The following is a 288,358-nucleotide window of genomic DNA, read 5'->3' as shown; positions in this document are numbered from 1 at the left end:
TTTGTGATGATTCGGAAGCACGGCAACAGGAGCTGATGTCACAACCCCTCCACTTCTGCCGTCCTCCCCACTTTGTCCTTTCCATAGTGAAGTGACACCACGTAGTTTCCTCGTGGGGATGCCCTGCCTTTGTGTGAGTGCCCTCAGCCTGCTCTGCCACTTTTGCAGCTTGTGACCCTGGGAAGCTGCTTGACCTCTCTGAGCCCCCAGTTCCTCGTTGATCAGAGTGGACGGGCAACACAGCGGTCTCGTGGCGGTTCTGGGAAACAGAACGCAGAGGGCTTAGCCTGAACCTGACACCTCGCTGATATTCTTAGTATGTCTTCCAGACCCAAACTCCTCTCGCTTGATTTGGAACAAGTACCAAAGTGTTTAAAGGCCACAGGGCTGGGAAGCAGCTGTGGACATTTTCAAACCGTTCCAGCCCTCAGTTTCCCTCTCTGTGAGGATGAGAGGTTGCATATGCCATGACTCAGCCTGCAGGCAGGCTTTGTCTGCCTGTGAACTATTTAAGAAAATAAGAATTCATTATTAATGTTCAAAAATTGGGAAATTTCCTATTAAAATCTGATTTGCACCTTTTATTTAAAAATGGGAAGGCCTGGCCCCGGTGGGGAGTGACCGGAGCTCAGGGGCAGCTGATGGTTTTAGACGAGGTCAGTGGCCATCAGTTTACCACAGTCACCACCATTCCCTGTTGCCCTCCTGTCTCTCATTTATGTGGAGTGGCTGCCTCTACAGAGCACTCTAGTCTGTGACCTCTGGGTTTTGTGCGGTCAAGGCCTCAGTGTCTGCCTATCGTGATTCTCTGCTACAAGTCAGCAGTGTGTCTGGGATGTCTTGTCTCTCAAAGACGCCATTTCTCTGCAGTACCTTTAGGACTGCTTTCAATGTGAGCGAGTTAGACTTATTTGATGTCCAGTCTCCCGGGGACACAGTCCCACACTGACCACCCCCAGCAGTGCCGGCCTCTGTTCTTGTGGCTCCACCCTCTTCTGCCTGGCTTCCTTTTGTCAACTTGTGCCATTTTCAGAGTCTCAGCTCCACGGTGTCCCTTCCCCCTTTCCAACCTGTCCCCATTCCTAACTGCTAGAAGAAGAGAAAAGCAAAGCCCGCGCGTCTCAGAAGCTAGTCATGAGCCTGGATCTCTCCTGTGTGCCAGGCGCACGGGCTTTACCTTAAAATTTTATTCACTTATTTTACTTATTTCTGTGGTGCTGGGGATGAACTGGGGCCTTGTGCGGGCTGGGCAGGCGCCCCACCACTGGCTACATCCCTGGCTCCAAGCACACAAACTTCAGTGTGAGGGTTTTGCAATCCTGAAATGGCTGTCAGAGGATTAAAGAAAATCGACTTCAGGTGGGCCCTGATCATGCGTGCCTGTAATCCCAGCTACTGGGGAGACTGAGTTCAGGAGAATCGAGGTTTGAGGCCAGCCTGGGCAAATAGTTTACAAGACCCCATGTCCAAAATACCAGAGCAAAATGGACTGGAGGAGTGGGTCAAGTGGCAGGATGCCTGCTTTGTAAGTGTGAAGCCCTGAGTTCAAACTCCAGTTCCACAAAAAAAAAAAAAAAAAAAAGCTTTACTTTTAGAGCAATTTTAGCTTTAGGGCAAAATGGAGTGGAGGGTGCAGGGATTTCCCATGCACTGTGACCCCCAGAAGAGCAGGACAACTGGAACAATGAGTGAACCAACAAGACACACCACCACCATCGCCCGAGGTCTTGAGTTGACATCAGGTGGGGCGTTCCATGAGTTTGGGCAAGCGTGTAAGACATGAGCTGCTATTATGACATCCTACGGAAGAGCATCTGTCACTGCGCTAATAGCCCTTCAGATGGCTGAGGAAGGGACCAAAGCTCTCTGGTTTTATATTCTGACTCCTGCCCTGCCCCCACGACATGCTGGAGATTAGCTGGCCTTAGAAGGCACTCAAAAAAGGGAAACTGAGGCCCATCCCAGGGAAAGCTGGGGAGAGGCCTGAGCTCTCCATTTCTCCCTCCCGGTCTCCAGTCTCTTGAAGTGGGAACTGCAGCGGGCAGGTGCTGGGGTGGTGACCACCCCTGGGGGGGGGAGAGGAGAGTCTATGCCTTTAAACAGATTACCAACTCTCTCTCCCTTCAAAGGGAGCTCGTCAAGGTTCACATCAATAATAGATAATGGTGCATCACGGTGGCAGGTTCCAGCCGGAGGCTGTTGTGAAATTTTCTACGGAATTTGTCAGCGATCGTGCAGGGGGAGCGGGTGAGTGAGGGGAGGGGGAGAACTTTCATTAATTTGTCCTCATTTGCATTCTTGCTGTTAAATAATGTATCAATCGCTCTCCAATTCTTTAGCCAGCCCTGCCTTCCCTGCACCGCTCCTCTCCCCCAGGAGGAATGAGCTTGTCACAGACCTTGACAGCTGGGCTGGGGGCAGGGTTGGGACGTCTCAGTGAGGCCCCCAGAGTCTCACTGAGCCTGTCCCCAGGACCTGCAGGGAGAGGAAACTCCCCGCCACCTGGACTATTATTATGTGCTGTTTAGTAAGTGCTTACCAGGAGTTGGTCTTGAACTAAGTGCTTACAAGGGAGCCCCTGTTAAATCCTTGGTACTGTTAGGAAACCTATTTTTTTAGCTGAGAAAACAGAGGCTCAGCGAGGTCAAGTACCTTCCCTGGGTCACACAGCCAGGAAATGGTGGAGCCAGGATTTGAACCCAGGCCTGACTGACGCACATTAGGCTCTTGCCCTCTATATCTGCAAAGCTTATGCCCACCCTGCAGCCTTGAGAGGCAAAAACCAGGGAGGGCGCCCATCTCTTGAGTCAAGAGATTGAAACGGTAGTTGTGTAGCTGGCTTTGGGGTGGGGACAAGAAGGATGAGGCCAAGTTGAGGACACTCCATGTCACTCCAAGAGCAGAGCTGGCACCAGTATGGGGAAGTTCTTGGGAAACAGATCCAGCTTTGACCTTGGGAAGGATTCTCTAATCCAAGAGTCGCTTGAATTCGGGATGTGGGTGTCTCGTGAGTAGCCAGCACCTGTCACCAGCAGCATTTCAGAGAAGCTGCCAGGTCACCTACCTCCAACTGATGGATCTCTTCCCCAACTGGGGATTTATTAATTCAGTTAGACTCCGTCCATACAATGGATTATTACACAGTCAGTAAAAACGATGTTGGAGGTGCACTTTTATTGATGGAAAGAAAATGGCCATAGCACAGGGCTAAAACCTAGGGGGAGCATGCTCCCGCTTCAGTGAACTTGTGTCCTGAGGGAGCTGACGAGTAGAAGGTCCTCCTGGAAGACACACGCGCTCTGCAATCCCCCTGGCAGTTGGTCTGGGGTGGCAGGACTTGGGTGACTTTTCATTATTTGAATTTTCCAATGTCTTTCAAACAGCGTTTCCTGGGTGGTTCCCAGGCAGGCAGACAGGTCTGCTAGTGCAGAGAACTTTTGGGGAGTCAGTGGGAGTCAAGGCCCCTCGAGGTTGTTGCCCTGAGCTCTGGGACAGCATTTGCCACTGCATTTCTGTACTTTCATGACTGAAGTCCCCTCTGCAACTTCTCCACAACTCAGTTTCCCCACCCTCCCACTTAGTAGTACTGGAGTTTGAACCCAGGGCCTCACACATGCTAGGCAGGCGCTCTGCCATTGAGCAGCAGCCCCAGTCCTGTTCTTCATTCTTTATCAAGTGCACATCGAGCCTCCAGCCCTGGGGAGGGACCTGAGTTCAGAAAGACATCCCTGTGTTGCTGAGGGAGCAGCAGGCCTTGTGCCTACTTTTCCCAGGAAGGAAATGAGCATCAGAGATGGTTAGTGACTTACCTGAGGTCACACAGCCAATAAGGGTGGAGCCCACAGGTCCCAGGCTTTGAGGACTGATGATGACACCAGCTCTCTGTCTCCCTTCAGCACCAGGTGTGCCTGCCATGTGGCCGTGGGCAGAGGTCCTGTAAAATAAGTGTCTTCCCTTACTTGAGGTTTTCGCCTCCATTGGGGAAGAGAGATGGTCTTCACCAGGGTCACAGCCAGCTCTCCCCTCTGTCCAGAGCCCTTTCTGACTCTGCACTTGCCTTTTCTTTTCCAGGCTCTAAGTCCTGTGTTCTCTCCAGCTGCCAGGGCCTAAGATGGGCACTGATCCATCCTCTGAGCTAACATCTGCCCTGTCCTGTGGCTCATCCCTGGTATTTGGGACCCCTAAGCAGTCTCCGTGTCGAGTTATCCCAGGGCTCTGTGGTCAGAGCTGAAAACACCCTTTGCAGCTGGGAAGGGCCCTGGAGGCTGCCCAGTGTAGGGACAGGTGGGGATGGATGAGCTAACAGCGGCTGGAAGACCCACTCAGTTTTCAGAACTTCAGGGCTGGGACCTGCCTTGGCTGCTCAATGCTCCTGAAGCCCCAGGTTTGGTGTTTTACACACACAAACCACGTAAGGTCCCCAGGTTCCCCAGTGAGACTTGCAGACGAGTAAACTGAGGCCTGAGAGGGAAGTGACTTGCTTGAGGTAACAGAGCAAAGCCAGACATGGAAGCAGCTCCATCTGAGTTCAGAGCCTGAACAGGGAATCCCTGGGCTGCGTGCAGTGCTTGAGAGGCAGGCGGAAACTCATACTGAGAGGCAGAAGGAAGGGAGGAGGAGGAGAGGGTGAGCCTGGTGGGAGATACAGGAGCTAGGCAGGGAGTTAGGACACCTGATGGCTGAGAACCGCGGCTTGGATGTTGATAAGGAATCACATACTGGACTGGTGACGTTAACAGAATGACTTGTGACACACAGCAGGGTCTTGCTAACCTGCAGCCTGTAGAAAATGACAGTCCTGGTCTGGCCATCCAAGGCCAAGAACTGCCCATCCAGCATATGGGAGAGTTGATGATGCATAGCCTATTCTCTGAGTTAGTGACAAATTCACCCCAGTTTTCCAGTACTGACCACTGCATGTCCACAGACCCCAAGAAAAGCTGAGATCTTAGGACCCAGTGCTCCCTCTTGAGCCTCTCACCTCCCATCTGGAGGGGCACTTTTGTTTGTTCACCCTACAGAGGCCCTGAGTACCTGTGAGCTGGCTGGCCAGTGCTCAGCTTCCACGAGCGCCTTCCCAGGAGATTAGGGCTGTTTGCAGAGAGTCAGTGACTCATATATCTTAGAAACTGAGTTTACGGATCTATACAGATTTAATAGAGATGGGCATAAAGAGGAGGTGGAAGCGGAGTTTGTAGGTACAAACATGCAGTTACAACTGTAAATATGAAGACAAAGCAATCATTCCCTCATTTGTCTGTTCAGCAATGTTTATAAACCCTGCAGAGACATCAGTAGCTCAGCTGGGCTCCAGACAAGTCTGTGGAAAAGATGCAGCACCCACCTGTGGCCACAAGGGGCGCCCTAAGACTGAGGACAGGTGGTTACAGCAGGTGTGGGAGAGGAAGGCTCACTGGGGGAGGCACCAAGGAGCCCCTGACTCAGCTGGGGGTGGGTAGGAAGGACCTCTGAGAGGGGAGAAGCCTGAGGGGGGTGTCTCTGCATATGCTCATGCTACCCACCCACAGGTAAAATTAGGGTGCAGAGGAATGCCTGGATCTTATCTGTCTGTTTCAATAAGCTTTACACACCCTGCAACCTCCTCCCAGGTCAAGGTGGGAAATCCCCTCCACACTTCTGTTTATCATCATACATCCCTTCTGCGTGTTCTAGGAGCTCATCAAAACAGACCCACCTATTCTCTGAGCATTTCTCAAGGGTCACCTGTGGGTTTGTGTGAGTCAGTGGTTCATTCCTTTTTCTAGCTAATAAGGATGGGCCACGGTTGGTTTAAGTATTCCCCTGCAGATGGATGTTTGGGGTTGTTTCTAGGTTCTGGTCATTCTACATAGAGCTGCTACAAACCTTCCTGGGCAAGTCTTTCTGTGAACACGTGTCTTCATTTCTCTTGAGTAACAACCCAGGAGTGGCTTCCTGGGCCATGGGGCAGGTGGGTGCTCAACTCTATAAGAAACTGCCAAACTGTTGCCCACAGTGGTCCCTGTCTTCCACTCCTGTAGGAACGTACGCAGTTCCGGTTGCTCCACAGTCTCGCTAACATTTGGTGATATCGATCTTGGATTTTAGCCATTGTTGGGGGAACAGAGGGGAGTCCTCAAGCATGGCTTGGAGTTATCCAGGAGACAGAGGGCTTCTCATGGAGGTGAGAAGTGCCACGGGGGGTTATGGGATCTACAACAGCCTTTGGGGATGCTGGGAGTGGTGGGGTGATGGGCAGGCGGGTGTCAGAAGGGCCTGTATCCAGTTAGGTCATAGACTCTCGCCTACATAGGCCTACTGTGGAGCACTCTACATGCTTCCCCTGGGGCCAGGCAGGACCCCCACATGACCATTTGGCAATCCAGTATTTCCCTTGATCCTTGCTAGGGGAGTCAGGCTACAACAGGTGTCACCATTTATAGAAGAGGAAATCCCCATTCTGCCTGCTGCCACCCCCCATGTGCAGCACTGTCCTGGGCTCCCTGGGAGGGACACACAAGGTTGGAATCCAGGGCCTGCTTTCAAGGGGCTTGCAGTCTCCCAGCCTAGATGAAATCACTGCAGAAGTCAGTGTTTCTGGAGCCATTTTGCTGTACTACACATGGTGTTGTGTGCTGGGAGCTTGGGGGTAGGGAGAATGATTTAGATTCTGCCCCCATGGTGCTGGGAGCCACATGGCGGGATTCTGAGAACAAGGAGACCTGGTGATAAAATAGCAACTGTAGGTATCATGACCGCCAGGCTCCTGGGCACCAGGAACTGGGCTGACGTCTAAGTGGAGCAGCTACCAGAAGGGAGTGGGGTGCTGGCAGGGAGTGAACCAACATGGCCTCCATCAGGCTGGTGAGAGGTTCTGCTGCTCTGTGCCTCCATTTCTCTTCTGTAGAATGGGGCTCACACTGGTTCCTAACTTGGGGCCACATGACAGGATTTGGTAAAATAACGTGAGTTCCCCTCTCTCGCACCCTCACCAGGCCCAGGAGGCAGCTGTGATGACTTCTTCCCATCCTGCTGAACCCTCCCAGGGACTGTCCATGGGAGCTGTGACAAGGGGTCCAAGGAGGGAGAGCCAACACCCAACTCTATGGCCTGGCTGTCTTTCTAGCCAGAGAAGCCCATGGAACCCCTCCGGGAGTGGGGCTGTGCAGGGTGAGGGGTGGTGAGGAAGGAAGGCAGGGGTGATGGCTAATTTTGGGTGTCAGCTTGGCTGGGTCAAGAAAGACCTGGAAGTGGAGACATGTTATCTCTGGGTGCGTGGGTCTGAGAGGACTAATGAGTGGGGAGTCTGGAGAGGATAAAGACAGGACAGGTGAACGGGTGAACTTGAATTTGGACATGCCCCCTTCTCCTGCTAAGGCCTCTGGGCATTAGACAGACCAGCCCCCGGGTTCTTGGGGCTTTGTAATTGGGTCAAGTCCTCTGCCTGTATCCTAGGGTCTCTCCCTGTGGACGGCCTTCCAAGGGACTTCTCAGGCTTCATAATCACAGAGCGAGGTCCTCTCTCATCTACCTACATCCATCGATCCTGTTGGGTCTGTCTCTTTGGAGAGAGAACGCTGACTAGTGCTCAGGTGTGGGGCTGCTCCCGGGAGCGGGTGCCATGCACTGTCTCTCAGGACTGTTGTGAATGTTGAGTCCACAGTGGGAAGCTCAGCTCAGGTCCTGGCCTGGAGAGAGGGCGCCTGGGATGGGACGTTTTGTGGCCTTCCTCACTCTCACCATTCCCTTCCTCCCAGAAGGTAACCATGGGTTCCGTATGCTCAGTTTGTCCAAGGTCTGACTGAGACCACACAAGAAAACCACAATACTGTGGGTTGAATTGTGGCCCCCAAAAGACATGTCCAAGCCTTGCCTCACCCTCATCCCTGTACAGATAGCTTTTTCAGAAATAAGGTCTTAACAGATGAAGTTAGTTAAATTAGGATGAGGTCATCCTAGGTTAGGGTGGCCCTAAATCCAATGACTGCTGTTCTTATATCAAAAAAAAAAAAAAATGCAGGGACACAGAGACACAGAGGGAACAGACAGTGTGATGTGGAGGTGGAGACTGGAGACATGGCTACCAGGTGAGAAAAGCCAGCAGCTACCAGGGCTGGGAGATAGTCCTGAAACAGGTTCTCCCTCAGCCCCTGGGGAGCCAGCCCTGCCAACAGGGCTGACCTTGAATTTTGAACTTCTGGCCTCTTGAAGTTTATGGTAACTTGTGGCAATCCTAGGACACTGAAGATCCCAGGAGGTCTGTGCCCAATGCCTTCACTCTGGACCCCTCCCTCCAGTTCACCCCTCATCTCCTTCAAGTCTTTGCTAGAACCTTCTCAGAGTCCTTTCCTTTCTCTTCAACACCACAGACCTCCATACCCCGACCTAGTTCCCTGCTTTCTCTTGGTCGCACAAATCTGGTATGCTCCACAATCTCTCTCTCTCCACCCGCCCCAACCCGCTACTGGGATTTGAACTCAGGGCCTCACACTTCCTAGGCAGGCGCTCTTCCACTTGAGCCCCTCCCCCAGCCCTTCTTGCTTTAGTTATTTTTTTGCTCAAGTTTATGCTTTGCACCAACCTGGACTGCGAACCTCCTATTTAGGATTCCTGTGTAGCTGGGATGACGGGCGTCTGCCACTATGCCCAGCTTTTATGCTTTGAGATGGAACCTCGAGAAATTTTTGCCTGAGCTAGCCTCAAATTGAGATCCTCCTGATCTCCACGTCCCAAGTAGCTGGGATTACAGGCATGAGCCACTGTGCCCAGCAATTCTCTACAATCTCTTCATTGGTGACTTCCCAAGAAGTCTGTGTGGCAGAGCTGATTCACTTGCTCTCCGGTGCCTGGTGTAAAGGAGCCCCTCGATTACTACTTGTTGAGTGAATGAATGAATGCATGGATATTTGGCAACCCTGTGTTCCTACAGAGCACACTTGCTCCAGGAGGGGCAGAGCGCGAGCTGGGTTGGGGTGATCGCTCCCTTCCCCACAGTGGAGCCGTGATGTCACTTTGCTTCAGCCAACCGGCTCTGCTCCCCCCTTTTTAGTGATCAGCACATGGCCTCGTGGAGCGGTGAGCTGAGCAAGCTCACTCATGATTTCCTGACCCACTGAGGCCCTCCATCCAAAGCGCAGGAAGAGTGGCCATGTCCACAGGGGGAAGGAGGAGGTTGCTGGGCCACTGGGTGCTCAGCACTAGGGAAACAGGGAGCTGGCTTGCGAAGCTCAGAGCAAAGGCTCTTGGGCTCCCCGGCCGTGGTCTGCCAGCCTCCTTCTGTGAATGTTCGGCTGCTCTGCCCATTGTGGTCTCTAGCACCCAGGCCCACACAGGGCTGCTGTGTCACACGACCCCGGGGGGTGGGACACCCTTCACCTGGACTTCTGTGGGAATGGCACCTTAGCAGCCTCAATAACCAGCTGTACCAGGAACTCCACAAACATGCCACGTGGAGGTAGTGCTCAGAGCAAGCTGCGCTCAGGCTCGCCAACCTCGCCTGCAGCCCGCCCACGAAGCTGGGACACAGAGCCTCATGCACTGGAAACTTCCAGGCCGTCTAAGGTCCAGCCCACATGCCAGCCCTTTCAGGAAGCTCTGCTCAGGACCAGTTCCCCTCCTTCCCACCCTCATGCAGACTTTTATACCCGTTCTCCATGGATAACCTTGTGCTGCAACTGTCACCGAGAACCTTGGCCTCAGTCCTGAGTGACTCACCTTGTTTCATCCTCACAATGACACAGCCAGGGGGTGGGGTGCTGTCATTGTTCCCATTGTATAGGCAACAAAACTGCAGTCAGAGAGGCAGAGCAATTTGCCACAGGTCACACAGTCCACAAGGTCACACAGAGGCAAGACACCCTTCCAAGGCCTTTCTGTCACAGACCCACCCTTCAATGGTGCCAGGCTCCACAGTGAGGTTGCAGACTGGCTGGGCCCCGTGGTGGGTGACCAGTGTCTGTGTGTCACTCTGGAGTCCCTGAAGGAGAGGAGAGGAGCCAGCTGTGGTCTCCAAACTTGAGCACGGAGGTTTAGGGAGCAACCACTTGCTCAGCAGTTGGGAAGCACAGTTTGTTTTCCATCTGGGCCCTGAGCTCCATCCCTCTCCCCACTACACCGCTGGCTTGCCTACGACCTGTCTGTCCTTGTTCAACTCACCAAGACAACCTGCACCCAGCACGGGGCCTGGCGTTGGGAAACCCCCAGTAAATGTTGGCTCAGTTCAATCTTGTGGAGGGAGGCATGGGCTCAGCAGCGGGAGTGACAGCAGAGGGTCGCAGAGGCTCAAGGCAGCTGCCTTTCTTCTTCCCTCCAGCCTCTGACTTTGGCTCTGTTTTCCATCTTTCTACATGAACACCAACTGTCCTTCTGGGACATTCTAGCTGCTGCTTCTGCCTATGTAACCATAACTCCTTCCTCACACCCCTGGTCTATCACACCCCATCCACGTGCATGGCCGTCTTTGCTTTAAGATTGGGAAAGGGAACCCCAGCACAGAAAGAGGGTGTGGGGCTGTGACCTTTGGGTGGGTGCTAAGCCCCCAAGGGAAGGAAGAGGGGACTGGCGGCCTCTGGAGCAGGCAGCTCTTAGCTGTGCTGCTGGGAGGTCCCCGGGACTGTGGGGGTGTCCCTGGGAGCAAGCATCTGGAAAGCCCTTGCAGCAGCTGCTCTGGTAGGAGCTCTACAGTTCCTCCACAGTTGGTGGCAAGAGGGAGGTGTCCGGGGGTGGGTTTGTACACGAAGCCAGGACAGCAGAGGGGCATGGCCTGAGAGACCATGTGTCACAGGTGGTACTGAAATGACCACCTTGGAAACTGCCAGCAACTTCGGGTGCTGTGGATGGGGTGGTGGGCTTGGGTCCTGGCTCCATGCTGGGAGGCTCCCAAGCCAGTGAGAGTTGGTCCTGGGTCAAGACTTCCACATTCTCTGATTCTGAAGCTGCAGGCAGAGACAAGAAGGGAAGGAGAGAGAGGGAGAAAGAAGGAGCCATCACCCTGCAGAGAGAGGCCCCTCTGGCTAATGAGTGGAGAGGCAGAGAACGCGGGAAAGGGCAGAATGGGAAGAAAGGCTGAGCTGACACACCGTGGAAGCGCCAATGGAACTACAAAGTAGTTCATATTTCCCAGCTAATGAGGCCCCTTTGCAGGAGGGAGGGGACAGGACGAGAAAGCACCGGGCTCAAATGACTGAAGGCGCTGGAGCTAATGAAGTCACCGGAGACTCGGAATTCCTTGGGCATGGCTGACACGCTCCGTGGTGATACTATTTTAATTCAGTCCAAGGATGACCAAAGGAAAGAAAGCCACCCGTTAGCATTACGAATGTGGGGGAAAGGAATGTGGAAGGGAGAGAAAAGAACTTGGGGAGGTGGGTTGTCTTCTCAGGGTGGAGGCAGGGACAGCAGGGGTGAGACTCAACTGTCCTAGGAGGCAGGGAGCAACCACATAGGCAGCACAAGGGCCAATGGCACTCCCCAAACGCACACAACAAAACCCGCCAACTAATATTTATGTAGCTCCTCGTGTGTGAAGGGCAGAGACCAGCCTGGCTCAGGTCCCACAGGGTTGAGGTCTGTTGCACTCCTGGCTTGAAGCAGCACCCTCTTCTCCGGGCATGGCATGGAACTGTCCTCTGACTGCCTCTTGTCACCCACCTGGCATCTCTTCCTCCCTCCCAAAGAGCCAGTCTCTGGGTCCTCTCTCCCTTGAGATCCGCCTTCCTGCCTCAGGGCCTTTGTACCTGCTAGTTCCTCTCCACAGTGCTCTGTTGCCAAGTCCTAAGCATGCTTCAGGTTCAGGTCTCTGATCAAATGTCACTTCCTAGGGGCTTTGATTCCTCAGACCAGGATGGAGCTTCGGGTATTGTGTTGTCTTTTGAGAAGCTGTAAGAAATGACCACAAACAGAGTGGCTTAAAATCACAGAAATTTGTTCTCTCAGTTCTGGAAGCTGGAAGTTAGTTGGCAGGGAGGTTCAGAGAGAATCTTCTGTACTCCTCTCCCGCTTCTGTGGCCTCTGTGGCTTCTGCGCTGTGCTTGGGCCCTGGAAGTGGTGAGGGTGAGGATGGAGGCTGAGGAACTGGAGGCCCCTGGCTCAAGGCTGCATCACACCAAATTCTGCCTCTGTCTTCACATGGCCTTTTCTCTGAGTGTCTGTGTCTTTTCCTTGTCAATCTCTTAAAAGGACACTGCCATTAGAAGTAGCACCCACCCAAATCCAGCATGTCCTCATCTGGATACCCTAATTATATCTTCAAAGACCCTGATTCCAAATGAGGTCACATCCTGAGGCGTCACATGGACGAGGACTTTGGAGGGACACGAATCACTCCATTGTTGACAGGGTCCTTTATTGTCCCCATAGCCTGTTTGAAGAGAAGTCACCACAACCAGAATCAATGAGTTCTGTGTGTGAATGTCTGTCTGACATCTGTCTTTCTGTGTAGACATTCAGGTCCCTAAGAGAAAGGACTGGATGAGGTTTTTGTGGCTGTGTACACCTGCAGGGGAGGCACATTGTAACTACCTGCAGAATGAAGGACAGGGCTGGACCTTGGAAAGCCTGGAGGGAGGAGGAGGAAGGGCACAGTGAGGGCCACCCCTTCTTAATCCTGCATTGTTTGGTCCCAGAGCAAGGAGTGGCCAAGAAGCCCTGGACACAGCAGAACTGGAAGGGCTCCTATGAGTCAGTCAGCTTAGCAACTTTTAATGAGTCCCAAAGACTTGTGAGAGGTCACAGTGCATCTGTGTCACAGCCTGGTGTCCCATCCATCACAGTCCCTTCCTAGCAGCACACGCTGTCAGGACAGGACAGGGTGGAGGGGGCACCAGTGCTGAGGACAGGTTGAGCTGCTCCTACCTGCTCAGCTATCAGCTCCCCCTTCTCCAATGTCTTCGCTCTTCATTTTTGCTTCACTTTCCCCAGCTAAATAGCAAGAGAGAGGGCAAGAGGGACGAAGGAGGCCAGGAGGAGGCTACGCTGTGGCCAGGCACTGTAAGTGGTGAGGATGGGGATGGAGGCCGAGAACTGGTGTTGGTGGAAGGGGGTGGGAGGGAGTAGTTGTCAGAGCATAGAAGTTTTGTTTTGTTTCTTTAGGGGCACTTGGGTTTTGAACTCAGGGCCTCATACTTGCTAGGCTCTACCACTTGAGTTACACCACCAGTCCTTTTTTGGGATGGGTAATTTTGAGATAGGGTCTCACAGACTATTTTCCCAGACTGGCTTCAAACTGCAGTCCTCCTGATCTCTGCTTCCCAAGTAGCTGGGATTAGGTGTGAGCCACTGGCACCTGACAAGAGCACAGAAGCATTGATTCTTTAGAAAGAGTGGGTCAGAGTGACACACCCAGAATGGACTCTGGTCTCCCACCAATCTGGGTTTGAACCCCAGGTCACCTCTAGAGGTCCTGGAGCTATTTCTTTAACCTCTCAGAGCCTCATTCTCCCAGCTATAAATCAGAATACCAATCTCAGGATTTACTGAGAGTTATCAGGGTGCCTTGCTCAGTAAGGCCATAGTATATGACCACATAGGGGCAGGCTCAAGGGATGTGGGAGGAACTCAGGAAGTTGTAAAAAGGCTCAAAATCCCTGACAGTGATTCCAAATGTCTGTCCATGAAGGCAAGCTAACATTTGTCCTTCCACTACTGCCCCAGTCCCAGCATGCAGCACAGGTTCTGGCACGTTGGAGGCCCTCCATCGCTATGACGGACCGAATGGATGAACCAGAGTGAATGAGTGGATGCATGCAGTGACCTTTCTTTGCTGCAGCTGCAGAAGCTGGTGAGCTATTAGACCAGGCATTCTCATTTTCACTGCTCTCTGGTGTCCTCACCAGCCTCCAGGCCATTGCTACTCACAGAATTCTTTCCAGCATTGATTACTGCCAAACCCCACTACCTTCCCTGCCTCCACGGAGCTTCCTGATTAAGTCCTCTCCATAAACCCTCTGATGAGGCCGCATGCTCACGCCAGGCAGCCTCCCACATCCTGGATCATTTCACAAAGCCGCTTGTCTCTTTGTAACCTGTGTTCGTTAGCTGTAGCCAGGATCATGAAGTCTGGGCTGGTTCAGCGGGGACACCTCTGAGCAGACAGTTCCCCCAGAGGGGAAGCTCTTCCCAATCTGCCCAGGGAGGGGAGGGTCACTGCTGGAATCTGGGAGGAAGGGAACACTTAGGAGAGAAGGGACACTCTCAAAGGAGAGACTATTAGTTGAGGCCGTACAATACTTCTGCCATTTGTTGACCCATGAAAACGACAAATCAATGTAATGGGACCGTCTGAAGTTGATCCTGTGGGGGGTACTGCAGGTATAGAGTTAGAAACACATGCTTGGGTCCTGCTCTGCTACTTATCTGCTGTGTGGCTTGGGAACCAGGGCCTCATCTCTCTGGGCCTCCGTGTCAAGTGTGGATAACCACAGCACCACCCAGCAGGGAGGGTGAGCAGTTTCAGAACAATAATGCATGTCAGGTGCCTGCTGCCTGCCTCAGGGGCTGGTGAAAATCCGTGCACAGTCAATAGCAGCTGTTTTATCCCTGGAAGGGCGCAGCTGCCCACCAGCATGTTAGCTGCATTCACTTCTTTGGAGTTGATTCTCTGGCAAAAGCACACAGGGGGCTCCAGGAGACCTTGAAGAAAATTCACATTCGGGGAAGGAGCTCTGTGGCTCACTTCCATTGGCGAACAAGCACAGCACCTGCCATAGGTGGGACACTCACACCTTCACAGAATGAATGGGGCAGATTTATCAGCTGACCTATGAGAAGACTGAAAACTGGGCTTGAGAAATTTGGGGCACAGAAAAAAATGCCGGGAATGGACGCTGGAAAGTGGGCTTAGCAGGAGAACGGCCACCACTCCTGGAGGATGGGTTGGGGTTGCTTCCACTAGGGAAAGGAAATCACTGACTGAGCCTACAGTTACCCCAGCAGGCCAGGGCCAGGCGCTGTCCATGGTGCTGAACCACTGTGGTTGGTGGGGCCAGGCTGTGCTGGCTATGCCCGGGCTCGGTGGATGCCTGCCTACCTCCTTTCAGGAATCCTGAGTCCAGAGAGGAAAGAAGCAGGGAAGAGGGGACAGAGATTGAGAGGAGACTCTTGGGAGGGACATTTTTGTGTTCACATAAGTGCCGTCTCCAAACAATACTCCCCTCCTGTAGAAACGTCCCCTCTCCCTGCCACCGTGAAGCTGACCCTATCCTAAAGGCAAAAGTCAACTGAATCTCATGTCACCAAACCTGAAGTCTGTGCCCAACCCTCCTCCTTCTTGCCTGGAAGCTCTTCATAGGCCACTGCACATGTTCCTCCCTGCCCCAGGGCTTTTGTGCATGCCCCTCCCCCAGCATTCCATCTCTAGGAAGCCTCTAGATCACTGCAGTCCACTCTGCTCTCTCATTCTTCTAACCTCCTTCTGACCTTAGAGTTAAGTTTGGCAAGCATTGCTTTTCAAGACACTCTCTCTCTTTCTCCTCGCTCTCAGGGGACCTGGTTCCTGCTTTCCATACCTCCCTGCAGCACAGCCAAGACTGCACTGTTATGACCACTAGCAGAGGCACCACGGGCCACCGTGAGTGAGCTCTAGTGCTAGGCAGGCACTCTTCAACCTATAGCCTCAGAGACTCAACTCTGTGAAGCGGGTCCCATTATGTCACCGTAGTAACAGGAGCTCAGGGGGATTGAGTAAGCTGCTCAAAGCCATATATGTGCGGGAGCCAGGGTTCAAGTGCAGGTCTGTCTGGCCTCAGAGTCCAGCTCTTAACTGCCAGTCTATCTGATTCATAGCAATGGTCCATAACTGAAACCCATTCTGCTGTTCACTTATGGTAAAACCATGCCCCTAAGGGATCAATGCTAGAAAGAGGGGCTGTGAGGATTTTCACTGGGATGGAGCAGAGAGGACTCCATTCTTCTGCTTCTAACAACATTTTCACCCCTTAGAAACCACCTGAAATTCTCTAAGCACTTGTTCAGTACCCACTTGCAGGCCACCCACTGGCCATTATGAGGGCTGGATTAGACAGCTGTAAATACAACACACGCTGGCACCATCAGGCCATGAGGGAAGCTTTAAGAGAGAGAATCGGGGAAGGACTCCATGTCTCGGCCCCACTAATAGGTGGCACCAGCTTCTGTGCTTCCAGGAAGACCCTGGAGTGTCCTAAAAATTGCATGAACTCCCCAAGATACAGAGGGACACTGGAGACTGGGGCTCTGGGGTTTTCAGGAGACAGTGAGTCTTAGATGGCTCTTACCTGGTGACTGCTTTTCTTTATCAGGGTGTCAGCTCATATCAGATAACCCAGGTGGCCAGCTGGCTCATCAGAATGGGTTTGTGTGTGGCGTGTGCTTGTGTGTGTGTGTGCATGTGTGTGTGGTGACAGGGCACACACACGTCTATACACTTCCTTTCACATCTCTTTTCAATTAGAAATGTGTTGATGTTGACAAGGGACAGGAAGGGAGCATGATATAATCAGAAGGCTACTGAGACATGGTGCCTGATGGGGAAATAAGATAAGTGGAAATCAATTCTCCCCTGGATCTGTCTGTGTGTGTGCATGTGTGTGCCAAACTCCAGCCGGGGGAATATACCTTGCTTCCTCTGAATGGCTGTCAGAGCTAAACTTGGGCAGAGCAAAGGCTCGCTGGACAGTTCTTAGAGTCTCAAGAGGAACAGGGGTGAACAGGGCAGGAAGGGCCCAAGCTTCTCATCTCTCCTCACCCTGTTATCCCCCAAGATGTCCCTCTGGGTGGTCCCTTGGTCTAAACTGGTCCTATCTTAGCCTGCGTCGAGCAGCAGCCTCCCTGCTCTGAGATGTCCCCCGCCCCCGAGCTGCATCCTGCACCCTCTCCCCCACATCTTCTCACAGGGGCTGCCATCATGTCAGAAAGTCTGTGCTTTTTCAAGAAGTGTTCTCTTCATCCTTTGATTCTGCCCGTTCCCCTGAGTCTGCTGGAGAACAAAGGGCATGATTAAGTGGTAATGTATCCCTGGTGTCTGCCTCAACTCCAGGCTCCTGTTGCGTGGGAGAATTGGGATTGCTGATCTGGTGGCTCCTTGCCTTCCCTGCTGTGGAGAGTCAATGCCCCATGGGCTTCCTGACAGCCTTTTAGTGGCTACCACTCAAAAGTGGCATACTATATCCAATCAACAAACACTGACATCTGCCATACGCCCCACACCGTGATAGTTGAAGGGTCTGAACAAATCTTTAAACAAAGTTTGATCTGCATGGAGCTGTAATCTAGTGGAGTGTGCAATGGTTAGACAGGTATGAGACAAATCCAGGCCTGCCATTTACTGGCTGTAAGCACTTGAGCAAAGCACTCACCAGGTCCTGGCCTCAGTTGTTCCATCTTCAAAATGGGAAGAACCAGAGTGTATCTGTCAGCTACCTATTGCTACAACAATGCTGCCCCAAATCTCAGTGTCATACAACAACAATCATTTATCTCTCATGCGTCTGTAATCAACTAGGAGAGGTCAGGGTGTTGCAGTTTGGCCAGCCTTGGCTGGGGTCACTCCCCTGCTGGGGACCAGCTGGCTGTTGGCTGGGGTGACTCAGGTGACCTGGCTCTGCTCCATGACTTTTATCCTTTTATCATCAGTCTAGCCCCATGTGTTCTCACAACAATGTACGAATGAGAGCCAAACCATCCCAAGAATACATCAGTTGGTGACATCCAGTTGGCCCCATGGAAACCCCCTGGGAAATTCCAACGTGACAGTGGAAAGAGCATTAGGTCCCTTTTTACAACCTACTCAGACTTTCCTCCCTGGACAATTGGGGAAGTGAAGAGAGGAGGCCCAAAGTCCTCAGCAGAGCTTCTAGCTCCTAACAAGGCCAACAAAAAGAACAGAGATTGTGGGTGAATGAGGACAATGTCCAGGCGGGTTAACTGTTGAATGAAGGTGAGTGTCCTCAAGATGCAGGCAGCTGATTCCAGCATCTCATCCCACCTTTGGTGTCCCCAGGAGGGCCCTGGGTGGAGCCACTCTTTGTCCACTATGGGAAGGTACATCAGCCCTCCTGGCACTGTTCGGACTAGAGGGATAGCTCCAGGAGTGTGTTGGAAAAGCATTCTTGCTGTCAAAGTTTCTAAAACATAAGGAGGGAATTGTAGTGTGGACCAGAGGCAGGAGGAGGGTGACCACCTGGAGCCTCCTATATCCTGGACGCACAGGACCACATTTCTCAGCCTCACTTGCAGTGGGATGGCGCACTGAGTTCTGACCGATGGGATGTGGTGGAAGTCATGAATGCAGCTTCTGGACCTTTCCCCAGAGCTCTCTCTTGCTTGGTCTCCTCATAGGATGCAGAGGGTCCTGTGACCCTCAAGACTCTAGAGTAGGGGTCAGAAAACTAGGGCCCATGGGCCAAATCCAGCCCTCTGCCTGCTTTTGTGAATAAAGACTTATTGGAACACAGTCCTGCCCATTCTTCTCTGTGTTGTCTATGGCTGCTTTCAGGACACAATGGTAGAAAAGAGTTGTTGATGCTACCTCATCCTTGAAGCTTACGATATTTCCTGTTTGGCTCTCCCTGGATGACTCCTACCCTAAGCTCTGATTCTGGGATGGGCACAAACTTGCTGTCACTCCATCGCCTGCTGGGAAAAGCAAGGAGACAGATATCTCTAGGCCAGGGCTCCTGAGGGAAACAGGCTGGAACTTTATGGTCACTTGGACCTGGTGACCTTGAATTGCCACCTGGGCACTGTCACTTTTACAGAGTGGTGGGGGCCCTTCACTCCTCAAAGTAGGGTAAGGCAGGAAGAGTAGGGAAAGAAGGCCTGGGCAGTGGACTCTGGTGCCAGAGAGAGAGGCGCCTGGCTCCCTTGTCATCAGGTTCAGCAACTTGAGCTCATCAGCCTGTCAATTACTGGCAGAGCCACCTAGATGAGGCACTTAGCTCTCCCTGCCCCCTTCAGTTTGTTACCTGTGAAATGTAATCAGGAGTGCCTGTGTCCTAGAGAGGGCCAAACTCTTCCCTGAAGCACCACTTCTCTCTTGCTCTTACTCTTAACATCTGTTCTGGGAAAACCCCATGCCCAAGCCCTGGTCTCCCAGGTCCAGCCCCAAGGCCCCAGCTCAGCTGCCTGCCCCCCCACAACCGGTAGTCATTACAGATGGGGCCGAGCTACCATGCTCTGTTTCTCTCTGGAGAATGTGGCCTATGAGGGACTGAGGTGACACAATGCAGTGTGGAGCTGGTAGCCATGGTAAGCCACATGCCAGAGGAGCAAAGAGAGAGATGTAGCTGAGAGAGAGGACATCAGTAGATTCATGGAGACCCGTGTCTCCGGGGGCCAGGCCACCAGTCCAGTGGAATTTTCTGACATTCTGTGTTTGCACTGGTGGGTGGGTGGCTGCTCTCTCGTGTTCAGTCTGGGTGTGTAATTCATATCTGTGGAGCTCTTGAAATGTGACTGGTGTAACTGAGGATCTGAGTGTGAAACTTCATTTCACTGAAATAAATTTAAATTGGACCTGAAGTAATTTGAACTTGAAGTGGCTTTGGGCCGTCATCTTAGGCAGTGTCCTCTGTGCATCCTCACTGGCCCCTTGGAGCCCTAGGTCTCCTTCAGGGCTTCCTGTCCTTTGGAGCAGGAGCCTCATCTTTACAATAGCCACTTGAGCTGCCCTGAGTCGGTTTCCCCTGAAACCTGGACTTCTAGGGCTGAGGTGAGCCCAGAGCTAGCTATGGTGGGGGCGTGTGCACACACACGCATGCAGGTGCAGGCTCATGTGTGCATGTGGTGGGGAGAAGTGCAGCTCAGAAGGCAGATGACACTGGAGCCAGGTGAGGTGGAGAAGAAAATGAGACTGGCTCCTCTGCTGGGTGTGGCCTTGACCCTCCAGTCCATTCCACCCAGTGGAGCTCCCAATCACAGCAGCAGAAGCCCTGGAAGGAGCAGTTCTGGGAGACTTTCCTAGGCCATGAATCCCTTACCCAGTGTTATCTACCCCGTTTCTCCTCAGACTACCTTTTCATTTTGCTTCCTGCCCTGATCTGGCAGCTCCAGAGGTGGCTCAGGATGGGAGGCTCAGATTTTTCAGGGCACAGTGGCGTGCTGACACTGAGAGATGGCAGTCTAGAGCAGAGACACACGTGCTCAGGCGCCTGTGTTGTCACTGCTTTGTTGGATGACCTTGTCCGAGTTAGTTAAGCTCTCTGGGTTTCTGTTGCCTCACATGTTAGGGGTGAGGCATAGGAAGTACCAAAGGAGAGAGGGTAGGAGCTGGTATCATGTGTGTCATGCCCCTTATCACTGCTGAACCCAGAGATGGCCAGGGAGCTGCTGATATCACACAGCTTGTTAGGAACACAGACTAAACACAGCTGCCATACCCAGTGGCTTCACATTTTCAAAAGGAAGGAAGTCTCCAGGGAAGTAAGGTCAGAAGCCAAAGCTTCAAAGATAAAAGGAACAAAGGCAAATGAGGAGGGGGCTGAGGAGCTAGGGACCTAAGAACACTAGGGAAAATTGAGGCCTTACCCAGGACCTCAGAGCCACAGACACTGTGGGGATCCTGGGCAGAGAATCTGGAGGCCAAGAATCTGTGTGTCTGTCCCCTGCCACCCTTGGCTGAAATGTTGGTCGACCCTATAATCCACCCCCTCGGCCTGAGCAAAATGACGTGAATGATAGTGAACAAGTCACAGGGATTTCTATGTGCTGGTTTATCTAAAGCCTGTACACAGTAGGTGCTCAATAAATAACTGCAGCTGGTGCATAAGCCAGAAGAGACCTGTTCAGAGAACCAGCCTGTTTAGACCTGTTTTAAGAGCAGCCCCTAAGCTGAGAGGGTATGGAGGAGCCTGGCCCAGGCGTCCTGACCATGACCTTGGGCGACCCTTTCCCTGGGAGCCTGAGGTGCTCACCTGAGAATGGAGGGGTCCACCAGCAGACCTCGAGGCCCCAGCAGCCTGGAGGTTTCAGGGAGCACCGCTGTACTACCGCAGGGCGGGGGGGAGGAGGGGAGGGAGGAAGCCTTGGCTTTCATCCACCCAGACTTGCCCTGGGCCTCCCAGCACCTTGCATTCATTAAGGGCTGCGGCTCTGAGCGTTGATTAAAAAGATGCACTTTCCCCTCAACTCTTTCCCAGAGCAGTGATTTCAATTTGCAGCGGGCTGTCCCTGGGGGAAGGGCAGGGCTGGGCGAGTTGAGGGCTGGACGGGGATGGGGTGGGGGTGGGGCTCAGCGCGGGTCCTCCCGTCCTCCCCTCCGCCCTCCTCCCCTCCCCTCCCCTCCCCTCCCCCCTCGGGCGGGCGCAGGCCGGGACGCACCTGCAGTGCGCATTGATTGCTGATTAAGGGCGGATTGATTGGTCCTCGCGCTCATTAGCATGTAGTTAGCGGTGACCCCTCCGCTGGCCTGCGGCCTGCACTGACCTGAATGGATCCGCTGCGGGTGGGGAAGCGGGAGCTCAGAGCCGGCGCTCAGCGTGGGCACAGGAGGGCTTCCTGCTGGGTGGACAGCCCACCACCCGCTCTCCCTCCCAGCCTGGCCCGGGCCCTTCAGCTGGGCCGAGAGAATGCGGTGCTTCTGAGATCCTCCCCGGTGAGGGGACAGGAGGGGCCCTGGCCCCTGGAAGCCCCTTACTTCTCAGCCGAGCGCTTCTTCCTCTTGTCCCGCCTGTAGGGGAAGCAGCCAAGGACTTGGGACTTCCGTTTGGAGTCTCTGATCTGTGGCCCAGCACAAAAAATTGGGGCGGTAAGACTGCGTGTTCCGCTCTCAACCCGCAGAGCAAGACGATTTTGAAATTGTCACCAGTACATAGAACTCGCTCTGCGCTCTGTGAAATGAAGCTATCCTATGGTTTTCTTGGTGGCTGTAACAGGGGCAATTTTTTTCACACAAAGCAAACCCCAGAAATGCCAGATCCTCTGGGAGGGCTTGGAGAAGGTGACCCCGGAGCCCTAGGTCCAGGGAAAGGGCCTCCTGAGGAGGATAGTGAGGTCCCACAGGTGGGAGCCCCTGGACAGGGCTGGTTCTCCCTCCTGTCCTCAGAGCAACACCCCACACCCTGGGCAGCACGGCGGCTGGGGGCCTGGTGAAGGGAGCGTTGTGGTTTGAACACAACAAGCTTCAGGGCCAAGTCTGAGTCCTGGTCATCATTTTCTGCAAGTTCCTAACCTCTCCTCATCTCTAAAATGGGATGCCAGTTCCCCTGAAGGATCCTGGAAAGGCTTAAATGAGGTAAACGCGTGCCACGCCCGGAGTGATGCTTAGGAGGAGGGTGCTGGCCGTTCTGGAGCAGCGATCAGTTATGTTTTGTTTGCTGATTGATCTTTGGGCCCTTTCTCTGGAAACATATAAAGCATTATTGTCAGTTCCATAGTCCCAGGGAGCAGGTCTGGGTCATCCCAGTGCCACCGGTGGCATCTGCTCAGCACCTGGGACACGTGTAGGTGTTGGGAGAATGGGTGTATTTCAGTCTGAGGTGATCTGGAGGCTGAGCAGGGGGCCTGGCTCAGCCCTGTGGCCCGGGCTTTTAGAAGAGGACATGATGAAGTGCGGCAGCTCAGAGGAAGATGAGGACCACAGTAGGGGCCAGGGAGGAGACTGGCAAGGAAGGAAGGCCTGGCGGGCACCCCTGGTCAATGAGGTACAAATCCCACCTGTGGGGCCGGGTGGGCAGAGATCCGGGGCCCAGGCTGCGTGCTGGAATTCCCGGGGGGTGGAACCTCCTGGGTACACTCCACATCAGGCCAAGGGTAGGACGTCCAGGATGGGTGTGGGAGAGCCCCTGGCTTGGTCCAGCTTGCCAGCGCACCTAGCCGTGATGCCCAGGACACAGGAGCCTCTGGCAAAGCCAGGTGGTGCCAGCCAGGGAGGCGAGGCATCCCAGCTGGAAGCCGAGAAACCTTCCTGTGAAGCCGCCACCCTTTGAAACACTGACTAATAAGGGCTCCTTCTCTAAGTTGAATGAGTCAGTCACTTCATATAGGATCCCATCTGTCTTGCTCCAGCCCTGCCAGTCGGTTGCTAGGCCTCTGGCCAATTAAAAAGCTCAAACGAGTTGAGCGTGAATCTGCTGAACAACTTAGTTCTGGTGAACGTTGTTTTGCCTCAGTGGAAGGGAGGCCTCTTGGCTGCCCTTCTGGGTCCTGCCTCGGGATGAATCTCGGAGTCCTCTGGAGGAGGAGGCTGGATGGCATTTGCCCTAGGACCAGGAGGAAGAAAGCCAGAGGGGATAGGTGTCGGCTAAATGCAAGAGAGGCACCTTCCACCAAGTCGTTCGAGATGGGAAGGCGCTTTGGGCCTGCTGTAGTGGGGAGTGCTGGCAGGCGCTCTTGTCACCGTTGCTGCTCCCCTGTGACTCTGCAGTCTCAGCAGCTGGCCAAGCTGGCCTGCCTGTTGGCTTTGCCAATGCCCCAGGATTGCCTGGGGCTGAACAAGCTGCTTCAGGCAGAGGTGTGGGTCGGGGGCCCTGTTTGCTGCTGGCATCGACTTTCTGTGCTGTAACCTGCTTCTTCTCACGGAGGGTGACAATGCGCAGATCTGAGTGCAGTGCCACCTGGACACAGACTTCAGAAGAGTTAGCGAAACTCCTTGAGGGTCAGAAGAGCTGCCCCAAAGCTGGGGCACTTGGCTCAGACAGAACTTGGTTTGGGAGGGGAGCGAGGGGCCCGCACCCGCCCACCTTGAGGATCAGCTGGAGGATCTTAGAGGTGTGCCCCGCATGGCAGAGACAACAGCTGTCCACAAAGGAAGTGGGTACTAGACTGTACATTTAGGGCCACTTAGTGTGGGGAAGCCCCTAGCAGAATATCTAGTTATTAAGTCATGTACTCATCCTGTCACTTGATGCCCACACAGCAGATCCTTAGTGGTACTCACACTACTTCTTGAGGGGCAAGCAGTCCCCATGGTGACCCATGACAGCCGGGCTCTTCCCTGCTCTCCATGTCTGGCTCATGCCCCCCACACTCTACCCCGTCACCCCAGGACCTTTGCACACGTGGTTCCTTCTGCCACAGAGCCTCCTCCTTCTCCCAGCTGGGGCTCATCTATGATGCTATGGGGCCCAATGTCAGCCCAAGCGGACAGAGGGCCTGACCGAGGGTCGACCAGGACCCTTTGTCCCAGGTTCTCCCGAGTCTTATCACTTTCCCTTGAAGTCTCACAAGGATTTCTGCCCCTGGAATGTCGATGCATCTTGCTTTGTCATTGTTTTATCCCAAGTCTGGCACGAGGCTTGGCTCACTGGGCTCTTTCAAGACTATTGTCAGGACAGGGTGGTCCTGACAGGTCAGGGCCCTGGTCACAGTGTCACTTACTGGGCCAAGGGAATTCCATGGTTTCAAGGGTGTTTCTAGACTGGTTCTGAGAATTTCCATTCTATGCCTGATTGGCTTGATGGTGGCCTTGAGCAAGTCACATCAACTCCATGAGCAGACATTGTTACCTGTCCCTTGTACAGAGCTGTGGGAGGAGTCAGTGAGAGAGCGCGACACCCAGGGCCCTGGGTGCGGATCCTGCCCCAGGGAGCTTGGCAGCCAGGGGTGCCCAGAGTGCCACTGCCTCCCAGGCCTGGATACACTCAGCTGTGGGCGGGGCCGGCTGGGGGCAGGGTGGACAAATTTCTGCCCCAGAGCCATCCAAAGCAGCAGCTGCCTGGAACTGGCAGGGTGGCGAGGCCCTGCAGGGACCTGGAAGGTGTTCAGGCCATGGGCTGCAGGCACGGCTGGTGGCAGCGGCTCTGCTCCAGCTCGATGACCTCTGCCGCCTGTGTCCCTCTGGCCATGATGTGTCCTCGGCCAACACAGCCTCAGGAAAGTGAGGGGACTGCGGCCCACACAGGACGCAAAACCTCTCTGTGTCTGGGCTGCCCACGCCTGCCCCAAGCTCTTTCTAGGGGTTCAGGGCTCCCCCAAATCCAGCTGTTCCCCCTCATCAGACACTGATGAGATGCCTATGTGCTGTTAACAAGGAGCATGATCTCCAGGAGCCAACTTGGGCCTGGAGACTCAGTTTCCTTTTTTGCAAAGTGGGCACACTGCACTTTCCCAGGGGTATTGTACCCATTACCTCCATCCTGGAAGCAGGAGCCTCAGTCCTAGGAGAGGGTCCCTTATCTCTGAGGCTGGAGCTGCTCTGCCCGTGAATAAGTGGCTTTGGACAAAGGACCGCTGGTGGGAGGACGGAGACACAGGAGGAGCCTGGTGTCCTGAAGATACTGCCTTACTCCCCTGCTTCTCTGCCTCCGGCTGTGTAACCTTGGTCGACCCCTTGAGCTCCCTGTCAGTGGCGGGCAGGGCAAATGACACTGATCCCTGTTCCTAGGTAAGGGATGAGACTCACCGGAGGTGGGCCCGGCATTAGTGCTCCCAGCATGGTGCCAGGCATGAGCAGGAGGTTGGCGGTACACTCAACAAACTCAGCCCAAAAGCTTGTCTCCCAGCAGTGTTGGGGGCGGGGGGGTACAGCACGAGGCCTGCACTGGACTCTTTGCCCTTGGGCTGGCTAACCCAGTTCGTGGCTGGACAGACTTCCAGAGGGAGAAAGGCCCAGGAAGGCCAAGGTACTTGGTCAAGGTCAAGCTGTGCCAGAACCCACATTTCTTCCTGAGCCAAGCTGCCTCCACCCAGGGCTGCCCCACTCTCCCTCGGGCCTGCGGGTGAGGACAACGTGAGTCCAGGCAGCAGGACAGGAACAGGCTGGACAGGGTGGAAGGGCCGGGCAGGGAGCCCTCTGCACACCCAGCAACCTGAAGCCACGGGAGGACTGGAATTTTCCAGGCCCTGCCTGCAGGAGCAGCGACCCTAGCCAGCCTGTCACTGTGCTGCTGGGCGAGGGGACCGGGGCCATCCAGACTGTGGAGGGCAGATCCCAGCAAGGAAGCGCCTCTGTCCCCATGTCTCATGTCTCCTACCCAAGAAGAGCAGAAAAGCTTGCTGGGAGAGAAGGCAGGGGAGAGAGACAAAGACAGAAACAGCCAGAGAGAGAGAGAGAGAGAGAGAGACAGACAGACAGACAGACACACAGACAGACATACAGAGAGAGAGACCTACAGAGAGAGAGAGGGAAAGCGAGAGAGGGAGATTGAGGGTCAGACACAGAGACAGCGAGACAGAGAACCTGCTCCACTGCCTGGCCATGGCTGTTAAGCTAGAGAGGTCTGTGTCCCCGAGAATGTCATCACACGCCATCAAGGCCAGGGAACAAATCTTTTCCCATGAAAGGCCTGGGCTTACTCTTCTCTCCCTTGGCACCATTTCCCCTGGAGTTTGCTACTTACCATCCAAGTGGGAGAAGTAATAAGGTGACCAAGTGACCACTGCTGAATTTCTCTGACCAGGTCCCTTCTTCCAGGGAGCCTTTCTGGATTACCTCACCCCTACCAAGCACCCTTTTAGCCCTCTGGGCCCTGCCACACTCCTGGCCGTTGCCATGAGGCCATAGGGACGCTGGGAGTGGAGGTCTTTTCACGTGACATCGATGCAACACCAAGCCCTTCTCAGTGTCTCTGTGCCGAGGGCCTGATCTCTGGTCCCCCTCTGCTGATGGCCGGTGGGGGGGGGTCTTTCCTCTGATGTGTGGGGGCGGGGAAGGGTGGGGAGCGCCTGACGGGGCTGTGACTCTCTTTAGCTGGTAGCCACTCTTCAGGAGGTAGCGGAAGAAGAGCAGCTGCTGTTTGTTGAGCTCTTCTTAATGTGTCCGGTTCGGGGCTCCTGACCACCTTTGGGGCCACCCCCTTACCGTCTCCATTTTATGGCTGCAGGACAGGAGGCTCAGAGACTTGGAAGTGGCCTAGGGTGTCGCAGGTAGCAGGAGCGTCTTGTGTGCTGGGCTTGGGAGGTCATGTGAGCCCCAGAGAGCAACTAGCCTGTGCCTGCCCTCGGCCCACTCTGCAGAGCAATGAGCTGGGCAGCAACCCGAGGGATCATGGGTAGCCAGGGTGGATCTGGGAGTAGGGCCCAGGGCCCGGTTGCTCCTTCCACCCTGCCAGATGGCAAACTTTTCACAGCCAAGTCTCACCAGTCGGTCTGGCTGCCCTCAGCGCTGGGTTAGAATTTGGAAGCCACACTGGTGCTCGGTGGGATGTTGCACTGGGATTGATGAGAACGTCTGCTGAGGGTGCCGGTGCGCCAGCAGCCTGCCTCCACGTGTGGCCATGAGGTCACACTGACTGGCAGCTGAGAGGTCAGCACGATTTCCCTCCAGGGCCTCACACACCCACTCATCGCAGAGCTGGGGGTCTGGGGGACTCGCAGGGACCTTGGTGATGGTGGCAGCCTCTGCAACCTGAGTTGGTGACCACTGGGCACTAGCAGCAATGGCCCCCGCCCCCAGCCTGCTCACTTGGGGTTCAGGTCGAGCCGAGCAGGCCTGGACGAGCTGTGCAGCGTTACCCTGGATGGTGTCCCTGGGATGTGAATGCAGGGTTGGGGTGCTTGGGAGTCCCCTGCTGTCCTGTGGCGCTGACTTCTCCCCTGTGGCAGAGTCCACGCAGGTGCGTCCCTCTGCCCCCTCCCTGCCACCCGGGTGGCTGCACCAGGGAGTGTGTCCTGCTGGTGAGCTGCAGGGAGGACCTGTGTGTGCTGTGTCCCAAGTGGACATTGCAGGCATGAGGAAAAGCGGGGCTTCCCGTCTTTGTTATGCCAGCAGCTCTGGTGGCATTGCTGTCACCTTGGCTCCCGCTGGCATTTCTCTGGTGGCTGGGGTGTAGTTACTCCATTTGGAGTCCTGATGAAGGACCTGTCAGGCCCATTGTCTCCCGGACATGTCTTTTTTTTTGGCAGAACTGGGAATTAAAGTCTGGGCCCCCTGTGGCTAGGCAGGCGCTCTACCACTTGAGCCACCCTGCCAGCCCTTTGCTGTGTCGCACATTTTCGAGATAAGGTCTTGAGAACTATTTCCCAGGGTTGGCCTCCAACCTTGATCCTCCTGATCTGTCTCCTGAGTAGCTGGGATTACAGGTGTGAGCCTCCGCCCCGGCTCATTTTCTTCTACGGTCAGTGCGTCTGAAGACATCTTTGCCTCACACGTTTAGACCCGCATGGACTCTGGTCATTGATGGGACAGGTTTTGAGATGGCCCTTGTCCCCCACCCCCAGGACAGCGGGGCTGCCTCTGCTGACTGCATTGTGGACTCTCTCCCTGCGCCACTGGTCACTTCGTCTCCATTGTGCCACGGCCCCACGACTCCGGCTGCAGGGTCTGAGGTCCGGCAGTGTGGGGACACCGGGTTCCAGATCCCGACTTGGCCCTCGGTGTTCTGAATGACTCTTACCATCGTCTTGCCAGTTCCTGTGAAAGAGAACCCTGCTGTGATTTTGATGAGGATTGCATCGAATTTAAATCCCGGGCCGGGGAACCCCAGTTTGCCGATCCATGAACATGGTACACCCCAATGTCAACTTAGAGCCCCGCTCATTTCTGGCCAGGACGTTCGGCAGCTTTGGTGTGGAGGTCTCACAGGTCTTCGTTCGTCTTCCGACTTTCAAACCTACGGCTAATTCACAAGAATAAAACAACGGAGCCGCAGCTGACCTCCCGGGGCTGGGGTTAGAACAGGTGAGCAAGTGCTGGCGACAGAGGGCGACCGTGGCCGCACTCAACGTGGGTGGACCTAACGCCCTGGGATTGTGCTCTTGAACATGGTCAAATGGGTACTGGGTCATTTGTGGAGCGCACAGGATCGCTATGCAGCCCAGGCTGGCCTCCAGCTGCTGCTCTTCCTGCCTCAGTCTCCCAAGTGCTGGGATTACAGGCGTGCACCACCACACCTGGCTCAACTTGGTATATTTTATGTTATGTGTGTTTACCACAATAGTAAAATATAAGGTCTCTGTTCACATCACCATGGTCCTGGGGAGGGGACACAGACCTTGGAGTTGTCCTCTCTGAATGGAGGGTTGTGGAAGACAGCTTTCTCTCTGTTTTTCGAAATTCCACTTTTTCCTGTGTATTTTTTAATGTTGAAAATATTAAATACGGAAAAGCACGGAGAACAACAAAACACTGACATATGTATTACTTTTGCAATTTGACAAAAATCTATACTAGGAGAAAAAAAAAAATCAATGTTCTTAGCCAAACAAATGTTGGAAAAAAGGAGCAATTTGATTATTTTCAAAATCACCCCTGGCCCCACTCCAGACAAAACGCCACAAAGCCGGGCTCAGGCCTCCCCCGGAACCTGGGCGTAGCCAGGCAGCGGCCACCTGGGTGACGTCAGGCTGGGTGGCGTTTAAATGCAAGTCCCTGAGGCGGTCCAGGTGCTGCCCCTGTGGCAGGGTGACATGGTGGCCCAGCTACTTGGGAGACTGAGGCAGGATTGCTTGGGCCAAGAGTTCACGGCTAGTCCAAGCAATGCAGTGAGACCCCAACTCAAAAAGGAAGAAAGGAAAAGAGAGAGAGAGAGACAGAGACAGAGACAGAGAGGAAAGGTGAGCCCCGTGACCCCCGTGAGTCCCAGGTTGAAGGCATCTTCACCCACTGGTGGCTCCATTCTGTGCTCTCTGGTTTAGTTTAGATCCTGGATTCTGCTTCCGGCCAGAGCAGAACCAGGTCCCAAAACTCTGCCTGTGGCCGCACCAGGACATGAAGCCCTCACCCCGGGGATCCACCTGGAAAGATGGGGCTTGGGCTGACTTGCTGGGAGGACCTGGAGCAGCCATACCTCTAACGGACCCTGCTGGTCCCTGCATGGCCCCATCGTCACACTCCTACCGGGAGAGGGCAGGGCTCAGGCTGCAGACTGAGTGACCTGCCCAAGGTCACCCAGGCGGACGTGCGGTACGTGGCCAGAAGGGGTCCCTTAGGGATGTCCCCTACTTGGCAGGCTATCTGGAAGCCACGCTCAGGCCTATGGGAGTGGGTGGTGCAGTGCCATTTCCCCACCTGGCTCTGAGGTCATCCCCTTCGGAGCGAGAGTCACCTCCCCCAAGCAGGGAGCTCCAGTTTGCTCTTTTGAACCTCCCCAAGAAGGAAGGGAGCAGCAGCAAAGCGATCCACGAAGGGGGGCCGTCTGCACCCCCACCCTTCCCCGCGCCCAGCCCCGCCTGTGAGGTGGGAAAGGTTCAGATTTCCCAGCTGCTCAGGGCTCATGAATTATGGAGGGCGGCAGATCAATCCGTCAGCGCCCTGTCAGGGAGGAATCAAAGCCCTGGCCAGCCCAGCTCTTTCCACGAGGAGCCGAGGAGCCGAGGAGCCGGGAGGCTGTGCAGCCCTGGGCTCTGCTCCCCACCCCTCCCCAGTGCCCGGCCAGCAGAGCTAACAACCGGCCTTAAAGGCAGGGGAGGGGTCAGGACAGAAAGCCCCGCGTGTGTTCTGAAAACATCCCAAGATGCTCACGTGAATAATGGATCCCAGTCCTGCACTTGTCAAGGTCACCTTGGGTGCTGGATGGTCTCAGCCACACATCAGGCTTCCTGGAGAGCTGACAGGATGGCCCCTCCTCGCCCAGGCCACCTTTCTCATGGGAGCGGATGGGGCAGTGTTGTCCCCCACCCTGGTCTGGTGTGGGGCTACTGGGCCACCAGGAGACAGCAGCCTCTCTCCTCCTCCAGTGCTCTGCCAGGTTCAGTCCAGGTTCCCCCAGCTGGGGCAGGTGGAGGGACGGTGCGGGGCGGGGGCGGGGGCGGTGAGGGGACACTGAGCACTGCTGCCCCCCTGGCAGGAGCTGGAGGACACATCTGGTGGACCTGGTGGGTGGTAGAATCGAGTCCCGGGGCTGCCTCACTCAAGCACAGATGGGGAAGTGACTTGCCCAGGGTCTCAGGGCAGGGAGTGGCCGGGGTTTGGGACAGGTCCACCTTCTCTTGTGCCCAGCTGCTCACTGTGCCTTAGCACTCCATCCGCCCAAGGGGCATTGTCTGCCATGCTGCTCTCCCTATCCTGCCCCAGCTTCTTCCCCCCCCAGATTCCAGGCCAGCCTCCCACACATGCTGGCCCCAGCCCTGGACATCCGGGTCTAATCTGAACAGGGTGGGAGCAGGCGTGCTTTGTTCAGAGCCCCCCGTGTGCCCCACGCACATTCTCCCTACGCCTCGCCCTCTGCCTCGACTGTTTTCTGTCCCAACAGCTACTCAGTGGTCTCTGTGTCCAGAGGCTGCCCAGACCTCTCTGACCAGGTCTTGACCTCTGTTAATGTGCTGGGTTCCACTCCCTCATGGGATGCAGCCCACCTGACCATTTCCACTTAGGTAAGTGAGTCTTGCTTTGAGTCAGCCCCTGTATGGGGTCCAATGCCGTCACCTGCAAGCAGTAGGCTATCCATGGAAGAGGGGCTTTAATGATAGGGGATTATTCTTCTCATATAAGAGACTGAAGGTTGATTTAGCAGCTCTGTTACAGCAGCAAGGGCCTTGTACCTCCCTGTTTTCTATTTCCCCAGCATGATGGTAGGGCTTGCCTCATGGTGACAAGATGGATGTCACAGCTCCAAACATCACATCTTCTCATGATAAGGTCCACAGGGAAGGAGAGGAAATGATACTTCCTGCTCTTCTTTTTAGGAAGGCAAAACTTGCCCAGAGGCCTCCAACAGTTCCCAATTGACAGAACTGGGTCACCTGCCCATGCCTACGTTGAAGGGAGTCCAGGGATTTTCAGCGTGTAATTGGGGAAGGGACTCTGATGACAAGGACGCATAGGAGTGTCGTATCAGCTACTGCCTGCAGCTTGACTTCATTAGAGGAGGAGCCAGCTCTCCCGAGGCCTGGCAAGGACCTGGTTCTCACCGAATGGGCTGAATTCTCTTCCTGGCAGTGAGCTGGCTGGGCTCCAACCAGCCTCCAGCTCCTTGGGGGGGTGGTGAATGGGGAGGGGGTCCTCCCTGCCACAAACCTCCCCTCCTGTCCTGAGCACAGAAGGAGCCACTGCTGTTGTTTTTCTGCTCTGGGCTATGAGCTGAAGAGAGAGAGAGAGAGAGAGAGAGAGAGAGAGAGAATGAGAGAGAGAGACAGCCCAGAGATGAACAGAAAAGAGGGACTCACCTCTCCCTGGAGCACTGGGGCAGTGCTTTGTTTCATCACTGTTAATGCTAATGACAGCTGAGCTGCCAGGGCCCAGGTGACTTGACTCCCTTATTTGACCTTCCCCGGTGCCCTGAGTGAAGGACAATCAGCCGAGCGTCTGCACTGCCCCCTGCCAGCCTGGCTCCTCTGAACTCTCCACGTGTGCCTTGAGGAAGCTGCATGACAACCACAGCTGCTTGCTGCTGAAGCATAGCTGCACCCTGAAGGCACAGTCCCTCGGTGGCCCTTCATTTGCATGAAGGTCTGTCATGATTGGTGCAGGACCCTTGCCACAGCCCCTTTCTGACACTTTGTGTGTCAGTCAGAGGCCATTCTGTGCTGCCCCAGCGTTGCAGCATGAGGCCCAATAAAAGGCCTCTCTTGAGGGTTTTCTGGCTGACCTTCCATCTTCACAGCAGGAAGAGAGGATGGAGGCAGTGGTGGCAGAGCCGCCAACAGAAGGCAGTGGAAGAGATCCAGAGGGGGCTGGGGCAGAAACGACAGGGAGCAGAGGCGGTGGAGGCAGTGAGGCTGTGTAGAGCTGAAGGCCAGACACTGGGGCCCAGGTCACTGGAAGTGTCCCAGAGAGCTGCTGGCCTCAAAGGGAGGGGCCTCGGAGCCTCTGGCCTTGAGACCTGCACCAGTAGCTGCCGCAGAGGGCTGCGGATGGATCCCGACAGCGGAGGCCTGCGGGGCTGTGACACTAAGCAGGCGCTGCTGCTCACTGCTGCTGGAAGCAGCAAAAGGCCCCTTGCTAGGGGACCGCAAAAGGCCCCTAGCTACCGGGGTTGCAGCTGTTAGCCTCCGGTTCTGTTGGTCCAGCCAGCAGGTGTTGGGCACTCAGAGGCCCAGGACTGGCAGGACTGGAAGAGCTCCTTGCCTACCTACCACTTCTATCTAGGTAGAGACAAAGCTGGTGTAGCTGGTTGGTAGCAGAGAGGGGGCACAAAGAGTGCCAGGTGTGGGGACCTCCCTAAAGCTCTGCTGTTCTGGTCCTCCTGGGTCAGCCAGGGTTATTGGGCTGCAAGCAACAGAAAGTAACTGGATCATTTCAAGAAGAATAAAGAGGGATTTATGAAGCCAGGTATGGCAGCACATCCCTGTAATCCCAGCCCTCAGGAGCTGAGGCAGGAGGATCCCAAGTTCAAAGCCAGCTGGGGCTACACAGCTGACTGACCCTGACTCCAAAAGCCAAAAAGGATTTCTGAAAGAAATGGGGCTCACAGAACCAAAAGAAAAGGTAGACATTTCACAGTCTCTAGGGTGGCCGTTATGTGCACACAAAACAACACCCAGTGTCGATGAGAACATGGGGCGCTCGGATCCGTGTGCACGCTCGGTGGAAGTGTGAAATGGGGCAGCCACTGTAGAAAACGGTATGGTGGTTCCTCCAGAAAAATCATGGGTAGAATTACTGTAAGATCCAGGGTTTCCATTTCTGGGTAAACCTAAGGAGGGTACTTGTGTGCCTGTCCTTATTTCAGCATTGTTCACCTAGCTGACAGGTACAGACAACCCTGCCGGGCGCGGTGGCCCACGCCTGCAATCCTACCTACTCAGGAGGCAGCCATCAGGAGGCTCGAGGTTTGGGCAAATAGTTCTCAAGACCCTATCTTGAGAAAAACCCAACACAAAATAGGGCTTGCAGAGTGGCTCAAATGGTAGAGCACCCACCTGGCAGGTGTGAGGTCCTGGGTTCAAATCCAAGTACTGAAAAATAAACAAAGGTGAAGACAACCCAATGTCCATGCATAAATCATGGATGAACAAAAAAGTGGACCAATACAATAAAATATTATTCAGCCTTGAAAAAGGAAGAAATTCTGAGCCATGCTGCAACCTGGATGGGCCTTGAGGACATTCTGCCTTGTGAACTGAGCCGGATGACCATGGCCTTGAGTTTTCAATGGCTGCTTTTAAAGAGGGTGTCAGTCAGTCTGGCATCTCAGCTCCTCTAACGGCCTTGGATCCAGACACGGCGCTGGCTCTCACCACAAGGCCATCCATCACGCGTGCACACGGCTGGCCTCCTGAAGGCCACGTTAGAAGAAAATGTCAATAAGGATTTCCATTTGCTGTGTCACCCGGACGCCGTGAGCAAGGATCTGCTGATCCGACTTTCCTCCACCTTCCTTGTCTGCTCCTCGTCTCTTCATCGACTGCAGACGGGGCCATTTTGGGGAGCCAATCGCCAGTGGGTGCTTTTCCCTTTTAATTTTCCATATCAGGTTTAATTAAACCAAGGTGTCCCCGACCCTGTCAGATCATATCAAAACAGGCCTCTCTGCTGCATGAGGAAAACATCAGCATAAATTATTGATTTGTCTTCATTCAAACTAATCTATCGATGACTTTCCCTGCCTTGGGGGCTGGGGGTGATGGCGGCTGGGAGTCCTTAGCTGTGTCAGGGCAAAGGCTCTGAGAGCCTCCATTTCCAGCTGTGTGAGACTCACGCAAGGGCAGTCAGTGGCCAGTCGGGGGGTGGCTGCCCTAAGTCCCAAAGCGCAGCCTTGCCCCGTCCCCAGCTCCACAGAGCCGGCTATGTGTCCTGCCTGGGCCGTGGGTTCCCTCTGGTCTCCACTTATGGGGCTTCTCAGCTCAGTGCCGGGTGGGGAGGTGACAAAGCAGGCGCACACACAGGACGTTTAGAGGTAACCCGGTGACTGCTGCCCTGAAATTTCTATAGAGCGAGCGTGTCCCTCTAATCACAGGGAGCTCGTCTCGTGGTCACAGGGAGGACAAGGTTGCAGGGATGGAAGAAGGCAGCAGGGACACCTTTATGCCGATTGGGGTGCAAACTAACAAGAAAAGAAACTTAAAAAAGCACAACCAAAACGGGCACAAGAAAAATGTGCCTCTGTTAAAGAAATCACGTCCCAAGTCAGAAGCTCCTTGACAAAGGAACCTCAGACCCTCTGGCTTCCCTGCTGAATCCTGCCCAGCAGCCAGGAAGAAGAAACCCCTCAAATCTTGCACCAAATCCCCCAGAAAGCAAACCATTTCAGAAGGCCAGAAGGACTTTAAAGCCAAAACCTGACGAGGACGTTGTAGTCGAGGACCAGTGGGGTCCATTTTCCTCCAGAAAATCTTAGCAGAACTCTCGCAAGCCACCTGAAACAATCTCACCACCAGGTGGCATTTGTGCCAGGAATGCAAGGCTGGCTTAATACTCAAAAACCAATCAACATAATAAAGGAGAAAACTTACTTGATGGAATTCAACACCACTCACGGAAAAATGCTCTTAGGAAACCGGATGTGGCCTGCATTGCACCTGCCTGAGAGAGTACAACTGTCCCCAAGCCGTCCCAAAGAGGGAACACACAATCCTCCTGCCTCTGCCTCCCATGTAGCTGGGATTACAGGTGTCCACTACCACACTCGGCTGGTGTCTGTAGAGTCTTGTTGTGACAAAGCCATGCCCGTTGGTTTACATATGTGCTGTGACAGCTTTTGCACGATGACAGCAGAGTTGAGCAGTTGCCACAGAGACCCTTGAAGCCCTGAAAGCTGTAGATATTTACTGCGGGGCTCTGTAAAAAGGTTCTCCCACTCATGGTCCACTCGTGGCTCTCTCTGGCCACATCCACACCCTACCTCTTGGTTCGTAAGGATCAGAGGGGCTGCGTGTGGCTCCTGCTGCGGGCAGATGGACAGGAGGACTGTGTCACTTCAGCATAAGGATTACTGTGGGCTGAAGGCCCTCTGACTTCTTTTTCTTCCTAAAAGCAGAGATTAACTCTCCCTGCCTCTACCTGAAGGCGGGTAACTTAGCTCTAGAGACAGGGAGTGAGGGGGACAGGGACAGAAAAAACTTGTTAAACTAGTCCTTAGCTTTCCGGCCGGTTTTCCACCATGAACTTCCAGCTCACACGGGCCTTGCTGCATTTTCTTAGTCTTCTGCTCTTTGTCCCACTCAGGACGCAAATGCTCAAGTCGAGTTGCTGCTGCCTCCTTCCGAGGGCTCCTGAGTCACAGAAAATGTCCACTGCCTTCTGTGAGCCTGTCACCTGGGACGGGCCCTGCAGGAACCTCGTAGGGCAGAGGGAGGATTTGCCCTGTGCTGTGGATGGGGGAGCCCAGAGCCCGGCTGCCATTTCTAGCTGCCAGGGGCCATCTCAGCTTCCTCTGTCCCCTCTCCTCCAGACGCCCCTCAGCACTCCAGCCACCCGGCCTTCCCAGCCCCACACGCCACCCCGGGTCCCTTCCTGCTCATTTTCACATCTGATTGCTTTAAACTTGAGTCAATCCGGCCACAGCTTCTCACACCAGCTGCCTCTGTGGGACAGTGACCAGCAAGGGCCTGGCCACTCCTTGTCCCCTTAACTGGAGCCAATGGGGGAGCCGTGAGAAATAGACATGGACATCAAAGGCGGTGTGTCGCTTTGAAAAGGCAAGGGGACAGCAGCTGCCCCCTGCCTAGGAGAGGGAAGAGGTACACGTGGGGTTGCCAGTGGGGCCTGGCACCCTGTCCGCTGGGGGAGTCATTTGCTCCTCAGTGCAGCCTTGGAGGGAGGCTGGTGGAAAGCCCAGGTCTGTCTCCTGTCCCTCTTGCTTCCAAGTACACACTTGGTGACATTTCCAGCCTCATCTGCAGCTGAGTGGAGCTAGGGATGAGGTCCAGCCGTGGAAAGTGCCTGGGAGTGACATATCCTGCCATCCAACTGCTCTCTCGTCCCCACCTCCACCAGCAGGACGCGGATCCCAGGCAGACCTTGGCAACCTTAGTTGTCTAAGCCACTGTGTGGAGCACAACCTGCCCGGCCTGGGTCTGAGTCACCTCCTGACTGGACTTTCTGGGAGCAGTGGGTAAAGATGGCCACAAGTTCTGCTAACATGCCACACGGCAAGAGGGGTCTCTGTCTGTGCCTCCGTGTAAGTCTGGGTGGGCTCCTTACTGCCTCAGCTCCTCCTGGCAGAGGCAGCGCTGCGCCCACTTCTGGGTCCGTCTACCTCCTGTCTCTTGCAGGGCCAGGCTCCCGCCGGAGAATCAGAACCAGGACCTCCGTGCCTCCCCAGAGCTCAGTGGGCCGTGTGCAGAAAGATCAAGAGAAAGAGGCAGCTGGGTGTGGTGGCTCATGCCTGCAATCCTAGCTACTTGAGGGGCAGAAATTGGGAGGATCAAGGTTCAAGGACAGCCTGGGCAAATAGTTGGTGAGACCCGATCTCCAAAATAACCAGAGCAAAGTGGACTCGAGGTGTGGCTCAAGTAGTAGAGCACCTGCTTTGTGGATGCAGAGACCTGAATTCAAACCCCGGCCCCACTTAAAAAAAAAAAAAAGAGGAAAGGAGGCTTCAGGGGAGGGGGACTGTCTAAGGGGCGTCTGCTGATATCGTACGCTCACCTGTGTACATTTACCATGTTCTCATCTTGGGTATTTTGTCCCCCACTTTTTTCTTAGTACTGGATTTTGGATTTAGGGCCTTGCACTCTACCATTTGAGCCAATCTGCCAGCCCTTTTTGTCTTTAGTTATTTTTTTGGATAGGGTCTTGCTTTTTTTTTTTTTTTTTGCCCTGGGCTGGCCTCAAACCAAGACCCTCCGACCTATGCCTCCTGTGTAGCTGGGATCACAGGCGTGTGCCACCCTGCCTGGCTTATTTGTTGAGATGGAGTCTTGCTAACTTTTTCCCAGGAACTGGCCTGAAACTGAGATTCTTCTGATCTTTTCCTCCTGAGTGGCTAAGATTATAGGTTTGCACTGCTGGGCCTGACCCCAACCTGTTCCTTCATGTGGCTGAGTTCTTGTCCTGTGAGCTGTGGTCCTCTGCTTGGACCCCAGTGTGGCTGCTCAGAGAGGGCTCCCACCTCACTGCACATGGCCACGCTTCACCCCATGACAGCTGTCCCTTTGGCCACTGCCTTCCTCTGACCACCTAACAATTTCTGTTGAGACTGGCCATGGCGGGCCAGGGCGTGGGGAGCTGGAAGGCCCCCTGCACGTACACACAGCAGGATGGAGAAGTTTCTGGACGCTTTCCAGAGAAAGCCAAACCCCAAGGGAGAGGCCGCCCTTCCCCGTAGGTATTTTTAGCTGGAAACTTCACCAGGAGAAAGGCTGTGTCAGGCCCTAGAGGGCCGTCATCGGTGTCACCTCTCGCGCTCCAGGTTCCTGGGTAAGAGGGGAGGAACCCAAGAAGGCTGGAAAGGCCACCTCCGCCCGCGCCGCCCACAGAGGACAGCTGCACCCGTGCTGCAGGAACGTGCGAGAGTCGCCGCGCCCGCCTGCAGCTTGCCGGGTGTGACGGGAATTCTGCGCGAACAGCTGTGGCCTCCTCTTGGCTCTTCCCATCCCCCACAGGCCTTGGGACCTCCACAGGGCATGGGACTTTCTAGGGCCTGGTCCCCTTCCTTCTATTTTTTTTGAGACGAGGTTTCCTTATGTGATCCAGGCTGGTTTCAAACTTATAATCTTCCTGCCTCCACCTCCCAAGTGCTGGGATTATAGACATATGCCACTGTGCCCGGCTGCCTGGTCCCCTTCCGTGGGGGCTCTGGACCCACCCATCAGAGCCCCACTGCTACCTGCTTGCAGCCAAAAGAGGTTCAGCCGCTGGCTCTGTGCTTAAGAGGCCACCGTCCTGGGGAGGGGAGCAAACAAGTAGGGAGGATGGGGACTCTGGTGGGTGATGTCTGGCCACAGTCACTGCTCAGGTCCTATGAGGCCGTGGCAGGGCTGGAAGGTGGGGGCCATGGAGGGAGAGAGGCCCTGAACTGGGCTCTTAAAGGGTCACGGTGGCTGCACAGGCTGATGGGAGGAAAGACAGAGGAGCCCAGGCTATCAGGGCAGGGCAGAGGATCTGAGAGGAAGATGGCAGGAGCTCCCACACTCTGTCCCTGGGAGGGTGGCAGGTGGATGGAGAGAAGGGACAGCATGTGTCTGGAGGGGACAGGGGGTGGGGGACCTGGATTCTGTGTCTTCACCCTGGGCTTTTGGCCGCTGCTCTCAGACCATCAGCAAGTTCTGCACCTCCTGTTGTCTATCAACCTTTTTTTTTTTTCTTTTGGTGGTACTGGGATTTGAACTCAGGACCTCACGCTTGCCAGGCAGGTGCTCCACCATTTGAGCCACTCCACTAGCCCAGTCTGTTGACTTCTGATTCTCAAGCAAGCCTAGGTCACCCCAGAATGCTCTGCTCTGTACCCCAGCTCTGAGGTCCTCCAGGCTGGGGCTGCCCCTCTGCTCCTGCCCTCTCCCCTGACTGCAGGCTGAGCCTCTCCTGAAACTCTCCGAACACCTCGTGTTGCTTTTGGGGCTCAGGATTTGCCTCTTCTTAGTGGTGTGTGACCTCAGTGTGCCTGGGCAACTCAGATTTTTCACTGTAAAACAGGCTCACAGCAGTCCCTGCCCTGGAGGCTGTCGTGTGTGTCAAGTGACACAAACAAGGAAGGCTGCTGGTACAGCCCCTGGCCACAGCAGTCAGTGGGACCCCAAGTGGTGCTTACTGTGCCATTGTCTTACAGGGGGCCACTTGGCTCATGAGCTGCCCTGAGTGAGGATTGTGGGGTTGACGTCTGCCAGCCTGGTTCCAGGGCTCCTGGAAGAGGTGGCCAAGCTGCAGGTGCTCCTGAAAGTGACTCTCAGGTGCTGCCCAGCGCTGGACCTGGGAGCAGGGTGTGTACAATGCCCCACTGGTCAGTCAGGCCCTACAGAGCTGGGGTTGGCCGAACCCATTTCCCATCTCAGCCCAGGCAAGAGTCAAGGGTGGGGAGGAAGAGCAGGTCGGATCTGGGGTGCTGGCTGCTGCCTCTAACTCCACAAGTGCTGCCTCCAGGGGAGGACTGGCCACCAAGATGAAACTTCCTGGGAGTGTAGAGTCACCTGGCCTCGCTGACCATGCAGCCTCACCAAGGCCAGGCCGAGTGGTGCTCCCTGGGCCTAACCAGCTGCACAATCCAGGGTGCTTTGTCCCCATACCTTGAAAGGGAAAACATGTCCTCAGCAGCTTCAGGAGCAAAAGCAGCTTCTATGACGACTAATTACAGCATGGCTAAGACAGAATCACACACCTCTGGCTCCCTTCTCGTTTGCTCGGAAAGCAAACCATCCACAGGTTTCAAGCGCCAGCTCGTGTGCAGCCAGTGCGATCTGGTCGCTCTGCGCTTTTTAATGTGTCCCACTCCAACCACAATGCTGACAGTGCCAAGGACGAGGGTGCCCTTCCCTCCCCCCGAAGGGCACCCCATCTCTGGCCCGGACCCCATGTGTGCTGGGCTACCAATGCCAGCGCTTCCTCTAAACCAACCACGACTCACCACCACAGCTGCAAATCGTGCTACCGGCAACCACAGCAGCTGACTGCTACCTAGCAGGGCTGCTGAATCTGCACCCAGGGGTGGGGCCCTTCCTGCCAGGGAGCATCTCAGTCTGCACTTGTTTGCCTCTCCTGGCAGGGAGCTCACCACCCCGAAGGCTGTGTGTCCAGCGTCTGGCGGGGCCATCAGAGCCAGGCTGCCTGCGTTCTCACGCACTCAGGGCTCCTGACCACAGCAGTCTACGATGGTTCTGGTGGGGACTGGACGTGCATAGGAAGCGCCCAGAGTCAACAGGAGGAGCAGAGGATGGCAGGTACCTGGGCTGGCAGGGCAGCTGGAACCACAGCCCAACCTCCCCAGGAACTGCTGGGCACCCTGGGCTGGTGCTGTGACTGTCAGATGTGACCCCCAACTGTGTCAACTTGCCCAGTATCCCAAAGCCAGAGGAGGCATCTGATTGGCTGAACCAGGAGCATGACCGGGCAGCTGCTAAGGTTGAGGTGGCATTGGGGACAAGAGGAGGAGGTAAAAGGAAGAGGCAGGGCCCCACAGACTGGGACCCTAATCGGTGTGAGTTTGGGCTCCAGGCCACCGACCCAGTAACCCATTTCTGTCCTGCTGACCGCTCACCATGGTCCAGACCAGACGGCCAAGTCGGGCCGTGTTCACGTGTACCCACCTCCTCATGCGTCCCGCCTCTCATCACTACAGCAACTTGCATCCCATAATGAGCAGCAGGTGTTCTGCAGAGCTGAGATGCTGCCTTGGGGGTCTCCTCGTATGATCAGATCTGGGGGTTCCTCCTGGTTTGGCATTTGCCTCCCTGTTAGCGTCTCTGGGACTGGATCTCAGCACATCCAGCATCTTGGTACCAAGACTGGTGCTGTGCCACTGTGTCCTTCCTGGCCCAGTCACCAACAGATAAGACAGATGCAGCAGGGACGTCCTCCCCCCGAAAAAAGTTGTCCCACAGGGGAGCGAGAAGCATCCGGGGATGAGGAAGGAACCTGGCAGGAAAGTGGGATTTCACGGGTTGAACTGATCTTTGGGGAAGAAGCAGAAAACCCTGAAGCAGACATCTGCTCCCAGGATGAAGAGAGCACGACACCTCAGTTTTCTCTTCAGTCTGGGGTCAGCATGGTGGTTGTGAATGTGGACCTTGCAGCCAGAAAGATCTGCACAGAGGCCGCCTGTGTGACCTCGGGTGAGTAGTGGGCCGTCCTGAAGCTTAGCCTCGTCAGCAAAACCACCTCAGGTGTTGGGAGGGCGAAGTTGGGTCATTTGAATGAGAGGCCTGTGGTGGACGTGGTGAGGAAGGGCCTCATCTTTGGGAAGGGCCTGGTGTCCACGTGGGGAAGTGAGCTGGGCCGACAGGCTGGGCACTCAGCTCCTGGGGACGGGCCTTGCCCAGGCCGTGCCCTCAAGGCTTTCCTATGGCACTGAGCCACCAGCAGGCTGGCTGGTCTCCTTGGCTGCTGTCGCTCAGCCTACCCCAGCCCAGTGATCAGTCTGGAAGACCAGGAGATGAGCTCAAAGTCGGGGGAGAACAAAAAGCTGGAGGCCAGAACAAGGTGAGATGTGCATCAGGTAAGCAGGTAAACAAACAGGCCTGTTGGGAGGGGCTCGGGGATGTGCCCCGATGGCTGAGCCTCTGACAGCCCAGGCTGCTGACACCCAGGGAGGCAAGAGGAATGATGAGAAGGCAGTGGCTCAGACGGGAGGTGACGTCATGGTCACACGTGTGGCTCCAGAGATATTTGTGGAGTCACATGGTTCCTAGCTCAAATGCCAACTTCTTGCCTGGTGCCTTTGTCGATGTCACCGCCCATCCGAGTTCACGGGTGGCAGGGTGACAGATACCTCACACTTGCACAACTGCATGAATCAGGCCTCGGGGGAGTTGGGATGGGGACCAGAATATCTTGGTATTTGGTGGCGGGAAGAGAGGCCGTGGTGAGAAGGGAAGCATTTGCGCTGAACGCCTGGCGAAGGCTATTTAAAAAGGGAACAGATGTGAATTCTGCTCCACCATCCTGTCAACCATGACTGGCTGAGATCTCGCTTGGTGATGACCTGGCTGGCCTGGGCAAGGAGCCCCTTCTTTAGGGTGGACTTGCCGAAAGGCTCAGCGAGGAGCCACAACTCATGCGGGTCCCATAGCAAAAAACCATAACGGGCTGGATATGGTGGCTCTTGCCTGTAATCCCAGCTACTTGGGGATAGAGATCAGGAAGGTCAAGGCCAGCCCAGGCAAAAAGACCCCATCTGAACCAAACAAGCTGGGTGTGGTGGGTGTGGTGGTACAGGCCTGTCATCCAAGCTACACAGGAAGCCAGAAGTAGTAGGGTCTGGGTCTAAGGCCAGCACTGAGCAAAGCAACAAGATCCTAAAAAATAACTAAGCAAAAAGGGCTTGGGCCGTGGCTCAAGCAGTAGGGCACGTGCCTAGCAAGTGGGAAGCCCTGAGTTCAAACCCCAGTACCACGGAAAACAAAGAAAAAGAAAACCAGCGCGGGAGCCCTGCCCTCTCTTTGTCCCTCCTAACTGTGGGATGTGGAGCAGCCATCCCGAGCCCCACGGTGGTCTTGGGGTGGAGCCCACTCACAGGGAACAAGGGCAGACAGGTGTCCACAGCAGCGCAGGGCCCCTTCGGCTGGGACGGGAGAGAGGAACCCACCGTGGCTTTGGGCCTTCCATGCCTTGCAGCCAACTCGACCTTGGAAACGGCGTCTGTTCACGCTCCTGCCTGTGTGGACCCGTGATGTGGCTCAAGGGGGCCAGCGGGGGCCAAGAAGATCAGTCGTACATTGCTCTCCCAGGGGGCGACCTGGGCTCCAGACTGAGGGACGCGGGCCTGAAGCCCAGCGGGCAGAGCGGCAGCCGGGAAGCGCCTGTTGGAGACAGGTTGCACGTTTATGCGGTACAGCCGTGTGGCTTAAATGTCACCATTTAAGTCATTTACGTGACTAAGCCCATGTATTCGCAACATTCTGTCTCCTTAAGTTGTCTCCCTCTCCAGGCGGGGTGGGGGCTGATTCTGTCTCACTGTCAGCTCCCTCTCCCCAGTTTTTGGGGGTTGGTTTTTGGGGGGACTGGGGTTTGAACTCAGGGCTTGCACTTGCAAAGCAGGCGCTCTACCGCTTGAGCCACATCTCCAGTCCATTTTGCCTGGACATTTTTTTTAGAGATGGGGTCTTGAGAACAATTTACCCAGGCTGGCTTTGAACCATGATCCTCCCAATCTCAGCCTACCAAGAAGCTAGGACTACAGGGGTGAGCCTCCAGCGCCTGGCTCCCACCCCTGTAATCCTGGCTCAAAGTCAGGGTCTGGCTTCTAAAGAGCTCCTGGGAGATTTCGCATCCCAGCTCCTTTACACCGGGCAGCAGCAACTGAGCGCGACTCAGGTTTTGCACAACATCCTCGAGGTACCCTCAAGTTTCGCTAGCTGAACTGTGGATGTGATGACTGGCGCTCAAGCAGCCTGGACTTGAGGGTGGAGCAGCAAGATAGAGAAGCCCGCTCTCTGACGGCTTTGGCATCTCTCCCTTGTCTGCTGTTACATGGACAGAACTAAGCTGTCTTGTCTGAGCCGCCATTGTTCTGGGGCTTTGTCACTCACAGATGATTTGAGCCTAATGGTCACATGAATACACAGTTCACCATATGAGCTTGCTCACCTGTTTCTCTGTCCTGTGAGGAGTTGATCAAGAGTTCCATTTCTCTAGGGCGTTTGCTGTTGTTTGTTTTTGTTCTGTTTTGGTTTGAGACAAGGTCTGGCTATGTACCCCAGGTTGGCCTCCAACTGGTGATCTTCCTGCCTCAGCCTCCCGAGTGCTGAGATTACAGGTGTGTGCCACCACACCCAACTTCATTTTTCTATTCTTGAATGCAGTGTTCATCACAGCTGCACCCAAGGCCCAGCCAGTGTTGGGGGCTGCCCCAATGCTGCTGAGGAAGGCTCAGAGGAAAGATTGAGCAAAGAGACCTTGTCTGGAGAGGGGAGTGTGGCAACATGGTCCCCTGAGGTGGAAAAGAGATAGGCACAGCGATCTCCATGCATCTTGAGAACACTCTGCCAGGAGCTGACTGAGCTCTGGCTGCCCCTGCTGCCATGCGGGGGAGAGAGATGGGCTAAAAGGTTGACTTTTCTGTCTTAAAGCAAACTCGAAGGAAATGCAAAGGTGTCATAATTTGTTGGGCTTGAAAAAAAAAAACCATTTTCCAAGCCCTTTGGATGGAGAAATAAATAAATCTCAAACCAAGAAACAGCCATGGCAAAGACCCAATCCAGGATAGGGACATAAGACCCTTTGCTGTGCCGTAGGGACACCCATGGCCACCCAAGACCTTCTGAGCCCGAGGCAGGTTAGTCAGTTTGGAGCCTTTTAGCTCCCATTCAACCCTTTCTGGTCTCATCTACAAAGTGGAACTGGGCCCTTTCAATAATGTCCTCCTGTCTGCTGGCAGAACATTGTGTAGTCACTCTACATTGCAGGAGAAGGGATTTTCCCTGCCACTCCTGGGCCATTCCATATACAGGAGTGAGCTAGGAGGTCCCCGGGCCCCCAGCTCTCTGTTCAAGTTCAGTGGAAAATAGGGGCCACTTTCCTCTCAGCGCCAGCAAGACACAGGTGCATCCCTGGCTGGGTCACAGCACACACTCATCTGTGAGCAGTGACAGTGCGTGTGTGTGTGTCTGGGACCAAGATGGCCAGGAGTGGAGTGGGGCGGGGGTAGATTGATTTCGGTCAATCTAATCACAGCACACGATGGATGAGAGGTCAGGGCAGTGTTCCCCAAGGGCAAAGCGAGGTCCTGTTTTACCCTAAGGAAGATGACACTGCGAACAGTGTCTGCTTTGTTCTGATCGCACGCTTCCTTGGGGCTGTCACAAACAGGGCTCAGGGTAGATGGCATTCCCGAGGTGAGCTCAGCAGCCTTGAATGGGCCCCAAAGATGTCTGTGTCCTCGTCTGCAGACTTGTGACTGTGTCAGGTGACGTGGCAAAGGGGAAGCGAAGGTTGTTCACCAGCTGACTTCAGTAGGAAATTATCCTGGATTATCTGGCCAGGTTCCCGTGACCCCGGGTCCTCAGGATGTAACAGGAGTCGGGGTGATGGGTGTGAGGAGGACCTGCCCACAGGTCCTGCACTTGCCCAGGCTTTGAAGTGCACGAAGCAGCCACGAACCCAGAAATAAGGGTGCCCTAGAAGCTGGGAAATGGGCCATCCTCGGACCTTCCAGAAGCACCCATGGGCCTGCCACCCCTTACGTTAGCCAGCGAGACCTAGTTTGGACTTCTGACCTCCAGAACTTTGGGATACAACTGGTGCTGCTTAAATTCCTGGTGAGTTTCCAGCCCCCTGGGAAACTAACACATAGGCTGAGGGTAACATTTTGCCTGCCAGGTCCCCACTGCCCGCGGGGAGCCTGCTGGCCACGCTGCCCCTCCCACCCCTCGCTGAGCCACACTGCGTCTTCCAGCTCTGCAGAGGGGGCGGTCACTGCCTGTCCTCCGGCTGAGAGAGGACGCCATTGTAGATACGATCACCTGCTCAGAGGCCCTCGCCCGGCCAGCCCAGGGCCCACTCGTCTGTGGCCCTGTGCCCGGGGCTCTGTGAGGCACTTGCTGTGGCACAGTGCTCGGGATGGCTGTGCAGGAAGTGCCTGACCTTGACTCATGGAGTAGACCGGCTCACTCACGGCCAACGCCAGCGGAGTGGACACGTATCAAGGTCCATAGCAAGTGATGAGATTTTTATCTCTGGGCTCATGGCTTCTGCCACAGCAGTCATCATTAATGTCACCAAGAGACTTTCAGGTCTTGCTAGCGAGCCCCTGTCCAGCACGGGCAGGAAGTCCTATTTCTCCACGCACCTCTGCTCCTGGGATAGCTGCACAGCTCAGTCACCGTGGCCCAGGCCCGAGGAGCCCATCAGACAGCCTGGGTTGGGGTCCTGCCTCGTCCTGGAACCTCTATGGGCTTCAGGCTCCCCACACCTGAAATGGAAGATGCCTAGAGGACCGTGGACAGGTCAGATGGTGCCATGTCCACCCACTAATGGGGACTGTGGACAGGTCAGACAGTGCCACGTCTGCCTATCATGGGGGCGGTGGACAGGTCGGGGGGCTGTGGACTTACTCACAGGTGTCCAGCACACTCCAGGACCCAATCCTCAGTCACCACCATCGCCACACAGACGACAGCTGGCTTCTCTTTCTGGTGCTATCTCACAGCCACCCCTTGGCTGTGACCCCACAGTTTCCCAACAGCTGAGAACTACCACCGGCTTCCTCATGATCTTCCTCCTCTTCTATGCAGGGAAGTTTTTCTTGAACTTTGCTGGTTTGCAAACTATGGAAAGAAACAGGAAAAAGAGCAAATTCACTCTGGCCTTTGGTGATCATTAATTTGACCGGCTCCCCTTTGGAAATGAAGGCCACTGCAAAGTCAAAACTCAAAAGGCAACGGGCGGCAAAAAGGGACTTCGCTCTGATCAAGCAGGAAGACGGGGTCATCTGGTGCTTGCAGACCTGAAGGTGGCCAGGTGGGGCGTGGAGTGGGTGGTGACTTCGACTCTGAGGGCACTTCGGACGTCTTGCCCACCGTGTCTGTGGAGGGGAAGCTGCTCTCTGCTGGACTCCATCAGACCCAGGGTAAAGTACACACACACACACACACACACGCACATGCACACACAGAGGGCATCCACAGCTGGTGAAATCTGCATAGCTTCTCTGCATGGCATCTATGTCACCTTTCCTGGGTGGACGCTGTCCTCCTTATGCAGGGTGCGTAAGACAGTGGGCGGCTCGGTGCAGGGTACGTGGGACCTTCCCATACATTTCTTTGTAAATTCCTGTGAATCCATAATAAAAAGTTGAAATAATAAAAAATGAGAAGTTGAAACAACCCAGTAGGCAATGCATGAATTTGGATGTGAATAAATTATGGCTATTTGCAGTGGAAAGCCATCGTTACACAAAACCCAGGATGAGGAAGACATGCCAACCCATATGGACTGTGCCATTGACGGCCATTCCCTAAGATAGGAGGGCCCAGGGTGCCCAGCTGGAGACCATGTTTCCCAGCAGCCCTTGCAGGGAGGAGCCGTGTGGCTAAGCTCTTGCTAATGAAATTACAAGAGGAGCTGCTGTGTGCCAGGGCTGGGTCTGGAACTTATGTTGGTACACAGGTTCCCTGTGTGTTTCTCTTTCTGCAAACTGGGAAGGTGTCAAAACTCAGTCTGCACCATGCAGACCGTGCCCTGAGAGGGAAGGGACACAGTCCCCGAGTGAGCCTTCAGGGGAGAAGACATCAGTACTTATAGTCTTGAAATCACCATATTTTTGGGCCCCTGTGCTATGGCAATAACCTTCGCTAAATAGAAACAAGGAGGCTTCAAAACAGTATACAGTAGGACCTCATTTTTTGCAGACACTGTTCCTAGCCACATGAAGGCTTGGAAAGGCCCACACCGAAGGCTCTAGTAATTACCCCAGCGCATGGGAATGTGGGCATTATTTGCTCTGCTTTGCTTGTTCACATTCCCCATTTTTCTACAAAGGAACATATGGCTCCTGTTGTAATTAAGAAAGCAAGGCTGTGACTGAGACGAGAGCCAAACAAGGGGTGAGTAACGCATTAGGTGACAAGCCAGCCCAGCCGGGCATGGGCTGTGGGCGTGGTGGGTGCTGGGAAGCACTTGTGCTTTCCTGGACTGGCTCCCCAGGGCCTGGCCTCTTACTTTCCTCTCCCTTGTGCCCCTTGTCCCTTTTTCCCAGAGGGACAACGTACTGTCCCCATCCTACCTGGGCCCTGCCTGTCCCTGAGTAGCAAAACACAGCCTGCAATGCCCGGGCCAGTCTGTGCTGGCTGGAGTTTGAAACTCAGTTAGCACAGAGGTGGGGGCTGGGCTGCTCCTGAGCAGCTACTATCTCAGGGCTGCCAAGACCGGGCTGTGCCGGGGGTACGCCTGTGAGCTTTTAGGTTTAGCTCTTCAAGTACCACTCAGAGGGAACAGCCACCGGGAATGTGACATTTGACTGGACACAAGTTTTCTGAGCTTCCTTTCTTCTAGCTTAGGGAGCTGCGGTGGGGAGGAGCAATGGCAGAGTCTGGGAGGCGCCCCTCCCCCCACCCCCCTACCATGCTACAGTGAAGCCTGATTAATTGCAAAGCAGACCAATGGCTCATGCCCAGTCACCCGACCCTGGCCCCTCTGGACCTGCACATTGCCTGGCTTTGAACCAGCCCTGGCCGCTGCACCAGTCAGTGCACAGGTGGGACCCTTTCCTGATAAGTGCAGGACCACGATGGCTCCCGGGACAGTCTTTGGTGTGCCAGGGGAGATGCAAGTCTGGGGGCACAGACTGCAAGGGATGGTTGCCCTACCTCACCCCCCACAGACCTGATGGCTGGACAGTGCATCCCCACAGGGTAGGGCTCCAGATCTTGCAGGAGAGACACCTGCTGGCTGAAGCTGTCCTTTCTCCTCCCAGTGAGGATGACCTTCAAAGTTCTCAATTTAGCAACAGGCCCACTCTCTGACACTCTAAATGCATTGGCAAGTTTGCGCATTAACACCGAAAGACCATCATTTTGTGCCGTCCGGGGTGTGAAGTGTAAAAACACCACTCGATACCAAAAGGCCAATTCCAGATTTAGTTCAGAAAAAAAATCTGGACAACCTTTCATAGGTCTGCTCGTTCTGTCCTGTCAGTTCCTAAAGGGTGACAGTGCCCTAGGCAGCAGAAGGCATGGGGCAAAAGCGTGGCCACCCAGAGGCGCACCTGTCAGACCCAGGCGTACTGGGGCATCGTGGTGTACTTCAGCAGAGCTCGGCTGCCAGGCCAGTGTGCTACTCTAAAAATGGGGACACCATGACCCCACCAGGCCTGCAATTAGATCGCAGAAGAGATGCCGAGGCGCAGAACCCAATTAAGTCCCACAAAGATCCTAGTAGGTCTGGGCTAGACAGAACTGTTGGACAGACCAAGCCATGTTCTGACTCTGCTGACACAGTACCCTTGGCAGTCGGGTTTCTTTTAGTAACAGGCACCAGGAGATGGCTCTGGGACCTGGCGACCATCCTCACGGTGGCAGCAGCGTTCTGGTTTCTGTCACAGTCCACCCTGTTGGAACCGATCCTGCCCACCTGGTGCAACTTCAGGTCCATCCCTTCTGTCCATTCCAGTGACCAAAACACAAAGCTGGCCCCTGTCATAGTTGTCCCTAAGCACCAAGCATTCGGGAATTGGCCACCAGACCCTTCACCCCTCTGGACTTCAGTTCTGTTCCCTTTTGGCATTTCCTTCTCAGGACTGAAGGAGGATGGCAGAGATGGAAAGGCTGTAAAGCTCACTGGTCTGCTCCTCACCCCCTTTTAATATTAGGGAGCGTTAAAAACTAGAAAAATGGAATAGGTGGCACCACCCGTGTCTCCACTGCCCAGTCTCCACGATGACCACGGCCAGCCCTGGCTGCGTTTCATCACCAAAGCTCCCTCCCTGCCACATCCCCCTCCCTATCACTGGGTCGTCAGCCGGCACCTCACCCGAGTGTGCAGTGGGGCTGCGGGGCAGGCCTGGCTGTCTGCGTCTTCTACCTGTCACCTGCCTACCCTTTCACCCATAGCACTGGAGCCATCCCTACCTGTGCTATTAAGCCATGCTTTCCTTTAGTGGTCACTCTTCCTCCTAAATAAACCTATTTTGCAGGGAGACTTTCTTAGTGCCCCTGTAAATGGGAGCCAGGCATCATTTGCCAAAAAGGTATCTCTGAAGATGACACAGAAACCCAGGCGTCTCCATTACGTTCTAGGCAGGAGCTATCACATGCTCACGGCCTTGGGCTCCAGGCCTGCTCCTTCACACTCTGTGCAAACCGGAGGCTGGTGGAAGTCGAGAGCCTGGTGCTGTCGGGACACTCTCAGACTCGCTGTATTATGGAGATTCAAAGAACTAAAACCCCAAACAGCTTTCTCCCAACGTGCATTGTGGTTTCAACCTTGGGGAATTTTTTCACATTTGAACATTTCTGGAATGCGCCGTGCCAGGTGGCAGTCACAGGGGCACTTGTGATTCTCTGCACGTGGCTCAGCTTGACCATAGCTGGCTGCACTGTCGTCACTTCACATGAGCTCTGTGCACCCTCAGCACGGTGTGAGGTCAGCTTGGTTGCCATTTAAAACATCTTTGCAGAGATGCACAGCACTGAGGCAAAATGTTAGTACATTCTGAGTATTTTCTTGGAAAGCAACAAACATGGGTCTTTAGAGACAAAAGGAAGGGGGGTAGGGCAAGTCAATGAAGCTAAGCCATGGTCTGTGACTGGCAATCAGGGAAAGCGATCATCCGCCACAGTCTAAACGAGTCTTAGGGCAGAAGAAACCACCTTCCCATCCCCCCAGATGGCTGAAAGAAATTGCAAAGCAAGGACAGGCTGCTGTAACTGACTCATGTGTCCCACGGGATTATCGTTAAGGCCTGGCTGTGGTTTAATTGGCAGTGTGCGTTTCTCTCTTAGTGGCTGTGATGAGTGCTGGTATCTTAGAACGGATAAGCTCTGGTGCGTAATGTACCACTGCCCCTTCTCTGGACAGGTCCTGCAATCTACCACGCCGCCTCCCGTGCTTCCACAGAGAACATGGCGTTTCTCCCAGAGCAGGGGTCTCTCAATCTCCCAAGGGTGGGGGCTGTGAGATCAGGTGCTTCCCCTGATCATGGTGGCGATGCCACTGGTCTGGGGATCACGTGGAATACTGTCATCCTGTGTCACCATCCTAAATTCCACATCCTCTGGCCTGGTGGAGGCAGGTGGAGAGGGCTGAGTGGCTCCAGGACCGGGGCTGCAACACACTTTTTAAGCACAGCAGATGGCACGCCCCCCCCCACCCTCTGGGGGCTCTGGCTCTGCAGGCAGATGTGGGGAGGGCACTGGGAATGACCCTCCTCTGGCCTTTGCCAGGGCAGTGACCTCTACAGAACCGGTGATGGCATTAGGTCCTGGCGTTTAGGCCCTGACTGAACTGGGTAGATTAGGCTGGAGTGGACTCAGGACTCAGTGTGGTGACACCTGCCTGTAGTGCTATAGTGCTGGCCTGGGCCTTCTCTTCTCCAGGCACCTGTTACTGGCTTAGTACAAAGAGACTTCTGTGTGCTTTTTTCCTCAAATAGAACAATCCACTTTTCCAACAGCAAGTGTCTTTGAACCGGGTGTCCACCAATGCTGCCCCTCCCCGAACGTTAAGAAGCAGGAAGGCGGTCTCAGAAGGAACACTTTGCTCTCACGGTCACTGAGCTGAATGCAATCGGTGCTGTAAGAAAGAGGAGACAAGGCCTTGTCCTGGTACAAAAGGTTTATTGTTTACAAAAACAAAACAAAGCCCAACCCCGCATGCCAACATATGAGCATAAGGGTCACCCCAGCCACAGTGTGTGAAAATAACTTCAACAGACTCAGGAGGATGGGCTTGAGTGTGTCACCAGCACGCGTGGGGACAGCCTGCTGTGAAATTTTCTTCTCTGTGCTCTAACGTGTGACTAGTGCTGTCCCTACAGTGGGACAGAGGGAGAGTGGCTGGACAGACACCTGCATGGTGAAGAAGAGCCTGGGTGACAGTGTTGCTCAGGGATGGCTGGGGGCACTGGATGGGGTCTGCAGGCTGGCCTGGCGCCAGGCCAGGGTCACTGCCGGCAGGTGTCATGGAAAGCTTCCAGGGTCCGGAAGTCCCTCCATGTGGGGGGAAGGCCCTCTTGCAGAAACTTTCCACAGCGCTGGCATGGCGCCTGGAACAGCTTTACGTAGCTTCTCAGCCAGGTCTGGAGAGAGAAGTGAAGAGAGAAACAAGACAATAGGCCCCGGTGCTTCCTAAACCGTCCTGTCCATCGGGTCTCATGGTCCCAAAGAAAGACACTCAAGCTGTCTTTGACCCCAAAGATGCCTTGTCATCTCACAGAGAGAAGCTGCTGAACTTACAAGGTGACTCACTGTGACTTTCAGTTCCAACCCCCCAACTTCTGCCCAGCATGGGAGCCCCCACACAGGGAGGGCTCCCTGAGGGTCCTGGGACCACCAGTCCCCAGGCCCTGGGGCTGAGGGCTACAAGCACCCTACACTGTCCCTCGTGTCGTCTGGGTGTCCCGTCACTCGTCCTAACCCGCTGGCCACTGTGCAGTGCAGTGGATGCATGCTGAGAGTTCCTGAACAGATGGTGGCTGGAGAATTCTGCACTGAGGGCAATGTGTCTTCTAGCTAATGTGATTTTGGAGGTCATCATTCACTTGTCACGATGTGGCCTAACATACCTGGGGGGGTGGGTGCGGACAGCCCCAGTGCCACCCAGTAACGTAATAAGTGGCAAACACAGGCTCAAACGGTTCAGAGTGCAGACAGTTCCCAGCATCATACATAAGGATGAGGCACATATAACTCAATTCTTAAATCCAAGGAGATTCACGGCCAAGGAAAACCAACAAACCAAGTCCCACTGTCTCAGGCAAGCAGGTTCTCGCCGGGCAGGGCCATGGATGTCATCACTAAAGCCCCCTGAATTATGCTGATAAGAGAAAACTGTATATGAGGTTGGCTGAAGGCCGGAAGGAGGATACACCTTCTTCCACCTTCATCCACCCCTCTGCCATTGTGGGGTAGAGCATGGCCCATCAAAGCTGTCCTGTCCCACAGGCTGGGGGGATGGGGTTTAGGAAATCAACAGGAGGTTGATAGCTCATTCAGTTATACTCCTTGTCCACCGATGCAAAGCAAATTCAAACCCGGTCCCCGGTCCCATGGACAAAGAGAAACCAGGCAACAACAGCACACTAGGTAGGAAGCAAGCTGACACCCACTGCTGAAGACCATCACCTGGTTCTTGGAGCCACTTACCATGAAGGATCTGACCACGACATCTGGCATTTGGGGCAGCTGATAGTGGAGCAGGGCAGTGGTGGCATGGTCTGTCACCTGGGAACGACGGACAATGACTGGAGTTAGGAAAAACCAATGGAAGTACACACTCCTGTCATAGGCAACAGGTCTGCTTTTGGACCCCTCTCCTCCTCTCTCTCAGAGGAAAGGACATCTAAAATAAAATCTCAAGTAGAAAAATTAGTTAGCAGAGCTGGGGCAGGGAGGGATAGTGGGGAAGAGTATGTTGTAGTCAGATAGGACACAGGCCTGGAGGCAAGCGGAGTGGGGAAACCTGGGCAGGCTGGACCAATGTGGGAGAAAAGGGCAGAGACCAGCAGAAAGGGACAAGGGCTGATCACTGCGGGGCTCTCAGAGGAGTGCTCCCAGCATCTGCACTCCACTCCTCCCGGGCTGCTTCCTCTAATTCTCATTCTGCCTCACACTTGGTAGCCATATCAGCTTTATGATCAGGAACCTAGTAACTTTTGAGGACAAGGAGTCCTGCCATGCCAGCACGGTCCTCTCCAGCTCCCTGAAGTGTCTGTTGGCGGCACCTTCTTGGTCACACCCAACGTTCCTGACTTCATGACAGGGAGCAAGCAAGCCCAGGGACCAGACCGCCTGAGGTGCACAGGTGGCACAGCTCTGGGTTTCAGACCTGGCTGTATCCTGACCTTCACCCAGCTCCTCATCCCCCATGGTCTCAAGCTCTTCTCTGAAAAGCAAAGGGGCAGGTCCAGATCCCCTGCAATTCTGAAATGTGATGACAGTAGATTGCTTCATGCCGCCATCAAACAGCAAATTAATAGATTATACTAATTTGATAGCTGTGTTCAAACTAGTGGTTTATTTGATCGTCCTCATTAGGGATTCTTGGCATTACAAACGTTGTGGTTAAAACACAAAACAAAACACTCCAGATAAATCATTAACTTTGAGAACAAGAATAAGCATGGGTCTAACTTGCACAGACTTACTGGTTTTCCAGCTCTACCAGAACACAATGGTCAGGACAGGCAAGCAGGCCTGAGCAGTGGTTAAGCAAACTAGCCAGGTGGCAACTGGGAGTGCAGTGCTAAGCCCTAAGCAGGGAGCTGTGAACCACCTTTTTTTTTTTTTCATTTTTCTTTTATTATTCATATGTGCATACAAGGCTTGGTTCATTTCTCCCCCCTGCCCCCACCCCCTCCCTTACCACCCACTCCGCCTCCTCCCTCTCCCCCCCTCCAATACCCAGCAGAAACTATTTTGCCCTTATTTCTAATTTTGTTGTAGAGAGAGTATAAGCAATAATAGGAAGGAACAAGTGTTTTTGCTGGTTGAGATAAGGATAGCTATACAGGGCATTGACTCACATTGATTTCCTGTGCGTGGGTGTTACCTTCTAGGTTAATTCTTTTTGATCTCACCTTTTCTCTAGTACCTGTTCCCCTTTTCCTATTGGCCTCAGTTGCTTTAAGGTATCTGCTTTAGTTTCTCTGCGTTAAGAGCAACAAATGCTAGCTAGTTTTTTAGGTGTCTTACCTATCCTCACCCCTCCCTTGTGTGCTCTCGCTTTTATCATGTGAACCACCTCTTGAAAGGAGCCTGGCCACGTGTCTACACCTGCAGTCAGGTGAGCTGGTTCTTACCTCCGCTTCCAGAGAGGTGGCTTCTGCCCCATCTGGAAGGCAAGACAGTCTCCTCTGAATAAAATGGAGGCTGTAGTAACATTAACTTCGTAGGCTGGGAAGAGGATGGCATGGAGGCAGGCATGTGGAACTCTGTCCTGCCGGGTTGTTCTCTGTGCTTGTTTAAACACCAGACTTCCACGGCCTGCCTGGTGGCTGGTGAGCTCACCAGACAAGCAGCTAGTAGGGCAGGGATGGTCTGGTTCACGCCATGGCTCCAACACACATGGCGAGATAAGAAAGGAACTTAAAAATGCCTGTGACCACGGGCACAGCAACGACTCTCCTGCAAAGGCACCCACAGTGCCAGGATCCCACATGGCTGAGGATTTCTTACCCGGTGACTTTCAAGATAAATGGTACTTTTTCCTCCAAGTGCCAAGACTGCTTTTATTTTAAGCATTTTGACAGACAGCTTTCTAAAATGAGCAATGCTCTTCCCCCCAAAGCAGTAGTGATGTTAACTTTGCAACACGGTGAGTGTGGGGGGAAATGAACAGGGGCTGCCTTTTATTTAAAATGCCTGGTGAATACCTGCTGGAATAGTAGAAAGAGTTGGGCGGCTGTGTTCCTTATGCCCATTGCTCTCCAGCTCATGCATGACTCTGTTCTGGAGACGGGCACTGTCCACCCGCACAGTCCTGGTTTTCCCATCAAACTGGTGACACAGAGGCCACAGCCAGATAGGGAGGCTTTGCTCCTCTGTACATTGTTTTGGTTTCTTTTCTTCCTAGTTTTTAACACCAACAGTTAAAATTGAGGAATCTTTACCTAACTCGGACAGTCTTGCAGGCTGCAGTGAGGACAGTCCAGCCCTGTGACGTGCTCCGCACAAGTGCCGCACTGATTCGTGCTGAGCTGGGACCTCCCCTCTGCCCCCACAGGTGGCCTGAGCACTCCCTGGCCACACAATGGCCTGCTTTATGTTACCTACCTGGGCCCTGTAGCCTTTGGAATTTGGGGCAAATTTCAAGTGTTCACAAAACCGGGACCCCAAGATTGTCTAAATCCTGAGTTCCAGACTTGCTGTCCCCGGATGCTTGCCTGACAGACCTGTGCTTACCTTCTTGTCCTTTCCTTAGTGGACCTCTGACCCTGACCTTTGCTGGCTGAAATGGGATGAGATGAATCTTGTTTTGGTCACTGAATGGCGCTATCCTAGATGGGTACATTTGTTACCGCAGCACTGTCTCTCCTCTCCAGACTACAAAGCTCTCCTTGAAGAGTCAGCTTCCATCTGGAAAAATGAGGCACAGCCACACATGTTTGCACTGTGGCCAAGGAAAGGCTCTACTCAGAACACAGCTCATGAAGCAGCAGTGCTGGAGTCACCTAAGAATGTGTTTGTGAGTCAGAGTCTCAGGGTGGGGCCCAGGACTTGAGTTAGCCTCATCTGTTCCTCTTAGGGAAGCTGAAGCGTACAAGCGTGCAGATGGGAAGGGCACAGGCCTCACCTGCAGACTCTGCTAGCAGGAACGAGGATCTAGTTAAGGAGTCTGTGGGCAAGCCGGCCTCCCTGGTGATGCTCAGGCAGTGGAGGCAAGGCCCCGCCTCCAAGAAAGGCTGGAGCACTTTCCAGAGGCTGTAGAGAGAAAGGCCCTCAAAGGGGCACACAGTTGATTCTGAAGCACAAAACAAAACCAGGGCAGTTTGTTTTTCTCACAAATTCAAACGAATGGGATCACTAAATTTCACAAAGGGCGCACAGAATGGTGGGGTCTTCATTATTTCTTACAGAGGTTGCCAGATGCCCAAAGGCACACAGCTGGTGAGGGGGTAGTCAATATTGGCTCCCAGAGCGTTCTCCACCCAGCTCTGCTAGTTTGCAGATAATGGTTCAGGCGGTGCCTTGGACAGCCATCTGCCCACATTTCCCAAGTGGTGAGGTCGCAGCCAAGGCACAGGTCAGAACTGCACTGGTGTACGGCGGGTATGGTGAGTGTACCAGCTGCCCTGGGGTGAAATGTGCTCAGTTAACTAGAGATTGTCCTCTGCGGATACGCCTGCCCAGAGCTGCTCCGTCTGGGCATGTGACTCACAGGCAGGGCCTCTACATAGCCTCTCCATCACTGCTCACAACCTGGCCAAATCCAGCCCTCCACTTGCCAAATGGTGGCAGTCTTTTCTCTCGTGCTGATGCCATCTCCAATTCCGACTATTTTATAACCAGTGGACTTGCCAACTCTCCTTCTCCCCAGCTCCTCCACTGCTGGTTTTCGGATTCCCATTAAATCCCCAAGCACCAGGTAAGACACGGTTGTCGAACACTGGGAAGATTCACCTACCATGATCTTCCTTTCCATCAAAACGTTCCACCTTCAATATTTTTTTGTTTTATACTTTGCAACAACAAAGTTGTTTTATGCTCAGCATTGAAGATGTGGAAAAAACAGACCTGGAGCAAAAAAGGATTGCTATTAACTAATTGAGTGGCAGCACAGGTTTGGGTCCCATTGTGCGGCAAGCTAATGAGACTCTGCTGGGAGATGAAAGCGGCCCTCCCAGGCGCAGGAGGCCAGGGAAGGGCACTAATGCTCCTGAGAGAGGAGGCCTGAGGGAGGAGGAGGCCACTAGTTGAGTGCTGGTCTGAAACAAAGCTTGTAAAAAGATCAAAGTGGACAGGGAACCCAGAAAGGCAGGGGGAGAAGATGTGACAGGGGCAGAGGGCCATGTGGGAGGGAGGGGCCCTCACTTTCACAGCTGAGGCCTCAGCCCAGTTTGGGATGGGTCCCATGTTGGTGCTGGAATGCAGTGGTTTACATAAGGAGGTGCCATCTGCCCACAGCAACAGAGCCCTGCAGCCCTGAGCCAGCCTTACCCAACCTCCCTCTCCTTCAGCTCCAGCGTCAGAGAGGTCGTCATGCAACCGAGTGCTGAGTGTGGGAGGGAGAAGGGACTCTTTCAGGAGACCTTGAAGCAGCTGCCAGTCATGCTGGAAAAGGAGCTGCTAGTCAAAACAGTCTCCCCAACTCCTTGGTTCCCAGGAGAGCTGACAGGCTCCCAAGCTGTTTTAGCCACACTGAGAGCTGGACTCTGGGTCCCACCACTGTGTGGGAGCTGGGTGACCCTGGCAAGGGTTACCAGGACCCGGGAGGGCCAGTGTCTGAAAAATGGAGGGAGTCCAGCAATGGAGTCACTCACTCCCCACGGTGACCTGAGGACAGAGGGGCACAACGGCTGCCATCTATGTCAAGTGATTTGCCCAAGCCAAGGAGCTGCTGTCCAGCACAGCAGGGGTGTTTCTCCATCCCTTGAACCTCAGCCTGAGTGCTCAGACTCTAACCCCTTGGGGAGCCTGGTGGGCCCCTCACTATAGGCCTTTTGGGGTGCACAGGGGCTTTGAGGGGTGCCACATCAGGTCCTCTACTCTCCAGAGGGAAAGGGAATCCACTACTCTTAGTGGGGAGGCGGATCTCCTGCCTGACAGCCCAGTTCTCACCACTCAGACCAGGTCCCCCCACTTAAGAAACCTTGCTTGTCTTGCCCGCTGCCATGTGCAGAGCCCCTCCTATTAGGTGTGGCAGACACTGTGGGTCTCAAGATCTCCAGATAGTTTGAGCCTCCCAGCTTGCATGGAGAAGGGAAATAGGGCAAATAGGGCATGGTACCAGTCTGGAGTGCACAAAAGAAAAGGGAGGCCAGACTGCTCCCGAGGCAGATTTGGAGCAGAGCTGGGTTGTGGGGCAAAGAGGACAGGCTCAAGTCTAGCAAGACTCATTTCTGCTCTGGTGAACCTTGGAGGTCAGGTGTCATGGTGGTGCACAGGAGGGATCAGGAGACAGGGAGGAAAGGCTCTAACAGACTATCCTCCTCTGTACTTTCCTCTTAAAAAGAAGGCAAGGGGGAAGGCGAGGAGACACGGATGCAGACACAGCCAGGGAGTGAGGCAGTCTGTGGCAGGTTCTTGTCCTTGGCTGCGGTGACTTTGTGCTTTCTTCCTCATCTTTCTTAAAGTCTTCTGAGTACTTCTGACTTGGGTGATTTGATTTGAACGACAATCTATAGCTCTTGCCAGGGCTTCTTAAATAGGGTCCTTGGAGGTCTCTGATGCAGGGACTGTCCTCACGGGTTCCTGAGCCCCTATGGTTGTAGGCGTCACTGGGCCAGGAACTGTCTCCCAGCTTCTAGAAGGTGCACCTAGGCGTGTTGTTGAAAAGCTACCTGAGGTGATTTTGATGTGTAGCCTCCTTAGGAACCACAGGGCAACAGGTTGCTGGATGGGGGTGGGGTGGGGGGGGTAGAGGGTGAAGGGGCATGGCCTGCTTCCCACCATAAGCGGGCAGGACTGTGGCTGAGCCTCCCCAGGCCTGAGCCGAGCTCTTCCTAATGCAGCAGGCTAACGGAGCAGCTCTTTATCTGCCAACACACCGTCCAGAGCCCGAGGCCTGCCCTGCTACCTAAGAGAGCTGGGGGCCCCAGATAATAACAGCACTCCCTTGCAAGACTAATAAATAACAAAAGTTAAGTACCCAGTGTTCAGAAGTTGTTCATGTAAAAGAGAAGCCAGGTGGAGACCCAGATTCTGGTATCTCTCCAGCCAGTGCCTGCTTCCTAATTCTCTCAGATGTGCTAAGGTGAACAAGGCCGTGGCATGGTGGGAAGGACGGGAGGGCTCATCAGTTACTAACTGCCTGGGAGGCCTTGCCCGCATCACTCTGCTGCTGGGCCTCTGTGACAGAGTGAGGCAGGGATTAGCACTGCCCCAGTCACTCTGCACTCCAAGCACTGGAGGTAAACCTGGGATAAGCTCTACTCTTTGCTTTTCCGGGGGTGAAATTCAAGCCTTCTGTTTTTCTAGAGAGAACAGCAGAACTCAGGTGGCATCAGAGGTTTCAGGTTCTTGCTCTTCTCAGGTGCCCACTTGCTGCCCTGATGTGATATCACCTCCACGAGGTTCTCAGCTTCTGTGCTGGTAGAAAAGAACTTGGAGAATGGGCTCAGAAGCAGGGGGACGTCAGCACGGCATGGTTCTCTGGTTGGAACCCTCTCCCCTGCTCGGCAATAAATGACTTTGAACGGGTGTAGATGCTTTAATGTTGCACAAGGAGAGCAGCCCAGGAGTCTGGGACTCTCCTGAGAGTTTTGCTGAGGACAAGCCTACCCTTGAGGGGAGGGGCCCTAGGAATCTCTTAGAAGGAGCGTCATGCTGGTGGCGCACTCCTGTAATCCTAGCTACTGAGGAAGCAGAAATCAGGAGGATCGTGGTTTGAAGCCAGCCTGGACAAACCCTACCTTGAAAAATTTTAACACAAAAAAACAGGGCTGGCAGAGTGGCTCAAGACGTAGGGTTTGAGTTCAAACCCGAGTGCCGGGCAGCGCGGGGCCGGGGGGGGGGGGGGGAAGCAGGAGCATTGCTGTGGGTCCTGGAGCCAAACATGGGGAGCCCAGTGTGTCAAGTGATAAGGAGACAGCAACCCCTGCTAGCAACACCGCTCTAAGGCTGTACACTGACATAGGGAAGAAGCACTCAGTCCATGAACGAGAAGCCATTGTTATTTCACAATGGGAATGCTATGAAGTCAGTCCTGAAAATGGTGTTGGGGAGGGCTAGGGACGAAAGTCTGTGGGGTGGAAGCAGGGGATTTAGCTCTTATTATGCAGCCCTAGTCTCTAATCTGAGCCTGGATTTGTGTGCCACAGACTCAGCAGGCCTGGAGGCCTGAAGAGGAAGCCTCACAGCCCATGGGGACTGGGGATTACTCATGCGAGATCAGTATTTCTCTCCGCTTGGAGAAGGAGTCATCTGCATGGCTCTGAAGGCTTGTCACTGTCCCTGTGCTGTGCTATTGTGGGACGGGACCAGCAGGCTGGCCGTGTCAGAAAGGAGAGGTGGAGTCGGATCTGGCTACTCCCTCATGCCTGTGATCCCTGCTCACACTGAATACCACACTCTGTGCCCAAGAAGGATGAGCCCAGGTATGTGAAGTACACAGTCTCCAGCACAAACCAGGGCTTCCATCCCCATCCTCTTGGGTTCCAGCCAAGATGCCACCAACTCCTGGAAAGAGCCTCAAACAACCTTGACCCGAGATACAGAGTGACTGTGGGTAGCCTCCACAGCCAGCTACAGCAGCCTGTGGAAGGCCTGGTTGTGGCACATCTCCCTTCAGTGCCAGCTGACATGAAAGTGACCCTGCCTACTACTACCCTTTCCCCACCCCCACCATGGGCTTGCGTGGCCCACTTTGGGGTCCCTGCTTGGAATGCTCTTCTTCTGCTAAGCCCTTCTCAGTCTCAGGACTCAGCCTGCTTCCCTGGGCAGGGTGGGAGGTCCCTTGCCAGCACTCTCAGCAGAACCCTTTGGACGCCCCAGGCTGGCTCTAACCACGCCTGTAACCAGATGCCCATGCTCAGGCTGTACTCTCTTTGAGGATGAGGCCATGCTGCATTTCTCTCCTCCCTGGGCCCAGCTCGTTGCCTTGCTTAGGTGCCACTCACCTATTAGGACCCCTTTTCAGCTAGTGGGGAGAGGGGAGGGAAGTAAGAGGGACTGGGGGGGGGCCTGGAAGAGTGGGGAAAGTCCCACACCAGGGAACTCTCCAGGGTCCTGACCGCTTTCCACTTCTGCTAAAGGCCCCGTGCAGGCTGAGAGGAGATACACAGGAAGGGTCCTTGACATTTCTCAGGATTAAGGAATTAAGAATACTCAGATGAAAAGAAAAAAAGTTTAAGGCTTTCCTGATGGTAAAATGCCAGGAAAGTCCTAACCCAGAGGCACCTGAATTGTTCTGCACTTGCTTGGCATGATGTTACTTCTGCAGGAATGCCTTGTAGTTAGTTATGAGAAAGAAACATCCAAAGACATCTGGGCTCCCAGCAAAACACACACCACCACCCACTTGTGCACCAGATCCAAGGCAACAGGCGATGGCAGGAGAAAGACTGTGGAGCAGGGAGCACCAACCGCCTGGCCCACTCTGCCAAACAGAAAGCTTGGTTACCATAGCAATCTCAGGCCACTGGGATCACTGGAGGTGCCACCAGCCTTCTCAGGACATCGGAGACCGAGCATGGCCTGGGATTCTATGTCAGCATATGAGGGCTGCCCATAGGCACACTGTATGACTGTAATTCTGATGTCTTGGCCCCTCTTTAGCTCACTTTTTGTCTAGGCGAAGGGACAAAAGTCCTGGAGAAAGTGAAAATGGAGGAGGCTTCTGTGGCATGGGCAGTTTGCCATGGCAGCTAGGTCTTCAGTTTAGTTTACAAAAATACCTAACCTAAAATGGCCCATGCATAGAGATGGCTGCAGATTCTGAGCTCCATGGCCCCAAGCTCTGTGACAATGACAATAACAGCAGGATCATGTATGAAGAACTGCTGTTGGTAGCTACAGAGGGTGCGGGGTTGGTCTTCCTAGAAATGGCTGCGAGGTGCTGACCTGCTGTATATACTGTGTCTCATAGAACCCTCAGGAAGACATAGCTATCGAGATGACAAATGGCCATGCTGTGACTTCTCTAATGGCAGAAAGCCGCAAACCATTTCTAGGGCAACTCAAGATGTGCTCAGAAAGCCAGCAGGCCAGGCAGGCCTTCCGTGTCCATTTCCTCCACATGCTGGGTGCCTGAGCACTGGGCCATGAGCACACAGCAGCGGCTTGGGCCTTTGGAGGGAAGGGCCTTCGGTACACAAGAGGCAAACAAATGGTGGAATGAATCCTGGGTGTGAGTGTATGGACTGGTCCTCAGAGATGGTACTATCAGAAGCTCCCTGATTGCTGGGTGGGTGTAAGGACCCCTCCTCACCATTCTTAGCTCCTAGGCTTGGGCTGATGTTTTTGCCTTTTTGGCCTGCTCAGTCCAGCTGTCAGCTGAGGGACCGCACTTCCATTTAGGTCCCCTTCTGCTGCCTGCCTATGGGAGGACCCTGGGACTGCTCTGCTCTCCTTCCCTGAAGCTGTTGACCGCCCTCTATGCAGCAAACACACATCTTCCTCCTACATTTGCCTGTCAAGGCCATGGAGGGAATCTGCCTGCCTACATGGAACTGCCCATCTGCCCTTGCACCTGGGAAAGCGTCTCTCTTAGCTCTGTCTGGGACACACTTGTGAGGTGGCAACAAAATCACTGAGACAGAAGGAAAATGACACTGTACTCTGTCTTTACCACACCAGCTCTCCTTGTTGGTACAAGTTGACCCGGCAGGGACAGTCTGGACAGTCAGAGGACATGACATGGAAACAGCTGAAGGCCCTTCCCTGAGGTTTGGAGGCTGCCCTGGCTGCGGGTATGGCCTGAGATCCAGCTAAAGTCTTGGAACTTGTACCACAACCTCGGCCTCTTCAAGCCTCCAGCTATGGAGTCTGAAGAGGGGTTCTTCATTTAACTTAATTTTTGAGGAGGGGCTTTTGAAAGGAAGCATGAAAGAGGCTGGCAGGAATTAGCTCAGGGGTTCTAAATGACTTGGTGAGCATTTACTGAGCCTCATGGGTGTCGTGAGATACTCCAGCAGGTACGTATGCTCAGATAACACTTGCACAGCCCAACTCCAAAGGGGTGAGGGCTCCCATCCTCCAGGACTCTCCTGTGCTAGGACAGTTTCCTTTCAAGGATTTGGAGCCTGCCGTAGGTCAGGTGTGTAAGGTACTACTTGGGAAGGAACTCAATTTATGTGAGGCACTTAGGGTAGCCGACCTAATGTAAGGAGTCTACCAAAATGCCAGAGAACCATGTAGAGAACCATGTGTCTCAGGGTTGCCTCAGTCTTTCTCCTGAAAAGTCCCTGGTGGCCACTCAGTGACATCCCTGGATAAAGGCTGTCCCCAGACAGCGCCCTGCCTCTCACACTGAAGAGCAGCTGAATGAACAAACGTGGGAATGAAGGGGTGACAGCATTCTGCTGGGCAGTCCACCTGTCCCAGCAGCATCTGACAGTGCGGACTGGATGAGGTCCTCTCCCTCTGCTGCAGGCAGAGCAACAGCTGTGGGCTGAGTTGGACCTCCCCATCTACACTTTGTCCTTCCCTCCAAGTGGAGATGCTGGGGAGCACGTGCTGTTCCTCTGGCCCTCTCTCAGCTCCCCACCTGCCCACCTGGGCTGTGCATGTACTTTTTTTTCAGCTGCCCTGCCGGGATTGACCATGTGAGCCGCTGCAGATCAGCTCTCAGTCCTCTGAAGTCACTGGATGAAAATGAACACTGTTTTGAAATGAGGGGGTTAAAGATCAAAACAGTGACTTCCCCTGCAGAGTTTAAATGTCAGGAAAATATGAGCATGCTTGAAACCTTTCCTGGCTCTTTGTGATTCTGCCCTTTCAGAGGGTCCCCTTATTTCTAAGTCCCATTCTCTGAATCCCCTCTGCTGGAGGTTTGCTGGCTATAAAAAGCTGCTTCACCCTAGGATGAAGTGCAAGGCGCCTCCAGGGGAGTGCGGTAAATGACAGGCACCTGTTAGCAGCCATGGACCCACAGCAAGCTGTCCCCGGCCAGCTGCCACTGCCCCACACTTGGGTACAGGGTCTAATGAGCAAGACAGAAAAGGGCTTGCTGACAGAATCAACATTTGCAGACAAAAGGAAAGCCGACTCTCACTTCCAGTGGCTAGATATGCTGGCCTTTACCCCAGCAGGTAGGCAAGGGCCCCAAGAGGAGTTGACAGGGGTCCACTTCCATTCGCCTAGCTCCTGACATGTCACCATGAGGAGAGACCTCAGAGGGCTTCTGGCCTTCCTAGCAGGTCCTCCACCACAGTGGCCACTGCTGCTACTGTGGGCAGGAAAATACATCTTGTCTGTAGCAACGGAACCCACATAATGAGCACCAAGAAAGGCAGTCCTGGGGCTGCACACAGCAGCGCAGGGAGAACCATACGAGCAGCTGCCACTTCTGTCTCAGAAGTGGGGCCCAGTTAGGGAAGCTACCCCACTGGAAGGTGTTGGGGACTGTTTTCTGCCTGAGACAGCTCCTCTCGTTGAGGGCCCAGGAGCCTGCTTTGCCATTGTGCTGCCCTTCTGGTGCACCTGAGGTGCCTGTGCTGGACTGGGCTTTTCTGGATGCTGCTGATGTCTAACCCCACCCTGGCTGGTCTCCCAGCTGGGTGTAAGACCAGTGAGGGACCAGAGAGAATGTATACCATGTGCTTGAGGAGGCAACACCAATGACACCTCAAATTTAAGTGGGTGGGCAGGAAGAAAATAAAATTTTCACAAACAGCTGGCATTTTGAGTCTGAACACTGACTATCGCCCCAGAGGCTGCCAGGCCTGCAGAACCTGCCAGGGACAAAGTGGCCCAGCTGTACTATCAATGCGAGGCCTGGCTGTGGTCCAGCTTGGTCTCCTGTCTGGCCACTGGCCTGGCCTGGGAGGAACACAGAGGAAGCAGCACAGCACAGCCTGGCACGTGCTTCCCATTCCCTCCACCTGCACCTTCTGTGAGCAGGTAGCGTACATGTTCTGATGAAACGCCACACAGCTCCAAGTGATGTGAAGCTGAAAGCTTCACCGAGAAAGGATTAAGCGTCATTCTGTGCTATGTTATTTTTCTAATACCGCTCTTCATTTGACGGCAAATAGGTGATGCTCTGGTAGAAGAGACTTCATGTCTATCTGCCCTTAGTTCTGATGTAAGAGCACTGTCATCTGTCCCGATATTGTGTCCCTCCCCTTTCTTCTCCCCTCCTTGGATTTGAATTTAGGGCCTTAAACTTGCTAGGCAGAACTTTACCATTTGAGTCGTGCTCCCAGCTCTTTTGGATTTGGTTGTTTTTCAGGTAGGGCCTTGCATTTTTGCCTGGAGTCAGCCCCTGTCCTAGATTCTCTCATCTTGCCTTTTTATATAGTTGGGATCAGAGATGTGAACCACCACACTCAGCTTGTTTGTTGAGACAGGGTCTTGCTAAGCTTTTGCCTGGCTGGCCTGAACCACAATCCTCCTGCTCTCTGCCTCCCAAGCAGCTGAGATTACAGGCATATGCCACCATATCCAGTTCTTTAACAGAGGTTAAGTTCATTTTGTTAAAAACAGGGAAAGACAAAGATGATAAAGGAATCTCAGCAAGGGTTTTGTGCAAATCCAGAGGGCTACCACTCTCTGGTTAAGGTAAAATCCCCATCACTTAGAATTTGTCAATTTTTACTGCTTCAAACATGTTACATAAACTACCCGGAAGGACTTGGCGGGTGCTCTCAACTGTCTCCGATGAGGCTGAGTTAATCTCAGCACTGCTCCTGTGTTTGTAGTTTTAGGCAAATACAAAGAACACCTGGCAGGTTGTTTTCAGAGGAGGAAGGATAAAAACATGGCGTTGTCTCTCTAAGTCTCTGCTTCACCAAATCAAGTCTGCTTCACACATTTCCCAAGTTCCTGATAAACTTCAGAGTGCACTCAGAAACACCTATACTACACAGAACAGGGTTTAACAGGTGCACAAGGACCGGCATGTGCAAGCCCCTCCCTCATGAGGGCACTACAGTGGAAACTGGCCACTGTTCAAGACCAGGTTCCTGCAAGGCTCTGGCCTGGGAAGTCTGAGGGTGATGGAGCCTTTTGAGGAGTGGGGAGCAGGAGCTCACTGTATATCACAGAGGACTGAAGATAAGAAAATCAGCAACTGCTCTAATATTCCTCGCTGTGGCAGCAAACCAGATGCTAATAGTGAGCAGGGCTCTTTCTCCTTAGAATGCCTTTCTGGCTAACAGCTGGGAGACGCAGCAGGGAAAAGGTTAGTGCCTAAGGCCGAGGCGTTCCGTAGGCTCCACGGCCCTGTGAATGCCCCGGTAGGTTGACTTAGATGAGAACATGGAGCCTGCAACTGTCACTCCTGGCCCTAAGGCTGGACATGGTGACCATGGCTTCCTTCCTTCTGGCTCTAGACCCAGGGAGGGAGGCTATTTCCCTGTTATGTTTCTAGAGAACACAATAGACTAAAGGGGTGTTCGAAGAGGCAGGAAGATGATTTTTTCAGTTAAATACCTTTTTACTTTGGAATAGTTGTTGATTTATGGAAGAACTGCAAAGATGGTATGGACAGGTGCCATAGGAATGGCATTTGCCACTGTGGCCATCATGTTTATCTGCGTCTCTGGGAGACTCACTTGTCTCATGCTTAATGTCTCAGCCATGAATGCTGACTTGCATGTTCTCTGTCCTTGTAACTTTTCCTCCTCAGCTTCCCCGTCACTGCAAGGAAACCCACACTGGATACACATTCGCTCTAGCGCTCACCTGGAACTCACTTGTTCCATAGATTTCCCATTACCCTTCTCCTGTTTCAGGGTCAGCCAGGGGTAGCACATTGCATTAGGTATGACAAAAATCATGAAGCGGTATGGGGTTTGAACTCAGCTTGCTTGGCAAGCACTCTACCACTTGAGCCACATACCCAGTCCTTTTCTTGCATTTTATTTTTGAAGTGTGTATGTGGTGGGGGTGGGGAGGGTCCACTGCTAACTTTGCCCAGGCTGGTTGGCCTTGAACTCTTGATCCTCCTGCCTCTGCCTTTGAGTAGCTAGGATTACAGGCATGCAACACCATACCTGGCTAAAATTGTGAATTTTTAATACTTATATTTGTAAGGCTCTCTAAATGTGTGCCATTTAGCCTCAGACTGCTCCCCTACTTCTTGGCTCTGTTCTTTGCTGACCCTTGTCAAGGCAAATGGACAGGGGTCAAGGTGAACCAATGTGGAGGGAGCACCACTGGAGGAGCACTGGGCCCCACTGTCACTGTCTTCCCTTGGGGAGATAAATGTAGAACAAGACAGAGGTGGTGGCTGTACAAGGCTGTGAGTGTACTAAATGCCTAGGAATTGTTCACTTTAAAATGGTTAATTTTAGGCTATGTGGATTTCACCTTAATTTAAAGAAAAGCCCTCTGCCCATGGCATGGCTTGGGCACACCTTACTGAATGTGGAGGTCACCTGGGCAGGTGTCCCTCCTCTATAGCAATCCCTTTGGGGTTTGTAACTGATCTAAGAACAGAATCCAAATTCTGCACTGTGCCTTAAGACACCTGCCTGACCAGGGCTTTGTCCCATCCACACTGTCCCCTCCTTGCCAGGGCACTCTCCCTCCCACTGGCTTCCCCTACTCTTACACCATGTCATACTCTCCCTGATACCAGGGTCCAGGTGCTGCTCCTACTGCTTAGGATGGCTTGCTGAGGCTTTTCTCATGGAGGCCCTCCTCCTCACAAAGCCTGCCTCAGCATACATGCCCCCATGAAGGCCTTCTGGACTCCCCTCAGCTGAAGGTCATTCCTCTTGTGGTCCTGGGGAGAGTCCTCCCCACTGTCTCCTCTTCCCTGTATTCCTGAACTAAGCACAGTGGCCAGCACATGACAAAGAGGTTCCATAGAAAGCTGAGGTTGGACTTGGTGGGGCAATGAAGAAAATGGTAATCTCTCTCTACTGTCTGCACTGCTGGGTGACAGCACCAACACAGGATGGTCCAGTGCTGCAGGGTGTGGGGTCTCTCACAAGCCACAGAGCCTGAGGTGGGGCAGGGGAGGGGTCCTTCCCCATCAGCAGCCAGGGACACAGAGCATCTCTAGTCATGTTTTGTGTTTCTAACACTCCTTCCCTTCCAGTTTTTCTTTGGCAAGCCCAGGATCTGCACAAGTTGTCATGAGAGCATGACGTGGGCACAGGGGCAGGTGGTGGAGGTGGTCAGCCTCTCTCAGCCCACTCTGAGGTAGCTGTACAGGCCACATGGCTCTGAGACACTGAGTTTCAAAATTTCGTTGAGTTTGGAACAATTCAAAAACCCGTTTTTTTTTTAGTCTAAGTAACATACAGTAAACTTCACAACCCATCCATCTATACTTCTCTGAGCATAACAAACATGTGTACTGTGTCCTCACTACCACCTTTTATGATACAGAATTCTTCCTTCACTCAACACACTCTTGTATGTCCCTTTGGGGTCAATCCCTTGCTCCCACCCTCCAGCGACCATCAATCTAATGTCCCTAAGGTTTTTTCCCTAGACTGTCATAGAAATGGAATCATACAGTGAACAGCTTTTTATGCCTGGCTTTTTCACTTTTAAAATTCCTCGGATTTGAGACCAATGTTTATACCTCAGCGCATTCATGTTTTCCAGTGCCTCCTGAGTGCGAAGCAGAAAGTAGAACTTACCTTCTGGAACACGTGGTAGTTGGATTTCGACCATATATCAAGCTGGGAGGAAAGAGATAAGGACTGTCAGCAGCAATTTCAGAACTTTCATTTAGACACAATGAATGCTGCAACTACTGAGGCCCTTACTAAACTGGAAGAGTAAGGAGCTTTAAACTTCTTTATCAATCTCTAGTGGAGACACGGGCAGTAACTTGAGGCCTGTAGGCTGAGCCCCTGGCTCACTTTCCTAACCTTGACTCTACCATGGATCTCTCATGGCTCAGAACCTTTGCACTTGCTGTGCTCTTTGCCTGGATTGTTTTTTTCCCACAAACTCTCACATGGCTTTTCCTACACTGCCATTAGGGTCAATGTCACCTTATCAGAGAGGCTTTCTCAGTTGCCTGTTAAAACCTGAGCCCCAATACCTGTTGTTATGATTTCTAATATTTGGACAGCCTCAAGCACTATTACTTCTTTGCTTGTTGACTGTCTGACTTGCCCATGTAGAACGGAAGCTCAGTGAGGGCAGGAGGCCCCCCTTCCGCCCTGCTGGCTCCCCAGGCCCTAAAATGTGGGGACCCAGCACATGTAGCTGCTGAGCACCTGTTCTGTCTGGATCCTCCACATGTTCTCTGCTGTGGTCCCCAGAATAAGCCTCATCCTCTAGAGGAGGAGGCAAAGGTTCAGAGCCCTTCAGAGTCCCAGGGCACCTGAAGAGCCTCTTGCAAATGGTCTCACCTGGTGGTGCTCAAGCCTGGCTAGGCATCAAAAGCCCCTGGAGGAATTATATTTTTAAGTTGACAGATTCTTTGCTCCCTCCTCCAGAGGGTCTGAATTAGGCAGTCTGAAGCAGGCCCCAGGGCCTGTTCCTTTTTTTAAAAAAATTGTTTTTTATCAATGCTCCTAGGTTGCCTTTGATACCTGGTTAGGCAGGAACCCCAGGCCTAGGGTGCCCAAGGAAATTTGGGCAGGGCTCCAAGTAAATCCAACTGAGTCCTCCTCCAGCCACACGTGGTTATGCACAGGCACTTCAGTGGTTTGTTCTAACCAACACCATTTTGCATGAGAAACCTTCTTGCGGTTTTGAGAGTTTAGGGCAAATGAAGAATGGCAAAACCAGAATTACCTGACACTGCTGGGACACTGCTCTCAGATGAGGAGACTAGGAAGACCTCAGTGTGTCCCAGAGGTGCTAAAAAGTCCACTTTAATACAGGAGGTCAGGAGCTGAGCAAATTGAAACACCAGTGAATGGGTCCCTTGGAAGCAGTCTTTGGGGTTGGCCAGTGGTCAAGGCAGAAACCTGACCATGGCTGCTTGGGGTGTACGTGGTGTTACTGATCTGGAGCACAGAGGATGTGGGGAGCTATTGAATGGGCCTACTCTGAGAAGACAGGAAGTGCAGTGCTGCATTTGGCCAGGATGCTTCAGAGTTCTGTTTCTACTCGGAGGAAAACACCCCAACATGGGTTTCTGAAGAGTCCTGGGGAATGAAAGGCTGGGCTGTACCCAGGCTTCCATTCAGTCCCTCCATGTCCTTCCTGCTCAGAATCGGTCTCATGTCAGTCTCCCGGTGCTTGAATGCCCATCACAGTACAAAGAGTAAAGTGGATGTAAGTAGCTGTCTTGCAGGGCTCCTGATGGAGAGGGTGGAGGGTCAGCACTCGTACATTCTTTCCTTCCACTGGGAAAATGCACCTGAAATCCATCCACACCCCAGCCTCTGACTGCAACATCTCCCTCCTGGGTGCCCCCAAGACCCATAGCAGACCCCCCTCCTACACCTGCTAAACTGCTCATTTCTAGTCGTTGGTTCCCCTTAAACAAATGGGTGAGAGAGGAAAAAGAAAAACCTCCAGGTATTTGAGTTTTGCTCTGACAGGTTAACTACTTACAGGGGAGAGTGACAAAGATGACTCTGAGGGAGACCTCAGGGCTTGCTCAACCCTGCTAAAGACATGAATGAAAATAATAATTACTTGCATCTTTTAGTTTTACCAAAATCACTATCAAGATTGCAGATAGATGCAAAGAGTCTAGATCTAAATTTTGGGAAGAGTAACATCCATGTCTGAACTTGGAACTAATATGGTTCTTCTTCTATTTTGAGCCCACAGCTGTTTCTTCTGAAGTTCTTCACTATTTATCCTTCCTGCCTATTCACACCACACATAAGCAGAGCAAAGCATAAACCCAGAGCCCCCAAAAGACAGAGAAGTAAGTAATCTGTGCAGGTGAAAAAGTTATAGTTTTTACTTAGAAGAAAAACTTATTTTAAAAAACCCTTTGGTATTCTACAACATCTTTTAATAACAAAAGCATCTGGAGGGAACTCGGCCTAGGTTTAATTATGGATGTATCTGCGCCCTAGTTATGGACTCTCAAAACCCACCATGGCCACTGAGAGGGAGGCGGTGCTCTTTTTGAAAGGAGGATTAAGAATCTTCTTCAGGACCCTAGGGAGCAGTTCTGCCATTTGGGACTGAGGGACTTTGGACAATGTGGTCTATTTACCTGGTGCACAGAGCTGAAAAAGAGATCCCATAACAATGGGCTCCCCTTTTGCTGGGAAGATACAGCAGGTGGTTTGTACTTGATTTTCTGCTAGATTTATGCCAAAGAAAGCGGTTTAAATGAGCATTCTGGAGTCAATGTCCTGTCTCTCCTCGGGGCCAGGAAGCCCGCAGGAACTCATTTCAAAAAGTCAGGCTGAACTGAGTATTTATTAGCTCCACCTACTCACTAGAAAGATGGGCATGGTTACCAATTTTTTGCTAGCTTCAATATTTAAAAAAGGGAGAATTCTGGAAGCTGCAAACTTTCAGCCTGGTGAACAAGACATTATTCTGAACTATGGTGGCAGAAAAGGTAGTAAAGCTTCCCTCAGAATGTGGGGTAAGCATTTGAAAGACCAAAGTCAGCCTGGGATGACTGGCAGCTGAACCAAGACCCGGAGACTGGACAAAGTGTTTTAGGGTATGCATAGGGTCTATTCTGGGGGAAGTGAAACAAACTAAGTGCTTCAGCACAGACATAACCAGCCTCAGGGCAAACCCTGAGATGTCAAAAGACCTCTTGACGCACAGGAACAAGTAGTGGGAGAAAATAATTGGAATGATGTGATACCAGCAGGCAAGGTCATTCTAACTTTAACAGTGGTTATCATCACCTCTGTCACTATCAGCGAGGTCAGACTTTTTTTTGGGGTTTGAATTCAGGGTTTCGTGCTTGCAAGACATTGTTTTCTGATGACTGGTTTTAGCTTGCACTCCATCTACACTGTCTTTTTAATTACTCCCAGCATGAAGATGGTAAAATCATTCCTGACTCAGATGAGGAAACTGGGGCTCAGGGAAGTCAGGCAACCTGTCTAAGGTCACACAGAAGCAGGTCTGTGTTCAGAGGCCCAGGTCAACTGAAGGTGAATGCACCTCTGAGTCCCCACACTGTCACCTGACAGTTCTTGGGGAGGGGTGGTGTTCCTGTAGAGTTCAACATCACAAATCAACGCCAGGCCTGCTGCTGTGACAATCATCACCGCTAAAATTCATTTAGCAGTATGTGAACATGTTGGCAGCTTATCAGAAAGTTATCAATTCTTTATTTCATTTCAAAGGCAGCACATAGAGAGAATTTAAAATGATCTACAAGGGACACTTCTAAATAACACTTGGAAGCTGCATATAAGCTTCCACTTCTAAAGCCTTTCCTTAGAGCTTTGTTTGCCAAGGTCAACAGGCAGCAGACATGTGAGACTGAGTGAAGGCTACAACTGGACAATGGGGATGCATTTCTCCTTGTCTGCCCAAGTTTTTAAAACCAGAAAACCATCTATGTGATCATCTTCCCAAGCCTGCCCAACCCCCAGAGGAAAAGAGAGTGAACGAATCTCAGGGAGGAAGGAGGTGTTACAGGTCTATTATTCTTCGAATTTTCACTTCCAGCTAGGACCTGCATTTGTTACTAAAACTGCTGAAAGCACAATTCCAGGCCTCCTTTGCATAGGAATTAAACTGGATTCCCCTTCCAGGCTCTCACCCTTCTCCCCAGAAGTAACAAGAGGCCATTTTTCTGAAGGTCGTCTGAACAGTTTCAAAGGCTAAAACAAATCAAAATGTTCCCTGCATCTAATATCAAACGGGGCTGATGCCAACACTTATTAGAGAAATCAGACTCAAGCCTCCCCAACCCCCTCGACCCCAACACACACACACATCCAACTTTGAAGTGGGAAGAATACAGGATCAGAAATTACCCTGGAGACAGCTCTGGCTGTCTTTGAAGGCTCCCTTTGATAGCACCATTTCTTTTCCTCTCTTACGCTCGGAGGCTAAAAGCTGCCTTTTTATTGATATGGGGTAATTAATGAAGCTATAGCATTAACATAACCTAAATCCCCTAATAAGATAAATTCAACTGAGACACGTTTATTTTTCAGTTCGGTCTGACTTGTATAAAATCAGGACAATGGTCAGGTATTCCTCTAAACCTGGCCTTTTAACATGCTGAGTCACGGCTCTCCCTCCCTCATCACAATGAATAGCGGTCTGAACAGCATTTTTCTTCCTTAGTAGAGGATCAGGCTGCTGGTGCTTGGGATCCAAAACGTGCATCACAGGTAGAGACAGGGCATTAGGACAGTGGCTGTTACAGGCAGTGCAAGGTGACAGCTTGCTGGTGTGGGTGGTGCTAGGGGCGATGAAAACCTCGCGGAATGCCCTAGCAGCATTGCACTGTCCGCTGGGCAATCATGCAGGCAGAGGTGAAGGCTACAGGAGCTTTCAAAGTCACACCCAGTGTACCTGAGACTGCTCCAGGAGACTGCAGCAACACCCTAGCCCCTGGGCACCTGTTGCAACAAGTGACAGGTTGTTCTTGTAGACCACACCTTAAGCACTAGTGGTGTCATTGGGGTGTGCCAGGCACTTCAGCACTGAGAGCACTAAGGTCTCTGTGGGTAAATACACAGAAGTACATGACATGCCAGGATCAGCACTCAGAGCAGAATGCTTGCAGAGTCTGCTTGATCTTCTAAAGACCTCTGAAAAGCAGATGGACTAATCAATTGGGCAAGGAGTAGGTCTAGGTGGATCTATTCAGTGGAGAGCTTCTCTACCAAATGTGGCTGACTGTACCCTGAAGGTGGCAAAGGCATCAAGAGGCATCCTGCTCCACCATACTTCTGATGTCAGTCATAAAGGAATTCCCAAACATACCCATTTTCTTTTTGATGACCAGAGAAGCTGCGCTAATCTCTATCAGGAGAAATTGTGCATGTAAGTTTGTATGTGTCTCTTTTGTTCTTTGATTTATTTACAACTTCAATTTCTGCTGCTTCTTTTTTCTTCATTTCTCTGTGTTTTGTTTTTGCTTTTTGGTAGTACTAGGGTTTGAACTCAGGACCTTATGCTTGCTAGGCAGGTGCTCCTTCACTTGAGCCATGCCCCCACCTTTTTTTCTTCATTTCATAGTTTTGAGTCTTCACTTCTCCATCCCAGCTAAATATTTTCATATCGCCAAGTAGGCTATTTCTTCTCCTTTCCCACCAAGACTGGGCTTCTCTGGTGCTTCCGCACTAGTTGTATCCTGGTCAGTGCAGACTTGTGGACTGGCTGCGTGGCTGTGGATGGGCACCTCCACACTAAGTTGTCCTCTTCTCTGCAGTCTGGTCATGGCAGGCTAGGAGGGCTTGTTAACCGCCACAGGCATGTGAATAGTGCTGTCTGCCAGGCCTTATTTGTTAGTATTGCTAGCACTTTGGCTAAGTGCAAGATGGAGGTGTAAACAAATCCTCACGAGGTGCTAACCCCCGTACCAGCCAAAACTCTATGGATGTGTCATGAATGATGATGACCTCTGATCTCTGTGCTGTAAGTGGAGGGAAGCCCGTGTCAGCCACTTCTAGAGCCCATGTCTGTAAGCACAGGGCTCCTCGTAAAAGGCCCCCAGAAAGTATAGAGAGATGAGAAGGAAGGAGGTACTGAGCCAGTAAGGAGGGAGGGTGAGAACTTATCCAGTGGGCTGGAGAGTTAACTGTCCCAGGCATGGCAGATGTGCAAATGTGTGCAAGGGTACCACATCCTGGGGGCCAGAGGGAACACCCGAGTCTGGATGTGTGCAGAAAGAGAGCAGATGGGGTCCAATAGGAAGGCAGCACAGCTGTCAGGCACTTACATGTCTTGCAAAGGAGCCTGCATTTTATTTGGTAAAGCCAGGGTTCTCACAGTGCACTTGGCAAAATGCCAGTGTATAATGTGCTTTAAGAATTGGCAGAAAACCCCAAAGAACGTGGTGACCAAGTAAATGAGGAAAATACTGTACATTACTTATGCCTTTAGAGACCCACAAAGCATGTAACCAAACCAAAGGCTCTAAGAATATCTACAGTAAAGACACTCAACTTTGGGGCTGGGGGTGTGGCTCAGTGGTAGTGCTGTTGCCAAGCATGTGCGAGGCCCTGGGTTTGACCCCCAGCACCGCAAAACAAAAGGCAAGAGAACAAACAAGAAACAAAACAAACAACAAAAGTGAACTTTCCCTAATCCATTGCTCCTCAAACTTGTTTGACTGTGGCCCACTCCATGCCTCACATCTATTAGTAATCCCCTCCCCCAACTTTCTGACCTGTTGAGGGCTGCTCTGGGCAATGCAGAGGTGGTGACAAGTGAGAGAATGACACTTGTGGGGTGAATCTTAGCGTGGCAGGTGGGAAACCACGGGCAGGAGAAATCGTGAGAGGCAAGTGAGACTTGAGAGTAGTTGTGTGTGGATGAGAAGCAGAGAACATGGACAGGAGGGGCCCAATGTGACAGAGTCTTAAGGGGGAACTGCCAGTACTGCTGATAGACTAGATACGAGGGATGATGGGAAGGCTTGAGCAATTAGGTTGTGCTATGGATAACTAAGCAGGAAGAGAGGAGGAAACCACATTTAGGGAGAGATATAATGACATTAGCTCTGGGCAGACTAAATTTGAGCAGTGTCTGGGGAGGGAGGTCTGCACGAGTGACCTCTGTGTAGGTGACATGGATGAGAATATCAAGGAGAGTGGGTGGTGGGAAAAGAAATCTCTGGGGAACCTGGGGTCATGGAGGTGAGAGAGAAGGAAGTATCTGAAGCAGGTGGGAAGGGTCACCAGAGAGGAATCTTAGAGGAATACATGTGAGGTTACTTTCCAAGCTACTTGTTTTAGGTGCAGAATAAAAATAATGCTAGTCACCATTTACTGAACACTCAGCAGTGGCTAAGTGCCTTATGTCACTTATTTTGGAGACTTTTGGTATGGGCAACTGACATCAAAATGTGAAAGGTATCACGCAAAGTTGGCAAAATCGCCACTACTTCTTATCTAAATTCAACTCAGTTCCCTCATCAGCATGGTCCTCACTTGCTCTGTATTTGTTCTTTAACTCCCCAGTCCAGCTGTATGTAAGCAAGGTCTGTGTTTCACATCAGGTGTGTGACAGGAATGACACTTCTGAGCGCCCCCTGCAGTGGGCCAGAAGGAAGAAACAGCCTCTGAAGTCTGAGTCCAGGATCGCACGAGGCCATGGCTCACCCATCACCCACTTCACTTTCCACGCTTGCTCCAAGGACAGCTTGGTTTTTCCAAAAGGCAAAAGGAAATCTCTCCTGGGCAGATGCTTTGCTGTCGGTGAGGAGACTGACGAGCACATGGCAGAGTTCTTGGAGTAAGAGTGGCTTCCCAGGTAGCCAATACTGGACTGCGGGAGTGTCGAGTGACTTGACCAAGACGCATTATGTCATTACATCCCGGTGCACTTCTTGTAAGCACACTGTTATGCGCTAAGCCACAGTTATCACCTCTTTTTGAAGAGCATTCTATTCTCGTTATAATGTGGCCACTGGGTGGTGAGTGCTGGGTACTAATGAACTTTAAATAGTTCAAAATGAGGGGAAGAGACGTCTCCTGGGGGAGGACGATTAGGCTGGGAAGTGGCAGGGAGAAGCTGGGTGGGTCTCCAGGCAGGGTGCCTATTACACTCAGGAGCAGATACAAAGGAAAGCTGTCAGCTCCCATTAGCCTCCTCTGATGCTCTTCAGAGCCATATGGAGAGTGAGCGGTCAGAAGAAATTGGGGGTTCACACTGGTGAACTTGCCATGAAACAAACCACCTGTGGGAAGAACTGTCTTCTTTCAGTAGCAGCATTCAGGGCATGTGGCTATGAATAAGCGACTTCCTGAGGGTGACTTACTGGTTTCGTGGAAAAAAAAGAGTTATTAGGTTGTGTCAGACTAACTTGAATTTTCCTCATGATTCTAGGAAAGGCAAAATGCTGAACCCTAGGCTATTGATGTACTGGTTGACTTGGAAAAAAATCCATTTCCTCAGAAGACACATTTAATGAGGCAACTGGGGTCTAAGGTGATAAATTAGAAATTCAGGTAAGGGCATCAGGCTTAGAGGAAGAAGCTTGATGAAAAATGCAAGCAGACGGAATGAAATGCTTTTTGTAAAGTATTCACCTTCATACTGAGAAATCTATGTTTGTAGATCATTTCAGCTACGATTGTTTCCATGTCATTCATTGGATTCTCCAACACTTACCTTGCCATCCTCCATGTAGACATTTTCATTATACCCCTTTACTATTGCTCGATCGATGAATAGGCTCCTCATGACCACGATCACTTTCAACACCTTTCCCAAGGTCACCTGTCAAAACATGAGTATGCAAAGATGAACGCTCACACTTGGACACGAAGATAGATCACGCGAAGGTGGGCAGGCCTGGAGGAAGCAGAAATGACCACCTGGGTGTCCTGTTTCTGAGTGGGGCAAGTGTTTCGGGGGAAAGTGTGGGACTCTTAACCTATAGCATGTAAGAACAGACACAGCGGGTTCCTCCTGTAATCTCTCAGGGATAATGTGGGCCAACTCATCTGACCACCTGAAGTTTGGCTTACAAACTCTAGGGTAAGTTTTATGTTTACGTACGTTTGCTAGTATCCACCCTTCCAACCCTCAGCCATTTTAAGACTAGCTTTTTCCAAGACTAGTTCTGGCATTCTAGGATTTAGTGAGCACTTTGTTTTCATGCTGTCAGGGACCTATTTATATCCATGAGTAAAACACAGAGAAAAAGCAGGCACTGAATACCCCCTGGCTGAACTATCTATTTATAGGGACTGGTCAAAAGCAGAAAAACATTCCAAAACAAGGGCTAAGGGCAAAAGAAAAGTAACTTAGTTTTACATCCAGAAAGAAAACAAGATCCTGGAAATACATCTAAGTGCTTGTGCTCGCTTAGAATCTAAGCATATATTATGGATTAAAAATACCTAAAAAAAGTAGTTCTGCAGATGCCAGGCAAAAAAGAGCCTTCTGTGTTTGTGGACCAAGTCCGCCTAGGAGTAAAATTACACTGCCTCTTTGATACACAGGCAACTCTTCTGACCCTTGCTAAGCCCTTCTCAGTTCCCAGGTGAGACTCTGGAGGCAGACCTGGCCAGGACCTGCCCAAGGCCCATGGTGTCCAGGCTGTTCTGCTGGGACTTGGCCTCATAGAATTAGCCAATAAGAAGCCTTCTGGTCTCAGCCTCACCCAGCACCTCGATCCTCTGACGCCAATCCCTGCCAGTATCCAGAGATGCCACTTCAACCATCCCTTCCTGATCTTCCTATTCCTTGCTGTGTTCAACTGACTTTCCCCAACAGTCACCTTTCTCTGTCCTCATTAGTCCTAGGAACCAGTGTATACTCCGACATCTGGTTCCGCAGTAATTCTAAGTGCTGGGTTGGTGTGTCTATTTTCGAAGGCCTAACCTGGTACACAGTGCAAACCAGGTAATAAAAAGATAGGACACATTTGTTCATGTTTAAGGGAATGCTAATAAACATATCTTACTTCTGTACTTTTAAATGTTCTCATACCAGGTTACATCCAGTGGGTCCTTTCTGTGTTGCTGGGAATCATTACATAAGCATGCCAATAAACCACAAAGGTCAGATCAGCAAGTCTGCCTTTGGACAAGAGCAGCTGCTGGAAAGGAAGGAAGGAGTGGGGAGAGCAACCCAGTCACAGCCTGGTAATTACAAGTGCTGAAATCAATAGCCTCTTGAGAGGCTAATGTGGGGTGAGTCCCACAGATCTGCAAAAGGGCCCCAGCCTTCTACTGCACATTTAAACATTCCTTGTTAGGAAGCACGGATAACTAAGCAAGTGTTTTTTGAAAAATGCCCAAGCCTAGCTTGCTTTAATCACCTGACAAATTGCCTTACGATCTTTTAAGTTTCCAAAGATGGATTTCAGAAACACACACTACAGACATCAGAAGTTTTGTATTTTTCTTGTTTTAACAGTTTAATTTTTTTCCAGTACTTGAGTTTGAACTCAGGGCCTCACACTTGCTAGGCAGGAGCTCTACCACTTGAGCCACTCTGCTAGGCCTGTTTTGTGTTGGGTTTTTTTGAGACACGGTCTCTTGAACTAATTTGCCCGGGGCTGGCTTCAAACCACAATTCTCCTGATCTCTGCCTCCTAAGTAGCTAGGATTACAGGCGTGAGCCACTAGCATCTGGTAATTAATTTTGGTATTTTTAAGCTAGCTAATACTAAAAAGTTAGAAAAACATGTTTATTATATAAAAATAAAAAATTAGAGAAAAAAAAAAGAAGCTAACTTTTATACTCTTTCCATTCAAGGATAATAGCCATTCACATTTTGAGGGACTTCTTTTAATTATTTTTTTACCTAAGATCTACGGTTTTTTAATTTCTAACGTGATTACAATTAAGAATACATTGTATATATATTGAATATATATATATATATTTATCCTCTCAAATCATATTCTACTTAAAACTGCAACAAACGCACTGCTTCATGATCCCATGTAATCTTAACACTAGTGTTAGCTGCTGCATGGTAGTGGGGGTGGCTGTACTATCATTTCTTTGGCTTTCTAGTTTCCCTAATATAAATATGACTGCAATGTCTACTTTTGTTACAAAAATTTGGATTATTTCCTATTTTAGGATAGATTTGCAAAAATCTTACAAATATGTAAGGCTTTTAATACAGTCTGCCTAACTCGGCAATCCACAAGGGTTGTGCAACCAGAAAGGAGTGAACACACTTATTTCACTCTTAGTCTGTTCTTGTCAGCAATGGGAGCTATTTAATCAAAACAAAATCAAATCCAAAAGCTCCAATACCAGCTTGATTAAATTTTTTATTAGTATAAATTAATTGTACAAAGGGGTACCCCACAGGCCCATCCCAACTCTAGGCCAACTGTGTCACTCCCTCCCCCCCTTTTCCCTTCCTGTGTGCTCTGAAACAAGTAAGAGCCATGGTCTCATTTCTCCGTAAACATCCCAGTATGTATCTCGGATAAGGGCTCTGAAACAATGATGAAAAGCCTAATGGCTTTTCAGCATGGCCCCATGTCTAAACACAGTAATTCTCCAATGCCACCACGTATGCAGTATCGTCAGTGTTTGAATGTCCAAGTCTCGTAATGCCACTTTTAAAACAATTTGCTCACATCAGGATCTAAATATGGTCCATATCAGTGACTGCTCGACACGTAGCATGAGTCTCTTCTAAACTAAAACATCTCCTGCCTCCGTTCTACTGGTTGAAGGAACTGGGTTATTCTCTACAGAGGTTTCAGAGTCTGGATGTCGCTGACTGAATCCCCGTGGTGCACTAACATGTTCCTCCTCACTGTACTTGCTACAAGTTTGCAATGAGATGAGACTTGGAGGTTTTTGGCAAAAGCCTCATGGGGTTGTAGTAGTGTGCTGACAGCTGGTTTACTGTCTTCCAAATCCATCAGGCTCAGTGAAATTTATCAATTCTTATTTTTTCCAAAGCCAGAAAGGACCCTGGTGCTCATCTAAGTTGGAGAGGCACAGATTCATGGTTTTTGAATTTTTAGCACAGTCCTGATGGCACAATGTCCACAATTTTGAAGGCTTTGGAACCAGGCACAGTAGGAGTCAGGTCTTGGCTCTGCTGCTAGGAAGGGTGGCCCTGTTCCTACCTCCTCTGAACACTACCACACCCCCCCCCCATCCCCATCTAAATGAAGACAATGTTGTCTCAGTTGCAGAAAGACTGGGAGAATTCCAGGAAGCAGTGCACAGATGCAGGGGATGGCACATGGCTTGGCACAGAGTAAGTGTTCAGTGGCATCTGTTTGGAGTTTGCCAAGGTGGAATGATTTGAAAGCCAGTTAGCATCAAAACTGGAACCAGGAACAGCTTCTGCCCCCAGGTCAGTGAGCTTGCCACTTGGGTCAATCTTCTCTCCTACTGCCATACCTGGGGCTAAAGGAAAGCTACAGAGCTGGAGAGGGGGTGACAATGGTGCTGGGCCCAGAAGGAGGAACAAAACCATGGGGCATGATGAATGACTGCTGAGCAGTCTGCAAGGCTTCAGGTCAGGCAGTTTAGGAGATGCTGCCTGTGGCTGATCCAGTCAGATCTCCCTGATTCACAGCTGTCCCTTTAGCATGCAGGCTTCCTTCTCATAGGCAGCATGTCCAGGAAATGTGACCCAGGGCGTCAGACAGCCTCTCATGCCTGTCCCCTCAGCTGCAAAATGAAATGCAGAGGGGCTAGCTGAAGAAACTAAAAAGAGGATCCAGGCAGGCATGTCACATTCTCCATCTTCTAAGCATGGTGTGGCACAGCCACCCCTGTCCCCTCTAGCAGTGCCATCAGGACAGAGCTCAGTGTACATTCTGCAAGATCCTGTCCAGCCTTAACGTTGTTCTACAGCGAGTCAGATCCTCACGTATCTGGAGTGAGAGTTTGTAGTGATCTGGATGTACCAGGTTGTAGTCGCCTTGGGCTTTTGATAGACTGAACTAATCATGCATCACAGATGGGCCAATCAACATCTGTCCACAAAAAACTAGCCAATGCTGCCATGGTCAGAAAGCAAGATGCCCACCAACAGAGGCCATGGGTTGGTTCTTGGCAATGGCTATGGGATGCCACAGATAAAAGCTAATGCCATCTGGTAATGAAGCACACTTGTTGCCAAGGTAACATTTTTCTATACTGAACAGCACATTTCCTAAGAGCTCACTCACTACTCTTCCTGTGGCAGTTGGCCAGTGAGTGATCAAGTAGCACGCTGTACAGGAAGTCAAGGCAAGCATTCTGTGTCCTGAGCAGGAGTCTCCCCACTGGGCTCGCCTTCCCAGGGAGTGGGTCTGGAAATGCTGTCACTGCCAGCCCTGGTCAGGGTGCACTGTGCTCTGGGCTGTGGTGTGTTCTGTATATGCTCTTCCAGAAGCTGCCTGCCAAGCTGTATGCTACCAAGAGAATTCTTAGCTCACTATGGTGAGGCACATAAGATGGGAAAGGAAGTGGGAGGCAAGTCGAGGAGAACAGAAAAAACCTTCAGTTCAGCTCTGTCACCAAGGAAAACCTAACGAATCTGGAGACTGAAGTGTTACCCTAATGACAAGCCACCTCTTGACAGGTGAGAGAAGCTAATGGCTTCAGCTCTCCTTCTGCCAGGGCTGTGTGGGGTCAAAGTGCTTTGAAGCTGATCATCCAGGAGCCCAGGCCCAGATGGCACCTTTGACCTGGCACAGCGCATGTATACGGGAGATAAAGGGGACTGACAGGATCTGCTACTCACACAGCAGGCTACATGGCTGAACCTGACTTGGGGCAGGGGTATGTGATTTTAAAAAAGAAGCCACCCATGAATGCCATTTTCCACACAAACAAGGCAGGTACCCTTAAGGGGTCTACTGTAATTTCAATGAATTTTTTCAATATGTAGTCAGAGGAAGGGGGTGGGGAAAGGAAGACAGGCTTACCTATCTAGAGAGCTTTCTCACGAGGTCTTGGTTCTACCAACCTAACTGGGGGTGGAAGAAATGCAGAAAGGACAAACGGTAGAAGACAGACATGCATAAAGCTGGGGCCAGGTGTTCTGGGCGCTCGGATGGAGACACATAACAGCCTCATTGCTTTTTACTTCTCTTCTCTTTACTCTGCTTCTTTTCTCTGTCTTTAAAACCTTACTTCTAAAGTCTTCTTTTCTGTTCTTTAAAGTCTCTTTCCTTAGACTTGCTCTGTCCCATGTTTTCTCTTAGCATTTTTTTTTTAACATAATCTTTCTTAAAGTCTTTGCCCTCAGACCTGCACTGTCCCATGTTCCCTTTAAAGTTTCGGTCCTTAGACTTGCACTGTCCCATGTTCTCTTTAGCTTAGCTTTTCTAAAGCCTACGTATAAAGTTCTCAGTGCAGAAAGTTGCTCTGATGGAGACACACCAGCCAGCGTCAGCATCAGCCAATCAAAAAACCTTGAGTCCTCCTTCAGCAGTCTTTTATATCCAATGGTAAACAAGAAGATGGAGTAACAGTTCTCAGGCAGGGGCATGACATTGTAAGAAGAGAAACCTGCAGTTCTTACTTCTCTGAACATAAACAACTTAGGAAAAGCAGCTGTGCTGCATTTTGCTCTCTTCTGCTGCTGGGGCCATGCCAAACTCAGCCTACCGATTTCTAGGCACAGCTGTGCTTATGTCAAGTTCTCACAGGCTTCTCATAATCCACTCCCCACACACCTTAGGAGGTTTAGGAGCCGTTTTCATTCAGCACAGCACTAAGAACCTTCTTCCTTGTATGAAGTCCACAGGAAGAATTGGATAAGGTGAATGGTCCCCATGTACTTATATGTTAAGAAAGTGCAACTGCTCCAGGACTCAGATTCAGAGAGTTAGCTAAATGCAGCACTGAGAAGGATTTAAAAATCATTTTCTCCAACTCTCCCCTTGTAAAGGGGTAGACTGAGGCCTGGGGAGGTGGTAAAGCTGACATGTACCTGGCAGTAACCGGAGGGTACCTAAGTGCTACACCATATGGAGTGCCTGGGAGGAGGGTGCTAGCTACATCAATGTGGACACATGCTGCTCCAGTCACTCATGGATCCTCCAAGAGATGTTCTCAGATGTGGCCTGGAAGACAGCACTCAGGGCCAGCCAGGGTTTTCCCAACTCTCAGGGTCCTTCCTCCAAATCACGTGCTTTGCTCCTCACTCCCTAGGGACACAGCATGCTCACCAGGCTGCAGCATTCTCCTCTGAGAACCTGGAGGTAGCCTAGGAAGGTACTATTTCCTTCTAAACAGAAGGAAGCTGAAGTCTCAGGCTTGAGTCTAAGGTCACTGCTTTTCTGGGCAGGACCAGAAGTTTCCTCTTACTGTTTCCCCATCTTGTACCTGGCCCATGACCCTACAACAGTGACCATGGAGCCAAGAGTCACCTAATTGTCTCAGGCCCTCTGCTATGTGGCTCAAAATGCTGCTCTGCCTGACTTCTCTCACAAATCACTTTATGCACACACTCTTGACTGTGCTGTGAGATGCTAATCATGCACCCGCTTCATCTCATCTTAGCGTTTTTTAAAAAAGTTAGCACTCTGAATTCTGCATAGCTGCTAGGATGCGCAGTCCTTTCAGAATTGTGCTGGGCAGAACAATTCTGTCCTATGAACACAGCCTGGGGAAGCTGCAGCAGCGAGGGGCCTGAGCACGCAGAGGTGAGGGTCACTGGCCACTGCTTCCTTCTAGAAAACTGTGAGACTAGAAGAAGTCAACAGCAGGCTGAGACAGACTCACTCTGAGAGGCTGCAGTGAGGCACGACTGGGCTGAGATGATAAACTGTCTGTGTGCCTCACAAGAGGGGCCACAGGAACTCAAGGAGTAGGGCAGTGAGCACACTAGCTATGGACCTGCAAACCAAGAGGGCATGCTGATGACTGGCACAGACAAACCTGAAGTACTCCCATGCTCAAGCCATGCATTTTGCTCAACAGAAGAATCTGGGGATGCTTCAGATGGCAAAACGTGATGCAATGAAACACGACACAAGGAAGGAAAAATGGAACTGGGAGGTGATTCCCACCACCAGGCTTGAGATTCAAAGTTGGTACTGCCCCAAATGGTGTGAATTCTATTTTTCCTTTTGACAAGAGCCAGGAAAAACGAGGCATGTAGGCTGATTTTAGGTTCTGTCTATCTATAAGGCAGAAAACCAATTGGCTAGCAAGGGACGAGTGGAGAGTTCTGGCCATGGCTTCTGGGAAGGAAGCAGGTGTGAGGGCAGATCTTGGCTCTGCCCTTGCTGAGGACACCATGTGAGTGCTTAGCACAGGGGTCAGTGCTCGGTCCTCTGGGGTCACTGCTGCCAGTCCCGTCATAGGGAAAGGCAGCACTGAGGGAGGTAGGGCAAGCACCAGGGCTTTGGAGCCTGAGACCCAAATGTAGTTTCACATACTGTGGTATGGCCCGAGGAAAAGCAGCCCAGAGCCTTGGCTTCCTCATCTCCAAGATACAGCTCTCTATAAGAACTGCCAGGGTGCGCTACTGAGTGCCACCAGCGTTACCTCTGCACTCTGGGGAACTCACTGCATGGTAGCAATTATTAATATCACCGTTGTCATTATTTTTAATAATAACTAAACACCCTGCCTAATAAAGTTTATTTTTCATTTGGTGGCTTATTCCATTGATGAGTAAATTAGAATAATTTGCTAATGAGCAATTTGGGTACTTGTGATTTTCCTTAGCTCATTCCTCTCTTCTACATTCAAAACTGCCCTGGTAGCAAGGGAATTCCATCACAGTGGTACTTGCCAAGTTCCACTGAAAGGTTTCATGACAGGGCAGGGTTTGAAACAATTTTCCATTTCCCATTATAAGTATCAAATTCTGTACTGTCTTACCTCTCTGCTTCCCCCTCGACAACAACAAAAATCTGCACATGAAATATAAAGAAATAGAGACAACACAGAATTGAGCCGCCTACTCTTGGTCTCGTGTTACCTCTGGGCTTCTGGGCTTCCCTCGAAGTGTTATGAAATGAAGACCACCCTTAATTGTCAAACTACAATTCAGCCTATTTTCACACGTGCACACACACACACAGTTGCAGAGAAAAAGGAGAGTAAAAACCCTGAAGCCAATGTCTGCATAAAAACAGGGTGCCCGTTTCAAAAGACCTATGAGGCAGGATACAGGCTAACTGACAAAGTGACAAGCTGCCTATTGTTTTCTTTTTGAGTGAGACTGGGGTTTGAACTCAGGATTTCACACTTGCAAAAACAGGCGTTCTACCGCTTGAGCCACAGCTCCAATTCATTTTACTCTGGTTATTTTGGAAATGGAAATGGGGGCTCGTAAACTATTTGCCTGGCTGGCACTGACCCAAGATTACCACCCCTGCCCCTTGCCAATCTCAGCCTCCCAAGTAGCTAGGGTTACAGGTGTGAGCTACCATACTTGGATTGCCTGGAGCTTTCTTGACCAGATTGAATATACTGAGTTTCTCCAAACAGATTTGAAGTGGAATCTGCAACACACACATGCTTTACCTGAGCCTTGTACTGAACAGAACAGTGACGGAGCCACCTCACCCAATGCTCCCACCTTGTTGCTCCTGCCCAGGGAAGCTGACTTTCTAAGCTGGTCCAGGTGCACGTATAAGGTCTAGGGCTGACTACACATAGTGGCCTGGTAGAGAAGGCTCTGCCCATGTTGGATATTCTATTAAACTGCTTATTTCCAGCGTTTGGAGAGGAAAACAAGGAGTAGATGGGGAACAAAACAAAGCATGCCACAAGGAAGCCATTTAGCGAAAGAGAAGGGGAAGAAAGAAGAGACTGGGAAAGGACAAGACAACCAGACAGATATACACCAGAACCTAGAGCTGCCTTGGAATCCAAATGGCTTGCCCTTCCAGACCCTTCCTTCCTTCCATCTACCCAACAAATGCTTGTTAAATAAATACTCTGTATAGGGTAGGCATTAGGCTCCCAGAGAGATAAATAAACTGGACATTCACAGGACAAGAGACAGGCACCAACAAAATATGCAAGTTATGACTAAACTGCAGTTATGTGTCTTTCATAGCTAGCCTATATAGGGAGAAGTCAGAGCGACCAGATTCGCTGATGGACTGAATATGAGGGAAGACGAGAACTAAGCCATCTTTTGGGTTTCCAAGAAATGGTTTTGCCATTTATTGAAATGAGAGGAAGAAGAAGGGAAAAAGCAGGGAGGGAGAAGTCATTTGCTCTTTACTAAGATTAAGACACTTTTGAAATATCTTTGTGAAGAGTTGTTCACTGGGGAGTCTGAGACTGGGATTCCCGTCTGAGGGCTGTGTGGTGAACAATCCTCACAGGCCCTCTTTCCCAGGGTGGCCTGCATGAGGCTCAGACAAGCTGAAGGCTCATCTTGAACTCATGCTCTGAGCAGCATCAGTCTGGGTTTGGAGGGTTCAGGGATGCTCCTCCCCGAGAGAGGTGGGCTAAGGACTGAAGTAGGAACTGTTCCCATGATGGGACAAATTCAAATCCAGGCAAAGTTGGTCCCCACACAGATCTGCCACTCGCATTAGAAAGATCCCATGATGCCCTCTGGGGTAAACTTGTCTTGTTAAATCTCCATTGCTTTTGTCGATACCCTGTTAGGCAGCACTTGCCTTTTTAATATTTTGTCTGTAGGATGTATGCCAACTTGACCTTGATGTAGAAAATTTTAATTCAAATCAATACACGGACAAGGTCACTTTAAAATCCAATTAATATGAATGGAAAAATATACCCCACAGTTCTGTGAGCCGAAAGTGGAACAGTTGCAAGTTAACTACAAGAGACGTCCGCACAGCCCTGTTTGGGTTCTTCTGTGTTTGATAATGCAGCTATCTGTGTCCTTAAATACATGTGGCAGTTACAATACTGAAACCTCTTTTTTTTTTGCTTCTATTTAGGGTAGCTTAAAATTAAACTGAGTTTGTTTGGAGAAAAACATAAAAAACCCCTGAAAACTGTGAATTCCTATAAACTGATTTTTAAATAAATTAAAGCCTGGACTTCATCTCTCCCAGAAATCCCAAGAGAAGTCTAAGGCTTTAATATAGTTTGAACGTTAGCAATTTGCATTTATATGGAATGCATTTATAAAACTGTTTTCAGTAATAACCACAACATAGGGGAAACTGAGGCATAGTATTTTAGAATTTGTTAGTCCTTTAAGCGTTATACAACCAGGGCTCTAAGATATTTCCTTCTTGAATTTACCACTTCTAACCTTGACATTTCAAACTGGATTCTCTCTCTGAGAGTGTTTGGCAGTGTGGTCAAAGCCAGAGTCTCACATATGCCAGGCAAATGCTCTGCCACCCAGCCACCTCCTCAGCTCTTACACCTGATCAATGACAAATTTTTATAGTATTTTATTATCATCACTTTGGTGCTGGGGAATGAACCCAAGTCCTAACACATGAGCTACCACTGAGCTCCACTCCTAAACCTAGAAATTTTTCTTTTATACCAAGGATTAGACAATTACGTAACAAATGATAGGAGTGTGCTATCACTACTGGGCTCTCCTGTTTTACTGCTGTCCCATTTGGAGCCTCAGCTTTGTACCATCAGATCAGAATAGCAGAGAAATGATGAAGCATCCACCGCAAGAAGACAAAATTGTTTTGTGACTCCAAGGAACAACTGCAAATTACGTAAAACTGGAATGTGATGTTAGGGGTGTCAGTGACATAAACTACTTCTCAATTTATCTTATATTTGGATTTTTTTTTTTAAAGACTGCTAAAGGGCCTGGATCTTCTGCAAATGGGGAAAGTCCCACACTTTGCATGGTGCTCCAGCATCCAGGGACCCTCCCTGATGTGACGTGCAGATGTCCTGGGGTGAGGGGGATGGAAGAACGCTCCCCCTGAGCACAGCTGGCTAAGGTCACAAGACCACCTTGTGAGTTGTCAGTTTACTCTGTATAGATTACATTGCTGTGACAAATTGAAAGCAGCCCAACTCTCAGCCAAAGGACGAGCTGCTACCTTGAATGGTGTCTGCTCTGCCTTCCCCTCCTGGAATGGTTTAGATCAGTTTGCATCCTCCTTCATTTGAAAATTATACAAGCCAGCAGACTTCCCACCGCCCCCCAACCTCCAGTTACCTCATCTGCTGTTAGTATTAATGCTCTTCACACACTCATTATTCTTTAATGATGCCTGTTTGTAAATAGCAAGACGGGATGCAATTAAACCAGGAGAGGCTAAATAAACATGCATTCTAATTAGGATCTTTACAAGAGATTTTTTTTTTCATGTATAGACTGGAATTTACCTTTCATTAATCTAACTTAATTGCAATAGTGCACCAATAAAGAGTCAACCCAAATTAAGTGCTCTAAATGATTTCCCCATATTAAGGGAGAGCAAGTGATTCTTCCTTTGGGTAACAAGCCACAGTCTACAGGAGGAAGGGACTACATGAAAACAGTGGCACTAAGCATTCAGAAAAGGATTTCGGCACCATTGTCACTGATGGCACTTCAGATGCCAGCAGTTAACAAGGTCAAGGCTGCAGGATCAAACTGCAGCTTCGCCCCTGTGAGTCAACTAGCTTTGCTCAGTTCCATGGTCACAGACATCACTCCTTACACTTGTCAGCTTTTTGTCACCAGTTCCAAGACAGGGTAAGGGGTTTGGATCAATTGGTTCAAATCCTTTCCCTCTCTTGCACTCCTAGAATAATAATGCCCAGAAACACCTGCATTGTGGCAAGGCAGTAGATATTTCAGTATGAAAAGGATACCTGCTATTTGCAGGAAAAGACAGTTCTCATGATTTAACCTTTGATTCTAGAAGGTGTGAAGGAACATACACATTTGTCAACTAACTTGAAGCAGAATATGCGGTATATCAACATTAGTTAGACACAGTCTTTCAGCAAAGACCTCAGAATACCTAGCCATTTACTCATTCAACAAATGCTGACTGAACCTCTCCTTGGTGGCAGGTGCTGTGCCGGGGTTAGAAAACTAACACGGGAAAATGTCACTCAGCCTAGAATGTATTCCATTGTTTCTCCATTTTCCTTGTCCTTCCCTAATCTTTGCTAATCACCTGTCATGCTCCTATCTTTGTCAAATATAGCAGGCATGGGTATGCCTAGGCCCCAGCTTCCCTCAGGCCCCCAAGTCCCCCAACTGAGCCAGTGGCACCACTGGCTTAGAACCAGCAGTTCTGAAAAAGCCTGTCCTGAGGAATGCAGAGGATAAGCCAAGCTCCAGGAGGAACCAAGTCTTCATTTATTATTATTTTTATTGTTTTTTTGGCAGTGCTGGAGTTTGAACTCAGGGCCTACACTTGGTAGACAGGAACTCTACCACTTGAGCCATGCCCCAGCCTACATGATCCAGAAAGCAAGCAGATACTAGTTCCTAATTTAAAATAGGTATTTGGGAAGTTCTTCATAACATTTCCCACAGCACATGCCATGAAATGGGGGCCGTGGTCAGTTGGATTCAGGAAGCGATGTAGAGAAGTCTTTTAATTTTTTTCTGTGGTACTAGTGTTTGAACCAGAGCCTGGTGCTAGGCAGGTACTCTACTACTTGCGCTGTGCCCCTAGTCCTTTTTACTTGTACTTGTTTTTTTGAATAGGGTCTTGGTTTATGCCTGGGTCAGCGTAGACCACAATCCTATTTATGCTTCTGCATAGCTAGGATGACAGGTGCACACCACCACATCCAGCTTTTATTGGCTGAGATGGGGTCTTGTGAACTTTTTGCCCAGCTGGCTTTGAACCGCCATCTTCCTGATTTCTGCCTCCTGAGCAGCTTGGATTACAGACGTGAGCCACCAGCCAGCTAAAGCATTCTCTTGAAGATTACATTTGTACTGGGATAATAAAGGCTCTGAAAAGAACTGCAAATAAGGAAACTGCTTTGTGTTGTTTAACTGGTGAGGTGAGGGCTCCCCCTACTCACTATGTTAACTTCCTTAGGAATCAGCATCCCCAGAGGCCCACTTTGGGAAACACTGCTGTCTTTGTCTCATGGTAGGAAGGGGACAGTGATGCTATGCCCACTCCATTACTCCAGGGCCTGGAACTCACCAAGAGCATAGACCAACCAAAGTTCCAAGGACAGGAAATGTTCCCTGACAGACTGGATGAAAATCTATCAACTAAGATGTTTAATTGCTCTCAGTTCAAGAACTTTCAAAGATTCACTCTTAAATTCATTTTTATGGGTACATTACAAGTCTCTGAAAACACAGCCTTGTAACAGCATCACAGTAGCTCTCACTTAATCGTTCTGGTAGACTGTATATGAAAACAAAACAGCTAAAAAAATCCTTCCATGTTAGCGAGCAGATGTCGGGCCCATTTGCAATTAATACGGCCCACTTCCATACAATCAGACTGCTTAAAATTCCTGGAACAAGATAGAAAAGCTAAGATGCAAATGTTCTGATTTTAATGAGAATGAATGGAAACTATAAAATCCTCTCTCCCTTTGAGGGTAAGTACAAGCTACATGTGAGTCCCAACTGCATACTAAATTTATCAACAGAACAATTATTTGATAAAGCCTGTGTAGAAGAGGAAAACAGAACTGGGGAAGGCTGAAGTATTTTCAGAAACCATTTTCTACCAAAATTAAATTTTATCACAACCATTATTCTTTTAAAAAGCTTTAGAAAAGACTCAACTCATTTTAGCACATTTGCTGCAGTCACCACCTACATGTTCTAAGAGCTTCTTGTATTTCTTTGAATCATGCTCAGATTACAGCTAACCAGTCACTGAACCTTCAGGCCTCAGATTTCTCATCTATGAAACAGTTATAGTGTCTTCTGCTAAGAGCTCTGGGCACAGGGCTGACATGCTATGTGATAATAGTCAGCAGAGGATACACATATGGCGGGTGCACTCTTAGAATGGAAGGGTGAAGCACTGCACTCCCGTCTATTGCTTCCTGCTCGCAAGGCTCAAAAGCACAAAAATGTGCTTACTGAAGTCTTACCCGTTCCTTGATTGTCCTGTTGTGAAGTCTCTCTGGGGATCAGTGTTTTCACTAGGGAACAGAGGGTTTCTCAAAGTGTGGGCCCCAGCCCAACTTCATCTGGATGAAATACTCCAACATCTCTTTACTCACTAGCTCTGGGGTGAGACCGACCCTTCTAACAGCACCCATGGGCTGGGAGTACAGCTCAGTGCTAGAGTGCTTGCATATTAGCATGCATAGGCCCTGGGTTCCATCTCCACCATTACAAAAACAAAAAACCAAAACACAAGCTAACTAGCACCCTGGGCAGTCTAAGGATTCTCTGGGTATGGGGGTGCAGTTCAGTCATACAGCACCTGCCTAGCATGTGTCCCAGCAGTAACCCCACCAAAGGTAGGATTCTCTGAATACTGACAGCACAGAGTGCCCAAAAGACGTCTTTATTAAAGAACAACAGAAGAACTTAATTCTTCTGAATTTTCTTTTAGCTTTCTAATATCATTTTTGTACATTTAATGGGTTTCACTGACATTTTCACATATGTATACTGAACTGTGATCATAGTCACCACCCCATTACCCTCTCTTGTTCCTTCCTTTCCAACTCATCCCCTTCATCTTCTCACATAGCCCTCTTCTACTTTCATGACTTTAAAAATTTTTAAAAACTAGATTACACATGTGAGAGAAAACACGTGATGTTTGACTTTCTAAGGCTGGCTATTTCTCTTGACATCATGACCTCTAGCTTCATCCATTTTTCTGCATATGGCATTTCATTCTTTGTGGCTGAATAATAATCCACTATATATATAGCACATTTCTTCAATCCATTTATTTATTAATGGGCACCTAGGCTGAATTCATAACTTAGTTATTGTGAGCAGGTATCTCTACTATATGCTGACATACATTGCTTAGGGGGATATACTAAAGGAGGGGTATTGGATTATGTGACAGTTCTATGTATAGTTTTTTGAGGAACCTCCATATTGATTTCCATAGTAGCTGGACTAATTTACAATCCCACCAACTATGTACCTGGGTTCTGTCCTTCCAAATCCTTGCCAGCATTTGTTGTTACTTGTTTTTTTGATGATAATATTCTGTCTGGGGTGAAATGGATCTTAACATAGTTTTGATTTGCATTTCTCTGGTGGCTAAATACATTCTTTTCATGTATTCATTGGCCACCTGTAATTCTTTTGAGAATTGTCTGTTCAATTCACTTCCCCATTTGTTGATTGCGTTATTTATTCTTTTGGTGTTTAAATTTTTGAGTTCTTTACATATTCTAGATATTAATCCCTTGTCAGATGGATAGCTGGCAAAGATTTCCTTCACTATCAGCTGTGTCTTCATTCTAGTAATTGTTTCCTTCGCTGTGCAGAAGCTCTTTTTTTTTTTTTATTTACTTTTTTTGTGGTACTGGGGTTTGAACTCAGGCCTTCACATTTGCTAAACAAGTGCTCTATCACCTGATTGAGCCAAGGAGCTGAGCCCCAAGTCCTTTTTGTTTTTTTTTTTTTCAAATGAAGTCCCGGTTGTCAATTCTTCCTATTACTTTCAGGAGTTAAATTAAGTCCGTTGGTCCCTTTTGAATTGAGTTTTGTACAAGGTGAGAGACAGGGGTCTAATTTCAGTCTTCTACATATAGACATCCAGTTTTCCCATCACTACTTAATGAAGAAGTTGTCTTTTCCTCAATGTATGCCTTTGGTACTTTGTCAAGAATCAGGTGGCCTACATGGGTCCTCTTTCTGCTCATTGGTCTGCACATGTATTTCTGAGGCAGTTCAATGGTGTTTTTATCACTATGGCTCTGTAGTATAATCTGAAATCTGGACTTGCCTTCTCTTTAGCATTTTTTTGTTTTTTTTTTGCTCAGGGTTACTTTGGCTTTGGGGAGGTCTTTTGTGCTTCCTTATGAATTTCAGGATTGTTTTCCTATTTTTGTGAAGAATGTCATTGGGATTTTGATGGAGAGTGCACTGAATCTATAATCAGACTATTAATTCTGCTGATCCACAAACATGGTAAGACTTTCTACTTTCTAGTGTCTTCTTCACTTTCTTCAGTATTTCACAGTTTTCATTGTAGAGGTCTTTCACCGTCTTGGTTAGATTTATTCCTATTGTGAATGGGATTGTCTTCTTGGTTCATTGTTGGAATATAGAAAAGCTATTGGGGTTTGAACTCAGGGCCTCAGGCTTCTTAGGCAGGCACTCTACCGCTCGTCACACCTCCAGTCCTTTTGTATGTTGACTTTGTACCTAGTACTTTGCTGAACCTGTTTATCAGATCTAAGAGCTTTCTGGTGAAGTCTTTAGGGTCTTTCAAGCATGGAACAGGGATAATTTGGATTCTTTTTCCCTTTATCCTGTTAATTCTTTCTCTCGTCTTATTGCTCTGGCTAGGAACTCATGCACTGGCTTGAATAAGATTGGAGAGAGAGGCTACCCTCGTCTTGTTCCTGATTTTAGAGGGAATGCTTTCAGTTTTTCCTCATTCAGTATAACGATTGGTATAGTTATGTCATATATGGTTTTTATTATGCTGAGATACAATCCTTGTATTCCTAGTATCTTCAGGTCTTGCTTATTTATTTACTGATTAACTGTACTGGGGATTGAACCTGGGACCTTCCACATGCTAGGCAAGTGCTCTACCATTTGAGCTATGTTCCATCTCTCTTCATGGCTTTTAACATGAAGAAATATTGAATTTTGTCAAAGGCTTTTTCTGAAATTCAGAGGATCTATTAGGGAATATTTTGATTCTATTTATGTCCTGCATTACATTTACTTACTTGCTTATTTCCCTATGTTGAACCATCCTTGCATTCCTGTAATGAAACCAACTTAATCATGGTATCAGAATCTGTCTTTTAAATTTGTGATTTCATTTATTTAACATTTTAAAAAGTTGCCTAGCATGTGCAAGGTCCTGGATTTGATCCCCTGGATGATCTTTTTAATGTACTGTTAAATTTTGTTTGCAAACAACTTATTGAGGAGTTTGTGTCCACATTCATCAGGGAAACTTGTCTATAGTCTTCCATCCTTCTCCTCCCCTCTCCCTTTGTCATTCCTTGCCTTCTTCCTTGCCTCGTTCTTTTTCTTCTTCCCTTCCTCCCTTCCTCCCTGTGTGTCCTTATCCTGTTTTGGCATTAGTGTAATACTGGCTTCACAGAATGGGTATGGAAGTGTTCCTCCTCTTTCTGTTTTATGCAATAGTTTGAGAAGCATTGGTGTTCATTCTTCTTTAAAGGGCTATTAGAATCCACCCACCACTGAATCCATTCAGTCCTGAGCTTTTCTTCTTCAATCTCATTGCTTGTTATAGGTTTGCTTAAGCTGTTTATAGAGTCTTGGTTCAATTTTGGTAGGTCCTATGTGTCTAGAAGCTTATCTATGTCTTCTAGACTTTTCAATTTCATAGAATATGTTTTCGAAATATTCTCCAATGATCCTCTGAATTTCAGTGATGTCTGTTGTAATAGTCCCTTTTGATCTCTAATTTTATTAATTTGGATCTTATCTTTCATTCTTTTGGTTTGGTTAAGAGTTTGTCCATTTAATTTATTTTTTCAAAGAACCAACACTTTGTTTTATTGATCCTCTGTATTATTTTTTAATCTCCACTTAGTTTTCCTCCCAGATCTTTATTACTTCTTTCTGCTAATTTTGAGTTTGAAATGTTATTTTTCTAAGACCTTGAGGTGTATCATTAGTTATTTGAAATCTCTCTGATTTTTTTTTTAATTGAGGCACTCATAGCTATAAACTTCCCCTTAGAACTGTCTTTTCTGTATTCCAGAGGTTCAGGCTAATAAGATTGTGTCTTCATTTTCATTTGATTCAAGGAATTTAAAAATTTCCTCTCAGGAACCAGACAAGGATGCCCACTATCTCCACTCCTATTCAACATAGTACTGAATTCCTAGCCAGAGCAATTAGGCAAGAAGAAGGAATAAAAGGAATACAAATAGGTAAAGAAACTGTCAAAATATCCCTATTTGCAGACGACATGATCCTATACCTTAAAGACCCAAAAAACTCTACTCAGAAGCTCCTAGACATCATCAATAGTTATAGCAAGGCAGCAGGATATAAAATCAACATAGAAAAATCATTAGCATTTCTATACACTAATAATGAACAAACTGAGAAAGAATATATGAAAACAATTCCATTTACAACAGCCTCAAAAAAAATCAAATACCTATGTGTAAACTTAACAAAGGATGTGAACAACCTCTACAAGGAAAACTATAAACTTCTGAAGAAAAGAGATCGAGGAACACTAAGTGGAGAGATCTCCCATGCTCATGGATTGGTAGAATCAACATAGTAAAAATGTCTATACTCCCAAAAGTAATCTACATGTTTAACGCAATTCCCATCAAAATCCCAATGACATTCATCAAAGAGATTGAAAACTCTACCGTTAAATTTATATGGAAACACAAGAGGCCACGAATAGTCAAGGCAATACTCAGTCAAAAGAACAATGCTGGAGGTATCACGATACCAGACTTCAATACCTGACTTCAAACTATATTACAAAGCAACAGCAATAAAAACAGCATGGTACTGGCACAAAAACAGACATGAAGACCAGTGGAACAGAATAGAGGACCCAGATATGAAGCCACACAACTATAACCAACTTGTCTTTGACAAAGGAGCTAAAAATATACGATAGAGAAAAGACAGCCTCTTCAACAAAAACTGCTGAGAAAACTGGTTAGCAGTCTGCAAAAAACTGAAACTAGATCCATGTATATCACCCTATACCAATATTAACTCAAAATGGATCAAGGTTCTTAATATCAGACCCCAAACTCTAAAGTTGGTACAGGAAAGAGTAGGAAATACTCTGGAATTAATAGGTATAGGTAAGAACTTTCTCAATGGAACCCCAGCAGCACAGCAACTAAGAGATAGCATACATAAATGGGACCTCATAAAACTAAAAAGCTTCTGTTCATCAAAAGAAATGGTCTCTAAACTGAAGAGCCCACCCACAGAGTGGGAGAAAATATTTGCCAGCTACACATCAGACAAAGGACTGATAACCAGAATATATAGGGAACTTAAAAAACTAAATTCTCCCAAAATTAATGAACCAATAAAGAAATGGGCAAGTGAACCAAACAGAACTTTCTTAAAAGAAGAAATTCAAATGGCCAAAAAACACATGAAAAAATGCTCACCATCTCTAGCAATAAAGGAAATGCAAATTAAAACCACACTAAGATTCCAATCTCACCCCTATTAGAATAGCCATCATTAGCAACACCACCACCAACAGGTGTTGGCGAGGATGCGGGGGGGAAAAAGGAACCCTCTTACACTGCTGGTGGGAATGTAAACTAGTACAACCACTCTGGAAACAAATTTGGAGCCTACTTAAAAAGCTAAACATTGATCTACCATTTGATCCAGCAATACCACTCTTGGGGATATACCCAAAAGAATGTGACTCAGGTTACTCCAGAGGCACCTGCACACCCATGTTTATTGCAGCAGTATTCACAATAGCCAAGTTATGGAAACAGCCAAGATGCCCCACTACTGAGGAATGGATCAAGAAAATGTGTATTTATACACAATGGAATTTTATGCAGCCATGAAGAAGAACGATGGAATTGGAGAACATCATTCTGAGTGCAGTTAGCCTGGCCCAAAAGACCAAAAACTGTATGTTCTCCCTCATACGCAGACATTAGATCAAGGGCAAAACCAACAAGGGAACTGGACTTTGATTACATGATAAAGTAAGAGCACACAAGAGAGGTATGAGGATAGGTAAGATACCTAAAAAACTAGATAGCATTTGTTGCCCTCAACACAGAGAAACAAAAGCAGATACTTTAAAGCAACTGAGGCCAATAGGAAAAGGGGACCAGGAACTAGAGAAAAGATTAGACCAAGAAGAATTAACCTAGAAGATAACACACATGACAGGAAATCAATGTGAGTCAACTCCCTGTATAGCTATCCTTATCTGAACTAGCAAAAGCCCTTGTTCCTTCCTATTATTGCTTATAGTCTCTCTTCAACAAAATTAGAGATAAGGGCAAAATAGTTTCTGCCAGGTAGCGAGGGGGTAGGGAGGAAGAGGGAGGGGGTGGGGGGGTGAAGGAGGGGGTGGGGGAAGGGGGAGAAATGACTGAAACATTGTATGCATATATGAATAAGATAAAAATTTAAAAAAATTTCCTCCTTGATTTTTTTTTTTCAGTGAACCAGCAATCATGCAAATGTGCACTGTTCAATTTCCATGTGCTTCTATAGTTTCTCTTACTATTGATTTCTAATTTCACTCCATTATGATCTGGCAAGATACAAGAAATTATTTCAAGTTTTTTTATATTTGTTAAGACTTGCTTCATGGCTTAAAATGTGATCTACTTTGGAAAATGTTCCATGAGCTGCTGAGAGGAATGTATATCTAAAGCAGCTGCTGAATATTCTATAGATGACTATTAAGTCCTAGTGATCTATGGTGTAGCTTAACTCTGAAGTTTTTTTGTTGGTTCTTTTGTCTGGATGATCTATTTACTGATGAGAGTGGTGTACTGAAGGCATCTACTATTAGTGTGTCTGGACTTAACTATTTTGTTATGACAAGTAGTGTTTGTTTTATGAAACTGGGTGCAATAATGCTCAGTCCATGTATATTTAAAATTGTTACATCTTCTCGAAGGATTATTGCCTTTATTAATATGTAGTGACATTCTTTATCTCTTCTACTAATTTTCACTTGAAGTCTGCTTTGTCAGATATGAGTATAGCTACTCCTGCTTGCTTTCAGATTCTAATTGCTTGGAATATCATTTTCAATCCTTTCACTTTAAGTCTGTGTCTGCCTTTGTCAGTGAGGTGAGTTTCACGTAGACAGAAAACAGTTGGATCTTGTTTTTTAATCCATTCAGTTAGTCTGTGTCTTTTAGCTAGTGAGTTAAGACCATTTAGATTTAGGGTTATTATTGGGTGGTATGTACTAACTTCTCCTTTCTTCATCTTAGAGGTTTGATGATTCAATGAATTAACCATGTTTGATTTTTTCTACTTCTAATTTGTTTATCTAGTCTCCTAGTAAGATTTATTCTTTCCTGAGTGCTTGTATTTGTGTCTATCTTTCTTCCTCTTCTGTGTGTAGTATTCCTTTACGTACTGGCTTATGTACTGGCTTAATGGTCATGAGTTGTGTTAGTTTATGCTTATCATGGAAGAGCTTTATTTCTTCTTCAATTTTAAAAGATAACTTTGCTGAAGATAGTTTTGGTTGGCAGCTTTGTTTCAGAGCTTGAAATACATCAGTCTATGCTGTCTTGCTGTTAGGGTTTCTGCTGATAGGTCTACTATTATTCTGGTGGGGTTGCCGTTGTGAGTAACCTGGTATTTTTCTCTTGCAGCCTTCAGTATTATTTCTTTGTTCTGTACTCTTGGCTTTGTAACTACAACATGACATGGAGAGTTTCTTTTCTGATTATATATATTAGGGCTTTAAGGACCCCATATATTTGGATGTTCATTTTTTTCCCTAGATTTGGAAATTTTTCTGTTTATAACAGAAATTATATTTCATTGAGTAAGTTTTCCATACCTTTAGTTCATATCTTGATCTCCTCTTCTACATCACAGATTTATAGGTTTGGTCTCTCTGTCTCTCCCTATCTCTGTCTCTCTCTCTCCCCCCCTTTCTTCCTCCCTCCCTTTCTTTCTCTTTCTCAACACTGGAGTTTGAACTCAGGGCCTCATGTTTGTTAGGCAGGTGCTCTTACTGCTTGAGCCTCTCTGCCAGCCCTTTTTTTGTGTTGGGTTTTTTCAAGATAGGATCTTGTGAGCTATTTGTCCTGGGCTGGCTTTGAATAGCGATCCTCCTGATCTCTGCCTTCTGAGTAGCTAGGATTAAGGCCACTGGCACACAGCCTAGGTCTGGTTTCTTAATCATGTCCCAGAGGTCTTAGATTTTGTGGTTGTGATTGCTTTCTCTTTTCCCCCCTCTTCAATGCTATCTGAATTTAATAATTCCTTAACCTTGTCTTTAATCCCTGATATTCTTTCTTCTGCTTTGTGATGCTTTCCATTCAGGTTTTTTATTTGATTGATTGAACTTTTCACTTCCAAGTTTTCCATTTGATTCTCCCCACCAGAATCTCTCTTTGCTAAATGTCTCATCCAAATTGTTGACTTTCTTGAATTGAGTTCTTCATTCCATTGATCATTTTTAAAACTTCTGAATTGTTTGTCTGGCATTTCAACCATTTTAGTATCTTTGGATTCAGTTATTGAAGAGTTGTGAACTTCTGGAGAAGTAATGTTGTCTTGCCTTTTCATATTTCTTGTGTGTCTAAGTTGTGATCTGTGCATCTGTTAGGATGGGTCTCTCTTCAGTTTTATTCAGAGTCTTACTGAGCAGCCTTTCCTTGAGGGCACAATCCTCAGTACCATTCAGAGAAGATGAGACAAACCACTACAAAAAGCAACAATATTGTTCAGACTGATACTGTTTGCAGGCTGAGGACCAGGCTGGTCTAGGATCAGTTGTTAGCTTCAGGGCTGCATTCACTTTGGAAGTTTCCCTTCTTTATGTACCCAGAGTAGCTACTGGCCCCAATGAACTATGCAGACTCCCACTTGTTCCACCCCTCTCCCCCAATCTGTATACCCAGAGGCAGCAAACATCCAAGTCTAAGAGTGTGCTGGAGAATGGGGGAAGCAAACAGAGCACTGAGATCTGTACTGGAGGAGAACTGAGGGAACATGGCACTCTACCTATTAGTCTCAGAGCTTTCAGATCTCACTGAGCAGAAGACCACCCTGTAGGAGAGAGGAAGCTAAAGACAGAGAAATCCACCAGACCTAGGCTCAGAGCTCTTAGTCACTTCAATACACCACAGGTGATGGGGCTTGCTCCTTGCCTGTGAGGGTGGAGCTCCTGATCACCACATCCTGAACTCCCTGCTGCTTAACCTTGTCAGTAGGTCTGTGTTTGACCCTCATCATCTCCATGACTGCCTCTTGTGCTCATCTCCCACTCACACACTCTGGGAGGATGTCCCAAGGCTGACTTGTGATTGTTCCTTGTTTTCAGCTCCCCAGAGTAGCTTAGTCTCAAACAACAGCTCCTCCCCTCTCCCCAAGATAGCATCTGGCTATAGCTCTCTGGGATCAGGGGAATGGCAAAAATGGATTTATTCTCCAATTGCTGGTGTGCCATACAGGAGAAGTCACTGTCATACTAAATCCCTCAACTGAATTTAAGGCTTGTAAGAACTGTGTACTTATCCTGTGGCCAGGACTGCCAGTCTACTCTCACCAGGGATGTCTGGTTTACCTTGTGGTTGTGGCTTTTGTTGGGGTTGGAGCTTTGGACTGTTTCCTACTGTTATGCTTTTTGGCTGCCTTATCTCCTTTGTGATTCCTGATGCTCTGGAGTATAGTCTGTCTTTGTTGACTCTCATTCACAGTCACAGGGAAGAAGTTTCTAATCACCATCTTACTCTGGAAGGACTTTAGTTCTTGCAGCACTTGTTTGTAGCACTTGTCTTCACTCGTTCATTTAACATCTTGTATCAGAGTGCCTCCAACTTCTAAGCCTTGGAAATACGACAAGGAACAAAAAAGAAATGGATAGAATATCCTTTTCTAGGAAAGAGGGGGGACAAGAGAAAGTAATGGAGGGTGAATATGATCAAAGAACATTATATGCATGTAGGAAAATGTCACAATGAAATCCATTATTTTGTACAATTAATATATGCTAATGAAAAAATTTTTAAAAAGAATTATCCTTTTTTAGTGGTCTCCCATTTGAGCAGGGTGTGTGTGTGGGGAGAAGATGTGGTCAAGGATGAGTACAGAAGGGCAGGGACCAGGCACTAGCTCTCCTTTTATCTTTTGTGACTGGCACAAGTCCTGAGGAAACCAGGTGCTCAAAAAGCATATAAAACCAAGACAGTAAGGCTTCAAAGACACTGTAAAATCCTTAAGAAACTTGGTAATGTTCACAGACATCAAGAAATGGAAGGCCATGTAGCACAGCAGAAAGCATAGCACTTAACGTCAGACTGACTGAGAGACATTTCAGCTTTGTTGCTTATTTCCCATGTGTTCAGGTGAGTTTTTTGCCCCTGCACAGTACCCACCTCTGAGGGTTGGTGTGAGATTACACTGCAATACAGCACATTCTTTTATTTGACACCACATTCAGTGGGCACTCAACAATGCCAGACACTGTTTCAGGCATGCGTACAAAGCAGTGAACAGATAGTTGTTCTGTTCTCACAGCTTGCATTCCAGTGGGAAGAGCTGGTATCCCAGAAGCAAGATGCATGGTGAGGGAATAGATCAGGTGGGGCCATAAGAGAGCATGGTAAGGATGTCCTTCTGTGAAATGGGCAGCCGGTGTGTCTCTGGGCAGAGCAGTATTTCAAAAGTAGTAGCTCAGCTTTAGTGTAGACATTGTGTGAGAACAGAGGCCAAAAGGCCAGTTGGGAGGAGGTTGCAATATCCAGGTGAGAAAGAATGGTGGCTGGTGTGGGGTAGGAAGTTGGTGGGTACTGGATAGATTCTGGATATATTCTAAAGGAGAATCCACAGACTCTACTGATGAGTTGATTAGGAAATATGAGAGAAAGAGGAGGCCATGGTGACTCCCAACAATTCTTGTCTGGGGAACAGGAAAAATGTTCAAGCAGCAACTGTGGAAATCAAGTGGTGACATCAACAGGCAGGTGGACTTGGGCTGAAGTCTGAGGAGAGACCTAGACTAAGGATGTAAACTTGGGGTCATCAGAAAATAGAACGCATTTAAGATCATGGGATGTATGAGATCATATATGGAGTAAGAACAAGAGATGAGCCCCAAGACACATCAATGCTTTAGGGAGATGAAAAGGAATTTGTAAAAGAGACATAAGGAATGACCAGAAAAGAGGGAGAAGATCTGAATAAACTGTAGCTAATATTGTGATAGTTAATTTGAAGGCAAAACCCAACAAAACCCCTACTCCAAAATTCTGTGACAGGCTTCACAGATGCAATGTAAAATAAGAGATCAACAATGAGTCACCTTCAAAGCAGACACAAGGACTGTCACCAGGTAATTTTCACTAAAAATACAACTGAAGGATGCATCCTATGTTTGATAAAAGGTGCCACACTGTATAGAAAGGACAGCTGAGCAGAAGCAAAGGAATTTTCTTCTGTTCATAATATTTAGGATCAATGGGTGACACAGAAATTAAGTGTATTGAAGGAGGCTTACAGATGTCATGATCTTCAGCAAGGCCTATTAGAAACCACTACGATCCCATTATACTACCCTTCCCACCACCAGCCCATGTTCCTGGGTGCACCGGTGGCTGGCACAGCTGTATGCTGTATGTGCACTACTGAATTAATCAGGCAATTGTCACAATAGGCCTGAGAGGGAGGGCTGAGCTTAGCTCCATCACATGGAAGAGGAAGTGATGGCACAGAGTAAGTGACCACTCAAGGTCACATGGGTAGAAAGGGCCAAGCAAGAATTTGAACCCAGGCTCTCTGGCTCTTCATATCCTGCACACTTAGTATGATTTGCTTATGAGTTGGGTTAATTATGGTGATGATGAGATGATGACAATTATTGCTCCCCTAACTACATACAGTGCAATTAGCTTAATTTTAATTAAAAATCAATATGATTTAATTGATATAATTAATAATACCATAGACCACATTGGTGTAAATGCATACTCATCTTTTAATTCAACTGCCTACAGAAATGGACTGCTCCTGTTACTTCTACTAAATCCAAGCAACTATTTTTATCATACATACAACATACATACGAGAAGAATAACTGGAAGAAAAATTAACTGTGTAGATTGGGATTAAGGAAAAAAGTGAAATACCAAGATAAACTGCCTTTAAAATTCGCTGAAGATTTAATGTAGCCCTGGAAGGTCTCAATTATTTACACGCTTGGTCTATGCAATATAAATCCGGGCAGATGAGATTCAACTGCTGTGTATACATCTGAATCAGGACAACCCGACTGACTGAAGACAAGAGCAGCTTGGGCTCCTGTGTTAATAATGCTCACAACAAAGCTTTGGATTCAGGAAGAGTAGTGTCATTTTTGCTGCACATCACTGACTGCAGTGGGCGCTAAGAGACATGGCTCCATTGGTCAAACATGAACCCTGAGGCAGCTGCAAGGGATCCAGAGTCTACTGACCAATACCGTTGTTCTTCTAGTAATAAGACAGACAACAGTTTACGCTGTCTCTTCGTGCTATGGAAATTATGATGTTCTATGAGAACCCTTCTCTGTAAGGTCCCCATGTCCAGTACCAAGGGCTATGCGAGGCTAAGTACAGGGGTGGTGCACAACCCGTGCTAATAGGTGACTGTCAGATCCCAGCACTTCCCCTGGAGGATCTTCACAGGCTCTGTGCATGTTGGTATTTATATTGTAAATACCGTCAAATGGCATTTTAAAGCAAGGCAATCCACTTAAGATCAATCCACAACACTTCCATATACAGTACACCCTGTCAATGCAGGCATATACAGGGCTTTAGGAGCATAAAGGAAGGAGAGGCTACCCCAGCCTCGGGAAGGTAAGTGTGGGCCTCATGAAAGATGGTGGTAGAACTCCATCTCAAAGAATGCACAGCAGCTCTGCCAAAAGGGACAGCAGGTAGAGAAGATCCACAGGCAGAGGGGTACTAGGTACAATGCATAGAAGTAGTCAGAAATGGAGTGTCTGGAAATCTTGTGGTTTCTAAGATGCCTGGAAACAAGGAGCTGTTTTTGCTTGTCTCAGTAAGTGAGGAAAACTATTGGCACTTAGCAGGTTGAAGCCAGGGACAGTAAACTTTTGCAAGACACTGGCCAGTTTCATACAAGGAGAAACTTTCCTATTTGAAATGCCAATATTGACTCTTCTGAGAGACAGAAGAGTGCTGAGGATGCCCAGGCAGGGAAGGAGAGAGGCAGGAGATGAGCATGAAAGTAAACTAAAGCCAGGTTACAATGACTATGTAAGCTAGCCCAAAGAGGTGGAGCTATCTGTAAACAACAAAGGAGCAGCACAGGAGGGGACTAGCATTTCTGGAGTGATTGCTCTAGTGGAAGATGGAAACAAGGAGAACAGGAGGTCAAGCAGAAGTTCTGAGGCAAGAGTTTGAACAACGGGAGATGAGCACTGTGTGATGGACAGAGGGTAGGACTGACAGCAAGGCAGTGTGGTACACTGTAGGAGTATGTGTATGGCACTGGGACTGCTGAAAGGATGCAACCATTGCTGGCAATTAGCAGCTGAAGCCATCTTTCATGTAGATTTTGATCAATAAGCACTTGGTATAAGAGTGAAGATAAGTACTGGAACAGAAAGAGGCCAAACTGAGGGCAGTTTGGCCCTCAGAGTGTAAAACAAGTAGTCTGGCCTGAAATCAGACCCAACACTTATCACTGCATGAAATCAAGTAAGCCATCTGAACCAAACAAAATTATGATAGTGGTGACACTGTGCATTCATTCATCCCATCTTTTGGAATTTGGAACACACACAGTTTCACCTTGTCTCAAAAAAAGCAACCACTCCCTTTTTACCAGATGTAAATGTCATATAATGTACCCAAACATTTTGAAAAGTAAAACCCAGTAAAGCTTGTTTGGAGCTAGAACTGCCTCCTTCAACACTGGAGTTCACTATGCAGATGCCAGGCTGATGAACAGACCTGTTAGGGTGGCAGGATGAGCTTGGGACACACGCAAATGACGTGCAGGGCAAACTAGAGACCTGAGCTCTAGGCTGTAAAGGGCACCATTAGAAACGATGAGACTGGTAGGACCTGGGGGACATGTATGCTGCCTCACACAGCCACCATTAATGTAGACTAAATACTTTTGGGGTGTTCCAGGAAACACTCGGTTCCCACTAAGCCTTAACCATCCATTTATTATCAACAGGTAGGTGCACCACCTTGGGACACTCCGCATGATATGCTGCACTAGCTACTAAGAAACTACAGCAATGCACATTGGTAAGCAGTATTTGGGAAAGCAAAAAGTAAGAAGTACTCTTTGAAATTAGTTCTAAGAAAAAAAAATTCACATCCCTAAACTTGACTTGGTATACTTTTGTCAGAAAATAGAAACTATGAACTCACAATGTTTTCTTTATGTCTTAGCTGCCAGAGAGCTGAAAACAGGCTAACTTCCCAGCATTCCCCAAAGCTGCTCCACACTGGTGCCTGGAAGCACCAACGCCTACCCAGCACCCCCCCCCCCCACCCCACGCTGTGCCTTAACCTGTAAGCCTCCTGAAGTGAAGTTCAAATGCTCCAAGAAGTGGAATCTAAAAGCAGAGGAAGAGAACAGGATTCACACGGGCAGGTGCCAGAAAGCCTAGAGAGAGGACTCGGGCTTTAGTGACGGTCTACAGCCTGCTCCAAATTGCCCTCAGGATTAATCATGGGTGCTAATGAAAGTCGCTGACCCCCGCTCTCAGAAAAGGTTCACAGGACTTGTACACACAAAAGACAGTGGGACCTCAGACAGTTCCTGAAATGGGTCCTTCACCTCCCAGGACTCCAAGGTGAGAGCCCTGAGACTGTGGTTCTTGAGCCTTCTCAGAGCATCAAGGAGGAACAACAGAGGAACTCCCATAAAATCACATTTGTATATGTAATTATTAATAACACACAATGAGATACAGTACTCAAAACCATTGGCTTTGAAAAGATGAAGGCAGATGTGGCTTTGGTGTACCTATTTCCACAGAAGCATGGCACATGTTTTGCCCAAGAAACTTCAAAACTGAGAGGGTCTAGAGGCCATGACTCTCTCTCTGTGTCCTTTGCCGAGCCTCCCATTCTTGTGAGCTGGGGCTTGAGGTGCCACAGGGCAGTGGGGTCAGGAAAATGGCACCTGAACTCACAGGAACAAAATGATGCACAAAGAGAAGCGGCAACTGGACTGCTCCATGTGGTGTTATTTATTTATTTATCCCTATTCTTTTTATTTACATGATTTTTTGAAAGTGGGTCTTGCTTGTCCAGGCTGATTTCTAACTCCTAGGGCTCAGGAGATCCCCCTGCCTTGGCCTCTGGAGTAGCTGGGACTAGAGGCGAGCTCTTGAGTGAGGCTGGAGTTTGAAATATCACTCTGTCACTTAGTAGCTTTCACTTGGAAAGTGGAGATAAAGTCACTCATTGCTGGGGTCCTGAAGAGGGTGGAGGGGGATGGTGTATGAGGGACTGAGCCTGGTACCTGGCACAGAGAGGCCAGTGTGCTCCAATATTTCCTGGAGTCTTCAGTATTGGCCCAGTGTTTCTATATCTCATGAGTTTAATATTTGCAAGAACAGTTTTTCCTTTATAAATTTTAATTTTAAGAATACCACACAATTTTAATAAAAGAAAAGAAATTGTAGGCAAATGTCTTAAGGAGAAAGGGAAAGTAGGCAGCCACTCATCTCACAGCAGGCTGCAAAGATACAGATCCCTTCCAACTGGCTCACAGTGCACTCACCAATAGGAAGATTTCACACAGTCTACACTCTAGGCTTGCTTAATAATATATCATTCCCAGACAGCTTATCGCAGCATTTCAAAGCAAACATTCTAGTTTCCTTTCTCTTTCTTTTTTTCGGGGGGAAGCAGTATTGGGGTGTGAACTCAAGGCCTTAAGGCAAGCACTCTACCACTAGAGCCTCATTCTTTTGCTTTTAGTTATTTTTTTGGATAGGGTTTTTTTTTTTCCCGGTACTGGGGTTTGAACTCAGGGTCTGCACCTTGAGCCACTCCACCAGCCCTTTTTTGTGAAGGGTTTTTTGAGACAGGGTCTCGAGAACTATTTGCCCAGGCTGGCTTTGAACCGCGATCCTGCTGATCTCTGCCTCCCGAGTAGCTAGGATTTCAGGAGTGAGTTTTCATGTTTTTGTTTGGGGCTGGCCTCAGACTATGATCTTCCAATTTATGGCCTCCCACGTAGCTAGGATTATCACTCCTGGCTTGAGGGTGTTGCTAACTTTTTGCCTGGCTTGGCCTTAAAACAGATATCTACCTCCCAAAAGCTTAGATTACAGACATAGGGCTACAGTGCCCAGCTTTAATTTTAATTTCTTTCTATATATATGCATGAACATGAATCACTTGTCTTCAAAAGATAAAAGCCAATTGCTCAACAAATAATTACTGAGCACCTAATAAACGCCAGTCACTGCTCTAGGATCTGGGGACACATCAATGAACATAACAAAGAACTTTTGCTCTTCCCAAAGGAGACAGACACAAAACAATAAGCATAAAGAGGAGGAAATCACACAGCACTTGAGAAAGGAGATTACTGGGGAGAGGGGCAGACGGTGGTCAGGGTGGGGCTCACTGTCAAGGGCAGGGCCTAGGGAAATCCAAGGGAGGAGACTACAGGCAACAGTGGCCTAGGGAGTGAGGGGAGGGCTTTGGGATGGAGTCAAAGGGGCAGGCAATGAGCCAGTCAGTATATCGATTTGGGCTTTTCCTGCAGAGAAACAGGGAGCCATTGCAGGTTCTGAACACCAAAGATAAATGAGTTGCCTTCCCTGTAAATGACTGTAGCTCTGTTTGGAGAACAGATGGGAGGTGGGGTGAAAGCAGGGAGGCTGGTCAAGAGGCTGTTACAATAACCAGATGGGAGGGCTGGAGGCATGGCTTAAGTGGAAAAGCACCTGCCTAGCAAACACAAGGTCCTGAGTTCAAAAACCCCAGTAATCCCAAAAATAACTAGGTGAGAGGTGACAGAGGCTTGGATCAGAGTGGTAGCAATGAAGGAGGGGGACGTTGTGGTCAGACTCTGTATAAACACACAAATTTCACCTAATATGCATATCCTGATAAGCATGCTTAAAATGGTTTAAAAAGGTGAACTTCATATTTTGAAATAATTTTGAACAATTTCAGGCCTATGGAAAAGTTGCAACAACAGTACAAAGAATTCCTAGGCACCTTCACCTAGATGCCTCGTTAGCATCACGCTGATGTGCTGTGTACCCTGCTCACATCCGTGCTCTCTCCACACATGCATACACGTGCACACACACACGCATACACACTGCCCTTCATAATTTTTACCCTGAAATTTTAGCATTCACTGATAATTCTTAATTCTTGTCTGAAAAAATATTTCAATGGTGGTTTATTAAGGTCACATTCTACTGTAAGGAATTGCTTCCCCATAGCTACTGACTGCTATGTTATACTGATCCCACCCAGTGTATTCATTTGCACAGGCTAAACTAAAGTGTTATTACTGTACTCTGTGTGTTACAACCCGTTACTGTCATTACACATTTTGGTGTGCAGTAGCCTGGGGTTTGGCCAATGTGTCCTTTGACACATCTCCATCACTCTTAGAGCATTTCCTTTACCTTCTGGCACAGCAAGATGCTCCAGGCTCAACCTTTACTTTCACTGCCTCAGTTCAGCAATCAGCCTCTTCCCCCAGTAAATTCCTATTAGTGAGAAAGACATTTAGAAACTAAGGGGTGGATGACAGAGGTGGTCACTGCTCCTGGGGTCCCTGTTGGGACACATTTGCACACGTGCATACACAGCCATATCTGGGTCTATTTCTGTATCAGCATCTATATAGTCAACCAACCAACACACACTGATACTTTCAATTACAATCCAACACCAAGGGTTCATTTTAGCATTCTTTCTACATTTGCAATTTTCTTCTCCAAAAGGAAGAAACAGGGCTCCCATTATTGACAGTTTATTTCCTTATATGTTCAATCCTAGAATACACACAAAGTGCTTTCAGAATTAGTAACCCAAACTCCAGTGAAAGCCCGGCCAACCAATTAGAGCTTACTAGAGTTCATAGTTATTGTCATCCTCAGCACAAAGGTTTACACACAAAAGGCCAGGTTCAAAGGTTACTAGGGTTAGTTCTCAATCTCTTCCCCTCCCCAAGGTGTGGAACAGTTAGTTGCTCTAATTTGTCTGCATTCTTTGGAGGACCCCTGCCCCATTCTTGTCAGTTTTGTTTTTGAGTGGGTGAAATATTAACATGCTTCTAACAGTCAGAATTATAGACTGAGGGCTATCAGTCACTCCTGGTCAATGCACCTCTGTCTGGCCCTATTTCCAGCCCCTTGCCCTGGACATGCCTTCCTCATCCACTGCCCTATAACCAATGCTTTGTTTCAGGGTTACCCTTCTATGTGCTTCCTTCTTGCAAATGAGCAGTTAATGGATGTGTTATATCCCCTTTCTTACAAAAAGAGCAACCATATGAAGAAGCCTCTTGCATTTGCTTTTTTCTTTTAACAATACCCTGGAAATCACTTCTCAGGAATCAAAGGTCTTTCTCTTATCTTTTTAAAGATGAGAAAACAAGTGATGAGGATGCTTCATACTCCATCCCAGGGCTGTCCTCTGCACATTTAGGTCATCCCAGCCTTCTGCGTTGACACCAAGCTGCCGTTAATAACTGTGCATGTGCTTTCCTATTGTTGTAGTGTCTTCAGGGAGGCCCCCAGAAGGAGTGTACAGGTCAGAGGGAGAGGCACACGTGGCTGTAATAGACACTGCCCAAGGCCCTCCAAAACAGCTGGGCCCACCTGCATCCCCACTAGTGGTATAAGAGGGCCATTTCCTCACAGCCTCACCAATAAAAAAGTGGCGTACTATATTTTAAAGTATTTTTTGCCAACCTGGTAGGTGAGAAATGGCACCTCAGTGTGATTTTAATTTGCATTTCTCTAATTATGGGCAAGGTTAAACATCTTTTCATCTGTTTAAATACCACTCATATATATTTTGGAGAACTGTTTCTTTTCCTCATTTTCTATACCACTTAAAATAATCTTTTCTCCTTTACTTTTCAGATTAAAAAATGAATTTTTAAAGGAATATTAGCCCTGCATCTATTGTTGCAGGGCTAAATATTTAAATATTTTCTCCCAGCATGCTGTCTTTTTATTTTGGCAGTACAGGTGATTGAATTCAGAACTTCTATTACTTGAGCGACGGCCCATGTCCCTTTGCATTTGCTTTTAGTTTGTTTTTCAGACAGGATCTTATGCTTTTGGCCTCAGACCATGATCCTTCTACCTCCACCTCCCTGAGTAGCTGAGATTATAGGCATGTACCACCATGCCTTATACTGTCTTTTGATCTTCCTTTTTTTTGTTTTTTGGCTGTACTGGGGTTTGAACTCAGGGCCTCATGCTTTCTAGGCAGTTGCTCTGCCACTTGAGCCACCCTACCAGCCCTGTTTTGTGATTTTTTTTTTCTGATAATAGGATCTCAAAAACTATTTGACTGGGCTGGCTTCAAATGCCATCTTCCTCATCTCCGCCTCCTGAGTAGCTGGGATGACAGGCAAGAGTCACGGGTGCCTGGCACATCTTTTGATTTTCTAAGGATATTTGTGGTCATCCAAAAGTGTTTTCCTTTCTACGATGGTGGTCCTATTGCCTGCAGTGTCTGTGTGTCATCTACCAGATTTCCATGTGCTCTAGGTTTATTTCTACTCTACTTAATTCTTCTACCCTGGCTGCCTACACAGTGATGGGGCTACACTGTTTGAATCCTGGATGCTTTGAAGTATGCTTGAATGCCTACAGGCCTCCCCGCCCCCAGCTCTCCTTTCTGGTGTTCCCCACGTTTTCAAGCAGACTTGTTTTTCCTTATGAACATCAGTACCACCTTTAAAAAAATCTCTTAACATGTGCATTGTTAATTCACATTTATTGACATGACTGGTTATGCGATTTCAATTTGATCATTTAATTTCGTATATGTTACATTTTTGGGTTTTTTTTTTTTCCTGGTCCTAGGGATGGAACCCCGGTCCTCAGGTATGCTGGGCAAATGCTCTGCCATGGAGCCATATCCCCAACACTTTGCTGTCAGTGTTCTCAAGTGATGTTGTCTTTGTGGTCTGCACATTTACTTATTTATTTAGGACTGTATTTTTCCTCTCATGCTTATCTTTCTACCTATATGTTTCAGTGCCTCCAGACCTCCATTTTCTTATGTACTTTAGCCTCTTGTTTCTCAATATATAAAGGCATCCAATTTGCATGGACTGCATAAACAAAACTCAATAGGCTATTCCACTTGCGTCTGTCTGCACACCACACTGAGCAAGCGCACAGAATGCTCATAGGCTGCAACACCACCCTCCCATCAACACTGGCAGGCATTCCGTGCTTACGGCTGCCCCTGGGCTGAGCTGCCCACTCTGTTGGCTCCTGCAGCAGATTCTCAAGGAGCAAATTCTTACAGACGTAGAATCCTGACAGGCTGAAAATGCCCACACTTTGGCTTTGACGCTTGGAAGACACTTCCAAAGCCATTGCCTTGACTCACACTTTGTTTTGAAAGTGCTGTTCCCCAACTGTCCAGATTTATATGTCATTTTTGAGCAGCCTGATGCCTACCTGATCTTTCTCTCTTGTAAGGTATTTTATTTTTCTTTTGCTTGGAAGCCTTGAGGTTTTTTTTTTTTTTTTTTTAACCTTTGAAGTCAGATAGTACTAGAATATAGCTTGTTCCTGGTTTATCATGCAAAGTTCTCAGTGGCCCTTTCAGTGTGTCAACACAGACCTCTAATTTCTGGAAAGCTTTCTTAAGAATTCTACTTCTATTCCATTATTTGTTTTTCTTCTTCATGGACTGTTTATACACATGTGTTTTCTCCTTTCCCTGTGTTTCTTCATTTCAATTACTATCTTTCTGACTCTTTCTTTCTACATCTTCCATCTCATTTTTATTCTTTTGGTTGTTTGCCTTTCCCCAGCGTTCTTTACTAAATTCCATTTGGATCTTTTCCCTTTAGCTTCTTAAAAACTAAATTCCTGAGGTAATGCTACTATTTTCTTGAGTTTAATATGTTCAACTCTTTATACTTTTGTCTGTTTCTGTTTTTAATTTCTGAATTCATCGTGCAAGGATACTTTTTCATCTCTCTAAACACTTGTAGAGTCTGTATTTTAATCTTCTGCTCTATGGTCTTTGCTTTCTTGGAGGGTGGGGAACTTCCTCATTTGAAGTGTCTATTCCTTCAACATGTTATTGTGAAAAATTTTGAACATCTAAAAAGTTAAAAGAATTGTAGAATGGACACTATGATTCCCATAAGCTAAGCTCTACAATATTATTATGTTCCATTTGCTTCATCAGGTGTCTATCTATATTTCTGTTCATCCGTCTGTCATTCCACCCACCCACTGATCTTATGCTTTTGATGCATTTGAAAGTTGAAGACACTAGTATATATCATCCTTAAATACTTGGACGGCATATTGTTAAGTAGGGTTCAATATTTGCTTGTCTTTTTTTTTAGATAAAATTTGCTTTTAGTGAAATGTACAAATGTTTAGTGCACCATTCTCTGAAGTCTGACAAATACATATGGAAATGTAGCCTTACCTCTATCAAGATTCAGAACACTTCTTATCACTACATGTTTCTCATGTCCTCCCAGGCCATGCCTGCCTCCTCCCTCCTAGAGGCAAATACTGCTCTGATTTTATTTACCTGAGTTCTCACCTGGTCTAGAACTTCCTACAGATGAAATTTTACAGCATTTTCTCATTTGTGCATGGCATTTTCTAGGCATGAAAGATTAAGAGCAAGAGCACAAGTTAATTACAAGGATTTGTATGTTTTGGGTTTTTCCTACTTTTTAACTCACAAATACTTTGGAGTGTGGGCATTCTTACTCTTCTAGTTGAATTTATGGTGTGGTTTTATTTGCTCTTGCTTTTCTGTACTGTTTGCAGGATATGTGAAGAAATTTCAATTTAGATAGTCATCTGTAGTATTTCTGAGTGTAGCATTTTCAAACACAAACAGAGGCTGCTTAATAACCATGTAAAATAACCAGGTAAAACGAAATGATCAAGGTTTGCTACATTTGCTTTATCCATTTTTCTTCCTGTTTTTCTGTTGCTGCTGCTGCTGGTGGTGGTGGTGGTGGTGTACTATTTTAAGGTAATTAGCACATCATTTTAGATCTATACATTTCAGTTTCCATCCCTTCAAAATATGGACCCTTTGTTTCATAGCTATAAGGCCACTGGTACTACTACCACCACCACTACTACCATATGGGGTTTGACCTGAGAGCTTTGCACTGGCAAAGCAGGTGCTCTACTGCTTGAGCCACATCTCTAGTCCATTTTGCTCTGGTTATTTTGGAGATCCTCCTGATCTCAGCCTCCCAAGTAGCTAGGATTAGAGGTATGAATGGTGAGGCCATTATTATACTAACGATTAGTTGGTATCATTTAAAATTTAGAACATGTTGAAATCTCTCAGATTGCTTAAAAAAGTTTGTAATTGCTTTCTGAATCAGAATTCAAACAAGGTTTATACTTTACATGACGCTGTCAGGCCATATAAGCATTCTACTCTCTCCACCTCTCTAACTCACCAAATTGAGTGAAGAAACTGAGTTAATTGTGTGATAGGGTGTTCCACATTTGTCTTTTATTGTTTGATTTTTTTTTTTTTGAGGTTTGGGGCTTGAACTCAGGGTCTAGCACTTGCTAGGCAAATGCTCTACCACTCAAGCCATGCTCCCAGCCCTTTTTTGCTCCAGTTATTTTTTTTAGTAGGGTCCTGCATTTTTTCCTGTGAGCTGGCTTCAGATCACAATTCTCCTACCTATGTCTCCCCGTAGTTGGGACCACAAGCATGTGCCACCATGCTTGGCTTGTTAGTTGAGATGGGCTCTTGATAACTTTTTGCCTGGGCTGGTGTCAAGTCTCCACCTCCACCTCCAAAGTAGCTGGATTATAGGCATGAGCCACTGCACTTGGCACCTGATGCTTTAACCTCAAGGTCTGTAATCACAAATAAATCTCTAATCATGCCACTGCCATTGTAACAAACATTTTGGAATGGCTCTTTTTGAGATTTAGTTTTGGAGATGTGGTCTTGCCATGTTGCCCAGGCTGACCTTGAACTCCTGGGCTTGAGCTATCCAACTGGCTCAGCCTCCTTAGTAGCTGGGACTACAAGCATGTGGCACCATGCCTGACTCTTTTGAATATTTGTAATGTTGATATCTCTCTTTAAAGCAGTAGTTCTCAAACATTTTGGTCTCAGGACCTTTCTAAACTCCTGAAAATTATCGAGGACCTCAAAGTGCCTCAGCACTGCCTGTCCTCTGTTCTGTTCTGTTATCACGATCCCTTGAGAGGATCTCTGCAAGCCCTACCCTGGGTCACAATGTAAGAACTGCTGATTTGAATTTTTGGAAAGAAATGGTTTTGGAGCCAGGTTTAGTAAAACCATCTTTAGGTTTCAAAAGTGAAGAACTATAAGGATGCCCACTATCTCCACTCCTATTCAACATAGTGCTGGAATTCCTAGCCAGAGCAATTAGTCAAGAAGAAGGAATAAAAGGAATACAAATAGGTAAAGAAACTGTCAAAATATCCCTATTTGTAGACGACATGATCCTATACCTTAAAGACCCAAAAAACTCTACTCAGAAGCTTCTAGACATCATCAATAGCTACAGCAAGGTAGCAGGATATAAAATCAACATAGAAAAATCATTAGCATTTCTATACACTAATAATGAGTAAACTGAAAAAGAATTTATGAAAACAATTCCATTTACAATAGCCTCAAAAAAAAAATCAAATACCTAGGTGTAAACCTAACAAAAGATGTGAAAGACCTCTACAAGGAAAACTATACACTTCTGAAGAAAGAGATTGAGAAAGACTATAGAAAGTGGAGAGATCTCCCATGCTCATGGATTGGTAGAATCAACATAGTAAAAATCTCTATACTCTCAAAACATGTTTAATGCAATTCCCATCAAAATTCCAATGACATTCATCAAAGAGATTGAAAAATCTACCGTTAAATTTATATGGAAACACAAGAGGCAACGAATAGCTAAGGCAATACTCAGTGAAAAGAACAATGCTGGAGGTATCACGATACCTGTATATTGTTATACAAAGCAATAACAATAAAAACAGCATGGTACTGGCACAAAAACAGACATGAAGACCAGTGGAACAGAATAGAGGACCCAGATATGAAGCCACACAACTATAACTAACTTGTCTTTGACAAAGGCGCTAAAAATATACGATGGAGAAAAAGCAGCCTCTTCAACAAAAACTGCTGGGAAAACTGGTTAGCAGTCTGCAAAAAACTGAAACTAGATCCATGTATATCACTCTATACCAATATTAACTCAAAATGGATCAAGGATCTTAATATCAGACCCCAAACTCTAAAGTTGATACAGGAAAGAGTAGGAAATACTCTGGAGTTAGTAGGTATAGGTAAGAACTTTCTCAGTGGAACCCCAGCAGCACAGCAACTAAGAGATAGCATACATAAATGGGACCTCATAAAACTAAAAAGCTTCTGTTCATCAAAAGAAATGGTCTCTAAACTGAAGAGCCCACCCACAGAGTGGGAGAAAATATTTGCCAGCTACACATCAGACAAAGGACTGATAACCAGAATATATAGGGAACTTAAAAAACTAAATTCTCCCAAAATTAATGAACCAATAAAGAAATGGGCAAGTGAACTAAACAGAACTTTCTTAAAAGAAGAAATTCAAATGGCCAAAAAACACATGAAAAAATGCTCACCATCTCTAGCAATGAAGGAAATGCAAATTAAAACCACACTAAGATTCTACCTCACCCCTGTTAGAATAGCCATCATTAGCAACACCACGAACAATAGGTGTTGGCGAGGATGTGGGGAAAAAGGAACCCTCTTACACTGCTAGGGGGAATGTAAACTAGTACAACCACTCTGGAAAAAAATTTGGAGGCTACTTAAAAAGCTAGACATTGAGCTACCATTTGATCCAGCAATACCACTCTTGGGGATATACCCAAAAGACTGTGACACAGGTTACTCCAGAGGCACCTGCACAGCCATGTTTATTGCAGCACTATTCACAATAGCCAAGTTATGGAAACAGCCAAGATGGCCCACCACTGACGAATGGATTAAGAAAATGTGGTATCTATACACAATGGAATTTTATGCAGCCATGAAGAAGAACGAAATGTTATCATTCGCTGGTAAATGGATGGAATTGGAGAACATCATTCTGAGTGAGGTTAGCCTGGCCCAAAAGACCAAAAATCGTATGTTCTCCCTCATATGTGGAAATTAGCTCAAGGGCAAACACAACAAGGGAACTGGACTTTGATCACATGATAAAAGCGAGAGCACACAAGGGAGGTGTGAGGATAGGTAAGACACCTAAAAAATTAGCTAGCATTTGTTGCCCTAAATGCAGAGAAACTAAAGCAGATACCTTAAAAGCAACTGAGGCCAATAGGAAAAGGGGACCAGGAACTAGAGAAAAGGTTAGATCAAAAAGAATTAACCTAGAAGTAACACACATGCACAGGAAATTAATGTGAGTCAACTCCCTGTATAGCTATCCTTATCTCAACCAGCAAAAACACTTGTTTCTTCCTATTATTGCTTATACTGTCTCTCCAACAAAATTAGAGATAAGGGCAAAATAGTTTCTGCCGGGTATCGAGGGGGTAGGGGGAAGAGGGAGGGGGTGGAGTGGGTGGTAAGGGCGAGGGTGGGGGCAGGAGGGAGAAATGATCCAAGCCTTGTATGTACATATGAATAATGAAACAATAAAAAAAAAAAGTGAAGAACTATAAAAACCAGTTTTTCTTATAAGGCAGTGACAAAAATGGGCTTAGATTCCTGAAGTGACTGTTGTTGCTGCATCATGGAATTTTAACGTGGCCTTTAGGAATGTCTGAAGGACAACTAGAGTTATGGTTCAAGTCTTTGTATGTTTGGGGAAAATCTGCTTTGTAAAGTGGCCGGTGAGTGTAAATTAGTGCAAGTGTTTATGAAAATAAGTTGTAATTTCACAGGAAGTTGAGTATTTGAGTGCTCCAGGCCTAGGTTTCTCCACCATGCACTTTGGCTTTGGGGTGGGTAATTTTTTGGGTGTGGCTCTCCTGTTCATTGCTCAATGTTGTAAAATCTCTGGTCTCTATCCACTAGATGCCAAAATCCCCTTGATCTTCGATAATTAAAAATGTCTCTATTACGTACTGCCCCATGTTCCCTGGGAGGTGACAATAACCCCCAGTTAAAACCACTGCCCTCAACCAAGCAATTCCACTGCTAGGAGTGGATCCAAGTGAAACTGCACCTCAAGGCGCCAAGAATGTTTGGAGCTGGACTGCTTGCATACAAAAACCCAGAAACAAATCAAATGACCATTGACAGAGAAATGGATAACTAAGTAGGGAATATTCAGATAAAAGAATATTTCAATGTCAACAAAAATGAATAAGCTATAGGCAAACCTACAATTTGAATGAAATTTGAAAAAAAAAGTTGAGTGAAAAAATAGTCCTTGAAGACAACACATAATACCTTAAAATACACTGAATTAAAAACAGGGAAATTAAAGATTAATTTAGGATAACTAATAAAGCCCCTCCCCCCAAGGGAATGCTAAATAAAGAAAGGGTTAATAGCTCCCTCTAGGGGATGGGCAGGAGCACTCACAGGTGGGATAGATTGCAGATAATGTGTTAGCTCATTAGTGAGTGACAGGTTCAGAGTTACTTGGATCAGCAATGACAGTGTGTCATCAATCAAGGACTATGGTTAATCCAAATTTGTACATCTGAATTTAAAATTACAAAAACTTCACACAACCCCAAGTGCTGCCCCCAGCCTGGGAGGCAGAGTCTGGGCCCTACAGCTCCTCCCTGTCTCACTTGAATGTGCAAGCTGCCTTCTGGTGGGGCTCCTTCTACCGTGCTGCTTCTCCTGGATCCTGCCCTTCTAGACAGCTCACTGCTTCACCTCACTTCCCACAGGACATGACTCCCAATGCACTGCCCTGACCCCATAGCACTGCTGACCCTCTCCAGCCCCTCAGCCTGTCCTGCCTCCTACATCACCCCATCACACCATGCAACAATGGCTGGTCTTTTGTTTGTTTACACATTACAGTGCAGCTCTGAGAGCAGGGGGCCTGTGACTGGTCCTTGCTGAGCTGCCCGGGTCTATACCCTTCTCTCCTGGTGCTTTGTGAGTACTTACTGATTAAATAAAGTGCTCCAGAACTGTAGCACATTTGCCAGTTTGACACCAGAGCTGGGACTTAAGCACGATGGGTCTAACCTCATGTTTCTTACAGTACACCCCACAGATTGCCCAAGACCTCCTTGGGGTCCCCTGGGAAGTGTGGCTCTTTGCCTCTACCCAGAGCCACTTGGGATTTCTGTGCAGTCTACCAGGAACGTGCATTTCCCACAAACAATAATGGTGACTGTTAGGCCAACTCAAGTGGAACTAAGTGAGCTTAGTGGAGAAACCCAGGCCACCAACAGTTAATCTGCTTAACAGTTCACATCCTCCTCAACTGACTTGGTGGAGAGTAGAACAAGATAATATGCCAACAGTTTAAGAAAAGATGTGTCATTCAGGCAAGGAATGGATGTGTTAAAAGAAACTGAAGGTTAGTTAGAATGTGGATTTAGAAAGACAGGTAAATGTGCTTCATTTTTTTGTAAATTAAATAACATCTAAATAAAGACTATAAAATATTGAGGTATATTTCAAATATCATGGTGAAGCTCCTTACTCTTCTTTTCTTACACTTTTATACCTACTGGATCAGTCAAAATTTGTAGATTAATGTTTTAAAATGCTGAGAGAAGCCAGCAGCTTGTTCCAGTCTCTGACTCAGTTAAGCTCTTACAATATTTTGACTGTTTGAAGAATATTAATAATGGGATGTTAGGTGGTAGATTAACTGAAACTAAATATCAACATGGCTAGATTTATTTTTGGATGACTGAGCTCATACCTTCAAAGAGCAGCAACAGGATTCATTATAGCATCAGTTATGAACTTACACAATACCAGAAGAGCCCCCAAATGGAGCAGAGAGTGCCACACGCATTTAACGATTACATAAGAGGCTGAAAGTTTAGATGTGACATTAGTGAGGTTTAGCTGATTACCTAGGGCTCACAAAGACACCCGAGAAAGCTAAACCAGTAACTGTCCTGCTGGTTTCAGCATTACACTAGTTCCTGATGCCTCACTGCTTCTCTCCTGATGAGCTGAGAGCATCCCTCTCCCTTCTAGCCAATGCAGACAAAGGGATGAATGTGAAAGTCAACCATGCTTTTCCTTCTGCCCTCTATGTATCCACTCAGCAAATATTTACTAAGCACCTGTTTGTCCTCCTCTTACCCCACCTCCCTTCCTATGCATGAGCTGCCTGTGGGTCCCTGGTCATGAAGAAGATTCAAGCGTGTGCTTCCAGGTCAAACATGTTCCTGGGTAGAAAGTGACTGGTCCTATTTTGGAAGGGCCTAAAGTCCTGGTGCTTCCAAGCCAACAACAAAGAGCTGTTTTGGGTATAGATGAGGTAAAAATCACCTTTAATTGCCTACAACAGGAGTGCCAGCTCCCCAGTTGCCCTTACCTCTCTGTGTAGTGAAGAGACTGCTGAGGATGGCCTTGGGCTCTCGTGTTAGTACAGTCGCCTGGCAGTGAACGCTTGGTGAGTGAGAACACCAAAATGCAATCACCAAAACCTGCCTTTAGTCCATGGACTGCCTCCCAGGCAGATGCGTGAGCAATCCTAACACCCCCTCTACACTCACACCGAAACTCACAGAGATTTCTAACACTAGCAAAGTCAGTGGAACACACTACTGAGGAACTAAGGCCATTAATGGGAGCCATTTCCGGACCATACCATCATGTCTCACAACTCAAGGGAAGGAAGCTGTCTACGCTCCCACTGTTCCCCTCGCCCCACAGCAGGTACAGACCAGAATTAGCTCCATGGCTTGGACTAAGGCTTAGCCTTTACCTGGTGTGTGTGTGAACATTATTTAACATGCAAAACTGGGAAGAACCCCAATGTGCCTTGACAAGAGGAAGGATAACATATGGACAGCCTCAGAATGGACAGTACGGTAATAATAAAGATGATCCAACTACAGATGTGAACAATGGAGTGTGTCTCAGAAACAGCACACACATACTGTTTTTATAGAGCTCAAAACACTGTGGTGTTTCCGGATACATGCACATGTGGCAAACTGCACTTGAAAAGAAGAGGGGTGGCTCTCAGGGTGGAGGGGGTCCTGGCTGGAGAGCCCGGGACTCCAGAGAGGCATATACTGGCTCTGTTCTGCTTTGCACAACCACTGTGAGATCATGAGCATATCTGTGCTTCATCACTTACTACATTCCTTTGTATCTGTTGAATTATATAGAAGAGATTTTAGAAAAAATTACCAGCCAGGTGCCTGGTACTCCAAAAATCATTCATGCCATCAGCATGGGCTATCCTTAGAGACAGGAGAACAGTATCCTGAGGGCTTGGGAATAGGCTGGGGTCCCAGATGAGGGAGGCAGAAGCAATGACTACCGCAGCTTTCTACTTGTCAGATGAGCACAGCTGGGGCTCCCACCTCGAGGGCCACTGGGAGGATCAAATAAGATGAGTGCTGTGTAAGCCACAGGCCATCCAGGCTTCATCCATTTATCCTGCAGATTGCTGCTTTCTTGGCCTCTGCTGCTTCCTCCAGGGAATTACTTCCCCTCCATTCCATGCACTTCTGCAGGAGAACCAAGACCTGATCCTCAGACCCCAATGCAGGGGGGAGGGGCAGCCTCAGGCCAGGCTGGCAGGAGTGATTCTTCTCTATGTTGTACACATAGATGAGAAGCTCAATGGCAAATCATTTGGGCCACAGGACCCAAAAGGACCCCACAGGACATTGTCCTGTTTCATGTCCGGAGCTACCATGCCAGGGGCAGCTTGATCTTTGAGCATTTGAGCATGAAACAGCAAAATGTAAACCAAAGCCAGCCCTTCCCTTGCTCAATTGAATCAGACAGTTCTCTGTTGGCTGCTTCAGGAGAAAAGTCACTTCATTACAAAGCACGGGTACAGCGCAGGCTCCCGCAGGAAGGAGAAAGGAGCCGTCAGCAGAGACTGCTTGAGCCTGTGCTGTCCTACCTCGACAGCCTCCTAGCTACCTCTTCTATCCATCCCACTCACTCCCTAGCCTTCTGGAACAGAAGTCCAGATTCATCTCTAGGAAACACTTCACCTCTTGCCTGTGGTTCCTGAGATGGTGCCCTGCCGATCCCCAACTTTTGCTGCTAAAGCCCAGGGAACAGGTGACTAGCAAAAGTGGTAGGGTGGTGGCAGGGATTGGACCCGATTTCCCTCCCAGGTGACAATTCTCTTCATCTCCATCACAGAAGATGGAGTGGTAACAGAAAAAATGGCCTAGAGAGTTGCCACCCATAAATAACCATCTTTTAGAAGCAGAAACCAAACAAAGCAATTATGTTAAAAGCATGTTTATTTACCTGGCCATGTGATTGCAAATCCAATCATCCACCTTTACTCCTATAAATAAATGGCTGTGAATCCCTGTGACACTGAAGACAGGCTACAGCTAGTCAGCAAGATGCACACAGATCTGAGTTAGCCACTTGTGGGGTAAAATCGGTATATGCAAAGTGGACTCCTCCCTTGCATCGAGTCCCAGACTGCCTCATCAGCCTATTGGAACAGAAGCTCCATGTTCTCAGGCAGCTGAGGTTGACAGGTCACAGTGGAATGGAAGCCTGCTTCCTCAGGTGGAAATAACTGATGGTTCAGGCCTGCTTGCCTATAGTCCTGCTCACTCCCCCCCAACCCCATTCCCTTCAATGCCAAGTTCCTACCTTCCTCATGAAATGGAAGTCCAATGACCCAGAAATAATTTGAACAAACCTATTTCACTGAGGACGCTTTCATTTTTATCTTCCTTAACTCTGTGGTCCCTGTCAAGCATGCTGAGAGCAGGATTTATGTTTTGGCAGTGGGGTCTGGAGAATCTTAACATGTACAATTTGTTCAATTAACAGAGATGGAAAATATTACCTTTTACACAAAGGAAATTGCTTTCTTTTTCTATCAAAAGAGCACTGTATTATCTCATTTTCTTCATATTTTGGCTGAAAAGAGTTGTACAGGAAAGTACCATGTTACTCAGATGAACTTCACTAATGTTTTCCTTAAAAATGAAACAGTGCACAAATATTGCTTCTTAAGTAAGAAACACACATCCCTTCCATTCTTAAGAGCAAAACAAGCACGCATACACAATCAGCCTGTCTCCTAAGATGAATGGACAGAGCAAAGAGCAGCCCCTCTGGGTGGCTGGCTATTGGTAAGAGTTTGCACAAGGAGCAGGTGCTGACTAGATGCAGGGAGCCTTGCCTTGCTGACACCCAGCCCTCTTGCTCAGTAAACTTTGCTGCCTATAAAGTGTAGTGGCTCTTGAAAAATCTGCATCTAGAAGTGGCTCCTCAGACACCACTTAGACACTAGGAAAGATTCTCACAGCCGAGGCCCAGGTCTGGTCTCTTTAATGGATAACATGATGTCACATTCCTAGCCCACCAGATTTCCAAACACATTATCATCAGCAGTGAGATTCTGAGGCCAACCTGCTCTGAGCAGCAAACTAGAAGTTCCTGGTGACAAGTGCTTAGATGCTTTTTCCAACATTTAAGGCTATTATAAGTGATTTCCACAGAAGCTGGTTCTGTGGTAAGAAAGCATTCTCTTTAGGGCTCAACAGCTGAGCACCACTTCTCTCCAGCATACCTCTTTGGGAAAATATAAGACAGTCACCAAAACAGGGCTTGGGAAGTTTTTACACAAACTGACTTGAAGTAAAATGACCTTACAGTGTCTTTCCTCCCTGGTTAGCTCTCATGTGGGACTGCAATTATGTTCAAAAGCAAGGTTTCATGTGCAGCGTTTTTAACCTACAGCATGCCAGTAAAGAAAACACGTTCTTCACCATCAAACCAGATTTAACCTTCAGTCTACAGATCCTACCACACAGGAGCACAGAGATAATTCTGAAGACAACTTTTCTCCCAACTTGTGGATCTTACCAGCAGCATTGCTGACGTCCCATTGGGCCTCGATAAGTGGATGGACATCTCAGGAAACATCCTGTCGATACGGCTGATCACGTCATCAACGTACCTAGGTGGGAAGAAGAAACACACCATGAACCAGAGTCATAGTCAGAGGGCTACAGAACCATGGTGTACTAAGACTTTGGTTGGACAGTTCATTTTTTAAATCAGCGTGATCCACTTTTAAGAAGACAAACAGGATTACAAGGTTTCTTCTCCTCTTGCCTTCTTAGAACAGACCATTTTTTTTTTTTTAGCGATTTCTTTTGGTATTTACCTCAGCATTCTAAATAAAAGTGCTTTGAATGCTACTTTTTAACTTCATCTCAAATACACAAAGCTCCTATAAAGGATTTTCATGGAAGCTGGTTCTGTTTTAAGAGTGTTGGATTTCTGTTTTGTATTGGTTTTCATTTGCTTTGTTCCTTCTTTCTCTCCCTCCCTTCATTCCTTTGCTGCCTCTTCCCTCCCTCCCTTCCTCTCTCTTTCAGGGTCTCACTACATAGTCTAGGCTGCCCTCGAGCTCACAGCCCTTCTTCTTAGCCTCCTGGGTACGGGCATTCCAGGCATGTGCCATCAAACATGCCCAACATTCATCTGATCAGTTTCCCAGGTGCCTGTTACAATTTTATTCCTAAGCTCTTTTATTATAAAACTTCTTTTACTATAGTCAAACATATCAGGCAAGCTAGCAGTTCCATTTTTATCACTCTAAAAGAAGAGTCCTTTTGGTGCAAGTGGAACTTGCAATAATCCTTGAGACCACTGACATGAAGCACTGGCCTGGGGTCTGGCACAGATAAAGGATTCAAAGGTTGCAAGTGTGCTTATTGGTGGTTTTACCCCACCTAGGATTAGTCTACAGAAGTGCCCCTTCTTCTAGCAGGATGAGCTCTCCTTGAAGTGCAGGCTTACTGGGAAGATGCCACCCACAGCATAAACAGAACTGGGTCTGGCTCAGCTTCCTAGAGAGTAAATCACAGCAGTATTTGTGCTCACCATCCAATCACACTGGACACAAAGGGGATGTACCATATAATAGCCAGGATGCAAAACTATCTATTAAGGGTCTTGCGCTGGATGACAGGTCCACTAAATCAGGCACATGTAAAAAGGCACACTCTGGGGAAAAGAGAAGACAAGCTGCTCATTCACAACATGACAAGATTGCAGTTAGAAACCCAGGGCTCACGAGATAGCAAGACAGTGTTACGTCATCTGTTACAAAGTGGACACCAACATAACCACTGCAAAAGTAAGAAACAAATCCTACAGGTCAACCTATCAGCTTTTCCTTAGAGAATGTTATGCACAGTTTTAAACTGTGTGATGCAGAAGGCCTGGAGAGAAAGGACAGTGAGCAGATGGGAATGGAGAGGCGTGGAAAGAGGTGGAGGTGCTGAGGATATCTGCTCCTGGGAGAGGAAGGCAGCGGGAGACTTGATGGTTGTCATGTGCACGGATGGCTTCCCTGAGTCAGTGCCAACAGTGATCTTCTCCCTCAAGAGGAGAGGACCACGGTGCGAGGATACAGCAGGGAAAAGACGAACTTTTTCAGAAAGAACACGAGGCATTTCTTAAAGGTTAAGGCCCCATTTGGTTAAGTTTTTAAGAGTTTAGGAAACATCAGTTCCTGGGCAGCTAAGAAACAGACTGACCAAGACACCAGACAGGGCCTTCTGTGGTCCCCTTCTAGGTTCAAAGTCATGTAACACATAACACACGACTTTGGACTAATCTTGAATGTTTTGTTTTGTTTTTAAAAAGGCAACTGGATGACGAGAGGAAGAAATCAACCCATTTTCACCCCCTGATGATGTTTACTGAAATAGTGCAAGACACGACAAAAACTTCATCTCAAAAGTTTACACTAGGCCACTGGAAACAGTTCTGTGTTTCATACTTCTTTCCTACATCTGTGTGTGTGGTTTAAACCAGTTTTTTCAGACTCAGCAGGAAGAAAAAATCCAGAGTCATGTGTGAATAGAGGTCACTGCTAAGGAAATGCTAATGGAGAGGAGGCAGGCAATGTCCTGGATCCTCAATCAATAGCCATCATAGCTCAGGACATCATAGCTGTGAGCAAATGAATATGCAGAACTTCAGTACAAAGGTAACATCATAATTTGCTCTCCCTTGTACCTTTCACCTTGAAAGCTTCAAAGCACCTTCCGGAAAGCCAGCGTCTTTAGTAGGCTAGAAAAACAGTTTACAAGATGATCCCAGGTCACAGAAAAAGCCAAAAGAATCAAGTGTAGGCTTCCAAATCTCCATGCCAGCTACCTGACTTTGCTTGCTTTTAGTAAGAACCAGAGCTCCAAACAGGCAAATAAGAATCCATATCTAGATTCCTTTTTTTGTGAGCCCTTCACTTACAAGCGAAGGTGGTGGAAGAAGGAAAACAGACCCTAGGAAAGACATCTACAGCTGTATAGGAAAGCAGAATGGTGTGGGCTAGAGATTTTTGGGGTTTAGATAAAGGTGAGAAAACTCAATTCAAAGCAAGAGCAGAATTTTAAGGAGACTGTTTTTCATTCTCATGCCTAACATAAAGGAGATGCAAATTTTATTGTTACAGGTGACATTATGTGTTTGCCAAAAAGAAAAGTCAGCTGCACCTTTAGCTGAGGAAAACAATGTCTCAGTTCTAGAAGCAAAAATCAAACACTCATTCTAAAACAGACCCAGTCTTTGAAACACAAATCAACCACCAGTGACTTGACAGAAATAAGAAAGCTTGAAACGTCAAATTAAAAGTCTAGTGACAGAGAGGACACTGTCTTTTTGCTGAGGGTGGGGGCTGGTCTTGGAGGTGGTCTCTGGCAGTACCTCCCTAGTTGGCACACTGAGCTGCTGTCTGCACAGAGCCCGCTGCCAAAGCAGGGCTAAGGACAGGTAGGAACGGCGTGCTCTCCTCCCACACTTCCACCATATGGCAGCCTCCGTTCTGTGGCAGAATCAAACCTCTTTAATTTTTACCTTTGGAATATAGGCAAACAAGCAGTAACACAGCAGTGGTGACTAGTTTACACTTGAGCAGACGTGGTGCGGAAAGACATTAATTTAGTGCCAAATTGAGCAGTGAGTCACAATTTGCACATATCTGTCAACCTGTTAACAGAGTAATAACTTGGAAAGATTGCAGTTCCTATTTACATTACAGGAGCCTTTCGAAAACGGAATGCTGTTTAGTTCCTTATTGAAGCACTCCACCGATGAGCCGTCTTGATGGTCCAAGAACTGGGCTAGAAACACAAACTTCTAGAAAATTGCAGGTTCAGATCAAGGTATGATTCAAAATTTCAGTATTTCCAAGCAGAAAATTAACTTTTAAGCAACCAGAGAGTCCTGTTTCTCTGCCCTACTCCTAATTAAGGTTTCTGGCCCAACCTTTCCAGGGCAAAGCGGCCTGAAGCTATTAAGGGCTCGCTGGGATCCAGCTTCAGAAACAACCACACCCATTCTCAGAGTCTAACAACCATTTCTGGAGCCTATAAACCTTGCTCTCACTCTTTTGCTTTTCTTCTTCTTCTTTTTTTTTGTGGTATCGGGGCTTGAACTTAGGGCCTACACCTTGAGCCACTCCACCAGCCCTTTTTGTGTTAGGTTTTTTCAAGAGAGGGTCTCATGAACTATTTGCCTGCGCTGGCTTTGAGCCATGATCCTTCTGATCTCTGCATCCTGAGTGGCTGGGATTACAGGCGTGAGCCACCGGCACCCAGCTCTCTTGCATTTCTTCAAGAAGCTCAGCTTGTTTCTTTAAATGGCCTTAATGGCAGAATTAAGAATGCCAGCACCTCAGAGGTGCCCTGCAACATCCCTGCACCGAGGACATTAACAGCATCTCGCTAGGCAGGCTGTGGATATCTGGCCAGGCTGTTTCAAAGCCACTTGCCAGGATCTCCACCCAGTCAACTCACGTCAGCCTGGTGGAGTGACAGGCAGATATATTCTTTAAAATCCAAAGGATTTGCACTTATGTAAATGACTGTCAGGTTTTCCAATTTCTTTCACGAGTGCTTTTTCATCTTTCTTGAGTCATGGATCCCTTGGAGAAGGTACTGAAAACTAAAATTCATGTTTACACATTTTGCATACACTTTTCTGATGTTTATAGGCTTTAAAGTCCATTCATGGACTGTATCGCAGTCCTTTTTGAACAACTGGGGTATGATGGCCTTGGAATGTGTCTTCTCGCACCACATCCCGTCACCAGGGATACGTTAAGTATCCCTGTCCAGACTCTTTCAGAACTAACTCTCCAGGTTTCTTCTTTGCTGCTTTCTGAATGGTAATTTTTCCCCGATACAACTATTCTTATTTCCTCATCTATCTTCCTTCTTCCCTTCCTCCCTTCCTCCCTCCCCCGCTTTGTGGTCTAAAAACCAAAGTGGCGCAGGGTGTCAGTGAATACAGTAGCTCTGCTGATCTTAAAATCATGCTTTCATGATGGAGTCCTTAGGTTAGTTTTTATGTTTGACAAATAAAACTTGCATATATTTATCAAGTACAATATGTGTTAACATTGTGGAATGGTTAAATCAACTAATTAATGAATGCTTTACCTCACATAACATTTTTTTCTGTGTGGTGAGATCAATTAAAAGCTACTCTCTAGCCAGTTTCAAGAAAATGATACATTGTTATTAACTATAGTCCCTTCCCTATACATTTCTTGAACTTATTCTTCCTAAATGAAATTTTGATCCTTCACCAACATCTTCCCAGCTTATTCCCCAATTCCAAGCCCTTGGTAATCACTAGTCTTCTCTATACTTCTATAAATTCAACTTCTGAAGATTCCATATATAAGAGAGACTGTATAATAGCTGTCATTCTGTCTTGGTTCATTTCACTAAACATAAAGTCCTCCAGGTTCATACATGTTGCTGCAAATGATAGAAGTTCCTTTTTTTCAAGGCTGAATAGTACTGCTTGTGCACACACGCCAATTTCTTTATCCATTAGTCTCCTGATGGACACTTAGACCCGTATTGTGACTTCTGTGAACAGTGCTCCAATGAACATGGGTGTACAGATGTCTCTTCAATGTGCTCATCTCACTTCCTACGAATATGTAGCCCTGCAGTAGGACTGCTAAATCAGATGGTGGTTCTATTTTTAACGTTTTGAGGAACCTCCATACTGTTTTCCATAATAGCAATACTAATTTATATTCCCATGATCAGTGTGCAGTGTTCTCTTTCCCACATCTTCATTAATAGTTACCTTTTTGTGTTTGTTTGTATTGAGATAACTGCCTCTGGTCATTAACTAATCCTTCCAACAAGGTCAAGGACCTATTTCTGTGACCAAAAAGGTCACCTGATTGTGGGTAACCAGCTTTGCCCTGCAAAGTCCTTCACCCATGACTTCTGGAGTCGTTTGGTTGTCTAAGAAAAGTGCCCCCTGCTGTTCATAACACTGTTGAGGCAGTGGGAAACTCAAGTCTCCAGTCTTCAAAGGGCCAAAGAGATCTTTCAGTCCAGCTGCTGCTGCAGTTCACCCCATCTGGCCTCCTTCCACTCACTTCCAGGCTCCTCCTGCACTCATCCATGGCAAGTCCTCATGCTGTAACTCTGGGTTTCGCTTAATGATACCTCCTCAGGAAAGCCTACTCCTCCCCCAGTCAGTGCTCCCCTCTGCCCTCATCTGTCAGCACACTCCACCTAGAGTGATACTTTTAAATTCTTTTTTTAAAAACATTTTTATTAGCATATATTAGTTGTACAAAGGGGTTTTATTGTGTTCTTTCCATATAAACAATGTACCCAGATCAAGTTCAACCCCCTCTATCCCTCTTTACCCCCGCTTCTTAAAACAGTTTCATCAAGTTTTATTGTTCTATTTTATACACATGTATAAAACATTCTGAACATTTTCACCCCTCTTCATTCTCTTTTCACCCTGTGCCCTTCTTTGGTACCCATTCCCAAACAGAACCTGTTTTACAGTCCTTTTTTTGGGGGGTGGGGGTGGGGGGCACTTGTGCCTGCTAGCCAGGTGCCCTACCACTTGAGCACATACCCCAGCCTTCCTCCTTTTTTTGGTGGTGTTGGGGACTGAACCCAGTACCTTGTGCATGCTAGGCAAGAGTTCTCCCACTGAGCTACATCCCAGCCTGTCATTCATTTTTAAGGACTGGATTCTGCATATGAGATTCCCATCTGTCAGCAAAACGCACCTCCTATGGTACCTTTAAATTCTCACTCCTGCATATTTACCATTACCCAATTTTCGAAGGATTATTTCTTTAATGCCTAGTTTCCCTTCAGGATTCTCTGGGATATGACTGCTTTCTTCCATGCAGAATCCTAGCACTTGCCACTATGCCTAGTACCCTTTTGAATATCTGAGGGACAAGCAGACAGTACATTATGATAGTACAGACTCAAGTTAAGCCATTCTGGAGCAAGTACAATGCAAAATTCTCTTTGGCAGATGAGGAAACGAGGAATGGAAGAGCTCATTACATTATCCATCAAAAGTAACAGCAACCAGAGAACTCCACAAAGCAGACCTCAAAGACAGTGGCAGAGAATCTTTAAAGTCTTAGGGCTTAATATGCATCCACAGAATGCCAGCATCTGTTCTGGTAGAAGCTCAATGCCTCTTAAAGCAAGAGCCTTTGAAAGAAGTACACTGCACTGTCATGCCAGTTTAAAAATGTTGCTTTTAATGAACTAATTAATTTGCAAAACATTAGTGCAAAGATGTGTGGAACCAAATTGGGATTACAATATCAAAATGACAACAGTACGGAATGTAGAAGACATTCCTAAAGATAATGGTTTTGCAAAACGCTAATTTTCTACTCTACATGTTGAGGTACATTGCAAGCTATTTGTTATTAAAGCCTTAAAATAATTTACTGGACAGATGGCTTAGTTCTCTAAAGTCTGACCCTTCCTCAAAAGAAAAAAAAAAAAGAAAAAGAAAACCCACAACCAATTTGGCCATGCGCCAGTGATCTCATGGTAGAGTGATGCTTAGCAGCTCCAGTCAGATTTAAATAGCGCTCACCCCACACGGTGTGTGCGATACATGCTGTTCATTCCCCACCCATACAAGATCTAAGAGTTAGGGATGCATATATTAATAGCTCCCTTTTTGGGGAGAGGGGAATGCCCAGTAGCTATCATGAAGGGAGTCATTTGCATGATGTAAAAATGACTTAAGGCTTGCCTCCGCACCTGTCCACAAGGATGAGCCTGTGAGACCTCTGACGGTGGGTGGAAACAGTTGGGGGCTTGTGTAATTACTACATGGAATGAGGCTAGCTGGAACTACAACCACTAACCTCACGATGCTTAAGAAAGACACTGGAAACATAGGTCAAAGTCGCTCACATACAGATTTGTAAAATGTCTGCATCATGGCTGTGACAGATTTCTGGTTTTACTCAAGAAAAATGAAAAGTACTTTGTAAATTGTATGCTAAAAAGCAAGTCTGGATGTACTCCAAGGAGAAATACAAGTGTTTGCTCAGGTTGCTAATCTCTCGCTCCACTCCCTTTTTTTCCCTTCCCTTCCTTTCGGACACATCAGACCACTGGCCTACTGGGTTTTCCCTTCCAATGAAAGACATTCAACCTCAAAATCTCCTTGTGAAACCCCACAGCTAAGCAGGCAGGGCTGGTACGTTAGAAGAGTAAACTGGTGGCCCAGCCTGAGAAACAGGGCAGCTTGGCCCTGCTTTCTCCTTTGTAGCCCATGAGCTCATGAATGTATTGCCTCAGCACATTGAGGAAACCACCTGGACAAGCAAACAAGACATCTCTCCATCTCTGAAAGCTGACGGAACACACAAAGGCCCAGAACACACTGAAACGTGTGGACAAGCCTGGGTGCTTTCTGTTATCAAGCAGCCCAGTGAGTTCATGGGCATGTCATGAACTAAAACACAGGCAAATACCACCATAAAAAGAGAATTCATATACAATGCTTGGCATGACTTAGAGAGTAAAGAACTTAACTCCCTAAATGACTCCTGTTGTGTCCATTAATAAATATTTACTGAAGGCCGACAATCCTCAACAAACAACTAGCATGTTCCAGCCATGATATTAAGAAAGGATGAAGAACAATGGCAGGAGCCAGCCCTCGGCAGGTTTTGCAGAAGAAGTGGATGACTGACGCCCAGGCGCTCACAGGGATTTCTGCGGGAGGAGGCAGAGCAAGAGAACAGCCAGGCTTTGCTTTCAAAGCAAAAACACCTTCACATCTTTCCTCTCATTCACTCTCTCACCAACTCTGGGAAGTAAGCAGGCAAGTACAAAACTCCTTTGAAAAGGATAGAATAATAATAAGGAGGTCAGACTTGCTCAAGGTGACAGTGTGGTTAAATAGTGGAGTTGAACCCAGAACCCATGTCTCTGGAGTCCCTATTCCAGGGTTTGTGTCCATACCACATACCACAGTGCTTTCGTTAAGGCTATGAGAATCCCATGGAAAAAGCAGATGTCACTTTTGTCATTCTCCGGGTGTCTCATAAAACAACTGAGAAAATGTTAAGTAACACAGTAACAAAATGAAACCAACTGATCTTCTCTTTGTCTAGTCATTCAGGAAATGTCCGCTCAGTGATTGAGTGAGTCCAAGGATTAAGTGACAATTCCAGAAGTCTCTGCCCTCCAAGGCTTACCATTCATTTGCTTCAAAGCAAAGGCTGGACTCCGGAGGAACAGGACAACTGAGTCAAATCTTTGTAAGTTCTGCTGGGTTTCTGCTTTTTAGCATGCAAAGTTGTTAGGCAACAAGAAGGGGTAAAATACTATTTGCTTTGCATTTCATCTTGTATTAATAACGAAAAGGCACATGTTTTCCTAAATTTCTGCTTTTCCTGCATTACAAATTTATTCAGCTATCTCATGGATTCCAGTTTTCCTAGAGAATTGCAATTTCACTACCTTCTCGCCAAACCCTTACAACTTAAGAGAAAAAAAACTCCAAACAACAGAAATACCCATGTTGAACTTTCCTAAACAATAACAATAGTTAGTAAGGGCACACAGCTCACACCTTCCCAATGCCAGTGGCTGAGCACTGGCTGCCTGTGCAGCCTGGCTGCCCATACTTGGCTCTTCTTGGCAATGCTCTGAGTGACAGTCAGTTGTGGTAACTCACAGCTTGCTGCACACACAAAATAAGACCTCATTTCCCCGTGATTTTTTTTAATGTCCCCTGAGAATGGATATGCTGGATTCTACAATGAGAATAATCACAATTCCTGAATGTGTCATCTGTTCTAGTCATAACAATACATTAAGCAAATGCACACGACCAGTCAGAAACAGCCAACACGTTCTAGGAACCAGAAAAGCCTCTCCTAGGACAAGCATGCTATTCATATGACAGTCATTTTGTTTTGCTTTCACTCATCACAATCAACTCCTTGGGGAAGAGTCAAGCCCTGGGATGATTTTGCACACAGTACACCTTCAGTAAACATTCAGTGATTGGAGAGACTTAAGCAGACTAAATCGAGGCAAAGCAATCTAATGGAACCTTGTTTGTAATTGTTTCTTCTACAGCAAGTAAAAAACCCTAAACCAGAAAATGTCATCCAACAGAGCATACAGACACGGTGAGGTTGTCCCTTCCCTATCCCATCCTGACTACATGAATGCAGGGCAACTGGGTTATGAGGCAGAATTGAGAGGATGACAAAAGGATGGCAACAGGCAGAAACAGACAGTCCTAGGCACTGTCTCTTGGCTTCTTCCCCTTCTCCCTCCTCAACTACTCCCCTTCAGGACCTTGCTGAACAGAACTTTCTCCAAATGAAAACAAATCCAGTATCCTTCACTTGTCCTTCACAATACTCATAAGCTATTCCACACACCTGGGGACTGGCTGTTTACTGCCTACTGGGCCCATGAGAACAAGAATTCCATAAGAAGGTTCAAATCCATCCTGCTCCCTGCTGCCAGCTCCCATCACACTGTCTAGCACACAGCACAAGAGAACCTTGTGCTGGGAATCAAGCTAGGACTTGGGAATCAATCACAGGGACCTGGATGCTCAATTTCTCACTCTGCCCTCTTCTGAGACAAGTTACTTGAATCTCTCTGAGGTTTGGCTTTGTTGTCTGAAAATATCTACACTACTGTCTTCATGTGGTTGTTATGAGAACTACAGGAGCAAATGTGGCACATAAAGTGCTTAGCTCAAAAGACGTGATCAATATATGTTGTTCCTTTTACGTGTAAAAAAATTGCCCTTTCCTGTAGAAAGAACTTCTGCCTGAGTAAAGAGGAATACAAAGTCTCAGTAAGTTGGTCACAGCACTGAAAACTGAAATTCTTTCAGATTTCCTGCTCCTTTTAATGCACTAGTGCATTTCAGTGAGTAAGGAGTTCTTTTCATTATGTCTATAGGAAGGCCACAGGAGAGCAGGCAGACCACTTCTGCTCTGTGTGATCTGAAACGTGCTTTAGGAGGCAGGCTGGAGAGCTCAGCATCTAGACCAAGATCTGTGCTGGGTATCTTCATTTGCCCCTCCTCCATCCTGCACCGTGCTCAGGAGGCTGGCCCACACAGAGAGGAAGGACATCAACTAGCTTTTGGGCCCTGACCAGAGACTTTGGGGGCAGAAGTAGGCAGTCATGCATCACTGAGGGCTGGCTGGGACACACAAAGGACCCCAGGCCTGCAGCAATGAGGGCTGGCTTCATCTCACTATTCAGCCGACACCAGCAGCACAGGCAAGTGGGATATGGACTAGGTAGAGGTAGAGTCGGCTATGACTGCTGACTTCAGCTTTGTCACAGGCTGCAGAAGCAGTAGCTATGTTTTTTGACAACCTCCCCCAAGCCCCAATCACTTTACACACAGAGCACTGGATGGAGTTATAACCAAAGAGACATCACCCCCCTTCAGAACCACCAGCTCCGCCAATGACTGTACCCTGTCAGGAGGAGTCACGTGGACCACATGCAGGGACTCTTCTACCTCCCTCTAACACTCTCCAACCCCTCCTCGCCCCCGTTTCTGGTGGATTTGGCCAAAAGGAGGCACTGCCAGGACACTGGGAGGTAGAAGGGGAGTGAGTCCTCTGATGTTACCAGGAATTGGCTGGATCCATCATCAAAGTCATCAGGATTCCTTCTCCACACAGTGCTCTCCCTATACCTTTCTCTCTCTCACCCAGGCACTCTGGGGAAGGATAGTGGAGACCCTGCCCACTGGGCCCAGCATGAGGTACTGCCTCAGGCCCTGGTGGCTCCCCACACCCCTGTAAACAGCCCCTATACTGAAGCCTCCTCAGTCCAGAAACCATCCCTGTGAAATCTACTTCCAGAACAATGAAAGGCTCTTCCCAAGAGAAATACATGACACTGGAACAACTGTGAAATTGCACCTGCTGGAGGAGTAAGTATGGTGAACTGGAAAACAATTACCTGATGACAACAGTGGTGAGAGGGTCCTGACTGCGGAAGGACATATTCTGTTCATTTAACAAAGTTTTCCCGTAGTATTTTAACTGTGGACGTGGCTGGCTTGGAAATTCATGTCATTCAAATAGAGTAGCAGAATCATGGGAGGATCTGCCTCACTGAGAAATAAACAGGCACCCCAGTCTTGCTCTCTGTTTCCTGATGCTGGGGACTGAAGCCAGCACCCTGTGCATGCTAAGTGCATCCTGTCCCCTTCTTAAAGGGACCTGTACCTGACAGGTGCAGCTAGTCTCCTCCCTCTGCTCCTCACCAATTGCTCGTTTGCTTTTCTTCTAAATTCACCATCAAATTTACATTTGCCCTGGACTAATGATGTTCAAAATGCAACACACACACATTCACAAAGTGGTACATGAGGTGATTTTAGGTGAGCTATGGACGGATATTTTTCATTTATATATATAAACATCTACAAATAAACCTATAATTTCATAAACATCACTGTAAACTATGCAAACACAGAAGCTTACTTTTCAAAGAGTTTACATGAAGAAAAATATGCAAATAAAAGAATGGTTGGCCAAAGGTTACAACAGAAAAATCCTATAGATGGTTTATGAATGACTAAATTTAGAAACACCTTTCTAAAGTAAGGTATATAATTAAGTATCTTGGTTTCAAAAGGGTTTTGCCTATATTTGAAAATTGTTGCCAGGTGGAGTGGTTCACACCTGTAATTCCAGCTACCCAGGAGGCAGAGATCAGGAGGATCAAGGTAGCAAGACCCTATCTCAATCAATAAGCTGACTGTTGTGGTCATACCTGTAATCCTTATAACACAGGAACCAAATGTAGGAGAAACGTGCTCTGAGGTCAGCCCTGGGCAAAAACACAAGCCCCTACCTGAAAAATAACTGAAGCAAAAAAGGGCTGGTGTGTGTGTGTGGCTTAAGTGGCAGAGTGCCTGTCTAGCAAGTGTGAAGCCCTGAGTTTAAACCCCAGAAAAAAGAAAGAAAAAAGAAAAAGAAAAAGAAACTTGTGACTTTTTTCCCCCATGCATACCATTTTGGAGATTCTAAAGGTGGAGGAAGGGACAGGCAGCCCAGGAGAGACCAGGATGTACAGATCAGCAACCCCACAAGGCAAGGGCTACGGTGTGGGACCAGTCACCATGGCTGACTGTGAGGGACCCTGAGTCTGGGATGTGTGGCAGAGCTCAGGAGCAGCTCCCTTAATAGAAAATAAAATGGCTCTGGCACAACCAACAGCTCCAAAATTCCTTTAGCCACTTTTAATAAGAGTTAAAAATCATGCCAGAACATTTCTCTCCATGGACCCAAATCTAGGATTGTATCTGAGACAGGTGAATGGTGCTCTGCAAGAGCATCCTCTCCAGGTGGCAGGTGGCCTCCTCAAGCCCTACTCTGCTCACTGTGCTTTAGAACTCAGTGAGTCTTTCAGATTCTTACACCAGCTCTTTCATAAGCCTATCAGAGAAGAAATAAGATCAACCAATTTGACCCCTGCTGACCAAGGCCACCACTGCCCCTCCTAGTCCTATTTGTTCCTCCCCATGGCACCCCACTCCAAAGAAACTCCTCTACTCAGCAAAAGGGGAAAACTTCAGGGGGAATAAAGCCCATATTTATAATCACTGAAGGCCTACAAATGACTTAAAATCAAAATTTTAAAAAGCTTGAGAGGGTGAATTCATCCAGAAAATGAAACAATCCTAAATGTGTATGCTCCTAAAAAATTACAGCCAATGACACACCTCTCCCAGTAATTGGCAGAACAAATAGACAGAAAATAAGGTTTGAACAGTTTGGCCCTAAGTGACATATACATTCTACACCCCACACAGAACAGACATCCTGTGCAAGTGTACGTGGAATGCTCACCAAGATAAACTATAAGCTGGGTGGGTCTAAAATAAGTTTCAAAACCATGACGAATATGCTTTCAGACCATAACTTAGTTAAAAATCAGTAACGAAAATATATCAGGAACTCCTTCCCCATGTATTTGTAAATTAAAGAACATACTTCTCTATAACTCACAAGCCAAAGGAGAAATCACAAGGGAAATCAGAAAATATCTTCAAATGAATGATAATGAAAGTACTTCCAAACTTATGAAGATGAAGTCATGCTCTGTAGCCCAGGCTGGCCTCAAATTTGTGATCCTTTTGCCATTGACCCTTTAATACTGGGATTATAGTTGGGCACCACCAAGCCCAACTATTTGACTCACTTAATGGGGTGAGTATTAGACCCAGATACTGGCAAGAGCCAGGACCTGATCAGAACTTGTAATAAGAACTCACTTTGCACTGCTCTCCAGGCTGTATGAATGAGGGAACCATCAGTGCCCTTGAGGCTCAGGATTAGATAAGGGTGGCAGCACTGTCGTGACAGGTGCTTATGGAATCACGGTTCTCAGAGGCCAGCCACAAGCTGGGTTTCACACAAGTTCCATTCTTTCCATCTGAGTCTGCAGCTACTTGTGAGGCTGCTCACCAATGCCTTGAGAGGAGAGGTGGACTCCACATGCCAAGCACCACCCACAGCAGTTTCAGTAGAATGGTCTCAAACTGTGCCCCACACAGGGAAGCCCTTAGCCTCACTTGCCCATCTGGACTATATGTACTTTAATATGGATGGTTCATGTACTATATCAAATTGACATATTACTACTGAAGTAAGTATTGTACTCAAAACAACACCTGAAAAGAGTCCTCTTCATGTTGATGGAAAATTAATATATCAGGAAGGCAGCACTGTAGGTTCTGAGATGGGGTATCCAGCGCCCCAGAACCAAGTCTCAGCTCTGTCACATGGGGCAATCTACCAAGCTTCAACGCTCATCTTTATTCTTTTTATTTGTATTTATTTATTTATGTACGCTTATCTTTATTCTTTTTAATTTGTATTTATTTATTTATTTATTTTTAATTTTTATTTTATTCATATGTGCATACAATGTTTGGGTCATTTCTCTCCCCTGCCCCCACCCCCTCCCTTACCACCCACCCCAACCTCTACCTCTCCCCCCGACCCCCTCGATACCCGGCAGAAACTATTTTGCCCTTATCTCTAATTTTGTTGAAGAAAGAGTATAAGCAATAATAGGAAGGAACAAGGGCTTTTGCTAGTTGAGATAAGGACAGCTATACAGAGAGTTGACTCACATTGATTTCCTGTGCATGTGTGTTACCTTCTAAGTTAATTCTTCTTGAACCTTTTCTCTAGTTCCTGCTCCCCTTCTCCTATTGGCCTCAGTTGCTTTAAAGTGTCTGCTTTAGTTTTTCTGCATTGAAGGCAACAAATGCTATCTAGTGTGTGCTCTCGCTTTATCATGTGATCAAAGTCCAATCTCCCTGTTGTGTTTGCCCTTGATCTAATGTCTGCATATGAGGGAGAACATATGCTTTTTGGTCTTTTGGGCCAGGCTAACCTCACTCAGAATGATGTTCTTCAATTCCATCCATTTACCAGCGAATGATAACACTTCATTATTCTTCATGGCTGCATAAAATTCCATTGTGTATAGATACCACATTTTCTTGATCCATTCGTTGGTGGTGGGGCATCCTGGCTGTTTCCATAACTTGGCTATTGTGAATAGCGCCACAATGAACATGGGTGTGCAGGTGCCTCTGGAGTAACCTGTGTCACAGTCTTTTTGGTATATCCCCAAGAGTGGTATTGCTGGATCAAATGGTAGATCAATGTTTAGCTTTTTAAGTAGGCTCCAAATTTTTTTCCAGAGTGGTTGTAGTAGTTTACATTCCCACCAGCAGTGTAAGAGGGTTCCTTCCGCCCCCCCCCCCCCCCCCGCATCCTCGCCAACACCTGTTGGTGATGGTGTTGCTAATGATGGCTATTTTAACAGGGTGAGGTGGAATCTTAGTGTGGTTTTAATTTGCATTTCCTTTATTGCTAGAGATGGTGAGCATTTTTTCACGTGTTTTTTGGCCATTTGAATTTCTTCTTTTGAGAAAGTTCTGTTTAGTTCACTTGCTCATTTCTTTATTGGTTCATTAATTTTGGGAGAATTTAGTTTTTTTTTTTTTCTTCTAGATCTTATTTATTGAGAGCCGTTCTCTTCCCAGGGAAGGAAGGAAACCCAGGGCCCATGTCATGGTGGAGAGGGCTCGGGCTGCACTCAGAGCTCCCCTGAGCATGCCGGATGTAGTGTTGGTGCAGCTCTGCCTCCTGGGCAAAGTCCTGACCACACTCCATGCAGGCAAAGGGGCCAGGAGGGGCATGGGCCTTGTGCACCTGGTGGTGTCGCCTTAGAGAAGTGGCCTGCCCGAAGGTCTTGCCACAGTCAGGACAAGGGAAGGTGGGCTGCACGGTGGTGGGTGCAGCAGGCAGGGAGGCCCTGGTGGCTGGACCATGGCTGCGCTGGTGGATGATCAGGGTCTTGGAGGAAGGGAGGGAACAAGCACAGGTGAAGCAAATGAAGAGGGTGCCCTGCAGCTTCTTGGCCACAAAGTCTGCTGGGAGCTCCCGTTTCATGTGACGCTCCTGGAAAGAGCTTGCCTCCTGGGCTGCCCAGGCTCCTCTCCTTGGGGGAATCCTGCTGCTCCATGGTGTCTTCAGGGTGTGAGTCCTCCATGGTGACTGGGACCCTTCCTTTAGTCCGTCTCTTCCTGGGAGACAGCTTCCTCTGACATTCTATAACTCTTGTTGCACCCAGAGTCCCTGCCTCCTCCCATGCGCCAGGAGAATTTAGTTTTTTAAGTTCCCTATATATTCTGGTTATCAGTCCTTTGTCTGATGTGTAGTTGGCAAATATTTTCTCCCACTCTGTGGGTGGGCTCTTCAGTTTAGAGACCATTTCTTTTGATGAACAGAAGCTTTTTAGTTTTAGGAAGTCCCATTTATCTATGCTATCTCTTAGTTGCTGTGCTGCTGGGGTTCCATTGAGAAAGTTCTTGCCTATAACTATTAATTCCAGAGTATTTCCTAATCTTTCCTGTATCAACTTTAAAGTTTGGGGTCTGATATTAAGATCCTTGATCCATTTTGAGTTAATATTGGTATAGGGTGATATACATGGATCTAGGTTCAGTTTTTTTTGCAGACTGCTAACCAGTTTTCCCAGCAGTTTTTGTTGAAGAGGCTGCTTTTTCTCCATTGTATATTTTTAGCAACTTTGTCAAAGACAAGTTGGTTATAGTTGTGTGGCTTCATATCTGGGTCCTCTATTCTGTTCCACTGGTCTTCATGTCTTGTTTTTGTGCCAGTACCATGCTGTTTTTATTGTTATTGCTTTGTAATATAGTTTGAAGTCAGGTTTCGTGATACCTTCAGCATTGTTCTCTTGACTGAGTATTGCCTTGGCTATTCGTGGCCTCCTGTGTTTCCATATAAATTTAACAGTAGAGTTTTCAATCTCTTTGATGAATGTCATTGGGATTTTGATGGGAATTGCATTAAACATGTAGATTACTTTTGGGAGTATAGACATTTTTACTATGTTGATTCTACCAATCCATGAGCATGGGAGATCTCTCCACTTTCTATAGTCTTCCTCAATCTCTTTCTTCAGAAGTTTATAGTTTTCCTTGTAGAGGTCATTCACATCCTTTGTTAGGTTTACACCTAGGTATTTGATTTTTTTTTTTTTGAGCGTATTGTAAATGGAATTGTTTTCATACATTCTTTCTCAGTTTGTTCATTATTAGTGTATAGAAATGCTAATGATTTTTCTATGTTGATTTTATATCCAGGTACCTTGCTATAGCTATTGATGGTGTCTAACAGCTTCTGAGTTTTTTGGGTCTTTAAGGTATAGGATCATATCATCTGCAAATAGGGATATTTTGACAGTTTCTTTACCTATTTGTATTCCTTTTATTCCTTCTTCTAGCCTAATTGGTCTGGCTAGGAATTCCAGTACAATGTTGAATAGGAGTGGAGATAGTGGGCATCCTTGTCTGGTTCCTGATTTCTGAGGAATGATTTCAGTTTTTCTCCATTAAGTATAATGCTGGCTGTAGGTTTGTCATATACAGCTTTTATAATGTTGAGGTACTTTCCTTCTAGTCCTAGTTTTCTTAGAGCTTTTATCATGAAATGGTGTTGGATCTTATCCCAGGCTTTTTCTGCATCTATTGAGATGATCAAGTGGTTTTTGTCTTTGCTACTGTTAATGTGGTTTATTACATTTATTGATTTTTGTATGTTGAACCACCCCTGCATTCCTGGGATGAAGCCTACTTGGTCATGATGAATGATCTTTTTGATGTGTTGTTGAATTCAGTTTGCCATTATTTTGTTGAGGATTTTTGCGTCAGTGTTCATTAAGGAGATTGGCCTATAGTTCTCCTTTTTGGAGGTGTCTTTGTCTGGTTTTGGGATAAGTGTAATACTGGCTTCATAAAATGTGTTAGGCAGTTTTCCTTCCCTTTCTATTTTGTGGAACAGTTTAAAGAGGGTTGGTATCAGTTCTTCTTTAAAGTTCTGATAGAATTCAGCAGAGATTCAACAGGTCATGGACTTTTCTTTTTGGGGAGACTCTTGATTGCTCTTTCAATTTCATTTTGTGTTATAGATCTATTCAGGTGAATAATATCCTCTTGGTTCAGTTTGGATGATCATATTTATCTAGAAATTGTCCATTTCTTTAAGATTTTTGAATTTATTTGAATATAGGTTCTCGAAGTAGTCTCTGATGATTTCCTGGATTTCCATGGTGTTTGTTATTATCTCCCCTTTTGCATTCCTGATTCTACTAATTTGGGTTTTTTCTCTCCTCATTTTAGTCAGGTTTGCCAGGGGTCTGTCGATCTTGTTTATTTTTTCAAAGAACCAACTTTTTGTTTCATTAATTCTTTGTTTTTTTTGTTTTGTTTTTTGGTTTCTATTTCATTGATTTCAGCTCCTATTTTTATTATTTCTCTCCTTCTATTTGTTTTGGGATTTGCTTGTTCTTGTTTTTCTAGGAGTTTGAGATGTATCATTAGGTCATTGATTTGGGATCTTTCAGTCTTTTTAATATATGCACTAGTGGCTATAAACTTTCCTCTCAGGGCTGCATTTGCTGTGTCCCATAGGTTCTGGTAGGTTGTGTTTTCATTTTCATTGTCTTCCAGGAACTTTTTAATTTCCTCTTTTATTTCATCAATGACCCTTTGTTCATTAAGCAATGAGTAATTCAGTTTCCAGCTGTTTGCATGTTTTTTGTCTTTACTTTTGTTGTTGAGTTCCAAATTTATTGCACTGTGATCAGAAAGAATGCATGGTATAATTTCTATTTTCTTATATTTGCTGAGGCTTGCTTTGTGCCCTAGCATATGATCTATTTTGGAGAAGGCTCCATGGGCTGCTGAGAAGAATATATATTGTGTAGAAGTTGGATGAAATGTTCTGTAGACATCAACTAGGTCCATTTGATCTATTGCATATTTTAGATCTAGGATTTCTTTATTGATTTTTTGTTTGGATGACCTATCTATTGATGATAATGGGGTGCTAAAGTCTCCCACAACCACTATGCTTTTAGGTCCTTCAGGGTATGTTTGATGAAATTGGGTGCGTTGACATTGGGTACATATAGGTTGATAATTGTTATTTCCTTTTGGTCTATTTCCCCTTTTATTAGTATGGAATGTCCTTCTTTATCTCGTTTGATCAATGTAGGTTTGAAGTCTACTTTGTCAGAGATAAGTATTGCTACTCCTGCCTGTTTTTGGGGGTCATTGGCTTGGTAAATCTTCTTCCAGCCTTTCATCCTAAGCCTATGCTTATTTCTGTCAGTGAGATGGGTCTCTTGTAAGCAACAAATTGTTGGATTTTCCTTTTTAATCCAGTTTGTCAAACGGTGCCTTTTGATGGGGGAATTAAGTCCGTTAACATTAAGCATTAGTACTGATAGGTATGTGGTGATTCCTGTCATTTAGTTGTCTTAGTTGTTTGAAGGTTTGATTGTGTGTACCTAAGTTGAGGTTACTCTCTACTTTCTTGCTTTTTCTTTTCCTGTAGTTTGGTGCTGCCTGCCCTTTCATGGTTATGTTGGGTTTCACTTTCTTTGTGCAAAATCCCTTGAAGAATCTTTTGTAGTGGTGGCTTTGTGCTCACATATTGTTTTAGTTTCTGCTTATCATGGAAGACTTTTATTGCTCCATCTATTTTGAATGATAGTTTTGCTGGGTAGAGTATCCTAGGGTTGAAGTTATTTTCATTCAATGTCTGGAAGATCTCTCCCCAAGCTCTTGTTTTTAATGTTTCTGTTGAGAAGTCTGCTGTGATTTTGATGGGTTTACCTTGTATGTTATTTGGTTTTTCTCTCTTATAACCTTCAATATTCTTTCTCGGGTCTCTGTATTTGTTGTTGTAATGATAATATGCCATGGGGTAGATCTATTTTGGTCTGGTCTGTTTGGTGTTCTGGAGGCCTCTTGCATTTGTATGGGAATAGATTTCTCTAGATTTGGGAAATTTTCTGTTATTATTTTGTTGAATATATTACACATTCCCTTTGCTTGCACCTCTTCATCTTCAATGCCCATGATTCTCAGGTTTGGTCTTTTGATGGAGTCAGTGAGTTCTTGCATCTTCTATTCACAGGTCTTAGGTTGTTTAACTAATAGTTCTTTGGTTTTCCTTTTAATTACCATTTCATCTTCAAGTTCTTAGATTCTGTCTTTTGTTTGTTCTATTCTGCTGGATTGGCCTTCCATTTTGTTTTGCAATTCTGTTTCGTTCTTTTTTCTGAGGTTTTCCATATCCTGAGTCGTTTCCTCTTTAATGTTGTCTATTTTCGTCCTGAGTTCATTCATCTCTTTATTAATCGTGTTCTTTGTTTCACTTTGGTGTTTATACAGTGCTTCTATGGTTTCTTTTATTTCTTCTTGTCCTTTTTCAAATTCTCTATTTTTGTTGTCTTGGAATTTCTTGAGTGTCTCCTGTACATTTTGGTTGACCCTATCCAGTATCATCTCTATAAAATTCTCATTGATTACCTGTAGTATTTCTTCTTTTAGATTGTTCTTGTGGGCTTCATTGGGTTCTTTGGCATAGTTTATCTTTATTTTGTTGGAGTCTGGATCTGAGTATCTGTTTTCTTCATTTCCCTCTGGTTCCTGTACTAATTTTTTGCTGTGGGGGAACTGGTTTCCCTGTTTTTTCTGTCTTACCGTCATTGTCCTTGGTGTTGTTATTGTCCCTGTACTGTGTGCAATTAAGTATTTTCTAGCTTGAAATAATAACAATGGTGATATTTAGAATGGAAGGGTGAGAGGAGAGGGAAAGCAAAGAAGTTAAAGAGGGAAAAACAAGTGAACAAACAAAACAAAACAAACAAAAAAGTTTCAAAGATATAAACAGGGAGAGATAGTGTACTAATCAACAGTAAGCTGAACAGGCATTAGAGAGACAGAGAGAGGATTGAGAAAAAAAAATTTTTTAAATCTCCAAGTTCAAATGCAATAAAGTTTCAGTCCTAACAATTTTGGTGTTAGTTCCTCAGCCTGCAATCCTGGAGATGGTGTCTCAGAAGTAGTTCTGTCGTTGTCTCATCAAAGGGGAAAAAAAACCAAACCAAACCAAACAAAACAAAACAAAAAATACCACAAAGTGTCCCAAGTTCAAATGCAATACAGTTTCAGTAAGTTTTTCAGCATGCAGGTGTATTTCAGTTTTTTTCTCATCAAAGGTAGGGAGAAAAAAAAAAAGAGTCTGGAGACAATTCTGTGAATAGCTATCTGAGGCTGCAGCTCACCTACCCGCTGCTGTCAGCCTGCTGTTGCTGGAGGCTTTATTTATGCAGATCTCAAGAGTGAGCTTAACACTCACTTAGCCCCCCAGGCTATGTTTACTTAGAGTTCTCCTGTGTGGGAGCTGCTGCTACAAGCTTTCCCCTTTCCAAGCACACTGGGGGAGGTGACACATCACCAGCTTTCTCAGGCCGGTGTGTTTATTTACAGTTTAGTGGGAAGTGGGCCTTCCCCCCTCTCCTGTGGAGTTTTCCTCCCACCACCACTTTTACAAGCTTTCCCGCTCCCGGTTGCTGGGTGGTGACGCCGCTCTTGCCTTCTCTGTCGGCTTGTTTATTTACAGTGTCGTGGGGCATTTCCACCTCCCCCTTGCCTTCAGCGCTCAGGGCACCCCGCCCTCTTTGCTACATGTCTTTTTTGTCGTTATTGCTTATTATTCAGTTTTTTTTCTCTTTTTTCCCTGGGTGGGGGTCGGTCTGTCCAGGGGGTTATGCTGACCTGGCCCAGGGTTGTCTGTGGGAGTACCATGTGCTGCTTAGCTCACCTTGTGGTCCTCATCTTCCCAAGCAGTCTGGGCACTGGTGTCTGGTGGTGGCATGGGAGCCCTCCTGGTTTCTCCATTTAACGTGGAGTGGGAATGTTACACGTGGGCTGGGGGGTGTGGAGGAGTCAAAGTTTTGCCTCTTCTCAGTGGTTTTTCCTGTAAGGTGTATCTCCAGCATCTCTCCAAGATTTTACTTTAGGAGGCACGCTTTCTGCTTCCTCCCTCTAGCCGCCATCTTGGAATCTGTCAATGCTCATCTTTAAATGGCAGCAATAGTCATTTTAGACAGCATCTCCTGACTGAGGGTGGTTCTGAGGCAGGTTAGGTTAGGGAGAGTCTGGGACTGCTACCCCTCTTGACTCAAGCGCTCCTCCCCCTAGCCAACAGGTCAGAGGAGCCAGGTGATGATGCATTCTCTCCCCACCTCCAAGTTCAAGGTGATATAAAAATGACCTACCAATAGACCCTGGTCCTTTGTTCTTCTTTTCCCTCACCTGGCAGAACCAGTGACTTCCCTTCCTTTAATAAAACTTTTCTATCTCACCCCATCCACGTGTTCTGCTTGGATTCTTCCATGCCAGAATGTAACGACCAAGATCTTCTGGAAACACCATTTGAAGACTAAATGACATAATGCACATTTTCTTGATGAAAGTAAGTCAGTGCAAGATTGCTCAGAATCCACACAGCCACTGTTTTGTCCACCAGCTCACTTTAACCCGAGGCATGGGGCAGTGCGTTCTTCTGAGAATCCATGTGGAGCCGTGGAGAGATCGAGGTTCCATCCAGACTCTCCATGCACATGGCCACAGCCCTCCTGGCTTGAGTCTCCTCTTTGTGGATGAGAGGACATCTAATGGGTCCTGCTAGCTCAGGCCAATGCATTACACATTACATATAGAAGCAGTTGTATAGGTCCATATAGTAATCCAGAAAATTCAATTAATTAAAACACCCTACTCTTTAATCTTTGGGACTAACTGGAATTTATTACATGTAAGGGATTTTAGTAAAATCTATCAGTATTTTTAATAGCAGAATGTTTCAAGTACAGTTCTGGCATAAAACACATTGCCTTGCCTCTAAGGAAGTTTATTACTGGATATTTCTGAAGAAACTTGTAACAAGAAAGAACTATGCAACCAAGTCAAGGACTAAAGATGGGCATCTTAAAAAATACCTCAGGAAACAGAAGTTCTGCAATCAAGGAGATCTACAGAAAGGACCCGCCCACTAGAGTTCACAAGTGCACACTTACTGCAGCTCAGTAGGCTGCCCTAATGTGGCTGCGTGGGGTGTTCAGAGGGCATGCGTAACTAAGAGTACACACCTAATACTTTCATCAGAGAATCTCAGAATAGATAGATAGATATAATTATTTACTTAAATGTTAACAGCTTTAGAAATAGAAGCCAGGAGTGCAAGCATCCAGGTCCTTAATGTCTTAAATCTCAGACACCCACTCTTCTAAATAGAAGACCTGCTACAATTAACACATGCAGTTGTGTCACATCAGTCACTCCATCAATCACTCCAAACATCACCATATGCACCTGACCTGAAAAGTGCAGTGTGCACATACGCAACGCTCCAGTGGGTGGAGCAGACTGTTCAAAAGTTAGGGACATAGTTCACAACGATGGAGCAAAGTCACTCTTGCTCGGCTCCCAGTCAATCTGACAAGGACTTTGGTGACTCATACTGTGACTGAGTCAACGAGGCAATGGTGTTCAAGTCGCCTGCTTGAAACTGTGTTAACATGGATGATTCCATGTAAAATGCAAGCTGATCATTCTATTTTAGTAAAAAACAGGAGCAGTTGCAATGTGACTAATAGTACCAGGGTGACAACTGCGGGAGTTGTGTAAAAGAGGACTCAACCAATAGTCCTACTGGAAATAGGTATACAAGGGTTCCTTCGCAACACCGGGACAGAGGCTGCCTACCACAAGGATGATGGAGATGACAGAGTTACTCTGAAAGCATGCAAATGGAAGGCGGAGTGAAGGCAGATCAATTATTCTTGGTCGATGAGAATAGTAACAGAAAGTGACAGTAGGGAATGCTAAAGTTGAATATTAGGGAAAATTCTGCAAGTGGAAGAGTGCTAGCAGAGGACAGGCTGCCAGGAGAGCCAAGGAAATGGCCGCCTGTAGAGGCATTCAGGGCTCAAACTCGACACCTGCCTAATTATTCACAGAATTATTCCTGCCACAGATCTGGGGAAGGGGAAAATGTGCCATCAGAGAGGTCTCTTTCCATCAAATGAGTGCAAAAACGAGGAGGTTAAACTCCGGCTTATCAACATTTTTTAACCCTCACACAGAAGTAAGGTTTTGCTCACTGCACCAAACTTGATATTTAAACCCATCACACATGTGCCTGTTAAAACGGCCCACTATGCTGCAGCAGGATCCGAGTGCACACAATGGCACTTCTTCACGAAGCTATCTGCGCAGTGGCTGTGAATAATGCACATCACAACCATGGAACAGTCCTTCCTCCCTGCCTGAAATGTTCTCAGATAGTTTTCAGCCTTAATTCAAAGGTTTCTTTCTTTGTTGAGTTCAAAACAGTATAGCACATTACTTGTTAAGAATGTAAAACATTTACACTTGATTAGATGACTCAGAAACTTTTCATCATGCCTGTGAAGGTTCTGAGGGCCTGCTGACAGCTCTGGGAAATGGGGCCTTTTCACATTTCCACTGTAAATAATGATCGGCCATTGGCCTCTGTGTTTCAAGGCCTAATGAAGGCAGCAGAGTATATGACAGAAGTTGCACTGTCATTAACTAGCAATGGTATCTCAGTATCTTGCACTGGGGAAGCTCTGCTCTCTGCAGTCCGCTCACTCCTATGACAGCAGAGCCTCTTCGTGTCCACTGGGGTATCCACGCTCAAGCTAAAGGGCCTTCTGCTCTCTCTGAAAGACGGCAACATGTGTTGTGGCACCTCTAGCACTGCTTCCTCCTCAAGAAAGGTGGAGGCACTTTAGTGAATCATGTTTGGAAATACATTCCAAGAGCTGACAGACTTAAGAATTACAATAATAGTACCCAAAGGAATCATACAATTCTAGAGGTAGAAGGCAGTTGAGAGGTTATCTAACCAAATTCTTCCCTCTATGGAGAGGCTGGCTGACTTGTGCATAGCCTTCCAGCAGGTTGGAGGCAAAGTCAGTACTGGAACTCAGACCCTTCTAAATGACTTCTTTCCTCTACACCAGTCCAAGACATGGACCTTTAAAATGTGAATATGGTACAAATACTGTGTACACATGTATGTAAATGGAAAGGTGAGACCTACTGCAGGAATGGGGGAAGGAGGGTAAAGGAACATGATGGAGGGGTGAATTCAAATATGATATATTTGAAATACAGTAATGCCACAATGTCCCAGCACAATAAAAAAATAAGTAAAATGTGGCTATCAATAAGTATCATAAAGCAATATTCTTCCAAAAGACAGATTTAAGAGCCTCTTAGGCACATGTTAAAAACTCCTTTGTAATTTTCTTTTTTTAGGAGTGCTATATTCTTACCTACTTTGCCTTTTCAACAATAAATTCTGGCCATAGTTGAAATGTCAATTGAAATTATGTCACAAGGCTTTGAGAAACTGGGATCTATTTTTTTTTCAAGCACATACTCTGGAGAGTTTAATGAGTTTAAGTTTAAAGTGTATGCTTGACACACTCACATCAATCCAGGTGTGGGGCTAGCCCAGGCTCTATTAATATGTACTTCAGTGTTTTCTGAAAAACTTCTGTAATAAAATAGTAACCCTGTTAAGTGACTCTATAAAAGCTGGATAAAGTTCACAGTAAGACAGATTCATTTTATCTGGATTTCAAGTGACTAGCTAATGATTTTCATTCTGCAGATGTGGATGACATTTCAGCATTGATTCAAACACACTTGATCCATCTATTTTGGTTTGCAAGAAAGTTTCCGACCCCAAAATAAACTTCAAAAGGCAGAAGCTATATTTCTAAAACCTGTGCAGCAATGACCAATAAAGTATTAAAGCGTATGTTCACCTAAGCCAGTTCCCAGTCATACATTATTTTCTGTTTGGGCCCTACCCAACTGTTTCAGAGTTCATTTTTACAGTGTTCAGGGGTAATAGCAAGTGTATCATTCACAGGAACCATGGCCAGTCAATTTCTACAGAGAGTAAATGGAATTTTTCCAAATAGATTAAGTTTTATTGTAGAGAACAAAGACCCCTGAGGTTAGTATTTCTGAAACAAAATTGCCAGAAATTAGGTTCAGATAATTTCAAGGGATAGTTTTCAAGTGTGACTGGCTCAAAATGGGAGGCCCACTGTCTTAAACGTGAAATTGTTGAAAGCCCCCAGAAGCAGCAAGCAGAAAAAGAAGATGGGAACAATCAAGCGTCCTGTATCATGGTGAAAGTATTCATGATGCCAGTGGCTGTCAGGAACAAGACCCCGTCCCACTATTCCCCTCAGCTGTCCACCTGCTGGAGACCGTCAGCCTCTCATTAACGAAGAGCTCACATGCTGCCTGCTTAGCTCTTGGATGCCTACATTTAATTGCAGCCATTTTAATGAGTCTTTTTAAAACAGATAGGCTTGCATCTATTCCTAACAACAAAACTATTTAATTTTCTGTTAATGTTATGAACATCAACTCAAGCCCTGTACTGTATATTTATAGTTTTTTTCCTTGTCTCCTCTCTCTCGTTATATAAGCATTGGCTCCTAGCTGTTGTTAGTATGTCTGCTGCACGTTTCCAAATGCGTTACCCTGACAACCCAGAGAAAATGGGCTTTGTGAGAGGGTCTCTGACAGTCTGGGGAACTGACAACAGCAATTTTGGTTAGGCCTGCTATCATATTTCTTGGTTCTTGACTGTGTTCCAATTTGTTACGGAGGTCAAAAAACTTGCTAGTGAATAAGTGCATGTGCCTTTATGTGATGTGGATTACACACAAGGATAAGTACTTTTGATCTGAAGTAGGACAAAGGAGAAGGAGATATGGGTGCTGATAGGGTTAAAAAACTTGGGCTCCAGGGAACTTGGGCAAGTAATTAAGTACCCCAAGCCTCAGTGTGTTCATCTATGAAATGAAAACTACAGCTGCATTTACCTCAGAAGATTGTTTAAGTGAACAAGGATTACATACAGTCATCAGTGTTCGGTGCTTACAATAGCTCCCAAAGTAAGTTACTCAGTAAGTAACAGTCACTGCAGGTGGCATGATGAGCCTGAAGCATATCCAGGCTCACCTTCTGAAATTCATCCAATGCCAAGGTGGTTAATGAAAATGTCACCCAAAGGGCAAGTCAATGTGGCCACATTTCAGATAGGACCACAAGTGCAAAAACTGGGAGAATATTTCAGTGACATGAGAAGAAGAAAAGGTGGGATAGGTGTTTGGATGTTGTGAAGCTGATAACTACCTAACTCCCACCAAACTCCCTCATTTAAACCTTGAAGCAAGGACATGCGATTCTTCTAACATGGTGGTCTATTTAGAAAGTGAAAAGCATAATGTTTAAGCACAAGGGATCAACTGGTCTGCTTTGATGGAGTCCTTTTCGATACAAGGACACATTACCCATATTTCAAGCTTTCCCATGGCACTATGCTAATGCACATTCAATGTTACATCTAAGATCCCGCAACCCTTCCAGCAATTCAGGACCCAGTTCTTATTTCAAACTCTTATTTATATGCTTATACCTTTCTCAAAAAAGGTTTTTCAAAAGTGAAATACAGAAACTTAGGATACCATGTATGCATTATGACTTGTTTATCTGGATCAATAGCATTTGTAGGTATTTTCACTTAAGTTGAAAAGGTTTAGGAAGGTGAAAAAGTTCAGATCCCTTAATCTTTTCTTTTGAAAATAAATTATTCATGAAGCTCTCTACCTCATTCCCTAGTGGTTAGATTTAAACAATTGCTTAAAGTGCTGTTTTTAACTGAAGAACACATTATTCATAAAGCCTCCAGCCCAGGAAACACTTGTTAACTGGTCATTTTCACCTGATCAATGACTTCGCAGTGATGCTGCATACCACAGTGGGGTGTGTTTTCAGTACAGGGCAGGGGCATTACACGCCTGTCTCTCATAAACGAAGTAAGTTGGTTAATGGTCATTTTATGATCCACACATCACCCTGAAAATCTGTTAGAGTGTGGCTTAGTCAACCTTATCTGAGACGATGGGGAGTGCTAGGCACAGTGGGAACCTTCCTTTAACAGGTTAATAGATCAATTTATTTATTTCAAATTTGTTCTTTTCAAGTTAAAAAACCACTAAAGACTTTCCAAGCAATCAGCTCAATAACTAAAAGGCGAGGCAGTGGTGCTGGATCTGCTGACAGTGCCCTTCCCTGTCACGGATGGTTCCTACAGCAGTGCTGCTGGCTCCCTGGATGCACAGTGGCACAGCCAAGCAAGACACAGAGCCTGGCTTCACCTAGGTATCTACATGCTCATGAAAGATGTTCAAAGATGTTGTTTCTGTTTCACTTTTTCCTAAATACAAACCTGAAGTTAAGAAAAAGTTCAAATACCAGAAAGTAAAATTCTATTTAAATAACAAATCCTCAGGCCACTCCCACTGTCAATAAGTATCATCTCAGATTTCTCATAAACACGTACCACTAATAGACCTGCCCCAGCACTGCTACCCTCTGAGAAGTCCCTTTTTAAATTAATGACTTTCCAGAGTACCATTTTGTAGACAACAAAGCAGCACCGCAAAGTAACCACACAGCAGCTGGAGGGCATCAGTTGGAAGTCTCTAGTGCTCCTTATGACCGTGGGGATCTGGAGAGGACATCCACTTTGCAATATGGTCCCCAACTCGAGATTTCAGGTGCTAGGCAAGAGGAAATTTTGCTTTGCTTAATTTTAGGTTACATGCATCCTGGCTAAAAATGTAATGTTTGCACTAATGGAAAGAAGAACGAGCTTGCAATTTTCCTTACTTCAGATCCTTTGCTCCCTTACAGATGTCACTTCTAATGAATGCCAAAAGAAAGAACTCTGGGTACTTTCTGTCAGCCACTACTCTGATACCCAGCAACATGATATAGTAGATAAAAACCTGGACACTCTTTCTAAGTTCAAAGCTCTGCTCTGACAGGACCTGAGATAGCTATGTGACCATGGTCAAGTCACATAACCTCTCTGTCCCTTAGTTTCCTCATCTGTAAAAGATAAACACTAGTACCAACCACACAGGAATTTGTAAGGAGTAAATGTATTAATAAGTACAGAGAGCTCAGAACTGACTCCAGCACCCTGTAAGAACCACCTGAATGCTCCCTAGGGTATGACCATCTTTGCTCTTCACCAGCTGTGTGGCACTGTTCAACTTTCTTACATCTCAGTGTCTTCATCTGTAAAACAGTAATAATAGCATGTTTGTCATAGCCTGGTTAAGTAAGCACACACGTAAAATTCTTTAGTGTGATGTGTTCAGCTTGAGGAAGCTATCATCATTATTCTACCAGTGATAGAATACCTCCTCACATAGTGCAAGAATCACTGTGCTGAATAAACAACACGCCACAAGCTTATTCAAAACACAAACCCAGGGGCATTCCAATTTTTGGGTGTTAATTCAAAATTTTCAGAAACACAGGATACTATTTTTGGAACTATGCTTATACTGCTCCAAGAAGTCTCTTCGATATATCCCCGATGACACTGCCACCGTAAGCGACAACAACAATAAAACGCTTAATGGCATTTTGCATACTTGCAAATGGATAATTGTAAAATAAAACTGAAGTGTATGATTTTTAAGTATTTCTTCTACTTTCATTATCAAGTGATTTTATAGCTGAGATTTCAACTTAGAAAATACTTGTCTCATGACTTTTTTTTTTTTTGTGGTACTGGGGCTTGAACTCCACCAGTTCTCTCGTGCCTCTTGAGGTTAGGATTTGTCTTACCTGAACAAATGTTTATGCTTACAAAAATCCTAGTAGTCAGAGGCAACCTCCTTATTTTACCAATGGGAGGAAGGTAACTGGACAGTTACTAAAGGGCAGAGGCAGGCAAGGCTCTTGCTTTGTCTCTGGCTCCGAGTCCATCTTTCTTCCCAGTACACCACGGGTTCCTTAATGGAAGCACTGTGTTTGTGAATCTACAGATCACAATGTCTTAGATACCTGGCACTAGTCTGACTTTAACCATAGTGTCTACACACACACACACACACACACACACACACACACACACACACAATGAAGGACTCTGTAACAGAAAGACAGAGACCAAGACAGCTGTTCTCTTCACTAAGACCAGGTAAGCTTAGGTCTTTATTTTTTGGTGATATTCAGTTGCATATACATTTCATTATTAATTTAATATCTTAAATGGTATTTTCTTTTTATATTTTGTAGTTTAAGTACCCTTATAATATTTTAGGAAAGGATTTTTCTTTTATTTTTATGGTACTAAGGTAAAAAGGCTTAGAGCTTTGGGGGAGAGTCCCCCAATTTCTAGGGTGTCAAGGAAGGAATAAGCGCACTGTGTCCATGATTATCTACAGCACACTGGGCCACTACTCTTCTAGCCAAAGAGCAAAATGGCCCTGCCACATGTCCAGAGACTGAAGGGGAAGTGTGGCTGGTGATGTATTCCACACACAGAACTCAAAGCAACAAGACAGCAGCACCTGAGGGTAGTCACCTTGAAGGTGTCTGGAAAGCCCCTAAGGCAGCATTTAATTTAATGAAGCAAGAATAATTTTGGAATTTTTCTAAATCTCATCAGGGAAACCAGACAAAGCAACTGCAAGAGTGAGAGATGGATGAAATCTTCAGGAAAACTAGATTTGAAAAGTTACTTACAAAACAGGAATAGGACCACCCAGGGTCAGCAGCTGTGAGCTTGGTTGAGGAAGGTAAAAGGGGACAAATTACAGGTAATACTCACCTTCCAAAAAGGAGGCCCTACCTGAGTGGGATCCTTAACAAATGGATCTAGGAACAGCTGGTCAGAAATGGGCAAGGTCCTCTCAGGATGTGAGGACGGCTGGTCACTGGGGGCTGTAGAACCCCTAAGCAACCACTGAACTGAGAAAGATAGGCCCTCCCCTAGGGGCACTTGGCAGGAGCAGGAGCAGGAAGTCCAGGAAGGCAGAAAAGCACAGGCTCTGAAAGCCTGGTAGCCATGGAGCTCCAGTCAGCTCACCACCTCAGTCCTTCAGGAGGCTGGGAGGGCTGCCCTGTCTGCCAGCTCCCTCCATCAACAGGGAAGTCCATCTGACATATAAGGGACAATGCCAAAATATGATCCCATCCTATCTAGCACTATAAGAGAAAACAAGGTGAAACTGAATAGGACAACAGCTCATCCGCACCAATTATTCCAGGCTAGGCTATCAGAAATTAAAGGAGCGACTAACCAATGCTTTGAAAAACAGCACAAAGCAGAAAAAGTTCTCAGAAGTGAGATGACCAGATGAGAGCATATGAAATGAGAGCTAACAAAATGTAGTAAAATGTGAGCAAACCATGTTAGAAAGAACACCAAACTGAAAGAAAGGTAAGAACAAAGGGATCACGAAAAGCACAGTAAGAGAAATGGACGGCAGAGGAGGAAAGTGGAAATCATGAAAGCCAAGTTTATCTTGTGCATCCTGATAAAGTATCAAAGTGTACAAAGGAGGGAAAACAAATAGGAAAAGTGAATGCAGACTGTGTATTAGATGGTCTGAGGGAATTACTGCTACTTTTGTTAACTGTGCTAATGGCATTGCAAAGTGAACATTCTTACTTTGTAGAAACGAGTATCCAGAAGTAAAATGACACGACATCAGGGATTTGCTTTAAAACATTCCTGTGCCGACAACAAAAAAGCAAAAGCAAAAAAGAAAAAAACAAAGGACAGAGAAAGAAAACATCACCAAATATGGTTGAGTTGGGATTTGGGGGGTTGTCTCCCAGGAATTGTTTATTATTCTACTTGTATATATGTTTGAAACTTTAATGATACAAGGAGGTGGGGGGAGAGCACCTGCCATGTGGAGACTGGGGAGGTGACAGCTGGCAGGCAAAGGACAGACAGTGTTCAGGCCCCAGGAAAGAGCAGGCTGGACAAGTTCCAGAAATAGGGAAAAGGTCAGTGGCTAGACTGATGGGGGATGGACGGGGCAGAAATGAAGCTGTGACCCAGGAGGAACCAGATTCTGTAGGCCTTCATAGACCAGTAAGAGGGGTTTGGATGTGTTCTGAGTGTGTTGGAAAGCCTGTGAATTTAAACACTAGGAACAAAATTAAGTTTATACTGTGAAATGTGTCTCTGGCTGTTGCGTGGTAGGCAGAGTGGAAGGACACCCCAGTGAGGATCAGTGTGCAGGGCTCAGAAGGACAGGAAGGCAGCCTGGGTCTACATCTTGGTGGAGACAGAGGAGGGACTTGGGGTTCTCTAGGAGTGAGTTAGCTGTTGTTAGCACACTATACTGGAGGTGGATTAAAGAAGAGACACATTTACTCTTGGATTCAGTCATGTCATAATTAATTTACTGTCTGAACTTAACTCTTTCTTCAGAAATGGGAGGAAAACGGCTGTTCTCCATGGTTCATCTATAAAAGGACACTTCAAAAACTCTGCTACATCTATACCACTGTCAGAGTACGGCCTACCTGGGCCTCAGCTGGCCACTCCCCACACAGATAATAAAGCCAGCAAGCTGGTCTGTGCAGGTAACTGCCAGAAGAGGTTTACTGCAAGGCTAACTTTAAAAACAAATAAAAATTCTCTCTCTCTCTCCCCACCCCCTCCCCGCCCTGGTCCCAGAACTGTGTTGATTATTTCTATCTGCCTCCTCAGATTTCTATTGTGGACATACAGGTTTCAGATATGAAGGGCTTGAGTCTGTGAATATTTGTCAGATACATTTCTCCCCTGCCATGTGAAAGTGAAAATTTCACATTCTAATTTACAAATAAAGCAGGTCTGCACTACAAAACCATGTCTATTAGCTTTACCAAAGAGAGCTTTAGTGGGTAGATTTTGCCATTATATATTCTTAGACCAAATGCTGTTTTTCAGAGATGTTGCAGTGTAAAACAGAAACAGTGAAGAAGGGATACTTGTGTGTTGGTAGACAAAGAAAAGAAATAGCCCAAGGCAGCAAAGAGCAAATGTTACCTCCAGCAATAAATTCTTCTATAGCACACTAAAGTCTGAGGTGACAGGTCCCAATCACCCCTGCCTCCAGCACAGAGCTGGGCATATGGGGCTTATTAAGTGCCCACTGAATGAATGAGTGAATGTCAAGTCACTGACTCCAGCTGTCCTCCTTCTCCCTGAAGTCTCCAAGACCCGGGGCTCAATGAAAGTCTCCAGAAGGGGTATGCTCTTAGGGAAGCAAGGTCAAGAAGCGCCTGGTGACATCCAAACAAGAACTGCTGCACACAGTTCAGTCTGCGCTCAGCACAACCTACAGGGTTCACCCTCCAACAAATTAGGCACCAACTTTCAGAGGCAGAGAAACAGGAAAGGAAGAACTAAATGAGAGGAAGCTCCCTAGGGCAAGGTGGAGGCCAGCACCCTGCCCTTCCTAAGGAAGAAGAGAGGCCCCATAGGAATGCTGGGGAGGGTGAGGAGTGGACCGGGTGAGAGCCTCACTATGAAGGAGCACGTGGGCTACATCGTCTCAGTATGTCCAGATCCTGATCAGGAAAAAGTGGAACATTGAGAACATCAACTTCCTTTGTTGTGTGGTAAAATTAAGCCTAAATTGTATGCAGGGAGGAAGATATGAAATGTTCAAACACACCAAAGCTAGATCTTTAAGGGAATTTTAAGAACATGATGACATGCTATAAGGTCAATCAGCAAGCATTTACAAATAAAGTACAAGGCAAAGAGCTGAGTTTTTTCCTCAAAACTAAACAATACTTTTTCTGCACTGAAATGTGTAGAAATCAATTACTATTACAGAATTTATAAACAAGGGAAACACTTTTTTTTTTTTGCTGTACTGGGGTTTGAACTCAGGGCCTCATACTTGCTAGGCAGATGCTCTACCAGTTGAGCCACTACTCCAGTTTAAACAAGGGAAACAATCTAACAGCAATAAAAATTTAAATCCCCAAATGCTCAGAGCAGGAAGATAACTGAGATAAATCACAAACCAACTTCCTGTCACCAACTGGTACCTGGAAAAACTCCTAAACTATCAGTACACTTTCTTACTTTAATAGTTATCCACCCATTCCCTCTTTTCTCCGAGCGAACAAAACCCTGTGATATGTATCACCCTTCAGGGAAGGCGACCCTGACCCCGGTTCACTAGTCTGACTACAGCCCAAAGAGGGCAATCACTGTGATGCCAACGGGCTTGTTAATGTGCAACCACTCTGGCCAGTGAGACATGGGGACATGGGCTGCAGGGCTTCTGAATCAGTATTGACAGAAGGCACCTGAAGAGGCAGAGTTACAGAAGTTTGACCTGTGTCATCTTGGAACCACACAGGGAGCTAGCCTGAAGCAGAAGACCAGTTTGGAAAGATGATATCCTTGAGCTACTGACTATTTCACTACATACTAAGATGCATTTTTTCCTCCACATTTATTCATTTCTGAAATCGGATGTGTTTTTATAATCAATTGTATGTCATTGTTTAATTGGCTGAGATTTTTTTTCTAGTGGTATATAAAATAAGGGTGCATTTTATAGTTAGCAACGTCTTAAGAGTTGATTAAACACAGTACATGCTCTAGAGCTTCTTCACCTGGGAAGTTAAACTGTCATGTCATACATGAGTTATTTTAATTAAGTTTGTCCTACTATGCAGTTAGTGAATTAGAGTTTGATACTTGCAGAAGACGGCACCACACTTGACTGACATGGATGGAGCAAGAATAACCCAAGGCTCCTGTGTCATACTGACCTGCACCCTAACTGCCATTCTTACCATGCTGTCAAGGACCCCAGGACACGGGGGATGTGTGCTTCTATATAACAATGCAGACAGGGCTTTTATATTAAGGGGCACTGGAATGCAAGAGAAGTAATCCACTCAGAGATGAAAGCATCAATGATGGAGCTAGGAACAGAATCCAGACTCCTGACTCCCACATCTGGATTGTCTGTCACACCTACTGGCTTTCTTCTGCTCATTCGCCTGATAGTATAACGTGGGAAAAAGAACGTGGCTAACAGAGGGCTACACTTGATCAGTGATTTACTGTCGATTCTCGCATTTCATCTCTTGGACATTATTTCTGCACTGGATGTTGTCACTTGAGTTGCGTCACTGAACACATCCATTTGCCCCTTCACTAGTTCTTGCATCTACAAATACTTCCTCGGTGTTTTCTCCACCTCTCCCTCATCGCCCATCAGTTTTTAAGACTATATGGCTTTATTAAGACCAGTAAACCCAACGGTGTTAGGGTGGCTAATCTAGGTGTAAAAACATGGGTGGCAGTGGATACACAATGGAACACGAGTGACTTTCTATCTGATGTGCCTGGTGCTAAGTTTGAGTTTCATTTATTTTCATTATTATATGTCATATAGTAATTTAAGTCAATGTAAAAAGCCATGAAACAGAACTTAATTACTTTGCAGTCATTCATGGGACTTGTTTTGATTACTATTAATTTTTTCCTCTCTCAATATGTTGATTTAGAGAAGGTATGCAGAATACTCAAGTGTTTAGGCTATCTCAGAAGCAATCTTCAAAAGGAGTGTATTTCCAATTTTATGACCAAATAAATGGCAGCTTAATGTATTTCTATTAGTGAAGATAACCTCATTTTTAAAGGTCAGCTGTCTCTGTGTTAGTACTGTACATAGGAATCTGGTGAGTGGATCACCTAGACTTTGTTACCCATCCTTTACTAGTGCTGACACATACCACTGCTCACTAACACCCCCAGCAGATACTGGTGCTGCTATGTGCTAGGAAACCAGGGAAGAATTAATGGAGAAGAAAAGAGCCTAAAATCAGTTGCTACAGGGAAGCAGTTTGATAAAGTCTGGGGTGCGGATCCAGTTTCTGCTTGTAAATAAACAAGTTTCATAAAGTTTGAGCAAGTGTCATCTCTCCAGCTTTCAATTTCCTTTTTCTAAATTAAAGGGGAAGCTGTGTGTGCACAAGCGTGCAGCGGTCTGGCCGTTCATTCTTTTAGCCACAACAGCCCTATACTGTCATCACAGGTACTGGGTGAATAAAGTCAACAAAGACACAATTCCTGTCTTCAAACAGTTCTCAGCTGAGAATGGCAAAGAGGAAAATATGAACACATAATAACCAACAATAAAGAACGACATAGACAGAAACATGTGGGCATGATGAAGAAACAGAAGATGTCTTTGGGATCACCTGGCTACAAGGAACAGGAACCCATTAAAACTATGTTGAGGAAAAAAGGAGAGTTCATTGGCAGGACACCTGAGGTCTCTCTTCCAGATGCAAATAACAGGAAAGCTGCCAGTCCTTTAAGGGACAGGCCTAGAAACAGAGGGACTGCCAGGATCTAAGCAGAATGGTGCCTGTCTTCTCCCCAAAAGGAGGCTCTACATGGACCAGAGTTTCATCACAGAGAGAGTCAAAGAGACCTTAAAATTGCATTAGTCCAACTCCTCATAATTAAAAAGGAGGACACAGAGATAAACTAAAGCCAAGTGAGCCCAGAATAAATCCAGCCTTGTCAAAGCACATTCCAGCTCTAAAATGCCATGATGCTAGAGACTCAACTATTTCTTCTCCATCATCCTCATCAGCTGACAGTAAGATATGCTCTTAAGAGCAAAGGCCTAGAAAAAAATGAAGAGACACTGGGCAGCTCATGAGAGTACATTAGGGTGACTTATCAATGAGATGAGTGACAGGATTATTCCTGAGTGCAAGTCCCTTAATGGAATGTGAAGAACAAACGTTAGCCCTAATCCAACCTTTATTACAAATAGGCCTTGCCGATGAATTGAAACCAATACTGCCAGGAAAGACAGGCAATTTAGGGAAGTTAGCAAAGAAGTATCATCAAAGTCTCTTTGCTGCCTTGACAAGCTAAACCTTTGACCAATTTTCCTCATCATTTGCCTTTCAAAAAATTGTAAATATAAACTATTTACAGTGATTATGGAAATAAGAACCAAAAGACATTCAACCAAATAACAAGTGAACACAGCAATAAACCAAGCTAGTTCTGTCTCTAATCTACAATGCTATTATCTAATCAGAAAAGACTGAAAACCACATCATTATGCTTTAAGAACACATAATTATAAGAAGAGGCCTTCCCCCTTCCTGCTCTCCCAAACCCTGATCACAACAATCATCTCAACACCCAACTTGCAGGAGCCCCATTTACACAGGAGAAGCACTAATTGGGACTCTAGTAGCAGCTGTACTACTTTGATGTCAGTTACAAGGATGAACTTGAGAGAATTCTTTATGGCCCTGCCATGCTGGCCGGGCCACAAGGTTAACCCTTCAGCTGCTTGTTATTCCAGTCATGCTTTCTGGAACCCTACTAAGAAGTTGCCTTTTCAGGACTACTTCCCATGTGGCTCATCTGACTGCCACAGCGCAGTCAAGTGCGGACAAATAAGCCAAGTAGGGAAGTGGCAGCTGTAGCACCCAAGTCAGTGGGGTCAAAGCCTGGTTTGCTGGCAGTAGTGCAAGTTAGAAAATTTAGGTTCCTCTTACGACTTACTACTACTGCATAGCCTCAGACAATCCTTGTGGGCTTCATTTTCCTGGTCTGTGCAAGTAAATTGATGTACATGATTGCTAAGGAGTCTCTTGGTCTCTCACTGGATCTGGAACACAGTGCATAACTGGGGTTACTCTAGGTCCACATAAAGGGCCTAAGTCATTACAAAAATGAAATAACCAAAATAATAATAATAATAGCAATTTCATTTTTGCAACAATTAGAGAAAAAGGCAAACTGGTTATTACTGAAAGACACCAGAGAACCAACTCTATTTTGAAAACTGGTACCCAAAAGGGAAGAAAGAATGTAGCATTTGTTTTAACTGTCCTATTTCAGCTGTACCACAGGGAATCTGTGCAGTTATTGTGGGGAATTTTCTCTTTACAGATGCATTCTAACTGTTAGATCAACAGGGAAGATGGTATTAATCACCTCTCTGTACTTGAAGGAATCCAGGCACGGCTGCCATCCACACATCTTGTGCCTCCTGCCAAGACGCACCACCACACACATCACAATAACCTTGTGAACACAAGCAACACATCAAACATGGCTGTGCTTGATTGAGCCTCTTGACCCAGCCACCAATTCACAGTGCCCACAAAGGACCGTGATACTAGTCCAATGACACCATGGGGATGGAGTTGGCAAAGCTCAGACAATAGGAAACCTGGTTTCCTCAAAAACAAAATTTCAGGGAAAAGAACAAAAAAGGAGAAAGGAGGGAGAAAAAAAAGAGGGAGGGAGGGAGGAAGTGAAAAGAGATGCAAAAGAGATACTAATGTGAATTTTATTTGGATCCCTATTCAAACTGTTAAAAATTTATGACATCTATGAGACAACTGGAAATTTGAAACTGACAGGACAGCTGATTTTATGGAATTATTATTAGTTTTATTTTAGGTGGTCATGATTCCGGAAAAGTCTTTACATTATATAGCCTCATACTTTAGAGGTTCAAATGAAATACTTTCAGATTAAATGATTATGACATCTTAGATTGCTTCAAAATAATGTAGGAGGCTGGTGGCTTGGCAGTACATGAGCTCACTATGACATTCTGTCTACTTCTGTATGCATTCAAAGTTCTTCATTAAGAAGTTTTAAAAAAACATTCAAGAAAATTGACTGTCCATGCCTGGGTCCACTCTACCCAGACATAAAAGTCTGTACCATTCTGCCCTGGAGTTCAAGCAGGCTGAAGCAGACCACTCTTCAGAACAATCTCAGATCTGGATTAGTCATCTAAAGGCAGCCCATTACTCACAAACTTTTTTTTTTATTGTTTTATTATTCATATGTACATACAAGCCTTGGGCCATTTCTCCCCCCTGCCCCCAACCCTCTCCCTTACCACCTACTCCGCCCCCTCCCTCTCCCCCCCACCCCCTCAATACCCAGCAGAAACTATTTTGCCCTTATTTCCAATTTTGTTGTAGAGAGAGTATAAGCAATAATAGGAAGGAACAAGGGTTTTTGCTGGTTGAGATAAGGATAGGTATACAGGGAGTTGACTCACATTAATTTTCTGTGTGTGTGTGTTACCTTCTAGGTTAATTCTTTTTGATCTAACCTTTTCTCTAGTTCCTGGTCCCCTTTTCCTATTGGCCTCAGTTGCTTTTAAGGTATCTGCTTTAGCTTCTCTGCGTTAAGGGCAACAAATGCTAGCTAGTTTTTTAGGTGTCTTACCTATCCTCACCCCTCCCTTGGTATCTATACACAATGGAATTTTATGCAGTCATGAAGAAGAACAAAATGTTATCATTCGTTGGTAAATGGATGTAATTGGAGAACATCATTCTGAGTGAGGTTAGCCTGGCCCAAAAGACCAAAAATCGTATGTTCTCCCTCATATGTGGACATTAGATCAAGGGCAAACACAACAAGGGGATTGGACTTTGAGCACTCACAAACTTAAAATTTGAATGTAAAGAACTTTTAGCAAAGAAAAAATTATTTCTATCATATAGCTAGATCATCTCTACCCTTCTTTCTACAATCTTCACCCCTCCTTTTCACCATAAGGCTCTAAAAATTAGGGCAAGGAAAACCCTTTTATACACAGAAATGAATTAACAAGGTACTTGGTGACAATTTGGTATACAAGCTTCAACCACAGAGATGATGGCTGTCACTTGCATCACACGCCTGCTTCCTGTTCTCTCCCTCCCATGCCTCTGGCTTAGGGAGCTTCCTGAGCATTGTCTGGCTCTCCTGACGCAAGGGACTAGAGGCAGTAGACTCCCAATTTAGGCCAAATATGGGCATTAGGACCTTCTTCTTTGCCTAATCATTTTTTAAAAAACATCAGTTCAACCAATGAATTTAAAAACATAAGAGCCAGGTGTCTTTGTGTCTTCATTTTATGCAGATTGGAAAATTTAACAATACTTGGACAGTTTCCTTGCTATGTTAGAAACATATGAAAAATATGATCATATTCTGCTTTTTCAGCTAAGGTGTATTACTTACTTGCCATTAAATATTAAAAGCTGTTCTTTAAAAAAAAAAGTCTGAATTTTAGTACTAAAACCAGGTCACACAGGGAATCCTGGTTTTACACTGTTATCCGCTATACTCCTTGCACAAAGCCTGGACATGGCTGATGACCAATGAAATGTCCATTGAGTGAAGAAATTTAAAGTTTTGAAATGGAGAGTTCATGAACTACTTTCAGTGGCAAAGCCACTAACCCTGGAATGTTCCTTACCGTGGAACAGGTTCTTTCCCCTAAACCATGCTAATTCCTGTGGAGCAGCACCTGGCACCAGATTACCAAATGGGTGAATGGATGGATGGGTAGGTGAGTAGATGGATGGATGGATGGATGGATGGACAGGGAGACAGGTGTATAGACTACCCCATTAGGATTCTACAGTACCTATTTTTTCCTCAATACCTACTTGTTTGCCTAAATTATCATTTAACATTGTATTTATAAGATAGCTTGGCATGGTAGTACATTCCATAATCTCAGCTACTAGAGAGGTGGAGACAGAATCAAGAGTTGAGGCCAGCCCTGGCGAATTTAGCATGACGCTGTCTCAAAAACGAAAGAGCTAGGGGCATTGTTCAAGGGGTAGAGGCCCAGAGGTGGCATGGAGGAACCACATAACTCTCTCTTCAAACTTTAACTGTTTTTTAAAATGGCTTTTGGTCTGTGATTTTTCAAAAGTACAAATATATCACTAACAAGAAAATAGCTGTTTCTTGGGAGGGGAGTGAAATATGCAAACATACACAAATGCACACACATACATATGTATAAAGGCTCACAATGTGAGAATGGCCTTTAAAAAAGGAGGTGGAGGGGAGAGGAGAGAAAAATGAGTGCTTAACAAGAGCACCAAGTTGCTTCAGAAATGAAGCAGCTGCCCAGTTCAGGCAAAGTCTTCCTCTCTTTCAGAGCACACCTGATTGTGACCTCAAAACATGGACTACTGAAATCAGCAGAAGGCTCCGATGATTAAGAGATTGTAGTGTTGCCAGGCTGAAAACAGACTGGCAACACCAGCTCACGGACACAGCAAGTTGTTTCATGTGTTTGTACTTTGTCTTTTCATAAAACACAGGGGACCTTAGGGCAAAAAAGTAAGGGGTACAAAAGAGCACATCACTCTTCACTTCTCAGGAAGACTGACAGTCGGCAGGTATGATTCCCAATTAGTTCTTAAAAAATAAGTGCACAATATTCAATCATTTTGTAATTGTGCTCTTCTTGGAAACTGTCTTAAAAGGGCTTTGATTGTTTGCTGGGAAAGCTGTATAGAAACATTAGCCTGCCTAGCCCCATTAAAAAAAAAAAGGCAAAAAAAAAAAAAAACCATTGAGCTTTAACCAATTCACTGCTGCATGGAGCGCCTTCTTAGTTCAGTGAATGCTGATGCTCCTCGCAGGCGACAGCCGTCAGCCCCAACACATCTAATTCCTTGTTAGTGGAAGAAACAGCTCAATGGAGCAGATTAGGAAATGAAACCCTGGAGGAAGAGCTTCAGTCACCCAAATTTCCTGACAGAATAGGCACATTTTAAAAGCAAGGATTAAACTCCAGGTTTTCATGAGAAATGAGCATAGCTTTCTCCACCCCAGAGCACAGTGAGGATGAGGGCAGCCTGTCTCTAAGCAGCAGGGGTCCTAATTGCAACAAAGAACACCACTGAAATTGTTACCCAAAATACAGATAGAATTTCAGAGCTGTTGACTAGGACTCACATTTTGCAACTACATGAAACTTAATTTCACACCTTGTATAAACATTTGCTCATTCACAGCTATTGTTGCAAGTGTTAAGAAAAACCACTATTTGTCTTGGCTAAATTACAACAAATCACATCCTTCCAGTTCTTACATAGGGTGATGGCTAAAGACGTTTTCCTTCAAAACTGGCATAAGACGTGTGCAAAGCTCCCTGGAATCTGGGCCTATGTCTTGAAATGAAACTAAAATACAATCTTTGATAATGAAGAAGTCAAACACATATGAAACTGCACAGATGATCCAAAATTCTTCTCTTGGGTTTATTTTAAAATGTGGCCATTTGTGAGCACCAATCCTAACTGGTGCAAGCTGCACAGCTCTGCCTTCATTAACTGTTCCCAGGAGAAGGAAGCACTAGTCCAAAAGAGGACCATTGGGAGGGGCTCAGGATTTACAATAGCTGAGGGGCTGAAGCTGGTCTGCAACATAGCAGGAAGGCAATTTACCACACTGACACAATGACAGAACAATGCAGAAAATGAGGAAGGAGGACTACAGTCAGCTCTGTGCACCCCAAGTCATCATGTTACATCAAAGACAGCAAGAGATGCAAAGAGAAGGGCACACAGCCAGATAAGGGATTGATGCGCTTGCTAGCAAAATGATTTCCAACCAAATTTAAACAACTGACCCCATTTTATTTGAAGTGGTAGAGAGAGTGAGAAAAGGGATCCCAATGAGGAGATAAGCATGTGGGAAAGGTACTTACTATACACCTAGAGTCCCACCCCAAACATCCATCCATCCATCCGTCTGTAGCAGCAGCAAATCCCACTTCTTGCACACTTGGCATGCTCTTCCATGCAGGTATGGTGACCTGCTAACTGTGGCCTACATGGATCTCCTGCCCCCTGAGTCTGGGATTTTGTCTTGCTTTAGCTAGTAAAATGTGGTGGCATATGAAAGCACCAGTCTCAGGCCTAAGCATCAAGAAAGCTTGGCAGCTTTGGCTTCCACACTCTTCAGAGCTCTCATTTAAGTGTAAGAAGTCCAGTTCCTCTGCCCAAGAGAGCACAGAGGAAAGGGATCTCAGCTCCCAATCAGCCAGCAGCTGAATGTGATTCTGTCAGTGACCAATGGCAAGTTCAGCAGAACTGACCATCAGTGCCAGACCAGACTGCAGAATCATGAGTGAATAGGATGTGTAAGTGTTTTAAGTCATAGCATGGTTTGTTAAGAAAGAAAAGCTAAGTGATTCAGCACGTGCTATCAGTGACTATCACAAGCATCAGGAAGAAGGAACTATTACCACTATTTTACAGATGGGGAAAGGGGATACAAGCACTTTGTCCACTGTTGCTGAAGGAGAGGTGGGTTTGAACCCAGGAGATCTGACATTAGAGCTGGTCCTCTAAACCAGAGACAGATTTTTTTCTTAAAGGTCTAGAGAGTAAATACTTTCAGTTTTACCAGCTACATCGCCTCTGTGGCAATGACAGACCCCTGCAATGGAAGCTGTGGTGCTAAAGCAGCCATAGATCTCTAAAAGAATGGGTGTGGCTGTGAGCAAATAAAACTTTATTAACACAAACAGAGAGCCGCTGGGTCTTGGTTTGCCAACCTCTGCTCTAAGCCACTGTTTTCCCAACTTGGATGAGCATATTAATCACCTGAGGATTTTGTTATAGTGCAGAGTCTCATTCTGGAGGGTCAGAGACCCTGATGTCTGACAAGCTCCCAGGAGCCCATGCTGCTGAGCCACACCTCACAGGAGTGAGCACTTGTGCTGCACTGTGTTCTCTCACTCTACACTTCACAGCACTGTGAAGCAGATTCCCTCAGCACCGCTTTACAGCACCGCTTTACAGCACCGCTTTACAGAGGCAATAAGGATGAAAGCAGTCACCCAGGCCAGATCTTTTCATGAAGAAAGACTGACACAGATCTGTTTCCTTGCTGTGTGATTCACTTACTTCCGTACAACTCAGCTGCCTCTTCACATCTCCAGAACATCACACTTTGGAAGGAAATTTTAAGACATGTATGTAAATCCTAGATAAACAAGAGCCATCCTGCCAAGCAAACATCCTCCTAGTATTTGGTCATTTTGCAAACTTTCCTTTCAGAAACAGGTACAGTTGATTGCTTAGGGAGAACCACCTTTTAATTCAGCAGTAGTTTCTATTTCAAAGGCTGCCTGTAAGTCTACAAAATTGGCTTTGACTTTGGTGTGAGACAAATATGTGGAAGTTTATTACTACATTAAACCTACCCTTCCCTTCCAGTCATTAACAATGAATATTTTTAGCATCTAAAAATGTGCGTCTCACACAGATATGTAAATATTTAGCACCATACTTTTGAGACTGTTAAGCTTTCATTTTCAATCATGCAGAGGTATGTAAGTGTTTTCATTAATAGTCTAATTATATCATTTATTTTCATTCCACACAATATTTTGCTTCTATATTTGAAATAATTGAATTCACTTGTGCTAATAAATATTCTAAATGAACATTTTAATAATTGAAATTAGCACAGAGTGTACCCCTAAAAACAATTTATGAAACAAGAACTATTGTTTATATTATGCCAAGAGAAAACTGCCCATGATCAGCAGTGTGGTTCAAGGTCACTCATCAGTGCAATTCCTCCTGCAGCTCCAGCTGATCCAGCTGCACTTATCTTCTGTCCTCCTGTCTCAGGAGTAAGCCCAAGCCCCTACACTTGGCCGCCAAGGCGCCCACTTATGTTCACGCCCTTATAGTAGTACTGCTCGTCCTTCATGTTCCTCCGTCTGAAATACCTTCCCCCAGAGCCTTGGTGGCGAGTACCTACCCACCATCTCAAGGTGGTCTCCCTGGCCATTCTTTTCACAAGTGCAGCCCAGCTCTCCCAGCCCTTCTGCCAGCTTCCCTTTTTCCATGGCTCTACCTTCCTTCCAGCTGCCTATGTTTCTTCTACCCGACACACTTTCTGCTAGGATGTGTGTGCATCCTGAGGGCAGGGTCTGGGTTTGGTTTGCTGCCTGCATTAGGAGTTCCCAGGCAAGTGCCTGGCATGCAACAGGAATTTACTAAGCCAAGAATGACTTGTTCACTAGGCATGTCCCAGGCCTTGGGGCTATAGCAGTGAGCAAGACAAATGGGGTTCCTCTTTCAACACACATTCTGGCCAAGTAACAAAATGAGCCAATAAGAGAACAGCAGATCAGAGGGCTCCACAGGAATAAAAAAGATGGAATGACAGTGCCTGAGGAAGCTACTTTAGACTGGCTAGTCAGGGAAGGCCTCTCTGAGGAAGTGACATTTCAGCTAAAAAATTGCAATAAAGAAAAACTATTTAAGTCTCTCACATGCTTTTTTGACTTTTCTGTTGCCCTGATTTGCTGTGGGCTCCTAAGGCAAGTCACAGTCTCTTGTGTTTCACCTGGCACTTTCTATAGCTAGTTTTTCCACTGTGTCATTATAAAGTTTCCCTTTGCATGATTAACACCATCTGCCTTGAACTTGGTATGTCTAATATGTCTACTACAAACCTAGTTTTCTTAGAAACACAGCACCTGTCTTTATCCAACATCCCTTGTATGTTGTACATAGTAGGGTCTTACTTAGGTGACAATCTGAGGCTTTTTACTGTAATACATATTTATTCCATTGGTATTTCATGCTATTACAGATTTGTAATACCTGCACCTAATTTTGGTCATCTTATTTTACCATTTAAGCTCTTGATGCTTCCTTTCTTTTTTATTTTTGCTGTCTTTATTGTTGTCCTGGGGATTTGTACCTTCTTTCTTCCTAGTCCTTCTAGGGGCTTTCTTTCTAGTTATATATAAAACACACTAAAATCTCGATTTCTTGATATTTAGAAATTATCTCTTGCTCCCAAATAAGATGAGAAAACTCACCAACTCAAAGTCCTGATTTCATTTGCTCAGTGAATGGTTCTGCATCCCCTTGTTTTATAATACTCATCATCTAAAATTTTACTCCTGACAAGTTTTGGGCCTTGGCTGTGTATTTAAACAGGCCAGTGACTTCACCAGTTCTCAGTAGAATGTAAGTTAGTGAATTGTTATATTTCTGGTGTCTCACACAGTGCTTGGCACTCAGTGGGCAGTTAATAAATATTTGCTGAGTAAATGAATGAGTGAACTTGGTCCCTTGACTCACTGCACTTTGTCACTGAGTAGTTTTGTTTGTGTTTTTATTTTCTTCTAAGAAAGAGTCATGGGCCTTTACTGGAATTAATGCTTGCTTTCTATTTGTTTTTGTTTCTTTGAGATGGAGGTCTCACTATGCAGTACAGGCTGCCCTTGAACTTTTGCTCTTCCTGCCTCAGAAGTGCTGGGATTATAGGCACCCTACTTGGCTAAGGACAATATTCTTCCATCTTTCTTCCAAACACTGTACTGCTCCACTGAACAAGTGCCCTGGAAAGGATCTGACATGACTCCTGTAATCCTCCATGACACTTCCCTAGCTGCTATTCTCAAGGAGCTCACCCCTCCTCTGACTGACTGGTGTGAGTTTTTTGGTTGCTTGTTTGATTTTCTTTTTTGCTGTCCTAAGGATTGACCTCAAGGCCTCTTGCATGATAAGCACACTTGAGCCATACTCCTAGCCCTTTTTGTTTTGTATTTTGTTTCTGAGAAAGGGATTTGCTAATTTTGTACAGGCTGTCTCAAACTCCCAAGTAGCTGGGATTATGGCTATGCTTCTTTTTTTTAATTTCTTTCACTATGTATATGAACAGGGAGATTTTAAGGTCGGGCATAACCTCCAGGGGATCTGTATTTTTTAAAAGTTTCATAGGACAAGTCTGCTGAATGATCAGTGATGACAGCCAGAAGCCTCGGCAGAAACCAACATTTCACTGAGTCTTCTGAACCAGGAAATAAACAGGGCACAGAGGTGAGAATGGCCGGAAGCCTCCTGGGATAGGACATGTCCTCAAAGCAGCCAAGCTTCTGCTTGATGAAGGCACAGAGCCAGGCAGGATCCCGAGCTACAGGACCCAGGCTGCCCCGGACTCAGAAACTTTATTCCAAGTAGTATTTGTCTTAAAGCAATCACTGCCTCCTCCTAAATACTATGCCTGACAGTGCAAGAGCTCAAAATCATCAGAAGATGATAGTAAATCAGTCTTTTAGGTATTTCAAAAGCATTCTTATTTTCTTGCAAATTTACTCAATTTTCTATCTCCTCTTGTTTTCTGTTTACATTATTCCAACAGTCAGGAAGACAATATTTTGACACAATAACAAGCAATTAAAAAGCAATGGGCAGACATGACGAATTATGCATGAAATTGGGCCTATCCCTACTGGAATCGGTATAAGAAAACCTCACTAATCAGGATTCCACTGAGGCAGTGGGGAAAGTAGTCAACTAGGAATTGGGACACCAGGGATGACCACTGGTTCCTGTCTTACTTGTGTGACTATCCCCATACCAGGTCTCAGGATTCCCAGCTACATGAGAGCATACTCCAAGGACTAAGCAGAAAAAGTTTGTTTAAAAAGGACTTGTGACTTTCAGGGTTGCAATTTTTTGTGAGCTGGGAAAATAATTTCTATAAATAGTCAAAAAGTAAAATAAAATCACAACATTAAAAAATATCAAAATATGTTGGCTATGGTAGCACAGGCCTGTAATTCCAGCACTCAGGAGGCTAAGACAGGAAGATCTCGAGTTTAAGGTCAGCCTAGGCTACATAGGGAGACCCTGCCTCAAAAAAGGGGAAGGGCCTTGGAGACATGGCTCAGGTGGAAGAGCACCTGCCTAGCAAGCTTGAGGCCTGGCATTTAAACCACCAAAAAAAAAAAGTCAAAATTATAAGCTTTATTTTGCTTTACAAATTTTTTCTCTTTCTAGTATTGTGGTTACCCTTTTTAGTATTGAGAGATAGTCTTTTGTTAAGTACTCAGACATACTTCTGTACATATGGACAGTTATTAATACATTGGTGTTACCTGTACACTGAAGAAGCTATTTGCAAGCCCAGTTGCAAAGTAAGCAAGTGCGGCGAGGTAAACATTAAATACTCATTATCCATTTAAACGTTGTAACAACTATAAGATGTGAATATTATCACCTCTATTGTGTGGGTGAAGAAACTGAGGATTAGAGATATGTTGCTGGTCATTAGTAAAAGGCAACATGCTTACAACACGTTGAAAACAGTCCATATTCTAAATTTGCTTGGTTTTCTAAATCAAGAAGCAAGGGAATGCTCCAGTCTACCGTCTTGCCTGGAACTTCCTTCCAGGGCAGCAGTAGGAGCCTGCAATTTTCCTTGACCTTTCATCCCAGGAAAAACATGTCCTCAGAGGCCTCAACAGCAGGCTTTGTGTCTTCTGGTCAGTCTGATATTGCTCTCTGTAGTTAAGACAGATGTAACACGAAATTTACCCTTTTAACCACTTTTAAAATATATATGGTTTAAAAAAAAAAACCCACTGCCATCTTCACTCTTTTAAAATGTATAATCCAGAAGCATTGAGTCCATTCACTACTGAATTGTTTTTTAATTTAATTCTTTCCTATGGAAATGTCCAAACACACCTAAGAGGCTCTTAGCACTTATCCACATCTTGGCATCCTGTTTCATTTATCCACATAAGCATACTTTGAAAAACACTAAAGCAGAATAAGGCAAACCCCAGTCATTGTTAACAAGCACCTACAACCTACTTCAGTATGGACAGTTTATTCTAACGCCTGCTATTAGTAACTAAATTAGCAAGCCTTGCACAAAATACTTTGTCATTGACCCCATACTGGTTAAAATCTAACCTCAGCTTGCAGCCAAGGCATTGTGAACCACCACCACCCTTGCATACCCTGCTCACACACACACTGGCCACTTACTTTCTTTCTAACCTATACAGGAGCCCCCACCTCTGATCTTCCTCAGACTGTCCTGCCCAGCCCACTCCCAACATTTCCTCTCTACACTTCCTGTTACAGGAAGTCTTGGCTTCCTTCAAGTCCAGCTCCACTCTTGTTTGTGAAGGGTCAAGACCTTTAACAATGCTTTCTCCTCCCACACTGAACCCACACATACCTTGAAAATAAAATACCTACAGCCCATTTACTAGAACTCGCTGACACTCTTAAGGTCAACCTTTCTGAAACCTTCCTGCATCTTCTGTTTGGTGCATGGACCTCTACCTACATTCCCTCTCTCAGATCAACCCCGAGGGTTCTGACCTGAGGTCCTGAAAGTGCATGCACTACGTCTATGTCCTTAAGACTATAATCTCCAGGCAAACAGATTTGGTCTTGCTGTGCACCTCAGATCCTCAGTGCCTGCACAGTACCCAGCACACTCCCCGACAACCATTCCACAAATGTTAGATCGAGCATCCTACTAACTTACCAAAGGGAGAGTCTATATTCAAACAAAGATCAGAACTCCTGCTCTAGTCCTTTCAGAACAGGCCTTTCTCACCAGCCCACTTGGCCAATGATTCCAGTATCACCCTACAAGGAGGAGGTATCTTCGTTCACCCTTGACTCCACACGTTGCGGCCTACAAGCCAGACCTACTCAGGGAATGTGGGTGCTGCTCTGCTCCACGACTTCCATAAAGGCAGGACAGCTGGCCGTCATGCCTCTCAGAGGAGTTCAGCTCACAAGGGTGTCATGACAAACCATCTATACAGATCCCCAGGAACTCATAGTCTCTTACCTGCCTCTGAACACAATTTCGTCCTTCAATAGGATTCTAAGTTCCTCATAGTCAAGGGCACATAACTGCACTAATCAGCCACGGGTGGGAAATCCATAAACATTTGTGGTCAATTCATTGATCAATGTAATTGGCATTACAGCAGCAGGGTTCAATGAGAAACCTGGGAGTGTGCTAAAATGCTGAGTGAAGGAGCACTATCATCTAAATCACAATCCAGAGCTCTTTCCCTTCCAAGGCTAACTTCTGACAGTTTCTCAGAACTGCAACTTGCACCCAAATATCTTGGAGGCAGCCATACAAAACAACAGACGCTTACTATGTTAAAGTACAGCTGTGTTTTGAAGTAAGCAGGTGCCATCAAAGACCTAAGTCTGCACCTGTTGAGGGAGACATAACCTCAGTTACAACCATTCAGAACTGACATTTCAAAGCAAAGCTGGTACTTCTACATTCTCTAATCCAGCCAGGAACCCCTTTAGGAGCTAATTTCATTAGCTGCTGCAGAAATTCAAAGCCAACTATTTCCTAACTCACCATGAGAAACAACCTTGCAAAGACCTGAGCCAAAGTCATAAGGGTAGCAGGCAACTCTTCACTGGACTCTGTGGATGATCTGCTCTCACATGATCGAAGGGCATTTGCAACCAATCTCCTATTTTAAAGCACCACACTTAACACATATGAATGAATAATTTTCAAAATTAAAATATACCTAACATTAAAAATACAGAAAACAATTTAGCTTGTTTTTGAAGATTCAGGAAGGACCTCATGGATTTTTCAGTGTCGGAGTCATTATTACCCTCCGAGACATTTACCAAAACTGCTTATTAGTAAACTTTTGAAAGCTCAGTCAGTGACCCATTATGCCATTTTATTATCCTTGGCTGCTCGACTCCCATGACATTACTTGGAAAAGAAAACAATGTCCTCCTGTGTACATATTAAGTGCATGTGCATTCAGCAGAAATCATACATGTCAAGGTGCCTCATCTTGATCTGAGTTGAACAGAGATGAGAAAGGAAAGGCTCCTTCCCATTTCATCAGCATCAACAGGCATGTGTCCTCTGGACGTGGACATGGAAACTACCTGTGGTACACAGGGATAAAAGTCCACAGAATTCCAATCTACATTGGAATCTACAGAATTCTTTTGGCACCTACTTTTAAAAGGAAATGCACATATTAATACAAAATATAACCCATCAGAGCCCACCTCCTCCATGGGGCCTTCCTCATTGCCCCTTGCTGGAATACTGTGAAAAACTGTCAGCAAAATTCATTTGGGCCATGTTAGTACCACCCTGAATACAGGAATCACGATGTCTAAGCAGCTAGCGCTCACTGAGTGACTAGCATGAGGTAGACAGCTACTGTTGTTCCATTACTGTCACCTATTTGACAAATGAGGAGACCAAGGAGGATGACAGAGGTTGAGTAGCACCCAGGTTCAAGCCTACACAGTCTTGCTCCAGAACCTACATGTTTAACCCATTCTTCTTTATTTTTATATTCAGTATGTTCTAAACCCCCGGCTGGATAGTAAACGCCTAAGAACAAGGGCTCTGTCTATCTGAAGAGTTTCACTCAAGTCTGTTGATGATAAATAACACATCGGGGCAACATTACTTGGTGTTCATGCTTAAATAATAAAAAAGCGAAGTTTTTCCCTTGTAAACCCCTCCCGTATTGAAAGTTTATAACAAAGCAAAGAACAAGACTTAATCCTGAAGGAGGGAAGAGGAATTAATATCAGTGTTCTAGATCTCAACCACCCAGCAACAGCATCATAGCTGAGGACAACTGTGGTAGCAGGGAGAGCAGGCAGTGTAGGCAGTATGTGACTGCCTGCTGTTGGCTCATTCTGGGTCAGTGCCAGCTGCAAAGCCACCTCTGAGTTGATATTGATTCCCAGAGACCTGAAGCTTCATCATTTCCCCAGTTAAGAGTGGGGGCACATGAAGTTACATGGGAGGCAAAGATAGACTACTGTCTGAGGCCAGCTGAGGCAAAAACTGTAAGGCCCTATCTAAAAAATAACTAAAGCAAAAAGGCCTGCAGGTATGGCTACGGCAGTAGAAAGCCTGAGTTCAATTCCTAATATCGCCCCAAAAAAAAAAAAAAAGAGAGGATCACATGGGGGTAATAAATTTAGTCTTGACCAAGATTCAGAATGCAGTGGGTGTGTCCTTAGGGTGCCTAGCCCCAGTGGTGTGTAATGGAGGTTGCCATACTTGGCAGTTTGCACAATGGCCACATTAGGTCCTTGATCTGTGGGGAAGGTCCAATGCAAGTCTTTGACGCTACCCTGCTCCTGTCCTCTTCCCCCTATTGCATTAAAAACAATACCACATCCCTGAGCAATGGCAGAGATTAATAATGCAGCTCTAAAGATCTCACAGATACAGGAGTAGTAGTTCCCACTGTATCTCTGTTTAATTCACCAGCTCTGCAGCAACTAGAAGGCTCCTGAGGGGGGCTGTCAAATCCAGCAAGCTCAATCAGGTGAGATCCCTGACTGTACCCATCATGTCAGATGTGGCATCTTTGCCAGAGCAGAGTAATACGGTGCAGGTCAGACAAAGTCACTGAGTTAGTGAATGTATTTTTTTTTATCCCAATTAAAAAGGAGGATCAAAACTGTTCATATTCCATGGAATGGACAAAATACACTTAATATTGCCTCAGGTCATATTCTCTTGTCCTCTGTCACTATATAGCACTCACTATGGTTGTCCCAGTCTCCCATAGCTTGCTCACACCTCTGGTTCGTATGGGGGAATCCCACATGATCAACTGGAAGAGGAGGAAAAAGCCCAACTTTAGTTTACTGATGGGTCATCTTGGTATGTGGATACAGCCAAAAATGCATGGCAGGCTCAACAGGGGTGGCTCTGAAAGACAGCAGTAAGGGAAAAACCTCTCAGTTGGTGAGGCTTCCAGCAAGGCAGCAAAGATAACTTCCCATGGAAAAAGGGGCACTGGTGACTAGCCCAGTAGGACTGGAAGGTCAGGACAAGGTCTGCGGTAGACATGTGCCTGGACACTCAGGGAGTGGGCATGAAGAGGTTTGTACCACATGTCATCACCCACCATAGGAACAACTAGGTAGACAAAATGACCTCATCAATTAATATCAGCCAACCCATTATCAGCAAGATGGGTCCATGAACAAAATGCCCACCATGGCAGAAATGGGACAGACAGCATGAATGAACACTTACTACAGCAGATCTAGTTACGATGTCAACAAATATCCAATCTGCTAGCAACAGAGACCAATACTAATCTCCCAAAATTGCATCACTCCTTGGGTCCCTTCTGTCCTGAAAGGCTAACAAACTCTTATCCCAGGAATAGTAATCCTTCCAACTGTGAATTTCCCCTTCTGGCTTTCAGGGCCTGAGTCAGAACCACCATCCAAGGACTTATTGAGAACCTTTGAACCTCCAGCACAGGACCCCACATAATAGCCTATCGTGGAATCTCATCACATTATAACTTACTGACAGCACAGCTGGAGTACCAGCTTGGCAGTCAGACTTGGCAGACTGGTACCATTCTCCAGGACATAGTACATGCACTGGATCAGAGACCTTTGTATGGTACCATGCCCAGAAGAAAGAATACATGGGTCTGGAAGCCAAGGGGAAGAAGTATCCTCTATACTGTCTAACTCCCCATGTCCCAAAGGGGACTTTGGGCATCCCTTTTCTGTGACTCTGGGTCTACCCAGTTAGAGATCTTGATCCCTAAAGCAGGGGGCGGGTGATAAACTTTTGTCAGGGTGCAGCAAGAGTCTCAAGGCATTATAAGGTACGGCTGCCTCCTTGGTACTTTGGGTTCCTGGCCCAGGAACCAGTGAGCAAACAGAAGAATGACCATCTTGCCAAAGTGACTCTGACCCTAAGAAGGTAGGCCTGCTGTTACACAGAGGAAATGGAGAGAAAGCTGTGTGGAGTCTAGACAGTCCACCTGGGTATACTGCTACTGACTTGTGATTTTAAGTTGGGACAAAGAAGCCCTGGCCTAGGTCTGGCAGAATGGCTCAAGTGGTAGAGTGCTTGCCTAACAAGTGTGAGGCCCTTAGTTCAAATCCCAGTACTGCCAAAAGGCAGGGGCAGGGGCAGGGGCAGAGGCAAGGCAAGGCAAGAAACCCTGGCCTAAGAAGGGCCTCACAGTGATGAGGCTCTGGACCTCTTCACTGGGAGAGCCACTGGGTCAGCACTGGCAGCCAGGTGAGCAGAATCCAGAAAGAATATTAAAGAGAGAGACAGCAACTACCAATAGTGGCTCCAAGAACAGCTGCAGCAGCAGGGGCTACCATTGGTCCCCTTAAGCTTCTCTCTCAGGAAGGGAAGCCCATTGGGTACCAGAAGGAATGGATTCTTAACTGCACTTGGGGAAGTAGGGCAGGGCTCCATACGTAACTGAGAGACATGGAAATGCACCCACATAATAGTCTCCCCACAGTAAAAGCACAACAGTTTAACATCCATTGTTATTCACTGTACATGTTGAAAGGCTGTACAAATATGCCATGACTAGAAAAAATCAGTTAGTCTCATTCTGGAAGACAGTCACACAGTAAGAGTATCGTAGTTGATGAAGATCAGGGAAGATGAGAGCGCCACAAATCCGTCCTCTAGGTGGAATATGCTACTAGCTAGAGGGCTGTCAGCACATGACCACCAGCAGTCAGCTCATCCAGATCCACCTCAATTGCAGAGTGCTGTCCTGCAGCAACCATCTCCCTGAAGCCACCTACGTCAGATGACGAGTGAGGCAGGGGTAGAAAGTCCCACTTCCCGGTCAAGAGAGGGCAGCTGGTAATACTGGCTCAGAGATCTCCTTGGGGGCCTAGACTTTGTGGGGGCTACACTGTGGTCTGCCCTCTCCCCTGCCCAATTCTGTTTCCTCTTCTGCCTTCCACAGGTGCTGATCCCTAATCAACAAACTGCACCCCAACTTCACTTCAACACTTGCTTCCTGGAAACCTAATCCATGATACTGATGAACATGAGGCACTTCCACCTTCTACAGCTATGACACGTGGCTTCTGAAGTCCCTGTGTCCAGATATGCATTCCCGGCCTACCACTTCTAGGCTGGGAAACTCTGGACAAGGTGTGAACCCTAGCGTAACATGTGTACGTCTGAGAAGAGTGACACTACCCCTCTGAATGACACAGGTGCCTGTATGGTGACTTTTATGATTAATTAGCTCTGCAGTGGTTTTTCCCCTACTAAAGACTTGCTTTTGCTGATGATCTTTCATCTCATTTCTTTGAACTCTGGTCTATAAACCTGGGCTCCTTTGTAGCACAGAAATATCTGTTCCTATTGGCTGATGAAGTATTGCTTCTCTGCCAAAAAGCAGCGCTTACAGGGCAGACCTCCAGGTCAACTGGAGCACCATAGCAGAAAGTTCCAATGCCTAGCATGCAAATGCTGAAACCATCAGCCTCCACCTGCAAAGAACTAGAAGCAATGGGTTTGAGACTATTGCTAGGTTCCCAGGCAAGTCTCAATAAGCGAGCCGGACATGGCACACTTGGGGAAATCCAAGAACAGCAAAACAGAGGGAGGTGACGCAATGAGACCATGCAAAACATCACCTGAAAAAAGACAGATATGAAAGGTGTTCCATATACTTCATCTCATGGGAAAGACAGACAGAGGTGGAGCATCAATGGAAGTACTGGAGGAAGAGAGCTAAGAGCTCCAGTTCTGGCTCTGCTCCTAAAAAAGCTCAAGAACTTCTTCAAGAAGTTATATGTACCTCTGGTTTCCATAACCACGAAATGGGGGCAGAAAGGAGATGTTTCCTGGTTCTTTCTGATCTGGGTTTTCATAATGCCCCAAAGACTGTCCCTCAACAATATCAGAAGTTCCTCTGGGGAGAGGATAATTCCATATGCTGTCTAAATGTCTTCTGGATGAACTGCATTGAATTAATTGGTCATAAGGGACCTTTAAGTTTTAAATGTGCCTTTGTTAAAAATAAAAATATGCAAAAGGCAGAAAGAGAAAGAGGTGAGGTGAGGTTAGTTTGTGAGAACCAATCCTACGCCACATGGATGCTTTCTTGGAGAAGGGTGGAGTGGGGTGGGATGGGGGAAGACCCGTTTTAATTGACAGAAGGAGGCTCAAAGAGGAAAAGGAACTGGTAGCTTTAATTCACTTAATGTTGATGTATTACTTCATTTCAGTTATTTTATTTTTTCCAAAATGCCCAAGTTCACCCTCCCCCAATCTAAATCAACTTTGCTATGTGTCAAATAGGGAAAGGATAGCTTTTTCCAGCTATTATGCTTAGGATTCACAGTAGCTTAATAATATGATAAAAATGAAATGAAATTGTATCTTAAGACTATGAGAACTGGGTACAGTGGCTCATGCTGGTAATCCTAGCTACTCAGAAGGTGGAGATCAGGAGGATAGTGGCTCAAGGTTAGCCCAGACAAAAAGCAAGACCCTCATTTCAACAAATAAGTGGAGTATGGTAGCACATGCCTATGATCCCAACTACACAGAAGGCTGTAGGTAGAAGGGTGATGGTTAGAGCAAGCCCAGGGCAAAAATGTGAGACCCTACCTGAAAAGTAACCAAAGCAAAAAAGTACCAGAGGATGTGGCTCAAGTGGTAGAATGCCTGCCTAGCATGTGTGAGGTCCTTAGTTCAAACTCCAGTACCATCAAAAATTTTTTTAAAAGACTGTGACTTAGAAACCTATTTTCTTTAGAGCAATATGGTGCCCTTAAGTTTTTTCCTCTGGGGACAGACAAGCTGTGAGGGGCTAGGGTAGTTGCACAGAAAGAAAGTCCCTAGAACCAAGAGTTGTATTCCTTTAAAAGATACACCTGGGAATGTCTTTACATGACCCCAAAATATAGCAGGTAAGAGAGTTAGAGAGGCATGGAAAGTTCTACTCAACAATTCCTAATGGAGTCTCTCTATAGGCTGAGTACCCAGGAAAATCCTAAGACTGTCCTGTCCTACTACAACATATCCACTGAGGTTCAAGACTAAGGTGTCTCTAAGTTTGATGTGAGACCGAAGTATGGTAGCTGACCTCCCAGGGTGGATTACCTATCCATGGCCTCTTGACTGACCTCCCAGTACTGGTGGGAAGGCTTGCTCACCACTGAGTAAGCAGCACCTCGCATTGCGGGCACCCCACTGCATCTGTTGATTCACAAACATGAATATAAAGTAGAGCAGGGTGCAAATAAACACGAGGAGCATGAACTGAGACTTCAGTGGTTCAAAGATGGGTATTTCTACCACAAAATCAGAACAAACTAAGGAGAAGCCTGTCCCCAACAACAACCTTCTCCAGACCCGCAGCTATCATACCTGTATAACAGGTTATGTGATAACAAAAGTTAAGAAACACGGTCAAACATTCAGGCAAACCCATGAGCCTTTAGACTCTGACGTGCTTCAGATGTACTACTATTTCTTCTGAATTACCTACAGCAACTAGTGGAATCATGAGCACTCAGTAGGCACTCAGCAGATAATCAATCCATCAATATATAATAATTTATTTATGATAGGCCCTACATTAAGGCATGGTCAATGCCTTCAGAGGAAATTCTGAAAAACCTATATTTTCAAACATAATTTCTCTGCTCTTCATTAAGGAAGACACAAAGATGGTAAAATAGACATGAGAAGATGCCCACCATCATAGGTCATCAAGGAAGTGCATGTCAAAACCACAATGAACCACCACTAGATACCTACCACTAAAAAGATCAACTTCGCCAAGCGTCGATGAGGATGTGGAGCAACTGGAACTCTCATACCCTGTTAGAGGGAATGTAAAATAATACAATTTCTTTGGAAAACATTTTGGTAATTTCTTAAAAAGATAAGCATATACTATATGATCTAAGTATTCACCCAAGAGAAATGAAAACACATGTCCATACAAACATTTGCATTTAATGTTCATAATGGTATATTTACAATAACCAAGCAACCCAAATGTCCATCGACAGGTGAAAAAAAAAAAAACCAAATTGCGGGATATTCATCCAATAGAATACTATACAGCAAAAAAAAAAAAAAAAAAAAAACAAACCAGAGAAATGATCTACTGATACATGCATCAATATGGATAAATCTCAAAATGACTGCACTGAGTAAAAGGGCCAGATTTAAAAAAAAAAGTATATGCTGCAAGATTCCATTTATATAAACTTCCAGAAAATGCAAACTAATTTACAGTGACAAAAATCAGACCAGTGGTTGCCTGAGAACAGGGTGGGAAGGGTCATAAAGGGGCATAAGGAGCTTTGGGGGATGGGTATACCCATTATCTCAATTGTCATGAGCATAGTGATGGCTTCTCAGGTGCACACACATCACACTTTAAACACTGCATGGATTGATTTATTCTATTTTTGTAAGACCCCCCCAAAAAAGCTGTTAAAACATACAGCCGTAAAGAAAAAAGAATACACATTCAATCTGCAATAAACTGTACTTCTGATTTAAATGCATTTTCACGTGGACAAGATACAGGTACTAATTTAACTAGAAGGCCCTAACTACTAGTATAAAACAGCATATTCATCACCAGTCTGTCTTTTTCTGTGGTCATAAGCTAAGGCTAATTAGGGAAATGATTGGTACTGATGAGAAAGTACTAAAGTGAGACTCCACCTTCTGAGTTTTAAATTCCAGCAGGTTCTCATCTTAGCTTTCAAGGAATAAACTCTTCAGGTTTGCCCTACAATCCTTTCTCTCACCGAAACATTTATCCCTGGAGCACTCCTTGCACCCCTGTGGAGCAGTGTTCTGACTCTCAGGGGCATACAGGAATCCTTCTAGGAGCTGCTTAACAATATGGAGGAATGGGCCTCTCCCTCAAACAGCTCCCCACGTGGCCCCAGTGTGTAGCTAGGGCTAGGACTCTCTAAGGGCTGCTAGGACTCCAGAGAACAGCTGTGGCTCCCACATCTGGCTGGCTGGTCCCTTTACTTGGGAGCCTGTTCAAGTCTACTCTGCCCTAGCTGTTAGTGTCCTAGAGTGAGGACTGGCCTCAACTGCTCACCCTAAGGACCACATTTAGCCACAGAGTCCCACTGTCCTCACCACTGCCAGCAAACAAAAGAAACTGGACAGATATTTAATGTTGCAGCAAGCCAGAAATAAGTAAAATCTGGGCTGAATATTAGTTTTTAATAGTTTAGTATTAGGAATTCCTATGTAACTGCTAGAAATGAGTACTACAAAGTAACTGGTACCACCAGACCAAAACCCAACTCTGCCCCCAAAGGACTTACACTAAGAGTCAAAGCCACTTGTTACTCATGCCTGTTTTCATGTTACCAAGGTCATTTACTGTGAGTTTATGGAATCTTCTGCATAGGTAAGCAGAGAACCTGATTCACTGCTTCTAGAACACTCAGTGCTAAATAAGGCCTTTCTGGGCTGAAATCTATGGGTTACTAACGGCCTACAAGGCAGCGAGTGAGAAAAAGAAACACATCAGCAGACTACCAACATGACTTTCCGTTCCAGCAAAGGCAGAAAGATTTAAGAAAGAGTCACGTGTAACCAACTGTAGTTGGGGATGGCATGGTGTGAAACATTCAGAATCCTGAAGCCTTGACTCTTTGTTACGCAAAACGGTGTTTAGAACCCCCATTTCTTTTCTTCCTTTGCCCAGTAATGGTCAGAGTGATGTAATAACCACACCAGACAGCTGTCTTCCTGGATGAAATTGCCTTGTAAAGGAGAAATGCCATTAGAAGGTGCAATGAAATACCAGTTTTAAACTGATTCTATAGGCTGCCACATTCAACTCAGTACTTAATAACTAGGTTCTTTCTTACAGTTTTCTATTTTATGCAACTTCTCTTTGACTCAAAACCCATGGAAGACAAGTTTTAAATTTTAGTCTACGTCACAAGAGGTCTGAGACAAATATAGGACAGGGCAGCTTGAGAGCAAGGCCAGGATCAGAGCCAGACACTAAAAGCTGCAAGTGCCTTTTGGAGGTGGGCAGGGTGGGGCAGGGCAGTAGGGCTGTCACCAAGTCCTCTGTTTCCCTCCGGATTCCTAGAAGAACTTACCCATTCCCTGGGCCTTTCCTACCAATATTACACTGCTGGTTACCAAAGTTCTACCTCTTCAACTACAATTCAAGCTCCTGACCACTAATACTTAAACATTATACCATGAGATTTTTTTTCCCATGTAGTAGCCCCACATCCATGGTTTTGCTCTCTGCTGGTTTAGTTACCTGCAGTCAATCTCAATCTGAAAATATTTGCAGATCAACTCTTGTGGTAGCAAGGTACTTGAGTTAAGTAACCCTTATTTTACTCAATAACAGCTCCCAAGTGCAAAAGTCATGGTGCTGGCAATTCAGATATACCAGAGCTGTAAAGTGCCTCCTTTAAGTGAAAAGAGGAAGTTCTTGACTTCATAAACAAAGAAATAATATATTCTGAGGTTGTTAAGGTCTATAGCAAGAATGAGTTGTCAGTCTGTGAAAGTGTGAAGGAAAAAGAAATTCACGCTAGTTTTTCTGTTCATTTGCTGTTAATCTTACTGTGGGCAATAAAGCTTTATTACAGAGGTGTGTACATTACAGAGGTGTGTACACAGAGGCAGCACAGCACATCTAGGATTTGGTGCTGTTTGTGGGGGCCTTGGGATACACTCCCACAGATGAGGGGGAGTTAACACACACCGCACCCATCACAGCACCATGTTCTCACTATCCAGTTTCAACAATTAGCAACTATTTTAACCACATTGCCCACACCCGGAGAGCAAGAGGAGGGGACTAGAGTATTTAAGGTAAATTTAGCCACCGCATCACTTCACTCAGGGTCTACAGGCCTCAAACTGTGCACACTTCCAGTGGACTTCATCACCGCCCTCGTCAGCTAACGCACAGTGCTTTCCGCTCTTTACACTCCCAGCCGGGCCAGGCGCACACGCAGTCTATGGGAGGCAGGTAATGAACGTGCTCAGAGAGGAAAGTATGCACGCACACACGCAATACATATGTATACACACTCATGCACAAGCACGCACACACGCAATGGGAATCCAAGGGCCAGAAAGAGGGCTGAGATGGAAAGACAGGGCGTGGGACTTCTGGCCTCCTGGCACAGGCCAGCACTTCTGAACAGGGGAGCCCAGGAGGCCCCGTGACTGAAGCAGGGAAGGAACATCCCCCGTCCCGCTGAAGTATTACAACGCAGCAAGCTAGACGCTTCAGCCTGTCTACTAGTTGGACAGAATATGGTCCCTCAAGGGGAGGAAAGTAGCTTTTACAACATATATGCTAATGAAGCACAGCGATACAGAGCGTTTAAAACAAAATGTCCCTATATTTATTCTCCATAGACAGATTTTCACATTAATATTTATGAAGGATTCCTCATTTACTTCTCCCAGAGACTTTCCTACTGCCCAAAGAGAGGGGATAAAAGATAAGTAACACGAAGCAATTATCTTTTAAACAGCCTCAAAACACTACCTTATTTATCTGTAACCTGCCACTTGACTCATCTTCCTAATATACCTCCTTTCACAGACCAGCCCCTGATCACGAGCCCCAAGGGCCTGCTCTCCCCATGGCAGCACATTGCCAGGCCTCTGCCTGGCTTTTCAGCCCTGCTCTCCGAAAGCCTCAGGCCAACTCTTTCCAATTCCAAACTCACAGGAAGGAGCACAACCAGAGGGAGTTGTGCAAGGTCAGAATCTCACCCATGGGCACTATTGTCTGTCCAAATAGCACCTGCGTCCTGACCACTTAGATATCCAATACTTACACTTCAGTTCACTACAAGTCCCAAGCACTGTGAGCAAATGTCTAGCACATCTTGTAAAAAGATGTCCTCGGCCTCTTCAGCCACGGCAGTTGCATAGAAAGGAGCTAGCCTTCAGGACTTGCTGGTTCAAACACGAGTACATGCATGGGGCCAGACAGTAAAGATGCCACAGAGTCTACTGTCAACACGGGCAGGAAGAGGTAAGTGCCACAGCAGGGACACACAGTTAAAACCTACAGGAATGAAGAGTGAGTGAGGGGAAGCCTTCTTTCTGCCCAGACACAATCACATTTTTCTTTTCCAGTCGATGACAGACTCAGAGAGACTCATTCTTCCTCTGCTTGACAATAACAGGAGGACATAAACACATTAAAAAAGTACATTTCAACAACTAGTCCTGAGCAGGTCTTCGGGCCCTCAAATGAGAAACTCTAAAGAGCAGAGGAGAAAGTGACATTGGGAAATGAGCGCATAAGGGACTCTGTTTCATACTCTTGGCCTTAAAATACTTTCTGAGTTTATTTCAAGGCCAATGGAAAACAAGCAAATGTGAACAGCAACAAAAAGAACAGGGAGAGATGGTGCTCCGGCAGTTAAACTCTTACAATCCAATCAGGCAGGGCCCTGGTCTTCCTGTACCCTCTGGGAAGCTGAGGGTGGCTTCAAGGAGCTCTAGAAACTAGGTGTGAACCACAGAATTTCTTTCTTCCCTGTGTCGAGATAGCCCTTTCCAGCCACAATTGTAAAACCTGACAATAGCTGGGTATGGTGTGGTCCTACCAATCTTTTAATTTGTGTACACACACTGGCTAAAACTAATGGACTGAAAATTACTCTGAGCCAAATAAAGAGGGCAACAGTTAACTGCAGGGTTTGAGACCCCTGTCCAGGTAACCCTTGCTATCTGAACATTCCTATTCAAACCATCCTAGAGATGGTTCCAGACTTGGAGGAGAAAGACAAAAGAAGCTCTGAGTCAGAAGCTTACGCATGGCTGATGTTAGTAATGAGTTCTCAGGGTCGGTTATTGGAAACTGATCTCTTCCTTATTAATATGGTCTCGCAATGGAGAGAAAAGATTTCTCCATGTTCTAGAATGCAAACAATATTTTAATCTTTAATTATATTCTCAATTTCAGCTCTTCTGGAGAGCTATAGCCACCTAGGCCTAGGATTATTTCTTTATTACATATCCTCTCTGTGGTATTTAATGAATATTGTTACTTAATACTTGCCAGTAGGGAAAGAAAGACTTAGTAAATTTCCATCCGAGTTTGGATGACTTTTTCCAAAACTCAGGAAACTTTTATCTGCACAGTTCTGCTTCCCTTGTGGGACATCAATGTAGGCCAAAGCAGGGAAAAATGCTCTGGTCGCCAGCCCCAGCTCAAACTGAGTGAGGCTGGATACTAAGTTGGCCCTCTGAAAGTGACCCTGAAAAAGTGCTGGGAAGTAGTGCTCTCCATTTGTAATGCTCACGGCCGTGAACCAGCTTGCTCAGTAGTTGATTGACTGTTACTTTGCTCAGAGGCAAACTGAACTTAAGTCCACTAAAAAGTGATGCCAGACATTCTTATCCAAGCTTCTTATCCCCATCAATACTGATAAATTTAACATAACTTACTCACAACATAATCAAATTTTGCCCCCAGCAAAATATCAAGGCTTTCAAGGGCAAGACAAGGCCCAAGGAACCAGGAAGAAAGCAAGTCCTAGGACGCCTGCTCACAGCCACCACGGAAAGAGTTTTTAATGAAACTGAAAACCTGGACTTTCATACCTGTATGTCTAGAAAAAGAAAGAAAAACAGTTCCAAGAAAAGGTCTCAAAAACCAGCAACAAAGAGGTAATGATGGGATGGTTCAGAAGCTACAGGAAGACCTCGTGGTTCCGTGAGTGCCCCTTGCAAATATCTGCCTTGCTTGGTGAAACATCAATGACCCCATAGCTTCCACTCATTCATCACCCTCTCCAAGGACAGACAGTGTCACTGCTTTGCTTCCGTGACTCCTGGCGGCTCTACATTAAGCAAAAGCCAACAAGAGCCTCTGCATTTCAAGAGCAGAGCAGCACCCCACATCTTGGAAAGAAGCCAATCAATCACCTGCATAAGCACCACGTGAACTGCAAGTCGCTGACCAGGGGACTAGCATGCAGGGTGGAGGCAGAAGGTGCACAGCCTTCAGTTCAACTCCCAGGGCCAAATCAGGAGCTGTATGAAAGGCACTCTGCCGTTCAAACACTGGAGCTCCAAGGGGTGAGTGCTATGTCATTATCCCTGCTGCCCCCTGAGTCAGTGGCACTTCTTTCCTGCTGCACTTGTCACAGCACACTGTTTTTGTGGTGTTGCTATTGTTACTGAAACATGAGGTAGGTCATCCAGGAACCAGAGCATAAGGTGAAGACTGTTCTCTTGAGGTCATCAGACAAGACTGAAACAGATGCAAAACACTGAGGAAACGCCAACCACAGGCTGCAAAAAACATCCAAGAATACAAACAAATGGAATGAACCACTGTTACATACAAAATAAATGAATCTCAAAAGCAGCATGACGAGTTAAAGAAACCAGAAATGAATGCTACATTCTCTGTGACTCCATGTATGTGAAGTTGTAAAGGCAGCCAAGCAAGGGGACGGGGACAGAGATGCAACAGTGGCTGTCCAGGGTGGTAGAGAAATGACAGACAAGATGCCAACTCTTTCAAAGAGCAACACGCACAGTTGCTGGCAGGCAAGAGGCATTCAGACAGAGGTGTGTGTACGACAGGTTTTTTGGTGTACGCATGCTTTATCTACTAATGGGAATGATCCAGGAGAAGAGGAAACACTGATGCATAGGCAAGAAAAAGACAACCAGTGGAGAAGTGGCACAGAGCAGACGAGAAGGAATGGACCTCAGCCCCAGGGACTGCACAAAAGGCCAGCCCTGAGAGGAAGCTCAGCAGCAAGATCTTCCCATGGAAGACATCATGACAGGAAGCTTTCCCCTCAAACCCAAATGACACCAAGGTGTGCAGAATAAAGGCAGAGAAGACTCTTTCACTTTTGGGCCACTGCAAGCCAGCACTTCACCTGCTACTGAGGCCCAGGTGTCTGGCTGTTTCCATCAGCCAGCATCCCATGTTAACACAAAAGCACACCAAAAACTGCATTGGAAAGTTGAGGCTGCTATCTAAGGAGGCACAAGTAAACACAGCTACATTCAACGACATTAAATACCCAGATATCTCACTACACAACTTACAGGTCAGTCAAATAAGAGAGCCACTCTCCAGGCTGACTTCAATCCTATAAGGGTCAACGGCCAGGCAGTGTTCCCCAGCAACAGAGGGTACAGCCTCCTCATGGAAAGACAGCATTCCTGCCAGACTTCACTTAGGATGAACACCTGGGAATGATGCAGGGCAGGGCGCTCACCAATGCCCTCTGAATGCAAGCACTCAGTAGAAGAGCTTGTAGGGCCAACGTCTTTCTCTCCTTACAAGCTTCTTTCCAGGGGGAGGAAGATATGAATCATTAATCCCACATTCACACATCCTCTGGAACTCAGAGGTCTCTGAATCTTCAAGGACTACTGCTAAAGCCAAAGGCATCGGAGAAGCCAACCCAGCCTTCCAGTCCCTCATGCTCTCGTGACGCCTGTGGTCTCAACCCAGTTAAGCAGAACCAGTGCAGAGCAGGTGTGTGAAGAGCCAGCCACATTCCTTCACTGACCTCCTCCACTGTTGAAAAGCAAACCTTTCCTTAGAATTCTGGAAGCCTACACAAGAAAGCATCTAACTCCCTTTCAAAACAAAGCCTCCCTCTTTCCCAGCTGTGGCTAGCTGGGCCTCCCTTAAGTGGGTCTCTCTTGGCACCTGCCCGGGGCCGTCCTAGGCACATTTTACAATGTCCTGCTACTTGTTTGTCCAGAGCTTTATACTAAGATTCTGTCTTAGTCATCTCCAGCACAGTGCAATCAAGGCCTTGTGGGCCCTGGGTAAATATTCATTGACTAAATCAGTGAATGGAGCTAAACTGCTCAGCCATCCTCCCCATGCAGTGTGTCTTCCCACTGGCAATTGGGTGCTTTAAAATACTTAGACACTTCCTTCAAAAAGGAAAGGCCGTCCCGTGCAGCACTCACACTCAGGGATTCATTTCAGATGAACGGAATGTGTACAAGAGACACTGCTTTCTGAGGCTAGGTTATAAGACGACAACCTCCACCTGGCTCTCACTCTCTTAGCTCACTGGCTCTGGAGATGTAAGCAACCATGTCCTGGGGATACTCAAGCAGCCTGTGATGAGGCCACATGGTCTGCCAACAGCCAGCACCAGCTGTCCTGCCCAGTCAGTGAGCAGCCTAGGACAATGCAGCTCTGACCCCAGCAGAGCCTTCAGGTGACCACAGCTCTGGCTGATGTCTCACTGTAGCTTCAAGACTAACTCTGAGCCAAAATTACCCAGACAAGCCATGCCCAGACACCACTAGAGAAAACGCTTGTTGCTACAACACTGTTTTAGGACAATTTATTATTCAGCAATACTTAATTAATGTAGCGACCTTGGAAGATTTGGGTGTTTCATGAGGGGATCCAAGGGATTTCCTTAATGACAAAGTTTTGTAATTAGGAGTCTTCTGTAGAACACAGCTATAACGTCACCATTAATCTGCAAATTCAGATGTTCCACAGATCAAATCATGATGTCACACATTATCAACTACGGTCACTAATACGTTAGGACATGACACACAACAACAGCACCATACAATCCTTTTTGGAGAGTTTTGGTTTTAAAAATTATGTATGACATACATATAAAAAAAACTCTAAAACAATATTCAATCAAAACCTTAACTGTAACTTCTCAGAATGACATTATTTTGTTTTTTGCTTTGTTTTTTTTTTAATCTACATTGTGCATACATTATTAATATTCTAATTTTAAACTTTAAAAAAACTTTTACAACCCACTTGGGCTAGCAGCTATGTCATATTTTTAGCCAACATCAAACACAATGAGTGATGAATAGCAGGAGTTCAAGAAGTGTTCTGGAGTCCTAAGGGTAGACCCTGCCTGCTAGGCAGTACTTCTGTGACAGGATCTCAGAATGATGTGAGTGAGCCCAAAAGGCTTAATGAGGTGGAAAAAGAAACAGTCAATTGTCACAGGAAATAGGCTAGTAAGTATAGGAAATCATTCATTGGTGTATTCTTAGGACAGAGTATCCACTTTTCTCTTTAAACTAAGTGTTTTGAGTGATCTATTATAAATTTCTAATGACAGTTGTGAACATCTCTCTCTCTTTTTTCCTTTGGCATCAGAACAGTGTCTGTTGATTGCCTTGGTGCTTAAAATAGTTTCTAAGTGTCCTCATAATAGCATGTCACCTGTAAATAGGTTTCAAGCCAATGCAAATTAACAAACAGTGAACAGATGGACTAAGAACTGACTTTGTCAAGAGAGAGTTAGCAACACACACTTTTTGGCTCCAGTCTTACGGGACCATTAGAAAGTCTTTCACTTCTCGCCAACATCTTGCCACAGCAGACAATCCATGCAGGGAAAATGACAAGTTACAAGCCCATCAGACTTAGAGAGCTGAAAGTTGAGATGTGCAGATCACCAAATCAACATGTGAGCAACAACAGCGTAGTCCTCCTTAAGCAGATTTCTACTTCTCAAGTCAGCTTCTTTTGAAAACTATGACACCTGTGTGTGCATGCACCATATGCACCAACTTGTGAGGGGCTAGCTGGTTATGTCCAGGAAGCAAATGCAAACTGTGAAGGAAAAGCCTGAGAATCATAGAAATGGTGACAGGAACAGTGCCCACCAGCTGGAGAGAGGGCCCCAGAGGAGTCATCCTCATGACGTCCCCACTCTTCCTGGCCTTTTTCCTCCTCTCCCCCCAAGTCTCTGCCTCTTGTCTCCTCAAAGAGGCCTTCTCCAGGCACCTTATTTAAGCAGGCCCTCCCCACACTTGACTCCAATTTATTCCCTTCCTAGCAATAAATCCTATCTAGAAATTATGGTACCGGGGCCATATCCATCTTGCTCATGATTCTATCCCCAGGGCTCAGAATGTGCCTAGCACACAGTAGGCACAATAAATATTTGCTAAATAAACAAACAAAATGGGAGCTTAAGCAAAGGCAAACAATCAAATCTTACATGCAAACTGTCCTCTGGAAGGGAAATGTTAAAGGTGCAGTTTGCTACTGAAAACGTGAGCAAAAGAGAGTACAAGAGGAAAAGAGGGAGGTAGAGGCTATACCTAAAGTTCTAGTCCAGTTTTGGGGAGTGTGGCCCCTTTCTGGAGAGGTGTACACAGAAACAAGGACTGGTATGACCACATTTCTGACTCCACACTATTGGGTAAACTTTGGTACACATTTATTAGGTCTTCTAATACAAAGACTCAACAGGTAAATAAACTGATAATGGCATAGTCAAAGGTGTGAAAAGGAACAAACAGCCTAAGTGAATCTAACAGATACTCTATTAGTGAAAATAAAAAAGCTGAGTTTCTAGGGGTGAAACTCAGTGGTGCAGTGTGAACTTCATATGAACAAGGACTTGGGGTCAAGCATGTACACACATACACATATAAACTGATGCAAAAGATGACTGTATGCTTCCATTCATACAAAGTTCAAAGACAGGTAAAATTAATTATTTTTTGGCTTTTGTTTTTTTTTGAGACTGTTTGTTCTTTGAGCCCAGGCTAGGCTTAAATTTCCAATCCTCCTGCATCTGCCTCTGCCTCCGCTTCTGCTTCCCAAGTGCTGGGGTAAGGCATGTGCCACTATGCCAGGCTAAAATGAACTGTTTAAAAAAGTCAGAATAGTGGTTGTTTAAGGAGGGAAGCAGCACAGGTTTAGACTGGGAACATGAGGCGGAATTCTAGGATTCTGGAAGTGATGGGTACATGGATGTGCACATGTGAAAAATCATTAAGCTTTGTTCTATGAACCTTGCTGAATCTGTTATCCCTGCTACTGGGAAAAAGAAGAACACACACTGCTTTAGTGTTTCAAAGAGGAAAGGCCAGCCTAGCAGTGACCGTATTCCAGCTCCAGCAGATTCTCTGGTGCTCTGCAGCATATGTAAATGTGCTCCTTGGCTGTGTCCTTTGTAAAGACACCTGTACCCATGTGCTGCCAACTTTTGGGGGATGTGAGGAAGAAGCAAAGAATAAGCTACGAAAAGTAGAAAAGTCACTCACAAAATATGTAAGCTATGAACTGCTGCTTACAAAGACTTATGCAAATTATGGCTTCCATCCTTTTTAAAAAAAACAATGGGGGGAAGGGAGGCACGACTTTCCACAAGCCCAAATTAGCCAGGACGATGAAAGACCTTTTCCAAGGCCATCACTCACTGAGGTGGGAGGACCAGGGTGGTAGGCTGAGCCTTTGGTCTGCGCTTGGCAGATACTCCCATCTGATTCGCAGACCGCTTCAAGGACTGTTGATTCAAGAGACCAGACGCTAGGCCTGCATGGTACTGCAACTGTGGAGAAGACAACGGGGAAGGTAAAGAACATTTGGTAAAAGCAGGACAAAAGGCGAATGAATACCTTATCAAACTTGAACCCTTACAACATTTTATGTTTTTTCAAATACAGCGACTATCCTGCCTCAAGGAATTTATTCCTCAGAACAGAACTGGGTGCACAGAAAGAATCACAGCTGAAGCGCACACCACAGCATCACACTGGATGCAATGGAGACGTCCACCAGTGTGCAGAGAAAGTGCTAAACTGCATAAGAACTTAATGTATCCTTCACTGAATTAAAAACAAGACAAGCTACACTGCTGACAGGTTCTTAAAAAGAGCCCACTGCAAAGTTAACTGTTATTTCTAAATACTAGAAGAATTTGGGTGGTTTCTACAGAAATTTTGTCATTTCATTAATAAGACCCAATGTTTTCCTCAGAGACAAGGTTAGTTCTGGGGGTTCTACTTACTGTCATGCCTTACTTGTAATAAAAACTACCAAACGCTAGTGTGCTGCAGTAAATCAGGGGCACAAGTGCCGGTCACAGGCTGAATCACTCTGAGGCTACTACTTCAGTGGGCACAAGCGTCACAAGAGCAAGCTCGTGAATACGCCTGACAACAGGCCGAGCTCATTCCACTAGACCACGTAGCCAGGGGGAGGAAGCTGCATCCTTCACACGGCTCCATGCCAGCATCCTGTGCTGTGCTCCCGGACAAACTGCGGGGCTCTGAGGTTACTCAGGACAGAGCATTTTACTCTCTACAGTACTTCAACTTCTCTACTGGAAGAGAAATGACACTGCCTAGTTTAAAACCAAACAAGACTTTAAAACAATGCACCTTATTGACTTAGAGTTTGTGTAAAATATAATGCACATTTTAAGTAGACAGTTTGAAAGGTCTTGACAAAGGTGAGTGATCAACACCCCAGTGAAGATAGAGAAATTCCCCATCACTGCAGGAAGCTCCCTCAAGCCCCAATGCAGTCAATCCTCCCAACTCCCACCATCAGGATCTTTTGATTTTAAAATTAATTAATCATTCTCACTCATTGCCAAATAAAGCATATATCCAATTTGACATGTAACAATGACTTTTACCTTCCCTTTTTAAGCCCATGCTTTTGTATTTTAACACTTGTATCATAACAACTGTCACCAATCTCTGTAGTAAAATTAGCCTCGAAAGGTGCTCCAATTTTGAACAGATGTAAATAAAACACTCAAACATGCAAATGCCAAGCTAGGAATTTGGATTGAGACCATTTATACCATCCAATGTTTCCTCCTCTCTTTGCAAATTAAGCTAGGTCTTTCAGACATATATTTAGAATTAACTAAATATACAAATAGTAATTCATTCTAAAGCTCTGAATCAATTTCTTCTCAAAATGCTTTTCAAGGCATACATTTTCTTTGCCGAGTCAGCTGCATTACAGCTCATGGTAATGAAACCACTGACCACCATATATAAAGGGCTGGGGCCTGGATGCAAAGGGTAATAACATTCTGAAAAATAAATGGCATCACCTAAAGCCACTGGCTGCACACAAACAGAGAGTGAAGAAAACAAAGCCAATTGAAATGATCTGCTCCTTGCAGGCGGCTATAAAAATGAAGATATCCAGTGACCCAGCAAGACTGAATTGTCTGTGTTTAGAGCATCCATACTGCTTCTTAACAGGCTCTTGATTTACTTGGTGATTTGCTGTGGGAGCCTATGGCTGCACAATATGGGACAAAGATTTATCACCTTCATAATAAAAATGGAGTTCTTCTCGGGGTGAAAAAGGGGGGGGGTAATTCAGCTCTAACAACTCATCTTAGACCAATGAATTTTGCTCAAATTTGGTTTTCTCCTACAGATTTCTTAAATGGGAAATCAATGGAAGCGAGGGACAGTACAACTTTGAAAGACAATGTTTCAAAATGTCAGCTGCTTGGGTTTCGATCTTCCCCACCAGAATCTGCAATGAGTGCAATATGCACGGGGCTTTCTGGAATTAAAGGGAAAGACAGCTTGGCAGGGACCGGCTCCTGGCTCAAGGCATCCTCTCTCCTTTTGGCTCTCCTTCTTCCTTGTCCATGCAAGCTCAGCCCTTCCTTCCAGCCCTGCTGACTGAGAGGTGGAGTCCTGCTAACGATGCAGAGTGGTGGTGGTGTTGGCCTACCTGGCATCAATTGGATCATCTGCTCAAACAAAAACCAAAACAGCAGAAGTGCATGCTAACTGCTGTCTATCTCTCACAGGGGTCCTGAGAAACCTGGACCATGCTGGATGCTCTCACTGCACAGAGCAGATCTAAGAGCACACGCAGGTGGAACGGCTACTCTTCCCCCAAACATAGTCTGTACACGCTGACTCATAATGACTAAGTGACATTTGTTAACCATATATACAGATCCCATTTTCCAGGAACACAGCCTCAACTGTCACGATCTGTAAGGCACCCATTAAATATTAAGCGAACCATCGTTACAATGGGAGAAGAGGTTAAAGTTAATAAAACTGACAGGCAGCTCCTGTCCAACTGGATTTATACATTATTTAAGCACCAAACATTCCAGTCCATGAGACACAGTTTAGAACTGAAAAGACTCTTAGAAAATGTTCAATTAGCCAATAGTTTTTAAACAGCAGAAGGGAGTTCGGAGCAAATCCACAAATTAACATTAAGAATATATCACTCCACTAAATACTGCCATAAGTTTTCAATTTCAGGTTCTGTAATATTTTCAATAAAAATATATTTCAATAAACATACTCCTCTCCAAATGTCTGTGGCATGGAAACAACTCCATTTCAAAACAGTAACTTATCAAAGTTCTAGTGTGATTTTCCTAACTGATATCATTTCTCCACTAACCAGCATGAAGAAACAAAACAGGGAAGGAAATGAAAGAACCTGATTTTTTTATTCCCACACCTTCCAAGTGTGGGGGTGAGAGTGTCTATGTGGCACATGTCCACAGCAACAGCCATCTGGAGTTGCAGCGTCCTCTGAAGTTTTGAGGGAACAATTCTCTCAATAACAATTTTGCTGCTTTTAACTTCAGCCTTCTGTTTTCTATGAATGAAGCCCTTTCTAATCAATTACATCTGCTGATCACTTTTCTATCTAGAAAACTGTAACAACTCATAAAGTTCTGAAGAGAAGACCAATTAGAATTAGGAAAACCTTGATTTACTGAATATTTTTTAGGTAGTACTTTGTGACACACTGAGCATGCAAGAAGCCCCAACCTCTGTTGTCAGGCAGAGCCCTGGTAGATGAATGTACAAGTTAAGATTCTCTTGGGAAAAGGGCTCCTGGGCTTTGCTACTAATCAGAGCTATATGAAACACACATTCCAATTCCTGTTCTAGAAAACATGCATCATCTCTCCCCCCACCCCCAAGGATTCACCAAGCTCTAAAATTGGGTTCCTCCGTGTTCCTAAAGGAGTTAGAAGAGTACAAGACTTCATCAAAAGAGGCAACATAATGTCCCCACAATATTCATACAATAGGCATAACAAAACATTTTCCCTTGGATAGGCTTGGTCTTTGTGGAATTTTCTTTGAAGAGTCTAAATTATTGGGGGTCAAAATTGGATTAGCATTAATATACTTTGAATTACATGCAAAGTCTCTGACTTAATTTGGGGTTCGGAATATCAAATGAGCAATGATCCCCTGGTGAGCTCTCCACTTGCTGGATGTCTTCCTTGTTGTGTTCTGAATGCTTCTACCTGCTCGAAAACAGATTCAGGAAATGTTCTGCAATGGACTGATGCACGAGAAGAAAGTAGAAGGAAGTCCACTGTCCTGCGCGTGTTCAATATACCTATGAAGCTGGTGGTGTTCAATGAGGCCTGGCACGTATGGACTGAAGCACATGCTGGAGCCTACTGGGGGGGGTCCGTGCCACAGCATCTCACCACATAGAACATCTTTCTACCTGTGCCATGTGGCCTGGATCTGATATCTAAAAATCTCAAAACTTACAAGTCAGATCAATCAAGATTTGGTTCTTCCCACTATAAAAATAATTTGGTGTATGTGTGTACGGGCGGTGGGGGGCGGGGGGGGTCCTGACCTTAAGCTATAATTCCCTTATTTTTTAAAAAATCATTTTACGTGTAAGTTTCTAAGAATGCTAACAAGATATAGGCGCTGCTAGTGACCAAATCCTAAGGAAGAACAATGGGATAGCACTGAGCTCTAAAAAAACTGCAGCTGGCTTAGACCAGAGGGCCATGGAATAGGCAGAAGAGACCAGGAGGGCTGGCACCTCATAACTCCTTTTGCCAGCTCATGTCATCCTGGGATGTGGCACTCAGGAAAGGCAGCCTTTTAGGCTGTTTCTCGGTTCAAGAGTGAAGCCAGCTACCCAGGGAGGTACTTGTCCTGAGGGTGCAAACTTTGTCATTGATTCCTCTGTGTTCCCTACAATGGCCAGGACTGTGTGTTGCATACAGGAGCTCCGAATGAATCTGTCAACTGACAAGCAGACTGGCAGGTTAGTGAGACTGCTATGGCCTGGTCTGGCATTGTCACCTACCCAAAGAACAGAATGGCTCTATCCAGCAGTCCTACTATGGCTGGCCTCTTTTGAAAGCAAACACACTGCTCTGCAGGTACAGCCATGAAGGAAACCTTTTTCCTTATTCCAATCCCCCAAAAGGCAGCAAAGCATGTCTGACCCCTGTGCAGGCCGGAGTTCGGGAAAGGTATCCACACAGACTGCACTGCAACTATTTCACATAACGGGATTCCAACAGCAGAGAAAGGCCTTAGAGATGCCCCACCCGCCACCCCCTGCTGCCATGTTCTACAAGGAGCCTCTGGACTTAAGGAGGGTAGTGGGCTGTCCAGGGCTCACCTCACTTATGAGGAACAAGCCCACTTGTTACTGCCACCACAGCAGTGAAACCTAGCAATTTGTAGCAGACAGGGAACAGCGCCACACCAAGCACACGTGGCTCCTGTTTGCACCCTTCCCCTGACCTCTTTCAGGCAAAGAAATTCTGCATGCTTTTCCCTCCTGCTGACTCCAGGAATGTGTAAGGTGGTGAGTGTGGGGAAGTCCTAAGCCTCATCATTTAAAAGTTTTAATATTCAGTGTCAAATATGTTAGAGAAAAGAAATCAAGAAACCACAGAAGCCTCACTAGTCAGAAAATCCAAATGCTACACTCAGCAGTAACTTACTTAACCTTTTTAGCAGTTTAGTTAGCATTGTCTAGCTACTGTTCTATGATGGGCAATTGTGGGGTTGCCCAGTGGGTAATCTGTTTCCTGAGGAGTTCTCTTTGAGATTTTGTGTTAGACACACTGATAACAAGAAGCAAGGACATCAGTGCCACTTTTTTCGGCAGATCACCAACCAAAACAGCCAGAGTTGGATGGCCCAAGTATAGGGGAAAAAACTTTCCAAGGTCCACAGAATACCCCAAAACTCACAGCCACAGTGTAGGGACATATGACACCTGGACTGATTCACATTACACACCTGGGTCAAATCCCACCCTAGACCGCTGGGATGTGTGCCTGTAGCATTGAGAGGACAGGGAACATGGTACTAATTTGAAATTCTCACATAGTCATATTTCTCCAGACCATTACATTTTAACTGGAACCAAGATTTGTGTAAAATGAGGAACACTTCTTCGTCATTTTGAGTTGCAAAGACCTTTGCCCCTCATTATTGAAATACGTTTTGTTTGCAGCTAATGAGAAAGAGCAATGTGTTACAATAAAGCTCTGGCTCTTCTGAGCAGAATGCTGGGCAAAAAGCAGGCAAGCTTCCCTGGTGTTCTCTCTTCCAAGGAAAGCAGTTACAGAAAAATACACAATCTAATTGTTTTGCTTGGGTTTTAATCTAAATAGCAGACAATGACATGAGTTTCTTTCCTCCTTTTATCTCCGAACGCTTCTTTCAAATAGCCAATCATTTTTTTTTAAACTCAGACTAAGCTTTTATGGATAAGTAATCATTTTACTTGGTCAAAACAGCATCAATAGGCATAAGAAAGAGGCCCCCAATTTATTTGCCTATTTGTTCTCTACTGGGAAGCTGGGTTTCAGGCCCCTCAATTACTATGAAAGCAGGCCCCAAATTAAGACTATGCTTCGTGCTCAACTGTGGCCGTGTTTACGTGCTAAACGCCATTTGGGTTTCTTTTCTTCCTACACATTAATCCTCCAATGTCCAAACTTCAAAAGCTATCAAAGAAGTAAACAGACAGGAAGACCGAAGCCTTTTCTTTCTAAATAGCTGTAATGTTTGAGGTTGTGTAGAATGGTTCCACTGGAACTTCCTAGAGTTCACACCTTTATTAATAGGCCTTTCTCCACACCTGCTCCTATTTACACCACAGCTGTACATATGTTACCATACTTCAAAAATGCCAATCAGCTCGGAGACTTATCACTCATGTATCTGAATGAATTCACCAACAAAGCAAACTGTGAACAGGTCTAAAAACGGAGGCACAACTATCACAGGGCCATGTGTAAAGGGAGAGAGAAAGAAAACAGAGGAAAGATGAGCAACAAATAAAGACGAACAAGGGCACTAAGAACTGTGTTTCACTGCCTCCTGTTGTGCCATACCTCACGCCACACCTGACTCTGTCCAATGTGTCCCTCAAGGTCACAAAGAAAAAGCATGGTGGATAGTCACATGGTACTGTGGGCTCAATGTTTTTGTCCCTTTAAATTCTTCTGTTAAGGTCTAATCTCCATTGCAATGGTATCTGGAGGTGGAGTCCTTGGGGGGCAACTAGATTTACATAGGTCATGAGGTGAAGTCCCCCCCCCCGCCCCCGGAAAGGATTGCTGTCCTTATGTGAAGAGGAAAAAACTAGTGTTCCCTCTCTCTACAGAGTGAGGATATAGCAAGAAGGCAGCTGCAAACGTGGAAGGCGGTCCTCATCAGACACCAAGTCAGCTGGGACCTTGATCTTGGCTTCTCAGCCTCTAAACCTGTGACAAAATAAATGTTTGTGGTCTAAGCCACTCGATCTATTGTGTTTTGTTACAGCAGCTCAAACTAAGATACCTGGTCACTTAAGAAGATGCAGGCAGGAAATATAAATAGAACTAAAACATAATTTGACAATGCAGTAATGAAAGCACCATAAAAGATGCCTGAAGGGTGGTGACATGAGTGAGAATGCGTCCTCCCAGAAGAGACAACTTGGTGGGCTGTCTTGTATGCCTATGCTCCTCTTAGAGGAAGAAGTCTGTCTTGTTCTCATCATCAGCTAAGCTTGAAGCACCCCAAAATAACCACACATTTATACTCTACACATCCATACCCTAGAAAAGTAGAATATTTATTTGACCTTCTCTGTTATTGACCAAAGACAGAATTAACAGGGAAGAATGAAGTATCCAGAATTACCTCTCCAATGGCAGAAATGAAGAGTACTAGTTCCTAAATGAATACTTAAGGCCTGGGTCAACAGTCTATAATGCAAGGTTAGACTTATGTCCATGGTCCCTTCAATACTGAACTGCTCCGAAAGTAGAAAGATTTCTCTATGAAAATGCAGTCTGAGCTTGACTTCCTGCTGTAAGAATTTAAATATACTTATGAAAAGCAAACCTTTCACTGCTCACTGAAAGTCTCTTGGTGAGGGGTCTGGACAAGGGTTCCTCGTGATTCCTTGTGCCCAATGTTAGTTAAAACCAAATACAATGCTAGAGCCCTCACAGGTGCACAGACGTTGACTGACATGTGACACCTTATTTACTATGGGAGGACAGCTAATATTCCCTTATAATACATTTGTCCTTAGATATTTTTCCCCCAAAAGAAAATAGGTTTTTCAACTGAGAAATGAGTAATGAGAACCACTGGACACTTCTACACCTCAGTTCTAAGCACTGAATTCTAAATATTGGTCATTTGCAAAGTTATGTAAACTAGGAAATGATTTTTTAAATTATTAATCTAACAAAAATAAAATGATAAGATTATCATCAACTTTTTCTTCTGTGGGTAGTGTGAAGAAGGGATGGCTCCTTAGGAGAGAAAAATGGGTTCTATATGCCTCATCTATACACTGAGCTCAGACTTTGTTGGGGAGTCTACTTAGCACTCAGCTCTCCCAGTGTCATGAAAAGCCTGCTTCTGCGTTAAGCGCCATTTTCACTGCCATCACATGCAGCCCCATTAGCTTCCCGCCTTCCCCCATAGTATAACAGTCTGCTGGGAGGCCATGATTGCAGATCAGGGACTCCATCAACTTTCTCAATCTTTTCCTGATCCTTGCTTACTGGTACAGGAAATAGGAGGAGGTGGGGAAGAAGGAAAGGTAGTGTAGGGAAAACTCACATGGAAGAATTGAAAAGACATATAACTATGACATCAGAAAAACTGAAGATAACAGACATGGGAGTGAGGAGGCAGCTGCTTAATTTAGAAGTCTGCAAGACCAGGAATCAGGAAACAGGAGAAAGCACTTCCACAGTGCTTTTGTACCAATCTGCGCTATCTCATCAGGAAAGGACAGTGTGAGGTCTGGTGGCTGAGGACCACTAGGAGTCAATGGTCCAAGGAGGCTACTGCTTTCCTCTGCACTCTGCCACAAAACAGCTAAGACTGAATTGTGCACTGTACCCTCAAGGGCAAGAGACCGAGCTTTGCAGTCCAGTGGCCAGCTCTGCAAAAGTGGTGTGGGGGTCTCTCCCCCATTCTGAGCATGCGTCTTCATCGTCCAGTGAGAACAGCAAAGTTCATCTGGCAGGGACAGAGCTGTGTTTGTTTATGGCTTTTTCAGAGGAAGAAAGCAAAGAATGGTTGTCGGAATGAAGAGATACAATATGTACAAAAACCTCCAGCACAGAGCCCAGCACTCCGCAAACAGAGGAAAGCAGAGACATTCTTCTGCTTCTCAGAAGTGACCATGCTCAGAAATTCCCTCTTCCAACAAAACTGATTAATCAAATGCTGTCATTCTATGTCAGATAATAAATTAAGTATAATGGAAAAAAAGGAAAAAAAATATACTCACTAGTGTGCTGTAAATGAGTAGAGGACACACAACTTGAAATTCTTCTCATTTACCTGAGGAAGACAACCACACAGGTGCCTCTTGGCTGATCTGAGTAAAACCCTCAATAAAATGAAGAAAAATTGCACAGGCCTCACGAGCCCCATAAGCACACTCAGGAAAGCAACCAGAGGGTCAGCTGGAAAGCTCCTTCTAAAATACAGCAGACATTGTTCTTTTTAATCTACACCAATCCAAATGCTCAGAAAACTGGCTCAATCTGGATGCACTAAACCATCAAGCTAAGGAGTTCTTCTTCCACACCTAACAAAGTACTCTGTACTAGAAGATCAAAGTCTCTCTCCACGGTCCCACAGAACTAATCTCTTTCTTTGCAGGACTACTGAAGGACTTTTGTTGGTGGGCATTCTGCCTGAGTGTGTTACACAGAAGTATGAGAAAAGGGAGGTCCATGTCAGCCTACATAGTAGGATTTTCTCCCATAAAATACAGGGCCATTGAGTTTTCCCCTTGGAAGAAAAAAAAAGCCAAGGACATACTAACAGTGGGAATGGTTTGGGTTCAAAATAAACAACAGATCATAGGGGATGTCCTCCAAATCAATCAGTACAACCTAGGCAGAGAGAGATTACTAGGCTTAACTAAGAACACAGATGTGTATAGCCAGTGGTCTAGATACAAGCCAGAGGCCCTCTACTAAACTAACTGTGTGACCTTAAGTCCATTACTCACCTTCCCAAAGCCTTATCTTTCTTCTCATATTGAGGATAACACTGTTACTCAATACTGAAGAAATTTGGGGCTCACACTCAAGTTCTTGGAATAAATGAGGGTTAAGTACATGAAGAGTGCTGAGCAAAGTGGCCAGCACAAAAGTTGAGCCCCTGACACAATGGCTGCCCCCACCACCACACACACACACACAGTGCTGCATCTGGAACCCAGGGCCTCACACAATCTAGACAAGCATGTGCCATTGATCATACCTAAGCCCAGGAAGGGCTGGTCGCTTACTCTGGTGATGCTTTGCAGCCTTATTTAAATTTTCCAAACTCTTATTAGAGGAATTAAGCAAGCAACCAAAATCAGCAGCAGAGGTGGCAGTGGTGGTGGTGGTGGTGGCAGCGCCGGCAGAGGCAGTGGCATGTCTCCAAAGGAACATCAACAACACATCTGTCACTAGCCATGCCCATCCAGAGGTGGAAGTAGCCTTCCTTGCAGCCAGGAGAGAGAAGAAAGACAAGTGGTGGTGCTTCTCCTTTTGTTCACAATACCCAAACAGATAGGGTGCCTGACGTGGGGAGCTGAGAAGAACTAAAGCTTGTTCAAGCCAGTCCTGACACCCTTCCCTTCCTATGGGAAACAGCTCTTACAAGGGGCGCCCACTCTCGTTACAGCATGGGGGCTGTTTATTTCCTTACTCTTCTCCTACTCTGTAGCCACAAGAGCACAAGAGGTCCACAAACTTAGCATGGGGGGTCTCACATGGGTGATAACTGTTTGCTGTTCGGTAACTATAGGATGGCTTGATGGATGCAGTACATAGTACTAGATGTGGATAAATATATGAAGAAATGTCTTCTGCTTCTAGAAAGTCAAGATCTGCCTAGAATGTAAGCTCCCTAGGAGCAGGTATTTCCCCCAGTCTTCACAGCTTACATCCCCAGTGTCTAGAACAGTGCTTTGGCATAACAATTAAAATAACTGGAACATTAACTAGTATTAGTTTTTCATCATCATAACAAAAGTACTTAAGAAAACAACTCAAGAGAGGAAGGATTTACTGTGGCTCATAGTTTCAATCCATGGTAGGCTAGCTCCATTACTGTGGGCTTGAGGCAAGGCAGGAGGATATCACAGAGATGGGAACATGTAGAAGGGAGGCTGTTTACCTCATGGGAGTCAGGGAGCAATGAGTAAAAAAGGAAGGGGCAGGGGACAAGATTCATCTTTCTAGGGCAAGCCCCCCGTGACTCACTTCCTCTAGTATACCTCACCTATTTTTTACCACCTCCCCCAAATGCCATCCTACCATGAAAACATCAAAGCAACTGATCTAGTGATTAGGTCAGAGCCCTCAGGATCCAATCACTTCCCAAAAGCATACCAGCTGTCAACCAAGCCCCTAATACATGATCCTGTGGGGGATGTGTCATATTCAAAGCACAACAAGGTCACTGTGAACCAGGTGATAATCTAATTGTTAGTCTGCACAATCACCTTCTAAACACAGACACTGCTATTATCATCTCTACTTCTCTGATGAGGAAACTGAGGCACAGATACTGAATGGCAGGGTTTGGAATCTGGATAGCCTGCCCACAGGGTCCCACTTATAAACACTAGCATGCTCTCAGTACTTTTTAAATAAATGAGTAAATGAATACCTAGCTAATGGGAGACAGCTGGAAGAGACATGAAGTAAACTTCAAAGTATGGTAAGAATTTGAACTCTGAATCATCTTGAAGTATTAAGTAAGGGCCCCAAAATGAGGTTGGGGATGGTGGAAACCTAACGCCACCATGTTACCCGGCTAGGTCTCTTCAGGTTACAATGAACAGTCACACCAGGGTTATTCAGTTATTAAGGATTTGTCATGAGGCTCTGTGAAGAAGTAGAGGACACAGGGGAGATGGCCACAATCCAGTCTTGTGAAAAAGGAACATGGCTCACTGCAGTCCAGCAAATAGCTCCCAGGGTTCCAAGCCATTGTCCCTACTCAGCTCCTAGGCCCTGGACTCCCTATTCACTGGCTGCTTCTTCCAGATCAACCAACTGCCTTTGACTCTCATTTGCTCTCTCCCAGGACTCTCTGCCTGCTGCCGCTGGGTGAGTGCAAGTTTGTGCACAAACACCTTTCACCCACTCATTGCCTTCTGGTGTTTCACACTCAGAACAGAGGATGGGACAGAATCTGCCAGTACAGAGTCAGAATCCTTTTTGTGATATAAAAATGCATAAAAGTTCTGAAAGTCAAAAGCTTTCTCATCAATGTAGGCGCCAGAACGCGTGTGGCAGCAAAACCTGACACGAACTGATGTGAGTCTATTTAAATCTTAATTTGTCTCACTTAGTGTGAAGAGCCAGACATTTTCGCAGCACAATATTTGATCACAGGATATCACCCCAGACCCTGTCAGAGAAGTTAATGTAACATGTGGTATATGAATGATGCTACCTTTCTATAATATAAAATATTAAAAAGTCCAAACACATTCTGACTCCCAAAGCTTTGGGGAGGGAATGAAGAACCTGGGCCATGCAGGGAAGGGTGGGTGAGGTGAGCACAGTGCCCATGCTGGCTCAACCTCATCTGCATCAGAATCGTCCATAGCATGCTCACCAAAAATGCAGATTCCAGGATCCTACCTCATCTACTTGATCAAAATTTCTATGAAGAGCCCAGGAATTAGCATTATGACAAACCCCATCTACCTCTTAGGCACATTAAAATTTGAGTACTGTCATAGTAAGAGCTCAAAAAAAATATCTGCTGAGTCATGATTGGTGCAGGCTGCCAGTATCTACCTGGCAGCCATCAAAAATATGCAACAGACGGACCTTAGAAGCTGAAGTTAGCTAACCTAACAGGACGCAGCTTTTATGGCCTACCACATGGACTCAGGGTTTCAAACGTGGATGCAATATTCATTCTTCCAGCACGGAAAGGCTTCTGTCTTCCAACCACTATCAGAAATCTGACATTTTTGAGCATACAGCATTGGAGTTGGTCGGAGCAGGGCAAGGACAAATAGAGACCGAAAGAGCATTTGGAATTCTGATACCCTACCCTTTGATTAACCAAAATAGAACATGCATTGCAAAAGTCTTTCAATAGTTAAATTTTCAATCTTCATAAAAAAGAAAATCCATCAGATGTGATTGATAAGTGTACTTTTTTAAACTAAGGGTAAAAAAAAGTGAAGATTGGCAACATTTTTTCGCCATATAATTTGCTTTCTTTGCCTTTTTCCACAGCACTGCACATAAATCAAAGAAATGTTAAAGAGGCCCATATATCACCAACTGGCATTTCAAAACTGTTTACAAAGTCTTTAACAGACACAGGACAGTCTGGAAAACCATGAGCAGGAAGGCTGAAATTAAAGGGAGAAAATTAACTCAAACACTGACAGAGAGTTAATTAAGTTTACAAATAATTCTCCAATGAGCAAATTATGATATTTAATAAGTACTGCCTTGATAAAGCAGGGTTACAAAACATGGAGAGGTGTGGAGGAAGACAAGCCAACAGACTTTTCCAAACAAGAATAATGTATATTTGAACAAGCTGCCTTTCTATGATTAAGCACAGAAATCTGGAACAAGGCAGGGGAAATGATGTTTTAATAAGGTCTGAAATAGGTTTGTGAGCTGCATTTTATATTACCCTTGCAAAAAAAGGGGGGGGAGGAGGGTATAAAAGTTGCACATCAAGGTATATCAAGGTATACAAGCCAGCATGTGTAAGCTGCTGCTAAGGTGGCAGAGGGAGGGACAGGTAGAGAAAGGTGGGCTGAAATGGGCCACAGTTCCCACACAGATGGATTTCCCAAAGGCAGATGACTTAAAAAACTGGTGGCTTATGTCCTGGTTTTTAAAGACAAAGAGAGATGTAAAAAAGGCTTTACCTAATCCAGCTGTTGGAGACAGCACAAGCTGGTCACTGTGTCTGCTGGGGGACGGGGTGTGGAGCACCTCACCCCCATATCCAGAAGCAGAGATGGCTGCACAGGCACTCCACCCCACACAAAAACAGTGGTTCTAATACTAATAGTGCCTCTGTTTGTAAAGCTCAGCTTGCAACAGCACCATCACCCACCAGGTATTCCTGCCCTCAGCTACTATATGCCCAAAGAACCAACTGCCAACAGCCAGAGCAGCAGAGAGACCACCACCAGCAAGGGATAACCCAGCATGGGTGAAAGGGGAAAATACCAGGCCTTTCTTCACAGGGGCTCAGGGTTTATCATCTCTCTCTTGCTGCCTAATGAAACATGGCATCCAATGGATCTTCTTAGAAAGCACACTAGAGACTCAGAGACATCACTACTCTGTTATGAATCAGCAATGTGTGAATGTCCACAGACTTCCTAAAATTATGTGATGGAAAGCAGACCCTTCATGGAAAGTGTGGGCATGACATCAAATGTGTTTTTAAAAATACAAAGTCAAGACAAACTATGCCCACAAAATGTACCAAAACAGGAGCCACAGGCCTTCTAGGTGAATGTGGTAGAATGAAGACTCATGCCCAAATGCACTCCCTCTCCAAGCACTAACATGACTGCAAATGAATGAACACAGAGGTTCAAGACTTCATGGACAAACAGAAGAGAAGACTACAAAAGAGGGTCATGCTAACAAAATACCTAAAAGAAATCAACGTAAAGGTTTATTGTTGCTCACAGTTTCAGAGGTTTCAGTCCATCTTTAGCTGGCTCCATTGCTGTGGGCCTGAGGCAGGGAAGTGAGGCTGCTCACATCACAGAGCTGGGAAGGGGGGCAAGGAGGAAGGGGCTAGGGACAAGATATAGCCCCCAAGGGTACAACCCCAAGGACCTATTTCCTTCAGCATGGTCCCATTTCCTAAGTTTCCATAGCTTCTCAATAGCCCATCAAATTATGAACATATCAATGGATTAATCCACTGATAAGGTCAGAGTCCTCAAGGCCAGCTACTTCCCGAAAGCCCCACCTCTGAGCACTGCTGCACCAGAGACCAAGCCTTCAACCCATGAGACTTTGGGGGACATTTCAGATCCAAATCATAACAGAGATCAACTAAATTTTAGAAGACAGGAAACAGGTGGATCAACAACATGTGGGCAAAGAGCTAGTTACTGAAAATGTACCCTGCACAGAGGGAAGAGCTGGGTTGGAAGAGTGGAAGAAGTCAGTAAAAAGCATGCTGAACTGCACTGTAGAATTCCCAAAGACTAGGGAGACAGATACACCATGGAAGGCTGGGTTTAGGGCAGGATTAAAAACTGGTGAACTGCTTAAACTTTTTGGGAACACCCAGTTCCCCGCTCACCAGATAACAAGCAGTGTCCTCTCTAGACAGGCTGATCTAGAAAGGTTCGGGGTTCAAGGACAGCTGGAACTGGACGGGGGGCTGGAGGGATAACATCTGTACACCAGATGTTGAAACATCCCTGCACACTCAGACTTTGCACAAAGAAACAGCAATCATAGTACACTACACGGCTCAGCCATAAACAACCGTCCACAGTCACAATGTAAACACTGCACAACAATCAAAGCAAAGCCATGAGAAGAGAGCGGTGTGTGAGAGAGCTTCAGCTTCCATAGCAGAGCCAAAAGATGACATCTAAAATAGCAGTCTAGGCAAGTTATCTAGAAAAATATAGACAAAAGTCCAAAGAAACAGCTAATGGAGTTGCCTCCGAGAAGTGACATAGGGACAGTTAGGCAAGGAACCTATGCTTGACACATCCTGCAGAAGTGTTTATTTGCTTCTTAAAATACGTGCTTATATTCCTTTGATAAAAATAAACAATATACTGGGGGAAAAAATTAAGCCTGAAAGCTAAACAGACCCTGAACACGTAAGCCCCTGCACACTACAAAATGTGCTTCATCACCTGGGGACTATTAGTTTACTATAGTAACACTTAATTTTATTTCAGGCTATGCTGCCACCATTAAAGGTTTGTACAATAGCAGATGCCTTCCCTCCCACACATCAATTAATTTGCAAAATCACTCAGGTTGTGGAGATAATGAGGTGCAGAGAGCTTTCTCCACCAGCTCCATGAGCAAAGCCATCAGAAGGCAGAAGTGGTGGGCAAGGCACTGAACTTGGCGGCTGCTGCTAGCAGGGACGGGGCACAGGCGAAGAGCTCTCTCAGGAGCCACTAGCCTAGGGCCTACCTCTGGCTGCAAATAAAGATGAAGAACATAATGACAACCACTGTGAAAGCTGAGAGCCGATGGAAAACTCTGGAGACACAAGGGACAATCTATCTCTCATGGAATAAAATCCTGGCCTTTAGGCTCCTTTTATTGGTTCTTATTTGGTGTTTACAAAGAAAGTAAACTTTTCCAAAGCAATGATGTGGCACTCTGAACTCAACTTTGGTCTGTAATTTGGCAAACCACTTCTCAAACCCACACATGTACATTTTTTTCTGAAAGAGCTGAACCGAAGTAACCAACATTGTTTCAAAACACAGGGGTTGAAAATAGCTATGCTGCATCTGCCCTGCCAAAAAACTGTCTCTTCCTTTTCACTTAGCTCTTTTTTCATGACCTAAATGGTAAGATGAACAAGAAGACACACCTTCTCGTTCACCAATCTAAACAGAAGTTTGCAACAGAACATGCTAGCAACTGTAAACTTTAACAAACTGAGGAGTTACCAGGTCTCTGGAGGCAACAGTCACCAACCATCACCAGGGTCAACCTTCGGTCCCTGCAGGCTCTTCATGTCGCCTTCCACTTGGTTTCTCCTGTTCCCTCTCCCATGACTTTGTAGTCAAGTCACCCTGTCCTCATGGGCAGCACTAGGCATTGTGCTCCATCCTATGCCCTTTTCTCAGGCTATAATAAATTGTCTGAGTGTGAGTAAGCATTTCAAAAGGCCTCCTGCTTTGAGAATTGGCCTTCCAACAAAATTAAATCAGCATCTCCTGTAGCCTGCCAGGGAGCAACAACATATTTTCTTCCTCACAACTGGTCTCAACCAGAAATGAAATCTCAAACACTTTTCATTCCCCACCAGCCAAGGCAGACTCACGCATGGTGCTGTGTTTGTCCCCTCCAAACACATCCCTCTATTTCGAATGCCCCTTGCAGTTTCTGGATTTGGAAGACAACAATTTTCTTTACACGATTATGAAAGCAATCCAAAGTTCCCCTGACATTTTCTGACATGGCATTGGCTGTAAAGGGCACAGGTTAACAATGTTTAAGGAAAGATCACATACAATATATAAATCATGAAGATTCCCAGAACATTATTTGGTCTAGGGCTTCGGATTCAATACCATATCACCAAGAAAAGAAACTCCTTTTCTTTTCACTTGCACTCCATCCTGGGCTCACAAAGCACCATTTAAATGCCAACAAAGGGGAGAAGGTGGGAGTGGGGGGCAAGGGGGAGAAATGACCCAAACAATGTATGCACATGTGAATAAATGAATAAAAAATAAAATGCTAACAAAGGCATTTTGAGACCTACAATCATTTGACATTTTTTCTAAGAAAATTCAAATCTGAAAAACTTTGGTAAATTTAGTCTTGTGAAGTACCACCCACCTCCCCTAAAAAGGGCAAGAAAATTCATCATCAAAGGTTGCCCCCCCATCGAATGTCATCAGAGTGTAGTATTTCAGCACATACGTTTGCGTACACAAATTTCCAACTGTGCTGAGCTCCCCACCATGGATCACTGGCAGAACTAGGCAGGTTCTGGAATGGCTGCCTTCCTCAGTGCAGTGTACTGATTGCCATTTTAACCTCACTTGTGTCAGTGTAACTAAGGTCTCAGGTGCTCTGGATAAGGCTCAGATCCTAGGTGGCATACAGGTAAGAGAAAGACACTTTCTTCCCTTCCTCCATCACCCCCTCACATTCAAAAATCCAAGGACGTTCACACTTAGTGATTTTAAATACACTGTTATTTCAAACGTTAAACCGTAACACATCCCCTTCTTTAAAAATTTTATAGCACCCACACTTTCAATTTGAGATTTTTCATTCATGCTAGGTGAGCCTCTTATGCTCTATATTAAATACAAGGTGTGTGTGATCAGCACTATTAATAATATAACAGTGCCAATCTCAGAAGTGGCAACACGGCACCAATATGCAGCCCCGCGTGAATAGCTGTGGAATCAGGAGTGCATGCAATCTTTATTAAATATAAGGGAATAGAGATAGAGCTTACTGCCCTGCCCACCTGGGCTCCAGAATCGGGAGAAATTTTTCCGTTCTTCCCCAAAGGCACTCGTATCATTAGTGCTCATAAATATAAAGAGATCTGAAGCAGAAAACAAGTGATTGCCTTTACTAGATTCAAAAGAAAAAAGAAGGAAGAGTTTAAACATTCATGGACACATTAAGATTGTAAATTCATCCATATGCAAAGATTTAAGGTCATTAAAGTCGCCTGTCAGGGAAGTAAAACAAACTCTGGTTCACACTTGTCCAGGAACTACTTCCCAAATAAGCCCACCTTTGTCTTTGATGCCATCACAGTGCTCTGCTCAAGGACAAAGGGCGACTTGGGAAATGTTCTCTAAAGATGTCTGTAGAAGAATTGCAAGGTGTATCTAACCTTCTGGTCTGAAAGATGGCTAAAAATGGGCATTTGGTAGGCAACTAAAACTTAGAATGACAGCTTGGGTTTTTGACACATCACATAAAGTCACTTAACTGCACCCTCCTCGTGTCCTCAACAATCTCATGTACGAGTTAGCTTAGGAGGGGTGCCTCCTTGGGCTCACAGCAGATTCCAGCAGAGGACCTGACTGTGCACCAGCTGTGGCCTTTGCACTCCTGCATGACCACAAGCATAAGTCAAAGACAAAGAGACTCAAAGTAGGAGGATGCAACATGTTAGCCTCTGTTATAAAATACCAACTGCCATGAGTATGAAATGGGTACTGTTTGTTTGGAGACTTCAACTCTTGAAACTATCTGTGACAGTGGCCCAGCTCATTCATAGAATAATAAATCCACCACAGTACACACACATATATACACAAACTTACATATTCACCTCAATTGAATAGTGTGTAAACAGAAAAGATCAATCAAGGCTCATAAAACGTAACAATACTAACAAGAATAGGAGCCTCAAAGTATCTACTGAAAGTGCCAGGAATTAAACACTCACAGCACAACCCCACCTCACCAATAAGGGAAGAAGCTTAGGAAAGTTGTCACTTGCCCAAAGTTACGCAGCTCATCCCAAGTCCAAGTGAGCACAACACTTAAAAGTTTCATTACAGATCTATATTGCCTACCAACTAGAATTTCATTCATTCATTGGAGAATAATGAATGAATAGATAAATACAGTTAATAATAAACATGTACTAAAAGTCTAATGTGCCTGGCCCTGCTCTAAGGACAGTAGTAGGAATAAGCAACCAAGACTCCCATTCTGTGGAAAGTACATTCCAAAGCAGGAATAGGACAGACAGGAAACAAAAAGGACAGAAAACATCATGATGATGACAGTACAGAAAAGGCAAACCAGCAGTGGCAGGGTGACAGTTGCCAGGCTTCCCTGCAAAGGTGCCACTTTCAACCACAGTTGAATGATGCAAATACATCTTAGAGGCAACCAAGGAAACGACTGATAGAAGAGGAGGTACAAATGAGGCAGTCACACCTGCCCGTATGCCTCAGTGACAAAACTTCAAGACCCCAGAGCACAAAGCCCTTGTCTGTGACAGCTGTACGTTGTACCTGCATGCTTCTCTTCCTTTGGACCCTGCTGGGGGGATGAGTGGGTCTCTGGCCTCTCTCCGCATTGGGTGGCCCTCTTGGTCCTAAGCATGGACCGCTGTTCTACACTTAAGTCTACAAAATCCACTCCACAAGAGGAGTGCTCCTTTGTCCACTTCTCATTCCATGCACACCCTCCTTCATTTAGTTACACATAGGAGGACAAACAAGGGGATGCATTTCTGTTACCCATGAGATTAGCAAAGATCTAAAAGGCAGATAATAAAGAATGTGTGTTGAATGAAGAAAAACAAGCACTCAGTCTCTCTTGGTGGGAGTGTAAAATGGGTGCCTATTCTACAGAGCAAATGGACAGCACCCATCAAAATGTTAAGTGCCGCTACCCTTGAGCCAGCAATTCTTCCAGTAAAATGTATCCTGTACCTTCTGGGTGAAGACTTACATACCAGGATCTTCACTATAGCATGTCTGTAATCATGAAAGACTAGAAACAACCTCAACTCCCTCTATGGAGAACTGGTCATGGTACATCCACCAGTGGACTCTAAGCAGCTGCTTAAAAAGGAATGTGTTGGGCTGGGGATGTAGCTCTGCTGGAGTGCTTGCCTAGCATGCTGAAAGCCCTGGCTTCCATCCCTAGTACCACAAAAAGAACAAGAATGAGTTAGGAGAAGGAAGGATGAAATTCTGGCCTTCCAAAAAAGCCTACCTGATAACTGTTTTGAGACTATGGGTGAGAATGCCTTTGTAAAGGGCCAGGATACAAACTTTTTACTATCCCGTGGCTCAAGAGAAGTTCTAAGAGGACAAAGATGAAGCAAGTGCAGTGAGTGTAGGTGAAGAGTGTACGGAGTTCCATGTGCTATTCTTGTAACATTTCTGAAAGCTGGAAATATTTTCAAAGGAAGAAGTTTAAGAAAACTGTGAAGGATGCACTGAGCGCCCGTGGGGGAGGTTCCATCACATCCAGCCCACCTGAAACCCCCAGCATTCTGCAGTGCTGGCACTCGTGAAGACAGAAGACCTGAGCTCCTGAGGGATGTTGACTAGACCACAACTTCAGTGAGCCAGTACTCAACTAGCCACGGTCAACTGATCAGCCCAAGAGGCTGGTTCTGCCATGAGTGCTGGGGCAGGGCTGTCCTGTCCACCTCCAGCCTCACATGAGGTAATGGTCTCAATGATAACTGCAGATTCCTTTAAACAAACACACACAAAAAAACCTCTAAACTGCATTTATGGGGCAGAAGATTGTTTCAAGTAGAGAAACAGACATTTGGGGAACATCTGAAAGGGTGAAAGAGCTGGAAAATATGCTAACATTTAATAAATAAGCATCTCATTTTCTGAAGCATGTTGATGCACTCAGCCGATACAGACCTTCTAACTGCCTTAGTAATTAGCATGTCACTAACACCAGCAGTCTTCACCAGCAGCGAGATGGTTTTGCCCTACCACCTACTACCAGAAGAAGCTGCATGCCCCTCAATCCTGCTCACATACGACTCTCCTGGAGTCATAAAGCAAGCAGGCGCAGCTGAAATAAGCGTAATCTTATTTTTTTCTTTTTTGCAGTATTTATTGGGGGTTGAACCCAGGATCTCAGGCATGCTAGCCAAGCGCTCTATCACTTGAGACATGCCCCCAGTCCTTTTGGAATTTTTGTTGTTGTTGTTCTTTTTTTCTGTTCTTTAGCTGTATTGGAGTTTGAACTCAGGGCCTAGTGCTTGCTAGGCAGGGGCACTACTACTTGACCACACCTTCAGCCTTCGTTTTTGTTTTTGGGATAGGGTCTCTTTACCTTTTCGCCCAGGCGGGCCTAAGACCACAATCCTCCTACCTCTGCCACTCAAGTAGCTGGGACTACAGGCATGCAGCACCATGCCTGATCAAAAATAAGGGCAATCTTAATCCATGAGTTTACTGCATTCGGGGTTACTACATACTGGTGACTTTCTGAAACAATCCTCTGATTTGGCATTCCCTGTTGGATGAAAGTGTGAATCGTAATAGCTGTGTGGGTTTCAAGCCCACAGCTGAGTTAGATACCTGAGTACTAGCTCATTCAGCCACAATCACTGCCCAAGGCGCCTACACAAAGCAAGAGTAAGGGAGGCTTCTCAAACAGTGGTTCTAACAGTTGAAAGACTAGTTACTGGCACACAAAACATACAGTAAGCCATTGAAATCCCAGAGCGGTTGGCAATTCGTATTTCAAAATCTAAAGCTTTGGATGGTAAAGGGAACAGATGGCTAAGCAATATGCAAACAGATCCACAGCAACAATGGGCTTGGGCTAGCTTCTAGCTTCGGTGCCACCGAAAGAAAAGCAGGGCTGCCATGCTGGTGATAGGAAAATGACAACGGCATGGCAGAGTCTCCAGGAAACATCACCAAAGGAAAATGGGCAAAAGAGGCAGGGTTTTCACCACATAGCTGCAGTCAAGCAGGAATGGTGCGATCCTTTCATGTATGCTCGGCTGCCATGGAGCAGGCTCCTGCCCCAGAAACAAGAAAACATAGCGCTCCCAGATCCAGCACCGACATGCCACCTGCCTCCCCCACACTAGCCAGGATCCTGCCTTGCCCAAGTATGCCACCTCCCGAGGTGGAGGAGGGTGGATGAGTGGGGCATTAACACAACTAAGATGCAAAGAACCAACAGAAGTTACCGTTGGGAGGATATGACATTCGTCTAGTACAAGCTGCTATTTTAAATTTTTTAAAGGCCCCCAAAAAAAGCGGCCTCACCAAGGCTACACCCCATCCATCTATCCATCCAACAAACATTCATAGGCCACTTCCTAAAATGTGCACTTGGAGAACTTTAGGGAAGTAAACAAAGAAACCTTCTAATAGAGGAAGACAGAGAGACCAAAAGCTCTAATTTTTAAAGTCACATATGCAGGACATTAAGAGCCGACATGCTGTGGTTGGGAGAGTGTGCAGGGAGGCGGGGTGCAGCGCAGAAGCAGAATGCTACAGTGCAAACACCACGCTCGCTGAGAAGATGCCGAGCAAAGATCTGAAGGTGAGGATGCAGGTATGTGGGCCATGTCGGGGAAGGTGAGCCAGCAGAGGCCCAAGGCAAGCTGGGAGTAGAGGTGGGAGCATGCTCGACTACTAGGGAGTCAGCAGAGGCCGAGCCACAGCAGAAAGAGCACAAACATAGGTCAAGAGCTGGGGGTGGCAATGCTTGCTTACCTCTGAGCAAGAGGGGAGGTGCCTCGAGGCTGAGGCGGAGGAGGGGAGTGACAGGATTTGCATGTCCTTGCAGAAGGACACTCTGCCTGCTGGCTGAGAATAGGGTGGTAGAGTAGACACCGCCAGCAATTCCACAGCAGGGCCAGAACAAGAACATGGAGGCCAGCCTCCAGGTGAAGTCTTCAAATTCAATCAAGCAGTGTGATGCCGGTTCCTTTGCCTTCAACGTGGACATCTAAATTGCAATGAATGCCATGGGCCAAAATGGCTCCTGATGGAATAGTTAATGATTCCTAGGTGAAGGAACTTTCCGAACTTCAAAGCCACGTTCTAACTTTATTATCTCATCTAGCCCCGTCATTTTCCAGGTGAGTGCTATGTCTCAGGTGAGCTGCTATGTGACTCAAGCTTTCCTGCCTCTAAAATGAGAACAGTAAGAGTAACAGTACACACACCTCTATGCTGTTGTGGAGACTACACGTTATGTTGTACAAGGCACCTAGCACAGCTCCTGGCACATAGTAAGTGCTTAGTAAACATCAGCATCGTGTTTACTGGCTGCAACTGCCCAGTTCTCACATTGACTCCATCCCACGTTAGAGGGAAGCAAATCAGGCCAGGTCTCACAGTGAGTGTGCACTGAGCTGAATTCACCCTGATCTGTCTGATGTTAAGGGCCCTAGATCCAATGTACACCTTAAGGAGGGGAGCCTTACTTCAAATAAGTCTACAAAGGGAGCAAACGGTCATGCTGTGTTCCAGGTTGAGTGTCCAAGGAATCAGCAGGCAGGTGTGCCCTGCTCAATAATCCCTCTCCATGTAGATGTGATGCTGTACCACGCCCAGGGCTGTCAAGGGAGGAAAGTATGCCCAAGGCTGGGTCCTCCCTCCATCTCTGTGACTGCAGGTTCCTCCCTCATAAAGGACAGTACTTTTGTGGCCTTTCTCATGGCTCTGGAATTTCATGGTTCCATTTCTTGTTTATTTTGTTTCATAAAACCATGGGGGAAGGGAGCGTCAATAAAGAAGTAGGACATTTTGATAAAGAGAAAATACACAATATTCCCCCTCCACATAGATGTTATGATATAATAAATCTCACTCATACTACCACACCAATATCAACTACTTATACATCACTTTTCAAAATGTTGTCAGATACAAATTGATTGCTCATGGGTTTCATCTGGTCTGTTCAGCACCAGTCCCCACATGTGGGCCAAGCAACACCAAACACAGCCCAGGCTTTTCAAGCTGCTGGAAGCCTCAGTCCCTTCCCTGTGGCAGGGACATGAATTATTAAGACATTAAAAAGCAAATGCCATCACCTTTTTGCTTTATTTCCCTATGGGAGGATAGTTTAAACCAAACCAGGTAGAAACCTCATGGCAGATTACTTAAGAACACCTTTATAAGACAAACCCAACCACTGGGACTGAGAGCAGGACCATGAAGGGGCTGTCCAAACCAAGGCTATTCCCCATGCTGAGGCAGCATCACCAGAGAGACCTGCCCATGCAAATGTCACGAGAAAGCTATGAATAGGGCCATAGATCTATACATTGGACGAAGTGTGGTGCAGAAAACAATCCTGAGGCAGCATGTTTACTTGTAGTGGGGAGCACACAGGGAAGCTTAGCGACACACAGGGTTTTCTTAGCACATCAGGCTGGGATCTGGATCAGGGACACAAAGAAGCATTAAGTGCAGGAACCAGAGATGTGCTGACGGAGCACTCTCTGGCTCCTACACGTATGCACACACAGAATCTGGCAGAAAGGTAGCACAACTGTTTTACGCTCCACGCCCACTTTGATTAGCTAATTTCAGACTAGATGCTTCTCACCTTTTCTCATGTTGAGATTAGAACAGGATGGGACCTCGGTCTAGCTCTGAAGAGTTAAGCTGCAACCCCAGCCAGAACAACAAAAGGGAGGAACAAAAAAAGAGGAAATAAAGCAGAAGAAAGGTGAGGGGAAAGCAAAGAGAATAAAAGCAGTTTTAAAAAGGCCAACAAATGTCTGCCTCCTTGTCAGTCAGAGCCTAGGGAGGGCCGCAGGAGAACCACCTGCTCGCAGAGGAGAGGAATGTGGTGGGGCTGCTGGAGGAGGACAGGAAACAGTGTGCTGAGAGCTGGGACTTGTGTGGACTGACCTGAGCACACAGGTGGCACTAAAGAGTCCAAGTCTGTTCATCCCTCGCACCAGTGCAGTAGGTGCACTGCCCTTCACACCCATGCCTTGTGATTTGGGTGGAGGGCAGTTCTGTAGACCTTGGACTTTGGAAGGAACACAGCAGAGAGGCAGCATTCACTGCACATTTAACCTGTGGGAATTTGGCAGGCAGCAACCACCCTGCTAGCCAGAAGCAGAGTCCACAGAGCTCATTTGCCACCCTTCACTGTGGTTTGGATACAGTTTGAGTGTGTCCCCCCCAGGACTCACACTTAGCCCTCAGTTTGGTGATGCTGGAAGTTGGTGGGACCATTAAGAGATGGAACCTAGTAAGGGGGCACTGGAAACACTGGCCTCAAAAGGAATTAAGGTGTTTCTTACAGGGCACCCAGGTTGTCCTCAAGAAAGAGTTGTTAGAGGCCACTCCCCAGTTGCTCTTTGACTTCCTTCCTGGCCACATGATCCCTCCCTCTCGTATGTGCTCCTGCCATTAGGGTGCTATCCATCATGGGGTAATGTAGTCACGGGAGTCCTTGCCAGAGCCGGCACAAAGCTTTCTTGACTTCCTGACTGCAAAACTGCAAACTAAATCAACCTCCTTTCTTGATAAGGATCTGACCTCAGGTATTTCATTCTAGTAACAAAAAACAGACTAATACACCCTTCCTGCCCAGCACTGCAAACACAATTCCACATGGAGTCAGTGGGCCTGCTGTGCCCACACTTTGTCAAAGCTTTACCAGAAGATGTACAGCACAGGATTTACATACAAAAAAATGAGAGATTACTTTTTAAATGTTTAAATATTCAAATATTCAACATAGTTTAAAACTTGTTCTTTAGGCCCCAAGTCCAAATTAGTACTGTGTGGCAAACAAGAAAAGGGGGACACACTCAGTCTGAAGCAATTACAAGCAAGCATGCGCCGGGGCCAGGCTGTGATGGCAGCTGCCACAGACTTTCTTCTTCTCAAGAATGCAAATGATTAAGATAGATTAAATACCTACTTTGCTTAAATACTCTTGATAATGAGTTTCCTTCCTTCTTTTAAGGGTGTTTGATGTTGGCAGTTGATGGATCTTGAGTTAAATTGTTTTAATTCAAAACAGCACCATCTGTTGTTAGGATCTGCCTGGACTGTAGAGAACCAGAGGAGGTGACAAGTACGTGATCTGGAGATGTGTGGAGACAGGCAGGTGGCAGGGTGGAAAGAGCACTGGGCCGGAGTCCGAAGCCTGGCACTCTTGTCCCGGCCTGGCTGCTGAGTGGTCTAAGTGGCCATAAGATCTGGGGCTCAGTTTCTTCCTCTACAAAATGAGGAGGCTGACTCAAAGGTGACTACAATGGTGGCAGTCGTTATTGGCAGTGACAGTTACTAACGCATATTGTGTGCCAGGCTGAGATAAGGACTTTATAAAAATGATCTCATGTATACCCAATTTATACCTTGTTTAAACTCATGCACAAGAGTGTGCCTACCAATGCTGTCCCCATTCTGTAGATGAGGAAACAGGCTCAGAGAGGTGGTACTCCCTTGCTCCAGGTCACACAACTAGGAGTGGGACAGCCAGGCCCTGTCTGGCTCCAGGGTCTGCAATGGTGACCATAGCACTATACCACCCAGCAGCCTCTGGAATTGAAGAGCCCTGTGACTCCACCCCTCCAGGATCCACAGTGTAGTGGCAACAATCTGCTTTGCTGTAAGCCATGACTGGAGCAAAAAGCCAAGCTGAGCAATAAGCATTTCTGGGCTAGAATCTTAGAACTGTGAGTGAGCTTTACTGCACAGAGCAGTACTGCAAGATGGGCCTTCTTTCATGGGGCTCCACTGTTAATCCACATCTGCAATCTGAATGTTGATGAGAGTTATTAAAAGTACCAAAAGCTGAACTGGATCCAGCAGAAAACCCCCCAGCATTTGATTTTTTGAGAGGCTAGCTATCTTCCAAGATATGTTTCTTCATTTGGAACCATGGTATCGATTGCATAAAAGTAGCGATCGTGTTCCCATTAATCCTGTGTACATTCCCTTTACCAACTCTAGCTATGGCAATGAACAGGGCAGCAACACACAGACTCTGCAGATCATCAGTTTTCCCTTGGAGGGGCAAGGCCCTGATAACAAAGAAGCAAATGTGAAACTCAGAAATGAAAGCACAGCTTCCAAGCAATTTAAATTTACTCTTCAGAAATACTCATTCTTTAAATCAGGAGGGTAAAGGTCAAGGCAGGAAGAGAAAGCAGCCCAAGATTTCAATACTGCTAGTAGCTCTGTTATTTTTATTGCCAGGTCATGGGCAGCTCACTTAACCTTTGAAGGCCTCAATTTTCACATTCAAAAAAACAAAACCAAAAACCAAGTAATACAGATGCCCTTCTTCAATAAATAATAAACTCAAAATTCAGAATACGTCTGGAGGAATACATGGAAGGAAGTGGAGGAAGAGGGTCTAGTGACGAGGGTCACAGCAACTGGCAGGAAATGTTTCTGAGGCCAGGAACAGGTACTCAGGTGTCCAACTTATTACTACCTACACGTTTCACGTATGTAGCATTTTATGTATAAAATTTTCCATAATTAAAAAAAACTTCTGATTCCCGTTATTGTGATCAAATGAAAATATGTGTTGTAAGAAAAGAGCAAACTGAAAGAAATTATTTATTAAAATTAGCAGATTTTAAAAGGAACTCTGTTGGTTAGTAACATAACTTATGATTCAGGGAAAAGATTCCTGGAGTGAGAGGAGCACAGTCCTAGAGCACAAGCACAGTGGAGATGGAGGCAGTGTGGATATCAACAAGAACTCTCCGGCTAGGAAAAGGCAAAATAGACACACAAATACCATTTTCCTCCCGGCCAGCTGGCAAGAGCAGCTTCTTATTCCGGCACTGACCAAAGACAAGGGAAACGAAAACTCATAAGCACAGTGGCCAAAAGTGTTAGCTGAAGTGCCACTGCTCTCCAAAATTCCTATAATAAATTTGTAATTTTAATAATTTAAACTATTATTTTTAAAGTGACTCATGGCTGGGGTCGTGGCTCAAGTGGTAGAGTGCCTGTCTAGCAAACATGAGACCCAGAGTTCAAAACCCCAGTACCATCAAAAACTAAATAAATAAAGTCATTCATGATGTAACTAAAAGGTCTGAAAAAGAAAAACAACACAGAAGAGGACAAAAGGAGGGAGGGAGAGAGGAAGGAGGGTGGGACAGAGGGAAGCTGGGCACACAGTTGGAAACAGACAGATCCTGGTTCCCCTGCCTGAAAGCTACAGGACCCAGTATAGGTCACTGGTCACTGAGCATCTCGACACCATGAATGTTCCTTTTACTACTGTTCACCCGTCTTCTCACACTCCACTTTTTCTTACATCTCAAACTCCCGGGGCCAGGGTGTCTCTGAAGGGCTACAAGAACAGAGGGCGTGGTGATGCAGACCCCCCCAAGCAGCGCCACAGGCAGCCACTCTGCCCACTGGCCCACACTTCCCATGGGCAAGCTAATTTATTGTTTCTAATTGTGGGCTTTGCTGACCTCACATCTGCAGGACCATCTTGAATATGTCTGAATGATCAAAATCAGTGCCTGTTTCCCCACAATTCCACAGTTGGAAAATCACCTATAGACACCAATCAAATGAAGACATCCATTTAACTTTTTTCATTTTTGGTCAGTTTCACTTCATGAGAGGCCTGTCATTACTAAATTCAGTGGAAATGCATTTTAAAACAGAAGTTTTCATTTCTAACGCTCCCTCATGCCATATACCAAAAATAATTTTCGGTAGTTTAGCATTAAAAAGATGTGAATGTCCTACAAATACTATCTAAGATTAAAAGAGAGAAAATACAAAGAAACAGTCCAATAGACTAGTATGCACTTAACAAGACAAAACAAAAAGGTTCACAACATCTAAGGCTGATAATAAATTTGGAAGATAAATGCAAAAACAAAAAAGCCTAAAACAAGTATTTACACAAGTATGTCAAGATATGTGTTCAAGAATGTTCCCTGCAGCATATTTTTAAATATAAACTACACTAGGCAGCCTATTAGTAGGAGAAAAGTAAATTGCATATAATCCATATAATTAAATATCATACTATAGTATACATAGGATCTGTATGTGTGAAATCTTATTGGATGAAAGAAAATTCTAATATGTCTAGTGAGATCCCACATTTGTTCTTTTAAATCTCTCTCTCTCTCTCTCTCTCTCTCATCAGTTAGGGTTTTTATTCTCTCATGTCCCAGACCCCAAGCAATAACAACAGTGGTGTGACAAAGCATGAGCAGCTCATGGGGGCTCTTTTGGGTCCCTGTTGCAGGGAAACTTTCTTTTCAATCAGAGGATCTATGCATGGAACACGCCTGACCCAACCTGTTTTTATTCCCTGTCTGCCCTTCCATTGTTTTGTCACAAACGTAATTGTGAAAGGACACAGCAGAGCAGAACAAAAAAGCCCCAGCTTTCTGGCCAAGGGACAAAACACAGAGCCGCAAGGAAAGCATAAGAGATCACAGAAGAGGCACTTAGGGAAATGAGCCCATCAAGAGGTTTATGGACTCCTCACTTCTCTCCAAGCTGCACGTGCATGGATTTGACCCCAAAGACCATAGTTTTTAACATCTGAATTATGGGCTAGGAGACCACAAAGCTGCAGACTGGACACTGGGTGACACACATGAGACAAATCAGAATACACAGATCACAAAGGCTGACATCAAAACCAAAACTCATAAAAGAGTTTCATCTGCACTTTCAGGCCGAACCCAGCGGGCCGGCTGCCTGCTATCCATTAACAGAAATATCCATTTTCTCCATAGAATTAAAACACAGTTCAGAGTCTCTAACATAATATTAAAATGTCCAAGATATAATCCAAAATCACTTGGTTTATGAAGGATCAGGAAAACCTCAAGTCACATGGGAAAAGATGCCACCACGAGAGATGAAATTTTCTGACAAAGACATTAAAAGGCTATTATAAAAATACCCCCAAGCAAGTAAGAGCAAACACTCTTGAAACGACTGGAAAAATAAAACATCTCAACAAAGAGAAGATATAAAGAGGAGCCAAATGGAACTTTTAGATAAAGAAGGCAACAACCGAAAAAAAGTTTAATCTCATTTGATAAGTTCAACAACAGAATGGAGGTAACATGAGAATAGTCAATAAACTTGTACGTAAAAATTATCCAGTCAGAATTACTAAGAGAAAGAAAAATGAGTGGAAAAAAAATGAACAGAATCACTGTCCCACATTTTTGTGTCACTGAAGGTCCTGAAGCAGAATGAGTAAAATCCAGAAAAGAATATTTGATGACTTGATGAATGGAATTTCCCAAATTTGACAAAGATGATCCTAAGTTTTATCTCAAAATGGATCACTGATCTACTGTAAAATGAATACTATAAACTGTCAGAGCTTTCAGGAAAAATTCTTTGTGACCTAGGAGTAGGCAGAGATTTCTTAGACATGACACAAAAAGCATAATTACACAAAAACCATACAAATGTTTAGAGTATTTCTACTTAGAATTGTCAAAAACTTGGAAATAACCCAAATGTCCTTGAATGGGTAGTTGATAAACCCTTCCTGCAGCAGAATATGACAGAACAATAAAAACGAAGGGACCACTGACAAACAACTTGGACAAATCTCACTGGCATTTCACGGAGTGAAATAAGGTGATCAAAAGCCAAATGCTACAATGATTCCACCCATGTGACATTCTCCAAAGGATGTGCTGACATCTGAGAAGTAGATCATGGTTTTGGGAGTTGCAAATGAAGGGAAGAAATTTTTTGAGGTCATAGAATTTCTCTGGATCCTGATGGTGGTGGTGGTGGTTACATGTGTTCAAATTCATGGAACTGTATATGAAAAGAAAGGCTGAATTAACTGTATGTCAACTTTTTAAACAGAATTGTTATTATTAAGACACCTCAGGTGCGCAGAGTGGTCCTGTTGTGTTGGTATGTGTGGATGACAAAACAGGTGATCACAGGTTTACTGGTCTAAATGAAGCAGCAAAGTCATCGCTCTTGAGCTTTCTGAATGCCTGCTTGTCACACCAAACATCACAATCTCCTCTACAATTCCATACCACCCACTGACGCTGGGAAGTAGCAGGGGAAAGTTTGGTGTCCCTGTAACACTGCCGCTTGTGCTTGCCAATCCTGAGCACTGTTTTTCTGTAGTGAGAGAGACCAAACTCAAGTTCCTAGCACCCTATCAGAGAATTCTTTACAATGAATTCAAATTTACCACTTGAAGACTGCACTTGCTTCAGGAATCTGTGTGCCTTTCTAGCTCAGCATTCACTTTAGTAATCCCCAGAGAAAAGGAGAGAAACAAACCACTATGGCAGGTACACACTCACCAAGCTGCCCAGCTACAGAGCATGGGAGGTGGAGAGGGACAGCTGTAGCACACTGTGTAAGAGATTGAGCATTAGGAAGAAAGAAGAGGACCCAATGCAGGTGGGTGCCCATCTGCAAAACAGCAGAAGGCAACCTCCATATACTCATCTCATTACAGGTGAAGGCCAAATTGCTTGAAAAATTTTAAATGCTTGAAACATGTTGTAAAAACATGCTTTGGAAATACACACATGCACAAGTATGTGGACCTTGGTCCACCTGGCATCTTTGCAGTAGGTCAAGTGGCAATCTACAATTTTATTACACTTAATACTAAAAATTGTTTTTAAATATCCTTTACCCCAATAATTATTCTGGAAACTTTCCTAAACAAAAGTACTTACCCTTCAATATTTGTAACAGTGGTAAATAACATTTTCAACAATGGGAAATTATGGCACGTGCCCTGAATGAAATATTACAGTTTTTAAAATGTAAACTTTCTGAATACTATATAACACTATCATATAATATCACAAAAAATTTTAAGATATAATAGATGGGATGAGGGCAGTTTTCATCGTACATGAAGAACGAACACAACAAAGCTAACACAAATACATCTATTTACCTAGAAAAAAAGACTGGGGAAAGTGTAACATGTTTACTGTTTAAGTTGTGAAACTGCAGACGATTTTTCTTCTTCTTTCTCCCTTTCAGGTTTGGAGGATGAGCACACATTACTTTGCAAACAGTAATCAGCTATCACACACAAAAGAAGTAAACTGTTTCCACCCTGTAACATTCCGGACACTGCTTCTCAGGGTACGAAGTCACGTGAGAGTCTCCAACCAAAACTGTTCTCTTAGGAATGGGGAAAATGTTTCTTGAATGCAAGAGTCACAATGACTTGTTACCAGTCTTCTAGTCAATGCCTACAGGAAAGAAACTCCTACAGCCGATGGCTAATAAGTAATGTGAAACTATTCACAGCTATTCAAATCAGACCATTCCTACTTATTAGGGAAAAAACTAATAGGACACATTTGCAAGAGCACATTCCAAAGCAGTTTGTTCTCTGCAGACAATTACAGAACATCAGCTGTCACCCAGAACCACTAATACTAACCTGTTCTTTTGATTCCTCGTAACTTAAAGGTCCCCACCCTCCCAAACTGTCAAGGAGGCCTCTTCCCTTCCATCTGTTCTACAGCACCGTGCTTAACATGAAAGGCCAACAGCAGAACTCTCTGGACCAATCAGCTTGGTGCATCAGCACTCAGATGAGCCAACCCACTCTGTGGCCACTGTCCACCCTTCATACAACACCTGTGTAACAGGGGTGAAGAGCAGGGCTCTGGCATCATGCTGCGATGTCATCATCGCATCCACATCAGGATTTTCATGAGCCAACCAGACTACTTCAAAACCATGGCCAACTAGCTGTGACTAATTTTCAGGATAAAAAATGCACACTGGGTTTTTGCCCTTTAAGCATGGGTCTAACTGCTTAGTGAATTAGAGATGTGCTGTTAAAAGCAAATAGCAGCAGAGGAGAGCACAAAGTCAACTGTGGAACCTGGCCAATTTGGTATCTTCTTCAATCTTCCTGAAATGTGATTAAGCGTGACCTTTAAGAGTAGTGGATCAACCAATCAATTTTGGTGCGGCAGCCCTGCACGTGACAAGGGAGTGCACCACGTACATGGTGGAGCCTACCACAGCAGCAGAGCCTACCCATCTCACTGTGCAGGAAAAGTTAGCGAGATTTATCTCCATTGATTTTACTTGCAAGAAAAACATATCAGAAAACTGCAACCTCAGCAGGACACCAAAGGTCAGTCTTGGCTTCTTGAGGGATGAACTTGATATCAATAGTTATTAGGACACATTCATACAAGATGCACAAGAGAGACGGAGAGAAGATACTGGTAATCTTACTTAATCCTGGTTCGGCCCTAAAACAGGCTCTGCAGACTGTGGGAAAAATGAAGGAAAAACTTCAATATTCCTGAAGTAAGATTTTGTATGTATGTGCTCGTATTTGGAACCAGTTGTAGAACAATACCACCAGGCTGCTCAGAGCCCTGAGTGTGGGCAGGCAGTGTGCAAGGAGTGGGCAGACTGCTAGAGTCCATACTTACCTCACACGCTCCTCCCAGGTCTAGGGGGATAAGAGATAAGATCTGCTGGGCGGTGGTGGCTCATGCCTGTAACCCCAGCAACTCAGGAGGTAGAGGATCAGGAGGATGGGCAAATAGCAAGACCCTATCTCAAAAACATCCAAACATCCATCACGAAAAAAAGGGCTGGTGGAGTGGCTCAAATTGTAGGCCCTGAGTTCAAACTCCAGTACCCCACCGCCCCCCCCCCACACACACAAAGAGGTAAGATCTGTCCAAGTAGGGAAACAGTGGAGAGAGTCCAAGAATGTTCAGACGAAGGCAGGACGTTCCAACCAGAAACAGCTGGGGGGAAAAAAAAAATCAAAGTAATCTGAGCCCTCTGTAGCTGCACACTTCATCTGTGGCCCAACTGTCAACAAGACTGGTTCTCAGCACCCCACTTCACCCTAACCACACATTCAGTTCTCAGTAAACATAGAAAATTAAAAACACTGCCCAAGAGAAATGGAGCAAATCTAAAGAGAAACAAAAAGGTGAAATTTCTTTTGAAGAATCCAGAATTGGAGGGGGAGATTATACATTTTATAATAAAGTTATTCTTTTTTGTTTATCCTATGGCTGGGGGGGAAAGGGAAGGCAGGCTGCCAATGGTGTCACCACTGAAGAATGGACACAGCTGGCAAGAAAAAGGCCAGCTTCAGGTAGCAATTGGCCACCTGATTTTGACTAAAGGTGCCCACCAAGCAAAGTCATTCCATAGGAGACAGGGTCTAGGCTATTATAGTCACAGGGAAAGAAACTGTAGGAAGTCAGTATAAATTACAGGCATAAAGAGCACCTTTTTTTAACAGTAAAAGATGCTAAGGGCTACAACTCTATTGGAATGCCTTCAAAAGGCTCCAAGGCTGGACTTCTTGCTGTCTCCTCTATCCTCAGACAGCTGCTGATGGCCCCCACTGCAAGCAGGCCTCTGCTCTTAGCTGGGCCTGCCTTCACCCCATCTAAACAGCCCTCCCCAGTCTCCTGTTAGCCTTTCAGTATGCGTGATTTTACAGTCTAAGTACTCAACACTACCGAATGCTACTTCCGAATTCTTGTCCATCCCCCCAACCCCCCGTCCCCCCTGCTGCATATAGGCTCCATGAGGGAACACAAGGACTAGACTCTGTTTCTTCATGCTACACTGCCAACAGCTGAGAGTCTAGGTGGCACTCAGTAAATACCAGATGACTAAAGATTCGATGATGTCCTTAATCAGTGTTTCTTCAATCATCACTTGTCTAATAGGCTCAACACACACATACACACAACATATATCCACACACACATACAATGCTTGCTGCAAATGCTCTAATTGATCTTTTCAGCACAAGTGTCAAGACATAGTGATTTTTTGTAATCAATTGTGAGGGACGTCCCAAATAACATGTTCCCAATAACCATTAAAGTACATGAGATTGTCAATTATTTACTAATAAATTAAATCAAACCCAAGGTTATCCCTAATAACATTTCCACCACTCGTTTGCATTTCAATACGCTTTCGTGAGTGGGAAAGCAAGGGAAGAATTACAGCTAGTCGTACATGGATTTCTGGAAGGATTAACTCAGATGCCAGATGTATGTGTCCTAAAATCTACCTGTGGGAGAAAAGGGGCTTGCCTTGGCCAGAGCCTGAAACATCTCGATCAGAAGGTCTGCTTTTTTCCCATACCATTATTACAGCCAATGCTTTTCAAAGGCCTATCCGGTCCCCTCTTCCCATCCAAGTTAGACACAGACTGTCAGAGCTGGGGATGTTGCTCAGTGGTAGAGCACTTGCTAAGCATGCATGAGGCCCTGGGTTCAATTTCCAGCACTGAAAAGAAAAAAAAGCTGGAAATATGCATGGGGATTGGTGCTGGTCTAGATGGCCTGCAGTTCTTCCAGCCTCCAGAAACAGTGGACGTTAGCTACGTATGACTATTTAATTTCATTTAATTAAAATTAAATGAAATTAAATTTTTAGCTCCTCGGTAAATATTCACATTCTACATGCTCAAAGGTTACATGTGGCTAATGACTACTATATTGGATACTGTGAATATAGAACATTTCTATCCCCACAAAAAGCTCTATTGATGAGAATTTTTGACTTCAGAAAATTAATATGTCACATGTCACACTAATGCCAGAAGAATCTCAATGGAGGAGACTAAGGTGCCAAAGCAGGTCCTTTCCCTTGCCATTTTAATTACAACAAGAGCATTTGGCTTATGATAATTGCACAAAAAATGAGCAATAAACTAAACAAACTGTGGATCAAGAAAAAGGGCAGCAGGAGAAAATGGCATGGCTACCATTCAATTCTTGACTTATTTCATGCATCCTAAGCATTAGCTTTTGTGTCACGTGGACAGACTGCAGCATAGCCATACAAGTAGAGATGGATGGCCACGTAAAGAAAGGAACATCCAGGGGAAAGTGCATCAGCAGGACCCTGGGTCTCTTGGCCCTGAGAGGGTGGCCTTCAGACAATTTTGCTCTTTACATTTCCTTTAAAAGGGGTCAGTTGTTTGTCTACAAACTTCTGGTTCAGAAGCAAAAACAAAGCACCTTAGAGAAGGAGCTGTCATCTAATCGGCAAACAGCATCTATTCTGAGGTTTGATAACAAAAGAGCAATTCCACTCAGTGGCTATCTGGTAGTAACGCAATGTACATGTTTTAAAATATGTATCAGTTCTCAGGATAAAGCCTAGTAAGTCTCTGTAGGAATCACATTTTGAAGGTTTAAGACATACATACACAGGAAAAAAATCTCTCCACAGCAAAGCTCAACCAAGCTCAGACACAGTGAGATTCTCCCCTACACACTCCAGGTTGGCCACAATGACTAGTCCATTTCATTCCTCCAAGAGCTGTCAGTAACCTGATAGTTGGTTTGGCTACAGAGAAAACAATGTAAGGACAAAAAAGGAACAGGGTGTGAAGATGCTGATTTATTCTTGGTGGTACTGGGGTTTGAACTCAGGACCTCATGCTTGCTAGACAGGCACTCTACCACTTGAGTCACACCTCCAGTCCTGAAGGTGCTAATTTCTTTAGGATGAGCATCACAGATCTAAATTTAGTACACCAGAGAGAAAGAGACATTAGGGCAACTGGGGGAAAATGCTTACCTCTTCAAAAAAAAAGTCAAAAAAGGAAAATCTATTAAGGACTTACTATGTGTCAAACTCTGTAGTGAATAATTTAAAAATATAACCTTAATTCTCACAGTAACCCTATATGGGAGACACTATTATTTACTCTATTTTATACTAGAAAATGGAAGCACAGAGACAATCAAAACACCTGGCATCACACAGCTAGGAAATGGCAGAAGTAAGCTATAGAGCCAACGGCCTACAGCCAGACCCAGGTTGGTAACCTGAGCCACACTCCCTTCCTTACTGCTCCACTTCTCCTATTGGTCTCTTTCATGGACCTGAACATTCTAGACAAACAGTCAAGTCTCATTAGCTGAACAGAGTTTACCAAGGCATGTGAGATATACCACTAGTGTCTACCAGGTGGCTCCCAGGTAGTTCCCAGGTGAACACTGGTTTTCATTTTAGTAGCTGTGCATTTATTATAATGTCTATTAAAAATATACGTATAACTAATAGACTAAGTGGCAAAGTGTCCTTTTAAGAGCAAAGTTAAACTAAAGAAAAGTTAAGCTATTTAAAAGTTAAGCTTAACTTTTCTTGTAAAAAGATATCAAATAATCAAAAACAAAGATGACAGGAAATCACGGCAAAAACCTATCTAGAAGGTAGCACATAAATCTAAATTCTCAGATTAGGAAGTTTAGGAATCTAGTTTTTTTCTTTTGGGGATTTTTTAAAAACTTTTTTTGGGAGGGTATTGGGGTTTGAATTCAGAACTTCACACTTGCAAAGCAGGCACTCCATCACCTGAGCCAGACGTTCAGTCCATTTTGCTCTGGTTATTTCAGAGATGGTGTTGCACATACTACTTACCGAGGCTGGCCTCGAACCACAATCCTCCTGATCTCAGCCTCCCAAGTAGCTAGGATTATAGGTGTGAGCCACCGACGTCCAGCTGGTTTTTTTAAACCTTTGCTCAAACTGTTCTTTCTACCTGACATGTTCTTCCATCCTCTTCTTTATCTTCCATGTTGCCTGTCAAAAACACACACATCCTTCTGGGGCTGGCCAATGCCCTCCCTAGTCTTCTACAGTGTACATACACTAGTGCTGTCTCCCCCACAAGACTCAGCAGAGCCCTTTCTTTGACTTTCTTAGTATCCTTATTCCGTCTGTCCTGCACCACGCTGGACTATCCTGGAAGCACTGTGAGGGCAAGGCCTGGTCCTGCTCTAGGTTTCCGCAGAGTTGAGCACACAGCTGTGCATGTAGTGGGTTCTCAAGACACAGTTCCTAAATGACCACACTGGGGTACCCCTGAGCATTCCTTCCTTCTGCCAACAAATGGAAAAAGGTACAAAACAGTTATGCCCCACGTATTTCTCCAAACAAAGGACTGGAATTTTATCAGGAAGTGGAAATTCTTTTTACACTAAAGCTTATCAAGTTGTACTGCCAGTATGCAGTCCTAAACTGCGATGGAGCTTTTGTGAGTCCTCCACAATGTGCCTAGCCTCCTGTGAGTACTTTATAAACAAAATACAGTTAATTAACCTTGGGACCATTGAAAACCACATGCACAAACAGACTAAATTAATATTTACAAGATCAAACAGGACAGCAAAGATGATTAGATCAAGAAGGATTTAGATGTGGGTCAACTCATACTCCAAACCACAAATGAAATCTGCTATTAAGATGCTTTACACTCACTCAAAGCACTGATAAGCTGCTTTCAAGGAAGGAACATTAGGAAGGTAAAGCATTTGGATCGCTATCAATGTAAAGAGATTCCCATTACCATCCATTCATTGCAGCCAATAGAGCAACTGAATGATGACATCCTCAGATGCAAAAACCTCATTTTAGTCAAATCTCCCCACAGCCCAACTATAATGACTAACAATGCTGAGGAAAGCAGCTGTTTATTGAGCCCTTACTGTGTGCTGAACACTGCTCCAAATGCCTTATGTCAACCCAATGAGGCAGCTGCCATGCTTCAGCCCATTTTTAAGTAATTTAGTCCAGGACACCCAAAAGGAGGTGGCAGAAATAGAGTTTGAACCTGGTGTCAGGGTCGAAGTACTTACTCATTGGGTTGCGTTGCTGTACACATAAATTTGCGATTTTGTCCTCAAATATAACTGATATAACATCTGCTAACATTTCCAACACCATAACCACTGCCTATTGCTTATTCCATGCCTTTGTCAGCATAACCTCATCAACAAGGACAAGTACTGGCATTTTTCACACCTTGTTTTTAGATCTAGAGCAGACAGTGCTCAGGAAGGAATTTAAAGATGAATCTTCTTTCTACATCTGCACAGATTCCTAGTTGGTGGAGGAAAATGGAAGAGCAGAACTCAAATGCAAATGTAATGGAAAACAATTATACAGTAACCAATCTCCTGTCCAACAATAAAATGAAAATGGCTACCAGCTTCCAAGCAGGTATGAACCTTTCTAGAAAAGCAACTTTTCAACTGTCACAGAAGAGGAAAGGTACAGGCATCATAAAGAAAGCCTCTCAACCTTGCTGAGGAAGTCACAGATAACTTAGCACAACCCCTTTCCTAAGAACTGCCACCCTAACTCCACGGATACATGCATTGATCAGAACACAACTGGCTGCACATTTCTATCTCAAAAAACAGAACCAGATCCTTCACTGGGTCCATACTGCTCACCTACACTGAGGTAGTGAGAACTCAGAGGCCACAAGACCACCTTGTTCCACCAAGCACATCTGTCTACAGACAGAAAAGTCAATGGAAACACTCAAAGAAGCAGAAACAAGGGACCATGGGATCATGCCAACACTCTTGGAAGGGCTGGCTACACTGCCTGCCCAGTGATTTCATAATACCCATTTTGTTAATGTAAACTCAAGTGAATGTTCTCCTTATACACAAACTTGCCTAGACAAAGGAAAAAGTAAGCCTTAGCCTACATTACCCAACATAATCCTCAGGCAACTCTATCAAACAGGATTAAAGGATTGGGGCTTGAGTTTCCTTGACCTTTGTTGGGTTTTTTGTATTTTTAACTTGGGGGGGGGGGGGCGGGGCAGTTACTATGGAAAGAGCCCGGGGCTCACCATTTCAGATCTATCTAGTTTCAGGTAAGACATTTACCTTCTCTGTGCCTTCATGTTCTTATCTGGCAAACCAACAGGGACTACCATGCTCAAATGACTTGATTCCAAGTCCCTGGGGAACCAAAGGAGATAATGAATGAGGAATCTGGTCTGTGGCCTACAATGTGCAATTATTTCTATGGGGACCCACACATGGGAACAGCACAGGGAAGGTATGAAAACACTGGATGTGCCTTCAAGAGGGTCCACAGCTGGGCAGTATGTACCACGGGCATACCCACACCCAGTATGGTGTTCAAATAGTCTCTTACATCTGTAGCCAGCTTCCTTCCGCCTAAAATAGTCAGGAATAACTTACATGGGCTTCATTAGACTTCAGTTGCTTTAGGATAAATATAAGCCAATGAGAGGGCAGAATTTCAATTTCCCATATACTAAATTAGATAGTTACTAGAAAGTTCTGATTATGCCTGGAAATTCTAGCAGGTGTTACCAAACATCTTTCAGGAAAGTGAACAGGTTTTCTGAGTTTATCTTTCCTCAAGCCTCCAAATTGTGGGTGCTCCCCTCCACTTTCTCAGCTCCTCCTAAATGATGATGAAGATGTCATGACTGGCTCAAACTAAGTGTAATAAACTTAGTTTGATTGTTCTACCCTCAAGAGAAAAAAATTGTCAAATGACAAACCTACTTTTTAATCATTAAAAATGATGTAAGACTTGGCCAACAATTTTAAAAGTAAAACATATTAAGTTGGGTGAAAATATGAATGCTATTATCATTTGAAAGTCGGACATAAGGAACACGTCCAATTTTTTCATGCATAATATAGGGGTTTTGGTCCACCTCATCCTACCTCAGAGAGGTAAGGGGCACTACTCTTTTTCCAGTAACTTGGAAGGTCATCTGAAGATAACTGTGTGACAAAAAAAAAATCCACATTTCTACAGCTTTAGTGAAACTGTCTGAAAAGCTAAGGATTTTAGAGCAAGGCCCATTATCAATATATCATATTTCATTTATTCTAAAAGTCATCTTGCAACCACGGTGTCTGAAAAATTATCTTGACAATGCATTGGTTTCCTTGGCAGAATCCCAGTGGTATGAAAAGAAAAATGCTTCTTACAATCAGCAGTATCTTACATTCAATAAGACACAGAAGCAATTTTGTGAGTACCCCCGCCCCACTACTCACACCTCCTTCCCATGACTGCAAAGAACTTACAAACTCACTCTAGTTCCCATTCTGAAAATCTCACTTGACTCAAGAGAACGAAGCAGAAGGAGCGGCAGCAGCAGCCAGCCACAGAGCCTCACTGCTTGGAGGAAATGAAATTAACTCACAGGCAAAGATGAAAGGGCCAGTTCTCTACTGGTGAGATATGACAGACAGTATCAGAATCCAAACCAGTGCTCTGCCTTTCTTAAAAGCTTTTAACTCCAACTCAAGTATTCACTTTAGAGAGTCTGGTTTCTCAGACAGGGCAAGAGGGAAAGAATTGCTCTCAGAAGGACTGTGGTGAAGAGCTATGGACCAGCATGGAGCTTCATGAAAGGGAAACACACTGCAAGTTTAAACAGTAATTTGTCCATAATTATCCTCGCAGGTTGATACAAGATAGTTAAATTAAATAAATTAACCAAAGTACAAATTGTGCTGGCAAGCTCCAGTGCCTTGCTTCTCCTAAGGCCAACCTGCAAGCCACTCCAAGGCTGCATCTCACAGCCACCAAATCAGAGCTGGCAGGTGATGAGACCAAAGAGATGCAGTCACGCTCTGGAGCCAGAGGTGGAAATCTGAGGGGCGGGCAGAGGGAGGGCTCTGCTGAGCCGTGACAAGGGAAGACTTAAACACAAGATCCATTATAGCCTGAACACCCACAGCCATTTGCACATCGAGACTGGAAATAATCCTCAGGAAAGCAGTCATTAATATGCCTTGCCCAACACAGCTCGAGAGCCCTGTCTGCTGAGCGGTTCTGCTGGGACGCAGGACTTGCCACACCCAACCTCTTCACTTGGTACTGCAAGCTCCTGGTCATTGTCAGTTTCGCCAGCACAGATGCTCACTAACAGCTCATGACCACAGCCCTAAGAGCTAGCATGCATGGAGCCACGGGGCTAAGCCCTTCACCAGCATTAGCTCACCACATCTTCTCAAAAACCTTAGAAGGTAGGAGCTATTGCTATCTCCATTGAAAGATGTGGAAACTGAGACTCCAGAGAGGCCAAAAGACCTGCCCAAGGTCACACTCTCTAAATGAATTATAGAGCCTGGACTGGATCTAGTTACTGACCCTGTTTAGGGAGAGGGGAGAGTTTGTTTCAAGATGGAAAAAATCATAAAGAAATGAACAAAATTCTACTTCCATTTCTTTTGGAAAGAATTGATTAGCATAAATACATCCTGAAGTGTAGAGATTTGTGGTAGAATGAGTAAGCGGGTCTCTGCCAAGAGGCAAATGACCTAATCTTGTTCCACTGCAAACACAGCACCACTGGAAGGCAGAAGTTGAAAGAGGCTGTCAAGGGAACAAATGATAAGAGCTAGTAAAAACAGCTACAGAACATAGCCTTGACCACCCACAAGACACACCCACAAGATACATCACAAAGCAAACTTGAGGCAGGCCAACTCATAAAGGTCTCTAGTCTGCCAGCCAAGAGAATGAACACACATGTGGTGAATGGCACTGCCCACCAACTGGGACCGCTGTACAACTCCAATCAATGGCCTCCTTCCAAGAAAACTTCATTTCAGTGCCACTCTTTCCAAGTTTCAGACTCCCTACCAATAACACTCTTTTGCCCACTGCAAAATTCAATCCTCAATATTCCCAAAGATTTTCCTTTTTCTTTTCTCAGGAAGATGTCTGCAGGTTATACTTTCCCAATAGAATAGCTCTTGATAACAGTCATTCTTCATCAGATGAAGGACCGATACAATACCCTCTCTGAATAGATAAAAACACTTGTGCAACACTAAGGACATTTTAAAAAAGAATAAAAGATGAGGGGGCAGAGGGGCCTGGGTGAATCCTTGAGAAATGCAGGCTGAACCTCAGCTTTGGAAAGTAAGTCAGAGCTAAAAAGACCAAGTAACCTTATCCTCAGCACACTCCTTCCTACTAATCCTGCCCCTTTGGCCACGGCAGAATTTGTCCAGCTGGCACAGTTAGAATTGGAGGTGATGCTGTGGTATAAAAATAACCATACTTTTAGACCTGTGGATTGTGGTTTCAAGATTTTTTTTTTATACTTACGCTAGTAGTAGTTTGCCAGTGAAAATGAGTTGGCAAACTTTTAAACTACATTGATTTGGCTTGAATATTCTATAATAAACTTCCCTAGAGTATATTGCATGTTAATTGCTGCAAAATGTGTTCCTAACAGTTAATGTGGACCAGCTACTCACCTGAGACCCTGACATATACTAACAACAACCCTGAATTGGATACTGTCACCAACCTCTTTTTTATAGATCAGAAGACAGAGTAAATTGCCCAAAGTCACAAGCCAGTAAAGGGAAGAAGTTGAACTTAAACCAGGCAACCAGACTCCAGAGTCCCTGACTGAACTCCCCATGGCACAGTCATGTCCCTGCTTTAGAAACTATAGTTTCTAAACTATAAAGTTCTTAACTAGAAGGCGCATCTTCAACTTTCACTGTATCCTTTCTCTGCCCTTTTCCTATCTGCCTCACAATAATCAAGATAATTTGCCTTCTGTTTGTATCTCTAAACTAGTTTAAAAAAAAAAAAAGCCTTAATATGCATTATCCTTCAGCAAGCCAAGCCGTGGATAGAATGCATAACCCAAAGACAGCTCTCCCTGCAGCTGTGTGATTAGGAAATGGTTAAGAGCCATCTCCTTCTCAACATGCAGCAAAGAGAGACCTGGAATCCTATCTGGGCTCTCTATCTCCTCCTTTCCAAACCACACTAAATTTAAGGCATAATACTGCTTCAAGGACAATTCAACTGGAATTTGGTTTGCTTTCTTCTGGTGAGCCTTGCTAGCCACTGGAAATACACAATGAAGAAGCTGGCATGGTCCTATCCCCAGTGTGAGCAATCTGTACTTATGGTTCAAAGTGAATCATGTCATGATGTAAGAAATATGAGGGGGGGCACTGCAGAAGCACATAGAAGGAAGGGGTACTTCACTCTGAAGTAAGGAAAGTGAGGAGTAAGGAAAGATTCTTTTAAGTATGTGACTACAAACAAACATTCAAAAATGAGGAAATATTAGTCAAGTAAAAAAGGAGGGGAGCCTGATTGGGCTTTGGCAGAGACATGAGGCAGCAAGGCTCAAAAGGTACCTCAAGGTGACAAGGTGCCAAGCTGAGGCACAGCAGGAGCCAGTCTGGTGCTGTTACAAGCTGTCCAAAGCAGAGACACAATCATGCTGGAGTTTGTCTAAACACGTACAAGAAGGAGGCCTGAGCACATTTTAGCAGGAGTCACATGAGCATACTTGCATTCTGAAAGATCACTCAGGGGCTGCATGGGGAAAAGACTGGCTCAGGTGAGACAGGGGAATCCAGCTGGACGTCAAATGTCCTGGCCAGAAGAAGCAGCTCACTCATTCAGCAACAAACACTTCTTAGTATCTGAGGAATGGGAACAGAAGACACACAGTCACTGAGAAGTGCCCTCCAGAACACGGCAGGCTGCAGGGAGGTATCAATGTTCTCTAGGACGAAAGCAAAGGGGAGAGGCCTTTTCCATTCACAACCCCTAAGAATAAAGCAATTCCTCCAGAGACACCTCTGCTAACCAGGAGCCTTGAAAACTTCCCTCGAAAGCAGTATGTGCTCATCACTATGTGACTGAGAAGGCCAACACTTCACGATCTGGAAGTCTTAACAGGGTAAGCAACACAAGACATCTTGCTAGGAAATTACTTCATTCCGGCTTTATAAGCTAAGGTCCCCAAGTACAATGTTTTGGCTGAGGATTCCAATGAACTGCCAACAGGATAATGTGGTTACACAACTGTCTGAGCTACTGTGAAAATGCATTAAAATCTCAGTGTTTGAGTACATCCAAGCAATTAAAATTAACATGGTCTGCTCTGTTTGAGACTAGGGAAAACTAGAGACAGGAGTGGTGGCCGCCACAATTCGATGATGGATTTTTTGTTGTTGTTGTTTGGGGTTTTTTTTTTATTTATTTGTTTTTGTTTTTTAACATTTTTAAAGCAGTCAGAGTGGGCATTTTTGCTATCCCAATCAAGCTTGGTGGTAATCTAGAAGCAGGAATGTCTCCACTGGCTGGAGTAGTAGTGTCTAAGTGAAGAGGGCACAGGGGATGGGAGCATGGGGTGATGAAAGGAAAGACATGCTGAGTGCCAACCATGTGCTGGCCCTATGCTAGATACATCTGCCACCTGGAAAAAAGAAGTGTCTTCAGGCCCATTTTGCAGGTGGAGAGGGTGAAGCTTAGAGAGGAACTACAGCACACGGAAACAATCACAGTGATTTTTTACAGGAAAATATACTTCCACCTGGTCACTAAACAAAACTCTTCAATGGTCACTTAGTCATTTTATACTCACTAAAGAGTTAAGAAGTTGGTCTATCTTGGAACTTGGTTGATTCCAATTCTCATCACAAACACGTGGATGAGGTACTATTTTGGATCAATTCATTCAATTCAGGGAACCATGCTGAATTATACAGCAATTTTAAATGGTGAGACAGACAAATATCACTATGATTGGATCACCAGGTAGGCGATCAGACAAATGGAGAGAACACAGGGCACCCAGCACCTCAGCTCAATATCAAATAGGGTGCTGAAGCAGGTGCATAAGACCAATCTCACACATGATAAAAATCATCATTCAGTGCTCCAGGTATATAAAGGAAACTTAAACAGACCTCAGCTGGTTTAGCTTCCCAGTTTTAGCTACCCACAGTCAATAGCCGTGGTCTGAAAATCACAGAAAATTACAGAAATAAACAATTCATAAGTTTTAAAGTAGGTGTCATTCTGAGTAATGTGATAAAACCTCAGCCATCCCACTCTATCTTACCCAGGATGAAAATCATTCCTTTGTCCAAGTATCCATGTTGAATATGCTACCTGCCCAAGAGTAGCTGTCTTAGAAAACAGATCAACTGTCATGGTATCACAGCACTTGAGTTTCAAGTGGCCTTATTTTACTTAATAATGGACCAATGTGCAAGACTACTGATGCTGGCAAGTCAGATATGCCAAAGAAAAGCAGTAACATACATTCTTTCAGTAAAAAGGTGAAATCATGTGAAGTTGCTAAGCTCTATCGTAAGAATAATCTTCTATCCATGAAATTAGGAAGAAGAAAGAACCCCATGCCAGTTTTGCTGTTGCACTTCAGACTATAAAAGCCACAGTCACAGTGCATGGTAAGTGTTTGGTTAGACAGAAAAGGCATTAAGTTATAGGGTTCAGTACAACCTATGATTTCAGGCATCCACTGGGATCCTTGAACACATCACCTGCAGATAAGGGAACTACTCTACAGGCAATAACAAATGTGTAGCACTGTCTGCTACAGGATCATTAATCCATAATGTACAGAAGACATGAAAAGGTCTCTATCATAGAAACAGACCTACTGGGTCAGGTCTAAGGTTGACAGCAGCAAGTAAGACAGTAACCTAAAGCTAATCAAATGATTATTTTCCCTCTGGACACAAATATAAGATAAATATTTAGTATTCTCTTGAAATCAATGAGAACCCCTTAAAACAAACACAGCCTTAGACTGGAACAGAATAAGGGCAAATAACACAGTACACTGTGTATCACTAGAGCGAAATCTGCATTTATACTAAGTATGTGATGGAATTAAAATGAAGCAAGCTATAAACAAGATGATATTTAAGATTCCCACACAAGAAGCATGACTTCCTTTATGTCCAGATACTTTTCTGAGCAAGTTATATGTGTCAGTTAAGTCACCCAGCCCTCTGTGAGTTATGTTCCTTTCTGATAGCAAGGAATAGTAAGCTGAGGCACTTAAAACCACTGGTTAAGGAAGGGGGGGGACCAGCAGTTGATTCAAGAATTACTAAAACCATATGCTTTGGGGACCTGTACTCTTCTGACTGAATTAGAAAACTGAATGGATGGATTGGATGTGTTCTAGCAAAATGCACACTACCTAAATACACAGCTTGGAAATGATTACAAGTGAGCATCTCACAAGAAGTGCAGCCATTTTCTCATGTGGGAACATATGCACACATCAAAGTCCCCATAGCCGTACCCTTCCAATTCTAACACATACAGAGCCATCAAGGAGAGAGCTGAGCCTGCAATGCTCAGGGATGGAACTATTGACAGGTGGTCAACAATCAGAAACCTACTGATTGAAAAGAACAAATAGCACAATGTAACTCTCTAGTTCTAAAACACATAGGCATGCACAAATGTGGAAAGGAGGAACAACTGATAGCAGTGACCCCAATGAAGCACTAAGTATGATTCCTAATGAAAGTAGAAACAAAGGGGAGTGGCAACTCTCTGGCTCAGACATTCATTGGTGCCCCGGGAGCAGTTGGGGGCACTCCTGGGCAGTCTCTTTCTCTTTCATGAGATGTCCAGCAAAGATGCTAGTTACTTGCTAACATCCCAATTCCTCATATCCAGAGCTTTCAGCAAGCAAGGGCACCTGCCTCTCCAGAGCCAAGAGGCCTGCAGCTGCTTTGCTCAGAAAGGTCACAGCAATTCCCCTGAGCCATGGCCACACCCAGGCTGAGCCACTTGAGGCTGGCTGTCAGAGATCACACCTGTCCCTGATGATTCCCTTGCTCTGCCATGTGGATAGATCACGGCTCCTGCTTCACTAACGGAGTCACTCCATGGGAAAGGGTAGGATTTTAACAGGTCTCATCAGCAGAAGAAACCTCTGTTCTTCTGAACACCCAGTTGGCATTCCTGTTTCAAGCTGCTAAAATACTGCCAGTACCACAAGAGGACTAGCAGCATAACCATGGACAAGTCACTCTCTCTACAAGATAGGGTATATCTGATGGCTGAGATCAGGAAGGTACTGTCCCTGGGTTGTTTAGGAAATATGGCAGGGTACCTACTATATGTAAGATGCTAGGTATCTGAAGATGACTCCACAGTCCCAACTTTGGAGGCAAAAGGGATATACCTGGACAGCACGCAGCACAGTGTGCTTATTCACCCAGAGGCTGAGGGACAAAACTGCATGAGGTCAACTCTGCTTAGTCCTGGTCTTCACCAAAGCAGCACTTTCACAGAGACTGGTAGAAAACGATGTTCTCACTCAGGTGTAAGGAAGAAGGTTGGCGGGAAGCAGGGCACAGTCCCTTAGCAGGATGGTCATGAATGAGGCTGGAGGAGATTTCTGAACACATCTATGTGATAAAGACACAACGGGGGGACCGGGGAGAAGGGCTCATGGGTGAAATGGGCAGCCAAAGTTACTGACTTGTCAGAACCTACTAGACAAGAAAACTGTCCCCAGGGCCAAGTAAGGGTCGTGGGGCGTTCCATTCATTTTGTCCAGTCAACAAGGAAAAGCAGCAGCTGTGCCAAGGCCCTATCCTGTAAGGACTGGCCCCAGCAACAAGCTTCACCAAGTCCAAGAAACTGCAGCAAGCTGTGCCTCCCAAAACAAATAAGTAACTGCAGCAAAAGGACGCCCACACCAGGGGGAACGCAGAGCACAAGTTCCAGAGCCAAAGGACAGTGCAGTGAGCAGGAGGCAAAACAGATGCCCAGCTTTGCCTCCCCCCATGGTGGGCAGGAATCCTGACCCTAGCCAGAGGATCCATGAGAGCAGACAACGGTCATCAAAGAATTCGAGATAAAGCTTCTTGCACTCACACCCATGCCTCCTCCCTCCCAGTTCTCCTCACCTAACAAGCACCACAACAAAATCTGAAAAAGGTCAAGGTGAAGCTAAGTGAAGCAGATTCAGAAGGAAAAACACAAACAATCAGAAAAGGAAAGGAAGAGACTCAGAGCCTTCAGTTCAAATCAGTCCAACTACTGTTTCATTGCACACACAGAAATAGCTAATAGCAATAATCACTATTTATTGTGTCTGCTCTGAACTAGAAAACTTTATACATTTCTAGTTAGACACTGGAAATCTGGAAAAACAGAGCAGAAGCACCCGGTGAGATCAGTACCTTGCCCATTTCATAGTCCAGCAGACTGAGGCCCTAAGGTGTTCAATAACTTGCCCAAAGTGTCAGTCCTATCATAGGACAGGGCTTAATCTTATGGAGGAAACAGACCAGAAAGCAGGCAGAGTAGGATAAAAGCAACAACTGGGGTAAACACAGGGGCACCTCTTTTGGATACATTTCATGCTTCCCAGAGGAGGGAGCAAAGCTGAGCCCTAAATGACTAAGAGTTTTCCACAGAAAGAAAGGAAATGGAAGAACATGTACAAAAGTCCAGAGACAAAAATATTATGGTCCCTTGGGGAGCTGCAATTAATTTTGTAGAACAGAATTGGCAAAACAAGAGCAGGGCTAGCAGGAAGAAGGGGATCTGAACACTGAAGTCTGTGCCGGCAAAATGAAACCATGCCTGGTACTTCCTTTAAAATACTCAGTCCTCACTCTTCTCTGGAAAAGAAAGCACACAGGGGGAGAGGTAGGGAAATAAATGAAACACGACTGACAAAATGTTCTTCATCGCTGAAGTTGGGCATACAGAGGTTCATCATACAATTCCCACTTTTGAGTATATCTGAAATTTTCCATAATAAGAATTGTTTATCTCCTCAGGAAGGAAGGGAAGAAAAGGAGGAGGATGAGAGGGAGCTAAAGAAGCAGCTGGTGCCAGGCCATGCCCATGGGCCTATCACCCCACCCTTCTCTACCCCTCCCTGAACAGGCAAGGTACAGACCCACCCTGTGCCGCTCACTCACAGGCAGGCAGCATTGGAGTCATCCTCACAACTCCCCTAATGAGCAGGACCACCCCACCATTTTACAGAGGAGGAAACTGGGGCTAAGTGATCTAACCACAGGTCTGAGTGCTTGTGGACTCAGGTTCCTGATCACTGTTACTAGAATGCTCTGGAGGCAAACTAGGGAGCTGGAGTCCTAAGAGAGATGGAGAAAGCCACAGGAGAGCAACAGATCAGATCTCTACTTCACAGAGAACATCGAAAGCTGCAGAGAGGAAAGCAGCTTGGAAAAGGCAGACCCGTGTAGAGGCAGCAGCACAGCCCCAAGAAGTCATGGGGACCTGGGCTCAGGATGTGTGAGCCAGATGAAAGGCAGTGAGATGGCTGAGGGCCAGGCAGAAGTCATGCATGACACCAGGGTCTGGGCACGTGGCTGGATAGGACCGCCCAGCACAAGGAGGTCTGGTGGAGGCACAGATTTGAGTTCTGGACTGTTTCCATCTGAGAAGCCTGTGTGTATCCAGCAGACACTTTGATACACAGGTTGGATCTTAGGGGAGAGATTTTAGCCTGGCAACAGTTAGGTAGCATTTTGTACGGCTGGCAAGAGAAGGGCAGAATGGGTGAGATGAACCAGAGAGGGCCGAACAACAGGAAAAGAAGCACTAATCTAGCAGCTCTTCTCCCAGCCAAATCACCATGAATGCTAATGGGAGGCATAACAACAGATTCTTCCTGTCCGTGTAATGATGTGCCTCCTTCCCACCACCATGTGCAAACCAGCATGAAGAAAACTGACATGGTACAAGTTTGTTTCCACCTAACATTCCCAGAGAAGGTACCCTTGTTAGGCTTTGGTTACAATCTACAGAAGGCTCTGGACAAACCATACAAACCTCATCAGTCTAGAAAAAGTTAGTAAGACAGCCAAACAGAGAATCGAGATGAGCCCCCCAGCACAGAATGACCCCTGTAGGGCAGGCCTGATCCTTGTCCATCAGCCCTAGAGCAGGCCAAGGATGATTTGTTTTGCTTTACTTTGCAAGAAAGCTCCTGGTATTTCTCACTGAAAACTTTTTTTTTTTTTTTTTTTTGCAGTGCTGGGGTTTGAACCCAGGGCCTTGGGCATACTAGGCAAGCACTCTACCACTGAGCCACTTCCTCAGCCCCCTGTTTCTCAAAGAAAAAGGAGGAATCACAAACCTGATTCCTGCAACAATAAAGTGAAGATTTTCACAAACTACTACAAATAAATAGACCACCAAGATGTGGATTGGCCCAGAGCCTTGGGGTAGAAGTCATTTAAATCACAGCACAACAGCACATTGCTTGAGTTTCATTAGCATTTAGGCTAGAGAACCTTTACTAGGTAATTTTCCACACAATGCTACAGTGAGGCTCTGCCACACCAAAGATTGGAGCTTCAAGCACTTCAGAGATGTTCCCGGCCAGAGAAGAAGAGACAACAAGACCCTCTCCAGACCCCAGAAACACATCAATAATGCCACTGGGTCTTCCACATCAAAAGGGGCCTTTGAGAGATCACACAGTCCAATCCTTCAGTCTTTCCCCAAGGACACTGGAACCCAGAGGATGCAGCCACTGGCATGAGGTCAACACAGCTGGACCCAGAATGCCCCACAGAGTATCCTGACTGCACATGCCCAAGTATTAAACTGCATGAAAAGAGCTAACACCTACTGCGTGCTCACCACGCTCTGGGTGCTATTCTAGGTACCATGATGGATTAGACTCACCCTCACACCAGTCAGCCAGTCAGCCAGCCAGAAGCCAGTATCCAGCCATGGCTACGGGGGAGGCTGAGACCCAGAGAGGGGATGTAACTTGCCCCAGTCATCCAGTAAGGATTCAAACCCAAGACATTCAAATCTTTTCATAAAGAAGTGATGCTAAAAGTCCCAGCTGGGCCCATAACACTTTCCTACCAGGTCAGAGGACCCATAGACATAGTCAGAACTCTGGGAGGAAGGTCCTACTGAATCCCCAAGTGGGAAGAATCCTCAGTTTGGACAGGGCCTCAGTGGGAATGGGCCCTTCCTATTTCCTTCTCTGCAGTCCTCTCATCCCTCCTTGTGGCTTCTCCCCGGGGCCCTTCCCCTCCCTTTTCTGCCCCTTGATTCCCAGCTCCTCACCAAACTTCCAATCCCACATACACGAATACACACACTGAGTCCTAATGTGTGATTTGTATCCAAGCTCAGGCTTCCTCAGAGGGAAAAGGTGCTAACCCTCTACTGGAATCTCTATTTGAAAAACATCAGTAGAATATAACAAAATCAAGGGTGGGAGGCCTGATGATAGAGTGGACGTCACTGGGATAGAGGCCAGAGAAGCCTGGGAGTCTGTCCTCATTAGTTTGTTAAGATATTGTAGCAGCCCCTAGGGAGAGTTTACTCTGTGCCAGGCAAGTGCTTTGCTTGTATTACATCATTTAGTCCTCATACCATCTATCTAAAATACTCCCATTTTTAAGAATAGAACCTGAGACAGAGAGGTTAGCCTTGAAGCTATTGGGGAGCAGAGCTGGGGTATGAACCAAGGTGGTCTAGCTTTGGAGTTTACGCGTTCAACCAGTGAACAATACTGCACTCCAGAAATGAATGCATATGTATGCACTATTACTACACATGGGAATTACATCATTTGGCACTATGTGTGAGTTAGCCTAAGGCTCTTTCTTCCTCCAGTGGTGACCCAGGGCCTGGCATATGCAAAGCAGATGCTGTACCACTGGGTTACACTCCAGCCCCTCCTAAGGCATTTAATATGCATTATCTCACTTAGTCTTCACTATCACCCTATCACGCAAATAGTAGTGTTGTCCTCATTTTACAGATGAGGACACTCATGCTCAAAATTTTGTACTTAGTCAAGGCAGTAAGTGCACAGCTGGACCAGAGCTCCGGCCTCCAGAATTTACATCTAAGCCTTTACATTTCTGAGTCCTACAGTATCTAGAAATCCAGCAGACTAGTTTTATTTCACTGTTTTTTTCTATTTGATTGTGTTACTCTTCTTTTTGTAATGGCTCCCATGCTACTGGAGTTTGGGGTAGGAGGAAAGAGGGTTCAAGGTTCAAGGCTAACCAGAGCAGTCAATACTAGTCAACCCACTCTGGGCAAGTTCACACTGAGTAGATGCGTGTTATGAAAATTGGACTTGGGAGAAAGAGCACCTGTAAGAAAGGTACCTAGTACCTTTGTTAATAACAAGGATAACGCAGAACAATGCCCGATCCTAAAGTCATGACTGAGCTTTGGGGGGCATCTAAATAACTTCCTGTCCCGTCATAATATTCTGAATGCAAATGTGTTTCCTGAACACTTGTCCACTACACACAGAGAAAAATAAGTTAGAGGTAGGTCTGGTGGCAAGGAAAAGACTAGGAACAGAGATGATTGACAATGCACAAAGTGGGCTAACCCCCAAGGGGCTAGTAGAGTTGACTCTGCTCTTCCCAGTTTTCACATTGTTGTCAAACCTACAGCTGCCACAGAACACCAGGCACCAGGTGCAGCAGCTCAACTAAGCCTGACTCAGTCAAATCCAGCTCCCATCCTCTCCTAATAGATGATATTGCTGACCTCAGCCCTCAGACAGCTTGTCATCAGTTCACCAAGTGACCTCACCCTGTCCTTCCAAATTACCCTCCTGGAATCTACCACTAGCCGCCATCACAAGATGGCAGAACTTTCTTTCATCCACGAGTAGCACAGCTAGATTTCTCAGTAACGGCTGAACATGGAAATTCTCTTATCACACTTTTATAAAAATACAAGCAAGCAAACCAGCTTTTAGTTATTCTGCCATTCATTCTATGAATTTTAACTGCACAATGACTGTGTACCGGGCACCTCATTAGGAATGGGGACTTCCAGAAAAGTATGAGATAAGACATGGAACCACTCCTCTGGGGCTTATGATTTACCCTTAGGAGAGGACAATGTCCTACATGAAAGGCTCAGTGCTGTGCTGTGAAGCAAGTACAGGACGCAGAAACAGAAAGCACACCCTCAAAGATGGTGTGGGACAAGCACCACTGTACCTGGATGCCATGGAGTAACTGACTCTGGTGAGACGAGTCAGGACAGCAGATGGACAGAAGGGTTTCAGGCTTCAGGTGAATATTCTTGGAATAAAAAGTTGTTCTTTCTTTTAAAAAAACAAGAATGTTTTCAAAAAAAAAAAAAAAAAAAGCGGTGGCACCTTGCTCAAATGAGTTTCTCAACTCCAACAGAAAGTGACCCTTCTGAAGTCTTTGCTGCTTCCAGTGTCACCAGGGAAAGGCAAAGTCCTAGTCTGCTTTTCCAGGCAAATATAGTCAGCCCTCCATATCCGTGGTTTGTGCATCCACAGAACCCAACCAACCACTGATTGAAAATATCACCTCTGTACCCAAGCCATAAGACTTTTTTCCTTGTCATTATTCCCTAAACAACACAATGTAACAACTATTTACATAGTATATACATTGTATTAGGTATTACAGGTTATCTAGAGATTATTTACAATGTATAGGAGAAGCTGTACAAGGTGGCACACGTCCAGGGTCCCAGCAACTTGGGAGGCTGAGCCAGGAGGATCAACCGAGTTCACAAGCTGAAGACCAGCCTGAGTGACACAATAAGACCCCATTTCAAAATGTAAAAAATAATAGAAAGAAAGAAAAGGAAAGAAACAGCATATGGGAAGATATGTGTAGGTCATATGCAAATACTGCCTATTTTATATAAGGGACTTACATAAGCATCCATGGATATGAGAATCCAGCAGGACTAGGGGGTGGGAGGGGGCTCCTGGAGCGAACCCTCTATGGATACCAAGGGACAACTGTATACAAGTAGCCTTCTGCCACAGACAAATGACAAGTCAAAGCTAGAAATAAAAGCCTGGTGACAGGACGCTGGGAACCTAGAAAGGGACCTTCAGGATAACATCAGCCTAAGTCTCAGCATGAGTGAACAGAACAAGTGACATAAAGTCCACACTGACTATTTTACAGCAGGGACAGTGCTGATGCCAATTATTTTCTGCCCTCGTCAGAAGAGCCTGTCATCCTTCCACAGAACAATTACCTATGGGTGCATAAGTTAAAAGCTCAATTCTTTCCCCAGTTAAGCACAGGAAAGGGCTGCTCACAGCAATTTGACATCATTTATTAAATTAGGTTAATTTTTAAATGTTACTCTAACAATTATGCCACTATTACGTAATTAATATTCCAACTGACTTTACAAGAAAATAACTAATCACTAGGCAGTCATGAGACTTTTCTGTGGCCAACAGTACATTAAACAGAAAGAGCACCACGTGATGGGTGGGGTCAAAGCCTTTCCCACACTCCTTCAATTTTAGCCAACAGTGTGCCAAGCTGAATTCGGCAGGTTACCCAGAACTTCACTTAATATATTAATGCATTCACCGGTGTAAACTCTTTGAGGATAAAGTAATGAATGGGGAAAGCTTTAACAATCAAAAAGTTCTTTTAATTTGTAGGAGAAGCAAGATAAACACATATAATTAATTGTTTGCTTCTTCCATTTCACCAGCTGGAAATTACAATACTGGTTTATTTCTTGAGGCTATTTCTTGCATTCATTAAAGAAATGTACATAAGGCATCCTTATCCTGGTTTTCTTCTTTTCTTTCTGCGTTTTATGGATTCTTATAATCTACCTTAAATCAAATCCTTCTCAGAAAAAGGGAAGGTAGAAACAAGTAACAGTCATACAGGACATCTACTATAACAGAGACACAAAGCATGTTTTCCCTGCCTAGCCCCAGAATGAAGTGGAAAGAATCCTCAGCCAATACACACACAGCCTCTGCAGGAAAGAATGCAAGAGTTGATTAGTGATATCTGTCCTGCAAAGAGCAACAGTTTGAGGACCTATGTGCCATGAATTTGTCCATTCTATCCTTCAATAATCCATGGAAATGCACAGAAGTTGAGTGGATAAGATGTATGAATAAAATATAATATGAACTGTTTCTCAGATGCAACCAACACAGGAAAAGATATGTTCTGTAGTTGAAAACCGTGAGCAAAACTGGACTAAGCATCAAGCTTTAGAGGAAAAAACAATCCAAATTCTAGTCCAGCTGGGCAACTGGGGAGCCATGAAGGGGCTGGGCCTACTTTATTCAGCTCGAACATTAAGAGGTTGGATTTCTTGACCATTCTCTGCTACTGGCATGAGGGAATGGGTACAAGAACACAGTGACTTTACAAAAGCTTCACTTTGCCAGGCCAGAGACATACCTAAAACCTCCACAACTCCCCACACTGGTGTATGGGATTTATAATCTGTGGTAAACATCTACACATAGTTTTAACCTATAGCATCTCCCAGGCAAGAAGTTTCTTATACATGATATTTCTTTTCCTTATACAATTTCTTTCCTACCTTGCAGGCAAGGATAAAAGCCAAGGCCTTCTACTTTAATAGCTGAATAATTAAATTCAGCAAATAATTAAAAGTAAACTGTCATCACTTCAATGTCAGACCAGTCAAACTTCCCGAGTCTAGTCACTCATGGATTCGAGATCAGCCTATACCTTACCACCATATCCTCATCACTCTATCTTATTTCTAGAACAACTTTCCACATGTGACACAGCAACATGACTTCCTAAAGAAGTTCAACCAGAAATGGTGTCACAGCATGCACCTGCTGACCAGATTCCACCCACTCACCAGGTAAGTTCATGTTTAGCTGACCAGGGGCACCCCTAGGAAAACCAGGAAAGTCACACAGGACAGTCTGAGAGGGCAGGGCTGTCTGTGCTGCCCTCAGATAGTCATGTCTGGCCTCAGCAACTGTAACAGATATATATCATTTTTTTCTGCCCTATATCCTCTCTGCTATGGTTTGGTTATGTTTAAATCTGTTCCCCAAAGCTTCAAATCCTAGAAGCTTGGTCCTCAGTGCGGCGCTGATAGTGTGGAACCTTTAAGAGGTAGAGCCAAATGAGAGGCCCTTAGGTCAACTGGGGACATGCCCATGAGATTGGAGATTGGGACTCCAATCTCACTGATAAATATGATCTATTCCTCCTACATGCCCTCCCACCATCATGATGCCATCTGCTATGATGTCCTCGCCAGAATCAAGCCAATGCTGGCACCTTACCCCAGAATCTCCAAAACTAAGGGCCAAGTAAACCTCTTTTCTTTATAAAGTTAGCCTACCTCAGGAACTCTGACATAATTTAAGAAAAAAAAAAAAAAAGGAATAATACACCCTCCTTCTAAGAACTGCCCCTCTCCAACACCAAAAAGTATTATTACTTCCAGTGTTTCAAGTGACCTGAGCTGAGAATCCCATTCATAGACTCAATAAACAATTTCTGAGAACACTGAAAGCAGGGCCAGAATCCTTTTTCAAGGTCTGACATAGACACTAGGAGATCTCTAGGTATAAGGACCGCACAGACTTACAACTGCCAGGCCATCTTTTCTATCACTTGAAGAAGATCAGACCAGCTAAAGAAAGAAAGCAGGTCCTGAGAGAACGACAGTGTGACAGACTTCTTCCACACCACATATGCACCTTGAGCCTTGTGAGCTCAGCCTCACATCAGAAACTGCCTAAACATTTTAGTTCCTTGACCCAATGAAGTGTCCTTCAGCTCCAGGTTTTTGTGACTTGGGGGTGCTTTATATAGAACAAACCGGGTTTCTGTTATCAGCAGCTCAGAGTTTGGAGGAAAGACCTCTTCGGCTAAATCCATGGATTCAAGGTTCCAGTTCTTTCTTTAGCACCCAGTGACAAATCATCCTTTTCCTAAACCTCAGACTCAGTTTCAAGGGTTCCACTTCAAACCAAAGAATACTAAAATGTTCCCAAACAGAAATTCAAAGAAAAAATTCAGCACATCAGAAAAACTGTCAAGGTTCATCCATCATCCAAGACCTAAGGGGGAGAAGACCAAAGACAAGAGGAAGAGGACGAAAGATAACTGGGGGGAGGGGACACAGCAGTTCACAACAGTAACAGTAAGAACAGTATCTCCAGGGAGGAAGCAGAGTCTAATGACATATTCTTCCAAAGTTGTCCCTAAAGTATGTCCTAGCTCTTTATCAACAGGAAAACTCGCACACACACAATGCACAGCAGACAATGGAAGGGAGCTCATCAATAACCAGGTTCCAAGGTTATGATCCAATTTTCTTATTATTTTTAGACCACCCTTTAGTTTTCCTTTTACAGTTGTCTTTTACAGGTCTATCTGCTGAAGGAAACCATGGTCAAATTCTATGGACCATGTCAAGAATACTCTCCCAGGCTCAGAGGCTAGCATGTGCTAGATAATCTAAAGTAGTTAAGAGAGTAATCTAACAAACAGCATTCTAGTGACGTCCTCCCATCAATGACAGGGGAAAGACAATACAAGAACATGAACAACATGATAGCTAAACATTTAGACTAGCAGTCTTTAACCTTCTAGGAGTCATAAACTGTTCTGAAAATCTGAAGAAGGCACCTTGCCCAGACAACAATGCACAAACCACAACACACTGCATATAATACAAAGGGGTTCATAAGAGCTACTCATTACACCCATCTCCAATACACCTGACTCAGGATTCTCTTTAAAATGACCTGAGTGTCATTACTAATCCGCAAAGACGTCAAAGGACTACAAAATAGCTTATAGGAAAATTGTGAAACTTCCAACTCTATAAGCCCATGCTGAATCAAAACTTAAAAACTTAAAAACTTACCCTCACTTTCCGCACTTATGGAAGAAAAGTTTAGTTTTTGCTCTATTGGCTCTATTTAGGAAGTCTCCCTTACCTTGTTGGACCATTTATATGCTTGCAGGAGCTGACTATAGAGCGGAGTTTTGTCCTGCACAGGATCCAGGCTTAATAGCCCGCTGTTATGAAGAGGGTGGTTCTCAGATGGCTTGCCTACCAAGTTGCTCAGACGTTCCAGCTCACTGAAAAGTAAAGAGATAAAACAAATAAACCTGAGTCCACTTAAGCTCCAGCGAAGCCAACCACATTGGTCAAAGGCTGGATGCCATGAGAAGTCCTTTAAGAAATGCTTTTTTGAAAGGTGAAAAAAAGATTAGGGACAACCAAGAAAACTCCAAGATAAACTGGGAGTTTAATCTTAATTTGAAACAGGACTCCCTGATGCTTTTCCAAAGGAGAGAAAAGGGGCACAAGAAGCAGCAAGACTCCAAAAATCAGGATTTAACAACTCGAATTGGTCTCTGCAGGGGGGGAGGAGACTTTCTGGGATTTTGCAATGTGGTGAAACACTGCCTCTCACTATGGGTTTTCAGACCTACGTGCAGATCACTACATTTGGCAGAACAGCAAGTACCTGAATAAATGGTGATTATTTATCATTCACATAGACTAGATTTGTACATGATGCTTCACAGATGGTAAAATTTAGCAAAACAAAGAAGAGATAAAATAAACAAATGGAATGGGAAGACACCACGGAGGAACTGTGGCAAACAAACACACTTCAATCTAGCAGGAAAACTCTGGAGAAGCTTGGGAAAGTGAGCCAACAGCAAAAGCACACTCCAAGAGCATGCTCTGAGGGGCCAGTCCCCAAATGCCAACAAAAGCTCTGCACAGCTTCTCATGCTACATTCATTCTGGAATCTTTAGCCACTTTCTTCTTGACACTACAAAGATTCAAGAAGGCAAAGGAGAAATATCAACATTCTTAAAGTTTCTAAAATGGTGAAGAGTTAGATCATCCTCAATAGAAGGGGAAATAGAAAGTGAAGAAAAAACACCCAGTGCATCTCCTCAAACCAGAAAAGTATTAACTGGCACTGCACCCCAAAACAGCATGTGGATGTGGGAGTTGAGAAGGAGCGTGGGATTTATGGAAACTACTAAAGGGGGAAAAAGCACCCATCATTTGGCCACCACCTCCTCCATCCTACCTCCTCTCTTCACCTAATGACTAAGGAGGCCAAGATGAAAAATAGATAAAAAATCAGGCTGGGATTTAGCACAGTAGTGGAGCACCCAGCGTGTGCCAAGGACGGGGGGGGGGGGGGGGGGGGGGGCGGGACGACATGACCCCAACCAATACTGAATCATAGAAGAATAGTTCACCAAATATTCTCCCCTACTAAGGTCACTTCTGAGAAGTAAAAAGCAAAAGTCCTAACATTCTTCCTTCCTGGGAAGGGCTGACTCTCTTAAGGGAAGGTAACTCAGGACCTACGCAATTCAAGAATTGCCTAGAGTGTGCCAGGCATTTTACAAACATCCTTTCATTCAATGCTTACAAGGTAGAAGCAAAGAACGTGGCTTGTAAGAAGAAGGAAAGAAATGCATAATCCTAAACCCTATAGGACCACAAGGCAAGAACTGTTGGGGGCGGAATAGGCACAGTGATGAGGCTGATTAACAAATTACAGTAGGTTTCTGCTGAGGAAGAACTGAACAGGAGCAGAGAGAGTAAAGTGACAGCTCTGAGCAAGTGGCTTCGGAACGGGTGGGGACGACAGATCAAGACCAGCTTCGCCGTGTTTGGGAGTGAAGAGGTGGAACTGATGAATCCCAGGCTCAGGGGCAGGGATCCAGGGAACTTGCTTGGGTGTGGGGCCACTAGGGCTCTCAGTAGTCCAGGACATCAGACGGGATGATGCACAGAGGGCCTACAGGTGAGAAACCTGCTAAGCTTGGAAGAGACGAACAATTTCCTGGGAATAGCACAACTCCTCGACAGAAATGGAACCACCAGAGTGGGCAGCAAGGATGGCGGGAGACAGCCAGTACCAGGAAGCCAAGGGAATGGAGACGAGAAAGCGGGGACGGGAGATACGATGTCCCTGAGGGGCTGGCAGAGCCTTGGAGAGGACGGGGAGCGGGGAAATGGACAACAGCCGTTGACTGGGAAGACTCGCGTGGAGTCGAGGCAGGGTGGCAACGGGTCGGTTCTCCACCCCGGCCCCTTCAGCCGGTACCTACTTGAGGTCCCGGTTGACCGAATGCAAGTTGTCCTGGAAGTGCGCGATGAAGGCCTTCTCCCGGCCCTCCAGCGTCTCCTTGTTCCGCATCCCATCCTTCAGACAGTCGAACACCCTGCTCACGCTGGAGCGCAGCGCCTGGATGGCACTGATGGCCTGGGAAAAGGCCTCTAGGTTCACGCCGACATTCAGCACGTCCGCCATGTTGCCGCCGCCACAGCCGGCTCTCCCGAGTCGGCCTCGGGAGGGAAGCGCCGCGCTCGCTGATAACGTCATTCCCGGAGGCCTCTGGGAAATGTAGTTCGCGCGCGGCTGGCTGCCTCGCGAGCTCGCGGGGGCATCTGCCCAAACAGGGTTTCCAAGCTGAGTAAATGAACGCGAGGAACGGCAAAAAGTGATCTCAATTTGCTTAATGGTAGATGACAAAGAACTACAGAAAGTTTCCGCGTTTCCCCAAACGTGTACTGTTGGAGTCATATGCAAAAGAATTGCTTAGAGCAATAAAGGTCCCCTGAGTGAAGGGTTACAACCCATTGAATAAAACGAGTCCACTTCATAGATAAAGAAGGAAATGCAACCTACTGGCGTAGAAGGAATGATATTAGAAAACTGCCATTAGAGTAATTGATTCAGGTAGGAATCAATGATGTTAAACTTGGAGGTGAAAGTGTAAAAAGAACAGCAGGATGGTTACAGTCTCAAAGAATCCTCTCACCAGATACTTGTTAAGAAGGAGAAAATCATGTTTCAACAATTTCACTTCTGGATGTGTACCCAAAATAACTGAAATCAAGATTTCTAAGAGATGATTGTACACCATGTTCATAGCAGTATTATTCACAACAGGCAAGAGGGGGAAGCAACCCAAGTGTCCATCAGTAGATGAACAGGCAAACAAAATGTGGTATAGGTATCCCACAGAAATGTACACATCTTATGCCCAGGGTGGTGGCTTACACCTGTAATGCTACCCACTAGGGAGGCAGAGATGGGGAGGATCAAGGTTCCAGGCCAGCCCAGGCAAAAATTTCAGGAGACCCTAACTCAACCAATAAAAAGCTGGGTATGATGGTTCATCCCTATCATCCAAGATACCAGGGTCCAAGCCCACCTAGGCATAAACAGGAGAACCTATCAAAAAAAATAACCAAAGCAAAATAGGCTGGAGGTATGGCTCACGTGGTACAGTGCCTGCCTGGCAAGCACAAGGCCCTAAATTTAAGCCCCAGTACCATAAAATTAATAATAAAAAAAATAAATTTATAGATTCTGAACGTGCTACTCATGATGTCTTAGTAAGGTCTGCAGATTAGTTAATCATTTTATCAATGATAATTTCATGGATGAAATTATGCTATGTGAAACAGTCACAACAGGACAAATACTGTAGGATTCTATGTTTTGGGTAGTCAAGGGCTGGTGGAGTGGCTCAAGTGGTAGAGCCTCTCTTGCAAGTGTGAGGCCCTGAATTCAAGTCCCAGTACTGCCAAAAATAAATGATACCATGTATAGAGCAGCCAAAATCATATGAACAGAAAGTGGAATGGTGGCTACCGTGGGCAGATTTCTAGTAAAACCCAGAAGGAAAAGATTTAGGGTTTAAACAAAAGCAACAAAACACTGGCTGAATCCAGCATTGTAAAAGTTCAAGACACCTTCTCCTTTTGTTTTTCTGTCCTGTCCACCATGGACAGGTTTCTGGGAATGTTATTATCTTTTACTAACGAGCACCCACCCAAGTCTTCCTTCACTTTCTTTCCTTTGAGGAGCTGAGATGTGCAGCTTGGAGCAGAAAGGATGAGAGCAGGAGGAAGGTCATGATAGTGACCTTCAACTTACCTTCATATCAATCAGGGGAAATCCTTCTGGGTTTTCTAGAAGCAATAACAAAAAGCAGTTGTAGGAGACTGTAGGCAGGAAGATTGCAGCTGAATATTTCAAAGGGTTTTAATGGACATTGACTTGGAGAAGTCTTGTGGCTGGATCGCGGTGGTGGTTGCACACACATGCATGCACACATACACACACACACACACAAGTGTATATTACCACAGTTTTTAAAAATTAACAATGTAAAAAGGGGGAAGGGTGAAATGGAAACAACAGTGACTTCACAGTGTAGAAACCTGGCAGACCAGCTCACTCCTCAAGGAGTCACATCAGTATCACTAGTGACATTATGTACCTCTTGATACCATGCACTGAGAAGAGCACAAATGTGACTGCTGTGATGTTCCTGCCAAAAATGCAAAACCTAAATGTAATTAGGACACAAGTCAAACTCAAATTGAAAGACATGCAACAAAATAACTGACCTATTGTTTTTCAAGAAATATGTGTCAAGGGCTGAAGGGAGTGGCTCAAGTGGAACAGTGCCTGCCTGGCAAGCATGGGGCCTGGGTTGAAGGCTGAGGAACTGTCCCTCACTAAAGAAGACCAAAGAGACATAAGGACTAAATGCAATACATGCTCTGGGATTTCCTTTTCCTGATCAGATTGAGACAATTGGTGAAATATGAGTAAGGTCTTTGGATTCGCTAACAGTATCATATCGGTGGTGATTTCATGATTTTGTCCATTGTATTGTGCTTATGGAAAGAAATATCCTTGTTTTGGGGAAACACATATACCCCGAAGTGATAAAAGAGCATCACTGTGTCTGCAAGAAAAAGAAAATAATATGAATTTGTTTACTTAGAGAGAGAAAGAAAAGCAAATGTGGTAAAATGTTAGCAGTCATGGAATCTGAGTGCAGCGCATACAGGAATTCTTTGCACTATTTTTACAATTGTAAGTTTGAAATAATGTCACAATAAGTTGTTTTAAGGGACTTGATGTTTTAAGGAGCAGGAAGAAGTATAAACACAGTCCAGATGGCAGGAAAAAACCTTCAATTCTGCCAAGCTCTGCTGACCAGGATTTTGAAATTGTGTAGTTCTCCTCAATTCCACTTCCCTAGTCGTCCCCCTCCCCCACCACACCACACCATATCAGTGCAAAGCTGCTAGTCCTGGACCTAAAGATAAATTCTGGCCAGGCGATGATGGCTCACGCCTGTAATCCCAGCTACTCAGGAGGCAGAGATCAGAAGGATCACATTTCAAAGCCAGCCCAAACAAATAGTTCATGAGACCCTATCTTAAAAAAAACCCTTAACAAAAAAGGGGTTGGTGGAGTGGCTGAAGATGAAGGCCCTGAGTTCAAGGCCCTGAGTTCAAGCCCCAGTGCCACAAAAAAAAAAACTGCACAGAATCTGAGCCCTGGTGTTGCTTTTCATGAGACAATTTTTAAACACTGTTTAAATGAATTCACAGTCCTCTGTGAAAGAAAGCGGTTGACTTGGGTTTGTACAACGGCTTTCATTTCCTGGCATGAACCTCACCTTTATAGTGCTGCTATGTATAGCTTTTCTTAAGGGGAGTAAGGGCACATTACAGAAAACTAACCATAGTCCTTTACCCAACTTATTGCTCTTCCCTGAGACTCAGTTTCCTTAACTGTAAAACAGGGCTAGCAATAATAGCAGTCTTCATAAAATAGCCATCAGCTTTAATAACACCTTGCCAGAAAAGCTTTTGAACTGGTACTTGGTGTATAATAAACACTTAGAAAATCACAGCTGTTAGGAGAAAGTGCCTGGGACTTACCCACTGGAGGATTCTTTACACAGAATCAAGCAAGGGCTTGCAATGGGTCTATCATTCCAATTATATCCGAGGACATTGTCTTGTTGCTAACAGCTTGGCAATTAATTGTGTTCTATAATTTTCTAGTTTGGGTGGCCTTATATTGCCTTTGGGATATAGGAGGTTTTATGATATGGTAGAAAATTTTTTTTCAGTTTTACAAAAGTAAAAGTCCCTGAAGGACTAGAAACTGTGATCCACGCTAAGTACATTCTCCTGGAGGGCGGGGGGAGGCGGTGAATGGACTAGTCTATTTCTGCCATCACCTGTATGCACCCACCAACATGAAATTTTGTGTGCAATTTCAGGGAGTTGATGGCCCCCATAAAGCTCAAACATGGACCTCTGGTTAAGGACCTGTAGACTACAGTCACCATTGGGTCTCCGGTGCCTGGGACACAACTGATACTCAGTGTAAGTTTGTGGAAACAGTGAATTAATGCAGTCAGTGTTTTTGCTGTCTTGTGTCCTCTCTCCAAATTTTCCCATCTTTTTGTACACTCAGAGCTCATCTCTCCATCCTACTCAGTCCCCTTCCTGCCCATACCCAGCCCCACACACATTTTCCTTTGTCTAGTTCTCTGATTCAGTGGTTTAGACTCTGATTGGTACAATAAAATAAAATAGACATTGCTCCCACAGTCATTAGTTTTCAGAATTTCTCTGTGGCTCCTCTCTTCTGGGAAACTCAGAAATTGATCAGTGGAAATACACATTTCCCCTGAACCTCGTAAGGACTCTTTTATCACGTCAACAGAAAACTTTTCATTTTGGAAGGGAATGGACTGAGGTTCTCAAAGGCATCATAAATTCTTGTGAATGTTGGCACATATATGTCTGCATCTGTGTGTGTAGGTGGGATATAAATTATATTAAAGGAGTTCATTTTGAGCAATATAAGATTTTAATTATTATGATCTTATGTTTGGGCAAAAGGCAGCACCCTGCTGCTAACATCTTCCAAAATGAACAAACCATTAGCTTGATGCTATCAGCTCAGGACTATTAGAATGAGCAATCAGAATTAAAGTTGTCAGTATTTAATTAAAATATGCTGCACCTCTCATCGTGTCAGAGATCATGTGGTTTAAGCCTTCAGGCAGAGAAAACATTCTCCTCAATTAATAATTATTAAGGATTCTTGCTACGCACAGAACAATGAGCTGGATGGTCAGGGAGGATGTCACAGGCAGATTTAGCCAAATCTGCTTCGAATAAATGACGTCTCTGAGCTGTCTTGGTGGTCGGCACACCTTAAAGCATATGGCATTGCAGGTTGGACCGAGGATTAAACTAAGGACACTGAGTCCTGAGGACATAGTAGGATTCATGTTAGTCAGTCATTCAATCATTATCCATTGAATGAGCCCCACATTTTGCAATAGTGGGGGTAGGGCAATGATGGAGGCTAGCCCAGTATGTAGCACTGAAAATATCTGCAGCGGCTTATATGTTCCTCCACATTTATCTGCCTAAGGCTCAGCGCATCAGTCATGTTTGAAATGTTTATCATAGCCAATCTAAAGCAAATACTGCAAAGGATTCCTCTCTGCTCTCCTCTGAGCCTTTTCCTCTGACTTCCTGCCTAACCTGATTTTGACAGGATACTGATGACGATGATGACCATGAGGCAATGATCAAATTGATTCCGAAGGCAGAGGGTCCTGGATGTCAGGGGAATCCCTCTAGACAGGGTCCTCTGCTGCTAACCCTTCCAAAGCTGTGCTCTGGCATCTAGAGAATAAAGAAGTGAATTCTCTCCAGAACTCACAATCCCAGAGTAGAAGACTCAGAGGGATTTCAAGAAAAAGAAAGGAGACACTTTTTGACTGTTAGCATTGATCACGAATGCCCTGCCAGGATTCCTGGGTTCCCAAATGTGTCAGCAACATCCACCCAAAAACGGCATTGACTAAGGATCCAAATAGAATATGTTTGCCCACAGCTTAGCAGGGAGACGGACCCAAGTGGAGCAAGAAACACAATGAAATTCAAGTCCAAAGTAAGAGACATGCTGGAGAATTTTGGAGTACCTACAGAGGAGGGTCAGACATCCTTCTAAAGAGGTGTGGCCTGAGCCCCATCTTTTAAGGCAAGTAGGAGCTAACCAGGGAATGTGGTGGATAGGAAGAGGAAGAACCCAAGGACCCAAGCAAAATCTAAAGCAGGAAGCACATGAGTGTAGAGCAGCAGAACCTGCAGAAAGGATTTGGACAGCCTTTGTGTTAGGTAGCTTTTCATTACTACAACAAAATACCTGAGAAAATAAACTTAATGGGAAGAAAAGTGTATTTTGGCTCACAGGTTCAGAGGTTTCAGTTCATGGTCAGTTGACTTTGTCATTTGGGTCTTGTGGCAAGGAAGACTGCCATGGCAGGAGCACGTGGTGAAGCAAAGCTGCTCACTTCATGGCAGCAGGGAAGCAAAAGGAGGGACCAGGGTCCCAATATCTCCTTCAAGGACTTGCTTCCAATGACCTCACCTCCTCCCGCTAGGCTCCACCTCCCTGTGGCACCACAGATGGGGACCAAGCCTTCAACAAACAGGACTATAGCAGCCCTTAACAAGTGATGACTGTCATGTGGCCTGGACTTCTCTTCAGCAGCAGGGGTGGGACAAGTGCAATAGATGCTTGGTTTTTAGTTTTTAAAAAAGCTGTTTTTGTGGTACTGCTTCCTAGGCAGGTGGTCTACTGCTTGAGCCACACTCCCAGCACAAGAGATAGTTTGAAGTGGGGATGTTGTGTGATTAAACTTGCGTTTCTGAGAGGCCTCTTTCTAGCTATGGAGAAAGTGAGTCAATGTGTTCACGATTAGAAACAGAGAGACTAGAGAGGCAGGGAGATCTCCACCTGCAGAGCAGCTAACCAAGGGCCACACAGGATCCTGATTCTTCCCATCACAGGAAGCCAGGCGGTGTTTTAAATATTTTAGTAAATTATTGATCGCCCATTTGGATGCTCACTTAATCAACCACCGAGCATGTTGGTAGGGGCCTCCACTTTCTGCCATGTTCATACGTAATTAAGTACAACACAACGCAGAAACACACACTTTTATCAACACATTAGGCCAAATCAAAGTGGAGCAAAACCCAAGCTGTTTGTGTAGCCTCAACCGCAGCCCATTTGAGGGAGGAATCACCCTCTATTACTGAGTTATGTGGATGGTGCATTTTAATCAAGAGGGACCATTGGCTGCCAGCCTCAGAGTCTACCAAAGCTGGAGCCCTCTTCCACAACCTGGAGCAGAGGGCAAACACCTGGCTTCCATGCTCCCAGGGAGGCCAAGGCACCTGAGGCAGCAGCCACACCAGATTCTGTGTCTCAGGACCGGTCAGCCATTCCTACTCCCCTCAGCAACTCTTCCAGCCCCGAACACTCCAACTCTTAGTAAGACAACAGAAGAAGGCACATGGGATTCCCAGCACAGAAACGAGCCATTTGCTTTGGAGCTGGAATCGTTTTTTTTTTTTATGTACTACTTTATTTGTCCTAATTACAAAATACGTGCTTATTTTGAAATATTGGAAATTATAGAAAAAGCCTACCTAAGGAAATAAAGTTATGTAAAATTCTACCACTCAGCATTTTGGTTATTCACATAGATGCATCCTTTCTCAAAATGGGAAACAGACTATTTTCTGATTTCCATTTTTTCATTACACAGCTTAATTACCTATCCCTATCATGAAATTGTCTCCTAGAACATCATTGTAGTGATTGTTAGAGTTGGTTCAGTGGCATCACAGAATTTCTCAAATCCCCTATGGATGGCGGGCTAGAGTTTGTGTTGTGTGGTGATACTAGGGTTTAAACTCAGGACCTCACACTTGGTAGACAGGGACCCTGCCACTTGAGCCATGCTCCCAGCCTTAATTTTATCCTATTTATCTATTAATTTTATTGTTCATGTAGGGTCTCACTTTTGCCCAGAGCAGGCCTTGGACCTCCGTCATCCTTCCTCTGCCTCCCACATAGCTGGGATTACAGCTGTGTGTCACCACATCCAGCTTGTTCTTTGAGATAGGGTCTCATTAACTTTTTGCCCAGGATGGCCTTGAACCTAAATCCTCCTCTCTCTGCCTCCCAAGTAGCTGGGATCATAGGTATGAAACAGCTTAGGTTTTTCTCCTAAACTATATAGCTGTGGACATTTTAACTTGTAAATTTTTACATGTCAAATACACACATTTCTTGCAATTGGTGTCTGCTCACCATTTGAACAAACAAAATGATTTTCCAAAGTAGGGCCAACAGGTGCGGGGGATAGCAGGAACCTGCTTTCCACCTCACTGGAGCCACCGGTCCTTTCTTGGGAGGTGGCAGGTAATAGAGGGGCAGAGAGCACAGGCTTTAGAAGTCAGACTTTCTGCTCAAATTCCAGCTGTGCCAGTTACACAGTGATCCCGTTAGAGAAGGGTTTGGCTGCAGTCAACATAAAACCCTGAAGGTGGGTTAAAGACTTAATGGTCTTGTCTTGTAGGGCTGAAGCAATGGCTCACTAGGCGTCCCATCCCCTCATGTCTGTCCCACTGCCCTTAGCTTCGTGCTCATTTCTGTCTCTTCATGATCACAGGATGGTCAAGCCTGGCTACATTAGAGGCAGGAAGGAGGAGGAAAAGGCAGCACGAAAATTTCTGCCTCATTGGCCAAAACAGCATCACATGACCAGCTCTGCCTGCAAAGGAGGTTGGGAGACCGACCGGCTTTTCTTTTTTCCAGCTTCTCTGAATACCACCCAGGAACATGACGTGAGTCACGAATGTGACCTTTGCTTCTTCTGTTTGACACTGAAGGAGCCTCACACCCACTAGGACAGCTACTACCCAAAGGAAACCCAGCATGGTGAGGATGTGGAAAACTGGACCTCTCGTACCCTGATGGCAAGAAGGTAAAATAGATGGATGGACAAAGTGAGACCAAAACCCATTATGGATGTGGGTAATGTATAAGGCAGGAAGTTCTGACACACGCTCCAACATAGATGAACCTGAGGACCTTGAACTAAATGAAAAAAGACAGTCACAAAAGGAGAATCACTGTGATTCAAGTACGGACCTTGGGGGAGGAAGGAATGAGGAGCTGGTTAATGGGGGCAGAGTTTGGGAGCTGGCTGGGGATGGCTACACAGCAATATGAGTATATGTAACAACACTGAACCATACTCTTAGCATTGGTCAAGGGACCCAGCACCCGTGGCTCAGGCCTGTAACCTTAGCTACTTGGGAGGCTCTGATTGGTAGGATCATGGTTCAAGGCCATGATCATGAGCAGAGTTCATGAGACCCCCCCATCTCCAAAATAGCCAGAGCAAAATGGACTGGAGGTGTGATTCAAGTGGTAGAACACCTGCTTTGCAAGTGGGAAGCCCTGAGTTCAAATCCCAATCCCACCAAAAAAAAGTGGTCAAGGGCTGGGGGTGGAGGACAGTGGTGGGGCATGCTCAAGACCCTGGATCAATCTCTACCATTGCGAATAAATAAATAAATAGTCAAGATGGTCGACTTTACGTTATGTGTATCTTGACATGATTTTTAAAAAGAAAAACAGGAATTAATTTCAATAATGTATTTTATGTAATCCAGCATAGCCCAAACAGTGTCATTTCCAATCAATATAACAATCACCAGCGAGAGCTGGGCATTGGTGGCTCACACCTGTAATCCTAGTTCTTGGTAGGCTGAGAGTGGGAGGACTTTGATTGGAAGACAGCCTAGGCAAAAAAGTTTATGAGATCCCATCTCCTTCAATAACTGGGTGTGGTAGCACATGCCTGTCATCCTAGCTGTGCAGGAGGCTGAGATCAGAAAGATCCCAGGATCGAGGTTCCAAACAAGCCCAGGCAAAAATGTTGTGAAATCCTATCTCAATGAAAAAGAGACCCCCCATCTCAATGGAAAACAACTGGTGTGGTGGCACACGCCTGTCACCCCAGCAATTTGGGAAGGCTAAAACTAGAAACATCACAGTCCAAGTCAGCCTGGTCAAAAAGCAAGAGCCTGTCTCCAAAATAACCAGAGCAAAAAGAGCTGGAAGCATGGCTCCAGTGGTAAAGCACCCGCTTCACAAGCATGTGAGCCCTGAGTTCAAACCCCAGTAGAGCCAAAAAGTTTACATTCAGCATTGCAGATACAGTCATCTGTCTGTATTGATGGGTTCCACCTGCATGAATCCAACCAACTGCAGACTGAAAACACGCTGAATGCCTTCACACTTTTCCCTTGTCCTTGTTCCCTAAATAGTGCAGCACAATGACTACTTACCTAGTGTTTGCATTGTGTTAACATTCCACAGGGTCAGGTGTTACAAGTGGTGTGGAGAAGATTTCAGGTATACGGGAGGACTGTGTAGGTTGCATGCAAGTTGCATGTCATCTTGCCTAGGGACTTGAGCATCTGCAGATTTGGGTATTCAAGGGACGTCCTGGAGCACAGGGATACCCAGGGATGGATGACTGTCCTCACAAAGCTATGCACCGTGCTCACTCTCTCATTCCAGAATATTTTCTACTCTTCGCATCTCTGGAAACCACTCCTTTCTGCCTCTAAAAATTTGCCTGTTCTACAAATTTTATGTAAATTGAGTTGCACAGCATGTGGTCTTTTGTGTCTGGCCGCTGTTACTTGCCATAGTGTTTTAAGTTTGATCCATGCTGCCACACGTATGGGTGCCTAGTTCCTTTTTGTGGCTGAAAGGAGTGGATGGGCTCATTTTGTTCTTCCATCCAATGGTTGATGGACATTTGGGTTGTTTCCAAGTTTGGGGCTACTATGAGTGATACCGCTACAGACTCTTGTGTAAAAGTTAGTGTGGACACATACACTGTCAATTCTCTTAAGCATTATCTAGAAGTAGAATTGCTGGCCATACGGTAACTCCTTAAATTTCTGAGAAACTGCCAACCTGACTTCCACAGTGGCCGTACCATTGGCAGTCTTTTCTCTCCATCCGTGCAAACAATTTTTACCTCTAGTTAAAAAAAAAAAGATAGTCACCCTGTGGGCTGTGAACTGAAATCTCACTGTGGGTTGAATTTGCCTTTCACCGATGACCAATGAGCAGCTTTTCTCATGTTTATGGTCCTTTGTGTGTCTTCTTTGGAGACATGTCTATTTAAATCCTTTATCTCTGGGCATGGTGGCACACACCTGTAGTCCCAGCACTTGGGAGGCTGAGGTAGGAAGACTGCGAGTTCAGGGCCAACCTGAGCTACATAGCAAGACCTTGTCTCAAAGACTTGAAATAAATACATAAATAGGTTCTTTGTCTATTTAAGTTATTTATCCTTTCATTGTTGAGTTCCAAGCTAATTTCTTGTTTATGAGTTCTAAATGAGCCCAGCATTATAACGAGGACAACTGAGATAGTAAAAGCTCTTTGCAATATGAATCACACTGCACCTCACCCAGCTGCAAACCAGCACTCCAAATTATACTTGCTATGACAGGTTTCCATCATTTTCCAGCTAAGTTTCTCCAAACCCTTTCCATTACAGCTCACAGAGGGAGGAGGGACATTATTCCTTGTTATACCTTGTGTCTCCTGAGCACCTGCCGGCACCGAGTTGAGTAATTGCTCTCTGGAAACTGCTCCTAACGAGGGCAAGGTGAACATGAGTCAAGTCAAACTCAAGCTGCTCGGTGTCCAAGGCCATCAGAGTGGTGACCATCAAGTTTGAGACTGTGGAAGAGAGTCAGAAAGAGCTGGTGAAGTAAATATCATGAAAGCTAATCCAGACATGGAGTCTGCCACCCAAGCACTGTCGAAGGATCCACAGATTGATCCCTGAGCAGTCATCCAATAAACTCTGATTCATGGGATGCTCCAGGTCCAGAGGACAAAGTAGGGCACACGACCAGATAAAACCAGCACTTTCCAGAACCCACATTCCAGTGAGGGGAAGCAGGTGAGTCTGCGAGATGTCATGTAGTAAGATGTGTTCAGAGGAGAATAAAGCAGGTGAATGGAGTCAAGGGAGGTGGCCATTTTGATAGGTTGTTCTAATAAGGTCTTTGGGAAGTCACCTGTGTGAAAACAGGGACCCATGGAGGCCTGGATGTCTGTGGGAAGGACAAAGTCATGAGGAAGGAGCGTGTGAGGGACAGTGAGAGAGGGCAGGTGGGAGCTGAGGTTAGAGTTCACGGAGACAGTGTGGGAGCTGTCACACTGATGTCTACGTGGGGCAAAATGACCCTGGGGCCACACATGGATGAAGTGTTTATGCTTCCCGCAGAGTCTTTCCTGGAGTCATCCAAAGTTGGCCCTCACAAATTTGTGGGCTGGTCTTTCTCCCATGGCAGAAGAGGGGACATGGTGGCAGCAGAAGGTCTGAGGCTCTTCCCTGTGAGACCCTCTCTGCTAATGAGACTCTGATTTCCAGCCAAGTTCTCATCTAAAGAGAGCACATAGACAGCATGGAGGCTGTGGGAGGAAGTGAAGGCTTGAGATTCAAACAGAACTGAGAAAATATTGGCTGACAGTGACTTTATGGAGGCTTGAGGCATCTTCTGCTTTGTCTGTCTGTCAGTCACTAGAGAGCAGTTTTTAAAGCATGTATTACCTTTGTTACTAGAGAGTACCCATCCAGGTCCTCAGGTTCTTTCCTTAGAGGAGCTGGGCAAAGATAAGAGCAAGAAAAAGGCACAATGGTGACCTTTACTTCACCGTCATGTCAGTGAGGAAGGGACCTTCTGGATTATCTAGGAGCAATACAGAGAAGCAGTTGCAGGGAAGCCATAGGGAGGAGATTTCACCCTAATGTTTTAAAGGATTTCCTACAATCAGAAAGGCAGTGAGCACTGCACCATAAAGGGATTCAAGTCGAAATGAGACGGACACTTCTCTGGGATTCTACGCAGGAGACCCCTGCACTGTTTGGAAGATTGAACCTTCTCAGAGCTAAGACTCTGAAATCAATGTGTGCCTTTCTTCTAGGTAAAAACCAAGATCATTTGTGATGATAACCCCAAAGAACAACTTGAAGGTCATTTACAGTACCCCCGAGTCTTTTTCCTCGAGTTGTGTGCTGTTTAGGTGACTTTAATTAAGCTTTCCCCTCCGGGCACAACCAGCTTGTTTTTGGTGAGTGCAATATGCCATCCCAGAATATGTCAAACTTCATTTGCAAAATATCAGACTGCTGTTTTTCTCTAAGAGCCAATCTGCAGAGTAATACGTTCAATAACTTTTGCTCTTTTTGCTCTCAAAGATAGGTCTCTTTTTGGAGCCGATAGCGCAGTAAATGTGGAATCTGGTGCAAATTCCAATGGAAGGAAAAGATATTGTTATTTAAAGCCCAAATAACGGCTTAAAATTAGAGTTGTGAAGGCATTGAAAAACACCAGACTTGCCAGATGGCTTGAAGATAATTCACTTAGCGCTCAGTCCACTCGCACACTAAAAAAAAATCTTTTTGACTCTGTTTCTCCCCAGATTGAAAGTCGGTGCCTGCTTTAAACATATGTGCTTCTCTCTTTAAATTTAGCTCTGAGTCATGTTGTCTTGCATTAGGAATTCAGCAGGCAGGCACTTAGAAAATGTACATCAATGCATTTATTTTTAAATTATATAAAAATAAAAATATATATGTTTAAATATATTAGGCTGTATTTTTGCCCAATTTCAAAATGGTTGTTCTCCAGAACAGATTAGATAAAACAATAATAACGATGACAGTACTATGATTCTGGAACACGTCCCATTCCTGAGGATCCCAGAGCGACTTGGCAAATCTGATAGCTCCTAGCCCCCCACCTCGCAAAGCATGGGATTTGTCAGTGAAGCCTCCGCCTCCACGGGGAACCAGGCAGCTCCCTCAACAGCTTCAGGGTGGCCTAATTAAGACACTCCTACCTACAGAGTGTCAGGTCGCTGGGCAGAAGTCAATAAGGTCTGGGGACAGGCAGGCCTGCAGAGACCAGAGGCAGACAGCCTGGAAGGATGTCTTTAGCTTAGTGATGTCATAGCTTCTATAACTGATAGCCAAGAATGTGTAATTTACAGAAAGCAGAGATGTATTTCTTACAGTTCTGGAGGCTGGGAAGTGGGAAGTCCAAGATGTAAGGGTCAGCATCTGGTGAGTGCTTTGTTGAGGGCAAGAGAGAGAAAGAGAGAGAAAGAGAGAGAACATGAGCAAAGGAGGCCAAACTCCCTCTTATAACAAACCTATTCCTTTGACAATGTCATTAATCTATTCATGAGCCAAACACTTCCAATGAGTCCTCACTTTCAACATTGTTGTGTTAGGGATTAAGTTTTCAACACATGAACTTTGGGGTCGTGTTCAGCCCATAGCAGTGGTGGCTAAGTGTGAGGGCTTTAGGGCCCAGCCAGACAGGGCTGGCTCCAAATCCTGCCTCTGCTGCTTCTGAGCCATGCATTCTTGGAAAGTGATGAGGCCTCGCTGTGTTACATTTCCTCTCCTTTCCCACTTGCCAGGTTTGCTGGGAGGACATCAGGGAGCGTTCATTTGATCCGCCTAGCCATTCCCCCGGTATAATTTTGTTAACATGTACAGGACAAAGTGGTGCGCAAAATGAGCAAAACAAAAACTCCAGCCCTCACAGTATGGTCCAGTGGACAGAGAGACAGGAATGAGCGACAGGATGGGTGATGAACACAATGGGAGAGGTTACAAAGCAGGACCGGTGCACTATAAGACTCAGGAGAGCCTTGGCAAGGTAACTCATGAATGCATGTTATTGACGAGTGCCTGTCACAAATTGCTGCAAACCTAGTGACTTCCACTAACTCACATTGCTATCTTTCAGTTTCAGAGGTCCTACATCTGAAATGAGACTCACTGGGCTAAAAGCCAGATGTTGGCCTGGCTGTGTTCCTTTTGGAGGCTCAAGGTGAGAATCTGTTTCCTTGCTTGTTCCAGCCTGCGTTCCTTGGCTCATAGCCCCTTCCCCCATCTTCAAGGGACATTGCTCCAACTTCTCCTCCCATTGTCAAAGGATCCATTGGGCACACCTGAGTAATCCATGAACATTGCCATAGTCTCCCTTATTTCCATGTCAGGCAACACATTCACAGTTTCTAGGGATTAGGACATGGACACCTGGGAGGGTCATTGTCCTTCCTGTCTACCATAATCCAGGGAGTTCAATATCCAAAAACCGGAGCTCCCCACAAAAAGAACAGAGGAAATTAGCAAAGAAATAACACATGACAGTCTCCCCCAAAGTGTTGGGCATACATTCTGGGATTTTTTTTTTTTTTTTTGGTACTGCGGGTTTGAACGTGGGTCCTCATGCTTACTAGGCAAGTGCTCTGCTGCTTGAACCACTCCGCCAGCCCTTTTTTGTGATGGGTTTTTTCAAGATAGGGTCTTGTGAACTATTTGCCTGGGCTGGCCACAATCTGAGATCCTCCTGATCTCTGCCTCCTGAGTTGCTAGGATTACAGGTGTGAGCCACCAGCACCAGGCTACATTTTGGGATTTAAAGAGGCTTCAGCATGTCCAGCACAGAAGCATATCAAGGGCTTCAAAGAGGGAATTTCATACACAGAGGTTACCAGGAGTCAGGCACTGAACTTTCTGACATCATCACTGGCATGGTTTGGAATCTTCATAATCCCAAGGAAAAAATATTTCCATCCTAGAACTTGTGGATAATTTTATTCATCAAATGCAAGTGTGGGCTAAGTGCATTTCAAACATGCTAGGTCTCATGAAAATTTTTCCCATTCTTTCTCAAGAAACCCCTAGAGGATGTGCTCCAGCAAAATGATAAAGTAAACAAAGAAAGTGGGAAATTGGGAATCCAGGAAACAGGATTTTCCTGATGCTGTGCATTAGGCCTGGCATAGCAACCAGGCCTGACTGGGCCTAAGCAAGAGCGCCTACAACAAAACTCAGAACCAACAGGGGGTTTTTATCATATTAATAAGAACTTCAAAGATAGTTAACATAGAAAACTAAAGAACCTCCTAAAATTACTAATTCTGACAAAAATACAACTATACCAAGAAATGTAATTGTAGTGCATTTGGGTGGTCAGAGGCAAACAATATTTGCATAAGACATAAAACAGTAAACACTGAATATTGATTTAACTAGAGTTCATGATATTGGGAGGATGAGAGAGGGGAAACTTAGTACTGTGTGTGTGTGTGTGTGTGTGTGTGTGTGTGTGAATTTAATCTTCATTTTCGACAGCAAGACATCAATTGGATGATACCTAAAACTGGAAAATCAAGATGGAGCTGCAAGAGCTGCGGTGGCTGCCTCTGAAGCAGAGGGTCAAGGTGAGCAAGCAGAGCTTGAAACATAAGCCTTATAGATCTATTTGACTTGCGTGTGCGCGTGCGTGTGAGTGTGTGGGCACGCACCTGTGCAATATTGGGGATTGAACCCAAGGTCTCATGCATACTAGGCAAGTGCTTTACTACTTGAGTCACACCCCAACCCTCTCCCCTTTTTTTGGTGGGACTGGGGTTTGAACTCAGGACTGCATGCTTGCAAAGCAGGTACTCTACTGCTTGAACCACACCTCCAACCCATTTTGGCTCTTTTGGAGATGGGGTCTCACAAACTATTTGCCTAAGCTGGCTTCAAACTGAGATCCTCCCAAGTAGCTAGGATTACAGGCATGAACTACAGGTGCCTGGCTATGTATTTTTTAAAATTATTTTTCTTAGTGTATATTATTTGTGCAAAGGGAGAAGTTTCATTTATATTTGCATACATACATATAATGCACTCCAGTCATACTCACTCCATTACTCTTTCTTATTCTCGCTCCCCTCAGCTTCACCCCCTCCACACACACACACTCTTTTTTTTTTTTTTTGAGACAGAGTCTCGCTGACTTTCCCAGGCTCACCTGGAACTCACAATTCTCCCATCTCTGTCTCAGGCATTCACCTCCACACCAGGCTCTTTTTGACTTTTTAAACTATACACATGTATCGCTTTAACTAGATTTTGTTTTAATTTGAAGGAGAGGGAAGGGAAGGACATTCGTGCTCCCTGAGAAAGGAGACAGGTGGTGGGTTCTGGGAGGAGGCTGCCCCTCCTGCATCGGCAGGTTTTCTCTGACTTCGGCCTCATTAAGTCACAGGAGGGAGATGATCTCAGCAAAAGACATTGAACCTATGGGAGGTCCTGTGAGGTCACACAGCCCTCCATCGGCCAAGCCATCAGAGAGGCTGCCACCAGGAGAGCAAGAGGGGTGGCCTTCAGTGCCCGTGAGCAGCGGGCACCTGTCACTGCTCAGAGTCCTCCCAGCAGGCCTAGTGTCCCCTGTGAAGGGGTCAGTGCCAGAGACAAAACTTCTTGGGACAGTCCCGGGTGTGGGAGGGGGAGGGGAAGAGACCACTTCTTTGCATGTGGACCTGAGTGTGCTCTGCCCTTGTGACACTCACTGGCAATGTGAGTGCTCCAGCAGCTGGAAACACTGTCCTCTGATGTCCTTAACTCACAGCTCCAGCCTCCAACTCAGAAAAGATCTCAAGAGTAGACTACGCCCCTGGGAGCGAGTCTTGGGGACAAAAGCAATGTTGATCCCCCCATCAATAGTAAAGTACCAGGTTTCTAAGGTTAACTCCTGGCACACCACTGCACTCAGGGTATGTAGGGTCGCCCAGGTGGGGCTTCTTGGTTTCTACAGCCAGAAAGAATTTGAGCGCAACCCTCAGCAGAACTCAGACTGCACAGCTCTGATCCCTGGGAGCTCAGCACAGCCACAAAGAGAAGTGGAGAAGGGTTTAAAGAATGCATTCACTTCTGAACTGGGGACAGAAGAATGGGAATGGCAGGTGACCCTGTGATGGTTTCCTCTGTCTTTCTTTAAAAAGGGCACCGTCAAGTCATGCTGGGCTCTCCCAGGTCAAACACATTTGAGATACATAGCTCAAGTGGTAGAGCACCTGCTTAGCAAGCACAAGGCCCTGAGTTCAAATCACAGTATCACCAAAAAAAAAAAAAAAAAGCTAGAGGTCAAAGGCAGATGGAAAACTGGTGTGGAGACCCTGGAATGGCAGATTTCTCACTCTTGAACCCAAAGAGAAATAAGCTCCTGCCCAGCTTCTCCACCGAACTGAAATCCATGTTCTAGGGCATTAATTAGCCTTGCTGGTCAAACAAAGGAAATGAATAGGAACACTTAAACTTGGATGTTCATTGCAACTATTATATGTTTCTACAGTGTGTCTCACTTCTAGAGGCACCACGTGGGGTCAGAGGTCCATAGAACACACTTTGGGAGACACTGGCTAAGTGTCACGAACCTCTGGGGCTTGGGCGCCCCTAGCACCTGTCTCTAATATGTTTGGTCAGAACACACATCTGTGCTCATTTTTTGTGTTCCTCTCCTTCACCCAAATCGCAATCCCAAAATGCTTGGGGATGGACAGACCATCTTTTTGTCATGCACAGTTCACATGATTCTTAGTATTTGTCAAGGTGCCTTGGTTTTTAATTGATTTCCTTACATGGGAAAAGTCTTGGAAAATATAGGATCTGAGGTGACTAGACTCTTCTGGTTCTTTCCTTCCTTCTTCCCTCCCTTCCTCCCTCCCTCCCTCTCTCCCTCCTTCCTTCCTTCCCTCTCTTATCCCTCCCTTCCTCCTTCCCTCCTTCCTGTTCTGCCTCCATTTTGTCTTATCCTGCTATAAATTGGATAAACCCCCTAGGCTATCTGAAGCACTCACTGCTCCTCTAGGGGGTGCTCTCTGTTGTTCTCTGAGGGTCCCTGCAGGAATTGGTTTGTTTGTCTGTATTCAAATTTCTTTTGTACCTCACCTACAAAAACCATGGTGTACTACTTGAAACAATAGCTAAAGAGTTAAATACAGACACCCTACATGGATATAAAGAATGTTTGCAAAAGCCCTAAGATGGTTAAAGAAGGACCCCAGTGCCAGGGTTGGACACCTCCTTTTGAGCTGTTGGCCAGGGAGACCCTCTCAGGCTCCCACGTCATTCAGGCTATTCCCACTGCAGGCCAGAACTAGACAGTAGTAAGTTTCTATTACTAAAAACACCGCATGCTTCAGGACCCAGGACAATCGAGCTGGAACCAACTGAAAGCTTCCTCCCTGCTGGCTGGCACTCATAGTGCTGGAAGGTGCTATGCAGGCTGTTGGGGGCAAATTGTCCCCAACCGTCATACTCAGCACATTCCTCATGTGCCATGCTGTCACCATGCCCTGCAGGATGTGCCCATGACTAGTATGGGTGCAACCAGCCATGTTCCAATCTGATCTTGGGCCCACTCCTTGGCAGGGGACCCATGTTTGGTACTGCAAGCCAGAACAGAAACCTGTGGCTAAAAGTCATAGGCCCCAGCCAGGAAGCCACTGCCATTGTTGTGTTAAAAGTGATCTTAATGTGCTGTTTTGGACCTTGGTATGTTTTCTTTCTTTCTTTCTTTTTTTTTTTTGCCATACTGGAGTTTAAACTCAGGGCTTCACACTTGCTAGGCTTTCTAGGCAGGTGCTCTACAACCTGAGCCACTCTGCCAGTCAACTAATGTTTTCTGTAATGTCCCTTAAATCACTGAGTCCTAGGAGCAGGTCACACTCACCTGCAGTGGGCAGTCTGCAAGACCCCTCCTCCTGTGAACCAGTGAAGACTTGAAATTCCTTTTCAAGAAACAGAGGCTTGTTTTGCAGTCATTCTCTTTGTAGTTATGATCCTGGCCGATGGTCTGGGAATCTTTCTTTCATTCTTCATCTTCTTCACTGCACTCCTGCTTTCTTGCCTACCTAAACTAGTTTTCTGATGCTATTATATGATGCCTGACATCCCCAATCTTCAAAAAATAAAATAATAAAATAAAAATAAAGCCCCCGTCTCCCATTTTGACATACTCTGAGTGATACCCATCCTGCTCCGTGACCTTGTATGGACCCTGCCTCATGCTATTACCTCACTTGTTCCAATTCAGCCACAGTCCCCCTGCTGATCTTTCCAAGTCTTAGATTTGTGACCTTATTCTAGATCTTTCTCTACAGGTGACTTCTCTGACTATCCCGGGCAGAAATCATCCTTCTTCGGTCAAAGATCCCTTCCAGTTTTCTGTAACCACATGCCTAGGCCTTGGGAAACTCCCTTCACCTCACTGACTCAACACAAATGGGTCCCCTTATCAGGCTTCTCTTCCTTGGGGGATTCCCGATGTGGGGGGTTCCCGATGTGGGGGGTTCCTGATGTAGGTCATCTGGCTATTTTATGCTTCCAGTCTCATCTCTCAAACGCCACTGTAAGACACTACTTTTGACTACAATCACCTTTCATTTCATACTCCAATGGGGATTCTTTGCTCACACCCCAGGGTCCTCCAGCCAAGTCAAATTTTCCAAAACTCAAACTGGCTCTCTGGCAGCAGTGGTTCTATATGATCACTGCTGCCCAAGAGGGACTTGCACTGTGCTCTGTGAAGACTCTTGATTTGAGTCGGTAAGTTGGGACAGGTCCAAGCTACTAGTCATAAATTAACCCATCGGGCTTCTGAGCTAAGGGACAGGGTTACCCAAGGGTAGCTCTCCTGGGAAAATACCTGGTCACGGTTGTTGTCACTTCTCATTTTGGGTAGACCCTTAGTGTCAATTTTTCTTGTTCTTGCTCTTGGCCCTTGCATCCTACATGCAAACCCAATTCTAACCAGAGTTGCAGCCTCTCACATCCAGACAACACAAATGGTGCTCCAACCTAACTACCACCTCCTGTCCAACCTCTACCCAATTCCTTTCGGACTCATAGGACAACCCCAGTACCACCCACCTCACGACAAGAGACCTCTTGACGTAGATCAACTGAGCCAGCAGCTTGGGAATCTTCAACATGAAAATCAGCCCTAGCATTAATTAGGCTTGGCATCCTCTTGGCCAACCAACAGAGTAGGACAGGGCTCCATGATCCCTGGGTAGGCAGGAATACATCCCAACTCAGAAGGAAGTCATTCCAGAAAAACAGAGACCTCCATTCCTCTTCCCCAAAAGGTTTCAGGGGTCATGTCTCTCAGCGGGAAAACGAGGAAGTACAGTTTGGTCAAGAGGGGGTGGAGACCGACCAGATAAAATGTCATAAAAGTCTTGCCTAGGATGTGCCCTAAGTCCTGCCTAAGACATGACCCTGCAGGAGCCATCTGGTTGGGAATACCCTTGGAACCCCCTTTTCGTGGTTAAGCCAATAGCCATCATGATAAAAAATTTTAAAAAGGGGGTTTATGCAGAAGAGAAAGTGCTGGAGCTAGTGCACGTGCTGAGGGCGGGGGAGCTGTCCTCAGATGACCTTTTGAGACACGCTCCCCTTACAGCTTCATTCATATGGACTGTACCTGGTGTATGTCATTACAACAGGATGCATTGTGGGTAGAGGCATGCACAGTCAAAAATAAGTTATATAATGACCTCCTGTCCATCAAAGCTGTCAGTCATAAGACGGATGCTCCTTGCAGCCAGGCCCCAGTGTCTGCCTTAAATTATAACCCTGACAGAAACTCGGGGCCAGAGCTTCTTCACTCAGGACCGTTCCTGCCCATGGGCGTGTACTCCACTTTCAATAAACCTGTGCTTTGCTTGCTACTTCTGTGCATTTTGTCCAATTCAACAAAAACCTGGAACACTCATAACCGAGAGGCGCTCAGACCCCATCACACCTTCAGACGGTATCAGGCCCAACTCTTTGTACTACTACATTGGCCACACCTGGAGTGGGGGAGGACAGTCACACCGTAGCACCCGTCCAACAACACGGTTGGGAAGGGAAGGGCGCGCCTTGTCCTAACTTGCACAGGGGTGCAGCTGGACCGGTTTGCAGCAGCTCTGACGTCCTGTAAGGTGGTAGGCTTTAGAGACCTCGGTAGAGTGGCATACCCTGGGAGTGGTCTCATGCCTTAAACCCAGAAACTTCAGGTCTTTGAGTCCCAAAGTTGAGCTGAGGGGTGACCAGGTCCATGTGAAAACCAGCAGTGTACCACTGGCTCATTTGAAAAGAGTGAGAGAGGAACTGGGGCATTGGGCCATCACCACCCAACGTTGTAAATGAAAGCTCCCCCTCCCGCACACACTCCTCCTACATTTTCATCCATCTTAAAGAGCACATGAAGGTACATGGGGTACAGCAGTGGGCCAGGAAGGTGGCCTGACCATTTTTACCACTTACCTCCATGTTTTCTCACTCTGGGAGGGGTGGGGGGAATGTTCTGTATTGTAGCATTAAGGAACTCTCTGGAAGACAGAGTGGAAAAACAAAAATGAACTTTTTTGACTTCCCAAAGTGTGCCCTGTATCTGAGGGGGAGACTGTGTAGGCCTGTGAGCTCCCTGGCTCAGAGCTGTTTAAAGTTTCACGTGTGAATGAACCACCGAGGCTTATCAAAATGTGAACTGCGAGTCACTGGTGCCTTTCCAAGAAGGGCCAAGTGATGTCCATGTAGTCCAGCGCTACCTGCTTCAGAGAACCCTGCTTTGGAATCAGAGAGGCCTGAGTTTGAATCCTGCGTCTGTCTGCCATTGCTCACTGTATGGCCTGAGGTAAGTTATGTATTTTTGTTTTGCCTTTTCCTCGGTAAAACAGAAGTGAACACCTACCTCTAAGCATTCCTGGTCGGGTTCTGTGAGCAGATGACTCTGGCATCTTGACGCATTTGTGCAAAGGTGGCCTTTAATATTTTTCTTCTGCCTTTTATGAAAAGAAATCAGAAAAGGGAGAAAACCTCATTAAGCCTCAGTTGTCACATTTACTTGGCTTTGGCCACCAACTCCAAACCACAGGGACCGATGACATTTTTGTCTAGTCCCAATCCACCTGAGGTCTGTGGCTGGGCTTAGCACGCGGTCACCGTTCAGTAAGTGACTGTTGAATGAATGACTAATGCACTTCCGCCAATAATAGTAGCTGTCGCTGGCAGTGGGGCCCATCTTTCCCTAAGGCAGCAAAATTAGAATATGTAGGAGGTGGGGATGGAAAGATGAGAAAAGCTCTAAGACTCTCCTCCCTCCCCCAGGGGGCATCCCTTCTTCCCTTCTCAGAATCAATAGTCCAAAGGAGCCTCAGAAAATTTCATTGTGTCTTCTCTGAAATTGTCCATCATAGTCTCTAGCCCCAGAGCTCCTGGAGAGGTAAACAAGCACAAAGACAGCTAGGGAGCCATTGTCACTTAGTTGAGGAAGGAGGCTCACCCTCCTTGGGTCCCCAGCTGTGGTGGCCCCTCAGTGGCTTCATCTCTTCCTTGGGGCTCAGCATGGCACCCTTTGTCGACCTGGCAGGTCCTAGCTAAGGACTTGTCCATTGTCAGTTTTGCAACCCGCTCCCAGTGTTGTATCTGCTGGCCACTCTGCCCTGCTCTGCCCCTGCCCAGCAGGGAGCCCTTTGGCATCCCTCCGCCCAGGTGCAAAGCTTCCCAGCCTTCTCTGCTCCCACTCTCCCCACCAAACTGAAGTGTCTCAGCCTTGCCTTGCATTTCTTTCTCTGTGGGTATAATTGTGTTGACAGCCACAAGAAGCCAAATGTTTCCCTCCATCATTTACAATCGCATGGCCCATGAGGTTCTTCTTGCTGTTTTCACCACGACTGTAACAAGCACAGTTGTCAGAAGGAAAACCTCAAAACATTTTGGGGAAATAGAAAAACTTAGCATCCTGGCAATGTGTTACTATTAGATTAATGAATCAGTCAAGCAACTGAAGCACAACGACCACCTGCGCATTCCGTGCCTAGATCCGTGCTGAAGTGTACTGGGGCGACAAAGCTGGAGCCTGTCTGATGACCCCAGGGACAAGTGACACCACACCTGAGTGAGGGCTTCAAGGAGAGACAGGGTGGGCAGCCAAGGCCCAGCATATGTTCATTGACCAGTTGGTAAATTAACAAAAGCTGTAGTTAAAGAACTGAGAACTGGGAATTAGATAGCAAAAGTGGCAAGAAACAAAAACATGGTGTCTCACTAAATCCATCACGTCTCTAATAGGGTGGGGCTGAAGTTCTTCTTTGTCTTAAAGGGATTTTTTTCTGATTATATTTACCTATTAAAGATAACTTAGAGTTCAAACTCCCAGTACTGCCAAAAAATACACATGTGCATAAAAAAATTAAAATTACTTACAATTCTACTTCTTTTTTTTTTTGAGGTGCTGGGGTTTGAACTCGGGGCCTGCACCTTGAGTCACTCCACCAGTTCTTTTTTGTGGAAGGGTTTTTTCAAGATAGGGTCTCGCAAACTACTTGCCTGGGCTGGCTTTGAACCATGATCCTCCTGAAATGTTTCCTGAGTAGCCGGGATTACAGGCGTGAGCTGCTGGTGCCCGGCTACCGTTCTACTTTTGACTGGGTAGACTATTTGTATATATCTGATTCATTTCCATTTCTGCCTACACTCTCAGCCTTTTTTGCATGGTTCAGGAGAACCTTGAACAATTCCACAGTGAGACTTCCCCAACTCTCTGTACCCAGAGCCAGCTCCTGATGCCGCTGTGAGAAGCAGCCCAATTGCAGACGGACTTCTGCTTTCTGAGTCTCACCCTACTGACCTTTAAAGCTTGGGTTAGAGCTCCCACTTCATCAGCTGTGCCTGCCTGTGGAGTTTCGGCATGTGCCACATGTCATCCCATCAGTCACCAAGTCCCTATGAGAAAGTCCTGCCTTCACCTTTCGTCACTCCTCTGACACCTCTCAGGTCCTCGTCATGGTCATTTCTCATTTGGGATGCTACCATAGCTTTCCCTGTGGTCTCCTCACTGCCTCTCTTGCTTTGCTATGGTACATTCTTCTTACAGCAGTCAAAGGGATCTTCTAAAACTGTAAATCAGGCTATGTCATTCCCCTCCTCAAAACTCTCCTATGCCTTCTCATTGCATTTTGAGTAAAATCGAGCTTGGTGCTCTGCACCACAGGCCCCAGTCCACCTCTTTACCTCACCTCTTACTGCTCACCCCCTTGCTTTGCCATTCCAGCCTAGATCACCTGCTTGCTGCTCCCAGAACACCCTGGACTCATTCCTTACCACAGGGCCTTTGCATAAGCTAAGGAAATGCCTTCTCGTAGATCTCTGACTAGGTGTCCTCCAGTTACTTGATCTAAAAGAGCTAACTTGCCAATCCTTTTTTCTTTTCTTTTTTAAACAATAAATCTTATGAAATTACTGTGAATATCTGCAATCACTCTCAAAGAATCTTAAACCAGACTTCCAGAAACTGATAATCATAAAATTTGGAAATTCAAATTGTACCATCATGGGAGAATCCCAGGAACCAGTTTGAGAACTTTACAGGATGGATGGAAAGGCTGGGCCCAGCTGGGTTAAATGATTTTCCCAAGATCCCATAACTAAGGGCAAAGCTGGGACAGAGCCAGATCCCCCACAGTGAAGTAGAGCTCTGCTGATTTTCAAAGCAGAAAAATCCTGGAGGTTCTGCCTCAGGGGGAGGGGGGTGGAAGAGCTGGTCAGAGACCAATGACCTCAGGACCTGTTGAGCCAAATGGCTCTGCTGTTATCCTGTTTATATTCATACATGCATCATTTTTTTTTAAGAAAAAAGGGTTTTATGCCTTCCCCAAAGTATCAAAAAACTTTATACTGTGTTTAGTAGACAATCGTAAGAAGCAACAGACAACCAAAACTCCTCAAAACAACCCCTGCAACCACAATGCTAATACAGATGAGGTCTTTAGAGACACCAGTTCATAACCCTCTAAGCAATACAACCATTCTAACTGTAGTTCCTGTGGGTAGTGATGAGGGGGAGAATTTGAGCTGTCCACAACAATACACAGCCTAGAAATCTGTCTGAACTGCTTCTCAGATAGAGCCTGGCAGGTTCAGATTCCGTGTGCAGAGAGGAAGGGAAAAGACTGTCGTAAGAAATTCTCTGGCATCCATTGGCAATCACAAGTATCATAAGGAAGGTGCATGCCCCTGAAGAATGTGACCAGAGATGACATGCCTGGAGGACTGGATCTAAATATGATCAAGACCTTCGGCTGCACAAATAAAATCACTCCATTGATCAAGACTGAATCAGTTTTGCCCACAAAATGCGTGTTTCCCACTCCAGCGAGGTAATGTCACCAACATGCAGAAAAAGTAAGAGGTCAGGATTCAAGTAGAAGCAATTGACAAGAATAACTGGAATAATGGCTGGTTGTAAAAAGACATTTGTCCAGGTCCATGATGTCAACACAAAAATCTCCAACATCTTCATAAACAACTGCTTCCATGCAGGGTACTTTGTGGGGAAAGAGAGGCACAGATGAGCACACGCTTTCTGCTCCCTAACTTTTTCTCCTTGTGCGCTGATTCCCAAAGGGACAACCTTTACTAGGTGGATCAAGAGGACACAATTCACAAAGCGTACGTAAAGCACCTTGACCCCCAAGCTGGGAAACCTCACTTCCACTTTGCTTTAGTGGAGATTTGACCTCACTGCAGTTCAATATTTCTGTAACCACTGAAAGAGTAAAGAGAAGATATATCATCCATGAAAACTGCCAAGTGCAGAAATAACCGTTGAGAGGACTGAGGCCATGCATTAGAGATCTCTTTCTCTCTAGTGGGTTTCAAAGCCACCCTATTTCTTTGCTTTTTCTGTTTCTGGATGTTTATTTTCCACACACATTAAACTCAGGGGTCACAAAAAGCTTTAGAGTGTAAAAACGTGTGTGAGCACATTTTTTGGAGTGCTTTATTTTCACTAGGGTGACCACATAAGTTATAACACAAATGACACCACCAGAGTGGAAGTGAATATTAATGAGTATTGCATTTATTTACTTCCGGTATGTACTCAGTTTCTGTTACCATAGCATTCAAACCCCATGAGAACAGATTTTGCCCAGCTTGCTGCAGTGTCTTCAGCACCGTGGACAGCGGCCAGCAGCCGCTGGTGACTGTACAACGAGGTTCAGCTGACCTCGAAGGTCTCCTAGATGAACGCTAGGGAAGAGAGTAGCTCAAGTGCGAAAGCTACCTTCTGTATGTTCTCTGGAGAGAAAAGAAAATGGTAGCTTGTTTGAAGAGCTGCACAAACAGCTCTGTGGGCACAATGGGAAGACAAATGTGAGAAGAGATGGGGGAAGATGGGGTCTAGACTGTACTCACCGAAGAATTGTAAGAGCAGCAATGACTGTTAGCCACTTTTAAGTTCCTCCATTTGGATGATATCAATATAGTGCACTATATTTTTCTTTTCCTTTTTATTTTTTTTATATTAATGCTCCATGTGTGATTGCTATAGCACTTGTTTTTTGTTTTGTTTTGTTTTGTTTTTATTTCTTTTATTCATATCGCATACTTCTTTTACTTTTTAATGGGTAATACATTTACATGGTTCAAAATCTAAAGGAGTCAATGAAAAGCCTATCTTTCCCCTCTATCTTTCCCTGACGTCATCAACCAATGTTAGTAATTTCACATTCATGCATCTGTGCCTATAAAGAAAATATATGTGTGTATATATATTTATACATATACATATAAGTGCATATATATGTAAATAAAATTTTTTCTAAATAAATATTTTTCTACCCTTTTTGTTAAAAATAAAGAATGGCTGAGTGTGGTGGTGCACACATGTAATCCCAGCACGTGAAAGTCTGAGACAGGAGGATCATGAGTTCAAGGCCAGTCTGGGCACAAAGCAAGACCTCATCTAAAAAAAAAAAAAAAAGAAAGAACAAATACTTCACACAGTCTTCTGCACACCCAGCTTTTTTCTCATCTAGTGCAATATATCTGGGGCGCTTTCACAATGGTCAAATATCTTTGATTAGCATTTAAGACAGATCATCTCTTTGAAACTATGTCCTGCTATTTCTTCTTAGCATTCAGCCAGTGTGGTTGACACCTAAAATTAACCATCACCCCACCTTACCCCAGTTAAGTTCAGAAATGCTGAGTAGGTTTCTGTCTCGAGGACCTTACCTGGTCCAATGGATGTGGAAAGTCTTGGGCTCATGTTGGTCCTCATGGAGGGTATGAGGTGTGAGGCCCTTCCCACCCCTGTGGGTCTTGGACCCTTTCCCCTGAGCATCTGAGGGAAATGCACTGCAGAGAGGATGTTGGGAAAGGACTGCTTTGACCAGTGTCTCTCCCTTGGGCAGAACTTGATAAAGACTGACCAGCTCCTGCCATCCAACTCCTGTCTTTTAAGCTTGATGCTGACCAATGCTCTTCTGTTAATAGCTCCTCTGCAGACAGGCTAGCACACAATCAATTAGGTGGCCACTTTCCTATTGGTCCCTAGGCTAGAACTGGTCACCAAGTCAGCATGGCATTCCCAAGCTGTTTCTCAGAGTGAGCAGATGTCTGTGTTTACATGGTCTGTGCAAATTCTAATAGATATGCTTTGGAAGAGGGGTCTCTGCTCCAAAGCTGGAGCGCTCAGCCCAGCTTCCTAATGGCCATGACAGACCAGAGGGCTTTGGGCTCCCCCTCCAGTGCCCTCTTTACTCCTCCCCCAACCTTCCCCCACCCCCATCCCCAGCCTAGTTCCCATGCTTGGTTCTGTGGAATATGACACTGGCCCCCAGACTCCTCTCCAGTGTCACTGCAAATCTTTTAAGGTAGAATTGTTTTTCTTCTTCTTCACCTGTTCTGTATCAGTCCCCTATGGTGCCAGGCACTCTGGAGCTGATTAATTATTTTTGAGTAACTCTATGGAAAAGGACAGGTATTTATAATATTTCTTCTTTCTTCCTCCCTCCCTCCTTCTCTCTCTCTCTCTCTCCCTCCCTCTCCCTTTCCCTCTCCCTCACTCCTTCTTTCCCTCTCTCTCTCTCCACTTGTCAAACAAAAGCATCAATTGTTCAAAGCAGTTCTGCAAACCATTGTTCCCACAGGTGGGATGTGTTTGCTCTGTACGTGGCCTCTGTAACTTCCCAGGCCCTAGCATGCAGCAGGTGTCCACTGAATAGTGAGAATAAGGAACACAGTCTGCCAATCTATTGAATATTCACAGAACCAATGATTATAAACGTCCTCAAAGATCTTGGACTCTGACTCCCTCTCCCCCACACGCATTTAAGAGGAAGCTGTCCAAAGAGCATCATGCTCGCTCAAGGTCACACAGAGCTGAGACTGGAGCCTGAGTGTGCTGCTTTTCCCTGGCTCTGTCACTGGCAATGTTGCCTCCTTTGTACAATAGGGCAAATGATCATGTAGAGGGAGGGACTCCTGTGATGTTTGTTTAGCAGAGAGCACACATGTGGAGCTCTTAGCATGGTTCCTGGTGCGGCTACCGCTCCACATGTGGGGGGCTAATCTCTCTGCATGTCTGATGTTCCGTATCTTATGCATAATAGGTCCAGAAAGTGTTAGGTGATGATAACCAGCTGACTGTTCACATAACTTTCATCTTACGGCCTCAAATGAAATGCCCTATCCAGGACAATAGATGTTGACTCAGTCAGCAAACTAGTTTCTATGTGATTTTAGTTGGATAAGACTCTAAACTTCCCCTGCCTCGGTTTCCCCCATCAGCTCACTGAGCTTGGCCAGAAGAAGATGCAGTAAGCCTTGATTGATTGATGGATTCATTAGGACTTGGAACGGGCCTCCGGTCCTCAGAGCCGAGCCAAGAACTGTTATTTAAAGAGCGCTGATACAAGAGGGGAGATAGGTATTCAAACCGTCCTCGGAGGACTCACAAGGCGGCCACTCATTGCACGGCATTTAGAGAGCTAATTCCTTGCTCCAGTATTTAAGGCCTCCAAAAAAAGCTACATCCATCTTCTACAAAGAAAAAAAAATGTTCTTACATCTCTCTGCTATCTAGAGATTATTTAGTGCTCTGATATTGACACCACTTCTGTAGGAAGATTTAAAGATGAAAATGCAATGTGTTCGCAGGCAGGTCATTTTTCATCGTCACTTAGTGACAGAACAGCCTGGACTCCACGGCAGCGGATTTGTCTTCTGGGATATTGATTGTGGGCATGTGTGCACAGATGTTTGCAAATTCCCAACTCCGTCGATGAGGGACACCACAAGGGGCAGGCACGGAGGCAGGGGGCCAAGACCAGGGGGCCCTGGGGGGTCCCCGCCTCTAGATCACTGCTCTGCCAAGTGAGTCTGGTGGGCACTGCTGAGAAGGCCAGGATCAGGTGGCCAGAGTAGGCTGACCATTCAATGCACAGTGAGTGACCTGCTGTGCAATCACTGTGGAAAGCCCCCAAAGTGCGAGGAACAAAAAGGCCCAGAGTCAGGTGCATCCCGAGCTTATTAAAAATGTGCAGAGCTGGAGTCTTGTCTCAGCCTCCCTTGAAGTTTATCTCTCTTCCTGAAAAGAAAAGCGTGTGGCTCAGCAACTACCCGGTTGGGAGGAGCCCCACCCTCGGCTGTTCCTCAGGACCGCAGGAGCACTGCTCACAGGTGGTGAGCTGGCCATTTACAGTGACCTTCTTACAAAGAGTAACTGGGGCAGGGAAGGGAAGCTTGAGGAAGAAAAGGGAGGCCATTGGAGTCTGGTGTGGGAGAGTGACCATTAATCTGCATTTTACAGAGAAGGCTGAGCCTCAGGATGTTCTAGGCATTGTCCCCAAACCACCTGCATTTCTGTTACTTGATCACTTCCATCTGTCTTATCCCCATAGGTGGCCACATTCTGGGTGACGTCCCCATCAAAGGTAACTTCAAACCCCAATAGTCTCCCTAATAAGAGTGCTTCTCACCAGCTCCCAATCCCCTATTTAAAAATATGACAATACAGTACAATTCAAGCAGAAAAGTAAAAAAGAAAGACAGCACTGAGGGAGGAGACGGGAAGGTGGAATTCTAGGCCTGACTCTGCCATGAGCCTATTCGGACCTGGCTGCTTAGGTTCCATAGACCCTAGTGTCCTTACCTGTAAAATGGATTACTGTGAAAGCACCCTGAAGCAAAAACATCACCAAGAAGATGAAAAAAATGCCAGGCACTGGTGGCTCACGTCTGTAATCTTAGCTACTTGGGAGGCTGAGATCAGGAAGATTGTGGTTCAAGGCCAACCCAGGCAAATAGAACAGAGGCTCCCAAGTGCTCCCCTCCCCGCCAAACTCCTCACAGACTCTAAGTACCTTGGATCCCATAGAAGACAGGGTGGCTGAGCATCCTGGTTGCAAACGCTGAGAATTTCTAAGGAGGCCATCTCTCACTGTCAGACAGCTTTTCTTGGTATTTAGTCTACATCTGCTATTCCTAAATTCCATCAATCATTCCTCCTCAGCAAGCTAAGTCACCCTCCCCTCTGCCGCAACTCTACCCTTTTCAGCACGCTGTGCTCCCGCCACATGACACCTGCTTTGACACTTCCAAGGTGTTGAGGAGACAGGGTCTCGCTCCCTGTGCCAGCCCAGCCACCAACACCTAGACTTTTGGAGACAGGGCACCTTAGAGATTACTGATCATACTGTCCTCTTATTTTACACACAGGTAAACTGAGTCCAGAGAGGACACGACCTCAATGAGATCAATGGTTTCAAGACAGTTTGGCCTTTTGGAAATATGTAAATATAAAATTAAGCAAAATGAAATACATTTTTGGATTATAAAATTACTGTCATGGTTAAGGTTATTTGCCTAGAGCTATTAGCTTTTTTTGGGGGGGGTGGCAGCACTGGGGTTTGAACTCGGAGCCTCACACTTGCTAGGCAGGCACTCTCCCTGCTTGAGCCACTCTGCCAGCCCTAGAGCTATTGGCTTAATCAAGCACTAGACAGGGCTTCCCTGGCAGATGACTTTTGTCCCTCAGTCCTTGCAGCAACCCTTGGAGGTGGCCACTGTGGTCTTCACTTCCCAACCGAGAACACAGAGGCTCAGAGAAGTTAAGGACCCTCTCCATGGTCACAAGAAGGAAATGAGTTTCAAATCCAGGTCTTGTTAACTGAGAGCCCATCGCTTCCCTCTTGACAATGTTCAAGACCAAAAGTCAGGAAAAAGGCAATAAAGCACCCAAAAGTTCAAGTTCCCAAGATGGGGGAAGAAAGGAAAGGGCTGTCCTTAGGAGCCCAGGCACCAGGGAACAAAGGGTGCAGCATTAATCGAGCTGCTCCTCTGCCCAGCAGCACCCTGGGGGTAGGGCAGGGGCTTATTCACCTTTGAATCCACAGCACCTGGCCCAGAGATTGTGCCTGTAAAAGAAGAGTGTGGGAAATGACCTCATGGAAGGGAAGACTGGGGACGGGAAGGGATGAGCCACCTGGAAAACTGTTACAGCAAATTCCCCTCCACTATTACACATCTGGATGAGATCGTGGGTTGTCATTGCCCCAGAGAGATGGGAACTACAAATGACCAGCTGGGATGCTACCCCAAGAGTATCTGAAAATGCTGGAGAAACTGAGGGGAAACCCAGACAAACTTACTCTTAACTCACCTCCAATCTCCTTTCCCCAAACCCCACCCATGGGGAGGCAGTTTCTGGTCTCTTCCCCTTGGCTGCCTCATGAATAAACTCTCTTTTGTAAAACTCACGGCTTCAGTGACTGGTATACTGTGCAGTGGGCAAAACGAGTCTAATTCAGTATCATGGGTACTGCCAATTGTCTTGTGCATAGTAATAAGGCCACATAAATTACCAATTACAGGACATGACTTTGTGGTAGAGCGCTTGCCTCGTGTGTGTGAGGCCCTGGGTTCCATCCCCAGCATTGCAGGAAAAAAAAGTTTTCAATTACGGAATGCTTACCAAGGACCAGAACCAGCACTAAATACATCAACATCTCATTTAAGGCTCACATCAACTTCCCACAGGCAGGAAGGTCCCATTGATACTCCCATTTCCACAGAGCAGAAAACAGAAGTTAAGTGACTTGCCCAAGCACACAACTGGCAAGTGTTAAAGCTGGAATTCCCAGCTCAGTCTGCTAACTCCAAAAGTCCATGAGCTCAAAGTTAACCAGCTAACTCAGAGTTGCTGGCTCGTCTCTCTCACTGAACTGCAGACTTGAGACCCAAAACGACGGTCACATGAGCATCAGAGCACAATGTAAGCCCCGTACTTTCTTGTTCTTGTTACTCCTCCTTATCCTTCCCTCTCCCAACTGCCTGTTGCCTGCTGTCCTCCTATCTGTTGTTGGTTTTTAAAACCTGGATCCATTTTTTTTTTCTGATTCATCCAGGGGCATTCTTCCTAGAAAAGCATCTAACTACATCAACATCATCTCGATTCGTATGGAGGCAGTGACCATGGAGGCCTGGTGCCAGGTTCACGAGTGTAAACTGCAGGAGGACAGGGACCAGAGAGGATGTCTACACTGTCATCAGTCATTTTGTGGAGTAAATCCATTTTCTGTAGCTGGTGTCAGTTACTCAGACCTGTAATTCTGAGATGGGGGAGGACTGTGGCTCAGGTAAATAGTTCCTGAGACCCCATTTCCAAAAAAAAAAAAACAGGAGCAAAATGGATTGGAGATGTGGCTCAAGTGGTAGAGCACCTGCTTTGCAAGCATGAATCCCAGAGTTCAAACTCCAATCCCACCAAAAGTTTTTTTAAAAATCCATTTTTCTGTGGAGAGATGGTATCAACATCCCCCAGGAAGGCAAAGCAAGTTTTCCAACACCAGGAGCCGGGCCCCCTTCCTCTGGGTCAGCCTGACCGGCCTGAGTCCTGGGAACTGGACATTTGGCCTCTAAGGGGCCAGGATTATTTTAGGAAGGAAATCCCTATTCATGGGCATTGTTCCAGGTGGAGGGCCCAGGGCCTTAGTGACCTGGGTGGTCCAAGATGGAGTCTCTGGGGTCTCCCAGGAGCCAGGGCAGGGAGCCCACCAAGGGTATGCTTGCTTCTCCATCAGCCTGGCCATTTTCCCCACCTCGCACCTCCAGCTAACACTGCTCTCTGGCTGCACCTCTCGGCATTATTTTTGTATGGTCCCTCTCTCCAGGGAACAGCCTGTTTTAGACTTTCCTCCCAATTGAATTTGTCTTTCTTCCTCGGAGCTAAATTTTATTTTGTTATTCCCATCAATGTCTTTAACCCCTTTGAGGCATCTGCATCACTTCTCTGCTCTTTTTGGTGACAGCACCACCTCCCAATTAAGGATCTTATGCAAATTTCTTTAGCATGCTGTTGACTCCTGACTCCATCTTCCCAATCAATACTAAAGATGTTAGATGGGGGCCGAACAAGAGCGCTGGGCCCATGCACAGCTTCACAGGGCCTAGCTCTGTCCTCTGTCTTAGCTTCTCTGCATCCACCATTCCATTTGCCAAGGAAGTTCTTTTCCATCCTGGGCTGAATTTGTTTTGTAAGGAAAGTTGTGTAATATATTATGGCAAACGTTTTAATAAAATCTAATCTTGCCTCTATCCACAGTACCTCTGCATATGTGGTCTCAGAAGAATGAATGAATCAGCTTAGGTGACCTGCTTGCCTTCAGTTGAAACTGGGGAGTCCACAGTTTTCAGGCTATCAGCCGAGTTTCTTTGACTATTTCTGTATTCCTTGGTTGGCCAACCTAGAGCATGCATTAAATATCTACTGGACTCAGGCTCTCTGCCTGTGCTGGGAAGCAATGCCAAAGTGGAAGAAGTAGCTGTGTTTGTCCATTTTCCACTGCTGTGACAAAATTCTTGAGGCTCGATTCTTTGTCCCAACACTTGGATTTTTTTTTTTAATTGGTGGTACTGGGGTTTGAACTCAGGGACTCACACTTTCTAGGCAGGTGCTCTACCACCTGAATGAACCACTCCGCTAAGCAAGGCTGGGTACTTTGTAAAGAAGAGAAGCTATTAGCTCCCAGTTTTGAAGGCTGAAAGACTAAGACCAGGCAGCCCCATCGATCTGGCCTCTAGTGAAAGCCTCATAGCATACGGGATCATGCTGGGAGAGTGTCCAAGAGAATAGCACGGAGAGATGGGAAGCTGAGAGCTAGTCAAGAGTTAGACTCACTCGTTCTCACGGCAACTAACCAGGTCCTATGCGAACTACTTAATCCCTTCTAAGAGTGGTGACTCCAATGAACCAATCCCATCCCGCTACACATCCCACCTTTTTAAGGTCCCACCACCTCAATCCTGCCACACTGGGGACCAACCTTTCAGCACATGAAAGCTTGGGAGGTCACACTCAAACCATATTCAAACCACAGCAGTAACTCTTGTCCTCAAGAATCTGCCAGCTACTGAGGAATCACAGATAGGAGGATGGAAGGTCAAGGCCAGCCTGGGTAAAAGCTAGCAAGACCCTCTCTCAAAAAAGAAGTCAGGCACGTTGGTATACAGCTGAAATCCCAGCTACTTGGGAGGTGGAGGTGGGAGGATCCCAAGTTTTAAAACTTTGTTTCACTTTTTATTATGGACCATTCCCTACACACACAGAATGAAGTGTCTTCATGCATCCCTTATTCAGTTTGCAGTATTTTCCATTCTTATTTCATCCCCCCTCCTCCCCACCCCTTTTGGTGGCAACACAGTAGCGCAAATCCCAGCCATCACACCCCTGCTCCAGTAATTACCTCAGAATGTGGTTCTAACCAATAGAGACTTACTTTTTTAACACAACCACAATGCTATTAATATATCCAACACAATTAAAAATAATTCCTCATGACAGCATCTATTAACTGGTCCTACCTTAACTTGTCCCCTGATTGTCTGAAAAAAAGACGTGCTTCTGCAGTTGGTGCATTTGAATCAGGACTCAAATAGGAGCTACATGTTGTATTTGGTGGCCTGGCCTCCTCAGTGTCTTAACGGGTAACAATGTCCATTTGTTTGTTGAAGACGCTAAGTCATTTACCCTGTAGAATTATAAGTGGAGTCCATATTAAAAGACATTTGCTACATAAAATATAAACACAGAAAGATTAGCTAGGAGATAAAGGAAGGTCAACTAATAATTCCCAAGCTTGTGAAACATGGAGCCCTAGAGCTGGCAGGAAGCCCAGGCCCTCCCCTCCCCTCACCCAACACAGAGGCCGTGTCTGCAAGAGCCTGACCCAGAGAAACTCACTTAGGGATTCTTTTATGCAACAAATCATTCTTGTGCACATAAAAAAAAAGTATTATCCAGCTTAGTGACAATTATAAAATATCTACAAATACACAGGAAAATAGCTGAGGTCACAAATGTGTTATGCTTGGAAGAGCCCTAAAGTTAG

General features: G+C 46.0%; 2 protein-coding genes and 1 long non-coding RNA gene across 3 annotated transcripts; 1 reads left to right on the top strand and 2 right to left on the bottom strand.

The window, feature by feature from the left end:
• Positions 1–51,550: 51,550 nt before the first annotated feature.
• On the bottom strand, positions 51,551–252,895 carry Med27 (mediator complex subunit 27). Its single transcript, XM_020161590.2, has 8 exons — positions 252,648–252,895; positions 250,492–250,636; positions 192,107–192,237; positions 123,655–123,748; positions 77,425–77,532; positions 68,871–68,912; positions 53,098–53,175; positions 51,551–52,031 (listed from the first exon to the last, which is right to left on the bottom strand). Exons 1-8 carry the CDS (start codon positions 252,848–252,850, stop codon positions 51,897–51,899), a joined length of 936 nt encoding a protein of 311 aa, XP_020017179.2. The 5' UTR covers positions 252,851–252,895; the 3' UTR covers positions 51,551–51,896.
• On the top strand, positions 59,283–59,812 carry LOC141415771 (uncharacterized). Its single transcript, XR_012440726.1, has 2 exons — positions 59,283–59,365; positions 59,645–59,812. It is a non-coding gene; the product is annotated as an uncharacterized lncRNA (long non-coding RNA).
• On the bottom strand, positions 139,098–156,110 carry LOC141415769 (uncharacterized). Its single transcript, XM_074052953.1, is given in 2 exon segments — positions 139,098–139,625; positions 139,627–156,110. Coding segments are annotated over 2 exon segments (1,059 nt in total). The 5' UTR covers positions 140,226–156,110; the 3' UTR covers positions 139,098–139,165.
• Positions 252,896–288,358: the final 35,463 nt, after the last annotated feature.

The sequence above is a fragment of the Castor canadensis genome, chromosome 13 (genome assembly GCF_047511655.1).
Source record: "Castor canadensis chromosome 13, mCasCan1.hap1v2, whole genome shotgun sequence".
Classification (NCBI taxonomy): domain Eukaryota; kingdom Metazoa; phylum Chordata; class Mammalia; order Rodentia; family Castoridae; genus Castor; species Castor canadensis.
Note: the sequence above shows the minus strand (reverse complement) of the source record. Positions and strands in the feature narration are given on the sequence as shown.

Excerpts from the sequence above, each read along its gene's own strand:
- Med27 (XM_020161590.2), bottom strand. The coding sequence starts at position 252,850 with ATGGCGGACGTGCTGAATGTCGGCGTGAACCTAGAGGCCTTTTCCCAG. Across the intron at positions 77,533-123,654 it reads GGACGTCAGCAATGCTGCTG|GTGACCTTGGGAAAGGTGTT; the intron begins GTAAGATCCACA and ends ATGTTTTGACAG. Across the intron at positions 68,913-77,424 it reads TCTACATGGAGGATGGCAAG|CTTGATATATGGTCGAAATC; the intron begins GTAAGTGTTGGA and ends CTTTCCTCCCAG.